The sequence below is a fragment of the Manacus vitellinus genome, unplaced genomic scaffold (assembly GCF_001715985.3).
Source record: "Manacus vitellinus isolate BGI_N305 unplaced genomic scaffold, ASM171598v3 scaffold_69_pilon, whole genome shotgun sequence".
NCBI lineage: Eukaryota > Metazoa > Chordata > Aves > Passeriformes > Pipridae > Manacus > Manacus vitellinus.
In genome coordinates, this window is record NW_021940749.1 from 1,632,560 (window position 1) to 1,920,917 (window position 288,358).

Below are 288,358 nucleotides of genomic sequence, written 5' to 3' on the forward strand. Positions count from 1 at the left end.
GGGCTCCCCTCAGGCCGTGTCACAGCTCTGGCCACTTCAGCAATTAGCTGGGCATGGGGGCCCCTAACGTGGTTTTACCTCGAGCGGTTTTCCTAAAGTACATCCTTTACATCCAATTTCAATATCCAGTGTGCTTATTTCTAGGTTAACCTTCATGTTTTGCTTCCATCTTCTGATCCTTTAAAAACTTCTGCTTTGAGGGAGTTTTGCAGAATCTTTAGAGCCTTTTTAATCTGAATTTTGGTCTTTTTCCCACTTTCTCCTTTCGTCCCTCTTGTACATCCCGTCTGTGAATGTATGTAATCCACACTGCATGCTGATTTTCATTCTGATAGCTATTCAGAATGCAACAAGAATGAAAATTGAAGTACAGACCTGCTGTCTGCATTCAAAAGTTGTGCAATAAGTATCAGTCCCTTGTGTCTCACAAAAGGAAACTTAACAAAAGAACAAAGAAACATTACAAATTACCCCCACAACCATAATTAATACTGATGCTTGCTCTCCTGAAATAGACTGATTCTTCCTGTAATTGCCACACCCAAAGAAGAGCTGAGAAGGGACATTCAGCTCTCACAGTGTGGTGTTCCTCTGCTGGTATTTGAGTGCCAGACACTGTCACACTTCTGTGATACAAGCTGTTATTCTCCTGTTTTTTCATGTGGTATATATTGTATACATGTCAATCATGTTATGCAAGTCAAATTGAGAAAGATGCAGGAAGAGAAGGAAATGAGAGAAGTGCAGACTAATGCAAAAAGAAACCTTTTCCAGCTACTCACATTTCTCAGTGATAGAACATCCTACAAAAACAGTGGAGCTTTTAAATGTTAAAACCCCAGAATACCAAGAGGTGTTTTTTAATCTCCCCAGGGAATACATTACTATGTTATACTGTCCTATCTGTGGAAATGTTATGGGAAAAGAAATGTTATCTCATACTACTGCACACTGCTTTGATATTGTTGGCTGTAATGAATACAGTAGAAGTCCCTGAGTAACAAAATCACTTCCTCCTGGATGTGACACGATGAAGTTTGTGGGAGCCTGCATTCCATTTTTAGAACTGGTTGCTAGGATGAGCTGATCTTTACAAATATTAATGGCTATGAAAATGTTCTGCTGTATCCACACACTGTTTCAAAACAAGAAAGTTGTATATTTTCAGAATGCTCCATGCCTTTCTTCTCTGTGCATGCTGTGGTTTTGGCTCTCCAGCTTTGTACCCAGTCTGTGGTCAGTTGTTCCTTCTCTTAAAACAAGTATCAGGCCAAACTCTTGCCAGTCTGGAGTCAAGAGCCACACATGCACATGTACTGCACCATACTCCAATCTATATTTGAGTTTGATCACTCATATTGGTGTTTCAATTGCATCACAATCTTCGGTGGAATCATCAAAAAAGCAGGGAATCCAGCCTCTATCCTGATGGCATCCATGACATGGTGTCAAACCTACAAAAATGCAGTACTGGAGCTGCATCAGCCTCCCTGGGCAATCCATACTGGAGCTTTGTGGTACTTACAGTCAGACTTTTTTTCCTACTCTCCACTCTAAATACTCCTTGCTGGAATTTACAACCTTGATTCCATATGGACAGCAAGAGAAATGCATTTCATACGGTTTGCCATGAGCGTGCAGAAGTTATTTGCTTCTCCTCTGCAACAGTCCCCAGCGTCTGGGAAGACTCATCACATTTCTTTTCACCCTGCTGTGTTTCCTTCTGCCTCCTGGAATCACCAAGTCAGCTCTTTCATGAATGCCTCTTCCCCCACCTAGGATTCAATTGGACTGTGAAATACAGACATGATGTAGGATGTGCTGCAGGCGACTGACTTGCTTAAGCATCTCAGTGCAGTTATCCTGGTTCTTGACTTTGTTGAATTGCCATCACCCTTGATCCATTTTCCAGATTTTTCCCTTCAAATTTATGAAGCCAGTTGTTTCTCATCCTGTTTTTGTTTAACTGATTATCCTTGAGTACATTACCTTTCGCTTCTCTTTGCTGATGTGCATTCAATCTTTTTAATTATTTCTATTGTTGCAATAATTTTGATTTCAAATCCTGTCCTCCGGCCTACTTGTATCTACTTCCACTGTCAGGTGGTTGTGTAATCAGCAGACATTCTATGCCACTTTTTTTAACCATTCATAGCATTATAAAATATTTATAAAACACTAACAATTCATACTTGTGTTACACTGGCATATATTCAAGTCTAGGCTACTCCATTTAGCAGAAAACTGCTAGTTATTTTGTGTTAGTAGAAATTACTGTAGAAGTTACAGAGAATTAGGCCCAAACTGCTTAATTTAACGCTGTTTGCTCACTTTAATTGTTCTTCACATCACAAACCTCAAACTACATTATCCCCAATGAGATGCTCAATAAATTCATAAATTAAAGGCACTAGATGGAAATAAAAGTTTATCTTTTAACTCAAAACAGACAAATAGAAAAATAGAAAATATAAAAATAGATTATAGTAGAAAAATAGATGTTAACATGGACCAACATCACACTCTTCCTACTTCATGTCCCTTTCCCCATGCTTTTAGTCAAGTACCCAAATATACCTCTTTAAAAATATCTTTAAAAGTTGGTAACCTGAATTTTGGAGCTTATTTTGAATAAGTGATAGTATCCCACACCCAGTGACTGTGGCTGTGCAACTTTCCTACCTCTGCCTTGGCGGCTGTATTCCTGCAAGGAGGCAGATCTGACTTAAGGAGCGTATTGCAAAACCACTCCAACCCTGAATCTGTACAAACTCACTGTAAGACTTCCAATTTTGCTAAAAAATCTCCTAGAAGTAACTAAGGAGCAGCAGAGTTTTTATTAGGCCAGCACTGCTTGTCCTTAGCAAGCCAACACACAGCCAACAGAGCCTTCATAAACACCCTGCCATGCACTCTGGATAATTTGACAGGCATGTGCTGCGATTTCACACTCCATCTAGGTCAAGTTGCATTGCCATTTGATCCAGAGTTGGACATGTCCTTTGGGATGGACACCAAGCCTTGATGTTGCCTGTGCTCACAGCACACGAGCTGCTGCCTTTGCATCAACTGATCATACCTGGAGTTTACAATTGACAGGGATTTTGAATTCCTATTTAATTCCTTTGATTTTGTATAGCATCATATTTCGTTCTACTTTGTAGCAAGAATAAGTAACTTGCACACAAAAGTTTAAAAAATTATAAAAATATTTCTACTTCCCCTACATCGAATAAAGTAATTTCTTAAATGTCCTGAATTAAACATTGTTCTGGATTCTTCAAGCAGTATCCAATATTGCCAGATGAACAGCAGGATTGGAGCAGAGTTAGAGAAGCTTTTTGAACTGAATTCTGTTTTGCTGAAAAATGTGGATGGGCCAAGAGAGGGTTTTAAGACCCTCTTGCATTGGATTTGTTAAATTGCAGGGAATTGATTCCCGCTTTTAAGAATTCCTCAGATGAACATGTTTTGTTCTAGAAATGTCACAAACTACCAAAAACATAGACTGTATTCTTAATTCAAGACATTCTCTTTGCAGCTATTTAGGCTTGATGTTAGGAAGGATTTCTTTATCAAGAGGGTGGTCAAACTCTGAAGAAGGCTGCCTGGAGAGGTGGTTGATGCCCCGAGCCTGTCAGTGTTTAAGAGCCATTTGGACAATGCCCTACAACAGGCTTTAACTTTCGGTCAGCCCTGAAGTGGTCAGGCAGTTGGACCAGGTAATAGTCTAGTCTAGTCTAGTCTAGTCTAGTTTATTCTATTCTACAAATTCAGTGGTAATTTCTATAGCAAAAGGTAGGAGTTAGCTGTTTTACCTTTTTTCCCCCCAAGTCTCATGTCTTTTGGACATCAGGCTTCCCATCACATTCAAGAATGTGTTAAAATACAACTGGCTTTTTAATAGAAATGTCTATGCCTTAAAATATGCCATATGCCATGTGAAGAGAGGATGGAGTGCAGCTGTATGCTGAATTACATCTAGCCATGTATTTACTCATTTTAACACTGCCCCCAAATGGCCCCTTTCTCACTTTAACACTGCCCCCTTAGTGAGGCAGGACCAAATCTCTACTCATTATACAAACTTCAGTGATATTGTTTGTTCACTGAGCTGAATTTGGTCCACTCAAGGGCAGCACAGATCTGAGGACATGACACCTGCTGGCTTTACTACTACAAACCAAAGCGTTAAAGAAGTGTGAATGTGTTATGCTTTGAATAACAAAGAGCCATATTTCTATACATCTCGGTGTTTTCCAACTTAGACTTAACTCTATAAGCACTGAGATCAGAAAATATTATGTATCACTTTCCTGCTTTAGCTATGTTTTTCAAATAGGATATTAAAATAATACTGCCAGTTTTATCTTACAGTCAGAAATTGTGTTCTATCATGCTTGCAAAACAATCACATCCATTTTTGTGTTTTCATTTGGTACTTGTGCATATTTTATTTGATTATAATACTCTTACTTTGTCTCAGAGCTGTTTTGTGACCAGGTGTTTCTGTACAGAATGTTACAGTATATGGCAGCTTTGTACACTGAAAACCTCGTATGTCTGAAGTCTTTGTATTCCAGAAAAATCATCCTTATATATTACCTGATATCTATATATTTAATGTTTTCCTGAATACCTTCCACAGCTAATTAGATGGAGTATTTTTCCCTAAATTTATTGTTTATCTTCTTTTCCCAATCTCCCATTTACTTCTGTGTTTTCCAGAGCATTTACAGTGTTACCAGTTAACTATGGCTTCTAGGAACACTCAGTTTTTCCATATCTGCAGCTTAATGCTTTCTTGTTTAAGTTTATAACACAGTAAGTTAAACAGCTCCTGGATCTGCCACTTATTTCCACGTTCATGGCATTCTATCCATTGTGATTTCTGTGTGGTTGTGGAATAAACCAGAGCAGGAAAAAAGATCTGGCCAATCTTTTAACCCAGCCTGGATTATTTTGCAGCAAATGTGCAACCACAGCTTCAGAAGCACCAGAAGTACAGAGAGAAGGCAGTAAAGAAATATGAAAACTGTTACTCTGGAAGATGGCTTGTAGTTAAATTCTAGAGAAAGGAGTTATTCTTCTGCTTTTTACTTTTCCTGGGTTCTAGGAGTTTCAGAAAGTAGATTTAGGAAAAAAACCTATATATACAGGGGGAAAAAAGTGGACATATGGACTACACATGACCACTGGAATAAATTCCCTAGGGAAGTGGTGGATTTCCCAACACTGGACACTTTTAAGGGTGCTGTGCTTTTTCCAAAAGAGTCTGGACCATTCTATGATCCTATTATTAAAACTGCAAGTCCACCTCTACAGCTCCAAGCAGAAGTTATTTGATTTCTAAGAGCCAAATGAAGGTTCTGTTGAAACTAATGGCAAAATTCTGAGATCTATTTCCAAAATAGGATAATAATCATAATAAAAAAACAATGAGAGGTTTTGAAATTTTACAATAAACTTAGCAGTACTTCTACTTAATGTAACTGGGTATTTGGTCTAGTAGGATTTAGTTATACACTATTAGAAGGTATTGGGTAAAATAACTGTTTAAAAGTCTAAAGTACAAAAAGTAGTGTGTACTGTAACACAGTGTTTATTTACACAAATAAATGGCCTGCTAAACAGATCAATATAAAAACAGGACAAGTCACTGTCTACCTTTTGTATACTATATCCATAGCAAAAATCTCCAAAGCCAACAGGCTTAATTTTAATTTTTACTTTTACTTTTCAGTTGACATATCAGTACCCCAGCCAAGATGACTAAATATGAAAATAGTAAGTTGGGACTTGTAATTCCACAGAGCCATTAGATTGTGAAGAAAATAGCAATGGGGAAATCATAATAATGGGACAAGAGGGATCAGAGGAGATAAGAAAGGGACATCAGTCACAAGTCGAGAAGAATAAGGGATGATTAAGCCAACAATGAAGATTAAAAGAAATCAGTTTGTTTTGCCAATTGTTACAGCACTGGAATTTTCCATCCAAAAGGGATGGAATTTTCCATCTTTGTCCTCCTTCTTCATCTGTCGCCCTTCATCCCTGCCCTTCCCACCCCCATTCTGTGGCAATGAAGGCAATCTAAGTGCAAATGTCTGTCACAGGTCTGCACAATGCCAGTGTTGTTCTAACCACAAGTTCAGTAGTGCAAAGCCAGCTCTGATCCCATCTTGTGCAGAATCTCCTCACAACCCTACACAGGAGCCTCACCTTATTTATTTTCAAGCCTGTGTGGTTGCAGTTTAAAATTTCCACTAAAATATTGAAAGCAGGCACAAGCAGCAAATGCATCTTTGTGAGTCGCTTTAAATCAATCAGTGTGAAAGGGGTGCTCCAGCTCTGTAGATATTTGTGAAAGCAAGCTAGGAATTGCTGAGATTTATATTTTTTGAAATGGTAACAATATGGGCAAACTAAGGCTCGTATTCATCATGTACAATATCTGTTCACTAACGTGAGAATACTCCCTGATTTTGATGAAATTATTAACCAATATAGCAAACAGAACATAGTTTATAAACACTCAACAATATATTCCCCTCCTTAACTGCTAAACTTCTCAAATAATTGAAGCTGCAAGTAAAACAAAAGATAATCTACAATTAGTCCTAGAGCTTCCAATACAGACCAATACATCCCAGTCTCCTTAAGTCAAATAAATATAAACTGACTTTTTTTTTTTAGCTTTCCCTTCATTAAGTATAAGAACATGTTCCTTTGGAACAATGATGTTCATATTCCAAACTATTAATAATAATAGAATGCAGCTTTTATGACTTCTTTCTCAAACCCCCCCAAATATTAAAAATATAAGTAGGTATAAATCTGGGTAATGTTGACCAAACCTCTATTTCAGTGGTGAGTCAAGAGTAGGCAACATGTAGCAGAAGAGTCATATGAATATCTAACATGGTTCAGGTCTCTCTTTTCAATCCTGACAGAGATCAAAAATAAGAAGTGGTAAATCCTGACTGCTTTTTGTTCTAACTTTGTGAGACATTGTTTTCAAGTTCACATACAATAAATTTCTCAATTTGTATATAATAGCAATATCCTTCTAAAAGTCTATCTGTAAACTGATTAAAAATAATACATGTAAACCTGACTTTTGGAAACATGGGAAATTCTTTACATTGTCAATTAGTTCAGCACTTGGAGATCAACAAAGACCAAACCTAAATGACAGTAAGTGACAGGAGAATTATATTTGATTCTTCTCTGCCTCTGAGAAAATGTGCATTGAAACATGCTAATATGTAACTTTTAAAAAATATATAGCTGTATTTTTATGTTAATAGGACTTAGAAGTCTTAAAAGTCATATCTAGTGAGTTATATTTTAAGAGTGCACTGCTGAAGCATATGAAGAAATTACAGGTGTATTAAATAGATTTTTTTGTTTAAAATGGGGTCCCTGCAAAATATTTTGTTAAATAAATAAACTACATGGGCTGTTTTATAGTTGTATACATATACAGAAGGGGAAAGATAAAAAAAGGAACATGTCTTGCTTTGCATTTCAAACTGTAGACCAAATGCCCTCATGGCAAGGTTTATGCTAATCTGAAGTGTTTGCTGCCTTTCAAGATCAAAAACATTTAGAAACTCAAAGTTTATAATATGTTAAATATGGCTTCATGGACCAAACTATTTCTGCTCCAACATGTATTTATAACTTTCCCCTTCTCTTTTTATTTTACATGTTTAAATATGCTATAGTTATATTTTAATAACTGTCTAAAAAGTATAAAAATGCAGCTGTAACCCACTTCATCCTTTCTTGTTTCGGTAACAGAGGATTATGTTAATGAAGATAAATCAAATAATTGAAGGGTCACTGCATGAATGTAGCTTAGCACTGAAGCAATTCCTGCATCCCTCTGAAAATGCAGAAGAAAAAGCCTTATTTACACATTGTATGTACGGTGCTGTTGGATTTTCCACAGGACACTGAAGAATTCCTGCAGTAAATATTAGAAACGCCTCATTCTATTGCTGCTAATGGGAAGATGAGACTTGGGTTAGGTGGAAGATGAAAACACAAAGCAACACTGCCTGACTCACTTTCTGTGATTTGGCATTTCCATTGCACTTACACTTCATGACCATGAAATGCAAAGTTTTGAAATAGATATTATTAAGAAATGTTTTCAGAATACTATCTCTGAACAAAGAAAAGACACCTGCTACCATTGCAGGCATCAGTCATTGGAAGGGGCCTACCTGGATTGTTTGTGAGAGAAGAACTTAAACAACTGCGTTTATAAAGCATTGTTTACCCCAGGGAACCTTCTTAGCCCATGAATGTCAGAGGAAATTGTAGAAGGTCATATATCTCAGCTCTGTGAACCAGTTGTCCTCACTGACAGTGGATGTTTTGAATAAATAGGGCTCCATCCTGCTCTGTGGCAGGCTTACCTAATGTTGATTCATTTGTAAGGGCCACCTTCTACAAGAAAAAGAGTCCAAAGTGTGTGATTTATGATGAAGGAAACATTGAAGTTTTTTTTTTCATATTTCCTCTCCCTTAAAAACCTGACTCAAGTACTAAATCCCACATACATCCAGGGTTGTCAGGTTTGGAATTGAAGTTCCATTTCTTAGCAAAACTCCACTGAGTTTGTTAACAAACATAATTTTCCATTCTACTTCTTCATAATATCCTCTTTGGCATATTCTTGCCTCTTTAAATATGCTTATTTATAGACTGGCTACACAACCTCACCTTTCACCTAGTTAACAGACTGCAACATATGGGATGCCACATTGGCTTCCCATTCCGAGCATCAGGATAGAAAGCAGCACCTCTGCTGGATTTACACAGGCAGGCTGGGGCACTCCTGCTCTCACACTCCAGTCTCACTCCCCACTCTGCCACATGGCACAGCACACTTGGGATCTGCTAACTGGTCCTTCTGGGAGAGGAACATAAGGAGTGCTGGGAGGTTGCTCATGGAAACAACACAAAACACAGCCTTTACACCATTCCGTTGTGACTGCCTGAACAGGACCATAAACCATGGCCAAACCATCTCAGCTGAAATAGCATTTTTCCCCCATTCACTGTATTGAACAGTGTTCCCCAGTTTTGCATGATTCAATTTACCTTTCAGTTTTAGATGCAATTATTTCATGGTGTCTGTGTAACCCAGGGTTAGGCACACATGCACCTATGTATTGACCAGCCCCAGGAAGTCAGGTTTCTTTTTGCCTTGTTCCAGGAAGTCGTGTTTCTTAGTGCCTTCTAGTATGAACTCAGCTTGTTGTACAAGAAAGTACTTAACACTTTAAAGAAGGTTTTTCTGTGATCTCATTACTGTGTGGACTGTGTTATGTGGTAATGGAAACCTCATCAATTATAGGCTGTTCAGTTACATCCTGTGTAATGCAGGGTCACCCTATGGAGCTTATATGGAATTACGGACAAAAGGCCTATTCTCTTCCACATAAGCACAAACCCAAATTAATTTTGAGTCAGACTTGGCAGCATTTCAAATTTCTGCTGCCCGTGTAGTTAAAAAGAATGACACTAATGAATAAAATTATTTTATAAGAGCGCTGACTTACATCCTGAAAAATGTTGACTCATTTCAGCACCCATTCCATGGCTCATTTTGCACATGGAAGTCTCCTTTGTGTGAAGCCTTGCTTCATCTCCTAGTCCTGATTTCAGCCCCTGTCTGGTGCTGTTTGATCTCACCCAGTCCCCATTAGGTCACGTGCCTAAGTTTTCCCATTGATTCCAGCACTTGATCTATTGGCCCCTACACAGTTGATCGTGTAAAGAAATAATAGTAAGAAATTATTAGCTGGATAGTCTGAAAATAATTTAATGACAGTGTGTTGTGCCTGGCTGTTTGGCTACATTCTGTCTGCTCTGTACTTCTTTCCTGGGGGAATTTCACATATCTCATTGCCTGAAGTCAGCCCTTGCTCTGATCTATCTCATCTCCGCTGACCTGGGCAGGAGGGAATGCAGGAGGGAATACCTGGGGTTAGGGCTATCAGTGGCAGTCAGATAGGACTGACTCAGGCCTTCACTTGCCAATAGTATTTTAACTGAATTCCACCAACAGCTGGAAGTGCTCAGCTTTTCTAAAATCCCTGCTGACAGCAAACTGCATGAGCTACTCGAAAATAAAGGTAAGCAGCTTTACTGAACACAGGAAGAGGCTAATCAGTGAATTTTGCTATTGATTCAAATGAAGCAGAATTAGACTGATTCTCCAGCTGAATTTTAAATGCTGGGTATTAAATGTTTTTGAATCGCAGGACTACTATTTTTGCATGTATAACCCACACATCAGATACTTTCACCTATTCACAAGAATCATTTACTGAAAATTAGTCCTCTAATAACCCTCACACAATTGATGCAAAAGCAGAGCCAGTGACAGGGAAGAACTATCAAGTGCTTTTAGAAAACTATTAGGAAGAAGGAAGCTTCCTTTTAAGCCTTGCAGATATGAATAACTCACGCTGCTGCTGTACTATGTGAGTACTTCCAATATTTCCATTTCTCTGTGCACAGATTCCTCAGGATACCTGAGAAATGGAAATATGGGAAGAGTGGGGGGTGTTGGAGTGGTCAGATCCATCCATGACTATGAACTATTTATTATTCTTTGTTTTATCAACAATTTGGTACTAGGACTGTCAAATATCAGGAGACAAAAAAGCAGCCAACCCTGTGGAATTGTACAGAAATTAAGGCCTGTTCTGGCAGACAATTTCCTACAACTGCTCTCTTGGAAGTTGTCAGCACACAGCACAGATTTCCTAACTTTGGTCATGAGTGTTGTTTCCTGGACTTCTGTCAATAGGTACTAACTCTGTGTCTGAGGCATAAGCTAAATACTAAGTATTGAAAATTTTTTGTAAAAAGGAGAATTGTTATGTACTTCAGCTGGAGCCAGTTAACCCACTGCATCTTAATGGATTATTTTCTCTACCAGTCTCAAAAGACCAAAACAAGCCTTTGTTTCTCTATAAAAATGCAGGCCTTGTTAAACATAGATTACTGACTTTAAATCCCACAGTGCTGCTGCAGAAGTATAACTAGTACAGTTTCCAAAGATTTATTATTTTTTCGGCACTTTGTGCCAATTTTTTTCTGAAAAGCTGAATACTTTAATTTCAGAATCCAAGCTGTATGTAACACCCAGATTCACTTAGACCTCTTGAGGTTTCCAAAGAACTACTTGCCTATTTCCCTAACGAAGCAAACATATTTTCTCTTCCCTTTTCTTTTTCAGTTTGTGAATGAGTTTTCAACAGTTTTCTACAGCAGAGAGAAAACTTTTTAAGGCAACCAAATGCGCTAAGCACATCTCATATTTGGCATCTTTTTAAAGCTCTAACAGCTATACCAGCATAATAAGCCCTTGTTTCTTGTTTTATAAATGTATGAAGCCCACCCTTAAAACAGAGTGCAGCTTTTTACTGTTATTTTAAGAGTGATGTCCAGAAGAATAAAGGTTCTCAAAAACACAGTCTGTCCAATGTAACTCTTGCTTTGTCTTTGCTCTTCCCAATATTTTTCAACTGATTGTGAGACATGTGACAGAGGTAGAAGTCACAGAGATAATGAGCTTCCTGCAAGTGTGATAGAAGTAATGCAGCAGATGAGAGTGATTTTATACATGGCACCTGTAAGTGCCACAGCCAAAGGAAAAACTGCACAAGCTCACACAGGTTCAAACACAAGAGAAACCATATGGGGGAGACAGTTGTAAATGCTCGAGCAAAGACAGAAGCTGCAACCAAACTGCAAAGCATTCAGCCTGGGAAAACAAACTGCACCAGCTCCAGGACTTGTTAGAAAAGGGCCCCTCCTTTTTACAGTGAGACTATTATCAATGTCTTGAATGGGAGCCAGATCAACTCCCTAATTTGTAAATTGTAACAAAAGCATTATTTTCTGAGTGAAAGCGCATTTATAGTTATTAAAACAAAAGAAGGCTCATTCTCCTTATAAGATTACATCAAAAACAACAGTCATGATAAAAATGAAAATGTTCAAGAGTGAATTTGTACGTGTGGATCATTTGATTAAACCTGAACCCTGTCTTGGGAGGGAATCCTTATGACAACTGCTTTTTTCTTCTTGAGGCTCCTTACAGAATTCTAGTTACTTCCAAACCGTTTTCCCTGTGTAGCCTCCCCTCTTTTCCCCCCACCTCCTGCTTAGTACCATTTTTCAACCTGAAGGCCAAACACCTCTACCCTACCTAGGTAAGGAAAGTTCAGTGCACTGAGGTTCCTGCTAGCCCACACACCTCGGGGAGGAGAATGCAATCAGAATACATGAATAGGTGCCAGGCTCAAAGCTTTGCCTTAAGCATTTTGCAAGATTCATCATACTCATTTGTTCTCTTCCCCCTGTGCTGATCAGCAGAACCCTTCCAGGCTACAGGGGGGCAGAAAAAGAGCTTAGGTCAGGGAAAATTAAATATTGCTGCTACTGTGATGCCAAGAAGTGTTTACTAGGCAATGAAGGAAGCCTTAACCAGCTAGGCTGAGCATGCTTTCAACTGGTCCTTCAAAAAGATAAAAGCAACCAACTTGTCATGACAGAAGCAGAATTTCAGACAATTTAAAAATGGTCATAATGAGTTGTTTTTAGGCTAACATCTTGTATATATTAAAATATTTTGAAAACAAATTAAACTCTTGCTAGTCCTGGTGTTTTCTAAACTAATACATATACATATTCCCAGAAGAAACCTCAGCAAGAAATCTGTGTGCTTCTATCCACAAAGAAGTGCAAGAGACAATGTGATAGCATAGTTATCATGTTGCTGTAGAAACCCCAGCAGAGTATTCTTTAACTTTGTGAGTTAAAATACAAACTGTAATGCTGCAATAAGAAATTAACGACAGATGAGCAGGACTAAAGTGAATACAAGTAATCCCAAACACTGTGGGACCTGCTTTCCTCAGCACTGGAGCTCTTTTGTTCTTATAAACAAAAACTTTAAACTGGTCAAGTTGCATTTTACACCTTTTGAACAGCTTGGAGGCTGCTAAAGGAAGGAACGCTCTTTACATGGGATCCTGCCTGGGAAGCAGGAAGCACCCTCTTTCTTTTAGACTCCAGTCACAACGAAAGCTTGTGGAAATACAGATGTGCTTGCCCAGAAACCAAATAAACACATTCCAGACAAAAAAATTAGAGAGGAAAAAAGATCCTATAGAGATGTGAATCTACAGACTCACACTAGTGACAAATTGCCAAATAAAGGCAATTTCTGCCATCAGGCAGAACTGGACTTTACAATATATGAACAGCATAGATTAAAATCAGAGGTGAATTAAAAAATAATTAATCCAAACGAAAAACTAAACAGTATGATACAAAGAAGCAAAAGTAACTGACAGCCATCCCGGTGGAAAAAGGAAATCGGAGATGATCAGGTCATGCAGTCCTCGGCAGCGGTTGGGAATAAGCAGATTACTATTCAGAGCACATGGGGCTGGGATAATGCTAAACCCTCGAAGACATTTCATGGCATTTGTTTCCAGCCCCTTTGTTCCCCGCTGACACGTCTGGGGATCTCTCCATCCCTCTGCCGCCCCAGCCGCCCTGCGTTTTGACCCTCTCGCCCCGAAGCTGCGCTCCCCAGGCCAGGCTTTGCCCGGGCTCCTTCTGCTCTTTGTGAGGCTGTCGGAGGTCGGGGGAGACACAGCCGCGGGCCGAGAAGGTGGCTGGTAGGGGAGCCCCAAGTGCGAGAGAGAAGCGGGGTGAGCCTGAGAGGCTGCGGCGGGACCGCGGGCAGCGCAGAACCCGGGGGGCGGCCGGGGAGGGCGCGGGGTGTCGGGCGCCGCTCCCCTCCGCTCCCCGCCGCCTGGGCAGCTGCGGCAGAGGTGGCAGCGCATCGCGGGGCTGCGCGCTCCCCCGCGCCCGCTCGCCTGCCCCCGGGGAGTGTGCGGCGAGGGAAGCGGGACGCCCGCCCCCGCCTTCCCCCCTCGCATCCCGCGCCGATGAGAGGGGAGATGACCCGAGCCGGCGGACTGGCACCATGACATTGGCCGGCTTCGTGGTGGCGCTGGTGATAGGGACGCTTGCCCGGAGCCCGCGGCCGGGCAAGTCTCCGCCGGCCTCCCGGCCCGCCCGCCCCCCGCAGCCCCCCGCCGGCTGCCCCGCCGGGGCTTCCCCGCGCCCAGCGCCCCTGGCGACCGCGGCGGCCGCGCTGCCGCGCGGGGGGCGGCCGGGCGCCGCGGGGACGCCGCAGCTCCTGCGCCCTCCCGCCAGGCGCCGGCTGAGCCCGGGCCGGGGGCCGCCCGGCTGCGAGCAAGGTGAGTGCGGACGGGCGGGGGGGAGCGCGGCGGGAGGGTTCGCGGGTCCGCGGGACGGGGAGAGCACAGAGAGACCGGGGGAGCCTCGGCCGGCGGCGCTTCACTTCTCCATCCCGGACCCGCTTCCCCGTCGCGGAGGGAACGGGGAACGGGAGGACGGGCACTGTTTGCCAACGTGACAGCCAAAGCTCTTCCGAGAGGAGAGTTAAACTTGTGCATTAGCGGGTGCAGCGGAAGGACCAAGGTCCCACCAGAGGTTATTCCGCCGCAATTTTCTAATTGTGGGTAAATCGCGTTTCGAAGCTGTGCTGTGAGTGTTCAGTAGGCTCAGCTAGCCAAGGCTGGCTGGCATTCTCTTCTTTGTAACGGGGTGCGCTTCTCCGGGAAGCACTTGGTCTACAGAAGTGAAGTGGCAGAAGGAGAAGCAGAAGGATGCCTTGCTCTAAAGGCGATCTGCTCACACAGTCTGTCTGTCTGTCTGTCTTTTTTTACCCCGTATCTTAGGGCTCACAAGTTAGCGATGGTGGTCGAGGACATCTGTAAACGGAGCCAAGAGATCTGTGCTCTCTCCCCACACACTCCCAGCTGAACTCCCACTGACTTCAGGGGAGTTTTCAGTGTGTAAGGACTGAGCAGCAATTTCAGCATTCAGCCCTTGATCAGCTTTACATTTCATCAGTATCGACATTAAATGTCAATAGCACAGTCTGGCTTTGAATGATTTCACATTTTCTCCTGCATCACTCTGGTATTATCTCCCACCTATATAAGGATTATGTCCTATCTATACTAAAAATGATCAAGCCTAATCATTGCAATAAAAATTAAATTTCCCTGCTTTGTTGCCCTTCCTTTTACAGATTTTCTAATAGCACAAGGTCAGCAAGGAAGTTCATCACTAATATTATTAATAATAATTTGTTCTTATGGAAGTTGGGTTTGTTGTGGGTTTTTTACATTAATTTAATTTCAGATTACTGAAAAGGATTGTTATGTTTCTCTTCCAACAATAGCCATAGAAGGTGTCCGAAAAAAAGATGATAACCTGAACAATGTGATAATTATACATTTTGGTATAAAATATCACAGGAAGAGGATATGGAGGCACCAAGGTCCATATTGATCATTTACACGTTAAAAAAAATGCAGCTTCCAAAGCCGTGTTCCAAGTGAAATGTTGTACTCCTTCTAGAAGATAGAATGATGTTATGCAGTACAGATGTTTCCCTAGAAAGAATACCAGGCAGCTGATGGCATGGAAAACACATAACTAGACACAGATGAAAAAAAATGCAGAAGACTTCATGCCCTTTAACTGGTCTCACTTTTGGAAAGGGTCCCACAGTTGCTTCTCTAAATTAGCCCAACATATTAATAGCCTTTTTCAGAATTCTTCAGTCTGGTTCCCAGAATACTTTGTGAGGACTTAGTCTAATCTAATAGTGAAGAAGAACACAGCAGTTTATTGCTAAGAACCCAATCTTGCACTTAGTAAAGTAAGTTAGTTCCAGAATCCCCTGTAAGTTCAGCATGAAAGGGATGTAAGTAAAAAACCACCAAAAATACTGCATGATTTGGGTTTAGCTGTGTTTCTTCAGTCTTTTTAGAGTGCTGCTTTGTTCCCCTCGAAAAAGGAAATTCAGGTTGGCCCCTGCTAAGAGGGAGGACATGGCTACTGAACAATAGCCAATACTTTCTAAAGGAAGGGTCATCTGTTCCTGCTGGACTCAGTGGTAAACTCTCAGGGACATCACCAGGGCAGACCTCTGCCCAAAAGCCTTCGTGGGGGCCATAGGAAATAAGTAGAGAGTTTGTGAGGTGGCTTATAGGGGAACATGGAAATAAATCAAGCCACTTCCCCAGAAACAAACATTATTATAATATTCCTCCTGAAGTGTGTTCCTGTCTTGCAAGAAGCAAAGAAATGCAAGTAAGACAATGTTATGATGCAGTTTATAGCTAGGGAAGGTCAGACTGACCTGCTGTTTTAGTACCTGGGCTAAGGAAGCCCACACTTGGTATTAGGCACCTGCAATAACTGAATACAATACCATGTTCAAAGGCTTAACTGTAAATCTCCAGGTTTTTCGAGCTTAAATATTAAGACTTACCTGCAAAGTTAATTGGCTACATTTTGTGCATGTATATATATTAAACCGCTTTATATTTAAACATTAACAATGCAAAATTAAAAAATAAAAGCCCCTTTGCAATTAAACTATGTGGTACCAGTCTAAAATCAGTTTTACAGTTAAAAATAATAAATTTGGTTGTTTCATTTCCTTCCTTCTATAATGAGAGACATCTGGGTAATATTACTTATTCATGCCTTGATAGCAAGTAAACCAAATACAAATATGTATAAAATATCATGATTAACCAAGGAAATCAGCGAGGAAAATCAATGAATACAAGAGTGCTCTCTACACAGAGCCAGCATAAGTCCAGCAGAATTTAGTATTTTAGTTACTGCTAATAACAATTTACCTGTACTGTACTCAGGCTTCAAGAAAGAGGCCTAGTTCAGTACCTGGAAGCACCTGCTGCCACACGATGTTTGTGTGGCATGGACAGTATTCTGCATGATATGTTGATCATGCTATGTTGTTACAAATGTAATTTAAAGCTCTTCAAGTAAAGTGGGTTAATTATTTTCCTTTCTATTACAAAGAGAGGAAACAATACAAGAGAGGTTGTCTTTGCCAGAGATCAGTGGCAGAACTGGAAATAAAGTACACATCTCCAGAAGTGCCTGATTGTAGAGTCTTTCCATTTAAGTTGCTTTTATCACAGGGTAATTCCACTAATGCCAATCAAATAAGGCTTCACCGAACTTCTGTGAGAGAAGAATCAAGCCTCAGGCTCATAGTCTGGACACTGATTATTCTCCCTACCTGTTATACTACAGTCCAGGCAGTTGATGGAAGGCCTTTTGAGGTTTTGGCTTTTTTTGGGTTAAAGGAAAAAATATGATGAAAACTTAAACATGAGCGTTCATATTTTCCTTCTAAGAAGCAGCACCTCTGGAACCACTCTTACTAGAGCTGCACAGCATGAGATCCCTCATTTTCTCCAGCTCTGACCACTTTAGTTTTTTCAGAGCCTTAAAACATTGATTGATGACATGATGGATCTCACTGCTGCAGAGGAACCAATGCAGCACATTACACACTCAGTATATACAATATTTATGAAAGTTCTAATATAAGCATCCTCGAGTATGCAATACTGCTATCTGCTGAAGTTCTCAGGATAGTTCTTACAAAGGACTTCTGATGGATGCACCCTTTTTCAAGGTTCAAATGCCAAGGGGAAGTAATTGTAATAGTGATAGACAACAGCGTACATTGATCACACTGAGCATCATCCATAGTTTTGCTGAAGTCAACAGGATTAATTTCTTTGATTTTAGCCTGATCCTGGGAGGGAAGGAAAGCTTCCATTGACCTGAACTGGTGTTAGATTTGACCTATACTACAGGTAGCTTTTTACAAGTACCTCATAGAAACTGATGAATTAGTTTCATTCTGAAGCTGGGATAGACTCTCCTGTATGTATTATGAACCATCCACTAGTGTTCTGAAATACTACAAGTGACAATGCAGCTACATGGGATATACAGCAGGTGTCAATGGGAGACCCTCACACTTTGGACTTACCTAATTGACTTCAAGGCAACAGAGATGAATTATCAGTGCTGGGCCTTTCTGTGGCGCTATCCCACGTTGGAACCCCTTGGAAATTAAAGCAGAAATAAAAATGTTTGTTGTTTTTACAGATTTCCAATATTCAGAATACTACTTCTGCTTGGCTTTAAATCTGCCATTTCAGAGCACACTGCACTGGGGTAAAAGGCACAGTTTCTACTTCTGATCCTGGTTTTCCCAATCTACATTGACAGCCAAATTGCAAACCTTTGGACACAGGAATTTATGGAGGAACTACTGGCACACCTTTAGCCAACACCATAAACCCCGCTTGTAACACAAGTACAGCAGCAGTGAAAGTGATTCTGTTTGCAATTCAGCCACGCACAGTAACAATGCTTGTTCCCAGTGAAACGTAAAAAATAAAACAGGGTTTGAAGTTACCCAGCATCTCTGGACATGAGAGATTCTCTCTCTGGAGAATGGCATAGGAAAAGAGGCCAATCACAACAGCACAATTCCTTTGAAGCTCCTCTGCTTTTTGGAGTTAATTAAAAGTTGGCTGAGTGGTTTTCCTCTCCCTTTTTTCCTGGGTGTCTCATCTTGAGCCTATATGGCAGGTGTTGCGGAGCAAGTCTCAGCAGCACCCACTGGATACCCTTACTTCCTTGCATTTGCAAGTATAACTTAATCTCCTTTAAACAGTGATAGCACATAGGAAAGACTCTGACTTGGGCAGATACCAGGACAACTAAAATTACCAGACTGTATGTAAACAACATGAATTGACCGGCAGTAACCTCAGCTAGAACACAATTACAATCAGTGTTTATAAATAAGGAGTTTCTGTCAGGACAGTAGATTTGTATTTTTTAATATAAGGCTGAATTAAGTCTGTTCTAAGACCACAGTGTGTGTCCTAGAGCTGCCTAGCAGGCCTGCTCTGTGGTCCTGTGCCCTTGTTTCTAACTATTGCGGGGTCAGTTCACCTCTCCTCATCCTCCCTCTTCCTGACCAGTGCTGAGGAGGGCAGAGAGCTGTGGGCTGGATCCCAGTGCTCCGGTTCCCCGTTGCTGAACTTGGTGTGGAGGCAGTGTAGGTTTGAGAAGCACTTTAAGGAGAGGCTTGACACTGTAATGAGTTGATGGAGAGCAGAGAGTAGATACTACTGCATTAGCTCTACTGCCACCATATTTGGTTTTCTTCAGCAACTAAAAGAGCTGAAAACTTATAGCTTAAACAACTGAGATGCTACTATTCCTGTGACTCCAGAAACCTAGAGCCTCCAGTGCATACAGTTAAGCCAGAGCTGTTTGCTAAAAGGTAATGAAGGTGCTCCTCTGCACAGTTCTCGTGCTGTAGGGGCAGCACAGAAGGAAGCCCCTCGGGCACATGTGCTCGGGTGCAGTATGGGCTTGAGGTGTTAAAATCTAACAGCAAAAGACTTAATCAGTGAAATTAAGAATTAACCAGTATCCTTTTAATCATGCTAAATATTAGTTTTGCTGCTGCCTAGGAAGTGAAAAAGTGTTTCCTGGTCATTTTACAAACACTGACCATCTTGCAATGAAAATAGTCACACATAAATGGATACTTTGTAATACAGCATAAACATACAGATGGCAGATCAGGCTGGTCATTTTGCAGTTCCCTACGATCAATTTTCACAGGAAACACAGCTCTGTGTTTCATTATGGAGTAAGGGTTTTATCTGTTGGAAAGGAAAACTAAGCTACTATACTGAAAGTCTAGATTTTAAAGCTCTGTTATGTTTTATGAGGTATCCCTGCTACTGTAGCTAATGTCTCTCTTGATCTGGTAGTATAACTACCAGGTGTCTGAATACCACAACATTTTGAGGAAACACCAGAGAAATAATTTTCTCATTAGTGTGCCCTTTGATTTGTTTGCTACATAATTATGACTCGTCATATGATATAGGTTGATACATACTTCAAAGTGCATATTCCATATATTTGGTTAGCTCTATGAAATGGCAGGTTTAATATTAGTTACATGTAAAAATAGGCTGTCTTTTTATTTCTTTCTAGATTAACTTATCAGGTAAAAATCAATATTTTAAATTAAACGATGAAATATTTTAAATTTACCTTTAACAATCCCTTTCTGTGTTTTGCTCTATGTACATGAATGAATTCTTCCCCTGCTGTCATTGGGAATTGTGTAAATACAAAAGGAGGAGTGAGCCAAATTCTGCCATGGAGAATTTAGAAGAGAATTTTATTCTTCAAGTACTCCCTTATTCAAATATTTGAATAGAAACATTGTGTAATGTGTACTCAGGAAACACTGTATTGATTTCAGTAGGTGTCATGCAGGACTGTAAGCAATCATGCACTAAAATAAACTTATTTTTGGAGATGACATCTTCAAACTTGCTTTCTGGTATGTCAGGAATCACTTTGCTATGCCTGCAGTTGATGTTTCAAGTGAAAATAATAGTCTACACAAAAGTCTGTTGAAGAGCAGAAATAAACAAAATTCCGGACTCTGTCTGTATGTGACACATACAGAAAAACACAAAGAGAAAAATCGTAAAGGCAGATAAATGATGTGCAACATGTCTACAGTATTGTTATAACTGACTCAGTCATAATCCTCTCTTTGAAATGATAGCTCACTGTAACATGAGTTGAATAAATGTTGTTTGCAGTTTACTGCACAGTAAGCTACTGCTGAGAAAGTAAACAGGAGGCAGAAAGGAACATGCAAACCCGAGTTTGAGGTTAATTAATTCCTCGAGTTATCTGGCAGTTGTTTGGCTTTGCGGTTTTATAAAATATACTGAACTAAAACCGGGACACAAGCTGAGAAAAAAAAGTGGACCTCCCTATTATTGTTATTATTTACACAAACACTAACACATATACAATGAAATGCAGGCACAAACACTGACTATTTCCTCCCACTGGTAAAGCCCCTGCAAACTGGATGATGGTGTAGTTTCTAATTTTAAGTAGATCACAGAACAGAGGCAGATGGATTAACTGAGATTTCAGGCAATACTAATTCAAACAGTTGGGCTATGTTTGAAAATTTAACAGAAATGTTGTTATGACTCTGTTCTGCTTCTGTGGAGTTATACCTAGGAACATTTTTCCCACCTTTAGCAGTGGCCCTTGGCTACCTTCAACAGCACGTGCATCTGGCATCCCAAGTAAAACTACCTAATAGAAAAATGCAACATCTGCTCATTTTCTTGGATTTCTGTGTTCTGCAGCTCTCAAGAAGCAGACTTCCCCCTCCCTCCCATTTTAGACAATTCCTTATGTTTTTATCTTGCTTTGTCTGAGAATTTGGTAAAGACTTCTCATGAATTAACAGAACTACATCCAATATTTTTCTGTCTGAGAACGACTATGAACAAATGCATTCTTTGGCTAAAATAAACTGCTGACATCCAATACATGCATAATGTTCCATGGGTCAGAGCAAGAGCTATGCAATACATGTGGTTGTTTTCTGATTCCCTTAAGTTCAATGGAATTTTGTGAAAGATAAAAGTAGAGCATTTATATATATATATATACACACATATATATTTATACACTTTTTGCTCATTTGGGTAGAGGAAATCACATTTAAATAACTGTGTAGTCTACACATACTTCTTTTTTGCTAGATTTTTAGCTAAGTTGTAGTATCAGAAGGTTCAGAAATATAATTTCAGTATAAGTAGTAAAATGTTAAAAATAAGGTTATCTCCTTTTGTATATCATGGTATAAGAATGTTAGTGTGCCAAAGTGTTTCTTGGAAGCAGCTCACTAATACATGACACAGAAACTCTCTCTGCAGAGGGAAAATGAGATTTGGAGTCTTTCATGTGGGATATATTAACTGAGCAATGGAGTATCTTGGAGGTTTAATTGTTTTATTTTTAATTTTTTTTAACTAGGGTCAGTGAGACTCCGGGGTGGCAAGAATGAGTTTGAAGGTACAGTGGAAGTTTATTTGAATGGAATCTGGGGAACAATCTGTGGGAGCCATTGGGACAATAATGATGCAACAGTTGTATGTCGACAGCTTGCACTTGGGTAAGTTTCAGAGTAAAAATCAGTCAACTTGTTTTTAATGTTTCAGTATAGAGGACAAACTATTGTGTAAATCCTCAGGGCTTTTTGCATTTGATGGTTGCTTTTTCTGTTTGAAAGCTGTTAAATGCTGAAGTTGTTCTCCCCAGAATCCTTCGCGTTACACTTCAGAGAGGTTGCTGTGATAATCAGTATTTCACCAGAAAACTGCATATGGCACCTGGAGAGGAGCAGACCAGGGCAGATGCTCTGCCTTCAAAGTGAAATGTGTGAGCGGGTCAAAAAAGCTTAGGGCAAACAAAACCTGCTCACTTAGACATTTGGGAGATGTCCACAAGGACAGAAATATGTAGTCTGATCCTGATCTCACATATGTAACTCTCAACTAGGAGTGAGGCTTAGCTCCAGTGAGGTTATTGAATCAATAACAATGTAACTGTGGCCAGAATTAGACTCTACATGGGCTCCTAATCACAGGAAAATTCCTAGTTCCCAGGAGCCTGGGACTACCCTGGTAATCATCCATTCTATCCTGCCAGAAAACATCTGGGACTCATCCTAACTTTTTGGAAAATGGTAACATTTTACAGTTATAGCAGTATTGGACAGGTTGAAAATCTCTGCATTGTCCTCACTGAGCTGCTGCCAGAATGGAGTTAATCAACAGGACACTTTAACATAATTTGTCTGGCTTTATTGCCTTTATAACACTTCTTTCACTCATATAGCAAAGCAGTGATTTTGCTTGCTACAAGCAGTAAGGGGCTTTTAGAGCAGACTTGCACTGTGACATTCCTCATGATTACCCCACTTTTTAAGACTGCTAGCCAGAACTAAACCTAATCTGGTTTATAATGTCCAATACTAATCTGGACACACCACGCCAACTTATAAAAATATGAGGATTAGATGAGATAAAAGTTCAGCCATCTGGAGGCTGTGATTTTGCTTATGACTTCAGCTGTCTACGTGCACTGTCTCCCTCTCCTCATTTTCACCTAAGTTCTTTCTGCTCCCATACCCTGAACCTTCAGCTGAATGAGACTGCTCTTAGCAAAAGCAGATCAGCAATACAGGTGAGTGGTTTGGTGTTGTCAACAGAAATGGGTTAAAGCTGAACCCAGGCCAAAAAGCCCCAAGCAAACAGAGCTGAAGTTCCTGTTATCATGAGTGTCTGGCAGAAATTTGGATCTAAGTACCACCAGGTGAACTCATGTGTATTATTGGTGCTTTTCAGGTGCTTCCATCCATCTGTTCCTTTGAGATTACAGTATTTGGGCTTTGCTTTAATTTTGTTGGGCTTTATATGGAAGAAAAGATGGCTCCATAAATGCTGCTGTAGATTTGGTATGGGAAGGAAATGGAGCTGTTTATAAATGTTCTGGATGGATGGGAATGGCTGAAGAGAGAAAAATGGATGTGGGCCTGATCTAATGAAGTATGAGGTGGTTTCCCTGTCCCATCATCACAACCACAATATATGACATAGATGGGCAGAGCATTGGTATGTTTTCATGGACTAAAGGAGAGGATAAGGGTGAAAGGCCTGGTGGGATTAACTCTCCTGAAAGTGTGACTGCAGGGCTGATACTGTAGATTCACCTGTGGACTCTGTTGATTTTTGTAGTTCAGAACTGAGAGAACAGGAATGCAGTTGGCCCTGCAGCAACACAATCATTGTACTAAAATATCCCACAACAAAATGGTGAGAACTGGGTCACATCTGTTACTTTTCTTTGTGCAGAAGACAATGCTGAACTGTATGAAAAATGTGATGAATTTACACTACTGAAGAAAGCCCTTTCTTTCCTACTCCAAGATTTACAGATGAGAAAATGTTCCTACTTCCCTTCCTCCCACTCTAATATCCTATCCTGGTTATTCTTCTCACAGTGAGAAAGGTACAGCGAAACACATACCATTTTCTGGACTGGGCCTTATTCCTGTTTTCTGGAGTGAAGTGCGTTGTCGTGGTGATGAAGACAATATACTGTTATGTGAAAAAGACACCTGGCAGGATGGAACATGTCCTCAAAAAATGGCAGCTGCTGTCACATGTAGCTCCTCCCTGGGTAAAAAAAATACATATGGTTTGCGTAACTCCTTCTCTTATTTAAATAGAAGTAGTAGGAATTACTCATTATTAAATTAGAAAAAAATATTAAGATTTCTTGGAAGAGAAAATTAAACAGATTGAATCACCACATCATTAACTCCTTCAAATACCTCTATGCTGTGCAAGGAGCAACTAGCTTAACAACTTTTTACCTTTCCATAATCTATGAGCAAATTGCTGCTTTGACATGTAGCTTGTGAGAAGGGGTGAAGTAGCAAGAATCTCTGGCTGTAAAAGTAGGATTGTATCTCCCCACATTTTTTAATAGGAGAAAAATTATCATTAATGTTTTTAAGATATTTCAGATTATTTTAATCAACATGCTAAACAGCAACTAAATGGGCACTTATGCCCTCAGATTTAAGATATTGCTGGCCTCGAGGAAGGCTGGGCTGGCAGTGCTGGGGAGCTGGCAGTGGCAGCATCTTCAGCTGTAACCAGAACATGTGGCTGCAGCCAGTTCTGTGCTGCCTTTCCTCTCCTACTTACATTCCTATCCAAAAGCAGGTGCATTTCTGTCCTATGCTCTCCTATTAATGAGTAATATTTTGATAAATGACTTTTAAAAGAACATTTTGGTCTTAATTTAGTAGGAAACTACTGTAGAGTAGAGGGAAGGGAGAAGATTTTTTTTAAGGTATGAGACAAGTTGAAGGACCAAAGCAAGAGAAGTAGTTTTGCCTAAAGAAACTGAAATCTATAAATGTTTTCAAGTTTTTGCAGGTTCTACTGCAACTACCCTTTTTGAGTAATTGCAAAAAGCCCCAGAATTCATATCAGTGGAACAGTAATATGCCCTTTTCTTTTTTGAAGCCAAAAAATAGTAGAATTAATTGGTTGGAAGGCTACACAAAAATTATTCACATTTCAAATCATTCATATGTTAGATATGGAGAAACTTTAAAATAACCTTGTTAATATCAGAACAATTGTGGGGGGTTTATGTGGCTTTAAGCTGTTTCCTTTATTATAGCTTTATGCAGGAGTGATGCTTTCAAGACAGTTTCTTGGTGCACCAGAAGAGAGCTACTGATTTGAAAAGACCAGAAACAGGAAGTGGACAATTAAAGTGAGACTCCAGTCAAGGAGGTTTCACTGCTCTGACTGGAATTAGCAAAGGAATGAGAAAACAGGAGGATGAATTACTACTTCCATGTCAGTGAAATAATTTTTGCCTCTTACTTCAGATTTTACCCTCTGGGAGCAAGCCTATACAGAGGCAATTTTGCTCTTACTGGTAGAAATGCAGCTCTACGGACTGATTTAGTATTTGGCCTTACAGCACTAAGTGTCTGTGAATGCTCTCACACGTAGGTAATTCAAGATCAGTATAGTTGTATAATAATACCTGTCTGTACTATTCTTCAGCTAGTGACAGTGAAGCTGAGGGGAACTCATTTCTAGGAAGTTTAAATTCAGGTTTTCCATCTAACTAGAAAAAATAAAGTGTGGTTCTGGAGTGATGTCAGAGAAACCATTAAGCACCTTCCTTTTTCTTTACTATCAGGATTCTATTTTTGAAATAAATGACCTTTTCCATATTCTGTGTTGGATCACAGCCCCCGTGTTTACTCCGATCCGGCTGGCTGGAGGGAACAACGCCCACGAAGGAAGAGTAGAAGTCTACCACGGTGGCCAGTGGGGGACAGTCTGTGATGATCAGTGGGATGACGCAGATGCTGAAGTTGTCTGCCGGCAGCTTGGCCTCGGGTTTGTTTTTCTACATGTTTTTTGTTCCAGCAGCAAAGCAGGAGAGTTACCACACACACAGCTGAAGCTAGGAGAAGTGTAATTGTAAAAAATGCTCCTTTAAAAGTGCACTAATACCATGGGGCAGTCACTAAGTTTATTTATAGAAGGTTTAGGTACAGTGCCATTACTTTTAACTCCCTGGAACTCTGATTTACAGGATCCAGTTTTCAGTGTCATATGATAGGGACTTTTTTGTCTCTATGTCAGACAAAAAATGTGTCTCAGAATAAATGTTGACTTTTTAGTGAGAACTCACTAGGATTCCTGTAAGGTTTCAACCCAAACACATAGGTGATGAAAAGGAATTTGTCTTGACTGTTCCAATCCTTCCAATCTGTTTTACTGAAGAACCTGACAGCCTCCTTGCTTTGGCATAAGAGCGCTGCTTTGTCAGAGAGGATGTGTTTTTTTGGCGTACCTGTGAGCATCTCTCAAGATTTGTTTAAATCATGAGTCTCTGAAGGTTGTCAGTTTGCATATATTGAGGTAGAGACCTTTTGAAGTTTTGACAGTTAAGCTTGTCAGTGATTGTCTGAACTGAGCATGGGCCGAAATACAGCCACAGCAGCCAAACAGGATTTTCTTGCTCCTCTTCTCAACAGCCAGGGGTGATTTTGATACCACACAGGAGAGTATTCAGTATTGGAGGGAAGATGCTGCAGGAGCGGGAGACAGAGGAGAACTGCTGAATGAGAGGAAGGAGATGGGGATAATTGGGATGAAAGGCCAGATGGCTTGAAGAGGGAAAGAACTAGGAGCAAGAGGCAGAGAAGCCACTAAGATGTATCCCAAGGAGGAGAAGGGGATTAGGTCTGAGACAGAGTGGATGAGAACTAAGCAGGTAAATGCAGAGGAGACTGGAACAGAACTCGCCTGTTAACCCTGCTGGGATTATGATGAGTTGAAAGAAGTGGCATTGTAGGCAGCAAGCTTGGTGGCATTCATGGGTGGCCCCCAGTGTACTTATTTTGTAACTGAGGCCTTGGGCTGCCCGTACCACCCAAATTAGCTCAAAAGGATGAGAACTGCAGTACTTAAAAAGCTACTAGATCTCCTGGGGAGCCATGTGGGAACCAACATGCTCTTCTGACATCAGATTTTTATTTTTCCCCAGTTTATTTTATGCTGTATTTCTATATGCCTCTAAATTTTCAATTGGGAATACCTAATGGAAAGTCTCTCTTCTTAAAGGCTTTTCCTGCTTTTGAATTGGGCCACTATTAATAGGTTTGAGGAGTTACTAAGCTCTGCTTTGCATTTCTGTATAGTAATGACAAGTGTAATGCTCTTAACCTGCCTCTTTGCTGATTACACTAAAACTTTTGATTACTTATATTTAATGATCAGAAATGGCAGTTCTGAGCAGCTTCTAATTTGATTCTTTTTTCCGAGTAAATAAATTGTATTAAGATGGTGCTAAGTCTGCTAAGTCTCTTTGAAACATGTCTGGAGATTTACAGAACTTCTTAAGTAAGCAAGATGTCTCAACACATGTGCTCGTTAATATGAAGTGAAATCTTACCAACAGTGGCAGTAGACCAGTTCTGAAGTACTAAAAATAATCTAAATTTGCATACTGTTAATCCATCTGGAAACATGCCAGAAATCATAAAATCATAAGTAGCTTCCCACACCCCTTCAACTCTTCTGCACCACTTCTATAAAACTTCACAGTATAAATATACCATTAATAGGTGAAAAATAATGAAAAATTATCATTTTTATTTCATAAATATGTTTTGCTCAATACAAATTCCCCTTGTTATAGTAATGGGATGTTTTGTCTCTGCTTTATTGGAACTCTGCACTTTAGTAGACTATGGTATAATTTGTTTTCTGCAGTCAAAGTAGTGAAGCATTATCTCTTTGATTTCAGCCAGCTTCTTAATGAATAAGGATTTTTTTTCTAACATTTTCTGTACATTTGTACCAAATACACTGGAAAAAAAATGTTTTTATTTATTTAGATGCTTAAATATAAATGGGATACCAAGATTTGAAGTATTACCATCAGTGTATCCTATGGATTATATTTTCTTAGCTTACTATATAGTTGTTCACACTTTCAACCACTTTGAAAAGCAAGTCTTTATGAAATACGAGAGATGAAGGACTTGTCTCTTTTTCCCATTACCAGCATTGCAAAATACCATTGCTCAGTAAATTAATGCTGCATATAAAGATGCCTGGTTACTTAACAAAGTATATGGAAGAATAGTAAGGGCAATCAGAAAATGTTTTCAAATCGCAATGAAAAATACAATTTCCAATCTATTAAAAATTTTCATGGCATTGTTAAAGGAAAAACAGAGCAAGAGGTCTGTTAGTATGTTATCTGGAATTAGGAAGGTCATTTGGAAGAAAAGGTTAAGGTCTAAGGCACTAACTTCAGACTGAGCTACATGTTTTGCTAAAATGTTGCCTGCTGTGCATCTGAGGGTATTTTTGGCCCTGAAAACTGTATGTTACTTAATTTCAACTAATCATTTAGATAGGTAAATCATTACAGTAAAAAATTCAGACAGGCATTTTAACCTTGACATTTCAAACTAGACTGAATATATGAACAGAGAAACCACTGAGTGGAAAGAAACCAAACCATGACAAACATCTACTAATATGAAAGACATGGCATCTTAAACAGAATTAGAAAAATCCTGATAGATCATCAAGTGTTAAACACTGCATAATTTCTGTAATGCTGAACAACGGGAGTGTTTTCAATTTACATAGCTTGTTGTGCTCAAAATCCTCAATGCTGACACAGAATATACCCCACACAAGGCTAAGGTCTGCTTTCTGTTCTTATTTCCACTGCTGACTGGTTGTCAAGTCACTTAAGATCTCTTTGCTGTGGTTTGTACATGACTAAATGTGGAACAATCACTTTTATCTGCCTCATCTGGGTATTTGAGATTTGATTAATGTGCTTTGAGGACAACAGATGAAAGTCACTGTAGAAATATATATCGGATTACTTTTACTCCGCATAAACATTAAATTAAAATTAAAATTAGAATCCTCATACCCAAGCTGTACATCTATAATCTCCTCTAGGAAAGTTATGCTTAAAACCCAAAAGGCAGAGAAAAGGAAAATCTTCAGCATGCTTGTTCTTGACTGGGTGTTCCTGACATTTCGACAGGGGTGTTGCCAAGGCCTGGGGCCAGGCTTACTTCGGAGAAGGCTCCGGCCCCGTGCTGCTGGATGAAGTGCAGTGCACGGGAAATGAACTGTCCATAGAGCAGTGTCCAAAAAGCTCCTGGCGAGAACACAACTGTGCCCACAAAGAAGACGCCGGCGTTTCCTGCACGCCTCTCACAGGTACTTCAATTACCAAAAATCACACAGAAAAGCAGGGACAAATGCAGAGTTCACAGCTCTGGAAAGAGAACCTTTAAAGTGTGCAGATGCACAAAACCCCACAGGAATTAACTGTTCTGGCAGTATCACAATGAACCAGCTGTTGGCTACGGATAACAGGTATAGAAAATCTCATTATTCAAAATAAGGCCCTGGTTCCTCAGTAATGTGCCAACTGCCACTTACTCTGTGGGGCATTGCCTCAGCTGGGTATCACATCTGCCAGTGGCAGTAAGCCCGTCAGCATGGAACCAGGGACATAACAGGATACAAAGAAAAAGATAAGGTGTGCATCAGTGAAACTGTGTAATCTGAGCCCACTCCTGCGGACCTGGCGTGTAATAAGGGCCTGGGGGATCGATATCTTGTGCTATTCCTTGTGCACTTAGGCAGTTACATTAAGCAGCCCTTCGCAGCTGAGCGGGTGCATTGTGGCATCCCTGTCATCTCCTCGAACCACACGCAGGGATCAGCACTAAATGCAGGAGTCTCGTTTTGGCTCGGATGCAGTAAACCTGATGTTATTGATTTTGGTTTGGAACAATAACTGGGCCTAAGAAAAACTGATTCCTGTTTTTGTTTTTCCTCGCTCGCTAACGACACAGATGGTGCACTAAGACTCACAAGTGGGAAAGGCAGTCACGAGGGACGCCTGGAGGTCTATCACAGTGGGCAGTGGGGCACCGTCTGCGATGATGGGTGGACAGAGCTGAACACGCAGGTGGTTTGCCGGCAGCTGGGATTTAAGTAAGATTACTTGATATTGGATATCTGGCTCCGTGACTTGACAATGATGACAAACATTTACATGAACCCTACATGGACCCTACTCAGGAGGGTCTTGTTTTTTAATGTTAGCTGAGTGCTACATAGAAACTACTGAGTTAAAATCCACTAAAGCCTGCTTCCCACAGTGTTAAAGAGGTATTTATGGCCTCAGTTTAGGTAGGAAAAAAACCTTCAACAGATAATGTAATTCAGCAGCATTTATGCACCAAGTTCCTTCCAGTCATCTTTCTGGCTGAGGTCAATGCATATGCTGTAGAGAAAAACCGATTTTGTATTCTATTTTGCCTATAAAAGTTAGATTCCTCTAAAGCTTTGCCTGCCATACAGTCATTAAAAATTACAGATATTTTCAAGGTGTAAATCCTTCTGCACTACCTTATTAAAACCCATAGCCTAGCCCTGGAACACTGTTATGTATTGTAAAGCCTGTTTTAGAAAGATCCCATTAGAGCTTGATGAATTCACTCTTCACTACTTTTCCTACTGACTGTGGCTACAAAGATGCACTCTCACTAGGTGACTGTTGTCTTGCCTTCAGATAGTAACAGCTCACATTCAAAAAAGGATTTTGTCTCATTTTCTCCAGACTGTGACATTTAAATGTATCTATAATACTAAGAACATGCTATAACTCAAAGTCAGTGCGAGCCATATGCTTGGCTGAAGAGAGGCCTTAATCAAAGGTATTACATTCTTAAGTTTCTACCAATGCAATAGTCATTCCTTAAAAAAAACATTACCAAAGAGGGGGCATGTGGTGCTCTCCTTGAATTTAATGCTAACTGAACGTGCTCTGTCATAGTTAACACTGTTTACAGTTAATGCTTGTGAAACCTTTATTTCTTCAGGAGTAACTAATTTCCTTTCTAGTGCTGAAGCACCACAAGTCCTCTGCTGAGTGTGGACCAAAACATTGCGTCTGTGTTGTGCAGGTATGGCAAAAGTGCAGGTCTGGAAAAAGAGAGCTCCTCAGAAGGGAGCTCTGGGCCCATCTGGCTGGATGATGTCAGCTGCTCCGGGAAGGAGACAAACCTTCTGCAGTGTTCACGGGGGCAGTGGGGAAAGCACGACTGCAACCATCAGGAGGATGTCAGGCTCATCTGCCATCCAGATAACGACAGCCACAAGCTCTCACTTGGTAAGGCAGCTCTTTAGTGAAACTGTGGTATGAGTTTTGCTGGATACAGATCCCAGCAAAGTACAGGACACTTAAGGGTGCTCAAAGTCCTAGTATTTGTCAGATGTGTGCAGAGAAGGAACAGGAAGGGAAAATCCTCACTATTCTCATGAAGATCACAGGAAGTAATCCAGCTTTGTTTAGAGGAACATAAGCAGCCAGAACATTAAAGCTCAACACAGATTTGCATGGCAAATTTCAGAGATGCTGTTCTCTCAGTCTTCACGAGATTTTAGACCTATCCTGCACTTCCTGATGGTATAACTAAGTTTACTCAGCAGTCTCCAGCCTCCAAGTAACTTTCTCCTGATGTCAAAAGTTGGAGACATACTTGAGCACTATTACTATTATAGTAGTGTTACTATTGCCTACCATTTACATTGTGTCTGGGTGAATGGGCCCCACTTGCTGACCAGAACAGAATGATACTGCACACACAGATAAAAGAGTCAGTTCCAATGTCAAAAGCCTAGAAACTTGTATGAAAATAAAAAGAATAAAAAGACTGATAAGAAATGATAGAAAAATACCAGTTACGTAGTGACGTTGTATATATACAAAATATACAAATATATACAAATAAATTCCAAAGATTCCTATGTAGATAATTAAACAATCATTCTGGCTATCAGATATGCACAGCAGAAACTACAGGGGAACAATGGGTTGCTCAGCGGTTCTGAAAAAGTTTAATTTTTACAATTTGCTACATGAAGTTTGTAGCTTGTCAGTATGTTGCCTTTTAGAAAATTGTTGCCAATATTATTTAGTTTACCCCAGAATATTTTAGTTGATTTTGAAACCAGAATGATAACTAGTGGAGTTAGATTCCCAGCTTCTGCTGAAATGTAGTGGAACTGTGTGCCTGGGTGCCTGAAGTTCTCTGGAAATCACAGACTGAAGGTCTATCCCACAAACCATGACACGGATTTACTGCACGATGTTGCTACCTGTTATAACAACAGTCAGCACTTCCACATGTACTTTTGTAGTCTCTCCCTCTTTATAGCCTTTAGACCTCTCACATAATGCTTTATGTTGCAGTACAGTTCCATTAAGTGTAGATGATGTCAAATCATATTTGGTGGAAAGAATTTTCTCAACCCCAAAATAACAGGAATTCAAATCATGACTGATGTCTTTACAGATGCAAACCATCTGTGCTGCCTTGCTCAAATTCCTATAAAATATAATCTCAGTTGAAGGAGGTCTGGTTCAGTTAAATACATCCATATGGGAACATTCTCACATCCCCCATTACCAGACTGTTATATTAATTTTGTGCTCATAAATATATATATATTCTAAGCCACAAGGAGATAACAATAAAGTATTATTAATATCCCATGACTCTACGTGGTTAAGAGAAGTATAATTTTTACCTGAATTTTTATTCTTCCAGACTAACATCAGCTCAACAAAAAAATAAGACAGTTTATCCCTCATTTCCTAGATTTCTGATTGGAAAGTGGACAAAGACTCTCTTGTTACCATTTACTTCCTAGCATTTGAAAAAGCATTTTTTTCCCTGTAGGGAAGAATTCAGTGGAAAAATATGAGAAATTAGTAGATGATTTGACTTGAGGAAATACAGATATTGAGGAACACTGAAAATGAGGTAAATACACTACAATAATTTGTTTAGTATGTAAGATCATGACAGTGTAGGTAAACAGGTTGGTGAAGTTAATTCATGGAACTGCCCAGACAGTATGAACTCCAGTAGAAACAATATGCTTTTAAATTACATGTAAAGCAAACAGACTTTGTTTTCAAATATTTCCTCTTTTAATTAATGAATTAGGCCATATTTAACCAGTGCTGATTCAAAGTCTGGATTAATCTGAATTAAAAATCAAATGCAAATGTCTCAAAACACTGCTTTGTTTAAGAGCACCATTAAGTAATTTCTCATCCTTACAGATTTAGAGATTAGGAACAGGATAGAAGAATGGGGAACAGGCTTTTCAATTATTCTAAAAAGCAACTCTCGTGTGTATTAAAGATTATAAAGTATGGCATATAAAAAGATTTAGAGGGTGATTCTCACTTAAATGTTATAAAGAGGCCTCAGAGGAATTCATAGCTGTTTTAAGGCTACTTGTGTGGCTTGCATGCTGTAAAGGAACTGTAACGTGAGAGTTAAATATGTACTTTGCCTAATGATTCAAAATGTAACTACAGGCCAAGCAATGAACAAACCGTGATTAATTAACTCTGACTAATCCACAGAAGTGAGACTTCCTATTACGAACATATCTGAATTAGCAACAAATTTAAATTTCTAGAAAAGTAATCAGACATTAGTGTAGAATACCATGCTGCAGAACAGCATGTGTAACGATAAGGAATGGCTGAAGTTTAACACAATACTGCACTTTTTGTGCTGAGACAGTGGTTAAGAGGAGCAGCAGCACCCAGCCTGAGAATGGATTCATGAACTGAGGGACAGTTAAACTCACTCATAAAGTTTCTATATGGAAAAGCTGTCCAGCTTGTACAGGTATCATATCAAAGTATCTTGGGTGTTTTCTACCTTCACTTGGGGAATTGTTTTGTGCCCACTGGGGTCCATTTCTGAGCTATATGTATGAAATAAAGGAACCAGATGAATTCTGATGTTTAAAGTACAGTAGTATTTGATATTTGTCTTGCACTTTGGACAAACTGCTTCCTTTTGTCAGCCAGGAAAAATGCCTGCTTTAACAGCTGATTTTGGGCTTGTTTCACATAAACATCAGTTGACCTCTTGTACTGGACTTAATGAAAATGACTTGAAGTACTTCTTGCTTCTATTCTTGTGAGCTGACAGCAGTAATTTATTCCCAGGTCCTCCCATCAGGCTGATGGATGGTGAGAATAAGAAGGAAGGACGTGTGGAGATTTTTATCAATGGCCAGTGGGGCACGATTTGTGATGATGGATGGTCTGATAAGGATGCAGCTGTAGTCTGCCGACAGCTTGGCTACAAGTAAGAAAAAACTCATTAAGCTGTTTCTCAAGTGATCTGTTTGCTGTATCTACAAATGTTAAGTTTCTGCAACTAAATATCACAGGCATGCCTGGTAAGGTAATTTATGCCTTTTAAAACTTGTCAATCTGCCATTTGTTTAGAAAAATATATTTATACTATTTGTATAAAAAGTAGTAAGGTTGTGTCTTCAAAAGGAATATTCATTACATACCAGAATTGGGAATAGGAATTTTAGCATTCAAAGGCATATCACAGTTGGTCTGGCAACAGAAATGCTAGTTATTAAATATTTTTTGTTGGATATTAAATATTCCAAATTACTAAGCTATAAATACTTTTATTTGTCACATTTGTTTCAAAAAGCTCTTGATCTGTTTTCACTGAGAGGTATTACTCTGCATATTGTTAATATTTATCTTTTGTGAACCTTAATGATGACTTTGAAGTCCTTATAGTGTCCAACATAACTGTTAACATTTTTAATGAAATACAGCAACAGGTCAGTGTCCACTGTCACAAGGTGTCAATATGATGTCTGCAGATTCCAGGCACACCAGTGACTGAATTCCTAGTTTCATGGGTTTTTCCCCCTCATTTACTGATCTGACTTAATGTAGCTTGGAGATTTGATAAAACTGTTTATACAAAGGATTATGGCTTTGGCTTGCATGACAGTGATTTGAATAAGCTTCATTTAATACAGGAATAGATCTGACAGACAAACCCACCCTCTAATTAAAACCACTGCTATGTAGGTGTCACTTTTGAAATAAAGCACTCAATCAGGCTTACATTCGCTCATCAGCAGTTTTTTTCTGGATGCCCAAGAGCAGTAAAAATATAACAACTATAGGGCAGATATATAAATAGCAGAATTAATGAGACTTGAAAATCGTCCAGAACACCAATGAAATACAGCAGGAAATTAGTGCAATGTCTTCTCTGAGTGTATTCCTAAGGAAATCTGAGCTGAAGAGATACAAATTGTGTTAACTCTTTGCTGTATCTAACAATGTGAAGCTGGTGCAACCGAGTATCATCAAATTATATCTGAACACATTATATATGCCTTTTAAAAACTCTCTGGTATTCATTTAGTGAAGTGTATTTGAAAGCAGTAGTAGACTATGGCTTTAAAACTACAAAACAACTTACAAGTCATCTCTCGTACAAGTTATTTAACTTGTAATTTCTATGATAGTTGGCCATCTATAATAATTCACTGGATTTCCTGATTAACAACATTATAAATGATGTTAATACTGCATGTGAAGAGCTCAGCATGGTATTGTGCATGGCCTTGTGTCTGAGAAAAGTGAGAAGGTAAGACCTGAAGCCACTCTTCTCTCTAGGGACAGATCTGAGCAGGCAAAAGGTATCTCTGATGGTCAGCAGTGCATGAACAGCTGGCTTGGAAAGCAGCAATGAAGGGACACACGTGTTTGTTAAGGGTGGACTAAAGCTAGCTGTAAGAGCACGTTCCAGTGCATTAACAAACACACTGACTTAACACGTGTACCTTTAGAGATCTCCCAATTATATCATTTTCTCTATTAAGCTGCACTCCCTGTTCTAGAACATCCTGATTTGTACATTTGTTTCCTGGTAGATGTTCTATTTAAACAGCGGGGGTTGGTTTGGGGTTTTTTGTGGCGTTTTTGGTTGGCTGGTTGGTTTTGGTTGAGTGGGTATGAACATACCTTCCCTGGGAATTATCAGCAAACTGAGAGATTATTGATGCACGGTAAGAGATAGGCTGCTCTCAAATAAAGCTAGGAAGAAGGATGTAGTGCCCTTATTAAGCAACTGGTAAGATTCTGCAGAGACAATTCTATACTAAACTGCAATAAATACTTCTGAAGGAAAGGCTAAGAATACTGTGGAGATTCACAATGAGGTAGTTTTCAATATCCTGAGGAACTTCAGAGCAATGCCCTAAAGCAGAAACTTTGTTATTTGACACAGAGATACCAAAACCAGGCAAGAATTTACAGCGAGTGCCTGCTCTATCTCACTATTTTGTAATAGCACACAAGGACACATCAGCTGCCCACAGGTATCGGAGAGATGGACTTACTTTATTTTCGTTGTTAGCTGTAATCAGTGTCACTCACAAAAGAAAAACATTTGCTTGTGACAAGTTAAATCATATTAAACTCATTAGGCAAAGACTGTCCTATACTGGTTCCAACGGCAGTTAAGGCTTTGGATTATCTGGTAAATACATCCCAGGCATGGAAATTAAAAATGTGTAAGGACAGTTGACCTTGTGGTATCGTCTGTCATATCTTTTACATGCTTCTCTTTCCTGTTTTTTTGTGTTGTTTTTTTTTTTTTTTTTACAATTCATGCATTCTAACCAACATTCCCTAAATAGAAATCCTGCCCACCTACCCTTCAGTACATAGGAAAAAAATTCAAAAAGTCAAGGCTATTGAAGTGCAAGTTTGAAAAGGGAGGAAGCTTGTAGGTATTACTTGTAGGTATTACTTGTAGGTATTACTATTTCATATTTCATTTATCTGGATGTGGCAATGGAGAGCTGGACTTGTTTTGATCCAGCCACACTTCTTGTACGACAAAGCCTTGAAAATGGTAAGACAAATCAGAATTCCTCCCCAACACACAATCCCCAGCTAATGAAGGGACACAGACCCTTTATGCCATTCTCACTTATCTTCTCCAACACTGCAGGTATTAAAGAGGTGTAAAAAGAGGTGTAATACATTTTCATTGTCAAATTCTTTCTCTGCTCCAGCATTTCATCATACCTGCAGTTACCCTTCTGCATACATAGAAGCAGTCCTTTACAATATACGATTATCCCTTAAAATGGAAACCTGTGGAATTCCATATATATTGTTATCCCAATACAATATCAGTAAATTGCTCTTAACCGATAGGTAAACTTGTAGTTCAGGCACACCTAGAGGTGGCTGTGGCTCCTGCCCCACTTCACTATATAGCTGGTTGGGTGGTTTCCCACCTGTAATTATTTCTGATTCTTAAACCACATATAACAAAATATCAATTTATAAATTAAGATGCATTTTATCCTAAGCATTTAGCAGTAATAACCTTTCACAAAAGTTACCAAATGGGATGCTTAAATGCCACACAAGCACTAAGCACTGGGTTCCTCCCAGGAAAAGGTGGGTGTCGATACTGAACTAGGTTCAGTCTTGCTCCAACTACATGACATTTTTAGAACTCAGCTGTGGAGTGCACTTTAAAAATGACATGATAATGAAATATATTGATAACTATTAACAACTAACAGATCTGTAAATTGTAGCTCCTACCACACTGCACTATTGTATTCAACTGGCTACTGTACACTACTGTTTCCAACTGGCCCATCTTTCTGAGGGAATCAGACCTGAACAAATTATTTTTAGCATTCACAGATGCTGATTTTATATGAGGATTAAAGAGATTATGAAAAAGCAGCTTTCACATATTTTGCTTTATAGCAAAATGTAATGCTGTTACAATGTAAAATACTTCGCACAGTGCCTTCTAACTAGATACATAAAAGCACTTTTTAAACATTAATGAACTGTAGCAATTTTGTTATTTTTTCCCCTACATACCAGAAGAACAGAGGCAATGAGAAGGTGGTTTTAACAAGTGAATCAGTGACAGGACTTGGAATAAAACCTCGATGCCTTTCGCTACTCACTCAGAAACATTTGAATAAAATGCAGACTAATGCCTCAAAATGCTTAATAAGAAAAAATATGCTCTGTTTGCAGAGGTGCAGCTAGAGCAAGGACAATGGCCTATTTTGGTGAGGGCAAAGGCCCCATCCATGTGGATAACGTGAAGTGTACAGGCAATGAGAGATCCCTGGCAGACTGCATCAAGCAGGACATTGGGACGCACAACTGCCGGCACAGTGAGGACGCGGGTGTGATCTGTGACCACCTCAGCAAGAAGGCCCCTGGCAACAGCAATAAAGGTGAAGCCCTGCTGGGAGGGGCAGCCCAAGGCTGGGTGGGGAACTGTCAGGGTAGGAAGAGACCGACTACACAATCCCACCTCTCGGAGGAAACAGTTCTATCTGAAAGAATTCCAGAAACGAAAGGGTGGGAATCCTGTGAGGTAGGCCAGGCTCTGCTTCCGCTAACAGGAAGTAAGGAAAAACACTATAAAATCCTGCACTTGAGAAACAAATGTGTAAATGAACACAGTCAAAAGATTGGAGCTAAAAAGACTTTTTCAGTGTATTTTCCTCAAGCAAAATGTGGTATTTAAAAACTACCATGAAACACAGAATAAGTTCAGCCTTTGTGTTTGGGGTTTTGTTTTTTTTAGTTAACTCTCACTGAAGATTGGCTACTTTTCATGCTGAGTTTAATGCTCTCTATACCCTTTCTGGTTTAGATTCTCTTGCCTCTGTTTGTGGACTGAGGTTACTACATCGCCGACAAAAGCGAATAATTGGTGGGAAAAATTCTTTACGGTAAATAACTGGTAAAGACAAGTAATTTTGAATATAAATCTTCTAAGACATGCATTTTACCATAAGTGGTTTGCCTAATTTACAACTTTATTGTAGGTTTGCTTTCTTTTCTTTTGGCTTGTCATGAGGTAGAAGCAGAAATATACTCAAAGCAAATTTGGCATGAAATTAAAAAGTATTTATTGATAGATACTTGCAGCATTATTTGAAAATCTGTAGATGCTTATGGGTTTAGTCCTTGAATGGGTTATATTTTTAACTTAAAAATAATTACTTTACATTTATCAAGTAAAAGGATGTGAGCTATACAAAGAGAGCTATGAATATAGTACAAGGTTTTACACTGAAAAAAAGGCTTGGGTATGATTCACTGCTAAGACTTGATTTTCCTCTACAAAATAAGCCTTGATGATGACATAGCTATAAACCCAGGAAGTACAGGCTTTATTTTCTTAACAGTTGTGAGTAACCTCAAAAAATACATATTCATACAATATCACAAAAGGCATTGCAAAAAATCCACTTATAGTGTCATTACATCTCACTGTACAACCTAATTCAAAGGACATGCACAGCACCAATTAATCTCTTTCAAAAAAGACACTTCCTAAGTGGAGGAGCTTCAAAGGACAGTAGCAATAGGGAGCCCAGAAAAATATTTAAATGCATTCAGACAGAGCAAAGTAGGATGACTTACCTTAGTAAAGAGACAAATGAGGGTAAGAGAAAAAGATTGAGAATTCTTATCTCAGAATATGTGCACTAAGGACAGTGGATGAAACAAAATGGTGACAAATAATGTACTGCACCATTCAGTCAGGACAAGCAAGCTGATCTCACAATAAATCAGTACAGGGATGTTAGATGTAGCAAAAATGTGACAGAAATCCAGTAGTGCACTTAGAAATGCTTCAAAGTCAAGAAAAGGAACGTCCAAACAGTATCAGAAAAGAACTCATTGTCACAAGAAGTCATTAAGACAAAGAAATTGAAGCAAGTTTGAAAAGGAACTGGATACCCCATTTAAGAAAAACCTATTAAATCCAATCTTCCAAAAATAAAAAACGTCTAAATTGTTTTATTCTTTATGGGAAGCAAATTCCTCCACCTTACTTTAAAACATTTGGCACTTGCAATTCCCAGATAGGATGATGGACTAGATGGTCCCTGGCAGCTCTTGCCATCCAGCATACCTGTTCAAGCTGACAGGAGTCAAAAAACACCTAAGACTACCTGTTGCTTACTCTTGGATGCTGCTGCTGCTTACAGGTGCATCTCTCTCCCACTCCCTTCCCTGACTGCTAATCTATTAAACAAGCAAAGAAGCAGCCACCCTGGTTTCACATGCCTGAAAATATGGCAGATCTACTACATAAAACAAGATTATCACAGGCTGAAAAAAGGTGCTAATCTACTACTTGAGGTTTCTGCAGTTGCTTTAGACCTCTTAGTTTGCCAGCTTCCTTTTTCACACAGACAGGAACGGATGCTGGGTTCAGCTTTTCAAGAAATTCCCCTCTTTCCCCTCTGCAGTTGACAGGAAATTTCTGGTTTGTTGACTTGGATGGTATTTGGCGAGGAACCCGTAGAATGTATTTTTGGCAGAATGAATGCAATCTGAGAAGGGAAAATTCAAATAACTGAGCGTGGGAGGAAGCACTCAGAGTGCTGGATGCCCAAATGATCTGTAAAGTAATCCGGACCATTGTTAAATGGAATTCTGACTGCTGCAGGAATATAAAGATATTCTCCACTGTTAAGAAACACCACTGTTTGCAAGACATGCCAGTCAAAGAAAGTAACCAGGCTCTGGATTCAAGGTTAATCCCAGTGCTGTGCCCTGAACACCGTGTCTCTCCCCCTCTGCAGGGGCGGCTGGCCGTGGCAGGTGGCACTGCGACTGAAATCCTCTCACGGTGATGGGAGACTCCTGTGTGGGGCTACTCTGATCAGCAGCTGCTGGGTGCTCACTGCTGCACACTGCTTCAAAAGGTGGGTCTCCCTGCAACAGTGCAGTTGTTCTGGGTATAGGCAAAAGCATTCCAGTTCCAGCCCACAGAAAACTGTTCCAAGGGTTGGCCTTTTGGTTTTAAAAAACCTACCAACCAACCTCCCTTCCCTCAATACAAAACCAAACAAAACACCCTACTACATTGGAATTATTCTGGGTGTTATCACTCGTGTGATTTATATTCACGACTTCAGCATTTTCATGAAAAAATGTTAACACTTCTGACATTTTAACCTTCTGTTCCAACAAAACCGCAGCTTGTGGCTTTCAGGTTATAGTGTAGACAACAGAGAAAACACCAAACACAGGGACTGTAGTATTTCAGATTAATTTTGGTAATGACAGATATTGGCAGTGATAGACATTTTTACTGTAACACAGCAGGAGTTCATTGCTGATGAAGTTGCTGAAGTATAAAAGCATCAACTTGCACAAGAAGGAAGCTGGTCTAGTATTGTAAGCTTTCAACAGTGATTATTTCACTGGAATGGGTTAGAAAGCAAGCATAGAACAGCACTGCAATTTTGAGGGTATTTGCTTGATTTTGCTCAAGTGGGCTGCAAATGTTTTAAATTTGGACTTTGAGTATTTCCTTTCACTCTCTAGTAACTCAAATGAAGAGTCAGATATACTTTTACTCGAATGCAGAATGTTACCTTTGCCCAGCACCAGATGCACATCTTTTCATTTTTGTGTTCCCTGAAATCATGAAGGACTTTTCCTGGTAATATTTCAAGCTGAAATGGTCAAGCTCAGTAACATTTCTGCTACTTCCAACTGATGTTCCAGTTGTTTCTGTGGAACTATGAAAGCGTTTCAGTTCCTTTCATGAAAATTCAGAGACAATGGCCTCCTATGGTCCTGTTCATCATCTCCCTAGTGATTACCAAGGATGACACGAAAGCTTTTGAAAAAGCCTTTGATTAGAGGCTTGAAAACGGAATGTGCTGCCAAGGAATGCCCATTTTGGATACTTTGCTGAACACATCCACATCATGGGACAACAGCATGACTGGAGCAAAATACACTGGGATACTTCCAGATGGGCACAGCCACTCAAGGGTCTGCTACAGGCTACCCTAAAACTGTTACACGTGGCCTCAGTGACCAAAGTATTGTTTGGCCCCATATGCTGCATTAAAACTGCAATTAGCCCTAAGCTTGCAGCTCCAACAGCCTGTGGATGCACTACTGTTCACTGTAAAAGAGAGAAGGAGCCTTTAGCTCTGAGCTGTCATTGAACAGCCAGGGCTTAACTTCCCAATGAGCTCAGAGTGATTTTAAGGGGATAGGTTTCCAAGAGCTATCTATAGATCAAGCGCCTTCTTCACATATTTTCCGCAGGCAGACAAGAGAAAGGCCAGTATACCATTTCTCACATCCCGGAAATTGGAACACTGCTTAGGTAACCAAAGGGGGCTCATCTGTACTAGGCATAAAAATTAAACACAGAATTGTTCACAAGTAGTATAGTGGTTTCTGTAATTTCACAGACATAATTTAAGATCAAAAGTGGTTTGAAGCTATTTTTCATTTTATAACTCACTCATCTTATTATAAGTTTTGTTCAGAGTGATTCTGACACCCATGGGGAATTTGAAGGTCTATACATTAAAAAAATATTACTTTGGATAATTATAAATATGAGGCATAGAAAAAAACCCCTTCATTTATCCTGTATAGAAGTTCATGTTCAGATGAACAGATGTTTGTTCACAGCCTACAGCTCTCTCCTTAGAAGCCTACAAGTGAAATGTTGCTCATGGAAGACCTGAAGATCTGCAGAATAGACAAAGCAAGCTTTTCAGTCAACCAGGAATGCAACCCACAACTAGAAGAAATATTCAGTGGTACAGCTATATATTGTGCAGTGAACTGTAATGTTCCTGCTTTGTCTGCTGCTCCTCAAGCAAGCTTTAGCAAGCTATGGAGACCAGCACATTGCTGGAGGGTATAAAACGAACAGGTACAGGTTAGAAGGTGATGGAACACTGTGGGGTATTTTCTGCAAAAGTATTAGAAATTTCCTGTTGAAGGCTATTCAGGATAATTCAAAGGAAAAATACTTCTGTTAGCTTAGCCAGATTTTAAAATAAATACATGTACCCAACAGTACTCCCTTGTTTGAATTTTACCAAGGGCTGTGTGTTGTGTAACACAAAAATCTCCAAAGGCATGCACAGTAATAATTTCTAATGCATTTACCATTTAGTCTATAATGTGAAAGAAACTGGGATCATATGAAATGAAAAACAAGTCTAAGGTTTACAGGCCTTCTGTCACTTTGACAATAGGTGTTGTGATGCATATATGCTTTGTCTTCCTTACTATAATTTCAGTTGATGTAAGAGGTTTTTATCAAGTTATCTAAGCCTCCAGAATTTCTCAACCAACCTACAAAGCAGGCCTGAACATTGTTTTCACTTCAATAATTATTTGGACCATCACAATGATGTTAGCACTCAGTTTTTCATTGTAATTACTGGCAGTTCGTGTTACCCTATCTAAATACATTTATAATGCACACCTTGCACCTTTGAAATCAGTGTCAGTCATGGCAGATGGTCATAAGAAACTTGCCTGTGAAAATATACAAAAAGGAACAGAGCCCAATCTGAAAATTCAGAAGATTTTTGTATTTGTATTTGTACTTGAATGTCAATCCAAACACCTCAGAGAGCATTTTTGCTCTTTAAAAACATCTCTTGGTATCATTACTTATATGAATAATAGAGGCCCTGATGAAATCTGTTTGCCTGCTTAGGACCTGACTTTGCATGAGCCAGACCTATTTGTTTTCACCTCAATCTCAGGTATGGCAACAACACTCGGAATTACGCTGTGCGAGTCGGAGACTATCACACCCTGGTACCAGAGGAGTACGAGGAAGAAATTGGAGTGCAACAGATTGTGATGCATAAAGAGTACAGGCCTGACAGCAGCGACTACGACATTGCCTTGGTGAGGCTACAGGGCCCAGAGGAACAGTGTGCCAGGTTCAGCACCCACGTCTTACCTGCCTGTTTGCCATTAAGGAGAGAGAGACCACAGAAAACTGCTCCCAACTGTTATATCACTGGATGGGGGGACACAGGTAAAAATGTTTTAATGATTTCCATGTGCCAATCATGCTATCTGAGGCTGCTTTAAAAAAAAATAAATCTCAGAGACTTAAAATAAGAAAATGCTCAAAATCAAACAATTGCACTGTTTTTGCATAGGGGAATACTTTCTCTCCTGATCCTTAACCAGGAATGACAACATTTTATTGACTGAATTTAGTTTGTGTTTGAAAAGCAGCCATTAACCATGTCACTCTAAATCAGAGACCCTGTCAGTAAAACGGCCTCATTTAGACTGACAAGCCCAAATAAAAAGCTTATTTGTCGCCAGGCGCACCCTGTGCAGCAGAGTATCACTCCCTGCCTCAGTACAGAACTAACAGCTCCAACACAGTTAGGGTTTTAAAGGTAAGGACCATGCATGTTTTAATTTTGGAAAGGTTATTTAAGTTACACTGCTTCAATAGAAAAAGGGACAGAAAATATAGATGAAATAGAATTTCAAGTGACATTTTAGTCTCCCTTGTTGCCACTGACACTTTCAACCAGCAGTTTGATTTAAGAGAACATCTTGCCAAAATTTCTGAGAGCCACAGTGCAGTCTGCATTGCAGGCTTCTAGTCACTTTTTCGGTCAGTACAAGATTCTTCCTCTTCAAAGGTCTGTGTCCTTTAAATGTATTACTAATTGATAACCATGTTTTACTTTTATGTTTTTATGGTGCTGAATGCAGTGCAAGTCAGCAACCACACTTGAGCCTTTGTTCCAGTGACTCATTCAAACTGGCAAGGAGACAAGGCCAAGTATCAGTTCCTCCTCTTCACATGCACTAATCTGCGTGCACAGATGTCTGGGTCACTGTACTACAGTAAAGGAGAGAGACTTGGAGGGTGGCTTTTTTTGCTACAAACAATTGTTAATTCATTGCCTAGCTCTGTCTAGCCTTCCTACATAAATTCACTGGAAGTCCTACAATATTGTTAATTTAGGACATCTATTTCAGGAAACATTAACCACAGCAATAATTGGTTTCAATTATGGTAAGAAATTACATCATCCAGTACCTCAGCTGACATTTCACACTTACTGTGTGAATCATAATTACTTTACAACTATTAAGATTTTACTTTAAAAAGGCCAAACCAACACTGGTTTTCATTTTTCATGCTTCCACCTGAAAAAGAGGTGCAAGCTATAGAAAAGAAGTACAAAGATCCAAATTTGGACGCTCAACTTGGAAGCCAGCAGAAGATACAGCACCTATCAGGCTGGGCTAGATTGGATTTGAACTGGTGACCCAGAAATTAGGTATTTCTATGACTTTACCCTCCACTGCTCAAGACTCCCAAAAATTGCTTCCCCATGTAAGTATTGAAGTATATACTCTTGTAGAAGACACAAAGTGCTTGGAACAAACCAAACTCCAGCCTTGGAAAGATCCAGAGAACACAAGCTACTTTTTTTTTTTAAGCATCTATATTTCACATGTACAATATATATTTTAGTACTATATTTAATGCACAGTAGATTTTTTTCAGTAGTCTTGCTTCAAGTCATGCTATTTAAAGACAAGACAGTGTGAAGACTGAGAACATAAATTGGATTAAATCCCATTTATGTTTCCAAGACTAACCACTGTAATGAGAAAATAATTTGGGTCTTCTTTTTAGGACGGGCTTATTCAAGAACACTACAACAGGCTGCCATCCCCTTACTTCCCAAGAGGGTATGTGAAGAGCGCTACAAAAGAAGATTCACGGGAAGAATGCTCTGTGCTGGAAATGTCCAGGAACAGAAACGTGTTGACAGCTGTCAGGGAGACAGTGGTGGACCACTGATGTGTGAACGTCCAGGGGAAAGCTGGGTTGTGTATGGTGTGACCTCCTGGGGCTACGGCTGTGGGGTCAAAGATTCCCCAGGTGTCTACACAAAAGTATCCTCTTTTGTGCCCTGGATAAAAAGTGTGACCAAACTATGAATGTCTGGAATGAAACCCAAACTTTGAAGCAGGACAAGCTGAACGGCACAGACAGTGCACAGCTGGGGCCCACAGTGGGTGGAAACAGACACATTTTCCTGATACGTGTGTTTTCCTTTTTGTTAAATCCAAGCTGTATACACACAACCTTTCCAGTTAGGGATTACTGTCCTGTGTGGTAAGGAAGTTTATATATTGCAGGAATGAGTTACATGTATCTAAGGGGAAAGTGATAGCCAGCTGAGAGTAACACTGGAGCAGGACAGCTGGAGAGTTCACGGGAGACTCACTGTCCAGGGAAGACTGCAGTAGCTCCAAGCTATTTATGCTCCAAGCTTCTCTAGAATTAATTACAGATCTCAATTAATCTTCAGTCTAGTTTATTTAATCATTTCTTGACTGTCTGCCTATTATCCCTATGATCTTACACTCAGTCCTCTAAATTTGACTCATGTTTCAGCAGCTAATGAGATCATTAGCAGATTGATTCTTGCAAGTAATTCTGAGTATGTATTAAATGTTAGAAGGAAAATAATTGCCAATAATCAGATCTCCAGCTATTCTGATAATTTTTCTCACAGTTTAGTGTGCATAAAGTACATTCCCAAGTGAAACAGGTAGTACACTTGACTGTTTCCTCACAAACATCCTGCACAGCTACAAGAGCTAAATCAAAAACAAATGAACACTTATTTTCCTTCCTCTAGATAAGTAACATTTGTCTGATTTCTGAAATTTGTAATTTTGAGTAAATACAGCATTTTGGAGAGGATTTACTTATCCTGTTTACCACAACGTTAGACTAAAAAATATCCTGCTCTTCTCATTGCTGGGCTTTACTTTAAGTAGTGCAAAGAACCTCTGTCAATCCTACAAGAGAGAGTTATAAATACATTCAATGGAGATGTTGAGCCAAACCTGTCTGACAAGGTCTATAGTCTTAAACTCCTGTTTTCTACAAGGTAATATTTAGACAGCTCTCTCTTAGTTGCAGCACTGGTTCAGGTTGATCTTTACAGGAAAGCTGAGTTTTCACTGACTTCTAAAGTACTGACACATCTTGATTCCATTTAATCTCTTTTTCCAAATACTGTTCCGTATGCTGTGAAAACTTGGACAACTTATTATAAAAATGCACCGATAACCAGCTTACTGTCCTTCTAGAAAGGGCCACCCCACTGAACCTAGAACACAGAACACAGCAGGTTATCATCATCTCAGTGCAACACTAACAGGATCAGCCTGTGACTGCAGTTGAGAGGCAGCCAGGACAGCTCAGCACCATCTCCACAATCCCTGTCAAAGGCCATTCTGACCATCACAAGTGTGCTCTGCATATTCCATTAACAAACACGCTCATAGAAAGATGAACTGAAAAGCTCTGTGGGCCGTGAAACACTCCAGCGTGACAAGTGTGGCAGATGTGTCACCACATAGTGATTGTGCAAACTGTGACTAGCAGTGACTGTTTCCCTGTTCCCTATTCCCCAAACACTCTGGCTATGACATGTTGTGTGGTGTCTTGTGAAAAAGTGGGATGCTTGCATTCATGCTCTAAGTGGGCAATCATTCATTTCTGTATGGTTCTGTGTCTCTCTGGTGTTATAACAAATACCCACAACTCAATTGCATACAAAGGGGCATTGATATTGCAGAAGCCCCTGTGATTGAAAACTTGGCTCTTAATTTCTCGCTGACCTCACACATAAGTTTTCAAGGTTCATGACTAATTTAAATATCTTATTGGAAAAATGGTGCTAAACTAGTACATGGGGTGCTTTAATATATTTTAGTTCTCTGTAATTCCATGCTATTTGAAATCGTGTGAAGTATATTATTTAAAAAGATGTCAAAAATCACGGTACTGTGACCACCTGCTGTTAGACCAATATGAAAGACTGTGCTAATGAACATTGAAACCATTACATTTTTACTTATATATAGCCCGTTTGATTACAAGGGAAGTACGTCTGTCAAAATGTATCCACTTGTACCATCCAAGCTTTGCTATACAAGACCATTGAGACTTATGGTGAAGTAGTCTATATAGTGCAATATATGCATTGTGTACAGGGGAAATAATCTTTTTTAGAAGCTGAAATATGATACTTGGGGGTGGGATTAAGCCTGCATACTAAGTGTAGTAAACAGATTTAGTACAGTAGTTTGCTAGTACTGCTCTTTTAATAGGATGCTTTATTAGATTTTAAAATGTTGCACTACTGTTTCTATGCTGAGCATGCCTTTCCAGTTTCTAACATAAAATGAAATTGTCTCCGTGTTATGCCATTCTCATTTTTGTTCAGTGAGCCTGATGATGTACATGTAAACAATAAAAACTGCCACACTGACTACAACTTCTGTACATTAATACTGTGGATGTACAAGCAGGTGCTGCAGGAACATCAGCTGGGTAAACTTCACGTGAGCTTTATTAAACGAGAAAGGGTGCTCTTGAAACTATTTTATAAGCTTAGGGCTATTTCCTCAAAAAGGGAAGTTTGTCTTGTATGACAGAATTCCTTCCCACTGCGTTAACTCACACCAGTCAGGCTGTCACAAATAAGTTAATCCTATACTCTGAAAACTGCCTAAGAATGTTTTGACCCTTGCTGCTCTCCCCTCAATTCAATGTTTTAATAAATGAGGTTGTATAAAACCCCCTGCTTTTCAGCCTATGCTAAGGTTTTTTTCTATTAAGCAGGTTGGCCACAGTGTTAACAGTGGCATAAACTATTGGCACTTGGCACTTCTACTACCAGTGACCATCCTGAACACCAGTCTGTAATCTATTCAGGCTCCTCAACACTGTAAAGACTTAGTTAGATGCAGCCCCCCTCAGCTTCCCGAGTTTTTGTTCATTTTACAGAGAATATACAAGAGCAGAAGCATCACTGCAACTGACACACAAAATCTATTAAATTGATCCTGACCCCAAAAAACTTCCCAAAAAGGGCACTTACCTGTAAACCACAGATAAACCAAGATCCCATTTTACAACTACATGCAGAACATCTAGAACCTTAGCTACCTTAATTCCAGAAATACAGCACTGTAACAGCTTGTATAGAACAAAAGGTCAGTCCTCAATATTCTCAATTTTCAATGCTACTGCAACTATTTCATGCCTTTTTGTGCTATAGTATTTATACTCAAGAAGATCCCTGGAGAAACCAATCTCCAGCCCTACTCCTGCTGCTTCCAATTCATTTACCTACACCTGGCTTTCTTCATAGAGCCACAGCCAGGCACAAAAAAAAAAACCACTAAAAAATTAAGGAAGCCACTTTGCATCAGTGTGCTTGCCACAAGAGCAGCACTTTCCTGCCCACGCCTTGTTCTGGGACAGCCCCAGACTTCTCCTGGCTAGTCTGTCTAGCATCTGCTAGGGGAAGGTAAGAAAAGATGTTGTTTTCTGGAAGAACTAAGGTTATTACACAAGCCAAGTCCTCTTAGAGAAAAGGAAACTCAAAAGTACACACTCAGGATTGTTGCCTTCCAGGCTTGGCAGCCACGACCTCGGAATGCCAAGCAGTAAGGATGTCATATGACAGACCTGTTTAAAAGGAGAGAGTAATCACACACCACCAGTTCAACAGGTGTGGTATCACTTACTGTAAGTTCACAGAGAATATCCACTCAGCTGTACTTCCACTGTGGCAGCAAAAGTATATGCTTGAAAAATAAGATGATGTTTCCTATGACAGTTCCTTGATCTCCCTACCAAAACATAACACTACCACTAGAAGTAATTTCCACAGTCTAATCCATGTTGTAACTAAGAGTCCACACTTCCACTCCATCCACTCCCAATAGGAATTCCCACCTCAGTTGCCAAACACTTAGCAGTAATCACACTGCCTGCTGATGATCTCAGTTCTAGCTCCATAGACTTTGTTTCCCAACCCATTCAAAGCCCCCTTACCCTAAACCTCCCATTTGGAACAATTAGCAAAAAACTTTCCTTATTAACTGGAAAATATTCTATAGGAGACTGTGTCAGCACAGGTGGTGTTAGCTAAAACTGTAAGTAAAATGTTCTGATTTTGCAGTGACTCACCATCTACTGGAGCTCCATCTGTTTCTGTGAATATGGAGCCCCCAGGAACTGCAGCTGAAAAAGCAGCTATATTCAAAGTCACTGTTACTGCCCTGAAGCAGCAACCTCTGATCAAAGTCATACCCCTCCTGGAATGGTTCCCACACAATGCATCCACCACCCGAAACCACGGATTCTGCCAAAAGGTGTATCCCCAGAACAGGCAGATTTGGCAAGTGTAACTCATTCCAATGAATGTGCACAGGTCTAATCTTGGTTACCAGCAGAAAGAAAGAAACCACACCTGCAGCCAAAGTCTCTTTATTGATTTATTCATACATTTGAACGCTTTATATTGGCATAGATACCAAAATCATGACTGTAAGTTTCCACATTAACTTTCTAGACTTCAAAAACTTACCTTCAGCTTCTGCAGTACACGGACACTCTTTGCAACCACCTTTCTAACATACTTCAGCAGCAGAGGAGCCGCCACTGAAGGTGCACGTGTCACTGCATTTAATACTCCTGCAGTGTGGTTGGCCACAGGACAGTGCAGCACGGCCACTGAACTACCAAACCCATTACTGTAATTGCTCAACACTTAGTGACAGCCCAAAGAGGAGCAGCACACCCCTGAAAGCTGCACAAAATGGGCTACTCATCCCAACTGTACTTGTATAGAAGCAGGCAGGCTAATTTTAGGTACAGTAAGCTGTGTTCCAGCCCCTCTTTGCAATGATGAGAAGAACTGCAAAATCTCTCTTAAAGCTCTAAATCTTAACTTTATTTAAAAATCAGGATTAAGATCTAGCCTAAAATTAGCCTTTTCTAGCTCTGCTTGATAACAAGAAATATTACCACTCACAAAGGCATCAAAATGAAACAGATCCACCCCCCTCCCAGTAAAAATTAAAATTTTAGTCACAGTTACTCCTAGAATTCACATGTGGAATTTACCCCCATCTTCTTCTGTCATCACAACTCAAGAGTGTTTTTCCCCTGTAAAAACAAGTTTGAGGTAGTTTAATATTGCTACCGGGAAAATATACAAGACAGCAAACAGACATCACCGAACAGCAGGATGCGCTGAAACAATGCTTTTAGTATCCACCTCGTGTTTCCCTCTGCTCCTGTAACTGCAGATTCTGCTTAGAACTCATGTGCTTATTGAAAAAGACATTCCCCTTGCACAGAATACCCCCGAGAAATCTGTGGATTCGGATACCTCTAGTTTGGCAAACGAGTACTGACAACGTGACTTTTATGCTAGGAATAGTGGATTTTTTCTGATGCATCTACACCCAAACCCCATTCCTCCCATTCCTTGCAGTAATGCACTCGAGTGTTAAAATGAAGCATGGCTTAAAATAAAACACCAAACCTATACCTATTTCAGAGAACACGTCGCAGCAGATTAATCACTAAACATAAATTATCAAATCGTTATTTTTCCCGATAAAAATCTCACTCCTGAAGATCTTATTACCTACTATACACCCAGTCACATACTTTTTGGGGAAGGATCTTCAAGATCAGATAAGTCTCCAGATTTTCAGCTTCTGCGCTCCTGTAAAATAAAATAAAAAAAAGCTTAAAAACTGGGCTGTAATCGCTTACCGGGGACAAAAAAGGTGAAAACTGAAAACCAAACAACCAGAAAACACAATAGGGGGAGACGGCCAGTCCCACGGCAGACTCGGTTTGTTACTTGCTACAGTCAACGACTCATACCCACAAGAAGGTACAAGTTGTGCCAATCCGCAAGGCTCTGCTCTTCCATGCCTAGGAAGGGAGTCAGCCACAGGCGGCAGCCCCCATGGAGTCATGGATCACCGCTCCCCACGCCCGCCACGTGGCAGCCGCCATTTTCCCTCCCTTCCTCCCTCATGCGAGCCCCGGCCCCGCGCCGCCTCACGGCTTCCACCCGGCCGCCCTTCTCGTCACGGAGCCCACCTGCTGCTCGCCCCGCTTCTCTCCGCTCCTCTGCCGCGGCGGCTCCGCTGTGGAGGAGAGCGCGCCCGGTCTGCGAGCACCAGCACCGCCGGCTTCAGCTCCAACCATCAACGCCTCTCTAGAGCCCGGCCCTCTTTCGCTTCCTGCGCCCCAGCGCGCCGCCCCTCGACCGGCCAACGGCCTGGCCCCGCGCGCCAGCCGGGGCGGACACCCCCCTCGCCTACCGGCGAACGACCCTCGCGCGCCGGCGGCGGAAAACGGGGCACGGCGGGCTCTACGGGCGGAGAGACGTGGGCGGGCCAGGCCGGTGGGCGTGGCCTCGGGGCGCGCTGGGCGGCAACCCAGGGGCGGGGGCAAGGCGCGAAATGTAAAGGGAACCAACCCCTTCCCGGGGCTTTCTGAAGATACCGAGTAGCACCCTCGGGGGCAAACGGACTAAGGGATCCACGGAAAAAAGGCCGCGGGTACTCCAAAGCAAAGCAGAGCCCTTCAGCTGGCCGAGACATCGGTGCTGCTTCACCTCTGTGGATACACGTGTCTATGTGTATTTGCGCTTGGTCCAGCCATAAACGCTAAAACGATCCCTGCTTGTTATTTGATAACCATGGACTAAGAAGAAAGAAGAGGCTGTGAAAGCTGTGCTAGAAAAATGAAGCCATCCCTTTAGGTGAACACCTCTTCCAGTCCATATAAGCAAACGCTTAATTTGCAGGTTAATGCTGGCCAAATTCCCACACCCTCAATTTTAATTAGTACAGGGTGGAATACAATAGTAGTGACCAGACCATTTCAGTTGGCAGGGACCAACTGCCCAACCACCTCAGGGCTGACCCAAAATTAAAGCCTGTTGTGGGGCATTTTCCAGATGCCTCTCAAACACTGACAGGCCTGGGGCATAAACCACCTCTCCAGGGAGCCTGTTTAGAGTCTGGTCACCTTCTATAAACAAACACTTCCTAATGACAAGTCTAACTCTCCCTAATAAACTGTACCCTTCAGAGCACAGCATCTTATTTAACTATTATTTGTCATCCTCAGCCTAGTGAGGACACAAGCTCAATGTATGTTTTTGAAATTATCACTCTTACTTTGTCTTAAACTCCTCCTCCTCCATTCAGGTTTCCCTAGTCCTTGGTTTCAGCTGTTGATTGCCCTCCTGTTCCTGGGAATTATCCTTTCATGCTGACTTGTGCTGTCTTCATCCATGTGGTACACAAGACAAAAAAAAATGGTGTCTTTTGCCTTTGAGCTCTAAGAATTTGGAGACTTGAAGAACTAAAAAGAAATATTAAATGAAAGCAGATAAATTGGAGAGAGAGGCCAAGCAGGTATTATTTGCAGCAAGGATCTCTTCCCTTTGCTTACTACGTCTTATTACTTTATCACTTCATTTCTGTTATTCTTAATAGATTATGGAGATGGGTATTATACAAAAAGCTTAGACTACTTAATTATAGGTTGCATCTTATCTCTGTAGTGAATGGAGTATTTTGTTAACGTAGGTTTCCTATTTTCCACACTCCTATGAAGATATTAAGCAGCTTTTGCCCAGCTAGATAAGTACAGTTTTCTATTCTGAATGTATTGATAACGTACTGAATTTTCCTTTAGACATTCATACCATATTTTACAGGTTTCTCCTAAGAAGGGTTTTCTCATGTCTGTGTAGGCTGATGCATTGGCACAACCACTGAATCCCTAAGGCAAGTAATTTGAATAAATTCTGGTTGTTATCTTACAAACAGCCAACTCTGGAGACGTTTCTCCAGCACATTAGCGATTTCTGGCGCAAGAAATAAAAAGTAAGCAGGAAGCAAAAGCAGTAAAACGAGCAGCTGCATAAAGCAGCAATATTCACTCACAGCAAGAGTAAGCAACATTTTTCCTTTCTGAAAACATTTCATGCTGCTCCTGTGCTGCTGGATTGTGTTGTAGCTCAGTGTCAAGCTGCAATAGCTGATAACCGACCTGGAAAAGGACAACTTCTGTGAACATGAAAGGCACTTCCACGCAGCACTACATTTTCTTATCAGAGTTTATTGTTGCACTTCAAATACCATGCCACTATCAGAATAATATCTATTTTTTTTTATTTAAAAAAACTCTGAGAAAAATGTTTCCAGCAATATTCATTCAATGTGAATGACAAGAGTATTACATCTATAAACATCGAAATATCTATTTAATTTCTTCCTGAGGAAGTTTCACATTTTTAAGCAATGAAAAAGGATATTCTGTACAAGATAGTCTGCAAATCATTCAAACTAATTCTTTCTGCACAAGTAGAACTGGGAAAATATCACAGTATTTTCAGGAATGTTTGCTCAAATAATTAGGTAATTGAGTATCAGGCTCTGTGTTTACACCCCCCCAAGTGGTCACTTTCTGCTCATAACCACACACTGGTTTTTAATGGCACAGAGGTCTGCAGAAAGCAAATTTCAGAATCTGATTTCGGAAAACAAAGGCGAGGCTCAAATAATCACGCAGTTGTCAAAGAAATTGCTTGTGCAGTTACCTACCAGGGGAACAGAAACCATGGCTGTGTTACCAGCCACAATCAAACATCCGACTTTGACTCGCAAACAGAAACTCATTGTAAGAAATCAGTATTTTTTTTTAAGAGTATTAATACTGATAGTCTATTTCTGGAAACCAAACACTGGTTGTAGGTAAGCTGTGAAGAGAGAGGTTAAACTTTGCCAGATAACTCATGTGGTATGACTTGCTTACTCTGCTGTACTCATGTCCATCCTATGACACGGGAAATAACTCATCTAGCTGCTGCCTGCATGCTGTGCTCAGCCTCCTCATCCTTCATCAAGCTGACTGCATGTTAAAAGTCACTCTTGTTTTTTAAAGGCTCCTGTTAAATGTAAGAACACATTTAAGTAGAATAGCTCTGGAGAAAACAGATGTGGCTTCATATCTTTTACAAAAAGGCGAGAATCTATCCAAGGCTAAGGTCATGCATGTGGAGGACTTGTTATGCCAGTGCCTCATGGTGACCACCGTTGGGCTGTACAACTTCCCAGGGGACAATGTGACCAATGTGCATGTCCCCAGCACTGCTCTGGCCTTGGCTGCCCACTCGTTCCCATTCTTCTCCCAGAGAAGGAAGACAGAGAGGGAATTCTTTAAAACAATGAACGTATGAATGTGGCTGAAGGCCATTCCTCCTGCACGGAGGAGGCACTCAAATCTCTGTGCAGACGGTTCTCTCACCCTGAAAATATCAGGCACTTGATAGGTGCCCAAGGTTTTTCCCATTTTCTTCTATTTTCTAATTGTTCCACTGAAGAACGTGGAGTAACTGAGGCAGCAGTGCACAACAGGAGCTTTGTGCAATCCCTGTGGATTTTTTTAAAAATGTTTGAGTGATGTTACATCAGGTTACATCAAGGGTAAAATCAATCACGCCAGGATGAAAACCCCGGGTATTTTCTCCAGTTATTCAATTTAGTTGTAACAAATCTATACAGATGCTTGCAGGAAGCATGAGCTGTCCATAGCACGCAGAGTACTTGCTTTTACAGATGTTCAAAATCCAGAGTATTTCTTTTATCAAAATAAGAAGTATTTTAAGACAAGTCAGCTTTTGAGACAAATCCACACGACAGTGAATATTTAAAATGAAATGAAAATTCTCATTCTGTCTAATAAATAATAAAGATGTTCATCTTAAAAAAATTCTACTCTAGCAGGTCCTCATCATTAATCATGCATATTCCCTTAGCAAAAATGTGCTGTGTAAAGAATACTGGTATATACAGCAAATTTGTCTAGATTTTTTTCTTTACAGGCTTATCAAAACCACGTATTACATAGACAAAATCAATAAATAAAGATTACCAGTTAGAGGTACAGTAAGGATCTCAACATCTGTTTTCTATTTAGGGAATAACAGACTGGTTTCCGTTCCATTACCTTGAAAGTTAAATCATATGATTACAGGAATGTCGTAAAACAGCACTGAGACACAGAAAGTTTTTCCACCATTTGATGCATGTTTTTAAGTATTCGCCCTAAAACAAAGTATGAAAACATTGTAAGAGCTACTGTATAAAACACAGCATTTAGTACTGCAGTTCTCTTTTGTTTTCACTACCCCTTCATGCCTTTAGAAACACTGGGAGCCAAAGTTCACTGCAGAAGCATTAAGGTCACAGTCAGCTGAAGTTGTCACTGATCTTCTTCCTCAATTTTTAATATCAAATATGTTTAAGATGTTTGGAACCAGGACCTGTATTTTCTTCTCGAAATCTGACAGAATTTTGCAGCTGATGTAAACAGAAAGTTACTGAAATGTGCTACAATTTTGATAAGGTTGAAAGATCTTGGAAAGCAAAAAGGCAAATAAAAGAAAAAATAGTAGTGCAACTTAAGGTAATAAAAGTATGGATCTCTTTCTGCTCTTTTTTAGTTTTTCATCCGTTTCAGTGCAGATACTCCTGATTCACAGCAAGCCTGTGAGTGCAGTGCCTGGATCTGGCTGCTCACAGAACCAGGAGTTTCTTCCACTGCTCCAGTTTGAGTCACAATTGTTTAAGTCTAATACTGTTCATGAGGACTATACTGCAATTTTTGTGCTTCACATGTCCAAATTAATTTCTGTTCAGATAATGGCTATATTCTAACATTTCAGTCAGTACAAGATCAGACATAATTATGGACAAAGGTCCTTACCACACTGTAAGGGGTTGCTGTTACAGGATATAATCACAGGTTCCTATGATAGTTTTGTTTGTGTGAGTTTGGTTTTCTCTACACTGCTTTTGCCAGCAGCTTCCAGATTTTGCTCTGTGTATTTAGTTGCTGTGCACGGCTAAATCATACATATCACATAAACTGTACTTCTCACCTGTGTTTGTACACACTTTGGGTTATTACCAAGCTGATTCCAAAGGCAGAAGTACACTTGGCATTTTGTGCTACATTAACTTTTCTTACCTTATGCAACACAATAATCAAATAGGAAGAAAAACTGTCAGCGGCCTAACAATGGGCTACAAAACCTACATGAGACACAATACTTTTAAACTGATATATAAAAATGTAAATATTTACCATGAAATTGGACAGGTCATGTATTTCTGACGCTTTTACCAGCTGTAAATAACTTCCACATTTGTGCACAGTAGTCCACAAGTCCACAGGCCCAGAAATGTTTGTAAGAAAGATCTGGCCCATCAGAGCTCTAAGAAATGCATGTATTTTTTACAATCCACATGCCAGCATATGGAAATAATTTCTATCTTTTACACTTTTTCGAAGAGGTATATCTTACAAGACCTTCTGGTAGCTGCTGGAGAGTTTAGGTATGATGACTGAAGTGTGGAAGGGAGATTTCAAACAGCTGTTTTCCAATGCTATCTCACTTTCTGCAGCTCCTGTCTCAGCCACGATGGCAGGGGTTGTCCCAATTTGTGAAGAAGTTTTGACAGTTCCACGTTGTGATCTCTGTAGTAGCTTGACAGAAAGGCCCTGCACTGATGGATACAAAAGGAGGCATTTTTATTTAATAAAAGGCTGTACTGCAGTTGTTGTGAATTTGATGTTTCAAAGCTTGACATGTGTCAAAACTTTACTTTCTCTTATACAATTTATATGGTTTTATGCTATCTACTGCATGCAAGTTTAAGCTCTTCAGTTAGGAACTGAACTCTAAAAGGTAATTTCAAAAGAAACAGAGATCCAAATGAACACTGAAGTCAAGGATTTGATTCTACTCTCAGATAGTCATGTAAACATAGAATCACACCGAGGTTGATGCAGTTACTTTGAATTTACTGCACTGAGACCGAAATGAAAGCTTCTAAATTATCTTTGTAGGTAGACATGTATCAGTTAGTAACCTGATTTTGAGAAGTATTTAGAGTTGAAAAAGACAACAGTAAATAAATACAGTCTTGTCTTATCTCTGACCAAAATCCTTCTCACTCAATGATTTTGTGTCAGTATGACTCTACTGATGTGAAGTTACTTACAATTTAAGTACCAGGAGAAAAAAAATCCTGGCTTACTTGGTACATTAATTCTTATTGCTGCTCAAACTGTAAGTTTTTATTTGCATTTTAGTCAGGCTAAATGAAATGGGAATGCAGAACAGAATCAACATAAAACTTACTGGAGACTAAACTGCTGCAGCATTTCATCTGACAGAGATGTCCTCATTTGAGCATTTCTCTGGGGAAGGTACTTAGAAAATTCATGGAAACAGAACTTACCCCCTCTTAAAAGTGGGTAAGAGTCTGAGTTACTTGTCAGGGTCTAACTACTCTCAGGGACAAGGGACCAGACAGAAATACAAATATCTGACCATGACTGAGGAAACACATGTGCTGTGGAGCCCCTGCTGCTTAAGTCCATAAGGTAAAGGGGACAGGGTTTCAGAAGCACTTCATTTGGTCTTCTCTCCCTTCTTATGGTTTTGCCTGCATCACGTCCCACATGTGGCAGCTGAATCCCTGCACAATGCCAATGAGCATAACAGTTTACCTCAGAATCCATAGGAGGGTATTTTCTGCCTTTGCTCTTTCCAAGACACTTTGTTTTTCCTTCTTCCAGGAGCTGACACCAGAATCCCTTATGTGAGTCGAACCTGAAACAAATATCTTGTGGTGTAAAGGCTGTAAAATACTTCAAGGAGGATAAATCTTTAAAGTTTAGACTGAAGACTTAAAAGGTTTAACCTAAAGTTAACAGCCTTATTTTAAGGGCAACCAAATCTAAGTGTCAGAATCCAAAAGGTCTGTGTGCACGTGTATTTATGAGGTACAGAGCAGATGTTACATTGCTGACTGATACTACTGAATCTGTTTTTCAGCTAAAGTCAAAAATAAAGAGAAACTAATTCTACTCCCTTCCTGTTCATGCATGTCAGCATTCTGTGTTCCGCTTATGGAAGTAAAATTTCTTTTGATTGATCCAAAATTCCTACGCAATTGTCACAAAGTTTTGTCTGTCAGCATTGAGTGGCTCAGGGGATGACTTGTGGAAAATTTAACCCTGAGCTGTGTTCTGAGGAATACATCCTGCTGACAGCTCAAACAAGTATGAGAGGCTTTATTTTGCAGTGACCTTACTTACACACTAACTGGTATTTTAGGAATGTTAGGAACATGTGAAAATGATAAATTAATTAACTCACGTTAGGGCTTCAGAGTAATTATAGTGAGGAGAGACTCCCAGGAATTTCTGTACTTCATCCATTACGGTAGATGGGTCAGTTCTCAGCTGCTGTCCATCAATAATGAGCAACTATAACAGATAAAATAAGTGGAAGTTTAATTTAAAATTCATTATTTCGAGCTTCAAACTGAAACTTCCACCTCTGTCAAACTCCTTCATTACATGGAGAGTACTGCACCAGGAAATGATAATTGGTCCAGTTTTAATTATCATCATCATTAATGACCTGGGTAAATGGCATGTTAATTAACTCTGAAATGATATTAAATTGGAAGGTGTTGTGACAACACCGAAATAATAATGAAGGACCTAGAAAGATAAGAAATATTGGCAGGAAATTGAGAGAGATTGGTCCAGCCAAGAAAAAATTATATTAATGGCTAGTACTTTTACAGAGAAAACATAAGGCTACCAGTTCTTCACTATCACTGTGGGATGTAAAATCTGGTAAAAATCTGCATGACAATGCTTATTGTTCAATATTCATGGATCGATTTTGGAGAAAAGCTATGAAAACATAACGTAGAGAATTTCATAAGAACACCATCATATTACAGTATTGTGTATCTCACTAAGAGAAGATACAAGGCTGGCTGAAAAGAGAGTATGTGGAGAATAAAACCAACTGGATGCATCAGAGCTTCCTTGGCACACTCTGGGAAAACAGAAGGTGCAGACTCCAGCCAACTTGTCTCAGCCAGAAGAGTCCTGGATAAACAGAAGGTCTGGATTGCAGCCAGCCTCCCTCAAGTGAAGTAACTTTAACTGTTGGGTGGGGAGCAGTGCCAGACACACTGCTAATGTCATGGAAATCCATTCCAGAAATAAATCTGCCAAGGAGATACTGATCATGTGATACTGTCTGCCTGGCCTTGTGTTATCACATGACATTCAGGGCTTAGGACGTGCATCTCTTGAGGCCTGATCCTACACAGGGCCAGAAGGAGGATAATGATTTGTAGAATATCCCCAAGGATCAGCATTCAGTAGGCAAGGTTTTTACAAAGGTAAAGTTTAAGACAGTATATATATATATATATCTTTAAGGTTAGGATGTCAAGTTACAGTCTTATTCACCTGATAAGGTGGGAAGTAAGTTAGCCATCTTTCAATATGGATAGCGTACCATCCAGGGGCCAGGCATCTCTTCTGGAGAGCTCTGAGCTCAGAGGGGGCTCGAGGACCAGCTGTGATCACCTGATAGAAGCTGAATTTCAGAGCTGCAGGATCTTCATGTGATCGCTGATGCTGTAAAAGAAGTTACATTGCTGAACGTTACAGATCACAAAAGCTGGGAAAACCAGACAAAACTAGTTGGTCTTACTGACAAACATTTCTTAATCTATCCTGTATTTTGAGCACGAACTAGATAACTGTGTCTATAGACTAATTTCTGGATGTGCCATTTACATAAATTAATCAAATAAGCACTTTATCATGTTTATATTATAGGCAGACTTTTGAAAAGGTGTTTTCTGGTATTTCAACCCTTAAAATACTTCCAGGATTAGGAGACACACCTCAGCCCATGTGTGATCACGTATGGTCACTGACTGACGAATAAGAGCTTGCACTATCCAAACCCTTTACATACATATATACTGAGAGCATACACAGAGAGGACTCAAGGTGGAAACCCTGATTTGTGCCTGCCTGTGTTCTTCCAGGGCCGTACCTGGTACCAGGAATACGCCCGGTCGGACGGGTCGATGAGGATGGTGATGATCTTGGCCTTGGGGATGAGGGAAGCAGCTCTCTTGGGAGCTTCCTCAGAGTGGAAATAGTTGGCACTTTTCTCAAAGAGGAAGTCGGTGGTGACATTAGAAGGAGTGGGGAAGAAATCCATGTACCTAGGAAAGCAACATCATCCTCAGATTTACTCAAAAATCACACGAAGGTTGATAAATCCGTTAAGCATATTTTACTCTGGAACACTCAAAATAAAAGCTAACTGCCAAATAGAAGCAAACAGAAGTTTACATTATATTTTTGATGATATTTTACTTGGTACTAGCTTTCTTCTCACTACATATAACTAGACATTGCAGCTATTTTTTGTAACTCGATGAAAATGTTACAATATTCATGTATCTTCTTAAAATTAGCAAATTCTCACTTTTCAGTCAGAACAAACTGCCGAAGCCAAAAGCAGAAACTGAGTTTTCCAAATTTGCCCTTTTGCTGACATCAATTACAGTGCAAAACTGTAAGAAAAAGATACTCAGTATCAGAATTGCTTTCACTCAAAATGAGTCTGTTTATGTGGGGAAGATGCACTGACACAGCTTCATTAGGTAAAAGGTTTCTAAGCAGTGACAGAACATTTCACTTATTGTTCTGAGACCCAGTTTTGGCAAAACATGGGTTGTATTCCTTTTAGTTTTGTGAGCTTTCCTCATCCATCAGGAAGTTGAATTCAAGCAATAGTCTTCTTTATCCATGGCCCTCAGACAACTTCTCGTTATTGTTGGGGAAAAGAATAAACGGGAAATGTTTGTCTTCTTGATTCTTCAGTTAAACTCTACTGATAAAATTAAAAAATGCCATTTAAAACAACCTCTCTTGAAGACCACTGATGACAACTTACACCTATCCTGCTTTCAAAATGGTAATACTGATGTCATGAGGGCTGAAAGAACCTCTTCTGCTTCTGTAGCTAGCCCAGCCAAAGCCTCAGTTAGGGTCAGGGATAAAGCTGCATCTACACAACCCCAAAAGAAATTGAACTGATTGTTATTCATGATTTTTACAAGAATCCTGGCCAATTAATGGACTAATGAGGAGAGAGCTTTTATCTAATTACCACTCAGTAAGCTCATTACAAGCCAGCATTAAAATACACTATCAGACTAGGAAGTCTGAGATATCTGTCTGGCAGACAGAACGTAAATCTAAAATGAAGCAGCTACACCAGTGGGTGGTTGTGAGGATCCAAGACTCAAGTGTGAGAACCTGGCAGTGGTGAGAGGGGCACCCAGTGCACAGGTGGGTGCTGTGGGGAGAACCTGTCAAGAGGACATGCCTGGTCTATACAGGTTGACCACCACGAGCTTTATGCACCAGTGCCATGTTAAGATGAAGGCAATCTGGCACAGGTCTGGCAGCCAAACTGCACCTGCACGTTAGGGAAGTGGATATGGCAGGAGGAACGAGAGAAGCAGCAAAGGGGTCTTCCAGCAACAAGAAAATCTTGATTGTGTGGAAGAACTGGCTCACTGTACTTAGGCTGTCTCCATCAGTGTGGAGCTGCTATGCCTGGCTTGCCTGTCATCTTCACTGACTCCAAAAGCCTCAGCAGCAAGAAGGCAGCCTTCCCATTCCCAGTTGTTCAGCCAGCACCTCTCAACTGGCTGTAACTGGCTGACTCGCCAGGCTTTCCAGTCAAAATCTGCTGCACCAATGACAACTCGGAAAACCGAGTGACTGGCAAACAAATTGGATCTGACGTGTCTGCACAGAGACCACAGAACTGTGCTCACCCTGGTAATTTTATGGATGAATACGAAGTCAAAGGCAATAAACCTACTTTCCCTTAAACTGGGGGTAAAATAAAGAAACAGGACAAAAAAAATCAATAATCCTTCAGTGGTGCTCCCCAGCCACTAGGACACGTTACCACTTCTCATCGTGCAGTGCTGTACAGTGCAGCCCTTTCTGGAAGAGGAGAAACCAGGAGTGACTTTGGTGGAGCTGTGCCTGTGACTTCCTGGTACCCACACAGAACATGGCAGCAGGGACACATGCTTTGTTTTACCATCCCTTACTAACCTACAGAGACACGTCCTCCCAGTTATTTGAATTTTAAAGAACATTTTGAGAGGCTTTTCCTGTCCCCCTTTTTACATGATTACTATTTCTAAATCTTACTTCAAGGAAAAAAATGCCTCTCCCTGCTTGTTTTTTCTCCTAAGAAATAAGACTTACAACGGGAACATAATTTTTGTGTCCATATATCCAACTAACAACCATTACTGTCCCAACTTCAAAAGCATGTGAGAATGAGAAAAACATATTTTGTTACTGTTTTGCATATATTAATATACGGATTTATACAAGAAAGCCTCATAAAAGTCAATGCATTTATGACATTCTGTAGTAAGATTATTCTTCACTTGCATTTCTTTCTCATTTCACTGAAGGTTATTTCTTATCTCACTCTATATATGCACAGTTACCATTACCAACAGTAATGTCATTTTTGTATTGTTCACAATATATAAACTTGTATATTTATACTAATAACCCATCTTACCAATCAATCCCCCTGTGGTAGTTATTTCTATTAAAGAACTGTACCTCCTCAAAGGTTTTTGGGCTGGGGGAGTTACTAATGATGGAAGGATGCATGATCAGGAACAAATACAAGGCTGTGGTACCTGCAAATAGGATAAAAGTCCAAGATTTAAAAAAAAAAAAAATACACACACACACACATTTTTTGGGAGATCATACTCACAGATGGACTAAACCAGCTTTATTCCATTTCATTTCAGTGAGAGGATACTGATTTATGTCACCTAAGATGCTGTGCTTTCTGAGTTTTCAGAAGGAAGACATTTAAAGAACTGTAAATAGTTAACAAAAGAACTGGAATGCCAATGCCTGAAATCTGGTTTTCACACTTATAATAACTGTGTTTTAAAAATAATTATTGGTTTAAGTGAGACTGTCACAAAAAATAATTTAGAACTCTTGCACTCAAGGAGCTATTAGGGACTGGTGAAGATGAAAGGAAGCACATATGCAATTTTCTGATTACAGAGAAGAAAATTAACCATTAAGTTAATTTATAAGCTACTGCAATCTTGCAATTCAAACTGTCCATTAGCAACTTCCTGACTTGAAATAAATGCCAAGAAATAACAGGTTTCTATAAACAAGACACTTGCAGGACAGATAAGTACTTGCAATTCAGAATCCAACCCTTCGAAAAATGTCTGTCCTGTCATCTCCTCTTTCCACTTTGACAAGAGTTTGTCTGTCTTACTGTCATCAACAAAGTGTTACTCATTTTGACAGAAAGCCCCCAAAATCTGACACACACCTGAACCCTGCATTTCATTTATGTTTACTGTCCTGTTGTTGTAACTCACGTTATTAAAGTACCCTGGGGTGATATCTGAAAATTAAAAAATGCTGTTAGATGATCAAGATCTCTACACAGTAGCCTGACTAAAATTATTTCAACTGCCACACAGCCTATCTTGCTGAAATGCAATAAAATCTCACCAGTTTTCTGGGGTCCTACGACCAAGAATTTTGGCAATCGATCACAGGTTTTTTCCTTAGACCAGATATCTCTGTGCCTTTTGTCATCACAGGGATTCTGAAACAGAGAAGAAAACTCAGAGTTTCACTGGTCATCACACCTGAGAAGGCTCTTAAATTATCTTTACGTATAAACTACCAATTTTTCACCCACGTACAAATATATCAATGATATACAAGTTAGAAAGACTTTAAATTGCTGATGAGTTATCTAATCACTGATTTTTAATTCTACATTACTAGAACAGCTACCACACTATGCATGCTGCAGTTTTTAAACTGAAAGGGTAAATTAATTATGATTTAAGGCTTTCCATACACATACATATTCTGATCCTCCAGTTCAAACCAGTATGTAAAATTAATCTTGTTTTTTTCATTTGCTGCTTTACAACTGAATCAGTTTAAATTTGTTTTGGAAATCCTACTTGCAAACAGTTTTTGACACTGTTGTTTGGAAGTACTGCCCTGAGGTGAAGGGAATTATCTTCATGTATCCTTTCTAGGCTTAAAAATATGTAACTGTACTCAGATTAATGAACATTATAGACAAAATACACCTTATTCAGTATGCCTTAGTCACTGTTACTTACAAATGTCTTTTCTAAGTAATTATAATTTTTCGAGTAATTTGGCTACAGGCTAATTTCCATTTTTAAATTCATTTTATCTTAGTATAATGCAAAATTCCTGACATTTTCCACCCCAATTCAATGTTTTATTCAAAAACAGCATGAATTTCAAGATGCATATTTAAGTACAAATTTGCAGTCTCAGATCCTAAGTTGGCAATTCAATATCCAAGGCTGGAAAACATCTGAGTAAGCAAGCTGAAATACATTTTAATGTTTGATTTAATAATGTCTGCTCCTCAGAGTATTTCTAGCAAGTCACCTCAAGAAGATGATACCTGGGTTACATATTATCACTGCAAGGACTCAGGTACCTACAGCTTCTTGGTAAACTTCTTCCTGGGGCAGTTCTCAGCCTTTTCTATAACCTTCTAATCTATCTAAATCTATTTCTACTCGGTTAATCAGTTTAGCATTAGGGTATCCGTGGTCTTAATGCTCTTTCTTCTCTTTATACACCTGGAGAAAAGTTCATTTCTTCAACTGCTAGAATATGCATATACACCTCTCTGTCAAATGCTTCGCTGCTGTTAGTTCCAAAAGGAGAAGAGAAATAACTCAACATGCACTTTCCTGCCTTTCCCCACGTTTTTAAAAGTACAGTCACAAACAAAATGAATTAAAGATAATTTTAATTATACATCTTAATACATATCCATTTCACAGCCTTTTACAAGTGGTAGGTAACACAATCGCACACTGAAGCTTCAATAAGCTGTTTTAAGGAACCAACTGGTAAATCTAAAAATATGAATGCTTTTCTCTACAAGAAACCAAAACAAAGAATTTCACAAGAAACACCATCGAGACAATTTTTTTCTGATCTCCGAATCAGCAAACCTGCCCACCTGCCAGAGAGGGTCCTTTTGCTCAGGGAATAGTTCAAAATACTTGTGAGCCAGCTGAACTGGAGGAAGGGTTTGCAGTTTGAGGTTTGTCCAGGTGTGAACAAAGTTGGCCAGGTTGACAAAGGTGTACAAGCCCAGGCGGTCGTTTCCGTAGTTAGACAAGTGTGTCATGAAGATGCTGATCTGTAGGAGACAAAATAAAGGCAGCACACCTTGAGCCTCTGGATCACTAGATGGCAGTGCAACCCCAGATAATATAAATCTCATTTGCCTTCTGCTCTTATTTATTGCTGCAGGACTTGGATCACATTCACACAGACCTTACTACCCTTGCTCTTCATTGAATTACCTCCTCCTTCTCAAGTCAACTCCATGCAATCACTGAGGAAAACGCTGGAACAGGTCCCATGAGCTCTGTGAGCACCAGGGTATGCAATCCCACCCTGGGGCTGGGCAATCCTGACATAATCTTTATGTAAATTTACTTAATGGAGGATAGAGCAAAAACAATGCTTGCAAGTTTAACTAAAGTGGAATACATATGCAATGTTAAAAATGTGATTTCTGTTTCCTTGGAAGAGTAAAGAAGGCAGAGACCAAGAGGTAGCTGACCTCTATTGCTGTGATTTAAATATCTTTGCTCCAGCTGTAAATTCCACAGGATAAATAACTCATCTCTTCTACAAAGCCACTCTGCAAGCACTGGGTTGACAATCATACACAGAAAAAGCAAAGAAACCCTCTGAAACCCAACTGAGTACATCCAAATAATTGTGCATAAAACACTCCCAAATAAAAAAAAATCCCCAAGTTTTAAGGCTGTTGGTATTTTACTTTTACTCTCCCAGCACTGGAAGTGATGCTCAGAGACACCCTCCTGTGATCCAGTGCACTTCCACATGCTTCCATGGAGGTTTCTCATAGCAAGGGTGTGTTTGGATGCACCTAAAACCTGTGCTGATGAGCAGAGCAGGAACACATGGACTCAAGACTGAACCCTCTGTTTTGTACAATGATCCATTTTCCAAGGTAATTTTTCACTGATGAAACAGTCTGTTCTGACACTGAAATCTGCAACCCTCACCTCTCTGAGTCCTTTTTTGAAGTTCTTTTTAAAATAGAGCTCTCTCAAGATAAACTCTCCAGACTGATTTCCACTAAAAAATTAGAAACATGACTCTTTTTATAAATAAATCTGCTAATGCCATGAATGAGCAATTTCTATTTAAAGTAAGACCTGATGTAAGCCACTTTAAAAAAAGAAAGGCTTATCATGGTCATAATTCTGAAATTAGTTCAGGAACTGAAGTTAATCTTTTGTAAAGGACTTCCAGCCTTCAATTCAAAAAAACAAAAGAAGAAAAGAAAGAAAAACTGGAATCTACTGCAGACAGGACTGAGACTGAAAACCCCTCCCCTTTAGGTAACCAAATGTATAACCTTTTCAAGTTTGTTTTTTTTTTATTTCAGTTCTCAAAGCAGGAACAGACCAGCCACAGGACAACGCTGTTCTCAACAAAGGTATGATCAGCAGGTTTCCATAAAAAAGGTTAACTTGTTTTCTTGACAGCCTCTTTCTTTTCCTACACCTGGCCTGACCTCTGACATTTTTAATGTCAATTCACCTCCTGGCAACTCCTCACCTGCCAGCAGCTACAGCACTGCCAGGAAAGAAAAAGCAAGAGCAGTTCAAAAGATTGCTAGTTTGGGGAAAATATGTATTATTTTTTTCCCCTGAAGAGAATATCACTGTAATTTTAAGAATGTCAAGAGTGCAGGCTGAAAAGCTGATTGGACATATCATCATAAATAATTTCTAGCATATAAAACTGTGCCAGTGAAGGGGAAAAATACATCAGAGACCTTAGCTCCCATTTTACAGGGGGGTTTTTGTATGTCAAAAACTTTATGGTTAATTATTCGTAACAAAGACGATCAAATGCTGGTTTGAAACTTGAATGACTGACTCTTGTAGAGAAGTCCATACTTAATGTAACCAAATACACCATCTAATACATGACTTTATATTAAAGAAAAGGTCTCCTTTACTTCTATATGGCATCAAAAATGCAACAGATGAAGCTGAGAGGGATGGTGTGTCACCACCCACCTCCCTGTGCACCAAGACAACACATAATGAATATTTTTTGCCTTCCACGTTGAGTTATGATGCTTTGTTTTGCTCTACCATACCACACCCTGATTCATTCAAACAAGTTCTAACTAGGGAGAGTGATTACTCTTTGTCTGCAACTAACAGCACACTGTACTACTGAAGATTTATTCTCTTAGAACCAGCGATCAGGAGATTTAAAAGGAATCCTTTGTGGGCATCTCACAAGGCCAGACCTAGTAAATAACACTATTTGTTCAATATTGTTGCACCTCTGGGAAATGCTGTAAAATACAAGCAGAGCTTCATATATTTCTTTATTCCTTCTTCAAAAGGGAAGCAGCTGTGAATGGATTTATATTTACTCTAACAAGCATTTTAACCTCCCTTTCAGATAAAAAGAGCTCATTTGATTTTCTTATTTCCAGCGCTCTTCTCAAATAATTTCTTTCAGGGCATCTCAGCATTTTCTTTCTCTCAGTGCAGGAGGATCACCCTTTTTTGCTGTTCCTCATACACAAACTATCATCTTGGTTGCACTTCAATGCACAGTCTCCACAGGATTTAATATCTTTCATGAGGGAACTCAAATGGAATGCAGACAACTTTTAAAATGATGGCTTGGGACTAAATCTGGCTTTAGGCAGCAGCTCCTTTCCTGCTCTCGCACATTTTCAAATCAGAGCAGTCAAGGTGCCTCCCTATACTCTGCCTTCCCCTTCCAGCTTCTCCCCAGAATTTCTGCACTCCTTCCCCATCAGGGAAATGGAGGGAGGTCTGAGACTTTCAGGATACTGATGATGTTAAACAGATTAATTATTCTGGCATTTTAAATCTGTGACTAGAAGAGTTTGTATAAGAAAAAACTGGTAATAAACATTTATTACATACTGGGTGTATACTTCTTTTTTTTTTTTTTACCATATATAGATTTATTGCAGGCAATTCCAACTTGAATAAATTCATATTATTAAACCAGACATCAAGGTACTTTAGTCACGGGCACTGTGTCACCCTTCAATCTGTGCAACAACATGAAAAGGCAGCACTGAGGCCTCTCAATGAAGTTATGTACAACACTCCAAAATGAAGTTCAATTATGACTGACAATTAATTACGTGGGCTCAGCTAGGCACTAGGAGCAGATGCATTACCAGTTGAGTATATTGCTGAGTTTTTAGCTACTGAGCTAATGTTTACAGGCCACAAGAGTACGTCTAACTCTCAGAACACTTATATTCCAATTAATTTGGCGTTGTGCACACTCTGTTTGCAGTCCTCATATTGTTTCCAAGTTGCTTAGAACATTTTCTTTCAGGTATTCAGAGGCTCAGTAACAGCTGGTTTTGCTCCATTAGACTGACACAGTGATAGAATAAACCACTTGTGCAAGGCTTTCCATTTGATTATTTTAAGGATCACAGAAGGGCAAAGTTCTCTTATTGGTCACAACTTTGATGCATCTCCTGTACACTGTTCCAAGGAATCACTTCTAATGAGATAGCTAATCCTGTCTGTTCCACAGCCTTTCCATACTGCCTGTTCATTTAGGATTTTTTTGTGGGTTTTTTTTCTATTCCACCCACAAAATACCAGATTCTGTCTGGCTTTTATGGGTGGGTTTTGAAGAACAGATAGGAAGGGTGCAGATGAAACTGAGATGCCTTTCTCACTCAAGCTTGTCAAACTGAGCCATCTTTCCTGCTTCTCACACTCAGTACAATTAAATATGAGGTTGTGCCAAGCAGGACAGACAGAAAGGGAAGATTTGAGCCTGAATGCCTTTGTTTTTGTTTTTACCTCTGTAGTGCCAAAGCCTGGGTATTCATTTTGTTCAGGGTCACATTAAGATACAGTAGGTTCTGCTGATGCTCACACAAACCCTCTCATTTTTAGTGCTAAAGGAGATAATTTCTCCCTTGCTGCAAGTCAATTAGCTTAATAACAGCTCTACTCACTGCAACTGGGGAGAGGTAAAAATTAAGAAGAAAATAATACTTAGAACTGAGTGCAGACAAAGATTACAATTATTTTAAGATCAATCAAAGGGCTTAAAGCATTAACAGCCTTCCCTCTTGATCAGCACTGCTGTACCCATGTGGAGAACACACAGCTGGCTACACATTACTGTCATTGTTGGGCTGTCAACCATTCGAAGGCTTTCACCAAATTTCTCTCCACAGGGCATTTTCCCTTTACTTTCCACCTGCAGACACACAGCACTTGTAAGGAAGTGCATGTAATGCAATTACTGTAATCTTTTATGTTTGTTGTTCTTAGGGGTAGAAAAGCTATAGGAATTTTTCATGAACTGTTGGTTCCCCTAAAACATTCATCTTGTAAGACAGCAGAGCTCCCAGTCTGTATCTTCCACAGTTCAAAGGGTATTTTAGGACTGGGTTATCAGAGTTATTGAGAGAGCCTCAGCCAGTATAGATAAAGAGATTTACTAGCACACCTGAGAAGAAATGACATGGCTGATGCCAGGGTCCATACCCACCTCATTGTTATACAAAGCTCAACATTTAATGGCTCACTTCCTTCACCAGTTACAAGACATGCTTAGGAGACTGGTACAATTTCATTTTAAGAGATACTGAACAGAAATTTGTTTTACTAATCCAAGAATTTCACTGAATACTGCAGATAGAGAGAGATCAATCTGAAGTCACTGAGGATTCTAACAAGCCTATCTGGAAAAATACTTGGTAAAATGTTTTGAAGTCAGTACAGTGCTAGGAAAAATAGTAACAATGTGAGATAATAAAACAAAGACACAGATCTGTCTGACTGGGTGAGATACTCATCACTACACACTTCTAAAATGCATGTTTTCCTTGTGGCTTTGCTACAGAATTCCCTGGCTGAAACAGTGCGAGTCACACAACCTCCCTGTAAGTTAATTATTCAACTGATAATGTAGGGGAAAATAATGCCAGTATACTAATAATACAGGGCTGCTGAAACTTGCTATTTTTTCTCCTGTAAAACATTTTGTGGAAGACCCTGATATAGCATGATCTTGCCTGAGGGCCGCTGCAGTCAGCAGGATCTTGAAGAGAAGACAGACAGACAAAATACAAAATATACTGTGGGGTTTTGTGGTTTATTCTGCAGATCGTGGTTGATCTGGAACACCACAAGGAAGCAGAGCCCCTCTTGTGAAAAACTACCATTGCACAGCCAAACCACAGAGAACTTTTGGGCTTTGCTCTTTCTTGGGGGCACCTCTTTCAGTGCAGGGTACTCACTGAAGTCTTAGCCTGGGAACTTACACCTCAAAAACTATGTTCACTTAAGATCAGTCATCCAAATTAAACAGAATGAAGGGATTTGTTAAGATTTACATTGACTTCACACCCATTTCTGGAAATTCTCATTGTTCAGAATATTGTTTAGCTGACATTGTAATGATTCCTGGGTTAGTGTTTCCTATTCTTAGTTTTCTGTCAGTGAAAAATAACATTTAGAAAATGTCTCATATGGGAATTTTTGCATCCCCTGAAAAGCTGAGTGTTTCCACATTAAGAAATCCCAGCAGTTTTAATGAGAATACAGGAAAGTTTATGAAGTTCAAAATGTCACTTCGTAATTAGACAGACTCCTAAAGCTACTTTGTTTTCATTTTAATGTCTAAATCTTTGCCTTTTAGTGCCTAAATCTAATTCTGACTAGCAAATTACAATATAAATACAAGCAATACATAAAACCAACAAAGGTGCAAACCCTAATCTTCCAAATTATTACATTCCAGGCTAATGCTGAGAACTTTAGAAACTATTTATAAGCAGATATTTAAAATATGCATCATCTTTACAAAGGCACTCCCTAAAAGGATTTTAACAATTGGTCCTGGGCAGGTTTTGGCCTAATATTTGTTTACAGTTATATTTAGAAAATAATGTGTTTCATTTCTATTTTTTAGCCTGTGTTGTATTGGGGATATCCCAATTTTCAGAACTAGGTGTTCATACAGCCTACATAGCAATGCATGACTTGAAGACCTAATTGTAATACATAAAAAGACATTACTGCACTCACGTTCAAGGATGTCAGGCAGGGACAATCAAAGGTCATTCATACCAAAATATTACGATTGTTTCACCTCTTACCTTGTCCTCTCCTCTGCTCTCTTAATTCTTTTAATTTGAAAGGCTTATGCCTCAAGCACCCATATTAAATCTTGCTGTTTTCCTACTGTTGTAAAATAGTTTTTGGCTGTGCTTCAATATGGAATATATTTTGTCCAGACTCAAAATGCTGTTCCTATGCCTTCCTCTAAATCTCATTTGCTAAGCCCAGTAACTTTCAGTTAAAATCCATGAATTGCCCAAGCACTGCTATGGTACCAATACCCTGGGACTCCTGCCATCCTCTAGGAAGGAGACCACATGTGTTTTCCTTTAATTAATTTGTTTTAAACATTTCAAAATGACATTCTACTTACTGGATTGAGAACCACTGTGAAGAACAACTCTCCTCCTTGAATACTTTTGTCTAGCTCCTTTGGACCTCCAGGATACTCTTTATAGAAAATGGTGTGGGTGAACAAGCCACAAGTTTGCCTAGGAAGCACCTGAATTTATTAAAAAAATAATTTAAAAAAAGACTCAAGAGTTTATACTTTTAATGAGATAATAAATGCCAGATAAGTAACACATAACTGATAATTGCTGGGTAGATTTGGCATCTCGACTTTGTCAGAAGTCAGTAATAATCTAGTTGAATTATTAACACTGAAATCACAACATCCAAAAATTCATCATATTTACTTTGTCTGTAACACCTCATCCTACAACCAAGTATTTGAAGTGCAGTCAGCAATGAGTTCTAAAATTTTAAGATATTTTCAAACATAATTTGAAATATTATCAGTCTATATTGTATTAATTAGTTCCACTTTTATTTGAATGATGGCTTTGTTGTAAATTTAAATTGGAATCTCAAAGTCAAACTGGTTTTTTATTTTGGCCCAGGCATCAGCAGCAATAATTCTACACTTACATGTGGGGAATTTAGCCAATAATCTTCACATCATAAGAAAGATTTCCTTCTCAATTAACTGTGCTAGTTTTGGAAGACCAGTTGCAATACAAAATAGTACAAACAAAATTATTTTAGAAAACACTCTAAGAACAAATCTTTTGAATAGGAAGAACTAATAAATGCAGTTAAGTTTTCCAGCAGAAATTTAAAATATTTTCTATCTATTTCAGAAAATAATTTGCTGGAGAGTATTTAAGCTATGTCTATCCCTTACAGAAAATCAACAGCTGAGTGTGGGTGTTCATGTAAAATTCTTACAATGGGATAGTTATGACAGATTAGCTTTGAAAATACAAAGTGCCTTATTTGACATAGCCTGTGGTTTTGTAGACACTCTTTTATTTCTTGCATTTCAATTCTCAACATTTTTTGTAATGTAAAGGATACTGTGACCACAGATTGTAAATTCTGTGTTGTCAGAAAATGTATGGAATTTGTACATTTGCTATAAACTTCCATATGTTTTTAAAAAACCTTTGGATTGCACTGATGAAATATGAGCACAGTTCTTCACAGAGGCAGGCAATGAAGCTGTACTGGCTGGGAGATGCTCTGGCAAATCTTACACACTGATTTTATTACTGAATGTATTCATTACTATAAGCCTGCAGATGTAAAATATTAATGCCTTTGCCCAGGAGAACTGAAAGCTTGAGACTCCCCAAACAGGTGGTTTTATATGACTGTTCTTGGAAGCAGGTTTTGGCCACAGTGTCCTTGTATTAAATCTCATTATGTGAGACTCAAATGACGTGTTCTTACAAATATTCATGAAAGAGATTTTTGGAGATTCCAAGTCAATCCATCTTCCCCAAATGCTTCATGCTCCCTGAGCACATCCATGAACATTATTTTACATGCAGGGATTGCTCTGAGGAGAACAAACTGTAGCTCAGACCTGTACGGTGTCAATTTTGTTCCTGGATTTCTGGAGATCATTTTTAATTTGCTTCACCCAAAAATAGATCAAAACTTTAAAATATTACTATTTAGCTAAGCAAAGTGGTATCCATGGCAACTTTACAACAATACCAGAATTCTGTTCTAAGGGGCAATATTGTGGTAAGGCAGCTGACCCTCCAGAACTGCTTGTTGCAGCCAGAGGTATAACACAGCACACCCCCCAGATCCTGCCTGTTCTCCGCTCTTCTCACATGCTCCAAAAGAAAGTTACTCGAGAACATGTCCCCAAGTATTTTGGAAAGCTGTTTAGAAACACTTCTGAGATAATAATGACAGGATGTGAATCTGAAATAGCCTCCTCCCCAGTGACCAGATGGCAGCAGCACAACGCCTTCCGTGCCGGTTGTGTACAACCCCTTCCCTTGGCAAAGGGGGCTGTGAATGATGTAATTCCCAAAAACCCGAGAGAAACCTAACCCATCCTATTCAGTTGAACCATGCCAAGCTGATTTTTTCCTTGAGATCTCTGAACCAGCATTAACAGTAGGACTAGAGGAGCGAACAGCCTGTAAACTGTTGACAGCGGGGTGCCTGGATGCCACCTTCATCAGCAGTAACATCATCAGCAACAGGCTCATTTTAATTAACAAGGCACTGTCAGATATATCTTGCTACTTATGCAGAGCAATATGTGCTTCTCACAATGTGAACTTTCAGGATACTGTGCTTTTCCACTTAAGAATAAACTGTTCATAAAATGGCAGAGTACAACGTGAACATCATCAATCCAACTCACCATGATGCTTTTGTGGATGAAGCCTCGTCTGTACCTTGCAGGCTTAAGATGTGGATATTCTTCTGTGCTGGTAACTCGGATGTTCCAGACCTTTTTCCAGGCATCATAAAGCTGAACATGTACTGGATACACTCCAGAATGGTGTGGAGCCACTGCATAGCCCAAGTCAGTTGGAATACCATGTTCCTAAAACATAACAGAACAATGGCTGCTTTCAAAAACTTTAAAAGTTTGATGTTTTGGTAGTTCTCAGATCCTTTTTTATGAGAGATCAAGAACAGGTCTGAAATGCAAATAAGAGTAATATCAAAGGATGCTGATCTGGAAGGGAGATGGAAGAGAATTCAGAGAGCAAATGGCACATGTTCCACACAAGAGGCAGCATTTGGCAGTTGCTGTTACACAAGTGTGATTTCCACTGCATGTCCCTTCACAATTACTTGGATGAGGAGCTGAATTTCAGTCACTGCGTGTCCCCTCTAGTCCACTCAAAACATAAAACCATATTCAAAAACCAGCTTAACGATTTCAGTGCCATTTTAAAAAAGGATAAAAGATAACCACTTGTAACATTCCACAGGCAGATGTTGTGCAGTAAACCCTTTTGTAGTACATTTCCTGTTTTTGCAGACTCTGTCATTTATCTTGTTTACATACCGACCTTGCTGCTACTACCTTCTCTTCATATTTAATGTATTTTCTTTCAGGTTACTTTTCAAAGGAACAGGGGATAGAAGATCTTTCTTTGACAGTCTGATTAGCAGAATGCACAGGCCATAAGATGTCATTGTGTTGCCATGATTTAGGAAGGCTGCCCTCGCACTGCCTTTGAATTCTGCTTTAGAGTTTTTTATACTGGTTGTATTCATATGGTCATCTTCAGCATTTTTTTGTAATCATACTTTGTGTGCAAAGAGTGGGTTGACACTTGGATCTCTTCATCTGAATAAACTAGCTACTAAGAAATATGAAAGGATTCTAAGTCTTATCTCAGAGAAAAATGGGTGCATATTAAGAGCACTGGAAGTAGTGAAGAACATGGAAATTCATGGAGTTCTGTAAACCAGGGTTGAATATGCATTATTCTAATAACATCCTTTAATGCTTACATGCTGTAGACTAATCCCAGAGGATGTCTTAGGTCACACCAGAACCACAAGAACTCATTTCCAGTGGAGCTTGGAACAGCACACAGAACTGTATTAAAAGGGGAAATGTGGGCACAGGATTTTTAAATTTTCCTGAATCTAACCTCTATTGGAATGCTTTCTTGAAAGGAAACATTAAAATTGAGCTGGCCTGTACTCAGTACAACTACAATTTTCAGTCAACTTGGTAAAATCTCGAAAGAAAGCATGTACCTTACTTAAAAGCTAAGTTTTCAAATACAAACACCAACTGCTTGATATTCAGGTCTATACTGTCCTCCCACACTCACTGACACATGGCCATAAGTGCACTCTCTTTTGTTCTGGCATTTCAAATTCCCCTGCTCTTTCCAGGAACAAAGTCTTTACCTGCCAACTAAAGAGCAACCAGTGCATTTTGAAAAGGAAGAAGTAAAATTAGGATGTTGGAAAAATAGATGTAATTCAGCAAATAAGTTATGTTTGCTAGGATATTCTGATGTAAGACATTCTAAGGTCTTTACATTAGACCACTTCTTCAGATAAATAACATCTATTATGTTTGGCATTTTGGTTTTGTTTTGCTGTATGAAAGTAACTGTAGCCTGTTTCTCTGGTATCCTCAGACCTAAAACCTGGTTTTACTTTTTCTTGTATTCCCACTGAAACCTTTTTTCCAGAGTTTGGTTGTGAGTAAACAATTAGTAAAGGCAATGCTTTACAAAACAAGTTTATATAAAGCTGATCCAAAGGGAATATATAAGATGTTATTAGGTATCACTGCAGAAAATCCATCTTTGAAAATGTGGCACGTGTAACTAATCCTAACATGCAGTGGTTTCATAAAGTCATTTGACATGTTTTGATGAAGCATTTATTCTTTGAGAAAATTGCATTTTTTTTTCTAATCTAAACAATGGGTTATTTGGACAAAATTTCCTATAGAAAAATACTGGAATAGAGTATCATTTATCTATATTGACTTTCCAAGATGAGAACATATTAATTCTTCATTCTGAAAGAATTTTTCTGTAATTTTTTTCAGAAAGCCAAATCAAACTTTAATTGAGAAGGAAATACAAACTGTTGAGAAATAGAATTTTCATAGCACAAAAGAGTGATTGCAAAAAGCACTTTAACAAAACTTCCTTTTTCCCTCAATTCACTGAGACTAAAACAAATTCTACATGGATTAATTTTCCAACAAAGTAGGAATAATGGTTTCTGAGGACCTAAATAATATACAAAATGCAAAAATATAACTCACTAAGGCAAATTTTTTGTTGAGGATCATCTGCTCCACCAGAGAGGACTCGTTGTGGAAGAGGTGGGGCTGCATGTGACTCCACATGTGGGGAAACCACCAGAACTCATCCACTGATCTCAACAGCAGGTCATCACCTTCATCCTCCTCCTCAGTCCCTGCAAAAGGAAAAAAAAAATAGCTCAGAAGTAAAGTCTCTGCTTCTATTATAATCTTACACATGTTTGAAAATATAAGAATGGTATGAACATAATAAAATGTGTCCATTTAAACTACTGCCTGCTGAGGCACTGCTGACAGAGTTGAGTCAGACCATTCTGCTGGGTTCACATCCTATTTTAATACCTTCTACCTATTCCTACAGTGGTTTAAGCACAAAATTATTTTAATGGATAATATACATTGCTGTACCTCCACAGTATCCAAAAGGACCAACTGTGGTAGCTCAACAGATTCTCAGTGAAATCAATGGAAAATTTCATGTGATTGGTGGAATTCACCAGTCAACAAGGGGCTGAAAGGAACTGAATGTTAACAAAGGGGAGGAGGAACTGAATCTGCTCCACACTGGTACCTAATGCAGAAATCACACCTTACTAAGACCTTTAGTCTCCATCCTTCCTACTGTCCTCAGACTAAAAAGAACACCATCAAAATGAAAGGGATTTTAGTACTTTATTCTTACCTGTGTGATAAAACTTCCCTGAAAATCCCAGGTTGAAAGTAAAATTTGTAATCTGGGCTCTCAAAAGATTTTGAGTGTCAAGCAGGGCCTGAAAAAAAGCAAATCACCATATAAACATATCTGTAGAAAACACAACCTGGGCATAGAAATTTAATATAACAATGTAAGTATTTTTACAGGTATATGTCTGTTTAATCAGTTTTGCTATTTAAAAACAGCTCTTTATATATGACAAAGCAGTAACAGATATTTTATTACCATTTAAAGATTAAAGATAGCATGCAAACTCCATACTTTTCCTCATGAAGATGACCAGCAATTAAATACTGGTTTACTCTTTGAGTCATGGGATAGAAAAACAAAGGGACACACAGAGCAAAGACCTTCCACTGATCATTCAGGAAACCTGGGACACAGCCAGGAATGAATTTCAGGTCTCTTATGCCCTTACCACTGCTCCATTCACAGGGTGAACAGCAACTATTAGGACTATGTTTCTATAGGTCAGCTCAAGCACATACACAGCATTTCAGTCATGTTTCAAAATCAGCAGAAATACAAAAGAAAATAAATCTAGAAAGACAGAAAGAAGTTAGAGGAAGCCTATTCCACATCAGACAACTTGATCTTAGATTCCTCCAAAGTCTGACTCATTTCTCAGACAGTGACAATACTGGCTGCCAGCATTCCTGTACTTGCACTAAATTAGTACAAACAAGAAAACAGCATGTAGGAAGAAAAGGGAAAGCATTATTCATCAGCTACAGCCTCACTCTCTAATTTCAATATGCTCTTCTTGATTTGGTACTCCCAAGATTTACACAGTATTTCAGGAGTTATCTCCCAGACTCTTACATCCTGCTGGTCTCTCTTTCAGTTTTCCAGGTGTAACATGGAAACCCAGCCTTCCAAACTTTGCAAAGCAAGAACGAAACAGAAGAGCAAAGGTCATCAAAGAGTTTTCAAGGTCAGTAAATATTACAGCACAATAATTTTAATAAAGCATTATTATTGTCAGAGATGAGTAACTAAGTGTGTTCTGAAGGAGGACCATATTTAAAAGCACAAAAAAAGTGACTGGAGATTTTCAAAGGTTTAAAGGTCTAGAGGGTTCCCTACTTTTGCAGTTCAATGACAACTTGGTGCCTTGAAAAGTATAAGCCAGTAATTTTAATTACAGTCTCTCTGGACCTTTTCATTATGTAAGCAATTTGTCTACAATTATTTTTTTAACTGGTATGCCAAAGACAACAAAATGTTAGCACAGAAGTCAAGTCCAGTTTAGGTCTTAGGCATAGTACAGTCAAGTTACAATCCCTTAAAATATGGCCCATTTTGCAGACGGAGGCAATATCCACCTTACCAGGCACGTGAGCTCTTCTTCAGGTCTTTTCCAGCACTCACCTGGTAAAGAGCATCTTCTTTCACTGCAAAGCCTGAAAAATGTCCTGTGAACAAGGGACTTCCTAAAGGAATGAGTAAAATGAAGCACTGAAGGGAAGTAATTGAAAACAAGCTCCAGACTTATGAAGTGGAATATTAAGAGCAAAATCTTGCAATGCTGTAACAAGGGCTTTTGCAGAGGCTGAGAGTGCAAAGATCTCTGAGGAGGCTTCTGACTGTAATGAAAGGCAGCAAATGTGCACAGGATTTATTATGAAAACCATCCTCGAGCTGCTGGGAAGCGATTCAATGAAATGATTGTATCTTTGCACGGTTAAGGAGGTAGGAGGCAAAGGATATGGCCACACACCCAGCCTGACAGCCAGGGGGCACGAATGGGCTGCGAGTTCTTTTCCTCCCCATTAAGAGCTGTGAGCATTTTTCCAGCTGAAGATCTTATCCTGCACCTTTCTAACACCTTCCCAGCTTGTCAGCTCCAGTGTGGTCCCAGCAGGATGCAAAACCAGAACTGGAAAAAGGATATCCAGGCTTTCAAACAGGTAGCAAGAAGCCCATGACATTTTTTTAATAACGGAACAGAGAGTTAACTCCTTCTCTGGGAGTTAGTTTTGCTGGTGCAGTTCCCAGCTTCTCACCTTGTGCTGGGAAATACCAGCTAATACCAAGGGGGTACCTGCTCCATCTGCCAAGAGGGAGGGCCCAGACCTGCTGTGAACCACTTTTTGCACAGACAAGCTGAGCCAACATTTGAGTTGTCGTGCCTGTGATTATTTTCTGGGCGACTTGACATTTTACTCATCTTTCAGGTTCTAAAAACAAAATGTTAAAACTCATGAAGAATATACAGTAGCAGATGGCAGGGCCTATTACTGTGAGTTTCCATCAGAAAGGGAGAAAAGTAGGGGGACAAAAAGCCCCAAATTTCCTTTTTGCATGCTGCTTTATATGCTGAAGGGAAGCTCCTGATATTTTCTGTATATTTTATGATTGCTTATGAACAGACCCTCTGAGTGTCTGTATGAAATGTTACATAAATACATTAGTACTGAAGTACTGGTATTTTAAAACTATTTAGTAAAGCCTTCATATGTTTATAAATAATTATTTAGTCCGTGCTATATTTCTGCTGGTGCTGTAATGAAAATAAATTGCTGGCTGCATAACCACTTTTGTAGACACAGTACTTTCTTTTCAATTTTTCCTAAGCTTACAAGGTTTAGGAAATTCCTTGTTCCAGAAATCAAATGTGAGGATTCATTATATGATTACATATGATTTCTTCACCAAGAGTCCAAAAAAAAAAAACTTCAGAGAAAGCCCCTTTTACAATCCAAGGAATAGACAAAAGTTTTCCCAGCAGCAAAACAACATATTTTCTCATCTCACAAACAGGACAAACAGGCACAGACAGATGCCATGGGCTGTCAAAAGCTTCTGCTCAAGTAAATCAGCTGTAAAGCCAAGGATAAAATTCCTATTGTCAAACTTGCTTCCCACTTGCACAGTCAGGAAACCATCCTGCCTCCTGTCCTCAAATATCTCTTCACATGGTTTCACTTCAGAGTCTGTCACAGAGAAGTTACAAGTGCTAACTTGTCTTTGGTAAACAGACAGTTGTAATTTCTTCAGCATCAACAAAAAATACTCAGACCCAAATGTCTTGACTGATCAAAGAAATCAATCAAGAATGCCTTGTTGAACTCTGCTTCCAAAGAGGAATGATGACTTCTTTGTGCAGTCATACCAACATATTTACCACTATTTTCCTGCTCAAAAGCTGCTAAGGAACTTTGCACCACTTGAAAAGCGAAATAACTGAATTCTACTTGTAAGCACGTGGATTTAACTCAGTTGGCAAGCACACAGACACGGTGCTGCAGCATTAACATCCTACACTTCAGTACAGGCTTTCATGTCACCAACAAAAGCAAGGTCAGCTTCATAATTTTCCAAAAAGCTTTTCTCTTCCTCCTTTTTTTTTTTGGGAAGCAGATCTCATCTCTCAACGTTTGCTTTACTATTTTCTGTCTGACAATACTATCAAAGGAGCCATTAAATTAGGAATTACTTTGCTTTTAGAAAAACTTCTAATGCCATGTTGGCTCTCTGATAAAGGCAAGAACATTCTGCAAAGGAAGGACAACCTAATAAAACTGCAATGTGAAAGCACACCAGTTAAGCACACCAAGCCCCTTTATGGGAGCTCCTATGCAAAAGTAACTTTAATTTCCATACCAGATTTCCTCTTTACTCCAACCCCTGCAAGAGAGGAAAGAAACAGAACTAAAGCCATTTTTTTTAGCTTCTGAATGGAGTTCTTAGTACAGAGGTTTAACAAGCTGTAACTGGTGTGATGTCCTTTTACTGTGCACTCTCTGTGACATCACTTTGCCCTTCCACCCTCTGACAAGAGGAAACAGGAGACAGCCTCAATGAAGGTCCCTCCCAAATGTCTGGGAATCATTATTTTATTGGACAGACTACTTTGCTTCTGCGAAAAATGCATCCCTCATGATAAATGATGTATTTTGGAACATCATTAAAATTCAACATCTACTCTTTCTGGATTTTCCAGAATAGCACTTTGGCACCCATTATCATAAACATTTAACCTACACAGGAGAAAGAATAATTGCTTTGGGTCTACTGGGTGTATCTGAAAAAAAATATTTTGAATATCCTTCAGACAAAAGGAGAAGAAAGCTTAAATTGCCTTTGTGTGCTCTCCTAACAAAGCTGACACTACAGAGAGGGCAAGAGAAAAAAACAAAGAAAACTTTCAGCTTTTTGTGCAAAGTGTTCTGCTGGCAGAGAACAGGCAACCCAGTTTCCCCTCAAAGGGTCAATAAGGTATCAGGCTGGAGCCAGTTGTGTGCACCTTAAGTTTTTCAGTGTCCAACATAAGAAAAAAAATTCAGGAGCCACAACTTCATTTTATGTGCTCAGATGCTATGACTAGGTAGCTGAATTTGAGGTCCACTAAAGGATCCAAAAAATATAGGTAGCCACTTTGGAAAACACTGCTCAAATAATTTCAATCAAAAGTTTTTTATCAGAACACACTGTTTTAAATGTCACTGAGTCTTCCTTTGGAGGTGTTTTTATATCACACACAATAATGATCTTGATGATGGTCCAATTACATATTTTTAAGTAATTAGGCTCTTTCATCTAGGTAAATCATTTGTACAACCAAGAGATTTAAGAAATATTTCTAACTTCTTTCACCAACTTCTCGCTTGTTGGAGGCTGAGGTAGTGATTAATGAGAATAAGCTAATTATGGCAAGGTAACATGAAGGTTATAAATACTTGGTGCCAACACTGTTTAGTAAAGTAAGCAATTAGCATGGTATTTTCAGAATTCTGTCTGAAATTCTGCATTATTAGCTCTTAATTAAAGTGTACTTAGATGAAAGGAGTTACTATTACTAAACAGCTAAGTGATCTCATTATTCTGCAGTAAACAGAAATAAAATGCAGCATTCCTTTAAAATAAAGGTCAAAAAAAATCCCAGGTCAGTTGAAATAGAACAAATATCCTACTGCTAAATATTTTTCCCTGGGTTTTGTTCAGACAGGATTCAACAGAAACCTTGTTGGTTGCATTTTCACCTAACACTCTGCCTGCTTGTGAAACACTGCGGATGAAGAGGTAAGTTCTCAGAGTATGACAGAACTCAAAACCAAAGTGGCTCTAAAATGCATGTGGAATCTCTTCATATTTATCCAGTTAAGTTCCTGTGATGTGGTGATGGCCAGCACAGTAGGAAAGTGAGTTTTGTTAACAGAAAGCAATTCAGGTGGCTGTGCTGCAGTCACAACCCCCCCAACATGCTGCCTGAGCTCTGAGCACGACAGCCCATCTCTCAGGGTGACAGAGTGGTTCAGACTCTGTTCCAGGTCACTTCTGGGCCGCTCTGCTCTGCTCTGCCTGCTTAGTCTGGCTTGTCTCCACTGCATCCCACCAGCAGCAGATAAATTCTCAGGGCTGTTCATTGATTCGTGTCGACACTTGTCTGGCTCCCAGTAAATGTTAGGCATTACACCTCTGCACCCCCTCATTAGACAGCCCACACTTGCACAGCTTCACATCTTGGTTGGAAGGGTGCATGGTATTTTGTCACAGATAAAACAGTGGCATGGCTGTTCAGTCTAATGGGGCATGTATTTTATAGTCACCCAGCTCAAAATGGACAGAGGTTATGATCCAAGCTCCTAGCACCACATTCATTATCAACAGCACATTTGCTTCTTATTTAATGCTTCCTCAAATGCCAGTTCCAGCTTTAGCTCTCACAGCAGCCAACACACACAGCAGGCAGAGCCTGGCTGAAGGACAAGCCCTCCCTGATCCAGCACACACTGCCCAGCCCTGCGGCTCCGGGCCCTTTCCCCCTGCTCCTGGCACCACATGGCTCTGCACAGCCACTGAATGCTGAAAATATCTGGAAGGCTCAACTCTGGAAGGACTTCAAAGCCTAATCTCTCAGCAGCAGAGACCACGGGGCCTCACTTGATGTGCAGGCACCTGCAGCTGGGTCACTACACCTGCTCCACTCTGACTCTGTCCGTGGCTGCGTCACTCTGCCCAAAATGCCCAGGTTTTTTTTTAGAGACACAATTTCAGTTCCACCTATACACCCATGGTTTGCATACAGAAGAAGAAACCTGTTCCATAAAACCTACTTTCCCCCAGATTTGTCTCCCAAATTGCTATTCCCACAGTTCAATAGGCCATGGAACAGCTTGGGTTGGAAGGGGCCTTCAAAGACCATCTTCCCCCCACCCAGGTAAGATTAAAGTACAATATCTGTCTTAATGCTTAGTTTTACATATTTCAGAATGAAGTGCAAATAAATGAAGACTCAAACCTTGTTATTTATATAAAGACCACCACAGAGTCAGTTGCTTTCCCTGTTCAGTAAAGCACAAAAAAATTATCACATCACTGGCATGTTAAATAAAGATTACTCCATGGGCTGGGCAACACTCTGATGAGTGAATGCTTCTTAGATACTCTTTTTTCCCAGTAGAGGTAAAAAGATTCAGATTCCTGTGCATCTCTTAAGATGCACATCTGATTAAAAATATCTACCTTTATCCCTATGTTTGGGGTGAGCTGAGGCACCAAAAGCTCTTTTTCCCCTCTATGCCCCACCTTTATCAATAGAAAAAACAATCTTTGGCCCAAAAGATTTTCATTTTTTCTGTCTGAAAGTTCCACCTAAGACACAGCTGGGAATTCAGTGTTAGCTTGCTCACCAGCTATGGGTCACAAATATTTATCTTTTTTTCTTCTCTTTATGAGTAGTTCTAAAGCTGCTGAATGAAATTCCCCAGCTACATCAACATTGCTATAAAAGAAGTGACAAAAAAAAGAGAGAAAGCTTCCATAAAATAACAGATATAACTCTTTTCTCAAGCCATATTTTTTATGATTATATGTAGTCAAGACAGAAATGATATAAGGACTTCAAATTAATAAAAACTAGGACAGTGTCATTGACTCCTACATATTCTGAGGGATATAATCGAGCAGAAAACACCCCAAGTGAAAAACATGGAGACGATTTTGTTACTGTTAAAACACACCTTTCTTGTTTTTGCATGAGTGTTCACATTTCTGAAAGACAAGATTACAAAAACTACATGCACACAGTGAAATATCCCAGCTGGCAAAGTCTACACTTGCAGCCTCAAACAGGCACGCAGGAATCCAACTGAGCTCTGCATTTGATTAGACTGTAAGAGATGGAGAATATATCTTAGTACAAATTCCCTGCCAATATTATATTCCTTCCAATAGCATATTTCATGGCCTTTTGCCAAATCTAATTTTTAAAGACTTACATAATCCTTTTACTTCCTTTGGCATATTAGCCTCTATTCTGCTACTTTTATTGGCTATTCAGCCTACACTTAAACACCTCTGTGCCTTCCATTAAATATTTTTATCCCTCCTCACTGTTAATACCCTGCAGACATCTGCAGCCTATTGCTTTCTGCTTTGGTCATCGTTACTTACTGAATTTTTTAGCCTTCATTTTCTCATTTTTTTGCTCAGATGTTTCCTGACTGTTCTGGTGTCTCTAAGCACTCTCTAAATATTTCTGATCAAGTGGTGCAGAACTGAGCACAGTATTCCAGAAACCACCTCAGTCAGTAAGATGTTCTTTACTGATACAAAATGGTATTTTTCATAGTCAGCTTGAATTTCAAACCAGTTTACATTACAAACTTGGGTATATTTTAGTATTCATCTTGGTTTTCGGATATTTTCAAGATTACATTTTCAACGTTTCTATCACCTGTACCAATGACAGTGAGAAAGGACAAGGGATAAGAGAAATGTTTCACATCATAAACCCCCTACTATTTATATATAAATGCAAAATTATTTTTCAGCCTCCTTTTAAGTGCTGTTAGAGTTCTATCAAAGACAACTCTGAGGTATCTTTAGTCCCACTCCCACCCTCACTTTTTTCTTCTTGCCAGACTGTGCCTTTCTTGATGGGACTGAAGATGGGGAAGGAGGTAGGTTCACTTTTGGTATCATGTTTCACAGCTAAGGGCTTTGATTTCTAGATCTGTCTGCAGTGTGTTTTTATTCGTTGGCTGTGAAAGTTTTATTCTATTTCATTAGCAGCAGGAACTGGATGGCAAACTTGTAATCTGGAAAAGCCCGGAATAAATCTGCAGCAGCCACCAGCACAGGGAGGAGTCTGTGCAGCTCTGTGGGAAGCTGTTTTACATTATTGTTATTTGTATCAACGAGGTGCTTTCTGAACAAGAAGAGCCTCTGCCCAAGAGAATTTGCTGTCCAAGGAAAGAGAGGGACTGATGTGACAGCAGGTTTGATTTTCACTAGATGGATGGTTCATCCAGATGGATGAACCCAAACACTGCTGAGTTTAGGTTATGCTAAAAACACTCAAAGTGTGCACAATCACATGCAGTTTTATCTCATCCATGAAAATATTCACCTACATTCCTTAAGTTTCCAAGTAGGCAGAGGAAGACAGAGCTTGTTAACTAAGTGGCTGTGAGCCAGAAATGATCACTGGAGGCTGAAACACCTGGTGAATCTAAGATTTTGTGTGGATTCCTTTGGATGGGAAGCCTTAAAATCAAGTGTAAAGGTATCTCTGCATAATATAATAAATCAAGGGAAAAGCAGAAACAGTGTTACCAAATATTCAGTTACCCCACTTCAGCTCAGGGGAGTGCAATTCCTTATGTTTTAAATAAAATAGCTCTGATATCCCAAAACTCCACTGAGAACAGAAAGACACCATTGTTAAGAGTTACACTAAACCTAAGGACATCTCACCATCACAGAGAAATGTGAGGAATTCAAAAATGAAAACAAATTATTCTCATTTTCTGGAAAGATTTAGGTGACTGAATCCGTAATGCACATCATCTTGTTTGGAAAGCACCAGGGGATTCACAGAAGATTTCAGGATTTCCTTACCATGGTTCTGTCATGAAGACAGACTGGGAGTGTGCAATCATCAGTCAAATCTGGTGTTGGGGTAGAAGAGCTTGAAGGAATCAGCCCTCAAATGTCCTGTGTCCCTGTGGTCTCTCTGCAGTCACCCCTCTCTGACTGACAACTTCTATCCAGCCTTCCATCTCAAACATCAGTACACCTCTAACAAAAAGAGCTGGAATGTATTGAGCAGCAGTTGTAACAATTTTACTTGATTAAAATTCATAGAAGTTGATACATAAACCAAATTGCTCTTAGATGTTACAATGACTGACTGGTAAAGTGTACTTTATGCTGGTAGCAGTCCATAAAATACATAAACCAATTTTTATAACTTGTTTTAAAGTTATATTTTAGTTCTGAAATCAAATTCTAATTCTCTATTGTCTCACAGTGCATAATATTACACACTACTGCAGCTGAAACAATATGCTCAAGTAAATCAGTCCTAGGGCATCAGACAGCTACAGAGACACTGGTTAATAACATAACTTTTCCTTGACACTTTTTGAAGTACAGAATGCACTTTTTCCTTGCTATTTCAACAAGTCAATATAAAATACTTTAGGAGTTTCAGGTTAAATTAAGAAAGAATGTATGTAACACAGCAGGCACACTGAACACTGGCATAAAGGTACTATGGCTAATGGACTGGGAACGTAAAATGATTTAGCAGAGCAAGAGCTCTCAATAATTACTTTGTTATGTAATTTAAAGAGCTGATTCAAAAGGTTTCTTTGAATCTCCCCAAAGGAAAGATTTACAGCTCAGTGCAACCAAACAGCCCTCAGTACCTCTGGTGGTTGTGCACCTGACACATTTGATGACACATCTGTCATTTCTTTCCTGATAACCTTCTCCGTGATCCTGGAGATAAAGAAGCAATTAACTGAGAGAATCAGACTTCCTTCTGTGACAGGAACCATCGCTTGTCTTGACAGCTCAGCTTTCTGCACCTTTTAGAAGTTCTGCCTCAACACAAAATATATCCGAGCTTCTCTTCTGAGGCAAATATTTACATCATTCCTATGCAGCAGTGACTGAAAAGACACATGGTTGTCTTCTTAAAATTTATGGCCAAATGGAATGCTTTGCCATGGGAAGTTCTGGTTTCTTTCCACATATGCTGCACAGGGTGAAAAGACACTTAATGGGTTTTAAACAACTGTAATAATTTAAGCTGTGCCGACTAACGTGGATGAATTTCATACAGGGAATAAACAATTAGCTCTTAAGGGGGAAATCTGTTTTTAAGCAGAATTATATTAAACAAAAGCTTAGGCCACCAATGCACTAAGGAAATAACAAAGAAGTGACAGCACTGGCTTTGGAACAAGAAGACTGACCTGACCAAATGCAAATGTTTATATTTGATCTTAGTCACTCCAGAAGCAATTTCTGAACAACAAACAATGACATACTCTTAAAGTGTAATTCACTTAAGCAGTGCCTGCCTGAAGATGAGCTATTTTTCTCTGTTGTCTCTGTCCACCACGGAAAGTTAGAGGACTCACTCTGCTATGGATTTCTGCATTATAAACCTCAAAATCCGGCCAAGAGGAGAGCCTGTGCAAGGGATGGAGACTAAAATGTTATGAATTTATTCCTTTGGGCTGAATGCTCTCCATTATCAGAAGGATGTCTGGCACAGATGATACACCAAGAGTGGAGCTCTTGTCCAGTTCTTCCATGACTAATGCTCAAAGGCTGCAGAGTGAAGCTTGTATTGCCCATTTCAGCATTGCCTGAGCACTCCCAAAATAGAATGACAAGAAAAGACCTATCTTCCCCCTCCAATAATGGATATGGTCAATATGAAGCTTTTTCCTTGCCAATCATAAAAGAATAATTACAGGTGTAGGAAAAGATTAGGCTTACATGAACAAAGAGAGGAGATCCCCCTCCTGACTTCAATTCAAAGGGTCTCTTTTGAAAAGCACACAAAGGACAAGGCAGTCAAGGAAAGATCACACAGCTAATTATTAGGGGAAAATAATTTCACAGTGTTCTAATTTTTCATTTGGAAAATGTGATTAACTCTTAAAGAACCAGAGAACGTGCCTGTGTCGGGGAAATTAAGGAAAAGGTAGACCAAACCAAACTGCCCAAACCACCAGCACGGCACAAACTGTCAACAGGAAAAAGAAATCACATTTAATTTCCCCCCTTTTATCAGTTGCTTTTCCCTTGAAAAAATCTCAATGCTTTATAGTCATAAAAATTTTACAAAGAGTAACTGTAACAAAAAGAGATATTAAATTAGTAGACTGTCAGCCAGGACAACTGTGGTCTATTAAGATAAACTTACTCTGTGGATATCTAGACAGATTATTCTCTGTATGTCCATTTAAATGAATTACTTGCACTGCATGGGCTCTTAGTCTTTCTAAAAGACACAAGGAAAATAAAATATAACATTGTCACAGCATAATGGTCCCTCCTGCCTGACAGACAACAGGAGAGAAAAAAGTTACTGAAAAATGAATGTTGAGATGATATTACTGAGCTTATTTTCAAAGTAGGAGGCAATTAGACCATGGAATTGTTCTCTTCCATTATTTCTATTATACTAGAGGAAGATAAAGTAAATAACTATGAAGATGGATGGTTATGTTGACGCAGTGACAGCCACTCAGTATGTTACATTGAAGAACTATGTTTTATCAGTCCAGATTTTACAGAGACAGGCAAATCTGTAAGAGTAAAGTAGTCTAAAATCTGCAGCACTATTTCAAGTTTTTGGGGTCTTTTTTCTTGTTTTTTTTTTTTTTTAATTGAAGAAGCTGTTGTGAAATTAGAATAAACTTTACCTGTTGTTTAACAAGACACACCATTTATTAGTTTTACAGGATTTAGGTTGATAAACTATGTTTCTAAAAGATTTTCAGAAAGGCTCTTTATGCTTGTGTTCCTGACACTATAGGTACTCAAGCTGAAGTATCACCACTTTGCCTCCTCTTTAGAGGTGCAGAAGACACCCCTATTAGAGGGTCTGCTTTTGACCTGACCTCTTTTGAGGTCAATATATAATAGTGGTAAAAAAATCACCCCTTAACCTTATGACAGCAATTTTTGTAAGTGCTCAACTCCAATTGACACACTTTAAAGGATAGGGCAGTTTAATTTTGTGCCAAATATTAACACTTCTGGCCTCTTTGAACATCTCATTTAGGTATGTCAAGAAGAAATTCCCCTGCAAACCTTATCTTACAGGTATTGGGACCTCCCTCCTTGGTCACAGTCAAAAAGCACCAGGACAGGACCCAGCCTGAGCAGGAGGGTTGGACCAGCTGACCACCTTGTTTTGGCTCTCAGTTGTGCATTAACCCTCCAGTTCCTGAACTCTGCCCTGTCCAGAGAACAGTCAGAACCAATCCTAGAGGTCCCTCTGGGTGGTGGGAGCTTCCTGAAGAGTTTGACATCAATTTATGTTAACATTCCCATTACTCTCAGCAAGCCCATGGTCCTACCACATACAGCCAGAAAATATTAAAGAGGAAACACGCCAAACACAATTAAAGCACAAAAGAGTATCCTACTCAATTCTGCTTTGCTAGTATTTAAAATGTAACCTTAGCAGAAAGGAGCTACCTGGAGTACTGCAATTATACAAAGTCTACATTTAGCAACCCACTTTCACACTTGCAGGGCCCAATTCTCCATCACAGTCACAGCAGCAGAGCTCAGTAAAACACTCCTGTTTAATGGGATGTCATTTATCTGCAAATATACTTTACAATAACAGATTTTCAACTACTGCAAATGGATTTTGTTTCGTTCCTTCCACATGTCATTGTGCCACAGAGGATAACTCCCTTGATATTAATAGTAATGAAGATGCATCGCATCTGACAGCCCTAACAACATGTTTAATAGAACATTTTAACTATAAGTAGATGAAGAATCAGAAGGGAACACTTTTTTTTTTTCAGATTCCACTGTTTCAGAACACAGTTCTGTATAAATGAAATTATCCTACTTAAAAGTTATTTCCACTTTGATATTATTTCTATTTAATTTGACAGTTTTATTTTGGGAAGATTACATTCTGACATATTGCAAATTATTCTCCCAAAACAATACAGTTTATCCTTCTGTATCTGCTTTAATCAAATCTGTCTCAACAGCCTCCTGCTTTTGGTAAGTAATTCTGGCAATTAAACATCCTAACTTATCCTAAAACAATCCAAAGGTGTCACTTTCAAAGAGAAACAATAAAAACCATACTGTCTCAAAGTGCTATTGCACAACACAGCGAGAGGTTTATTCAGGTTTTATTTTACATATTTTCTTACCAGAAACAGCTGCTTCTGCAGAAAAACAGGAGTTCTGCAGTGATGTGGGTCAGACCTTATTTCTTTCCTGTGATCTGAGTTTGCATTTAGGAGATTCTCCAATCACTTACCTAGCTCAAACACTGCCATCGTGTCCTCCACAGAAACTCCATTTATTATCTCTCCCCTTTATTTCAACTCTCTCCCGTGTGATTTATTTGCATATGGAAAACACCGACTTAACGAGAAGGTTATAGTTCAATTATAATTGCATGTGAAGAGAATGTTTGGGAAAAGAGTGTATGCTGCAATTTTGAAGTGAATTCAAGTTTAACTGCAGGTTCAAACCTTTTGTTTAAGGAAGACCTATATGCAGAGTTATTGCAGCTTAACAAATTAATGCTGAAAAAACCCAAGAACTTGGTTTAAAATGAAACAAACAACTGCACACAGTGTTGTCCTTGTCTTTCCTTTTCCCAGTTTCTCTTTCCATTAAGAAAGTTTTAACAAAACATTCTCCTTTATTTTTAGCACAAATGGGGTAACAATCAGCATGTTACAGATTTTTAACTTCTAGACCAAGTAGAGTTGTACAAGGTGACTTCTAATTATCTGCTCTGTAACAACACTTCACAAAACACAAGCCAGGTACAAAGGAAGAAATAATGTTAAGGTGTTACTGCTACTGACCCACAGCAAAGCACAAGGGAGTGGAAAATGACCTTCAGGAATGCAACACTTCAAATGTTAAAATGGAAATCATCAAGTCATTCAGCAACAGAATGAGCTTTTAAGACCAATATTAATACAACCCTTCCTTGCAAGAGCCATAAACAGAGATAAGAGAGGTGAAATGCTGCAAGCAACTCCTGACATCCAAACCTATTTCAAACAGCTAATAACCCAGCCTATTCTTCAAAATTTATGCTGACATTTACTATTGCTCACCACATTTACCTCCTGCTTGTAAGACTAGCTGCATGCCCATCACACATGAACAGCTCCTGAGTCGAGCCCTGAAGTCCTGTGCTGTTTCCAAACACCACTGAAGTGTGTGCTTAGAGAGAAGGATCAGCAAAGTAGAGTTAGACACTCTGCAATTCTGTTTAGAATGGTGTGTTGGGTGGGTTGTGGTGTGTGTGAAAACACTACTGCTCTGCCCCCTTTTCTTTATCTGTTACTTAGCAACTAGTTGACCTTCATTTTGGGAGACTATTCTCCATATGTAGCAAAGGGAACAGAATTCTGAGGTGCCCACCCCGTTTATAGAACACAGCAAGGACTTGTGAGAGAAAAAACCCATCACTTTGCTGTAATGACCATTAGTTTGTGCACATACTTTACCTGTACATCGTTGGTGTTCATCCTCGTTCCCTCCTTCCCAACGAAGATGTCATCTATGTCAACCAGAATGTACCTATCCAAGGACAGTCTGAGCTTCTTTCCAGTTAGGAAAGAGATGGCATCTATGAAAATCAGCTTGTGCAGCCAAAAATTCAAGTTATTGCCGAAAAGGACTCGTTGTATCCCATCGTGGAGCCCCAGGTCGTGAATTACCGTGGCATAGAGAGCACTGAGAGCAGCAGGTGGAGAAAGGTTTTCTGGTGTCCTTACTTTTGCAAATATCACTGGTTGATAAGCTGTGTGATTAATCTGGAAAACAGCCCAGTCATTTCCAAGCAAGGGCCCTTTCTCCAGCTTAGAAGATTTAGTCACATGGAGCAGTGGGGAATGAGGGTTAATGCAACAGTCCTTAATACCCAGATTGCTGTGGACATGGAAAGGAAAACCCTTCAACTGAAAGCTCTGCAGGCTGTTCTCACTGCCTTTGTGAAATCCAATAACACCTACACCATATTCTATACAGTACTTATCTAGAAGGCCTCTGTTCCAAGAGTCCATATTCACATACTTCAGAATATTTTCATAGACTATGAGAGCGTATTTGCCTCTGTTTTTGTCTATAAGCACCGGGAGGTCACCTTTCCCAGGAGCAATCTCAATGTGGAACTGAAATCTGCTGGATTCCAAGATGGTTATTATATCTTGGCCTAACGTGGAGTACTGGCTTTCCACAAACACCAGCACTACAAGGTCTGTCCTCAAGGGATCAAGAGGCTTCATGGTCTTCATCTCCATCAGCTTGTATGGCAACAGTTGAGGATCACCACATTCCACTTCTGAAGAGATTTCAGGAAGTTCATTTTCCTGTTTGTAGCCATTATACAAGTAGTAGGCAGAAATAACTATGCTCACCATACAAAAAGTGGCCAGCAAAATAACTGTTCTTTGAAAATGTCTGTGAAGCTTCAGGATAAAACTCATGGTGTTTACTTGCCTTAGATAGTTCTCGACAGCAGCATGAAAAACAAACACAGATTCTCAACAACTTGTTCCAGTCCTGTGAAATCTTTATGTCACCATTGCAGCACACACATCTATCTTCCACAGAGCTTCACCAGAGGTATAATCTAAGAAAAAAAGAAAACCAGGGATTTAAATGGGGCATTGCATTTGTGAAGTATCATCCCACTTAAATTAATGGGGAGCAAAGAAATCATTACCAGGCAGTAGTTTGGGGACCAACAGCTCAAAACTTTGCAATATTAAGAGTGATTTCTCCCTGCTCCCACTAGCTGCCACGAGCATTTGAGGGTCTTTAAATCTCCCAGGCTCCTCACCCCAGAGGATCAAGTAAAAGAGGCAATAAAAATGCAAGATATGACAGCAAAGAATTTCCTGTGTTTCAGAAATTCCTTTTATCTGAAGAGAAAAGTTAACTCCAAGTAGACAACTGCTGACAACCCAAATACTGAAAATCTGTAACCTTCCTCCTCCCACACCAACAGGCTGGGGAACATGATTAAACAAACTCTATCTCTTATTACTTTTTGAAGAACCAAGAAGTTCTAAACAAAACGTGCACATTTAACTGTTGTATGCACGCATACTGATATACTGTATATTATATCTGTTACAGAAGTATTTTTAAAACACAACTTTTTTCCTGCAACATTAGAAGAAAACAAATAGCATTTTACTGGATTGCGTAGCTGTTCAAATTGTTAGAAGCATATCACAGTCCTTTGCATTAAAGAAGTCATAAAATAATCCAGCTCTTAAATTTGAGAAGAGAGAGTAATAAATCAAAGGCTAACTTAAGAGGCAGATCACCTAAGGATATACCTATGCTCTAACTTCTAATTAAGGAAAGCAGTCATTTTTCAAGGCAGCAGTACAAGTGCTGTCAAAATGTCCCTAGTAAAAAAACTGGACAGGGTGACAAGTATAAAATAATTATCATTAAGTCATAAAGGAAGATTTTGAAAAATATTCATGGTGTGAAGATCTAGAACACGCCATTGTAACTTCAGTGCCCATCCATGCCCATTTGCAAATGGACTAGGATAAGCTATGTGTGTGGCATTAACATGGTCATTTCCCAAGAGCTTAATCCTTCCATTCTTGTTTGTTTGTTTGTTTTTAATTCTACATTGTAAACAAGTTGGTCTTTCACTCCAGGTTTTCAAAAAAGCTGAAAAATATGAAGTACTTAGCACCTATGTAAGGCTCACAAATTTAATTAAATTCCAAAGACTGATCTTCCTAGTGCCACACAATGAGCATAAAGCAAAAATAAATGAGGAGAAAAATGAGATAAGGGGAAAAAGAAATTCCAAATCATCCTAGTCATCAAAACTGCAAAATTAAGCACGAAGAGCAAGCGTACGTGAGCTGTCTCATTCATAGTTAAGATTCCCTTTACACCTGCATCTCACCAGATAATCCTGCTGTCTGAACAGATAGATTCTACTCTCTCCACCTGCTACTCACAGATATATAACCCCTTTCTGTTCTGGGAGGACTCATACCCAGCCTTGAACCCTGCCTGCAGCTGCACAAAGACCTGCTCGTAGCTTTTAGGCAGGACACCTGCCTTGCATCCAGGAATACAGCCTCACTAATCAGTGTTAGACAAAAAAAGAACATAATCCCAGCTTTCAGTAACCAGAGGCATGTGAAAAAAAGTTAAAGAATGTATAAAGACCTAACAAAAATACTAAAGAACCTTTAGAAGGTGTCAAAGAACATTTTCAAGTACTGAGATGTCTGATCCTTGTCACATTAACTTAAAGAGTATCACTTGAGATAGCAAAAGAGATACTTAAGAAGTAAGTAAGAAGTCAGGTGACAAAGAAGGAGCTCCATCCTGAATGAGTAAAAACAGAGAGAGGTTTCCAGACAGATGATTTTTCATTACACACATGAAGGGTTTTCCTCATTTTGCATTTCCAGTTCAGCTGCCTGAGTGCCAAGAAACACATCATTTTAGTGGCTAAAATTAACACTTGCTGCATTGTCTAGAAAAGCTCAACATACTCCCACTCCTCCTCCTCAATAACCACAGACCTGGCTGGTCTAGATAAAGAAAAAAATGAGAACTGACACTGACCCAAGCTCATAGCAAGGGAGGGCTCATCAGACAGAGCTGGTTGAACTGCGTATTACAGAAGGGTTGCAACCCAAGAAACATTTGCAGAATGGACACAGTTCCTAATGCCATTCCATGGAGAAGAAAACCTGGAGATTGCCCAAAACCCTCTATTTTCTTCAAGCAAACCCCTGTCATTGTATCCTTAGCTCCTAATTGCAGGTGCCTCCTGGGGCTGCGGAGTGCAGCTGTAAGGAGGAGCCGCTGGCAATGTCAAGGCAGATGTGAGGTTTGACTCTGAGGAACGAGGAATTCCCCAGGACGCAGCAGGACACAGCCAGACTTGGCACACTGCAGACAGTAAGGAAGGGGAATGGAACACAATAAGGCACAAGTTTTACATGCATGCTGTCTTGTATCAGCTTGATGCTTATGTGGTTTTCACTTATTTAAGGACTGGTTTGCATGGCAAGAGTTCCAAAGAACACAGAAAGCATAACACAAAACCCACAAAGAAAACATGCATTTAATAATACCAAAAAAGTTTCAAAGCCTTGACAAGGTACAGCTGCTTTCCTTGAGGAACAGCAGCATTTTACTCTGAGCAACAGCACTTGCTGGATATCCTAATGCCATCTTACAGCACATGCTACAATAACTCATCATGTACCCACCTTGGCAGTGGTACTGACAGCTTCGAGGGGCATCACCCACAGCACACTGTGGAACCTACTGAGACCACTCCAGTGACCTCTATCACACCTGCAGGGAAAATGGTCCTCCTTTGCTGTCACTTCCAACAGTAACACCAGACCAAAGGTGTAAGTCAGAATGTACCAACATTCTGTAAGCTGCTGGAAGCAGCATTTCAGAAGAGGACAGTACTTATGGAGTCTTACTTTCATGACAAAAGAATACAGTATTTTACAAAAGAAAGAAGTCACGATAACTCAAACAGCAATAAAAAAAAAATAATCCGGTTATAAGAAAAAAGCTTAAAGAAAAAAAAATAATCAAAGAGTCTAGAAACTCTTTGCAAGAGTTCAAGCTTGTTAGTATTGTTTCAGTGAACCCTATGTTTCATAAAGGTACTCCTGGGATAAGTTTTACCTATAAAATAATTTGTATGGTCTTTTTCCATGGTCTGAAGCAATAAAATCTGCCTCATTTTTTTCTTCATCTAGAACTTTATTACTTTAGGACAATCTGCATTTAATCTCCTACAACCTGCATTTGATCTCCTATTTTGCATTTTCATGCCACCATCTGAAAATTCAGACCAGAACCTTCTACCTGAGTTGTTACAAAGTATGAAGTCTCAAAATGCTTCCTTTAAGGTGAAAATTAGCATCTTTGAATATTCAGCATTTGCTTTTAACTTCTGGACTCACTACGGAGGAGATGATTCTGCTGAGAGAAAGCTGAGTCATGGAAGTAAGCTTTGCATTTTACTCTGAATACAAACAGCAAGGCTCTATGTCCTCCTCATCTACTGTAGAAGTGATTTCTGCAGCCCAGGACTAGTTCACATGAAAATCTTGTGGGTATAGGAGAGAAGTATCACCTTATTAAGTAGAAGATTTACTATTCTAAGCAGTACTGCTGGGCAGTCACAATTACAGGTATCTGCAGCAGCAAGCATCAAACAGATGCATTAGAATAGAGACTTTAAACTATGGGTTTTTGTTTGGGGTTTTTTTGGTTTGTTTGTTTTTTTTTTTAAATTTACTAACGAGGTAGTTCTGATGAGGACAAATGCCATGGTGAGCTCCAAAGAGCTGAACCACACCATAAGGAGCCTGGCAAGTTCCTGCTATTTGCAGCCTCCTTTAGTTTGTTGTTTCATTGGTAAAAATAAACGAGGAAATCCTTGGCTTCCATAAGTCATTTCAACATGATAACCCTAATGGAAATGCTTCCAAGAGACAACACTGGCTGGGGACTCAGCCTACTAATGAGATGCAGCAAACACACACAAAGAACATGAAATTCCCAGTCTTCAATTTTTGTTTTCTGGCAATATAATTTATCCAATAAATAGCCCAGCAGCCTCCCCAGAAGTCTCCTCTTCTAATAATTCCTATCAGTATATACTCATTCTGTTCCTTACCAACCTGGCCGCTACCACATTGCTAGTGACATACTACTGATTTTTAAATGAAGGCTAAGTTGTAAATGAAGACTAGACAAAAACCAGACATTATTCAGCATGTTAATGTAGGCATTTACATCTCCACTGATTTGAATGCTATTTAATTTCCTTGAGCATACAAGTCTGCTTTGGCCAGCCACTATGAAATATGACCTTAAAGGGAGTATTCTGGAGTCATATTAGTGTTACTAAAACGGAAATCTTTGGATAAATAAATGACATGGCAAGCAGCAGCAAAGTCCATTTTAAGAGAACCAAACGTGGGATGGATGGCAGTGCTCATATTTTAAATTAATTATGAAAATATGAAAGTGGTCTCCAAATACCGAGTGCCCTTACTTACAACATTATTCTACTGACTGGAGTATTCAAGCAGTGATAACTCAAGACAAGTAAATCCAGGCTGAGAATGAGACCACATGAGTGCATATTAAAAAGACATTTTCAACTTGAAAAGATGGTGATATGAGACATGAACTGTCAGGGGAGGTCTTTGGGACCCTTGAGTACCACATAACAAGCCCTGGAATGTGTGACTGTTGAAGGGCTTACATTCCCTCATATCTTTTAAAAAAAACGAGAAAAAGGAATGGCTTAGGCAGAACAACAATCCGGGTGGACAGAAATGCTTTGTCAAGTCCTTGGGGCAAGCAGTTCTCAGTTTCTATTGTACCTAAGACACCTTTAGCTTCATGCTGCATTGCCTCATGCAGTAGCACAGACCCTTACAGGACAGGAATTCATGCATCACAGTTCATCATTAAAGGATACTTACAAAGATTAAAAATACAGTATTTAAAATAGGTTAAAAGAAGGTTTGGAAGACTTTAAAACAATACACAAGTTGGGTTAGGTCTTCAAATTACTACTTTACCTTCATATAATACTTTCACCTGAGAGATCTTAAAGCACATGACATCACATACAATTTTTCTGAGATAAACCCTATACACTTTTCAGCACTTGCAGAAACATCACTATCTAAAGAGGAAACGATTTCCTCAAGGTTTTTAAGGTAAACGTACAGCACATTTTCTGGTCCATGCCCATACCTTTACTTCTCCCACAAGTGCCAAGCACAAGTCAAGTGTAAACAGGTAATAAGGTCGAGTTCAGCACCTTTCCTTCCTAGAGACCCGACTGGGGATGCTGACAGGGAGAGAAATCCCATTTCTCCCACCTTCCATTTTATTAAGAAGAAAAAAAAACCATCACGCCAAAACCTGAAGCAATTATCCAGCACATCAAGTAGGGAATTAAACAATACAGAAGTTTTCTGCCATTTCCCGAAGGCTGCATGCGACAGCTGAACCGAGCAGCATTACACACCAACTTCTGATGGGATTTGGAAATCCAATCAGCAATAAACACCTGAAGTTATTAATAATTACCGCACTACGCTAATTTTTCCCCAACAGAGCCCTCGCCAATTCCCACAAACACTAGAGGGCAACCGCGTCGCGCGGAATAACTCCGTGAGGAGAGGGAGAGGGAAAAGCCCAGCCACCGAAGGGCTGCCGAGGGGACCGCGCCAGGCAGATGCTGAGTGCGCCGAGAAACAAGGAAAACAAAACCAAACCCCAAGAAACAGCACAGAACCAACCCGAAACCGCCGCCCGCTCAGCGGGAGCCCCAGCGCCGGCGGCCCGCCCCGTCCCGCCGCGCTCCGTCCCGGGCGGTGCCGCGGCGGGGGAGCCTCGGGGGCTGCTCGGGCGCAACTTTGCCGGGGGGACGGGGCAGGCGAGCGCCGAGTTGTGCGGCTTGCGCCCGCCGGGCCGCGGGCACCGCCCGCCCCGCTCGTTACTCCAGGCGCGCTCCGCCGACATGTCCGCCCCGGGTGCGCAGCTCCCGCTCCTCTGTCTCCTCTGCGGAGGCTCCTCCGGGAGAGGCCGGCACCCGGCGGGCGCGGAGCCGCCCCGGCGCGGGAGGTGCGGCGGGGCTGCCCGCCGGGGTGCAGCACCGCCCGCCCGCCTCGCGCGCCCTCCCGGAGGAGAGCCGCTCCGCGATCGCCGAAGAGGGCGGCGGGGCTCCGCCGCGCCACCTCCCACATCACCGCCCTTTCCTCCGCGGAGCGCGCCCGGGCCGGGCGGGGGCGGTTGTGGCCGTGGCAGTGGCCGGACGGGGATGTGCCGTGGCCCCGCCCCGAGCCCTCAGGCTGCTCCGCCTCAGCCGCCGCGGGGGCTGCACCTCACGACACCTGCGACGCCTCCTCCGCGAGGGACTTAGGGCGGGATTCCCTCCTGTTGTGGGGTTTTTAACTCCTGTTTTAAATAAAGAATGATTTTTAAATTTTTTCTTCTTTTTTTTTTTTTTTTTTCCTTCTCCGAAAGAGACTCAGCAAGCCCTCGCTGCACTCGTGCCGAGGGGAAGTTTAACTCACACCCTCCCGCCAAAACCCTCGCTGTCGATACAGGTTTAGGTCTGGCCGATTTCTGAGCCGGTTTAAATGTAGCGCACAAGGATGGAAATTCCATAAGGTCAATTATATTTTCTCAAGACAATATGGGGTTAAAGCCTTGAAGGAATGTGTTTGCTGCCTCACTGCCTTTCTTTATTGAATTTCCTAACCCCATGTTAAACAGAGTTAGTCCCTCCGTATTTTTCACTGATACTCTGCATCCCTCGCTCTGGAGATGGGGCTATTCCATTACTGCAGGTGAGGGAGTTACGATTCCCTGTCTGAACTGCATTAGCTTTCACAAATGGGAAATAAAATTAATAAATTTTACAAGTGCCCTTTTGATCTAGCTAATTTACCTCACAATTGCCTGGTGATTGTTAGTTCACCTAATGGCTGACAGTTCAATACATCAGATTAACTCCATCACTGGTGGTTGTCTGTCGAAACCCTCCTTTCTACGACTAACTGAAGGCAGAAACTTAAGAGCAAAACCAGCTACAGTCATCTGAACATTGCTTTTCCAAACATCAGCAGAATTTACAGCAATTAATTCAGGAATACTGTTATTTACTGCTTTCTCCTCTTTTTTCTCCCTTTTATTCTCATGACACACTCTAAACATCCCAAAGTTTAATGTTTTCTAAGCTAAAAAGCAGTGCAAGGTCCCAGGTTCCATAAGCTAGACTTCTAGAAGGACAGAGGACTTGTCACAAGGACTTTGTGAGGTTAGTAACCCCTGGAATAGAAAGTCCATCTAAAATCCCGTTGCTCTCTCAATATTCTACTGAAAGGAATTTTCTCCCACATTAAGCTTCTTGACTGTGTGGATATGCTGATACTGTCTTTTCTTGTAGCTTCTCTATTACAAAGGATTTTTCCTACAACAGGCTACGAGATATGGGGCAGAAGGCAGCCAAAAGTGACTGAAATTTTTGGATCTGAGCTCAAACTCACCGTTTCCCTCCTACCATTCTTTGTGAGCAGCTGGCACTGTTTTTAAGGTATCGCCAGCCAACATGGACAGAGGAGCGTTGTCCTCGGAAGCACTTGGATGCTCACAGAGATGTGCTAGACATCTCACAGCTGAGGGCTGCAGCACTGCACGTCAGCAGCTGCAGCACCGAGCGCTTCTGGCAGGAGCATTAACAGCTTTCAACCTTCTTGGTGCTACTTTTCAGTCTTTTGCTCTTGAGCTATCACTGCAGCGTGAACTGGGCATGATGTCTTAGCCGTTCTTTGAGCAATACATCTTGAGACACTGCTGACTGTGCTTCTGGCCAAGATCTGTGGCCCATAATAGCTCACAAAAAATAGGTGAATGAGTACTAAATACGGCCAAGAGATTAGGGAGGAGGAAGATGGCAGTCTACTGAACTGTAGGCAAAAGAGAGGCACATCTCGACAACTGCACAGCTCTTGCTGCACCATGAACTAATGCCTCAAGCTTTTCGCCTTTCTTACTGCTGGCCTCTACATGTGATTGCTCTTTTTCTCATTCATATTTTTCTTCAAATTCAAGTCTTCAGACAGTGCTTCCTCCTTTTGCATAACCAACATTCTTTCTATCTTTCTCAAAGAAACTGAATTCTACCTTTTCTCAGGGTCTTACCTCTTTCAGGCAAGAAACAGTTCTAATTATTACATGGTTCTAAGTCTGCAAATGAACACTTGGTCCTGCTGAAATCTGTGCAAAATTTGGGCATTTTTGTTATGCTGTTTATTACTACAACTCCCACCACAAATTACATCTATTAAGATGGACAGATTGATTACCCTGGGCGTCACTCCACAAGCCAAGTAACTCTCTAGTAACTCTGGAGAGTCACTTGTAATAACAACAGTTTTCAATTAATACAGAAATATCCAGTCCTGCCATTCCAAAGTATAAGTACATCTTTTAACCCAACACTGATTATTATTTGTATTATTTTTGTTGGCATTGTCTTGCAGGAAGCCATTACAGTGAGGTATTACAGGTATTTGAAAACAAGGAGCATCTCGGCAAGTGCCTGTTATTAGTAATTTCATTCTTATTTTTTTAAAGCTATTACAAATGCTACTAGTCAAAAGGCAAAGTTACTGTAGATTCTTAATGCTTTCTGGATTAATCAGAAACTTGTTAAACTGGAAAATGTTTTCTTTACAAATTTCGTCTATATAATGAAGAGAAAAATGTGGCCTAAGATTTTGACTTGTGGTAAAAACATAATCAGCTAAGAGGCTATCTCAGAGAAGAAAAAAACCCCAATGCTGTTCAAGTTCATAACTGAGCTACATTGTTCTATTATTGTTATTACAATACCCTTCATTTGTGAAGTGTTTAATGACTATTCTGTAGGAAACAATACAGGAAGCCAGCCACGCTTATGGATTTTCTCTAAAAAGCCACTAGCTTTCAGATGGAAAACACATTTATTGTGTCTTTTCAGTACTTTCTATTTAATTTTCAATACCTTAGCCTAAAAAAAATCCCACTATCTGCATACATTGTAGTAATATCTTTCAAGCCAGTGGAAGGCAAGTTGCTAATTACATGCTGTGGGTGATGACTACTTGGCAGCAGAAAGGCAGTTTTATCTCTAGGCTTAGAATAAACTATTGTTATAAATATGTTTTGTTCCATGTTAATCAGGGTATTGAGACAATTGTCATCTTTGTACAATGATCAAATGGGCAGCTTTGGAATTCAAGAAGCTCTGAAAGTCATTAGGAATGTCTGTTCTAAGCTGAAAAACCACCCTTTACCACTCAAGTCACATGCCATGTGAAGTGTAAGATAGATCCATTAATGAGGAGGACTGAGCATTTTCTGTCGCAATTTACCAGCAAATTTGCTTATGAAAAGGGAGGAAAGACTCTTCCTTCCCATTGTATCAGGTTCATGGGTTCCAAGTTAATAAATATGCAAAAAAATAGCAGCACAGATTCAGAATGTATTAATTTTAGTGAGTTGTTTTGAATGTATGTCAATTTGAGTGAAAGCTCCTTAGCAATATTGAAATTGGTTACAGGAAAGCAATAATGGGGATGGAAGAGAATTAGAAAGAAACTAAGTTGTTAAAAGCACAATCAACACTTTAAAGCATCCTTGCCCTTTTGAAGAAAGTAATATGTAATTAAAACTGCTGTTAAAGATTGATTTTAGGATATGTAATAAAATAGGGCACACTCTGGGCTAAGAGGAACTGTCATTGTTACCCTAAAATCAATTCATTTTTCCCATCAATAACAAAGGAAGAGTTCAAAAAAAGTGTTGGCAAAGAGAGAAAACATTAAATTGCTATACCCAGTGCTTCAGTCAAGCAAATGCTTCCCAAAGCAGAATGTCATTCACAGTCAGCTGGGAAAATCATCATAATTTCATCTTTCCTTTCCCTCAGCAAAAGCAACTCTGGAGAACACGGCTAATTGAGTTAATTTTTTTGTAAACAAAAGCAGCATTCTTCAGCACTGCCTTCAGCTTCCTCACGTTCTTCCCTTATTTCTACATAAATAAATTCCTCCTGCCTTCCGTGCTCCTTGAACACACAGCACCCAAAGCACAGCCCAGCTTCCCTGCGCCCTTGGAGGCAGCAAACAAAGAGCAATAAGCAGAGGAGTTTGCAGAGTGGGAAGTTATTCAGCATGCAAGGTAACACACCACAGGATCAATGACAGGACTGTCTGCTCCAAACTGAGAGCTCATCAGCTGGAAATCACTGAGGTGAGAAAGGACGTGGGTACTACTCAAAGTTAGAGAATGGCTGTCAGCTGCCAAGGGGATGTGTCTAGAAAATACCACAAGCAGTGCCTGCAGAGGAAAAGAAGAGGTGGAAATACTGGAGGTGTTGATGCTATTGCATAAGGCTGAGGTAAATCCTCACCTGGAATGCTGGTTAAAGTTCAGGGAAAGGGTCCAAAGGGGAAGAGGTGGAGAGAAGAGCTGTTACCACGACTGGGGGAACACACAGCCTGTCCTAACAATACTTGAGGCAAAGGTTGAGGTGATGTAGGTGCAGCATGTGAGGGGGAGAGACAAACACACAGCAGTAGCTAACAAGTATTTTAGACAAAAAAATTTTTGGCATAATAATGACTGGAGGAAACTGGTGCATGAAGTTAGGCTGGAAATTAGAAGCAGCTCTTAAATCATCAGAATGAAGCAGACCCGTTCTGTGAGCAGAGAGGGCATAAAGCAGAGTTAACTCTGACCTGGAGCCTGAGTGACCACCACCCATTATTCATCAAAGTGCTCGATTGGGCTTGATGACTTAAGAGGATCTTATTGATCCCAGTGACCCCCTATTTTTTATTGTGCTGTGAGATAACAACAACAGGAACACTGACAGTAAATCCTCCTTGTTGACGTTGAAGCTGCTACAGCTGGTACAGCTGCAGGGGTTGGTTTGTCACACTGGTTGTTTCTCACCAGTGAAGAAGAGCACCTGCATTCTGTTCACATGAATATGAACATCTCCTTCCCAGTCATCATTTTTTAATGAAAGCTTGTATTCTGGAACACAAGATGTTTGCCTCCAGGGAAATGTATCAGCTTGTCATCTGTCCCAGAAGTCAACAGGTAAAGAAAAAAAAAGAGGAGGAAATTGTTCTCTTTCCTGCTAGAATTAATTTGAATACTTTATTTTTCCGCTTATTAATATTTCAGTTCTCCCCAAACATGAAGTGGATTAAAATATCAGATAAGCTGCTAGAACTCTTAAGTTTGTCACATATTATTTTGATTTAATGATAAGGAATTATGCCAATAGGTTGCTCATATGTAGACATGCACCACGCTCAGAGATCTTAATTACTCTGTTTTCATCAAGCAAGGATATTCATGGTAGCACATATTATCCAGGGTATTATCCTATATTGTAATATGTGATGCCACATGAATACCATATGGGAGAGGGATTTAAAAAAGGTTACAGGCTAATAAGAGTATTTTATTCCACTCAGAAAACTCAAGAGAAACAGTTCTTTTCAAAGATCCAGAGAGTGTAATTACATGCAAAATGTTAAGTCACCTTAAAGGCAAATGCTAACCCAGACAGACTGAAGATTAAAACTAAAAGCTGAGATTTCCTATTGTTATTAGTGCCCCACTGCACCAGATATTGTGCAAATATATGACAAAGGTGGCTTCTGTCACAAGGAGTTTAATTCTACCTTTCAGCTTGTGTTGTTCTAGAGCAGAAATTGCAGTAGGTTTAAGCTGGCAGCTGGTGGCCATGTAATGGCAGTGAATTATAATGCTTTATAATGCCACAAATTTTCTATGTAATTCCCTGTGAAGTTTCCCAGGAGCTGTGCCTAGAAAATGATGGTTTTGCATTGCCCCACATGTCAGCCTTACCATTTAATTTCATTTACCCAGTGTGTGCCACAGCCCTTGTACACGGTGCCTTCTGGACCGTGGGCTCCATGGACAGGGCACGGAAGCAGCCGGAGAACTAAGTTGAGTCCCACAAAATCTGGATACATTTCCCTGCCCATTCTGGCCACGAAGTATCCTGTGCATTGTGATTACACAGGCATGTGAACAGTAAATGATGCTCCCACCACCCTTCAGTTCAGCAGGGGGAGCACAGCCCGTATTTCTGCTGCATACAACACTACTGTGATTCTCTAACGACTGCATTGTGTTTACAACACGATTTGGAATCACCTGGATAGTGTTTAAAGTCTTGATCCTGCAGACAAATCGAATGTACACTTGACTGTACACACAGGAGTAAGTCACTGGAGCAAGTTCAGATCCAGAGGTCTGGACACAGGAGGCTCCTGGGAAGGCTGAGGCATCCTGAGTTCAAAGAAAAGGTCCAGGTTCACTATGAGGGAGCTCCACGGCCGGCAAAAGAACTAAAGAGCTCTTTTTCCTGCTGAGGAGCTCCCACCTCAGTCCATTTTTGCATCAGGCATTTTTCACTGCGGGGCACTATCAGACCTTCCCAATTAGTACAGGGCATTGTTTTTTAGCTGTTTGGGTAGAAGTAGTGGTTTTGCTCTTCCAAACACTATTTGCTGCTCGAAGCTTGTTCCAGACTGCAGGCTGATGGAGGTGCATGCTTTGCCTGTAGCAAAGGACCATTCTCCTTCTTTTTCTTAACACTGCAATCTTTCTCCTCTTTGACATAAACAGTGTCCAAAGTACTCTAATCCCAACCACGTACAGTGCAAACAGAACAAACGAGGAATGATTTATGCACACTTGCTGTGCTCTATATCTTATCAGATGAAGATGAATTACTGGGCTGGACAGGGACACATTCTCCTGAAAAATCCATCTTTGTAGATTCTGGTGCTCAATCTCATGCTTTGTGCAAAGATATTTTAGGATGCTGTCACCTTTTTCCACTTGGTGCTCTCTGCTGTGCCACACACAGGACACATGGCCCTGAAGGAGTTGTGGAGCAGTTCCCTCCCTAGCAGACTGCCACAGCTGCAGGATACAGCTCCTGTCCTAGCCCTTACTCACAAATGATTCTGCTCTTGTGTTCTATGACAGATGTCATTTCCCAACTTCTGCCAGATGTTGACACTGTTACTTAAGCCAAAGCATTAATCCTCTCCCTCTTTCCTTCCATCATCACATTGTACACGCTACACTCTGTGCCTTTGTAGCCACTTCTGAGGGACAAATCCCTGGGTTTATATAGAGAGCAAGGATTTAACTTTGCTGACACTTGACAGAAAGCCGAGGGTCTGTATCTTGTGAGAAGTCACAGTATAGACTATGTACAGACAGCTATAGCATAGAATTGATGCTTTCTTCTAGAGAAAAGCTGTATTTGCAAAAGCATGAATTGTTGATATGTGTTCACTTGCTATCAGAAAAGGCCCAACACTGTTTGTCCTTAAGTCATTGCACAGATGTATTAGCTATTGCTCAAACCAACAAAGCAATAAATTAATACCAGACAAGCTAATTTTTCCCCTTCTCCTTTCATTTTCTTCAGTTTTCAATATGAAGTGATCAAACTCAAATTTAATTTGCCCCATCCCACAGTATGTTACTCTCTACTCAGGTAAACACTGAAAAAAATCCATTTTCAAGCTCCTTCTTCCAAAGGTAACACAGTGACAGCACTTGTTTGAGACAAGCTGCTTTGCAGTTCTTAATAAATCAGTCTTTACACAAGCATTTCTAGAACTCTTCTTCTAGAACTGGCAGAGTAATGAAGAATGTCCCTACCCCTTAGTTCTCAGGCCAGAATATTAAAATGCCTTTCAATAGGTTTGATTTTTCTGTAAAGCTTTTAAATTGTAGTCTATATTCTTATTTTTCTCAGCACAGCTTCCATTGCAGGAGGCAATACTCTGTGATTTCAGGGTCACAGCCAGCAGGTACCTTCTCCTTCGCTGTATCCCATCTTAGATACTAAAAAAAACTGACTGTGGTGGTGCTGGATGCTTTTCCTGCCAAAGGCATCCATTGGGAACTGAACTGAGAACTCTTGCTTCACAAAAGCCACTGAATAGCAATTAAGAAAGGTTTATTATGAATTCCTTCTGCATACAAAGCTACTACTGACTTAAGAGGATTTTTTGCATGCCAAGAAATGTAGGACCAGGTCTCAGATGGTGGTGATTTCCAAATGGTGTGGAAACAAGCCAGCTTGAAACATCAGCTCTAGAAGCAAAAAGCTCTATGAGTGTAATGATGCCCTTGAGACACTCAATTATATAGGTCTTTGCTTTAAAAACAAGGAATCACATCACTTTTCCTATCCTTTAAATAAAAAGAATAACATTTTCCCATATAATTGTGAGGCTGCGTTTCCAACACGACCTAAGGAGTGTGATGACAACTCCTGTATTCTTCAAAAAACCACTGCACTGAAAACATCCCCCTGGTCTGCAGCAGACATTCCCTAGTGCAACATTTTGTCTTTCAGCCTTAATTGAATTCTGAAGCATTTTCTTGTTCATGTTGTTGTCCACACAAGCTTTTCCTTTTCCTTTTTTTTTTTTTAATTAGATGTGCCATTTACAATACACCTTCTACCAGGTCAAAGAATAGAAGAGTAGAAATCCAACATAACAGCCAACAATTCAAATTGTTAAATCAAGCCAGGAGTCAGTATAATGCAGTGTTAATTTTCGTAGGGTAGATAGAATATGAAATATTTTTTATCTCCCTAGTCATTAACAGAGTACATTAGTTTTTTCTGTTTTGAAATCAGACAGTTACCAGGAGCTTTGTCTTTAAAACTATTTTATGAAACTAAGAAAGGAAAAAGCTGATAATTATTGAGGAGCTGGGAAATTATCAGCATGTTGGACACTCAAGTTACTTCAGCATTAAATTGACAGCTTAGGCAGTATTCTTATAGGAGAACTGGGAGAACTAAATCACATTAACCCTCCTGCCACCTCATGCTCAGACAGCTGGGGACAAAATAGATATTTAAATTACAGCGCCTGTTCAGTTAAACTCATTCCTTCAGCTGCAGACCAGGAGCAGCAGGATTTCAGGAGTGATCTCCCCTCTTCTGTTACTCGTAATTATACATGTTCTGAACTGCCACTTGTGCTTTATTGTGTACAAGAGGGAGAAGTGCTCTCTCAGCCGCAGTTCTGGGTACACTCACACTTCGTGTGAGCTCTCCAGTGGGTGTCCAGAGATCACTCAACGTTCAGTGTCAATACAGCTCTGTCCTACTCCCCCCTCCAAGGGACTGTGTGTAACAGCACAGTCTCACAGATGGGGGACATGATGGATACAGGACAAGAAGAAGGACACACACCGGAAAGGCCTCTGTGCTTGCAATGATGAGATTTTAAAGTCACAGCATCTGATACTATTTCTTCCTTTCCAAACTAAAACTATTGAAAACATCCCTGAAAACTATTACTGAGCTAAGAACAAAGTGATGCAACCAACCTGGCAGTGATCTGCATGCATGTGTTTATTGCTAACTTTCAGATACAAAAGCTGGTACTCAGAAACCAGTCCCATTTCCTGGAAAACATCCTCAAACCCTTCCTCAACTACTTTGTCTGCAGGACTCATCAATCAGCCTCTCCTGATTGAGGTGAAGAACTTCTACTCTTGTTCATCAAAAACCACATGACCTTTTCTTTGATCCTATTACAAGGCAGCAGCATTACTGGCATAATGTGTCTGTTCAAAAATGCCCCCTTTGTGCTTCATAATGTGCACTTCTCCAACATTTGTAATAGTTACTGGCACCTCGCTAAATGAAAGCGAATAAAAACATCACGTGCTTCAGTATCATCTTTTTCCCAAAGTTTGCATTTTGCTGTCACTCACCACTTTCAGATGAAAAATGAGCTCCCCCCCACAAATTCCCAGAACTTTCCTCATTCTTTTGTAGCTTTTATACAGTGTAGTGCACAACAGAAAGACTACCTGTTGTGTCAAGTGGCTGAAAAACATCTACTAAGCCTTATCCAAATACTTCTGCATAATGAAACCTTTCCTGTACTCCAGTCAGTCCATGAGACTGAAGATCAAGTCTGAAAGGCTCATTTTCAATATCTCTTCCAGCGGGAGAAATCCAGGACGAGATTTCTTTTGAGAATGAGCAGAGCCTACATCCATGTTGCTGCTGAATTTCATTTACTTCTACAAGAAATAAGTTTTCCTTTGTGGGATTTCCAAGTAGCAGGATATATTACTACATTCTCTATTCCTCTTTTAAATGAAGGCAGTAAGACTCAAAAATACAAAGCCTGGACACAGATGTAAAGGGTCATAAAGCAACAAGAGTAAGCAAAGTCCAGAATAGCAGGGACCCAGTGACACTGGATCTGTTGAATGAAGCTGGACTCTACTGCTGGGACAGGCTGGGTGAAGGGATGGAAGGGGGTAATCTTGAAGTGAGGGAATCCAAACTGACCCTTGTGAGCTGTGAGAGCTACACAAGAATTGTGCTGGATGGAAATGCTACTATGGTTCTCTCTGTCTATCACACTTGGGCCACCAATAAGGCAGATTAATCTTTGCTCCTAATCTCTTCCTCCAGTTCTTTGACACACAGATTGCCTCATCTGAGACACACCTGTCTATAAACAGTGTCCAAGGGATCAGAGGCAATGGGCACACACTGAAACATGGGAGGTTCCCTCTGAGCATCAGAAAACACTTCCCCACTCTGAGGGTGACTGAGCACTGGCAGAGGGTGCTCAGAGAGGCTGTGGAATCTCCAGGCTCGGAGATGTTCAAGGACCTGGGCAGCCTGCTGTGGATGACCCTGCTCGAGCAGGGGGGCTGGACAAGGTGACCCCCAGAGGTGCCTTCAGCAGTTCTGTACAACCAAAGGAGTTACTCTACACTTGCTGCTGCTCTGTGGGTGTTCTGTCACAAATACCTTAAACTCCACTTTTGTAGATTCTCAAAAGTCACTGTGAGATAATTGTTTGACTTGCTTGACTTCCTTGAAGACAAATTAGTTCTCCTCATATATGCTTTACCTTTTCTTTCATTATTATCTTCCGCCCATAGACCTTTTCCAACAAAGCAAAAAAAAGGTGATTTTAACGACAATATTGCCATAGTTACTGCAGGGTTGAGCCCAAGAAAATCATCAAACTTTTCTCTCCTTTTTTTCCTAATGGCATTTTTAGAGGCTAATTACCTGTGGTGCTTCCTGCAGTTTATTTATGCTTCAGAGTGTTGGAATACACAACCTGCAGGTCTTTGGCTGCAGAGCCCTTCACCCTGCTGAGAGCTGGTATGATTAAAGCCCAAAGCCCGGTGTTTCTAACTCACACTTGAATTTACACTGGTGCTGGGTGAGCAGCCATACAGCCCCCCTGCTCTCAGGTATGACTGGATGGGTTTCTGTGACAGCTCTAGCCAACCTTGGCAGCCTTGGAGTTCTACAAGTTGCTTTGCTTTAAATGCAGTCTGTGATGCTTGAGCCAGAGTAAGTACAAAATATGTTACCCTCAGATATACAAACAAATCTCTGAGGCACAGTAGATGTTCTTACAAGAATGTTCTGCTCTGCTTGGTTCAGTCTTCTTGGTCTGTAACTTTTAGACTATACCAGAATTGGAAATAATTTAAAGCTGAGGAAAAAAAGAAAATCTCATTTCAGAGAAGCTTGCCATCATTTTCAAAGAAAACTTAATTAGTTTTCTATCCCTGTGACCAAAAAAGCATGTCTTTTCTTTTGTCAGACCTGAAAGAATTATGGAACTTAAGCACAAGTACATGTCGTGATGCTAATGAAGCTTTGCCTTAGTTTCAATCTGTAGGCAGAAGCAATCAGACTAAATCACAGTCAGTAGAAAAAACCCAAACACAGAAAACCATAACCAACCCCAAATCCTATTTTCTCCTCCCTTTGAAGAATTTGAGGGAAGAGTAAAAAAATGAAGAGATTTATTATTCTTCTCTTGACCTCCATAACACATAAATGTAAATATGTAAATAATACATAACTTGAAGCTGCTCACTCTTTTCTTCTGGTTGATACTTGACCTATATTCAAGAGCAGCCTGAAGAACAGTCCACTTCAAAAAGGAAAATTCCTGCAAAGTTCCATGGTTTTGTTATGATGAATACGTAAGAGAGTCTTTGTTCACATCCATGGAGCTATATATCTCATTAAAAATAATTTATTTCATGTCACTTTTTTGGGGGAAATCCGTGGAAACAGTACACATGGGGATGCAGCCATGAAATAACTCCTCCTGCTTTCTCTAAGCCAGTTCGAAATAATTCACTCAAGGTCAAAAAGCCAAGTTCCTTTTGGTTTTATTTTTAATATAGACACAGGGATGTGCACTCTACTTAAGATACAAACCAGCTGACAGGTATAGGTTTGATTCTGAAATATACAACTCAGAGCTAAGGTCAGTATAGAAAGATTTAAGAAATACCAGCTTTGTTCAATATCCCATGTACTTTCATGCCATGCATAGAACTGAAATCAGTTCTTATATTCGTGTGCTAATAAGGATGTGCACGGTGATATTTCCTTTACTTCATAGTATAAAATTCTGCCTTTCCAACTTGATGGACTGTTGGATTTTGCAGAAGACCAGAAGAGAACATGTGACCATTCCAATGAAGTTGTGTGTGGATGCCTTAACTGTTTGGCCTCACCCCTATTGAATATGACAGCGAACCTTTGAGTAAAAGCTTGCTGAAATGCTCGTGTTTAAGCTCATAACAACGTTAGAGTTAACAAAAAAACCTTGGTGTTGAAATATTTGAACATTTTATCCTAATATTTATTGCCAAAATTATTTCCTGTAAGCCCTTGACATTGAAGCCCTTCACTTTGGTAACTGCTTGACAAACACAGGACAAACCTGGCTGTGTCTACTGAAGAATGCAAATATCAGGGAAGGGATAAATACAAACACACTGAGGGCAGGCAAAGAAACCTGGCTGGAGTAACTGTAATGCTTCCAAGCAGTGCAGGTAAAATTAAGGACAAAATAACTGAAGTGGATGAAGTGGGAGAATCTGAGAAGCTGGAGACTGTGGGTTAAGGAAGCTCAGGGGAAGATCAGTGGGGTGGGGTTCTGGACAGAATTTATGAATGTGGATGGGATCTCAGTAATGCCCTCCTTCCTCACTAAACCTTGAAGCATCCCTATTCCTGGGATCCTCTCCTGCCTACCTGGCAATACCCAAAGCTGGCCCTAAGTCAGAATCACAGCCTCAGAAATTAAGATGCTCTGACGTGTGCTAACATTTATCTATGGTATCTCTTCAACTGTTCTCATTAAAATTGGACTACAGTTACTTGTAGCCTTGCAATGTGTTAAAATGAAGAAGGAAAAAATACTTTTGAGAGCAGTTAATTTGGAATTAAATTAGTTTCTTGGCAGATCAGAAGATATGTACATAGCAGAACCTTATTGAATTATGCCAGCGTGCTGCACGATGCAAGAAAGAGCAAAGGACAGGGAGACACTGCTCTGCACAGAATTGCAAAGCTGTATCCCAATCAAATGTAACCAAAGAAAGAGAAAAAAGAACATGAAAACAATTTTGTTCTGAAAGATCATTTATCTTTTTTGGCTTTTTAAGGCAGGTAAAAAGAAAACAGTTTGGTATTCCGAAAATAAATTTAAACACAGACCTCATTCAAGTCAACAGGCACTTTTCCACTGACTTCAGTAAAGGTCTTTCTGACAGAAAAGGTACCACAGCCCACCTGGAATTAGTCTGCTGTGACTTGGAGATGATGGAGGGCGTTGGATAAATCACTGGACACTGGGTGTTGTCTGAGGAACAGGGATCTTGACCCTTCCAGGTCCAGCTTGAGAGAACAGAGAAGCATTCCAACCAAAACACACACACATCTGTACTTCAAAGGGGTTAACTTTCCAAACCAGGAGAAAATATGATAGAGATGGAATGTGAAGACAATTCATGCAGAAGAATATGAATAAAATTCATTTAAAATCAAAACCATACCGTGAAGAAGGAAGAGAACTTCAGGCAGCTTCTGGTTCGGTACAGAAACAGAGGCAACAATAAAAACAAAGCCCATTTCTAAATCTAGGGATGGAATAAATGAGGAATAGATAGACACCAGCACAAATTGCAGGTTACAGTACAGAAAATTCATATGACTTGCTAAAGACATAAAGATTCAAACCCATGACCAGAGGCAAATATCTACAGCTGTTAACAGAGATGCAGAAGAGTTGGAACTACTTCACAAATATGCATAAAACTGTAAAAACAGGACTGTGCACCTGTATCCTGTGAAAAGAGGTGCTCTCCAGCCTATCAGTTGCAAAGAGAACACTAAACCACAACCATGGGGGACACAGGTGTTTAAGTCAGGAGATCCAGATTATTTCTACCCAGAAGCCTAACATTCTGTGTCAGAAAATTTGACTGACAGACATTTTTTAATACATCTTGGAACACCAGAGCACCAATAGAACATTAAGGTACCAAATCCTTGTGCCAATATTTAAAAATCTCTGTGTGGTACACTCTGCAAATATGATAAATTCATAAGGAAAACATACTTTGGGGAAAATCAAATTGATTGTGATTCAGAGTGGGAGAAAAGGAAGAGAGGTAAATGTATGCATCTGGCCTGACATATGTTTTGGCTCAGCTCTGTGAAAGGAAGAAGATACATCTTGTAAAGAAATGTCACAAAGAACAAGTGATAAATAATGAATAAAGATTCTGCTTTGTTTGTTTATAGAATATCAAGAGCATCCTGCTAGGTGCATTTTCAATTATCCTTCCTTCTGCAAAGCCTTACTGTGATTGCTTTAACCTTGATTTTAAGACAGCAGTAATGTTAATGTGCAAACATATTGGTACAGCCATGGTAGCAAGGCAAGAATGGTGAAAAGTGTATTTATAAAGCAGTAAAATCACATTAAAGCTGCTGTGCAATAAAAACTACATTGTAGCAGCATCTGGGAAAAGGGTATTCACAAACCAATAATATCCTATTAAAACTAATGTGCAATAAAAGCAGAGTGGAGCAGAATTTCTAACAGGCTTCAGACCAGGGCTCTGCAAACGGGTTTGTGACCTTTCTCAGGATTGCTGGGTCCAACTCAGCACTTCAGGCACTGCTCAGGGAGCACCCAGGACTCAGCTTGGTTTAAGTAATGAAGTTTTTTTCCCCATTAATCAAACAAACTCACCAATGTGGTCTGTTAACCACTTACGTGGCAAGGAACCTCATTAAAAAGTACACCTCAATCTAATTAAACTATCCTGATGGATAAAAGAATGAATATATATGTCTGCTTCCAAATCACTGTTTTCAAACAGCACATAGTCATATTTTCACAAATGCTGTGCTCCTGCACCCAAACTGCAGTCAGAATAACTGTGTTTGAGAATAAAGGGTGGGATATTATGGAATAACTGATTTGCTTACAATTTGAACAACCTTTGCTGCATCTGATTCTTCCCTATGGCAACTGTAAATCTAAAATCCACTGAAGTTGATTGGAATTTCTGTGTGCCAGTGAGCAAATGTCAAACTCCCCACTGCTCAAGTACTGTTATACTAAGGGAACTTGATACAGAAAAACAAGAAAAATTAAAAGTAAACACTGGCAAGTGAAATTAATGTTTGTCAGGGCTGTGGTGGCTTAAATTTGGAGGCTACTCTGCAACAGTAAACAAACCTTTCTCAAGGTAAGCTGCAAACCAGCACACACGAAGCAATCAGGGTACAACAAAGCTCCAGAAATGTGCTCAGGATACAAAAAACCAGCAAGAAAAAAGAAATGTGGTGGTTCAAGTAAGAATCTCTGCTGACAGAGAGATAGAGCAGAGGCTGTTGGGGAAATCAAGTGGGTACCAGACAAATTATTTCATTAGGGACAACATTGCACTGTTATCCACCTCTCCTGTGGATTAGAGCAAAACTCACCACCACCACTGCAGATGCATCATGCTCCTTGTTCTACTGGAATTAATAACTACTGGGGGCTGTTTACTATAACTTCATGTCTTAGCCTGAAACCAAACCCTGGAAACCCACACATATTCAGTGTGCCATTAGAAGATCCTTCCCATAGCTCTAGCAGAAACTCTTCTCATGTGTATCACATGCATGAATGTGCTGGCCTCATGTTTTAAACATCTGAAAAAGCCAATTAGGCTTGTCACTGATCCCATTGTTTCTTTCTTTTACATTAAGGTTTCTTTAGAGTGGAGATCCCTATATGGGATATGCCTCCAACAAAAGTAACATAAAAACAAGGAGCTCAATTTTATTCCTCTTGTATAATGAGCTTCCAGTATGGCACTTCCAAAGAGTCTGTTCTCATGTAAAATAAGCAGGCGGGATTAAAAGAGCAAGGGCTGTACTTTACATTCACTTATCAGCTGTGGCTCACAGTTCTTCCATGAACTGCATTATCTAATTAAAAATCCACTGAATGTCATGTTGCTCACTCAGGATATACAGGGAGCTGCTGTTCTCCTTCTGGGAGTGACAGACATCACAGGACACGTGGTGGGATGAGTGACACAAATGGCAGGGAAGCATACATCCCTAACGGGACAACACCATGGAAAGATATCCTTCCAAAGTGACTCCACTTATTGTGGCAGAGATTTAGATCAAGATACTTGGGACTAAAATTTGGGTTGGAGCCTCTTTTTTCACCCCAGTGTGAAACAAACAAAGAAAAAACCATAAACTGGAGGTGCAGACAGGCTCTTCTTCACTGCAGGATAAAAACTGAGCACGAGTTAGAGATAAGGACATGCAGCTCTCAGAACTCTGAGCACTGACCTTGAACTTCCTCATGAGTAACATCTTTGCCAAGCTCAATGGAACAGGCTCCCTGGTATCATTTGGGCTGTGACAGCCCCAGGGAAGAAGAAAGCAAAAATTAAATGTTTACATACTCATTTTTTCTGCACTTTGTAAGCTTAAGAAACCACTAGTCACAGGTGGTATTTAAATTGCTTTTTACTTCCTCTGAAAGAGACTGCAAACTTTTTGTCGAGGAAAAGAAACACATTTTTGGGGGTGGCAGATTTTAATCTGGGCAGGTTGTTGATGCCTGTTTTTCCCTGGATGCTCCTTGTGAAGCTAACAAGTGATCACTCCATGGCTGAGCAGCAGATCATCACCCAGAGTCCAACATGGACTCATGTTCAGCATTAGGCACATGCTCAAGTACCCCCCTGACCTAATGCATTTTAACAGCCTTTGGCCCAGGATTCCCCAGGCACTGGAGGGGTTGAAAATAAAGTGCTGGGATGACATTTGAGTGGTTCTTTAACTCCATTTGTAACCTGATTTCTTTCCCACTGGAGACCAGGGAGTCTGTTGGTATAAAGGCATGGATCTGGTGCTTGTGCATTCAGCCCTTTATAGTGAATCAGTGCATGTCACCTTGGTCTTGCATGAGAATACTGGTGATTGCAATTCTTTACTATTGAGACGATTTCTAGTTTATAACACTAAAATTTTATTCCTAAAAATTGTGAAGTGAGGAGGAAGGAGGAAGTTTTCCATCAGAAGACAAAGAGAAATGATTGCTCTCCTCCCAGACTGAAGTACTAACTGAATACACTTAAAAGCAATGCAGTTCAGGCCTCTACTTTTCTTAATTATTCCTCTTCTCATAGGAAAATCACGACGATTTGATTGAAAATAGTAATTAGGAAAGTTGTTGTTGTGTGTCACATCACGAGAAATTAATCTCTATTTTCATCAACCAGCAGGTGTGAAACTCAGGGCTGCAGTAAAGCAGAAAAAGGCCTCCCAGGCAGCACAGAAACCCAGCTCCTGACATCAGTCAGCCCCAACACCAAACTTCTGCATCAGTGCCCTGACCGGGGAGAGACCACATTGGGAACGTGCTGTATCCTAAAACTGCCCCTTCCTTTATCCAGATCATCCTGCTGCTGCTGGCTGATTCTCTGACAAGCCTCACCCCGGGGTCTCTTTAATCACTACCATTTCCCCATTTTCTCCTGCTCATTGAACACGTGTGCTCAGGAGTCACTTCCCCAGGAGACACCTCCCTGCATTTTTTTCAAGTTGATTCTCATTTTGCCTTTCCACTGCATATCCTTGTCTCAGTAGGCACTATTTTGTTCTATTATGTCTCTATTCCTGTAGTGTTTATAGCACCTGTCATCTCAGTACCACCTACAAATTTTATTAATGTTCTTTTTCCCCTTCTCCAAATTGCAGCTTTTTTTAGTATTTCTTTATGATGCAGCATCCTCCTCTCCATCCTTGCAACACAATGACAGATCTCTTAAAACAATGACTTAAAGAAGTAATTTTGTTTAATTGGAAAAATATCTCATTTATTTCCTTTACAGTGTCGTTTAAGCTTGCCTGGTTCATAAATTTGAAAAGTTTACTACTGAAAAACAGCAGTATAATTCAATCCTGGGAGGTCTGGAAATCAGGAACTGGTTCACACTTGTACCTGGTGGATAAAACATGCTTATTTTTCCCTAGCAAGGCTCAGACATCCGTGGCAATGGCAATGTAAAGCCTAAATTTGACTACTTGTCCCAAACCATGGCTATTAAACAGGCCACATCCTGTATGTATTTTCTACCTTGCTGACCTCTGCAGTCTACTGATATATATATATATATATATATCCCCATCCTTCCTGACATTGCCTGACCCATACCAATGTTCTTCCATTATGAGATGATTACAAGCAATGTTTTTCCTACAGTCTTCTTGAAAGTATTTATATCAAATAATCATTAAAATCTGTGCTAGGAGAATCAAGAGGCTTTATTTTTCTCTTGAGTGTAGAAGAAATTGCTGGGTTTGGCAAGCTGTTCTCTATGTAAATGCTTTCTGTTCTCATCACCAAACAATATACCAGTTATTTAAGGGTTTGCTATTGTGCCACGGAAAAAAATAGTTTGGTTGCACTTCAGAGACTGACAAGGATTATTTTAAAACTGGTAAACAATGCAGGGGAGTGGCTGCAAAGTAAAGACCTGGAAAGGAGGAAGGAAAAAAAACCAGGTCTTTAGAGAAGTCCAGCTGGGTCTGTGGGGACATAAACTGAAATGTTTCCCTCCAGTGATTTCAAAATAGACAGAAATATCCAGAAGAATATCACTTTTTTGACATTGCTGCAGCAACAGGGAACTGGTTGCTCCAGCAAGGACAGTGGAAACCTGAGAAATATGGAAAGTATCAAAACAATGAGAACTTTTAGGGAGGTGCTGCAAAAGGGTGGCCTTGCAATGTAATATTGCCTCTCTGTTACAGCTTTTAAAAATTAACAGGACAAGTTCCAGTCTACCTGACACACTGCAGACAGACAGCACCCTATGGAACCCACCACATCAGTGTATTCCAAGGAAGGAGTGTGCTGATAAATGCTACTCTAGAGCACAGACACCCCCGTGGAAGCATAACTAAAGCAAGATTACAGTAATTAAGCTTTGTAGCCATAAGGGCAGGTTACTTTTGGAAGGTCACTGCAGATAAATACAGAGAATAGTTTAGAAATATTGTGCAGCTGTGGAAAAAACATTCTTAGGCTCTGTCACAGCACAGCTGAAAAGCACTAACCTTGTCTGGAAGCTGGCTAAGGCTTTTTCCATGTGCTTCCCAGATAAAAGATGACAAAGAAAGCAGCAAGAGTTGCAGAACTAATTAATCTCTTGCAACAAAATTCTGCCTGAAAGAGGTAGAGAATAAGCCATCTCTGGGTCTTCAGAAAACACTATTTTTTTTAAAGTTAGGTCTAGTACCTGCTGATAGCAACATCAGAAAATTCCCAGTGGGAATACCTGTTCAGTTGTGTCATGGGCCATGGCAACCAAAGGAGTTAACAGCTCCTCACCTCTGTGCACGTGACTGTGACCATGGCATATGCATAAAACAAAACATAATTTCCAGCTTTCCTCTTTGGCCAAATTTTTACAAAGTTGAAAAGAAAAAGTGGATTGCATTGAAATAGAAGTTTAATGTGGTAAAAAACTTTGTGTGCACCCAGCAAACACACCAGTGCTATAACCAACCAACCAAGGCTAATCTTTGAGGGGTACAATGAGTGGTGCTTATTAACCCAAAGAGGTGATGGAAGGCACGGTGAGCTCCAGCTGCCTTTCCACTGGCTCTGCTCTCACAGGAGAGTCTCCATCTGTCTTCACATGACAGGTGTGAATATAGGAAGTCAACTTCTGATGCAATTAATGGGCTGTTTTACTCTGCTGCACGTGACCCAGAGTAATGTGTCTCCAGGTACTGAATTCCAAGTATGACCATAAAAGTTAGAGAGGATATTTCATCCTCTGAAACTTCTTCATTGCAACAGATCTACGGGTTTACAACCATGGCTTTACACTCACTATTATTCACTTCTCCTGTCCTGTGCAACTTTATTCTCCTGGAGCAACAAGGACTACTAATCTTTCTATGGATAGAGTTAAATGAGAAATCTCTTCCCCAATGAAGGTAAGTAGGACTCCAATTATCCATTACCTGGCTCTGTGAGTGGGTGATAGGATAACACTAGAGCTCTCTGGAATGTTCAGATAATGCTTTTATAGGACTTTCCACATACAAAGCAGTGTGAAAAGAAGCAATCCTGTGACCATCTCTGAAAGAGAGGAAGTATCTCTACTCCAACTTTACCAAAAGAAAAACTGAGGCTGAGAGAGCAAACCTTTCAAAAAACCAGATGCCTAAAATTTAGGATTAAATTCAGCATTGGCTGCCCAACAGAGTGACCTAATGATCACATTTCAGCATTTTCTAAACCAGGCTGCTTGTTTAGGTGTCTGATGGTTTCCCTTTGTATTTTGTCATTTGGTTTTGACGGCCTGTATGGTGGTTTTCCATTAAAACTGAATTACCTTCTTGAACAAATAGTCACATTTCCAAACTCAAAATTGGTTTTCAGCCATTTAGACAAATGCTTATATACTGTGTTTGCCAATTGTGTGCACATTAGGCTCGGTAAACTCATTCATTACACGCTATGAAGAACAGAAACAGAAGAATGCAAACACTGGAAGAGAGAATTTGTCACCCTCAGATAAGACATCACTGCAGTGCTAGTCTGTATTTACACCCCATACTGGACCTCAGATAATGTCCTCAAAATATTCATGTCCCACTTGAAACACCTGGAAAAATTTATCTCTGTAAGTTTACCAAAAAGATGAACATTTCCTGTGTATTTATTTCCCTTTTCCTGGCCTCTCCCATGGCCATAAACTTCAAAGGGGTTACCCACTGTAGCTTTAGTAATTTCAGCAGTGCTCTGCTAATTTTTCCCTCAGCTTGTAAGCATAATAACAATATTCATTTGAACCTTATGAAGTTTCCTCACTGTTAACTATATTAAGCTTGGATTAAGCTATTGGTTTTTATTTCAACAATAAATTCATTTCAGTTTAAACTTCAGAGACAAATTAGAACTAATTTTATTTTATGAAAGGAAAAGCTTTAACACCTTTTCAAATCCAGACTTAATTTGCTTTTGATATATTAAACAAGTATATTGTTCACATTTTAATTTGGACTGTGCTAACTTAATGAAATTGCATTAAATGCAATGGGGAAAATACACTTCTGAGTGTGAATTATTGTAATAGCATTTCCTTTCCTTTGTTAAAAATGAAAGAAAAAAAATAATCACTCACAAAACCCTACCTTGATAAGATATGGATACCCTGCCAACTCAACAGCCCTTTGCCACTACCGATTTCCCTCTGTTTTGAGAACTTTGATTCCTGCATTTGAATGCTGCCCCCACATCCTTAATGCACAGTTACATCTCTGAGAACAAATGTCTGAGAGCTGAAGTTTCTCATGAAAATTATTGCTTTAAAAGGAAAATGTGGTGTCTCATGTTTTCTGGCAAATGGGGTCTCCGTGCCACCCACCCTCCCTCCTTTCTCTAGCCGTAATCCTTTAGACCATATTTTCCTCTTCCCACATGGTCTGCACTGAAACTGGTGATGATATTCCCAATGCACTGCCATGGAAACTAACATTTTTCCGTTTTTTATTCTCCTTTATGTCATGGCCCTGGCTAAGACTAAGCGGTCTGCAGGTTGCTAATCACCTGGAATATGGTCATGCTCTTGATAATACCTGTGGGGTTTCAATAAAACCATTTTACATTCCTTACCCACTTCTAGAGCTGGGGAAGATGCTTGGCTGGAGGCACTGGGAAGGAAAATCAAAGGTGGTGACAGGGAGGCTTGCTGCAAATGATTATAGGGAATGGCATTTGCCTCAGGAACACTCATCCCTGGGTGGTGGAAATCATGCCACAGACCTCATATAGGAATACTAAATTTGTTTGATATGTGGAGAGTGATGGGACAAGGATATCATTTTCCACCTAGTTCAGACAAGGCAACTGGGTCAATGACATTCTCCCCCATCTGTCTCTCCTTGCCTTACCTCCCTCTGCCAAATCTGCCCTGAGTTACAATCTGTGCAATCAACCCAGAAATCAGACGGGGCCTGCGGGCTGCAAATAATCTCAACAGGATGGGGAAGGCTGGATAAATGTTGGTGAGGAGTGGCAGCCACTGCACAGCATGGAGGTTGGCAGGATGGTCCAAGGGCTGCTGGTTAGACATTCCATGCCCTGCCTTTAGACTAGGAATGACTGCCCAGGAACTACCTGAGTAATTACCTGGCTGATCATCTGCCAGGGATTGCTCTTCCTTCATGCTGCTGCACAGAGTGTTGGCTGAGGCTGACAGCAAGAATGCTAATTGGGCCTAATATTTACAAGACTGGCTACTTCAAGTAGCTGAACAACTACTTTTATCAACCAAGAACTGCAGAATTACTTCCCCGAGGTAATTAAAGCCATTAGAATCAAAACTTTTAGAACCAATAGAGATAATAACCAACTGAGCTGATGAGTAACGTGGCAGAGAGGGGGCTTTGCTTGTGTGTGGAGCAATTTAACAGCCATAATTGCTAATGTCCTGTTGTCCTAACGTAAAAGGCTGTGGATTTTACAGAGACAGCAAAGCACAAGACGAAATGCACAGAAATAAAACAAATGGTCTGTGAGAATCATCTGTTGTCTGTGAGTAAATGGCTGGCAGCAATTCCGTTTGCTTACAATCTTGACAAGCCTCTCCCTCTCTGACAGTGTGACTAAGGTGCCTCAGCAGTAGCTGCAGAAGTAGCCCAAAGTGATTAAATCTCACACTCTCTTGCAGGAAATTGCCTCTGAGTCTTGTCTCACAACTACATTATGTCTCATTATAAGTTCTGTCTCCTATATAGATTGGACTTCAGTGTAGAAGTCCCACGGAACGTCTGCTGTTTAAGGTTTCCTACCAATATGCTGCAGATGACAGGAATATGTTATATATACATTACTGGAAATTCAAACAGTTTTATTCACGTCTTAGGAACAGTTGTTCTGTAAGTGGAACTGTCTTTGTTTCTATTTGCTTGTTTTCTTTACTGGAACCAGAGATGCTGAGAGCTCCTTTCTGTCACTTTGCTCTTGAAGGTGGAAGCACTTTCTTAATTCAGTGAAGGTAAATGCCTCCAACCTAAGGCAGCCACCACAATAACTGGCAGAGGCTGAAGAAATCCCCATTTTTTTAAAGACAATATTAAAATAAAAGGAGATCCATACTGAAAATATTAAGTTAGTGTGCATCAAGTTGTCTAAGGACTGTTATGACACAGGGGTCCATAACTCCTTAAACAAAAGGCCTGAAATAATGAACTTGTCTCAATTCGGAGAATGTTTAAAAGAAAAAAGTACTTTTGTCAATGAAGCACACCCCAAAATTCTAAAACTAAGTACACAGACAATTTTAAAGTAGAAGCCATGTGGGAAAGTATTTTTAAACTTTTCCACATTTTACCACAGCTTTTATTGCCTTTCTTAATTCTTAACCTTTTACTCACAAGCTGTCTAGGCTGTCTTGCAGTGCTGGGCTGAAAAAGAGATCCCACCTTTCCAAAGAGCCTCCTAGACAGACTGAGAATCTGACTCTGACTGTATGGGATAGGTCTGATGGAGGAGGAAGAATTCCTGTCACACACGGTCTCATTAGCTCACCACCTCCAAGAGCCACCACACAGTTTGGAAGCTGCTACCCTAGAAAGGATTTGGGAATTAAGTCTGATCCCTAAGAGTACTTGGCAGGGACACTTTTGCTGTGTGGTGTCAGCAATTACTAAGGGGGAAACAAACTGTCTCCAAGGAGCCCAAACTTGCCCCTGTGCCACAGGCGTGTTGTAAAGGAGCTGAAACAACAGCCCTGAAATGAGCCTTTTATATGGCAATGAAACATTTTCTGTTTCATATAAAAGGAAGGGATTTGAACTCCTTTCCACACTTCATCACTGTGCATTCCTGAACAGCCACCACAGCTAAATGAAGCTGTACCTGCTCAGGAGGTCTGCGATGCTCTTCTACAAGACATCACTCAGAAGTTGTGAGCAATTACTGTAAATTGATACTACAGAAACGAGTTTTTAGAGCAGACTCCTATGTTAATAAGGAACTTCCACTTCAAAAAGTGAAAGGTTTAGTAATCAGATCTGTACTTGATTATTACAGTATGTTATTAAGTGGAACAATTAATTATTGTTGTCTATTTTTCAGGCCGTGTAGTGCTTTGGACAGTGGAAAGACATTTTAAGTTTTTTTCCCTCAGGAGAGAGAAAATCTTAAGGCTTAACATTTCTCTCTAACAGAGCCATCTGTAAAAAATGTCACATGTTTTGGGAAACAGTGACTGCTGCACACATTCCCATGTATTTACCCTTGACAAAATGCAGAGTTTATCCAAAATAATCTCAAACATTCAGGTAAAATATGCTGCAGACATTAACAAGGAATAACCCAACTGGATTTCAGTTATGCACAGAGAAATCATATAACTGTATGTTATGCTTTGATCATAATCAAAATGAAGAAATCAAAAGGAAGAAATCAAAAGGAAGTCTAGAGACCTGAGAGGAGACTGCAGCATGGAATGAAACCTCTTCATTCTCCTGCCTGCACGCAGGAGGTGCTGAGCTCCATTTAGTGCACCTGCCTGGCACAGCCATTCCTACACAACTCCCTTCTCAGCACTGATGATTTGAATTACAGTGCCTTCTGCAGATCCCTCAGGAAAGCTTTATTCCAAGTCCTAGAGAAGCACAGGAGAAACAGTCCTGCCCCAGAGGATTGGTAATGGGAAGAGATGCATGACAAGGCAGAAAGGTTGTGTGTCATACCTGAGTGTGGCACAAAACAAACAGCAAAACTTCAGCTGAACCCTCCCACTCCCTTACCAGCCTCACCAGGAGCAATCTCAGTGCACTCCATGGAATATTCAACATTTGCTACTTCATTATGCATCTCAGCAGCAAAAAAAACAATTAGCCCCCCAGTGCTCCATCAGGAATCCCCACTACTCCTTGTACAAGCCAGAATTTTGGTCCCAGTTCTTTTCCTGGGTCCAGCTGGGGACAGGATTTGATCTTTCTTACACAAAGTAAAATGGAAGAGACAAATGTCAGAAAAAAAAGAGAAGAGGGAAAGAAAATAAAATGCTTTTTAGAACTTTCCAAAGCTAGTACTTGTCTGACAATTAAAAACAGAGTGACATAAACAGCAACTGGTGAAAGACCATCTTTGCTGATTTCCTTTTCAATGGCATAATTTCCATCCTCCTCCGAGTCCAGGACTGGGATGTCTGAGAGAGCATGGCTGTACTGGGAAGGGGGAGCTGGTGATGCTCTGGAACAGACATGGTGTAGGTGGACAAGAATAACTACCCTCCTGTTCTGCTGTCAATAATCCTTTCTTAAAGAGACACAAAAGAACAGTGTGCAGCATCAACAGAGACATATTTAACATTATTGACTGAGCTGTATGGAACCAGGCTCAGTGGTACCTGAGACAGAGGAAATCTGGCATTGCATCAGCTACTGGCTAGAGCTTAAGTATCACAAAAAATGTTTGTAAGACTCCCCCTCCCTTCATTTGTCTCTCTGCTATTTTCTGTCAAAGCACTGAAATCAATAGTGGCACACTGATAGAACCAAATTGGTTTGAAGATCCAGTACATGGTATCCAGTCAGCCAAGTGTGATGGATTTAATTCATGCAGCACTTATTATTCCCAAGCTTTGCTTGTCAACAGGAAAAAAAAGAGGATAGAACTGAAAAGCAATCAGGCAGTTTTCAGAAAGACAAATCTTGCAGTGGTTCCACTTGCCCCCCTTCCCCCATTAATTTAGATTTTCTTCTTCACTCTCATTTCTCTGCTTTTCATATTGGTAACACTGGCATCATAACAAGGGCAGCTGTTGCCACATGAAGTCTGTTGAATTTTCTGGTCATTTATATATCACATGCACAAAGGTTTTAACTAGAGCATGATGACACCATTCTCCAATGGGCAGAGATGATAAATTTCGAATCCAATGTGATAAAGCACATTTAAAATACTGAGGATCCTGGATGTTAACACACAGACCCTATCAGAGAGCTTGGGGCTACATTTTCAGGTGGCTTCTCAGTCTCAGACAGAGACCGATATTGTGCTTTGTGTTTTCGCTGTTAGTTAATGGCACAAATCCTTTTGCATCAAGGGCTCTGCAGCCAAACAGAAATTCTTCCATGTGAGCAGTAAGGACATTGTGAATGCTAAAGTTTAAGTGGGACTCCAGAGAAGTCCATAGAAACACTGAAGTGTTACTAAGCACAAAGAAACCCCAACCATTTTAGCCAGATTTGGAAGCAGCCAGTAGGGAAGGGCTGAAACAATTGTAAGGAATTGTCCTGTATTTGTGCTTCCCAAACATCTGCTCACATCTGTGGTGGAAAGAGGATGCCAAGATGTATGGAGCCCTAGGACAATTCCTATTTCTTCTCATTAGTGTGCTAGAATGACTTAGCCTGCTCCCTTTTTCCTGGTACCTGGCTTTCTGGAAGCTCATCTTCAGTCATTACCAAGGAATTAGTTGTGTGTACCTCCTGGATCACACAGAGCTGTTAAGCACCTAAGGCTGACAGCCTTTCCTCCTTCCCTTCCCCTCCTCCCTGGCTGAGCACAGGGGTGGAATTGTTCCCTCTCCTACTTATTTCTGCTTCTCTCTGAATATTGGGATCTGTTAGCTAGGCAAGGAACTTTGCAGTCAGTCATCCTGTTGTGGAACAGCTACCCTGTATTCTGGGCTATTTTTGATGTGCACTTGGGTAGCAGCTCCCACTGAACAGAGTCAGCTATTTCCTAGGTCTGAGTCTGAGATTCACCTCCAGTGAGAAGCATTCCACTGTAAATTAACCCCTCTGCTTAACAGCTGTTCAGGAATCCCATTTTGCAGAGCCCCAATATTATGTGGGGCTTCTAGTGCTGCTACAGTGTGAATGACAGCCACTGGAAACGTAACACTCTGAAAAGGTGACTTGTTGATGCAGGTTTTGATTTTAAGCCAATTTTAGCAGTTATTTTCCCAAATTCTCAAATGTAACTGGCAATGCACAATAAATGTTTCAGATTAATTCCATGTACCAGACATGCACCTTCACTGATGCTTCAGGGAAAATCTCTAGTTTTCATATTACTTCACCACTCAGGTTAAGTGCTGGATCAGGATATTAATTCTTGGTTTTGTCTGCTGTTAATAAGCTTCATCTTGGAAATATTAATCTGTGTTCATATCAAGTTTAGTTTTCCACCTGGCAATCTGATTTCCTGCTCTACACTCCCACGTGGCTCAAGGCCAGGGTTGCTAAACTAATGTATGGCTCCACCTGCACTGCCATCTGCTCCACAGCAAAGCCCTTCCAAGATGACAGTGGTGGGGCAGGAAGAGAAAGAGAATAACAACACTTTTTTACTACAAATGAGAACAGCACACCTGAATTTATATAACCACAGGCAGAGTCTAAGAAATATACTTTCAGTTACAGACAAAAATGAGGTTTCTGACTTCAAAATCTTAGAAGTTGTGGTCACAACCACTTACTCTTCTCCTTCTTTGTGTAACTCCCTTGGAAGGGCTGGAATCTCTCCATGGCAAGGCTGGTGCCTCAGCAGAATGCACCTCACATGGATTTCACTGGCATGGCAACAGTGAGTGACACAGAGTTTGATTTTAATTGATGTGTAAAGAAACAGGAAGTCTTGGGTAAAAAAGCTCTTTGTATTTCCTTCGGATTTGTATTTTTATATTTTTTATTTCAGAGTAAGATTATAGTCAAATGGAAATGAAATTAAGATATTATTCAGTGAGTCATGAAAGCAGATTGTTTTGAATGGACAGGTATTAAAAGGCAAGACTGTTTGTATTGCACTGGGGGACGAAGATTACTTTAGATTTAGACCTCAAATAAAATACCAGAATCAATCATTCACTTATCCTACTGAGCAGGATAAATTAATTTTTTTCCTGAAAGAAACACATTCCCCACCATGTTTTGACAAAATAATCAGTAAATAGGTAAAGACTTAGTACTAAACCCCCAGCATATCCAGAATATCTGCTCTGAAACACGTTTCCGAGATGTCAGGAAAGGAGTTGCCATAATTTTACATACAAGATTTTAAATTACTATGGTGATGCATGTTTGTATAAAATCTTAAAATAAAGTTTTCCCAACAAATTAGTGAATGTTCCTGAGTTGTTTTTAACATGACTCCTAGGCTTGCTGATGAGTGGAGGTTACATGAATCAGGGTCATGAATAATTTCTGATTCTAAATAAAGGTAGAAAGGCCACTGCTGTCAAGCCAGACTGCTCATCAGCTCTTCGAAACACTGGATCCTCATGGAAACTCAGGCTAGAGGGGCCCCAGTCCTTCCCACTGTCCCATGGCAGGAAGGTTATATTTAGCACTTTTCTCTAGCTATTACACCCAAGACATTCCTGTCACTGCCTCCTATTTCTTTCTTTAAACTTTTGATGATAAGCATTTAACAGCTTCCTTGGACAGTCTATTTCAGTGACTAACTAACCTGTGCTATCGGAAAGAACTTCTTAATGCTTAATCCTTATTTTCCCTTTTTGTAATTTGTGGTCTTTTATTCCCTGTCCCATTCTACTTACATGTGTCCCCCAAATACCACTCCTACTTTTGTAAACTCTCCATAAGAGCTGCATGCTAAAGCTTTGGAGGAAGGAGATGACATTTCTGCTTCTAAACTTGTAACTGTGATTCCAGGAGCTGCTTCCCAGGGCTTCAGCAACCAGTTGAGAGGCAGCAGGGCATTTCTGTTCCCTGGTGCTCCCAAAGGCTGCTGCGGTGGTTCTTTAGGGTAAAGCATAAATCAGCCACTAAAATCCCACAGCAAGGACTGGCTTACCTGGCAAAGTGGGAACACTCAGCACATGTGACATTGCTCTGGGTCCCTGCAAGTGGGCCCTGAGGAAACCCAGATCAAGTAACTGGTTACATTGACTGGTTGCAATAATTATGTGTCAATAATGGACCTGGAAACACGCTCAGCTCCTTAAAGGCAAGGCAGGATCATGGGAAGGCAGATCAGAAATGGGTTTCAAAACCACAAAAACTAATTTATCCCATTCTCCACAGCCATAAAACTCTGAGACTAAAGCCAGGATCCAAATCTGAACATTTGCTAGAGCTACAATCCCATCTTTGTTCTCCAGAACAAACCTAGTGGCCAAATGGAGGTTCCAGGCCCCCAGTCGATGCCAGCATTGGTTGGTTCTTGTAAAAATTCTGTTTTCTTTTTGCAGCTCTTGCCTTCCCCTGTGCCAAGGGCTGTACTTGCACCGCGTGGCCCTGCAGAGCCCGCAGCCAGACAGCCGGGAACAATAGCTCCGAAGGAGGTGTGAACTTCCCTCCCACTCCCGAGTTGCTCACTTCCCAGCCGGGATGTGTTCATTTCCATGCTAACGCTATTAACGAGGAAGCAGAACACAAATGGATTTGTTTTTTTTGAGGCAGCTGGGTTTGTTTGGGGGTTTTGACAGCGAAGACACACAAGGCAAAACAAAACCCAGCATACAAAACAAAACCAACCCAGATGTCCTGTGCCGGCTTAGAGGAATTAAGGAAAAGGGAAAGAAAAAAAAAAAAAAGAACAGAAAAGAAAAAAGTGTTTTCTAAACTGCTGCTTCGGAGCTTTTATCTTGATTTAACGGATACATTAATTCAATTGACGTGCAGTTTAGCCAGCCGGCAACACATGAATACCTTCCACAAATGGCAGGATTTGCCTTTTTCTCCCCCTGCAGAGACATTACCACAGATGTGAGCTTTTTCCTTCTGCTCTTTTCCTTCCCCCCATCCCTCTCTGTGTAATATTTTAGCAAATAACGAAATGTACCATGTCTCCCACACCCAGGCGTGCTAACACTGAAGGCAGTTGCTCCCCACTCTCCACTGCTGTTTCTTCCTCAACTGCCTCAGTCTCTTTATATTTTATTCTTTGGTGGATAAATATTAATATGCTAATGACTTTCAAAAGAGTATCCAAGAACACATTTCCTTACTTAAAAACAGAAGAACCAAACATATTTCTTTAGCTGGGATTGCTATGATGTCCAAGGATAGGCACAAAAAGAAGCAAAACTGGATGTTAGGAAAACAGCTGGTACATAAATTCTTATAAAAAGGGGAAAAAAGAGAGAATAATGGAATGAATGCAAAAATAAAGCAAAAGAAAAAGAAAAAAAACCAGTAATGGAAGGGAAATCTGACATTTAAACCTCGGCTCCTGGCTGGTGCCCATGGCAACTCCACTGACAAGTTGGTAAAAACTATTCTCTCCTTTGACTGCTTTCAAGGATAATCCTTGCTTCTCTTTCCTGGGAACCATGACAGATTTTCTCTCTTTAGGGACGGTGCAGGACTTTCTTTTATAATGGCTCTAATAAATAATGGAGTGTTAATGTCCTTTACGGGGACTGGCTGTGAAGTTTGGTCTGTTTAGGAAACATTTTCACACTTGTGTCCAAGTGAGGCCTTCCGTGGTAAGGAATACAGGTACCTTCAAATGCTTTATATCACATTTATGCTATTTTAAAAATTCTAACTGGAATCCAGCATTAAAAAAGAAAAAATATTCATTTAAGGGAAACTTACTTGAATTGCTCCATTGAGCTCAGCATGTGGTATTCACGGTTTCTAAATTTAAATAAGGTTTCCATCTGCTCTGTTGTTCAAGAATCTTAGGGAAAACTATTAGTGAGCAAGAGGAGGGGGGAGAGCAAGGATACACATATTGATGCAAGGTTATGCTTTATGTGTGGGATACTTCTGAAGCAAACACAGGTCTGCACTGTGCTGGGTCTTCTCCTTGAGACACAGAGCCACACATCTCTCCTTTAATCCAGCAGCTGGGGCTGGACCTGGGAGCACTACAGTGCCAGGCAGCTTCCCTGAGGCCTGCCCAGCACATCCTTCTGCTCATCCAGGGCTTCCAGGTGTGCATGGAGACAGTGGGAAGGGTCTCTGCTTCTCCTTTGTTGTGGTTTGTGAAGGACAGCCTGGCCCCCTAAGCTCAAACATCATACATTCTGTCCTTAGGTATAAGGAAAACCAGGCTCCTTTGGAACAAGAATGGAATCACCTGCAGGAATGAAGGACCTCTCACAGGGGCCAATTGCTCTTATTTCCTCACTGAAATATGAGTATCAAATTTAGTGTTTCCAGTAACTTTAAGCACATTAGGTAGAAAGAGAAGGAATGCTAAAAACTGTACAGCCTTGTATTAATAAGTCAAAGTCAGCATGACAAAATGCACTCAGAAATCCCTGGCAGCATGGACAAGATGCACAGCTCTAGCCCAGAACAGGAAAAAACACAGTGGAAATAAGTCATAAACCATGCATGTTTAAAGACAGTCATAAGGTTTTATATTGGCCATAGAATAAAAGCTTTTAATATATTTAACAGCCATCTGGAAAACAGGCAGGACATAAATGGGGTGATATTATATAATGCAGAAAACAAACATGTCTAGGAGGACACAGAGGAGCTCAGGAAAGCTGGGGCAGAAGAGAAGCATGGCAGCAGATGGAACTGGTTGTTAATAAAAGCAAAGTGAAATATAACCAGTAATCATAACTTCAAACTATTTGCACTTTCTGTGCATTTAAATGAGGTAATCACCCAAAAAAGAGAAGAGAACACCATGAAAACCTCCTGTCTCTGTGCCACAGAGCTTCTAAAAGCAAACTTCTCACAGTGAGGTTGGTAGTAGCACGTCAGTATCTTAGGATTTGAAATCCTCTCCTTTCAAATCCCTCTGAGAATGGTTAAGCAATGGGGTAGGAACAGAGTTCTGCAGTTTTGTTATGGAAATCCACGGTGCACTTTCTTGCAAAAACACTCTGTTCATTTCTTGCCATCGGTGAGAGACACACACAGAGTTGGGACAGCAGAGTCTGAAAGGATCGATTTAAATGATTAAAGGAAGGAGGACATTTCCATATGAAGGCCCATTTCCCAGTTATGGGGCTGCTCTCTGTGTTGTGCTGGTGCTCACTAGAATGCACCACCACCACAATCATAATGAGCAGCGGGGAGGGGAGATCCGTGTGCCCTGATTAAAGAGGATACATCTTAGGGAAGCTGTGATTCCAGGCTACAAAGGACTGTGCACATAAGCCATGCATTTTTATAGGCCTTCTGAAAACACAAGATCAAGAAGGATGTTTAAAAGTAAAAAATGTAAAACTGATCCAAGGCACTGCATAATGAACCCATTGCCACCACCACCGAAGACAAGGGCTCCATGAGGTTGGAAAAGATGGCTGGTTTTACAGCTAAGAAATCCATACCTCTTCCTGGAAACAATTAAAAACTTTCCTCAACACAATTACAGGTGGGATGAAGGAGGAGTACCTCATTCTTCAAGGGCTGATTCAAGAAGATAGTCAAGGATTAACCTCATTTTCACTTGTGGGTATTGCCATGTCGGTCATGATGATAACTCACACTCTCAAAATTAGGCAAAAGCTTAAGCAGCCTGAACAGATGACTAACTGAGGAGAAGGCAAGAGGCATGTCCAGTGTGGACACACCACACTGTAACCCTAACTGATAGTAGGATTTTCTTCCCTCAGAAGCACAGCTGCTCCAGCAACAGAATATTTGACAAGGTGGAGCCCAGATTAATTTTTCCTGAAAGTGCTTAAAAAATAATTCAGTGAGTGGTAACAGCTTCCAGAAAATGTGCTTGCTTTTAAAGAAGAAAGAGGTTAGACAAGGATGGAATAAATAGCCTGGAAAAAGCAGATGGTGTGGTGGTTGTGATGGACCATCAGAAATGTCTCACAGCAACTGGCATGCAAACTAAATGTGCCTCAGCAGTCCTACCTTTTAACAGAGAAGCATCCAACAACTATGCAAAAAATATGTGCTTTCTTTCCTTACAGGCTTTTTTTCTGCAGTGCAGCCATAACAAATGACCACACAGCCATGAATTAGTTGAGAAAGTTGAGCAATGTTTAATTTAGTGATTATTAGTGACAGCTGTTAAAAAATAATAAAAAAAGAATGAAAAGAAAGAATACAAGCATTCTGTTCTTCGAAACAAAGTGATGAAACAATCAGAGTCCCATTTTTAAGCATTTTTCTGCAACCACCAGGGCTTGAAACTCTTGTTTCTAAAGAAAGCTGAGACTCCTTGTTCTGAAGAAACTCCAAAGACTGACACTTGAAGAAAAATGTCAATACTGCAGCAATCACAAACTACAAAACATCTCAGTTCTAATCACAGGGTTTGGCATCACTGTACTAGAGTGTTAAAATATGCCTGTTCTAGTGGGGAGAGCACTGGGCTGAGAAGGATGAGACAAGATCTATTTGTGGCTTTCAGCAGTGGCTTTTGGGGCAGTTTTAAAGACCACCTGAAGAGCTGCTCCCCACTTTCATTTAGGGAAACAGCATCGAGTTTACAAATCTGTACAATCCTTTGTAAAAATGGTCCCCCATTTCACTTGAGGCTTCACTGTAAATAACAGCAGGAAAGATACTCCAACACCCTACTCTGAATTCCTTCTGAGAACACCAAGTCCCAGGTAATCTGAGCTGAGCTCCCAGATAGGGCAGAGAGCAGGAGTTCAGAAATCTTGGCAACAGCTGCTTCTTACTCCTGTGTATAGACAACACAGGGTGGTCCTAATGCACTCTTTCCTTACCTTCTCTGCTCCCTGGGATTGAGTGCAAACATACATAAATACAGACAACATGGCTGAAAGCTTCAGGTCCATCAGCTCAGTCCAGAGAATGTTATTTCTAGTGGAAAAGACATGCTTTGACAGCATCAGGGTCTGCCCTTCTCCTAGATTCTCTATCTTGTATTTCTTTAACATTTGGGAATCAGGGAAAACTCATTTAAACAGAAATACTGTCTAAAATGTAGTTCCCAAAATACATTTCAATGACAGATTTAAAGGTCTTTTAGTCTTGGCCAAGTTGTGTGGGAAGGCACAGCAGGACATGAACAAGGCTCATGGGAAAGGGTGGGAGATGAATTTCATATGCAAATGTGGAACATGACATGGATGGGAAGGAGGAAAGAAATTAAGCACAAACATTATCTCTCTTTATCCCCAAAGCTTCATATTACAGGTGTTATTTATACTGTCTGTTCCACAAGGAAATCTCTGGAAAGTAAAATGAAGAGTTTCCAGCCTTTTGAAAGATAAACAGCTTGCTCTGTGGGGGGAGGAAGCACTAATAGCTTGCATGCACAGGACTTGAGCACATCATTCTTTAATGTATCACAGTAAAGTCATTTCCATGACATGCTAACGTTGCTCCTTTAGGTGCTGCTTCAGGAAGACAGTATTTCTCTTATACTCCTCAGAGACCAGTAAGAACCCCAGCTGCCTGCCCCTGAGACAGGCTAAGGGATGATTTGAGTTTCGAAAGGCACCAGTGATTCCGATCTCAGGTACCTGGGAGTTATCCATGAATTCCCTGTTCTTTGGGCATTGCATCTGGACCGTAAAATAACACACAGTTTGTTTCTGCTGGACTAAGCTTTAAGGAGAATAACACATCTGCTTTGGGATATACCAGTTACAGACTGAGAATTGGGTGGTATTTTAACACACAGGTAACCTGCCTTCTTAAACCAGCTCCTTGAGAATCATTTCTTGGTAACCCACACAAAATCAGAGCTGGTGCAGAAAGGGGATCAAACACACAGGGACAGAGCAGCAGACTGCTGTAAGTGAGGAACTGGAGTTTCAAGGAGAAATGGGGAAAAGCGGACATTTACCTCCCTTTTTCTGCCTGTAAATATGTATAATTTACACTCTCTTTTGATCAGTTACTCAAACATTTGTAATTTACAGATAATCTGAGAGTTATGATCATAAAATTAGGAGAATTCAGTAGTGGCAAAAATCCAAAACAACCGAGCATTACACTACAAGCTGCTTCCTTAATGCATTTGGGCTGGATATCACCTTTGCAAACCAAGAACACCACTTTAGGATTGCAGGGTGTCCATAAACAGAAACCTAAAAGGAACAGGAGATGAAAGGAAGTACTCCAGTTTCCAACCTCATGCTACAAAATGTCTCGTTGCAGCAAAGAGAAATGTAAACATGCAGCCATAGAATGCATGGCCATGGCTACTCCTGCTCTTGGGAAGAGTCTCAAGCATCCAAACTCAAGGCTGTGTGGGAGGTCCCAGGAATGAAATTACCCTGTAGGAGCCTGAGGCCCTACAGGTACTACAGCTGATTAACTTCCTACAACTGCAGGCTCAGTGACCCCTGAAGAGCATAAAAGCAGCAAGAGGGAGTGTGCTCCAGCCTTGCAGCTTCTTTGGCTTCTTTGTGTGTGGTACTTGCACAGCCAGGTGATGTTACATCAGTTCCAGACAGAACAGTCAGGCAGAGACTGCTGGACTCCCACACTTCCTTCCCCCTTTCTCACTGAAAGGGTCCTTTTGGCCTTTGAACCAGCAAATAGGGGTCTAGCTCTCAATAAACTGCTGTGCAACCCCTTTCCCTCTCCAAGCAATCAGGAAGCAGTGAAGGTTTAAAGACATTTATCTTTTGCAAATTTCAGAACATCCCCCAGAAAGCAGGACTAGATTTCACTGAACCTTCCCCCCTCACCCCCCCCAGTTTTGTGCCAGATGGTGCCTTACCAAGGCACTGCTGCTCTGGCAGTGAGGTGTGATGGGTGCAGCTGATCACTCTTGTCCCATGGGCAAAACTGTATGTGCAAGTTAGTGATAGACTGGGAGCTAGAGCTGCACACTGTTTATGCTACAGAAGTACAACAGGATGAAAAAGAACTCCCTGCACTCTCACTGCCCTCCAGCCGAGTTCAGAAGAAGCCATGAGTCATGAACTGTTGTGCTGGTCTTGCATAACATCATTAGATACTGTTCTTTTGTACAGGCTTGGTGTTTTTCAGGACTATTTTATTTGTTGATGTAAAAACAACTGAGAAAACAAACATTTCCCCCCTGAAATCCCACTCAAGACAGACAATGAAACACCAGTGTATGGATCAGCGTTACCACATCTGCCCTGGTTCACCATCATCAAACCCCTCTGCCACAGCCAAAAGAGTTATTTATAGGAATGTAGACAGCTTGAGCTAAAGGCATTACTCAACAAGTGAGATCAGGAATGAGCAAAAAATACTGCATGTTCCCCAGGAAATCACAAGGAGGCAGAAATCAACTCCATGGTTCAGCAGAACTCTTTATGCTTGACTGTTTTGAGGACACTTGGAGACAACCCCTCCAGTGGCACGGAGCAGCCGAGTGTTGCTCAGCACTCGCTTCAGTGACAGTTCCCAGAGCAAAGCTCCTGGAACTGCCAACATCCTTTCCTGGGACACCCTGAACATCTCCAGCTACAGCCCCAGTCCAAGGTGACACTGGTTGAGTAGAGCAGCAGGCAGGGCACTGAACAGATGGACAAACCAAAGCCAGCAGAAAGAACTAGAGCAACAAACGTTGGCTTCACCTTTCCAGCAGGAACAACATGCACAGGGCCTGTGGAGCAATATCTCAACAAACAAACAAAATCCCAACTCAATAAAGGAACTCGGTAACATGCTTTAAGCCTGACATTTCTGTACTGTATATAAGTAAATGTTAACTCAAAATATCTCAGTGTTGGCAACACGTTATCCTACCAGTGGCTGATTTGACATGTTCTTTGCTTTAACAACCGAAGAGGCGGTAACCACAATCCATTGAGCTTCTATCAGCTTGAATTTCTCTGCAGCACAGAGGGACGCTGGAACTCCTACTGCATCTGCTAAAATGCTCATCACTGCTTCTCATGAGCAAGTTCAATTAATCTGGTAGCTTGGCACTTCAGGTCCTTGATGAAATCTAGTAGCACTCAACAATTTTACAAATCTAAGAAGGAACAAGGCAGAGATCACAGTGTTTCTGCCTTTGTCAGCCCACGGAAATTATAACATCCTTCCTAAAACTCTCTGAAGTCTAAGGTTATAGGTACAACATTTAATCTTCTTCTGCTTTATGCATATCTGCATTGCTGGTTTATACAGCAGTTCTGTAAATATTCCCTGTAGATCTCAAAAAGTTTTTGTTTCAAACCTGATTTATGAGTTGAGAGTCATGTTCAGTGCTTATGGTATTCATATCCCTACAAATGAAAAGCTGAGCCTGAGTGATGGATATCTTCTCTTAACAGGACTTAAAGACTATTTGTTTTCCATTTTCATTTCCCTGCACAGTCATAAATTGGTGCTGAATTGATTCAATGACCCAGATATTACTACTTTTACAACCTGGTCATTTTTATCTCCTGATCAAAATGGCTGCAAAGCAGGAAGAATCTTTATGTCTTTTTCTATCAAGTAATTTGTCGCTAAAATAGTCGCTAAAATGGCCATGTCACAGGAAAGGTGGTATTATTTTTACTGCAAACAGAACAGAATTAGGCATAGCTGCAGACTCAAATCTTTATTCCTCAGCCTTTTTATTAAATTAGCTCACTTTGTCATCTGGCGTCCAATTATGCCTCAGACAGATAAACTGTGTCTTCCACACACAAGATAAAAGCTGACTGAAGGTCCTCACTTGAACAAGGTTTCTCTTTGGGTCCCTCTGGGTAAGATGAGGGTACAAACAGCCAGGCACACTCCTCTGTCCTACACAGGAGGCTTCCCATCTGTCTACAAACAAGGGCTCATTTTTATAGCTTTGGACATATCCTAGGGAACAGAAAGTACCACTGCCAATTTCTGCCCCAGGAAGTATTCTGTTTGACTTTAATTATATTTCTAGAGCTTTTTAGGACTACAGCATTTCTAATTATTAGTGCAAACTGAAAGTATCAGAAAGGGATGTCCCCTTGGCATCCCAAGTGCAGGAAAAGAGCTGAGTCAATCACACTGTTCCTCATCCCACAGAAATCTCAGGGCATGGATTAGTGCCAAAGAAAGGATAACAGACTTTATAAACCTCTCATGGGCACTGGGACAGCAAGAGTGACACTGGAAAAAGGGACCTCAGGAGATGCTTTACTGGAGATCCCGCCACAGCATTTCTGCCACAGGAGAGAAACACGTTCTGACCAGAGACACCACCAAGGTCCTGCAGAAACCTGGTGAAAGCCCTCTAGACTCCCTGAATCCCTCATTTCTGCAGAGAAAAAAAATCCTGAAACACTGGATAGTGAATACACTGCTGAGAGTATGTGTTCCTCTTGTGTGTTAATGCACAGCGGGTGAGAATGGGGAGAAACCATTTCTGTAGTTACCCAGTCCACCACTCACCTCCCCACTGCTCCATTCCCTGGCTTAGTGCCTGCAGAGGGCCCCACTTTTGTATCCATGTACAGAAAACAGTAGCAGAACTTACCAACAAACAAACTGAGAGACTGTTGAAATAATACAGCAAATATTAATTCTTTCTAAGAATAACTGCCAACTACAAGAAAGGCTTTTACCTCTTTTTTTACGTACAAAGTCAAGAAAAATTTTCACTCAAAACCAATTAAAATTCCCTAAACCTTAAAAAATAATGGATTTAGTTAATATGCAACATTCTCTTTGGTGCTATACAAGTAATCAGGACATGGAGAAACAAGAAAGAAGGGTTTATGTCATGAATCAAGATAGGAGAATTTCACCACAAAAGCACAGCTATTCCAGGGACTGATTCTGAAAACAAAGTTATGGGGAAAAATCTAAAAAAAAGCTCCGTGGCAATACTAAATATTAAGGATAGCCACAACTTGTGTCAAGGAAACAACTTCAAACATCATCACAGATGCATGTGGAGGAATTAGGTGAGAAAAGAATCAGGTATGTCAGTGTCAAAACCTGTCTTGGAAGAAGTAATTAATCACTCTTTGTCCCCAGATTTACTCCAAATGCTCCTTGCTGAATTGCCCTGCCCTCCTGCACGTTCATCCCACTGCCCAGAGGGCAGGGGAGAGGCCAAAGGGGTTAATTACACACCAAACAGGGCTTCCATCTCTTGACTCTCCTCTGTGTGACAGTGTAAAGGAAAACTGTTTCTCCTCATAAATTCTACACAGCTTACACGTGCAGGTGACACTGCAGACTAGATTTGAAGACGTACGTTTTCTAAGTCTGGAAAAATACACTGTTGCATCTAAAAGTTTTACAAATGCTGAACACGGGCAGTGCAGCAACCTTCATTTGAAGTCTGGTGTGTGGACTAAGTTCACTGGAAGCCCACAGAAACACATTATTATTCTCTTTATGTTTGCTGAAATGTGGCACTGATAGTGACAGTGCCTGGATGCTCTGTGTGCCCGTGAGGGGATGGATATGGGAGAGGCCATGAACAGACTCAGCCACCAGAGGCAGGTTAAAAGCCCAGTTATTTTTGTAGCCACTGCTACCCAGAGCTATCATTACAGCTTCTCTCCTCTTTGGAAACCAACCTAAATAAAATATCACAAGACATAATGTAACTTTCCCAGTTACTGTCTGGTTTAAACAACAAGAAGTCACAGGGAAGGCAGGTCCCTGATGGCCGTGCACAGAGGCCTCACCAGCCCTTTTCCTTGGGAACGACTTTCTCAGCACTGTTATTTTCTCATATGTCTAAAAATCAGTCTTCCAAGACGTTGTGCATGCTCTGGCCATAACCTGACTTCACTTCAGGATACATGAGCATTGTCCTTTCCCTGTGCCAAGACTCTGGAAGATAATTAGGCAAGAGAGACAGAAAAGAATTGCAGCAGACTGCTCAGGCCCCTGCTGTGCACAGACAGGCCCTGAGGACACCACAGGTCCTACCTGTAGACACAATCACACCTTATCTCACACAAGTTACCTTCTCTGGGAGCCTGCTCATTGCTGGCTTGATCCTATCCCATTTAATCCACATTAATTAGATTAATTGATTTTCTAAAATCAGTGAGCAGGTGTGCATGTGGTTCTTCCGTTGGCACAGGCATGCTGTCAATGCATTCCAGAGCCCTGCTGGAATGAAAGAGCCAGTTTTTCTATGGGACCTTAATTAGACTGTTCTGTAATCAAACACGGGATCACTGGAACGCACAAAGGACTTTTTCCCCAAATAGATTTTTTTGCTAATTCCAGTTGTCTGTTCACCCAACTAATTACACACAGGACAGCCAATGGGTTCCTATCCTGCTGCTTGAGCACTGTAAATTGTCTGGATACAGCAGTAAAAAATACGATCCCAGGGTTTGGCTCACTTGGTTATTTTCTCTGAAATACTGTTTTAGACCAGGCTGCTGAAATCTCTCTCAGTGGCTCCTCTAAACTGGGTGATGTTAGAGTGCTTTAGCTCTGCAACATGTCAAGGAGATTCCTGTTACTCCAGATGTTCAGTGTCTGCCTGAGCTCCAGGCAGATATATTCCCAGGCTCTTACAGCCGCCAATGCTCTGTCACTGCTTTCAATATCATAAATACATGTATGAACTACGGAGATCCACTTAAAATAGCCCACTGCAGGCAACATATTAAATTCACAATGAGCTATTCATTATAGAGGATGTTCACGGGTAAAACTGGCTCAGTTCTCCTCCTGAATTTTCAGCTACTTTTTTCAGCTCCTTTCTCTACTGTACATTTTTGACAGGTTTTTATCCCACATTTATTTAATATTTGGTCTCTTTCTGCTTGCTGGCCAAGACCTTGTACCCCAAGATAACTTGAGAAGACATGGCTCCAGACATGTTCCCCCCTCTCTGCTGCACTGGAGACCTGTTCCTGAAGGGAAAGGACCTGAGCGTGTGCACTTGGGTTACAATCTCTGACTCTGGACTGCAAAATGTCTTATACCTCTACACAAATATGTACATTTCATTAGTTCTACTTGTTTAATAATTAATCAGCCCACAACCCAGCCAGGAATGTTGGGTAATTCACTTCTGGAAGAACTAAGTTAATGCCTGAGAAATTAAATTAAAATCATAAAAATTCTATGACGGTTCACTGTTCAGATATATGTAGCTACAAATACAAGAAAAATGAGGAGAAATCTGAAGTTCTTACTGCTTTTAACTCATCTACCTGACAGATGGGTCCTGTACTTTTATATCAACAAAGATAATTTAATTTTATAGGCAGCAAACTAGAAATACAGGTTACATTGTACCTGTAATTGAGCTGATTTATAATTAAGATTGAAAACTTTGTTGCTGCATTCCTCATGTTTTGTTGTTTTAATGATACAACCATAAAAAGCATTTTTACTTTGAAAGCACTTACATAAATATGCCATCCACTCAGAAGACCTGTTTTCCCTGAGCATTCTGACATGCCTTTGCAATTTTAATGATTAAAATAGGTCGGTCCTCTGTGCTTTTTATTGCTGATGTCATCAGAAAGGCAGAACACGAGTAGAACCCTCCTTATCATGATCCACAGAGTACTTTACTAAATTAAGGAAGCTTTTCCATCTCAAGTAACTTAATGCAATTAAACACACACCCCACATTTATTTAAAAAAAAAAAAAAGGAAGAAGGTTTTAGAAATCAGATGTGTATTTCTTTGTTAATCAACAGGAATTTCCAAGAATGTGGAGGAAAAAGTCGTTTGGGTCAGTAATTGAAATGAATTTTAAAATAAGGCCAATATTTCAGCAAGAAGAGAGCTGATGGACACCAGTGGGTGCATCATCGTGCACAACAAGAGCTCTGGGAAAAGGGGCACAAGAGAAGATTTCTGGCTTTGCCTGGATTGTAGCAGGAAAGGAACAGTAGGAACCCAGACAGGCCAGAGACAGAATGGCCATGTAAGCTGGGGAACAGCTAATTGGCAGGGCAATCAGTTGGGTAATTAGGAGCCTGGCTGTGCAGATCCTTATTCATGTGTCATCAGATAAATCTCTGCCTTAACACACGTGTAACCTGCTCTGCCTTGAAGCTGAAAGGAGTGAAATCAATTCCAAATCAGAAAGAAAGCCCCTCCACTTAAAAACTGTAAAACAGTATTTATAAACAGTAAGAAAAATACCAGGTATAAACAGTAAGAAAAGACTCCTTTTGTCTTTGTTTATCAGTTTAGGGAGATAGACTCGGGATGGTCTGCTATTGGTTGGTAAGAATTAGTGGTATGCTACTTATTAGCTGAGTTGACAAGGAAACAATTGGCAAGTGCCATGGAAAAATAAAAACAACATAAAATTCAGTTCTGTATCTGAAAAAGTTTTTGATTTGTGACAAAGAAAACACTGACAAATCTTGCTGAGAACCAGTAATTTTTACCAGAGACTTGATTTTGCTGGTGCCATCAATTTTTCACACCCCTTCAACTAAAGCTAAACATGAGGGGATTCTGTTTCTGACTTGAGGAGAAGCTAATAATCAACAGATCACAGCCACATCACAGCCAAGCCAGTGCTTGTTCCTTCTGGTGGACAACATAACAAAGTGCATTGGACATGAAGTTGTTATTATGCTGCAAAAGACGTGGCCTCCATTCCCTGCTCCCCCTCAGCTGTCTGGGGCAGCCTAAGTTATCTCAAGCAAGGGACGGGCTGGATGTCTGAGCAACACCAGATAATGAGGTCTGGACGAACCAAGTGGCACCACAAAAAAGAGAAGCTGCAAGAGCAGTGGAGTGAGTGAACACATCCATCATCTGTATTTCCTTTCCCTACAACTCCGCATAAATTTTAGGAACAGGCCCGTGGGTTTGATACAGGGACTGAGACACTGGTGCAGGTAACACATGGCACTTGGCATTCCAAAGGGAAAGTGGGTGCAGTCATCCAACAGAAATGAATTGTACCCCAGAGTTCTCAACCATCAGCCTGAAGAGAGGAGCAACACTTGACAGGGCTGCCTGCAGGAAACTGCAGTTCCACAGCTGATGGAGCTTCGCCCTCCACTCTGATCTGGTGTGTTGAAAGTGTGTGTGGCCACACAAACTGTGGCTGCTTTAGATCCCCTTGCATGAAGCCATGTCAGCACTGAGAATACTGGTAAACACTCAGAAATGAACCCTGGCACAGACATGATTTACAGGTCCAAAGCCTTTTCACCAGCATTACTTTTTTTATTTATTTTAATACATCAGGATTGCTGTAGGCTTTCCCTTAAGCTTTGACTGACATTTTGGCAACCTTTCTCCACAAAATGAATCTACAGAGACCGACTAAACAGTCTGATAAACTTTTTCCTTAACAAACATAAAACAAACCTGTACAACTTATTCTGCTCCCAGATATGCTTTTTAAAAGCTTGCTGTGTCTCTTCTGGGGAAAGAAAGAGATAAAATAAAAGATACAGAAAAAAAAGAAAAAGAAAGTAAAAAAAAAAAAAAAAGAAAAATCTAATGGCCTAGATACCAGTTTTATTTTCAGAGATATCCTCTGTCAGTGAAGTAACATAAACTACTTTTTCCCACATGAATCTTTGTTGCTGGGGTTGTACATAATGCAGATAATGGAGTTTACCAAAATGAGTTCTTACCTACTTACCAAAAGTGGGAAGCTAATAGTGGAGAAGGAAAGCATGACAGATGCCAATAAAATTTGGTTTTATCCTAAAATGCAAGTCACCAGCACCATTTCCACTCAAGTGGAATTTAGGGCCATGCTGTGAGAAGAGACCCGAACTGTGAGAACCCAGAGGAAGTACAGAGGAACCAAGGGCTGTGAAAGAACAATATATTATTTTAAAGAGTTAGGCATACCAAAATATATGCTAATAAGACCTCACCTGGGTTTTCAATTATTTTATCATACCCAAATTAAATAATTGTTTCTGTCAGTAATCAACTAGCTACTTATTCTACCTTCTCATCCTTCAAAGACCTCAGCCTATTTAATGATCATCACAATAAAGCAGGTGTTTAAATAAATGATATCAGTGGGGACACTTTGAATGCCCAATGCTTGTTACTGCCTCATCCCATGCTCCAGAGGTTGTATGGCTCAGAGGGAAAGATAAGCCCCGTGGAAAAGCTCACAGAAAATCCCAGACTATCATCACCTCGAAATCTCTACTTCATAGAAAAGAAATAACAAGAAAAAGTATTTTCATCTGCAAGACTGGCAAAAAGAAATCCAGCTTTTCAATCCTTATGCAGTGTCTTTCTGCAGCCCTTATTTTAGAAGCTGGGTTAGTTTGTACCAGGCCTGCTTCCTAAAGAGCACAAGGAAATCATCACACTCGAGACTCTGTGGAGACAAAGGGAAATTCCCTCAAACTTTGACCCAGAGCTTATAAATTTCTCTCTCCCCAGTGCAAGCTTGAAGCAGCTTGAAATCAGATGTGCTCATTAGAGACCAGTTTCCTAAGACAAGAACACAAGGAAACCACCTCAAAAAACCTGCAAGCTGAAGTATTTCCTTGGCCTTTGGAAGACTTTTTCCCAGGGAGGATGTTTTTTAGAAGACGGAATTCCAAGATTTAGTCTGTGCCTTTCTAAAAGCAGCCAATCTGTCAAAATCACAAAGTTAATGAAAGGAAAAATGGCTCATTATTGTTATTCCTACAACAGTAATAGCAAGACAAATTATATCTGTTGGCTACGCTGCATTAGAAAGCCCACAAATAAGGTGGCTCACCACACCTTCCAGCATTTACAGCTTGCAGAATGAGCACAAGAAACCTTTATTGTTGCTTTTTTTCCCAGGAAAGTACCACGCATCCCAAATGATCAGCCATGGCAACTACACTCCCCAGCATGGAACAGCAACAGCATCTTTCCTTACATAGAACCTGCCCATGAATAGCAGAGCCCTTGGGGACCACAGGCAGCAGCCCCTGGGTGGGGACCAGGCACTGCTGGCAGCTCTGGCACCACCTGTCTGGGAACACAGCAGGCCTGGAAGCACCTTCCATCATCTGCCCACAGCATCCTGAGTAAGCAAGTGACTAAATCTCCATTTTCAGGGGAAATCACCAAAATCGGCACCAGCTCTAATGGATTCAAACAACTTATCCCTGAGCTTTAAAATACTTAGAAATGAAAATTAATGAGAATGTCATTGACACATTAGTATCTGAGGAGTAGGAATTCTCTTTACCTCGTTCTTTGCTCTCATATATACATGAAGTGGTAGTAGCCTACAAATGGAGAGTAGTCTGGCAAACTGCAAGGTACAGCTATAAACTTTCCAGAGACAGCAGAAAATAACGTGATGAACAGCATGGTGTAGAAAAGTAGATTTTTTAAATTTTAGATTAAAATCATTATTAATAATGTTACAGGGCTTTTGTGCAAATGAGGTTAGCAAAACCTGATGTTGTGTGAAGTCAATTTTTGCAAAAAATAACCACAAAAGAAGGAACTTAAGTACTAGAACTGCAGTGTGTAGAAAAACATTCTGTGGCAGAAACACATATTTATGCACATTACAGACTCACTGCTCAAGTGCATCACTGTTGGAGAGTTTATTGCAAAAGTGTGTTTAAGAGGAAACAGAAATTAATGGGTAACCACCTGGTACACAGAGCAGGTGTTTCACACCTGAGGACATCACAGAAAGTCAGGTGACAGACACAACACTTACTGAAAATGTGGGAGCCAAAGCACAGAAAACAAAGACAACAATTAGCAATGACACCAAGGAGTTGAAGCTCAAGAACAAAAGTAAAAGGTCTGGAATTCAGGAGTGACTTGCTTGTCAGAGAAGGACAGACAGACTGGTTTTCTCTGTTTTATGGCCCTGTATAAATGGGAAGATGTCACTCAGAATCAGTACCACAGTACTCAACCTGTCTTTGCAAGTGCTCACCATTCATTAACATAAACCTTCTGTGATATTAATAGACTGAGATTCTTCTGGTATCAGAGGATCTTTTAATATTGGATTTACACTGTGAAAGTGGCCTTTGTGATCTCTTAAATCTTTCCTCTATTTGATCTCCTCCAGGGAAGCCTGTATCCCCCATGTACTTTTATTTATCAAAGCAAGGGTGAGTTGTCTACAATGGATAATTCCAGAATAACATGGCCACGGGGTGTTCAGGTGTTCCTTTTAACTGAGGTAAAGGCTTGCTGTAATGTAGAGATCCCAATGTTATGGGAACAGCCTGTCCTTTCATGTGACACTTGGCTAAAGTCACAAGTATGTAGGAAATGTCTCTACTTCAGGAATGATTTCGAGAACTGAGGCACAGATAAAAGATTAGACAGCTAAAGCATGTACGTTTTTATTCTCATTTTATCTTTGAAGTTTTAATTCAACAGCAAAATATCTGTCAAGTAGGAGTAAAAGCTTTTTCCCCCTATTTTTCCTGGCTTGACTTTTCTGTGTATCAACATTTCAGAAAAACAAAGTAAACAGGGGAGACAAAAAGAGGCTGCTCACGATTTCTTCAAAGTGTAGTTAGTACCCACAGCTCTTTGTGTGATGATTTTCCTTTGAGAATTTAGGACAGGAGGTACTGAAAGGATTTTATAAACATCAGTCCATTTAAATTCAACCCCAGGGAGATTGGGAAGCACTGTCCCCCCTCAGCAGATGGAGATCACTGAAAAAGAGGCCAAATGATTTGCCCACAGATATACAAGTTAGCAGGCTGAAAGTCTGGGGATGTTTGGAAAGCAGGACATGAAATAAACATAAAAGAGAGGGGGAAAAAAAAAGTGATAGACTAATTTCCAGAAAAAATATTTTTGTCAGATTAATGGTATCTCCTGGATAAACACAGAAACCACATTAATGGAAAACTTCACCAAAACTGGATAAAATGCACATAATTTAATTTTTCTAATAAATTATGGTGCCATTGATTTTCTTTCGTGTTCTAAAGTGCTTTTCCATCATCTATTATAGAATTAATTTAAGATTTATTCACTGCTAAAATATGCAGGAAGTCCTTTAAAAAAAAAAAGAAAAGAGAAAGCTTGGGAGTTCTTCAGAAAGAAGTTTATCTTTGTATCAATATTATCATTATGTTTAAACTGACAATCTGAAATGATTCCTATATATGAAAAGCTGGAATTCCACTCAAACCAGATAAAATTGCAAGAGTTTTTAGTGTATTTTTATGTCCTATTCACCTTTGAAAATACAGTGCTTTCCCCTCATCCTTTTCAGTTTTGAATGACAGTGGTCCACTTTGTTTCAGATAAAGATGTTGTGACCCAAACACAAAGCAGAAGCACTTTGACTTAAGAAGAAAGAGTCAGCCTAGGCTGCAGTGAGGGAATCTTGTTATTCCTCCCTTTACTTGGGTGCAGGAAGTTTCTCCCTCCATTTGTTTCCCTCTTTCATTTAGATCCTGTGAAGGCAGATGGAATTTACTGCTCCCATTCTGAAATTCCTTTTGTTGGTGCAGAATATATGTCCTTACAAGAGAAGCTGTAGAGGCCCATCCCTGGAAACATTCCAGGTCAGGTTGGATGGGGCTCTGATGCAGCTGAAGATGTCCCTGCTCCTTGCAGGAGGGGGTAGGACTAGATGACCTAAAAGGTCCCATCCAACCCAAAGCATTCTGTGATTCTGTGATAAAATGTGATGCCCAAATACTACAGACTTATGAACAAACCAAAGTGAACAAACATCCAGTTCTCTTCTAACATTTCCTGGAGTTTTAAGTATCCCTGGGACCAAGACACCGAAAAGCTACCGCAGAGATGGAGGACACTCAAGGTGAGACCACAAAAAGGGCCCCCCTTCCAGGGTTAAAGCCCTCAACTATGTGAACAATGTTATGTCATAGAGTTGTGTCCTGATACTATAATGTAACTTCTACACATTGTTGAAGCAGAACAGCAACAGGCAACGTGGCAGATTTTAAAATCAGTAGTTATTAAATAAAAAAGGCAAGGATGTAGTAAATGTTTGTTGTCTTACGCTGCATCTCCTAAGGGACCTTTATTCATTTTGTTTTTAAAAATAGCATCAGCAGAGATTTGTAGAAAAAGACAGGGCTGTCTACCACCTACCAGCTTCCAATTCCAAATGAGTAAAATAAATCCTCCTGCCTAAAAGCAAAGCTTAGTGTGTTTAAGTCACAGCTCTGTGAGAGATATTATCTGCATCAAAAAAAAGAGAGTAGGATTCCATCTTACTATGATGGCTCCTTCCAGTTACCTCAACTAGGAAGGACGAAGCTTCAAGTGGAATTCGTGGCAGTAGAAGGGAATAATTTCCTTCAAGTCAGTATTAGTAAAAGCACATCTGGAGGAAGGCAGGGTCATTCCCATTGTGGGAGGAAGTTACGTGCAGCTTCACGCTCGCTGTTCCATTTCAAATTCTGGAGGGCTGCTGTTTCTGCCAAAGCACACAGCACTCCACGCCAGCAACTGGTAGGAAAACACAGTGTGCTGGGAGAGCAAGGCCACTGACTGTGCAACATGGGAACAGAGTTCCATGAGTGGAAGAGAGTCAGCTATGGCCTAGAAATGTATCTTTTGATCACAAAGTCACCCATGTGATGCAACAAAATATCATTAAAACCATTATTTGCACCTGCAGTTTATTACTTTTAAATTTAGATTTTCATCAGTTTTGAAAAGAGAGGATTGACCTGATGCTAAATTTAGTGTTTATATTGTCTCATGGCTTCTAGGAAAGCGTCATTTTCCCTTGCATTCCCTGTAACCCCTGTTCTGAACATGTAGGAGCTGAAGTAGTAAAAAAAAAATGCAGCAGATAAGAAGAATCTTCATCAAGAAGATTCAGACTGCAAAGAAGAACAAAACATTTCTGGAAGCTTCTGGTCCTTTCATACCAGTCTACATTGTGACCCCTTAGCAAGTTCTAGCTTAAGAAATGCTATACATTGGCAGGTGTTGGGGTAAAGATGGCAGGACTAATGACTGGACTCCATCTTCCAGCTAAAGAGTAATGGCTGATGTGTTCCTCAGTAACTGCTAATGGTCTGGGATATTCCAGGCAGGCCAAATTACTGACTTGATATAACATTTCTTGCTTAATGAATGGCCAAGATTTAAGTGACTGGCAGTTTAACATCTCTCATTTCCATCAGAGACTGTGAAGGGGAAGAAATAATTCTGGCTTGTAATGTGAAAGCTGCCACAGAGCTGTCAGACATTTCATTTCAGCTAATCCTCCCTAGGAAGTGCAGCGTTGTGTGAGCTCTGAATTCCTGGGAGTTTATCGATCTCGTGTTTGCCATATAAACAAGTGACAGCAGCCCTGCAGCCTCGGCACCAGAAAGAAAAATGGCAGTTTCTGGGATCCAGATGCAGGTGGGTGGGTGTGTTTGTTTAAACCGGCTGAGCACAGGATGCCGAAGGTGCCTCGGCAGATCCAAAATGCAGCTGCTGCCGGGATGTGACCTCTTACCTCAGCCCCTCACCAACTGGGACAATCTCATGGAAGAGCTGTTTGTAAGTGCCAGTTTCTGTATAATGAGTGCAGGTCACCTGGTGATGAAGGAGCCCACGCCATTTGTTTGAACTGCGCTCGACAACACAGTGCTAATTGAGTAGAGCTAATCCAGCACAAGGTACCTGGACACACACGTGTGGAAGCAGCAGCTCCCTGAATATTTCAATGGACACTGTCAAGGCAGCCACAAATACTGTATCACATTAGCATGACTAACACAGTTTGCTAGCTGGAATTATGGAAAAGAGCCCTCATTGCAGAGTATAATGCTTTCTGTAGCCTATTAGCACTTATTTAGCATCTCCTGCCTGCCCTCATTCCTGGAAACGCTGCTCATTTATCAGCAGGTCTGTGCAGGCCAGACACTGAGCAGCCAGGCCAGCCCAGTGCTGCTGCCATACATCATGCAGCCCATTAGCCAGGCACATTTCTTTCCCGGGGTTTCCAATGAGCTGCACCAATTTGTTACCCGGCTCACCGGTGGCAGTGAAAGGTATATGGAGCAGCCCCTCGCCGAATGTATGGAGCTCAATTACAAGCAGCACAGTACACTTACACAAATATGGGGGATAATTAACTGCTTGGAGAATGTGCCTTCAGACATGAGCTGTTCTCCCAGGGCAAGAGCAGAGCGTAAGCAGATGGGCAATAAAATACATACATACGTATCTTAGGTATAATTCCACACTTCCAGTTAGGATGGGATGGATTTCTTTGACTGAACTGAGTCTAAACCCCTTTACTTCCCATTGAAAACAGAGCAAAAAAACACTTGTCAGTGTGGTGTTGCTAACTCAAAGCTGCTTTGAAGAGCAGTCCATGACATAACTGTTGAAAGACCTCTCTCTCTGTGGACACAACTGCAAAACTGTTGCTTCTATTATTTCCTCAATTCTCAAGGCTGCTGCAGGAACATTTTAATAGGAACCAAGAAAACTGCTTTTTTAGACACTATTTTATTTCCTTCCTTATATTGCAAAAAAAAAAGAGGGTTCTTTCTCTCAAATTACCTTTTTGAACTATGTTCTGCAAGATGTTTTTCATGATATTTGACTTCATTAGCTACTTTTCCAAGGCAAAAGATTTATCCTTCTACTTCTTGAACATTTTCTGGTTGCTTGTTTTCATTATGTCGCAATTTTTGTTTGTGAAGTTTGTTTCAAGTGAGCACAGTTCAATCTGGGAAGCACAGCTGGCTCACAGGGGTGACATTCTTTCTGATGGCTTCATATCCAGCTACTCTTGCTGTCTGCAAATGCCTTTTGACCTGTACTGTTTATACAGTTTCCTGGCTTCATCTCCACTAGATTTCTGTTGACTTTTTCAAATATGTTCTATCATTATGCAGAGGAATTTGCCACGAATCATTTTTCCCTACTCTTGCTCAGTGAGTAGCTTCTACTTTCCCAATGATTGCAAGTTACAGTAAGAAAGAATTGAAATTATTTTTTCCCTGCTAATGGTTACATCTTAGCAGATGGATTAAGAAACATGGACACCAGAATTTACTCTCTTTCTAATACAAACTGCTAAGAGGCATAAGAGATACTTCTTGTATTCCCCTCAGAGAAGAAAAGGAACGTAATCTATAAAAGATATCCGCATTCCCATAAGATTAAGCCTACACAATAAGAAAAAACTGGGATACTATGATGGAGTAGGTGCATGTCCTGTCACACCTGAAAGGTGCTGCTCTGTTTTTCACAGACTGGGAATGCAGAGAAGGTTCAACACCCCTGTGCCAGTCCCCCCTGTGATTTGAGTCTTAGCACTTCTCCTGCCCTGCAGGGGGGGAAACTCTGACAGGAAATAAATATTACTGAAGGAAGGTTTTTCTCTAGGGCACAAACTTCTCTACCAGGCAGGTAACGGCACAGGGTGGTGTAAGCAGAGACTGGAATTCTGTTTCAGTGAAAATGAGTTGTGTGTTATTTGATATAGACTAGAAATAAATAAAAGCAGAGAGATTTTACTGCTGCGGGCTCAATGCCCTACTTGGCAATGTTTTTACTCTTGGCAGCAGTGAAGGCCAAGGTGAGGGGTCTGAATATTACCCAGGCTTGGCAGGGAGGGCTACCTGCATCACCTAATGATGTGTGCTGTGCACTTAATGAGCCATTGCTCAGTTCTGTCTGTTCTGGAGAGGAAAAAAATTGACTTCGAGGAGAGCATTTGTCACGAGGGAATGAGTGGTTCTGATGCTTACTCTTGTAAACACATATATCCATGTGCAATCTAAATTTTTTCTTTTTTGATAAGCAGAGCATTATGTTCATGTATTAAACATTTTTTTATAACACATGCTGCCTTTGAAGTTACACAAAGGTGATTTGTGACATAATTAATGAACTTTGCCTTAGGTGTGTTAAAAAATGTATAAGTAGTCTAAGGTACTACCTGTTTCCTCATCACAGCAGCTAAGTTGCATTTACCAGGAAGAAAAGCAGAACTGCCTTGTAATTATAATTATAAATTCTAATTCTCAGGTCACTGATTCTTAATGAAATATTGTAGAATTTGCCTTACCTGATTTACCAGTTTGGTAACTCCTCTCATGCTTAGTCCACAAGCAGAGCCCAGAACTGGCTTTGAGGAGAACAGGTTTGTTGGCCACCACCAGCCAATGCAAAACAGCGTCCCAAAGGGAAAGGAATCAGCCAGGCTCAAACAGCCCCAGGAACTCAGCCAGTTGTTTCCTGGGCAAATCAAAGGCTCAGCTCATTACAGTTCATGTCCACACAGCCCCTCTGAAATTCTCTCCTTGTATCAGATGCAGTTTGTTGTGGAGATTATCACTTGCCTTTTCAAATTTAATAAATACAAACCTGTTACCAGGCTCGGCACCTCAAAGACACAAAGATCTGTCCTCAGTGTGAAGTACCATTAAGACCTTAAAAATGCAATGATTTATTCTTCAAATTATGGCAGTTAAATGTGTTACTGAACTGAGGCAAAAAAAGCAGATGGAAACCCTTACTGGACTACAAATTTCATTCCATTACTTGAATTTTCTGGTTCATTAGGACATCAAAGCACCCCATCTAACTGAACACAGGGTTTCTTGGAAAACTTGCCCATACGGCTGAAGAAACCAGGGGAACCCAGAACTGCATTCAACACCTCTGAATGTACAATTTAGGTGATTTTCTGTCAATTTTAATCCTCAGAAGTACTTCAGTAAAGCAGAAATGCATATTTTGGCAGATTGTTTCCAAGAAATTCTTGTTAATTGTTTGCTATATCTACGAACACATATTTGCATTATATTTGCTAATATAAATTATTGTGATAGCATGTCTTCTTTCTTTTAACAGAGAAATGAGGACTCGTTCCCAGCTTTTCTCTACCTACTTATTTAAGCAGAAGATTAACAAAATCTCATTCATATGCCAATTAGCATATATTTAGCAGAGGCAATTTTACACAGCTCACAGCTTGTGTCCAAAGATCAATCTTCACTTGTTTTGGAAAGAATGCCAGCCAGCCTTAGTAATTTAAGTTGTCCTAATAATACCCAGATTTCTTCCATTTTACTGGGCTCATAGAGCATTGCTGATGGTCTTTGTTACTATAATAGTCTTTCAGAAAAAAAAGTAATTTTTTTTCTGGGCTTTACAGCAGCAGTTTCAGGTATTAATTGCTACCATGATCAAGTTGCCATGTTTTAGGAGAATTACTATCTCCTATAACAGATCCTCCAGCACTGAATTTATGCAAAATTCATAATGAGAACCAAAAACCCAAACAAACAAAGAACCATCTTGCCTCAGGTTATACATTTTACTTCACCAAGGTGCAAAATTCAGCAAAACATGGATCCAGTCCCTCAAAGAGTGATGACACATTTGTATTTGCAGGAAAGACCATGCAAAGAAAACAAAGCCAGGTGATATCTCAGCCACACCTAAACCAGGTTTTCCTCCACTTTGATTCACTGAAACTTTAATCTATTCTTATTTTCTGGTCTGCCTTACTCCATCACAAAGCAGCACATTCCCCAGAAACCTTGTTCTTCCAATAAACAGTCTGAAGCTCCCACTATCCTGGCGGGATTCCACCTTCTGAGGATGAACACCCGAGGTTGTGTTTAGAGGGTCAGGGTAAGGGCCCGTGTAAGGGAGGCAGTAGCACCAGCTCTGCACTTAGCTCTCTAATTACAATCAGTTTTTGAGACACTCTTTCCTTGGCAGGCAGGCAATGACTTTGGTGGGGAATCCCTGGAAGAGCAGATTTTCCCTGCAACTATACTGTGTGTGTAAATAAATCCAAATTTCACTTACATAACAATCATACTTCGTGTCACTGGCTGTGCCTCTCCTACCTTCTCTCAGTTGGCATGTTGGCAATCTTCCTTTCAGCAGAAGGATGCTGATAAAAAGAAAAGAAACAGATTTATTACATTCCTATTTCTTTGTCTTTCCACAGCTCTGTAGATAAATCAGATATTAAACATTATTTTTATAAAGTCTACAATCTCAAAGCTTCAGGCAGGTAGTGGAGATCAAGTTCTGCTATTGTCTGTCAACATCCTTTGCCTAATAATGTATCTCAAGACAGCCTAAGCTCTGTTTAAACTGGTTTTATTGCTCCCTAAATATGATTTTACTAACCTGCTTTTTAAATTACAATTGCCCACTGGCCTGCCTGCTGGTGGGGAAAAGCTGCAATCCATTATTCAGAACAGACTCCTGCAAGCATTACTATTAACAAGGGAGAAGTTAGCTAATGATTGGCAGCTTAAAGAGGAATGAAATTGTTTATATTTGAGGCCATCCTCCCTGCTTCTGCCCATCACCAGTACCAGAACCATTTAAATGAAATACCTGATGTGACTAAAACACATTTCAGATGATATAACGAGCTACAGCTATTCCTGTTGAATGCATCTATCACTTCTAAAGTCAGCCTTAAGTCCACCCTCTTGCTGAGGGCTCCATTTTGCCCTGAATTACACCTGGCTAATTCCCCTGCAGTGAATCATATGACAGAGCATATCAGGGGAATATTTCACCCTTGCAAAGTATTTTTGCTAAGGTTGTTGAAAAATTAATACAATTCCAATAATTTTTACAACTTTTTTAAGGGAATCAATTGGCAAGAAGAGCTTTTGCAAAAAGAAGTGCTGCTGGTTTGGTGAGACACTTACACAATGTCAGGTGAAAAGGAGTTTTGTAGAAGATTTTTCACAAATGCAAAAGATGTAGTTCAAAGGAGACAGAATCAAAAAGGACATACCAGAAACAAAATATTAAAACATATTTCCATATTTCCAGCAATGTCATTAAGTCTTCACAAGACACCCAATTAGCACTGTGCCCAAGTGTGCCTGCTGTCAATGTGCATTAGCTACAAAATTGAGAGAAGCCCAGAGTTGACCCAGAAAATGTCAGAACTTGTGATCTTTGTCAATGGAGCTGAGTGACAGCCTGACCTGTGTAAATAACTGCACCCTCTGCCATTAAAGAGATCACTTCAGGTCAGTTGAGGCAAAACTTTTGTATTTTCTCATGGGAGAAAAAATCTCAATGTTTTCTCTGGTCAGCTAAAGCTTTGCTTAGTCAGTAGGATTTTTTTACAAGTTTAAGAAAGTGAAACAGTTCTAAAACAATTTTTGAAATTTGTTTTCAGATTTTTTCAATCTGATTCAAATCTATAATCTGGTTTGGTTTGGGTTTTTTTTTCTTCACATGACTTATCATTTCTTTTGGTGAAAAACTTGTCAAACGAGAAAAAAAATTGCTTTGCTATTCCTTCTAGTTTTCTTCTTGAAATATATTCTATTTGGGATTATTTAAAAATTTACATCACAGACTAACATGCACAACACAAGCAGTAGCATTAATAACCACCAAGCAGGAGGCAGGTCAAGGACGAGCCATTGAAATGAAACCTTCCAAAAACATCCTGAAGCAACCATAGTTCTGAATTAACCTGTCCTGAGTGTGAAAGTGGATCTTTATAACTTTTTAATGAAGTGCTCAGCTGCCCTGAGAGACATCTCTGTGAGACCCACAGTAATCTTTGATCAAAGACAGTGTGTGCTCAACTTCCACTTAACTACCTGCCAAATTCTCCCTTCCATTTGGCTGCCAGCTGGTGTTTCATGGAATTGTACCTGGGTATGTTTATGGATCACAACTTCATCAGCAGAAGGAGCATTCCTACAGCTCCCACATATGTTAGTGGTGGCAGGGAACGTGGAAGATTTTTCCTTGGCTTCCAGGACAAGGTTAACACCTGACCTGGAAAGGACTGAATGCTGCAAGTCTGTGAAGTATTTGGAGGCTGCTTTCAGATATTTCTGCAGAGGAGGCCTCCATGAAAAAAGGTGAAAATGCTTTTTTAGGTGGCTCAGTGGACTGGATTGAGGTGTTTTGATGAATCCCAGAAATTCAGGCAGTTTATTAATCCGACAATGTTTAGAATGGCCTCTGCTCAGCTTCTTTATTTCAAATTATAAGATCTCCTGTAGCTCAACATCCACAACACAGGAGCTCAACCTTGACATGAGGACAGTGTTGCACTGAGTCCTGCAGTGGACAGGATGCTATGAACTGGTTGCTTCTTCCTTCTCATGGGGTGTTTTCCCATGTCAGAGTGTGCCCCACTGCTGACAAGCTGGTTTATGTGTGCTGACACCAAGCACAGCCAGATACCTACAAAATTAAATCTCACACTGAGAAAGGACTCACTAGCAGTTAAACTTGCAATGAGCTGTAACTGTGCCAAGCAGCATTAGGAAGAGCCAATCTGGGGGGTTTACTGCTGCTCGGTCCAAGAGACTCCTTCTCTAAGCAGTGCATGAAGAAGAGATCAGAGTTACACAATGCACCCTGTAATTTCCAGTTTCCTCATCAACAGTCATAAGCTCAGAGCAAAGACATCCAAATGCTTGGGGAGCAAAGGTAAGAAGAACAAAACCAGCAGTACTAACCTGGAAAATCAAGGAACTGGTGTTGAAGAAGTGCAGTGAACAACTGAATAAAACACCAGGGCTAACTAGGTCTTGCTGATGGGATACAACAAAGAGGAACCCCATTCCACAGCAACTTCCCTCATTTCAGAATATTCTTTTATTCCTCATTCCTAGAGCCAAACTTTTCAGTCTCTTTCATGAAAAGAGTCTTTTGACTGATTGAAACATCAGACTCTTTAATTTCCGAACGTGTGAAGATGTCCCAAGATTTCCCCTTCAATACAGGCCTTTGAATATTTTTCCATCTCAATCAGAATGGTTTGGTATAAAACCCACCCATCTTCTGCTCAGAATCTGATGACAAACAGAAAATAAACATGAGGCTCCCTCCTCCGGGGCTGGTGCCCCAGCTGCACTGAGACAGAAGTTTTGTTAAAACCAGCATATCAGCATATTTAACTGGGAGCAAAACTCTTCAGATCAAATCCAATTTAAAGCCTTGCAAACAAAGTGGTAATTTTTTTCATTCATCTCAACTTCGTTTTCCAGATTTTTGAAAGAAAAAAGGGAGAGCTGAAGAATTCACAGATTTTATAGAATCATATTTCTCACTTGATTAGTGACACAAACCAGCATCTGCAGTTAAATTTAACAAAACCATTTATTTAATTTTAATATTCTTTCAAGGCAATGCTATGCCTCTTTTATCTTTTGGCATTTCTAAAATGTTCCAGTAGAAATTGTAGCATTTGTTGTATGAAAACTCTATGAGAGAAAACTCCTGTTTGTTGAAAAATATGTATCTTTCAAGAAATTTCACGTGGAAACTTTTTGCACAGACATTTTAGTTTTACTGCCCTCAGCATTGAAATCCTTAAAAATGCAGCCAGAAGCCAGAGTTGCATCATACTGAACTCATCTAAACTGTGTTTTAGAAGTTATTTCATTATACTAGTGCAAACACTTCTGTGCACCCATTTAAATAATTTTAAATTGGGTTTATATTGACTTAGGATGTCAAGCCCTTCTCAGCTTAAGGGAAGTCAATACAGGACAGGTTTAATTCACTTGATAACTCCCTGAACAAGAGTTTAATACAATCAGTTTAGCACCCAAACTTGATTAATCAGTGCAACCTCACAAGCAGCCAAACCATCAGAAATTCAGGAACTGGACTATTTTATCATCTGAAATTATACTGGTAGAAAAAGAAAGCTCCAAAATACTCCCACTCTGAATGGAACACTTGCTCAACACAGACATTTCCAGATTACAAACCGAAATCAAATCATTAGGGAAAGCATAATGCAGTTCACTAATACACTTTAATGACACAATAGGCACTAATGTCTGATTCAACACAACTGCTTGAAGTTGGTGGCTGAGCCCTTGGCCCTGGTTGTCTCCAACCCAACAAGGCTGCCAAGAGCAGGAGGAACAGATGCTCGACACGCACATGTCTCGCAGCCGCTTCAATTTGTTCATCACCCACTTCCTCTGGGAGAAAAGAGATATTGTCAAAATGATAATGATGGGGTAAACAGTTTGGCCACTTCAAGCATTTTCTGAATGCCAGATAAATTCAGAAGAATTTTTAGCAGTAGGCTTGCCAGAACATCAGCTGAAGCCTATTCATTACAGCTATTCATGTCCCTATAATAAAGGTTGCATCAGCAATTCCATTGTAAATGCTCTATCACAGGGGTTTGATAATTTGGCTGCAAAAAGTATTTTTGGCTGAAGCTTGGCATGTAAGTCTTAGATATAATTTTTCAAGTTAGTTTTAAACTGTTCAGCTGTTTTCTGCATAAGGATGGAAGAAACAAAGATGTTTTAGCTGGTTTAAACTGGTCTCTTTTTTTTTTTGTCCTACATAAAAAAGCACCAAACTGTTTCTTTTGAAGAAGAAACTGTGTTAAGGAAAAGCCAGGAGCCACATACACTCTAATGCATACTTACACTAGATATATGCTAATTAAAAATACTCTGGTTAACTGTGGCACTATCTGGATGTCATGGATTAAGTGATAAGAAAGAAATTCCATGGAGGAATGGTGACACAGAAAGTCACTGCAGCTTTTCACTTTCCCAGGGAAGGGTAACACTCATCACTAGCCTGTGGTCAAGTGATGTGCTTCTAGAAAACAGAGTGTAATGGGATGGTCATTTTATAAAAGTAGTTATAAAGCATAAACTTGACAATTATTCAAGTTTAATTTAATCACAAAATCAGTAACGTGACTTAGGACATCAACTCCTTTAATGACACTGATCTTCCACAGTGCCTGGAAAACACACAACCTCTCATGGATTTTTATTTTTCACTCTGATCTTTTTAGGTAGAAAGTACCATCTACTTTTTTACAGATGGGGGATAAATAGATTCCAGCAGGTGTATACCAACTATAACATCCAAAGTTGGAAAGTGGAGAAAAGCCCTCAAAATGTCAGACTCCTGACAAAAGAATCTTACCCCATATGGGTTCATTTTACCAGTGTACTTACTCCCTGTTACTCTGGCTGGGAAGAAGGAAATCTCCCAAAAATGTGCTGCACATGGAGGTGGCTCACAGTCCCTCTGTGGGCAGGTCTGATATCCAGCTGCTCCCTTGTTGACAATCCTGCATTTCCTTGGACGTGTCTGACATCTTTACTGGCAGTTAAATCACCCTGGGATGGCTGATGGAACTGCATCTCCCAGGCAGGGCCAGACTTCCCTGTCACAGTCAGAATCTCTAGAGCTCTGCAAGGAGTGGGAGAGGCTCTAGTCTCCACAGTGAACATGCAAATACATTACATGTGTTAGGGGAAAATGATACCAACCTCACACGGGCTGCATCCACGTTTGGATCTGCTAAGCTGTCAATGGATACAGTCCTCAGCAACAGAGGGGTTACTGCTGGAAAAGGGGGACAGGAAATATTTTACCAAAGTGAAACTAATCCTGGTGAAATTCACTTCCACAAGAAGTGTATATTAAAAAATTATTAAACAATGAACATCTGTTGGCAGAAGACAGAAATGCTGTAAAGAAATGAACCTTGAGGTTCTCTGCTAGCAAAGATCTGTGTTTCTTAATACATTCCATCAATGCCCCAGGGCAGGGCTCCATTGGCACTTTCTGGCCACACACAGAGTGCATCCACCTTTCCTTACTGTCCACAAGAACCTGCTGCCTCCTGACTCAGCACGGGCTGAGAATTACAGCACATGTTCGACCTTTCCTTTCTGAGATGTATTAAATCACTTTCAATTACCAAAAAAACTAAGGTGCTTGACAGATGGCTTCAAAGCACTATCCTTCATGCTTCATTACCAGGATCTTGTAAACAGGAACAGGCTTTTCTTACCTGCCTGTGAAGATGCTGCTGAATGTCTTATTTCTGGAAATGCTGCCTATAAATATGATAGTGCTATTTTGTGACACAGAACTTCCAGAAACTGTTTTCCTCTTAGCAAATTAGCTACAGTGAGACTATTTTGAAGCTAGGACTGGGTACAAAATATTAATACTCTCACATTTCTAAAGTAAATCTGCCTTTCCACAGTATCTAATGTGTTCCAGATACTTTGCCACACACACACAAAAATGCAAGCACAATCCCATCGGAACCACGCTGGATTTCCTCTAAGCAAATGGCAGAAGAACTTGCATTTCCACACATGGGCTGAAGTTCCCAGAATTCAGTCCTCAATTCCTCTGCAATAACAACAGCTCTTGGAAGACAAGACACTTTTTGTCTAAAGCTCGGTGTCACGACCAGAACACCTGAGGTCACCTCAGAACGCAAACATCACTTATTTTCCCTCAAACATCATTTAAAGCTAGTATTCTCCCTAAAGTACTGGCACTTCTCAAATCTCATGTATTGATGTTTTACTGATAATTTATGAGGGAATTAGACATCTTTGGGATGAAAGCTCGTTGTTTTAGCAGCTGGCAGACGTGGAACAGCTGGGGATTAGGCACTCAAAAGGCTCAGGGAACAGCTTGCAATCTGTGTGTTTGGCTGACTAGGTAAATGTTTAAGGTGGAAGCAGTGAAAGAGTTAACAATGTTTTCTTTGAGAAAAATATACTTTTAGCTGCTATTAATTCTGTTTGGCAAATAGAAATGGAGAGGAAGATGCCACTGTCTGATCAAAGGATTAATGTGGAGCAGGAGACTGATAAACAGAGTAAAGGTATGGAAAGAAGGGACTTTTTCTGTGCCTAAGAAGTCAGATTGTACCCTAAGCAGAACAAAACACAACTAAATAAAAGGACCCATCCTGAAAAATTATTACAATTGTGTGGATTTTTTTGAACTTCTGTATTTGAGCTCAGCATGTTTATTTAAAGTTAACCCCCCCCCCCAAAAGCTGGAACTCTTGTTCTCCTCTTCTTATGCCCTTCCTCCAGCCACAGCTATCCACAGATGCAAGGCACTTGAACTAATTAGGTAATTCTGTGTAGGTTTTTGGTTTTTGAAACTAAGCTGTGATGACACAGAGTGTTACAGAAACCCTCCTGAATTTCTGGGTTTGCTCTCAAGAGCAAACACTGCTCTGGACTGTTGGGACAGGAAGGAGAGAGATCAGTTCCATGCATTGCATAAGGTACAGGCTGGATGCAGAGCCTGCCCTACAGAGAATCCCTACACAGACTATAATGGCCCACCCCAATTCTGACTATAAAACACTGACTATAAAACCTCCATTCTCCCACCTTATACTCCAGAGAAATTATCGTGTTATGTTCAACCAAGTCCCTACAATATCGCTTTGGGAGCTGCAGCTCCAAAATCCACCTGGCAGTAACACAAGAGCAGTGCTAGGAAAAGCACAGCTGAGTTGTGGGAGTCTCCTCAAGCATCTCCTCCTCCAAGCATCCCAGTAACTGTGGAAACTAAAATTATGCACGAATAAAGACCATATCTCCTCTGCTATAAACACCTACCCTTTGCAGCACTGTGCTGGTACAAAATTTGATTGTCATTGTTTAGGCTGCTGCCTCTGTTACCTTCCTTGTGACCTGCACTATGAATTGTGTTTGCTTTTATTTGGAATGGAGGGCAGAAGAATATATAGATGAAAATTAAACTGGGAGCTTGCCAAGAGTTAAGTATTGCTCCTGTTCTCCTCCCCCTTTTTGGGCTATAAACCAGAGCAGTAGGGCCAGGGCTGCCAGACTCCTTGTTACATGAGATCTACAGTGCATGTGAACACCTGTCTGCACAAGTGGAAAGCCAGTTTATTATTCTGTCACATCCCCCCCCCCCGATGTGATGTCAACAAAAGCATCACAAAACCATTCTACTGAAATAAGGAGTGGTTTTGTAAAAATAGTATCAGTTGTATCCACGTGTAGAATGTTGATGCTTAAAAAGACAAAATAAGAGCAGGAACCACCCAGCTGCTTTTATAGAAAAATTCAGTTTTTTAGGAACAGTTTCCTAAAAAAACAAAAAACAGGATGCTTTTCTGGTGGTTTTAGAAGGATCACTTTCTCCCTCCAACTCTTCTATCTACCAGATAAATCCTCTTGGCTCTTTCACAGTGCCCTGCCCAGAGACACAGGATAATGGGGATTGCACTCAATCACTCACTGCAGGGACTCCCTCATCCTTCTTCCTTCTGAGGGATTGGAAGGATGGTCAGTGGATCTGCGGCTAATTTAGAAAGATTAACCACTCCTCAAAAGAAGCAGGTGCTAAATCCCCCACAAAGCAGCAGCTTACACACTCTCCAGTATGAGCTTTCCTGCCTGTGCTCCTCTTCTGGCCCTTGTGCTGTTTATAGCAAGGCCTGCACTGAAAGAAATAACAGCTTCTCTGTAGAATTCCACTGACTAAAACTAGGCCAGACACAGCAATAAAAATACTGAAGGTTACCCACTGGGTATATTTCTGATTGGCTTTGTGTTATGCCAATACTGTGTGGAGGAAAATGTCTTAAAATCTATACATAATTTAAACCAAAAGCAACTTCAAATTCGAACTGGAATGACGGATTGACTGCCATAGGAATTTTGCTAACATATTTCATCACCAGAAACCAAAAATGAAAAAAAAAAGAGCTTTAAAACAACAACATATGTAAACAAAGAATGTAAATAAAATCAAACATTAGCATCTAATCTTCAGTTGTGAATTTTTCAGAGGCACTAAACTATCAAACGTAAACAGCATCAATGTGTGGCATGCACTGCTTATGTTCACTTTTTAAACACTAAGACACGACTAAAACATACAATTTGTCCTGAAGAAAGTACAGCTTACTGTACACTTTACAGTCCCCCACAAAGAGCAGACTAAATCCTTCCAAGATTCTAGAAACACGTAACAGGAATAGTTAGGGAAACCTGCATGCATTCCTAGGAATCTTACCAGTCACTCCACTGCATCCCAAATTTAGTTCCCTGTTACTTGTTTGACAAAAGGTTTGACTGTTGCTGCTCCATTCCCAATAATCACCTGGAGTTCAATACAAGGACTTTAAGCAGAGGATACTTATGCAACATTTATCTAATTTTAAAGGGACTGATACTAATTGCGTATTTCTTCCCTAACTGGTTTCCCTCATAAAGAAATATGACACTGATAAATGCACAGTTTTACTCCTCTCATTTACCATTTAGTCCTCAGAGACCCAATTCAAGGTAGGCTCCCACTGCACTGGGTGCTGAACAACACAGCCTAGAAAACCATCAATCCTATTCATTCCTTAAGTACTAAATTCACTGCATCCCAGCTCTTGAGTTAATTTTTAATATATTTGTCCTACCTCCATGCTGTTAATGCAAATGTGAATTACAGCTCCTTACATGCTTAGAATCTTTAGCATAACACTTTCTGTCTCTCACAAAGCAAAGGTAAATAGGGGATAAAAATTTCCTTAAAAACTCTACAAGTTCCCTCCCACCCCCCAGAAAATTCTCCTCCAAGGCTTCTGAGCAGGAGCCTGCAGGGCAGAGCACGGCATATGTTAGTGAGGGAAGGGGGGAAGTGACAGATGTTGACTGCATTTTGGAACAACACAATTGAGTCCATGGGTAGATACAACTGTATCTGATTAGGTAGACAGCTCCATTCATCTCTTGTTCACCAGCCAGGAGGTCTCTAATTGTTTTGCAGATCACTTAGCAATTAATGATGCTGTTGCCCTTGGACAGATCATGCTACAGATCAATATTTTCTGGCAAAGTCAAAGCACTGAGTAGATATAACAATACTGAAGTTACTCTGCTAATAGAGCCCACAGCAAGGACAGGGGTGGGGAAACTTCTTGGATAAGAATTTATTTCTGCCACAAATTATTTTTATTGTTGAGGTGAGACGAACAAACTGGAATTGGAAGTAAAATACATGCTGGCAAAGATATCTACCTTTCCTTGAACTGACAATAACTAGATGTACCTTAAGTGTACCATATTTTCTCTTGCAAGTCCTCATTAACCACAAAACTTTACAAATTCTACTTCACAAAATTAAGCCTGTTCAAAATTTTTCACCAAATCAGACGCAAATTTGGAAAAAGAAGAGGTTGCTGAGCAGACTAATGAGTGAACAGAAGTGGGAGTCTTGAAACTTGACTGCAATGATCCCATTTGGATCCAAGGAAGAATGGCTACAGAGGGAAAGAGAGCCTGAGTTAAATTTCTCCTTCATTTTCCCAACACATGTGTATTATGGATATTGCTGCTGTGTAACAGCTTTGTTTTAAGAGATAATCTCTGTGCCATAACAATCAAAATTCTTCATTAGAAATACTGACTTACCTCTACAGAAAAGTAGGTTTGCACAAACCAGACCATATTAGTAGCCCACATTAAGCCCAAGTATTTCACATTGTCAAGGCTGACATTATTTTCCTTGCTCTCTGGTGAAATCTGGTTTAGGACACTGAGTAAGATTTGCTGTCATCAAAGCCAATGGTAAAGTTTAAGATGATTACACCAGACCGAGAATTTCTATTAATTATTTTCCCCATAAGAAGAATGGCCTCCAATTTCCTGGTTGGAACACATTTGAAAACCAAATCAAAATCAATTTTAATCCAATAAAAAACAAGTGTAAAGTTAAATAATTTATGATAAAAAGGGGACTTTTTACAGCCTGTATGACTCAAAATGGTTATTATATCTAAAACATCACCACAAGTGAGGACTTGCTTGGATTTCTATTACAACTTTAAATTATAGCTTTTGAGTGCCTCAGGATAAGTTTAATTGGGAAAGAACTGTAGTCTGAAAATCAATTATTTCCAGTAATCATGTGTTTCAGTTCTTCACTAATGACCCATAGAGCTATCTGTGTAAACCAAATCTTATCAGCCCGGTATCAGTCCTTGAGCAGCTCAATAAACAACCCAGTGTCTTACACACTCAGTGCTGTCTGTGGAACCACGAATTCTCCAGGGGTGTGATGCTATTAACAACACTGGGATTCTATTAAGTACACTGGGATTATTCCAGCACATAATGTAGCCATGAAAACCTGCCTGGGGGGACAAATGTGTTGTGCCCTTCTCCTCGAGGCCCCCAAGTTCCACCTGTGACAGCAGTTCAGAGGCCATCACTGCCTGACCAAGATGCTGCAGGCCAAGAGCAGGGACCTACAGGAGCAGCTCTTTTCTATCCATGGCTGTGGATAATAATTTCTTCTTTGCCATTTGGAAACTACCTTTCATGTAGCAGTTCTTTATCTTCTATTCTCTCTGTGAGGCAGCTCCAGAAGTCTTTCCCCAGAGGGCTTATTTTGGAGCTCTCTGACTGTTCCCTTTGGTCTCCTCTGGATTCCCTACAGCCTGCACAGATCTTTTCCTTGCAGTGCAGTGCCCTGACTCTGGATGGGATTCTGCCCATGTTGAGCAGAGCAAAGGGATCACTGTGCACCTTTTGTGAGGGGCACTGCCTACCACATAATTCCCACTACACCAAATGCTTCCTTGATAATAGTCTGCCCTTGTTCTCTGTGAGTGCTCTAACTGCCAGGGCTTTTTCTGATGAGCAGATTTCTGAAAATTCAGCTCCTTTATCTTCAGGGCAGACTTCATATCTGCTATGGATAAAATCTTAAGTTACTGATATAGAATCAAAAATCTTCGTTTTATCATTTCCATTGCTTCACTTCTATTTTCATTTGTTTCTATAATTTGAAGATTTTAAAAGCTTTATTTTAAAATTTCCTTTATTTTCATGCTATAGTTGCTGGTTTTAGTTCAGACTCAAACTACAAATGATTTTATAATTCTGAGGTATTTCATGCAATGTGGGAACATAATATATGATGTGATTATATACATTCAGTTACTTGTGTATTTGCAGAAAAAGGCAGCTAGCTGTGCTTGTCCATATTCATTCTTTAGAAGCCTGTGACAACATTTTAAATTGGCTTTACACTAAATTGTAGTTCTTTCTTCCACATTAACTTTCTCTTAAGCATGTTAAATAAGAGAATACAAAAATACAAATTAAGTTCAAAAAAGAGCATAAAGTTAACATAACCTTTCTCAGCAGTTACACTTTTTTGATGTACACTTCCTACTCTAGTTTTTTTTTCTGTAAAAAATTATTTGGAAACAATCAAATAGGTAGACAAGCTGTTAATGGAGAGTGCTGTATCACTAAATAAGCTTTTTACTCAAATCTATCCTTAAACATGACCAACATGCATTCTTAAAAATACTGACTTCTATGGACTTTAATGGATTCGGTGCTGATTTATTCCCCTCAGGTCCCTCCCGGTGGGCACTGGCACACCACATCAGAGAAAATACTGACTCCAAATGCACACAACTCTGTTTAGCCTGAAGAGAATGTAACAGTGATTTTGAAGAGTGCAGGTCACAAACTTATTTGATTCTTGTACTATAATGTCTCTATGAAAAGGTAACTGCTTGAGCCACTGCTTATTCTTGCTGGTCATCTATAATCTTTCCCAGGCACTCTGTCAAAGCAGATCCCTGAGGCTGCTGTAGAAGACCAACGTCTTTCCAAAGCACCAATGGAAGCAGGAGGTTCCAGCTCATGAGAACTCTGGTTATTAGACACTTGACTAAGTCATTGGAAAGTTGGGAGCTCGGCATGAGGTTCAGGCAAGGGCAAAGTAATTTCGGTAGGATTGATGTCCACATACTGAGAGTGGGAACAGCAGCACTGCCGAATTCCTTGGTGGTAACAGAAAGATTCTGAGTGGGAAATCTGCACTGAAGCATAATGGTAAAACTGACAACAGCAAAAACCACAGGTCTATTCCAAATGTTGGAATGAATCCAAGCAGAATTTGCAAAGGAAACTTGCAATAACTCTCAAACGCTCGGCAATATGTCTTAAGTGAATGATCAAAAACATTACAGTCATTACTGCTTCTCATTTTGAGAAGAAACTGAGAGACCTTGCAAGCAACAGAAGTTGAAAACTTTCCCTCATACAAAGTAAGTTTGAGGAATTCAGGAAACTTCTTTTCTAGGCAGGAAGATGATAATGTATCTGTTTTCTATTAATAATCAATGTTTCACTGTTTTACCTGCTGCCTGTATGGGGCATGCTGGGTCAAAAGCTCTTCAGAGACAGTGTTTAGCTCTGTGGCCCATAAGATGAGACAGATTCTTGCATTTTCAGGTCTCCTGTGTACAACATCCAGGTTGCTGGGGAGGAAAAAAAAATCGCCTTCCAATATATATGAGACTAATTCTCAGCTGACAAGGATTTATATTACATAAATAAAACGCATCAAAACTGGGTTGGAAAACTCTCTGGCAGTTTCAAATGAAAGCCAAGAATTAATTGGACACAGAGACAAACAATTTTTCCATTCGGAAGATGAATTCCTGCAAGTCAAGGTTGAGTTACATTTAACATTGCCTGGAGGATTTTCATTTCTGGGAGTGTTTGCCTGGGATTTATAATAAAGACTAGGGAGAATATCCTCGGGTTCTGTTTTCCTGAGATTTTTATACAGTGTCCATCACCGTGGTAGCTGGTTGATGTATGTGAGCCATGGGGCTCTTCTGATTCAGATGGCTCATTATTCACCATAATGACTCCCAGATTACATGAATGGAGAAGCAAATCTTGCCCCCTTCTTACAGCAAACCATCTTTTCTGGAGTTTGGTCCAGTCAGAGGAAAACAGTTAAATCATGTCTTTGTTGGCAGTTCTGTAGAGAGATCTAACTAAACAATGCCCGTGACGTGTCAGTCCTTTTTAAAGAAGAGAATTCGTGCCTTATTTAGAAACTTCACCTCAACAGATCTCTGGAGTTTAAAATTTTGCCCTTCCAGATAATTAAGAACAAAGTCCAAGTAAACATAAAAAGAGAGTTGTGAAGAGAACCCTCTTTACCAAGCTTTCCACCACCAGCAATGCATGCTGTCCCTCTGCCTCCACACCTGCTGGAAGACAGGAACTTGTATTTTAAAGTCTGCTGCAAAAGTAGTAGCACAGAATGCACATGAAAAATAAGAAATGAAGCAGAGACAGACAAGTAACACCTGAACTAAACTCATTAAATTATGGGAATCATCCATATGAAAAAAACCACCACCTTTATTATTTAATAGGAATGAAAATATGGGAAAATCCAGAGAGTGCTCTAAAATCTACAGGGTCTGAAGCTATCACTAGGGTAAAACTTCTAGTAAAATCTATAAATACAGAATTACTTGGTGCTGTGTGCTTGATAATTATGCATGATTTCATATACCACTGAGATTTTTTTCTTATTCTACTGTGGAACAAATACTTATTCTGTTTCTTCACGTGTTCCATTTTCAAAGATGTGCATATGTTCTCCCATATCCCTGACTCCTTTTGAAGCAAGAATCACAGATAAAATGTCCAAATCACCCTAATTGCTTCCACTTACTACCTTAACATACCATTACTGTAATACCAGATACAAATCCTGCAGTTATAAAACCATTGCTGTTTTCTCCAAAAGATCCAGTGTTCTGGTTTTGCTCACCCGTCTCTTGTTCAGAGAAGTGCTGCCTTTCAATAAATGAAAATCAGTAATTTTATTCTTATCTCCCTGCATTTACTATCAGTATTGAGCAGAAATGGAAGCTTAAATTGCCTCTTGAAGGACACAGAAAATCCTCAAATGGACTGGAAATGGGAAAGCATCCAATGCTCTTCAGAATAGAGCAGCATCTTGTGTCCACGCTGGGCAGCAAGTAGGTATTTATAAGTCCATTCTACTGAAAGAAGATTAGGACAACAGTCATGTTTAATACATTATGTGAGATGAAGACTCAGGTGTTACTAATTTCCTAAAGTCTATGATTAACTTCAGATACTGGAGCAAGGAAATAAGTTGGTACGAACTGAACAGGGATCTTTTCCCATCAAAACACAGGATGACAGAAAATGCAAAACCACGAATGAAAGAAATTACTAAATGGCTTTATAGAATTCCCCTAAGGAAAAAACCAGAGCTGAAATGCATACAGCTAAACAGAAAACCGAATTTAAGTTTAAAATAAATCTATCTGCTCATGGTACATCCATCGGTACAGCAGTTTTGCTGATCTGATCAGGAGCCTGTAAGCAAAATTGCTCACGTATCACAGGTTAACAGAGATTACCAAAAAGAGCTCCAGGTCTGTGACTTTACATCAACTCATAATTCAAACCATCCACCTACTTTATTAAAGTTGACTCATTGGCAAGGCTGCAGCTCCTGCTAATGAGGATAGAAGGCAAAACAGAGAGAAAATTATCTGGAGAGAAATGAGAATCGTGGGCCAGACAGAAGGAGGGGGAAAGGAAAGCAAAATGCTGGTTAAGTGTAAAAGGCAAAAATCTACCATGAAGTGAAATGAAACTCCTGTCTGGGAGAAAAGCAATTTAGCTTTATGAACAGCTGCCTCACAGAGGGTCAGGCATATGAGCAATTAAAATTAAACAAGTTGATTTTAATATGCCTTAGTAACTGTGATTGATCTCACAGAGCTGCTGTTGACTGTACATCAAGAAACAATTTAGGATACAGTTTAAAACAAAGTTTATAATCCTCCTTTAATGGATTTTAGTACCTCAGGCAGTACAGTGTTCTAAAAATTATTAAAATGTGCCCTGTCTCTGTGTAATCAATAAAGCTTCCCACTGTAAGACTGGTGCAGTTCCAGGGACTCCTCATGCCTGGCCATGCTGTGTCTGTAGAATTCCAAATAAGTCATCTATCATTATTTCTATACACAGGATTCATTAGACACCTCATCCTTCAGCTTATTAGCACTGAAGTCAGCCAAACAATCCAATCCAGAGGTCACCTTTTAACAAATACAGACTTCACCCAAAACATACATCAAAAACCCTAAAAGACATATGTTGAAATACAGTAGCAGGGATGGACAAAAGACTGATGGACACATTGGAGATGTGAACTGTAAAGTGCCTACAAAAGGAAATTGGGAGAATTCATTCTGATTTTCCAGGTGAAGTCTACAATGGCAGGTTAAGAAACAGGTCACACATCTTATTAGGCAGGAGAAGGAAACCCCACCTCTCTGACCATCCAAAAACCTGCACACTCCTGAAAGTTCATTTGTTATTTTAAAAATCCGCTTTTTGTTGTGTTAAAAAAAATCACGACTGATTTTAAATCAGATTCAGGTTTGGAGCTTTTTATAGGGAAAAGAGCAACAAGTAAATGTTTGCCTATTACATGGATAAAGAGCAACTCAAAACACACTACTGACATTAGATTAAAGGCAAACCTGAAGTATGAATTTTGAAGAAAAACCCCTTCTGACACCGGGCTATTACGACCTGAAACATCAACTATCTCAATAAAAAAATCCCGCCTTCAGTTTTCAAAGAAAATGCAGCCAGTACTAACACCTTTGGTGTTTTATTAGTTACCATCACCAGAAATTTTCTGTTGAAAAAATAAATAGAAAAAATATTTACTAACCCATCCTTGGAGTTCAACCCAGCAGCTTTGGGCCTTGTGCTGCCTCTCCAGAGCTCTGAAGTGGCTTTGCTCAGGGCAAGAACGTGCGTGGAAATGCACTTTGGGTCAGCGGTGTCCCAACTTCTACACAAATAAAATTCACATGAAGTGATCACAAATACTCCTCTATATCACTTACTTGGTTCTATCACAACATGTCTGTCTGTCTGTCTTTTTGTTTTTAATGGAGAAATCAAAATGAACCCTTCACATGTGACTGGAGGTCTGAATACTAGATAAGGAAAAAAATCTTCTTGGATAAAAGCTTGTTTTCCTTTCCCACCAATCTAAATGTCCCTTCCATAGCTTTTATATCTCAAACTAAACAGCACCTGCGTCTCCTTCCTATTTTGTCTGCTTCCAAAATGGTGTGATTTTTCAGTACATAAAGCAAAGTTGCTGATATGAAGATGAAGTATCCTTCAAATCCCCCCATGCACCTTCTGGCACCACAAACACTCAGATGTGCTTGGGTTTAATCTGATTCTTTCCTTGTATTTGTCACAGAGCAAGTTATTCTTCTAACCAGAATACTGAAAGCTCCCAGATATTTTCCTGCTTACTGGGCTACAACTTTTGTTTTTCACAGCTGCAGATTTTCCTTCACCAGCCTTATCTCTCTGCTGTTCTTTTATCAGAGTGTTCATCACACATTATTGTCTGCAGTTACAGGCAAAAAGCTCTGGTTTCCTGCAATAATTTCATAATGATGAAATGGATCCTGCTGAGAAACACATCACAAGGAGATGTTTTCAGGACCTTGTATCTCCAACCTGCGGGAGATCTGGTTCAGTATTCCTCAGTAATTACTGTAATCTATATAAAATCACACATAAAAGCAATGATAAAATGGAACACAAAGAAAAAAAGATTTAAATATGAAAAAGTGGCTGGCCTAGAGAAGCAACTGTTCTCATGCTGCCCAATTAGGCAGCTCTAACAGTAAATGAGATGTTGAGGGGCACAAGGAAAAGCTAAAGTTCACAATAAAGTATAAGATTCTTTCAGAAAGATCTAGCTTGAGGCAAGGAATTTATCTTCAATTACCTATTTACACTTTATTCCTTTACTCAGAGTTTTGGCTGCCATTATTACACAGAGTTTAAGGAATAACTGAGATTTCGACAACTCTTGAATGATAAATCCTCTGTGAGAAGAAAGAGTCCTTCCTGACCCTCACCCATAGGCCCTGTTTTCTATGGGCCAGGTCTCTCTCAGCTTCTTGAAAGGATAAGAGGCGTGTTAGAGGCCAAAAGCTCCTATTCCCAAGTCTTTCAAACCTTTAGAGATGATGATTCACACTTTCCTGAAACGGTGTCCCAGATATGGACCTTCCCTTAAAGCCATGTGAGAAATTCTCTACAACATCCAAACCAGCCCTAAGTATGTTTTTTCCAGGAGTCTCTCATCTCATTTTGTATTTTTCATTCTCTCTTAAAGTCCACGTACCTCTGCCTCCCTCATTCTTCTAATTGTATTAATTATACATAAAGAAAAGACATTCCAGTGTTCTGCTCATGCAAAATCATTCTTATGTTCAAAATTTAAAGGTAATTACAGTTGACAATTTCATTTCCTTTAGCATAATCATGGAAATTGAGTCATGAATTCAGGTTTTAATAGCTCCTTACTCCCCATTAGAGCTTCCTCCTGATGAAATACCACTAAAAACATCCTAAAAGGAACTAAGAAACTTTTTTTCCCCCTTTTTTTGGTTATATTCCCACTCTGGAAGAAGAAGAGGGAATGTTATGTCATTTAGGTGAACTATAACTCTGGTCAACCAGAGTGACTAAAAACATACAAGTGAAATGAAAAATACCACAAACCTTAAAGCACAGAACACTATTTTTGGCCTGAACCTGCACATTTCCCATTGTGTGCAGTGAAAAGAATCTCTACTGACAAATTGCAGGGTTGTTTCCTTTAATTAAATATAGGTTTGAAGTAATTAGCCCTGGATGTAGGAAATATTAATTGGTACTTTTATACCAAAACAACCAGTGATAATAGTTTGTATTTCTACAGCACCTTCCAATTGGAATTGGGTAACTAACTCGTTAATTAAAATAATTAGTAATGTTTCATCTAACTTAAAGGGAGATAGATACATTTTTCTTTATTCTTCATTACATATGCAAGATTTCATGGTGGTGTTTTTAACTACATAAAATTTTTATCTGTTTTCTTTTCAGAAAAAAAGTAATTCCTGTGTGTAAAAAAGCCCCATTTAAATACTGTCACTGATAAACCACTTTAAACTGGAAAACTCCAGGATTTCTGTCATCTAAGTCCATCTTCTTTAGCTACTTCCCTGACATGCAGGCATTAGCATTTTTAAGAGCACTAAAAACACAAGCTGGTCATTAGCCACTTGAAAAATCAATTAAAAGGGGGTTTCCAGTATGATAAATGCTAATGTTTTGGGAGCAATTCCCTTAACAGATAATATAGAATTCTGTGAGGAATTAAAAGTAAAATGGAATAAAAAAACATGTTTCAGCTATTTAATAACTTCTTAATTACTCTCATTTTACTGGGAAAATAACAGGTAACAAATAACATTAAGTTCTTATATGAAAGACATGAAAGACAAATTATATACATTCAATTATAATTTCAAGTTAAAATAGGCTATTTATACACCAAGCCTAAATCGACTGAACAATTTAATCACTTAATTTACAAAGTCATTAAAGGTAATAAGAACAGTGGCTTATACTGTCATGAAATCACAACTGTCCACACCATTAAACTCCTCATCTATTTCTGGCCTAACAGAAAATTATACAATGATTGAAACAATAAAAAAGATGAGCAAGAGCATGACAATATGTTTGTCCAGTACCAATCTGGCTTTTTTAATGTAGATCACTAATGATTGATTTTCTCCACTTAAAGTAGTTAATTCTCAATTTTTTTCAGCCTGTTGCAGTGCTTCCTCCCTGCCCTTTGCTCAGGGGAGGTGCAGAGGCAAGAGACAGCCAGGTCACTTCTCATGGCAGAGGACAGTTCCTGAACCCCAGGCCTTTGGCACCAGGGATCATGAACCACATTTGACTCAAGTTACTGCAGCTTTCTGGGAGACAAAAACTGATGATGCTGGAAAAGCACTCTGGGTACCTGCTGACAGAGGGAACTCTTGCTCATAAATCTGATTTATTAGTATGAGTTCTGACTGAATTCTTTCATGTCAATGGGTAGCAAGTTGTTCTCCACCATCTGAGCTGACTTTCAAGAGCAGGAAGCAGACAGAGATTCCAGCCCAGCCACCTCTGCCTGTTAATCTCAGGCAGCCTGGACTGGAACTCTCAGGCCCATCTCTAATAACAGAGGCTTTAGCAGATGCTGAACTCTGAAACATAATGAAGAAAAGCCTCTTGAAACTGGGACCACTCAAATCATCAGACCAAACTCTTCCTCAGTGCCTGGAGGCTCATTCCAGCAGCCAACACCTGAAAGTTAAAGCCTTTGTGAACAAACCTTTTCACACATGTGGCTGAGGCACTTGGACTGTGGGAGCTTCACTTCTCTGATTATCTGCTGTTTAAGAGTTTAAGAAAATGTTTTTTGTGATGGTATGAAGAGTAGTAGCATTTTTATCAAGGGAAGAATGACAAACTGAGATGAACTGAGGTTTTGTCAGAAAAAGATGATACCCACTTCACACTTCTATAAGATAAGTGTAAATTAATGCACTTGGAGTCTGACTACATACAGCTTCAAGTCACATAAGTATGTGGACACACGCATGTACACACAGCACAGGACCCTTTTCTAGACAGAAATATTATTTTTCAAGGCTGAGAGGTAAATAAAAGCATTATCAAATCCTTTTTCCACAGAATAACTGTCACTAGCATAATGTTTACAACACCTAGAAAGAATATTAGTGAACTGAGAGAGATGGCACTGCCCCTTTGATACTTTCATTACGGGGAGAAATACAGCCTGCAGGGCTTTGCTGCAAACCCTGCATTCTTTCTCCAACCAAGTACATATCGATTTTTTGGAAGTCTGATTATCAGTAGGTGAAAAAGCCCCACACAGTGGATGATTTACCCTCTCAAGGATGCATAAGTTATCCAGAAAATGATACTGATTATTCTGTATCACCACCTGCAGTTCCCAGATTTGCAATAGGGCTCTCAGAGAATTATAATATTGTTTTAAAGAAACAGATTAAACAAATATTTGTACTAGTAATCTGAATGCCCACCCTTCAAGTATCACACATTCTATCTCTCTACCCACAGCAGCTGACCTTTCAATGTGCTTTCTCAGTCCCTAAAAAGAGAGCAGAGTGTATATGTTGCCCATTGTCCAGATATTAACTCAAAAATACATTTTCAATCCCACTAAATTATTTTACACAATAAATCCCATGGTTAAAACTAAACTGCAGCAGAGGAGCAGCACACTGACTGAGTAGTCAAGCAGCAAAAGCCACAAGTCTTTACACCAGCAGGAGCTACTCACTCATTTCTTTTGTTGAAGGAAACTTTCATGAACAACAAATAAAAATAATGAAATAAATAAATCATAAATTGGATGGCAAACCAAGACATGTTCAGCAGGGTTTGCCTATATGTTGAAAGACTCTTTTTATCACAGTTATAGCAAGACATCCAGTTGTCCTGTAATTCTCCTAAATCCCCCTGGAGTGTTTTGATTTGTTTGTGTGTTCTTGGAGGTTTTTTGGTGGTTGTTTCGCTTTTTGAATTCAAGCCTGATTAATGTAATAACAATAACTGACTCAAGTAATGGTTTTATACAATCATTAGGAAACAGTCAACAGACCCCAGTTCTCAGTTTCCACTTCCAATACGTAAGAAGTTTCATTTAGAGAATGAAATGAGCTTAAATCAAACTGATAGGAGCTCCGTGAATTCTAAACTTTATTGTACAGCATAATGTAGCAGAAATTAAATTACTTTCTGTTGACTGTATCATTAGGTCTCATTATGCAGTTCTATCATATGTAACTGGAAAAATCTTATTTAATCCTTACTAAATACGACAAAGACCTCGAGTGAACCATTTTAAGTTAAGATCTTCTGATCAGAAGCCTTCATGTTAAAGGCACAGAGAGCTTTGATATTAAAGAAGCTGTCTGTGCAAGAATACTTACATACTAAATGAGATTATTTCTACCCCAGAACTCAACATCACCAAAAATGTTTTATGAAACTAAATTCTCAGATATCTAATAAAATATAGAAGCAGCTGTGTCTTTAAAGTGATTCTGCCCCAGTGCTCCAGAACTGAACCAGGCTGCTGTTAACTGACATACTCCCTTCGATACTGGTTCCACAGCTGACAGAGCACTGGGAGCAGTGCTGGGATTTGGGTTTTCCAATTCCAGCTAAGTGCCTCAGCAGAGTACAACAGCCACCAGAGCCAGCACAAGGAAAGGAGTAGGCCTGTGGATTGGGAACAAAAGTGCTCCTTTCAGTAGTAGTGAACAATGCAATGGGCTCAGCCACAACATATCGTTTCACCCAAGGATCAAACATCACAAGTCAGTTTTGTCTGAGCTCACTGGAGTCAAGTGCATTTGCACTTGGCTGAGGATTTATCTTCAGAAATTCATACTTCTAAAAATATAAAACTCAAGGGTAGATACACTATGACAGGAAGAGGTGCCTCTTATTCCTCAAAGCAGTCATGGCCCTTGGCTCATCAACAGCTTTTGTCAACAGCTACAGGTACTGCTCAATAACCAAACCATTCTGAAAGGCTGGCAAAACAGCTTCCACCAAGGACATACTTCCATTCCCCTCCCTCCTCTGATATTCTGCCGCCTTCTCTTTTGCTCCTTTACCCTGTGCTATATGATCCCATCCTGCTCCATATATCCCACCTCCTTCCCCTTGCACCAGCTTTGGAGTTTGTCAGATTCCTCGCTGAGTTGGTTCAATTTGCTAAGCCTGCAGAAAAAAAGGCCCAGGAAAATTATTTACACACACATTATTTTAGCTTCCTGCCAGGTTAGGGAGCTGTCAGTCTCCCAGAGGGGTGTGCTAAGTGGCAAAGCTTATGTAATGGAAGTGCCCAGAGCAAGTGCACAGTAATTGAGGGGGGACTGCATGTGTGTGTGTGTGAAGACAGAAACAATGCAGTGCTGGGAATGCTCCCTTTGGCAAAAGTGAGGCATAAATGGGCTTGGAGACATACTCAATCCATAGCCTGAGGCAAGCAGACATTTGGTGTCTTGTTTGGACTGGTCTACAGCAGTCAGGCATTTATCCTTTGGCCTCGGTTTGTATTTTGACCATAGAAAGGCTTCCCTGCCCAGCAGTTCCAGTGCCACACTACCCCTTTACCACAATCAAAACATGACACATATGCCCATCCTGAACGAGGAAAAAGAAACAATGGATGCTTCTTTGCAATTTCAGCACAGGTCTTTCTTCCAGTAAAAGGCATCAAACAGCATTCACCAGACCTAAGGCCAGTGTGACAACTCCAATGAACATAAGGAAAGAGATAAAAATAAAAGTACGCATTTTATTGGTTTCAACGTAGCATGTTCCAAAATTACTCCTCCAGGATGCACAGAAGAGCGAGCAGATAACACACTGCTAGAAATGAGAAAGCAGAGAGCACAATGTGTTTCCCATTTCTCGAGCAATTACAAGCAGGCAGGCTCGGGGCAAGGCTTTTTACAGCGTTAAATGGCTACAAAAGCAGTCTGACTTTGCTGCCCCTTGTATTGGGCTCTCCTGCGTGCCTGCCTCAGCTGCACATTTGTCTCCCTCCACTTCCAGGACCTCCTACAAGGACAAGCTGATTGAATAGCTCCCTGCAGCTCTGACTTACCATCCTGCATTGGAACAAGCAACTGGATGTGACACGACAAGAGGGTACTGCAGAAGATTCTTTGTACTTCATAGCCTTAAAGCCACTGGTGCCTGTCCTCACTGCAGTCCAGATCCTACCCCTCTGATGCACTCAAAGTCATGGGCTCTGACAGTGCTAAAGGCAAATTCCACCAATATCACTGGAGCTCCCCAACACATCCCAAGGCACAGACAGATCATATTTCAACATTGCCTGAAGGACCTCATCAGTTTTAGACAATTGAAAAGTGAAAATTCCAGATTATTTTCCAGATTTTTTTGTTTCTCTTAAGTGTTTGTTTGGTTTTTTTATACTTACAGTTATCTGCTACAGCCCTCTTTATCAGCCACAGGTTTCTCTGATTCTCTTTATCTACCATCTATTTGCAAATCAATGAAGGGGAAGCTGGGATGACTAAGTCTTCAACTCCTTGTGTGATGTTTTTTATGGTGCATAAAATACATGGATAGACTTTCTAATCAATGAAAAGGTATAATTCTCTTTTTTGTTTGCAGTTAGATACGCATAAGTGATATTTAAATACAGTAATCCTCTAGGACAAGATTCCAATTTGCTGAGTGTACATGTTTCAAAAAAGAGCACTTCTAAAAATCGTGTTACTTCTTTTTAACCCCAGTGGAACAACTTGCTAACAAGGCTTAATGAAAAGCCACAGAACTTGACCCCAAGTGACTTACATCAAATCCGGAATCTGCTGCCACTGAAAAACTCCTGTTGTGTATAGTAACTTTGGTAGATTAAAATTAAGACTTAATTGTGAAAATGCAGTTGCAAAACTTCTGATTGTTTCTGGTAAACCTTTATCGTTGATGCACACAGAAAAACCTACATCTCTGCTTCAGTGTTAATAGATGTTATATGAAATTCCTCTAGCTGACAAATCTTCTACAAATCTGAGTTAAGGGCACAAGAAAGGGATTTTTGTAACAAAACTAAAGAGCTAACTTTGTCTACTGTGGCACCAGTATGAACTTATGATACTTGCAGGATGATAATTTTCACAGTGGTAACACTATCAATGCTCTTAGCAACCTTTCCAGTCCCTTGAGAGTGCTTTCACACTCCTAACGTGTTACCAGAGCTGGAGCTGTTGCAGCATATGAAATGAATCTGCAGGACAAAGGTCCTTCTTACTGACGCAGTACAAATCAGGACCATTATATAAAAATGCTTTCTGTTACAAATATTATTTTCAAAATATTTACAAATATTTTGCAACGACGTAGGAGCAGAGGCTCAAAAAACCCTGAAGGTGACCAAGTGTAACATCCCAGCCCTGGAGACACAAGCTCAGGGGGCTCAGCCAGGAGTTTTACTTTTTTAAATATATATATAGAGTTCTTTAATACCTTCAGATAGTGCCAAGAGAATAACCCACACACTTGTTCCCAAGAGGCACCTGTACTGATAATTTAGAGGAGGAAAAAAAGGGAACCTGGCAAAAGTTCAAAAGGGCACCACACAATCCAGACAAAACATTCCACCACAGTACAGACCCAGCACACATTAATCCACAACGCTGAAATCAAAATCCAATCCCCCCAGCTTTAAGCTACCCAAAGCATCAAGAAAGGAGCAAAGAAAGAGAAGAAGAGGGAACAAGAAGAGAGAAGGAGGAGAAAGAGAGGGAGACAGACTCTGTAGTTACCGTCAGATCCCTGTGGCAGAGCAGCTCTCAGGTGTCGGATGGGAGGGCCCGGACCGTGTGGGGAGCACAGCCTTGGGTCTGACCTGCTCTGGGCCCTGTGGCCTCCCCCAGGCAGGGCCTCAGAGCCTCTGGCCACTCTGGGGCTCCAGGGCAGGGTGAGGGGCACTGTTCCCACTGTCCCTGCCAGGCTGGGCTGGTGAGGGGCTCCAGGAGCTGTGGGGTGTTCCAGTGTGGGCACTGTTCCCACTGTCCCTGCCAGGCTGGGCTGGGTTAGGGGCTCCAGGAGCTGTGGGGTGTTCCAGTGTGGGCACTGTTCCCACTGTCCCTGCCAGGCTGGGCTGGTGAGGGGCTCCAGGAGCTGTGGGGTGTTCCAGTGTGGGCACTGTTCCCACTGTCCCGGCCAGGCTGGGCTGGTGAGGGGCTCCAGGAGCTGTGGGGTGTTCCAGTGTGGGCAGTGTCCTCACTGTCCCTGCCAGGCTGGGCTGGTGAGGGGCTCCAGGAGCTGTGGGATGGGGAAGTTTTCCCCGGCTGTTCGTGACTGGCAGCTGCTCCGGGGTTTCCCTATGTGGGCTCCAGGGGCTGCCATGAGGGACACGACGCCATTTCACCTCTGTGAGCTTTGACCCATCCCTTCCCCTCCACACACACACACCCACCCACACACACCCCCATGCGACCCAAAAATTACCAATCCGGTGTCTCACCTTATGTATGGGAAAACTGCATTACTGCTACCAGCTTCCTGTACTAGAAAACTTCAAACTGGACAATGAAGTATCTTTAACAGTTTACAATAAGGAATCACAATGCCTTAGATTCATATAGAAAGTGTTACTGCAGTTAATGCAAGAGCTTAGAAACCTAACCTAATAAAGAAATGCACAGCTGTGGTATTAAAGGCAGAATTCACCTCTTAACACGAGCTGTCTCTAAAGTGTGTATCTGCACTCTGTTCAGACATGGCGTGATTCTGCTTCACAAACTGAGACTTCTCTTTAGGATGCCATTAACTACAGCCTAAAAATGTTTTTTTTCTTCATTTACTAAAAAAGGAATGCAGATGACAAGCTCAGATACAGACATAATCCATGCCTACACATGGGCAGCTGAATCCTGTCTTAATGTTGTAAAAAGTTTTGAAAAGAGAGTGTATAATCAAGATTTTTTGCTTTAACATTTATACTACTTTGAGATTTCATGGTTTGCTTTGATATAAAATCAGAATTGGTTGTTGAAGGGAAGGCTTTCATGTATTCAAAGTAAAGAACTTTAATTATAAAAAAATTGTTAGCCTGGGTTTGGATTAAAAACAGGTCAAAGGCCATGAATTAGGTCCATGGCTGAATACCAGGTGGGAAACAAGATGGGACATGGTATTGCACTGCCCACATACCTGGTCATGATTAATTTTGTCACTGGGTAACTAGAAATAAGAAGCAATAATATTTAAACCAATCTACTTATAATATTAAGTTTCAATGAAATTGAAATTCTAATGTGGATTAAAGAAAACGTTATTAGGGAAGCAGAAAAAAAATAGGTAAGAGTTCCCTCAGGAAAATAAGATTCAGACTGGAACACATGCAAGCTAATACCTGGAGAATGAAAATCCAAAATAAGGATAATTCAAGAGATGGGAAAACTTGGAAATCAGTAATTTTGAAATAAACCTAGAGGTGATAGTGGGAAGATAATTAGACCTCTATTCACAACGCAACGTGTAAGTCTGAAAGGTTAATGTAATTTTGCGTTGCGCAGAAGCACACATTATATAAACCACAAAGAACTAATACTTCCCTCTCTACAGCCTGGCTATATCTGACATATTGCCTTGGGTTCTAAGAAACTCGTTACTGTGATTTAGAAGAGTAACTTATGACACTTAATCTCAATATATTTTAACAACTAGGTTCAGATGACATTTCTCAAACAGTTTTATGAGGATTTTGTCAACTTTAATAAGCTGTATGCCAGATAAAACAGAATGACTGCATGATCCATAATGACTAACCGTGTTTTCCATCTGATTTTAGTCTATTTTGAAAGTTTTTCAGGCCTAATTCAAACTTTGCTAATTAACATCTCTATAAGGCAAAGGTATCAAACAGGATGCAAACGACCACCTTTCTAACAGAAATGCTCTCTTGCAAATGTCATTGCTGACACTGTATTTGCCAGCAAGTGAGGATCAAGAATGCAACAGATCAGTAATGGCAGAAGAGGAAATGGATAGAAAATAGTTCCTGTTGTTTTAGAATTCTGTCAAAATTCTTTCAGCTCTCACAGTTTCAAAGTGCGACACAACCAAAAAGACTATTATTAATTGGAGGGAAAAGGCTTTTCTTTGCCTTCTGCATCGATGACTGCGGCAACCTTTCCTCTTCTGATGTTCTTAATAACAGATACAAACAAGCAGAAATCTCTGCTGAAGCTGCTGAGCAGTTCTGCGAGACCACACCTAGGGTAAAGGAATCAGTAGGTCTTTATTGATTTATTTCTGCTTAGGTACTTGGTACTTTGATATGACTCACGGACAACAATACCCATCAAACAGTCTGTTGAAAAGTTATTTTCTTTTCTGGGAAAGTTCCTCACCCAGGTTATCAGCATCAACTTTCCTTTTTCCCCTCAGTCTTCAAGAAACAAAGCTAGGGCCAACTGTATTATTATCAGTTCCTCACCGCTCTACCTCTTCTAGCAATCCAACCACTGCAGTGACTACTTCAGGCCCTTACTCATATCTCTGGGAATTTTTGAAATTGCTATTATCCTCTGGGAACTGAATAGTAAAATTTGAAACAGTCTTTCAAAATAATTTGAAGTGAGACTTGCTAAGTTCCTAAACTCAGGGTGCTTGTATGTCAGAATTTTAATCCCTGGGGGGTAGGCTGGCTGGAAATTTCAACATGGCATTGATTTTCTCTCTACAGAAGCGAAGCTTCTGTTTGGATCTGCAGCCTCTACCCACACACATTTGAAAAGTAGATGATTGTAATTTTCTAGCTTAAGAGCAGTTCTATAAATACAACCCAACATTCAGTTTTACAGAAGATGATGTGTCTGGAAGAACTATGTGCGCAAGTGTTCTGCTACTGTGAGTGAGTCTTGCTGAGAAAATGGCACCAGAACTCATATTTTCTGTAGCTTTCCAATGTGTCATCAGAAGCCCTTTCAGCCAGGGATTGTGCCATGAAAAACGAACACGCTACACAATCAAGCTCAAAAGAAATTGTCAAATCAGCGGTTGATTTGCGAGATGAGCCAAGGCTGATGTAAAGCAAAACAAACATTTTTTATCCCTGCTACTTTCAACGAAGCAGGGAATTACACTGCACAACAACACAGAGATAAAGGGGTAAATGCTCTCAGCTACACAACTCCCCAGCACTGGGCTCACCACAACACTGGCCACTGTCTGGCCAGCACAAATCTTCTCCTGTGCCACCACCTCACGGACACATCTTCATTTCCCACAGAGCAGCACAGCCCCAGTTCACAAAGGGTTTTCCAGTTCTCCTTCACTGAACATAACCTTCCAGCTAAAATCTCAACTGCCTTTTAAAATGTTAACTGCTACCAGTGACACTAAAGAGTATGCTGCTGATGAAAAAAAAAACCTAAACCCACTTCCTTAACCAGGATATATTAGCTCTAATGAACATGTTGTTCTTAACATGGCATTTATTTGAGGAAACTGAGCTGGCTAATTGCACAAAATGTAAGGGAAGATATTTAGTGAAGAGGATTGTGTGACATAAGTGAAATAAATCCCCCTAATCAAATTTACTTTCTTTCACATTTTGAGGAAAAGAATCAGTAGAGCATTTTTCTCTTCTTACTTTTCTGCCTTCAAAAAACTCCAGTAGAAGCTAAAAAGAGGTTTCCTTTGGTATTCAGAAGATTTATTTTGTCAGGTAACTCCAGATCATGGATATTTCAAGGTATTTTCTCAATAGAATTCCACAGCCAGGGCTCCTGTTCATCCCCATCACTATTCAAAAGACTGTCCTATTTCAAAATCACTAAAATCTTTCAATTTATTGTCTTTGTACCATGAACTGATTCAGATGAAAATGTGGAAATTCAGAAGTGCTGCATAAAGCAGTGCCCCTACTGGTATTGCTGTTGAGGAGTAATAGCCAAGAGGTTTTTCTCTAGGCTTTTCTACTGTGCTACCCTGGCTGACAAGTTTTCCTGAGGGGGAAAACCATAACATAAAAGGGGAAAAAACCCTCCCCAAAGTATTTCCATCCCAATTAACTGACATTTCAGATTGCAGCACACCAGTTAAATACTTTGAATATGAAAGTTTGAAAAACGAAAAGAGTTTTACAGACCACTAAGGCCATGTGTGTTGGTTTCAAGCATGTTGGTTCATTTTCTCTAGTTAAAAAAATACACTTGGATCAAGAGAACTTTGGTTATTGCTTCCTGAAAGCAGCTGAAACAAGGGAGAAATGCAGATTTCCACATGCAGAATATGGAAAGGGAGGTTGCCCAAGTCCAGGAGCATTGCACAGCCCATGGAATGTTGATTACCTGTGGTGCCCAGGGAGAGCCCCAGCCAGGCTCATCAGTATGCAGGTGACACTCAGGCATGCCCAGCTCTGCAGTGCTGGATCAGGGCTGCAAAGGGCTCCACAGCCCCTAATGCTCCTCAGATATTCTGGAGGAGAAACCCTGTCAAACCAATTATCGACCGAGATCTCCTCAGATTGTTTTTGGCACTGATTTATTAAATGAGTTTGGTGTTCGTCTCCAGCAGGATGTTTCCAAGCAAAATTTTGTGTCTAACTGAAAGCAGATGCTTCCCAGCACTTTTTCAGGAGAAAGCTCTCTTTTTGTTTTTATTTTATGGAAAGAATTTGGTGTTTGTTGGGTGGAACAGAGACAGTTTCCTACAGGATATGCAGGAAAATTAAAACATCCAGATTTGCCAATTCAAAAGGTGGCTTTCTGTTTAGCATATCCTTTCCCTGACGTTGGGGAGCAGTCCTTGCAGGAGAACTGGGCTTCCTTTCTGACCTGGTCCTGGTTCAGCACTTGCCAAGTCCACACAAAATCCCACAACCAAGCAGTGATCAACAACACACACCACCCAATTTTTTTCCCCCACTATTTGAGCCCTTCACTGAGTTCCCTGTGGCCAAGGCAGTGATTGGCAAAGGTTTCTTTGTGTGGAAGTAACTTGGTGAAAAGCTCAGCAAAACAGGTTATGTCTTCCTGAAAACCCTTTTTCCTCTGTTATCCTGACTCAGATTGGTGATTCTCATCATCTTGACACTACAAGGGATGCTTTCCATGTCTCTCTTACATTTCTACATAATTTATTCACATACACATACAATACACACAACACAGTGCAGGTGGAGGCAAGATTGCTCCTTTTGCTCTCTGATACAAGAGGAAAACAGCACAAAATATAAACATGTGACAGCCTAAGGAATAAATCCTTCCAATTTATTATCTCGTGCTAGCTTTGAAAAGCATACTGAGGCCTGCCCAAACCGTGCCTGGAAATTGTTTGGGAAGGTGTTAGTCAGCTTGGATCTAACCCAGGCTGAGTGTCTTTTGTCAGTTCAACAGCCTGAGTTAAGACAGAGTCTGTGGTATCCAGTATCCAAAGCTATGCTTCAAATGACTGAAACTAAAGTCCAGGCCACATACTGCTCCTCCTCCAAACTCCTAAGTCTCATTTCATCTCCTCTCAGTCTTAATTTTTCACTAGCCCCCTGACAAAGCTCTGCTGCACGAGACTGGCTTCAGTTTGTAGATCCTTTCCACCTAAGCACAAACATTTCTTACATAGCTTTCTCCTGCCTCATCTGTCAGAGGGAAAACTGAAAACTCTCCTCCTTTTCCACTCAAAGTCTCCTTCAAACTTTAGTTTCCTCCAGTGCTGCTCCAACCTGACCATACCCCACCCTCAAATGCACCAGGTGAAATGCCTAAAAACCTTCAGTGTTGTATTTCAAACTCCACCAGAGCTGTGAAAGGTTGCTTAGTAAATACACACAAACTTACATGTCCTAGGCAGGGCTTGTCCTGAAACAAGACATTATAGACTGGATACACAAAAGACTATTCACTAAGGGACCTGAGGAGAAACTTCTATGTGTACAGCAGAAAACCAGTCAGTGGAACTGACTGACAAACACAGCAAGAGGGGTTCAATATCTGAGTGTTTTGGAAATGAGTGACATTAAAAGGATGAAGTAATTACATAAAAGAGTGGAATACAAACAAGAGAATGGTAAATGGACACACAGAATATGGACAGGATGTGCTGTCTTTCAGCTCCCGAGATGTTCCACATAATCATTTACTATTAGCTCTAATTGACTTGGATGCAACAAAAGCACAATGAGACATTTCTGGAGGAGTAAAATGCACACACTGCTTGGTATCAGCACAAAAGCAGCACGACTACTTCAGGAAAGTCATGGCTTGGCAGCTGATGAAAAGAAAGGAGGAGAGAGTTATTGTCTGCATACTTTTCTTAAGCCTCTGTGGTACAAATACCTCACACAAACAACGCCACCTACCTTAAGTGACCACCCCAGGGATAAGGTAATTGAGTTACCTTATAGAGATCAGCACTTAATTAAAGGTCAAACTAAATTGTACTTGGAAACCTCAGCAATATGTTCAAACTCATTCCTGTGCCAGAAAGCTGCTATTGGATGTGGCTCCCATTGTGCTCTTTACTGCTTTTCATAATCCTCACCTTCTGCTGACCATTTAATCATCACATTTCTCAGCTGAACTCGACATTAATTGATACATCTTCTTACACCACCATATTTTAATAACTCAAATACCAATTTTTTACTGTTAGCCTAGCAACGTAATAGAAAAAGAGGACAGGAAAACAATATACTTCTTGAAAACAGAGCATGGTGTGTATGTTTGCTCATAACCTGTCCATCCATCACTGTACCCAGTGAGCACTTATTACCAGTTATTCTCATGCTAAATTATGGTGGGTTTGATGACATGTAAGTATGATTTAGCTTTCGTGTTACATGTGCCTAAATATTGTACAGGGAAACAACATTCTTTGTGCAATAGCCTGAAGATATATATGTCACTACAATAACAAAAGCCTGAAAAATTAATCCTACAAATGAGCCTTGTGTCCAATGAACTCTGATTCTGAATATGAATGGGAGGTACTGATGTTAAAAGTAGCAAAATTAATAAAGAAGGTTAGCAATAAGAGACAAGAGTGTTAATTACATATCACTGAAGTTTATGAACCCATTAGTTTTCAGCATTTCAGCAATTTAAAGCCAAGGCATATATTTTGGAAACACAACATTTTAACATTTAAAACAAACCTATATTTAACCTTTCTAATTTTTTTTTAACTCCACTTTTCAATTTTAACTCCCAACACTTTGAACCGGATATTAATGCATTCAAACCTAGGACTGTATGTAAGTAATTCCAAGCATATAAATAGATTAATTCTTTTAAAGAAAAAAGGAAAACTTTTAAAGTTGAATCATAAATACTTACTGACAGTTAAGAATACCTCAGTGTTATGTTCTAGAAGGTGCACAAATGCACTTTGTGTGAACTCATTCAAAAGTCAGAGGATTTCATCTATAGCACAGAGCTGAGATTCAATCGTGAGCAGTAGGAGCAGTAACTGGATAACCAAATTTGATCAGAGAGAACTCCCTGAAAGACAAAACTGTCCCTACTATTTGGTTTTGGCTGTTGGGTGTTCTCTGTCAAGTCCCTGACTGCAGCATGGCTGCTGCAGCTACATGTGGCGTGTCTTGCCAGGGTACAAGATGAAAAGGCAACCTTCCAAATGTGAAGATGAACTCAGTGCAGGCAGAGAGGGACAAAGCAAGGCTTGGACCCAGTTTCCTATTCTAAGAGCCCAGGGAAGCACAGCTGGCTGCAAGTATCACACCCTGTGTCACTTCCTGGGCTTGAACAGGACCTGCTGTTGCACAGAGCGGTGTACGGGCTCTCTGAATGCCGAGCAGGAGAGAAGACAGAGCAAAGCAGTCTGGAAATGCCAGTTTGACATTGATTTTGTTTTACTTACGGCTTGAATTCTTTGTTTTGAAAACGTCTGATGTCACGGCCCCGCTGAGCCTGGCAGATACAAAGCACGGGGCATCCCCAGGCAAACAGCAGCAGATCTCGGTGTCACAGGCAGACAGACAGGTACTGAATGCAGCCCTTAAAACAGAAATCAATAGGTTTGACTGCACCACCATCCAGGTTAATGAATATTTATTATTCCCTACTGATGCTTCTCATTTTAGCCTATTTTGGTTTTTTAAACAAACAGGAAACCTGCTTGTTCAGGAGTCTTTGGTAATTTAGATACAGTGCTTTTTAAACAGTTATAGAAAACCTCTGCCATGCATATCATCAACCTGTAGGCACACACTGCGTTTGTATGTACATGTCCATCAGGAGAAATTATCTCAGTTTCAGTCAGTTGTGGAATGACTTGCTGTGGTTGGATCAGTAGCTGAACTCTAACAGTTCGAGATATGGCATTCTATGCACTGTGATAGAAAATAAAATAATGACATATCTTTAAAAATGCTTTTAAAAATTATTTTCACCCATTTAAATTGTTACTTCAGAGCTGATTTGGGGAAACATACAGCAGAGAGTTGGCAGGTCATTTATTTCTCCAGTCTCTCTATATAATCATATAGATTAACTGTTAACAAGGTACCAAAAAAAATAATAAAAAATGATACATTAACTAGTCTGGTGGCTTGGGGAGCTACTCCAGCAACCTGTGCTGCAGTTCCGTTTCCTACACTGCCCCATGGCACACATTGCAACATATTTCACATCATTCAAGCTGAGCTTCAATGAATTCTTAAATGACTTATGGAAATCACTGTCAATAAAAGGCCTTTCTGGAAAGCAACTCAGTTATCCACAAATCTGGGGAGGATCCTGAGGGAGACAAGGGAACCAGAGCACACAGGCCTTCAAAAGATCAGCCCAAGGACCTTCTTGCTCCAGCACTTACTGCAAATAATGGAAGCCTTTCCTCTCATTTCTGTAAGCTTTTGTGTCACACACAATTACCATAATTCCAGATGTTTTCACTCCCATTGACGTAGGTGTGGCCATGACTTTGTCCAAACATCCCACAGACTGACTCCACCTAGACAGAGCCTCATCAGGAATTACAACACAGGATTAAACAATCTCCACATTGGTTTCCAACACTAAGTGTTTATTCCCTGAGAAACACTGTACTACTTTTGAGAAACATCACAACCAATAATCTTGAATTTGACACAGACTTTTTTTTTAAAGCTAAAACTTCCTAATGTCTAATGCAGCAGTACAGTAAAGAACCACTACAGTACATGTGAACAGTGACATGAGGAAGTGCCATAGCCCAAACCAGCTTTTAGACTATCTTATGCTTTCAGAGCCACAGTTATGAAGCTGAGATTTTTGTGTAGTCTGCAACATTTGTAAAAAGTTTAACATTATTGCAGCTGTTTTCTGTCCAGGCTTACAGTGTTTTTTCCATCTGCCCCAAGGTGGAGTTCATTTGAATGCCATCTTCTCACCCTGGCAAGATCCTCAGCGGCTGATCAGTGCATTATAATGCAAGACAAATTCTGGCTGTGATTATATAACCCTGTCCTACACTTGGGACAAAAATAATAAGGAGAACAGAAAATGTATCTGCTGTATTCTTCTGACTGTGCCAGTTTTTTTCCTAATGGTCAGTTATGCAAGGGTCCCACGGGAATCTTTCATAGTCATTTCGCTACAATGAACATAGTCAGCTCAAAAGACTTTTTTTTCCCCACCCCAAGGAATCATAAAAATGAGAGATGCCGGAGTTGCTAGGTCACCTTACCCTTTCTTCTGCTATATTCTACACTTCAGATTATGTTCCATGCAGTATTATTTATTACTGGTCTGCCACTGAAAGAATTTCTGTGATTTAGATCACTGAAATCCCATGGGAGGGAAGTGGCCAGAAAATTATTTACTTCAGATAACAATCTAGTTTATGCTCCTTGATAAAACAAAACATTCACATAAATACATTCATGTCAACAGTTTCAGTCAGAAAAGATTGTGGTTATAAAGTAGTTCTTTGGCACTGTTCCCATTCTGATGGTTTTTGGATCTGCTAGTTGTCTTTTTTTTTTTTTAAACAAGGTCAAGGAGATCATAAATGTGAAATAAATCAAGAAATTATAGCAAGGTTTTGCTTGAAAAATGGATTATCAGTGAGTCACTGAGTTAACAAATACCATTTGGAATGGAGGGCAGATAAAACTCAACTGATTCAAATGCCAAATAAACTGGTTCTTACTGCAATAATTTCTTTATTACTTTTATATTTAAAGAAAGAGCTAAGTTTCTCTATTTTCCAATAAGAGCAGAAATGACTGTGTAAGGTATGAAAAGATAACCAGATTAGCAGTTGGCAATATTCCCCAAGATTTTTAATATTTTTGGAAAATGATGAAACAGATGGAAAGGCTGTATGACTACAGGTTGAATCCAGTAACAGTGGAGGAGGTAGATCATGCCCAATTAAAGAGAGATCAAAATTAGGCTACAGGACTCTAGAATGGGAACATTTGTGAGAAATGGAGAAGCTTTCATGCTGCAGCCACTAGTTCCTAGTACTGCACTAGGGGAACTAGGAACAACCTTTTTAGGTTGGCCTTGCTTCATCAAAGTGAGTTAGTAATAAAGGTCCTTCCATTAAACAACATATATTCACCAAGTTAGTTCACAAAAATTCTTCCACTGACAAATACTGAATGTTTTCAAAAGAACTCCTCCATTTTATACTCTACTTTTTATTTCCTTTCTCAGCAAAACACCAAAATCACAAATACACAAAACCATTTCCAAATTGACTTTGTGCCAAAACTGAGAAAAGTAACTTTGGTGCTCAACTTTGAAGAACTCAAAAACTTAAAACTTACCTTTTATTCATCATAGTGACACACATGAAGCGGTGTTGATTTATTTTGCATAAAATTAAGGCTTGCCAAAATTTAAATAACATTTTTAAAGCAGAAAGTGCTCAATATAGAGCACAGAAGAATGTTTTCAAACTGCTGGTTGCATACACAGATGTCAGGATGGGCTATTTATGCAATCAATTCAGTGACAATGGAACAATATTAAAATATGCCATTTGAGAGAAATGCACCAGGGGCCTGCTTAGCAAGAGTTCTGCACTAATGAAGTTGCTAAAACTAGTTGGAATAATTGGCTATTATCTTTTTCTATCAGCAAAGCTTTGGAAATCTCAGATGAAATCAAACACTGAAACAGTTAATTCACTTACAGGAAAAATTCCAAGCTAAAGATTACCAAAGCTGGCTGTATTTTTCAGCATCTCAGGACTAATGTGGTACAGGGATCTGCTGATGGCTCTAGACAAAACAACTGCCAGTGGAGTGCTGACTCGGAACTAAATAATACACTGAGAAAGAAGCAATAAAGCTGAGATGAAACACAACACCCATATGGACATCAGCTGCTCCAGTCACAAGAGAATTACCCATTAAACCAGAGAAACTTGCTTACCTTCTCTGGTGCTGCGAAGTTTAATAACAAATGTTTGTAAACAGTTCTTAGATGGAGGGGATGAAAACTGCCATGAACCTACAAACAACACAAAAGGAAAAAGTATTTTATTGACTTGCACAAAAGCTGAGGTTGCAACATTACTACTTTTAAAGTATCTGGCATTAGTAATACAAAAGCAACTTCAGTGAAGAACCTGAAAAATCCGTGTGGCTTACTATAATTGGAACTTCATTCCAAATTTCAAGTTTCAGCTCTGAGATCTGCAAACTACAGCAAGTGAAAGCAGTTTGGGTATTTGGCAGTAATTTACTTCCAACTGCACTTGCTCTGAACAGCACCAGTCAGAACCTGGGCCTCTAAAGCACAGTGCAAACTATATGGGGAGTGCTTACAGCCCACTCAAAGGTAGCACAATAATGGGAAGAAAGGGAAAGGGAAGTCACTGAGAGTACAAGTGGAATATATACCTAAGTGCAGAGCCCCAAATCATTTCAATGTTTCATTTCTGAAGTGAAGAACTGCTAGAAAAAAAAACCCCTTGCTCAGTCCAGACAGACTCCAGGGCCTGTCACAGCACAGTGAATCTCTGGGAAATCTGGAAAATGGACAGAAACCATAATACTCCCCCCACCCAGCCCCAATGGGTGTTCATGCATTTTTCCTGCCATTTAAAACAAATTCTCTAAATTTCTTTCCAGAACAACTGTTACGTATTCTGTGTGATATCCCTTAATTTGATATTCAGCACAAGCAACTTCACTTTGCTTCCAAATGTCTGTGGACTACAGATGTTGGACTGTGAATTTTCACTGTACTACTAAAGCTATCAAGGGTTGGGCTGGACATGTTGGCAGCCGGTTGGAGAGAGCTGGAATTTCTGGTACTTTCAAACAATTCTCCCTGTGAATAAAATGGCATTGACATCTATTGATTAAAGATTTGAAGGGATCTCAGAAAATCCATACCCGTTCCTGACAATTTCCTAGATAAGCTATTCCTCCAAATCCCCTTGTCCTTTTTTCCTCCCTCCTAGCCCACCTGCATCATCAAATATTCAGCTGGCAGGGTGGGCATCTGTTCACCAAGATCTAGAGCTCTGCTCTTCACTACTTATTCCTCCCTTAAAGCAGAAAATGTTTTATGTGGGAAGCATCAGGGTGTCATAAAAAGAAGCAACATTTTGGATATCACTGAGATCACAGTGTCTCACTGAGAGCCTTTAGATATTGGTGTGCTTCAGTTGCTTATAGAAAGTTGTCAAGATCACAACTTAAGAGTCATCTAAGTATCTTTTTTATTACATGTTTTAATTAACTTGTAATTTGAATCTTACTCTGGCACAAGCATTATTTAAATGTGAATGAGATTCAATAAAAATACTGAATTTGGTTTTGTAGCAGGAATTAAACTTGTCAGATTCTCACACAAATATGTTCAAAAGAATGAAATATCTGATCAAGGAAAAGAGCTCATGAAGGTTTGCATCATCTCGAGCAGTCTTGTCCCAAAACCTGAGATCTTCTACCTCGTTCATTTGACAGGGGCTGGTAACAAAGTCAAAGGAAAAATTAAGCAATTTAAGATATTGCAAGGGAAGGGTGTTGCATGAACCTCACAACAGAACCCAGGAACAGCAGAGGTTTATAGAACTTCCTTTGTGTCACAGCTTGATGAGAACTCAATAAGCAGGATGCCCAATTAGTAACAGCATCTGTACATCAGATTTTATTGCCACTGAAGAAGTCACTGTACTGCCCTGCACTTCAAGAGACTTCACAACTATGGATTTTCTTCTCATTTCCCACAATAAATATAACTCCTGGTCCTGATCCATGACATTACTACTCTGGTAAAGTAACAGTAGCCTGAAACTCTGAGTGAGCTAATTACCATAGTTTTTGTAATTGCAGTAAGGGTTAAAATATCCACAGTTTTACAAAACTAGACTGCAGTGCTATAATTGCTCAATAACTTGCATTCAAACTTATGTTAGGTTTTTCAAGACCCTTTTCTGCCATTTCTGACTATTTTATATATCAATAGTTGTCCAACACACACATGCCCACGGACCTACAACCAGGCTATAAAGCCCATTCAGAGAGCACTGGATATGTCTACACTGAATAGAGCAGGAGGGGTCACAGGCACAAAAGCCACTTAGTTTCTGGTGTATTCCTGGGGCTGCCTCACTGGCATCCTTATCTGCCACCTCCTTGCAGTGAAATGAGGGAGTACTGTCTGATTTTTTATATAAACAGCCAAAGAAGTTAAACATCGAATATTCCTGAATGTTCTGGACAAAGTCATGCTAATGTGAGGGAACAAGCTCTTAACTCCAGGAGCAGAAGATCTGTTCCTCTGCGTCAGTCTGCACTATGTTACCACTTACCCATCACCGTGACTCCCATATATTCCTTTCCCTCAAATGAGGAACACAAGGCCAAAACATACAAATACTTAAGAATCAAACTTCATTTTTCTTTTAACCAAATTTCCTTCCCTTTCAGCTATTCAGCAACTCTAAGTCAGGTTTAAATTTATCATACATCCCTGCAGAAACATGAACAGATTTTTATCTTTGCCATGTTCAGCTCAACCCACAGACCCTTCCTGAACCCAATTTAATCGCACTAAGTGGGACAATGATGGGTGGGAACACCACCACTAAATCATCTCCTCTCTCCTTTAAGCAGATGGACCTTTTGCATCTTCTCCTTCCATAAAAATTTTTCATCTGTAAGAATTTGTAAATCAGGAAAAAGTTGCCACTGTGATGATATTTTAAGCATGTAACACGATACCTGTAAGTACTAAAAATTAGATGTAACAAGTATTAAGAAGTGCAACCATCTTTTCTTTAACTCTATCTATCCATCAAACATCTCAGCTCTCTGTACCCAATTAAGATCCCATAAAACTGTTGCATGCTCACATAAAAATGACACTTGAGCTCTGCCCCCAGAGGTCATCAGCATTCCCAAAGGCCATACACATAGAGGAGATACAATATTTTTATTTTCAGAAGCTTTCCTAAAATATCAAACTCATAAGTGTAGTAGTTTGTAAAAGCAAAACTCACTTAAGCAAAGATAAAACAGAACATGTTCAGAAGAGAAGGATCTGCAGAGAGCTTTCCAACACAAAAAGCTGAGGCCAGCTGACTGCCATCATGTCATGTCATGATATGTTATCTTTTACACACATTAATTCTGCTAACTGGTGCCTGGGGATTTTCACAGCCATTTCAGCATCTCCAAGGTGACATCTGAGGGGAATTACATTTCACATCAGTAACTAAGTGTAAAGGCACATAAAAATAGATGTGCTAAAATCCACTACCACCGGGTCCTTTAAAATCCTTTACATTTGGCCCCTGCTCCTCATGCACTTAATATACTAGTAACTTGTACTTTTAAAGTAAGTTCTCTAGTCCAAAGGAGAAAGGAAATAAATCATCAGCATGGAAATAAAGCAGCAAATTATGCATGAAGAACTAAGTTGTTCTTGCAGAGATTACCCCTTGGTTGTGCAGAGTGGAGCTTTTTAAAACGTGGGTTAAAACGTGGTTCTTCAAGACAGTTACTTTTGGGTTGCCCATTGACAAATTATGTCAGTTCCATGAATCTGAACAGATCTTTTCAAGTGTCTTGGCTACTTTTCTTTCCTCTTCTGTCTTTGCTACTTTTCACTTTCCATATTGCTGCAAGGAGGTGACCTACTGGCAGTAGAGAGAGAAAGGAAGTGGCCTTTGGAGACCAGATGTCAGAATGTCTGATGAGAGCAACAGGAGAGCTCGTGGATACAGACTGGGCTCCCAACACTCTGGAGAAGCTCTTCAACTAATTAAAATCTGAATTAACACTGGGCAATTAGAAATGTTTATGAGAATTTATACATTGTGTCCTAATAGCATTTCTATATACTTTGCATCATATTAAAACATCATAATTTAATAACTGGGTTATAACAAATTGAAGCTACTGAGCTGCATGATGTTTATAAGCAGTATAATTTACAGTTGGTTTTTTCTGGCATGGATTTTTTTTTTAAATTCCATTATCAATTGCTTAAGATTTTGCAGGCTTTGAACAGCTTGGGCAACAGGCCACAGGAAAAACTGGTTTAGGAAGTTTAAAAAAATAAAAGGCTCAGCTTTTTCCAAAGACAAAGCCAGAGAAAATACGTAAGTTTAACAATTAAAAACAAGCAAATAAACTTATAAGTGCTTAGCTAATGATCTGTCTCGCATTCAGAATTTTGAAGTGTGCACTGGATTATTGATTACTGCCAGATTACTGGCAAAGATTCAGGAATTACGGATGCTTTTTGACATCCAAGAAATATCTGCCCAATTTTTACTGAATTGCAACGTCTGAAGCTGCCATTTGCAAACACTCAGTGGAAAATAATTAGACTGGCAAGAAAATTCTCAGAGGAACCTGTAATAATACCACCACTCATTGTGAGTTGTGAAGATAAACCCGTTAACATTTGTGAAACACTCAGATGCTCCGATAATGAACTCCATGAAAAGCCCATGAGACCAGCAATAAATCTGTAATCAAGTGTGATATTAGGATGCTGCCTAGTAAATAGGACCATGTACCTGACACTGGACACTAAAAAAGTTACTGAATTACCTCTCAGTCACTGGCAGGTGTCTACCCTTTGGGCTTCCTAAAAGAAGGGCCGTGAAAAGAAAATGTCTATCTACTGGTGTAGGGAGATAGAAATAAGGCTTTGGCCAATTATACAAACAGAAGTGCCAGATTAAGTTCAGAAGTTCAAAACTGTGATTCTGTACTTCAACTTTTGAGGGTTTGACTCTGCCAACTTAATCCCTGTGTGTTATTAAACCATTGTTTATTGTTCTATGACTGAGCAGTGTCATTCCACCACCAGAGCAGACTAGAACAGCAGCCTGCCAATAAAATGTGCCAGCTGGTTGAATATGGTCTTTTTTCCCATACAGGTGGAAACACACAGGAATGAATGCAGTCCAATCTAATGGCCCATCCTCTGAAAGAAATCCCAATTTATTAACATATCATCTTCAAGGAAAGGCTGGATCCACTATTGCATTTTACAGCTGTAGCTGTGCTCCCCGTGTGTTTGCACAGATTTATGAACTGCACATTCTGTTCCCTACCAGATTCTTGACCTATTGTACACTACAAACTTATTTTCCCTGGCAGCAAAAAGGGAATGATTAAACCAGGTGAAGTGATTACACTCATATATGCATGTACAAAATAACAGTTTAAATACTTTTATCTTGCATGCCTTGTAATGTTTTTATTCATAGCTGTATCTCTCTTGGCTTATTTAATTTTTATTTTTTGCTGACACAAGTCAAGCCAAACAGAAGACATTCTACTGCAAAGGCTTTTTCATTTTTGGCCAAGATTGAACTTCTTGAGCAGTACAAAAGGATATGAGCCAGTGTTTCTCTGGACTTAAGTCTCCTTTCTCTATGTAAACATCCGTTTGATTTGATTACAAATCTCTCAAGTAGTTTTTAAAGCTATCAACCAGAAATGCAAACATTAGCAAATAAAATCCACTTCTCTTTGAGGAAGACCATCAGAGCATGTACAAAATACCCACACCTCTCTGGCTCCACCATGCACACACCTCAGGAGATTCTTTAACTGGAGAAAGTGTAAGATTCAGCTGCTTCTTGGGAAACCTGAGGATGTAGTCAATGCACTTGTTCTTTGAGCAGGAAGAGAGAAAGTTGACTCTCAGCATCTTCAGTATAGTGATGGTGCTGAAGGGTATGGTGTTCATTTCTGCCTTAAAACTATTAATTTTAGAGGACTCTGAAAAATGAAAGCTATATTTCATGTATCTACCCTACTTTTCATTAAAAGAAACTTCTGGGATGGAAGTAATTTACTGAGTGTGCTGTTCCACAGATGAGAAGTCAGTCAACAGAAGACAATTTTTTTAGTTTACTTTCTGGAACAACAGCATAAACAAAACTAACAGACATCAGCTGGGACCTGCACGAGCCTTCAGATTTCATTGCACTGGAGAGAACACTCCTCTGAAGAAACTGTTCCCCTCAGCCTGCCTTCTTTGCTTGATGACTTCGGGCAAACAGAAGAGGACTGGCCTAAATGGAAACAGTGCTAAAGAAATAACACAGCAGCTCCAGAGCTAACAAAGCATCTACCAGATGTTCACTGTTCTCAGGGAGCTCAGGGTTCATCTTTATAATCTGTGTTCTTGTGCATTTCCTCAGCTGCCTGTAACTTCCTTTTCTCTGCTGGTATTTGTTTCCAGGATCTCAGAACTGTATCAATCCCCAGGGTCAGCATGGCAGGTACTACCCCAGAGCTCGCTGGCAGAGATGACACTGTTGCTTCATCTCCTTCAAACTCTTTAACACCATTCCTGTGGCAGTACTTGGTTTCTCTCTGGCTCCTTTCCTCACAGCATCAGCTCTGCTGTGACAGTAACCCACTTTCCCATCCTTCCTTTTTTCACAAATTCTCAGCTGTCATTCATCCCCTTCCGCATTTCTCCTCCCTCTCTCCATCTCTTCCATAGGATAAAAATAAAGTGACTATTGGAAAAGCAGAAATGCCACTATCACAACCCTGATTGCCTCGATGAGGTCACATAACTTCTCTCTGCTACAAATTCACCTCAGCCCAGCAACACCAAGTTCACACAGTGGGTTCCCAAACCTACATGGAGGCTCCACTGTGGCCATAATATAAGCAATAAAACAAGGATAACACTGGTTCTTGTCTTCTTGTTTTCTCTGACTATTCCCTCTATTTTGCCCACAATAAGCAGAAGGGATGTACTGAAGATGACAGTATTGCCATGATTCTTTTAGCAGATGGTATTTCATTTGTTACAGTCAGAAATCTTCAAGATAGTAATAGCTCTGTTGAGAAGGAATTCCACAGAACAGCAACCAGGCATGGTTTTGCACATTATGCAATGTTTCAGAAGTGTATTTAATTATAGGTCCACAAAGCCTGTGACTGAGATACTATTTGACCTCTCCCAGATCTTTCAGAGGCATTTCTATTTCTGAATTGTGAAGGATGCATGTTAGAAGTCAGGAGGTTAGTAAGAAAAGCCAATTGGGAATTACTGATTAATTTAACAGGATCTATCTACTGAACTCCTTACTCTCCAGATTAGCATGCAGTATCAGCTGAAGAAGCCTAAACATCACTTACCTTGGAAATAAAATACAGGTTTAGAACAACTTCTAACTCATAATGATTTATAAACTTCTAATTTATAATGATTTTTAACTGATGAAATACTGCTTTTCACAAAAAGATATAATTAAGAGAATGAGTCTAAGAGAATGAGAATAAGCTAGAACTATTACATTATCAGTACTTAATCAGTAGTTAGAGCTCAGCACAATTTTGTTTCTCTCTAGAAAATTCCTTCCAAGGCCCCTTATGCTCTGGGTTAATTTTGCTTAGCCTTCCAATAGCATTTTTAGACACTTGGTTTTCTGTACATTTGACCTCTGAACTGTGAAAAGTCTTGAGGGAAAAGATATGTAGTTCTTCAGCAGTGTCACTACAGCTTCCAGCTGCCTCCAGAGCACAAGCCATTCCCTGAGGAAGCACGGGTGAAGCAGTGAGGCTGAGCCGTCTCCCAGGAATGCCAGGGGCGGGCAGACCTTTGATGCTGCTTCGGCAGCGGATTTGTAATGCGATACGATAATGATCTTTCCTGCAAATTCAGCTCACACCTTAATACGGGGACAAATCGCCGTTGCTCCTGGGAATTTAACTGCCTTGGAGTCTTGCTTACTCGGCCAAAGCCTATTCTCCAGAGACAGAACTTTCTTAAAGCACAAAGCATTGGCTTAATTCTTCCCTCTTTGATTCAGGTAGAGGCTTCCTTAACTTCGGTGTGTCAGATCAATACTGAAAGCTTTCCAAAATTCCACAGCAAGTTTACCATGTTCTCTACCTTCCTTTCCTTAGCACTGGCCGTTTAAGAAAGAAAATAAAGCACAGAAAAAGCAAGCTGCTGATTTACTTCCCAGTCCAGAGTCCCTCACTCAGTCACTCTGCCAATACCCATTTACTAATGCCAGCACTAGTGTGTGAAACAAGCTGCTCCTTCTGCTGCATTCAGGATTTCTGCCACAGCTCCTGCGCCCTCTGTGCCCTCAAAAGGACTTTGAAAAAAGACCAATCTGCTATTAAATGCCTGATTCAAAAAAGCCTTTGAATAAACACAAAAGCCGCAGTCCCCCACCATTTTTCTGCTCCCAGCCTTTTCGTGTTCCACATGGAGAAGGGGGACTGTGTTGCTGTGCAAGGTAATCCCTGGGAAGGTGGTATTGATAATGACCACTTCATTTCTGGTTAGTTCATAGACCTGAAAGTATTGCTGGGTCAGTATTAACACCGTCAGCCAGTATGGGGGAAGATAGAAGGTGGTAAAGGAAAAGATAAAGTAAAATGAAACATTGCCCTTCCCAAAGTGTGCAAACTGGCCGCCTCAGAATCAATGGAGAGGTTGCCTTATAAATCTCCTTCTCCAGTCGTCTCCTCAGTGCATAAGTTGTGGATGTCAGCAGCACTGATGAAGGAGATTAAATGGGTTTAGAGTGACTTTGTGGAACAAATGTAATAGATTCCAAAGATTGCTGCTGAGGGCCCTGCTCGCTGGATTCGCTGCATACCAAACAGCACACTGGGAACAACTGCTGTGATCTGCACTTTGCATTTCCCAAAGTTTGCTTCCCAAAAGGCCAGGATGGTCTCCTGCTCACCACAAGTACAGAATGCAGAATTTGCTCTCATCATTTATTTTATTTCCATATATTTCTACTGTATATAGACAAAAATGAAAAATGCTCTCAGTTCAAATGTGGTGGCCCCCTATCCTCCCCCTTCTTACACTCTTCCATCACAAAAACAGGTATCACATTTTCCCCCGCTAAATGACTGTAATTCAGAGATATGAGGAAGAATTTAAGACACTCCCATTCACTAAAAAAAGTACCATTTAGTGGATCCATACATCAACATTACCAGGATGAAATTCTCTGTGATCTAAGATAAAAGGGAGCCAAAACCTCTATTCTGGCAGTCAGAGCCACCTATTGGTAGGTGGGGATGTCCTAGAATTTTATCAGTACTTCCCAAACTAGGAGGGTTGTGTAAGGATTACATCCAAAATATGCACACTGTGCTTTGTACTTAAATGGGCTACGAGATTAGCACTGGTTTGCTTGTAGTAAATGTAACAAATGGAGGGGCTCATCCATCAAACTCGTAATTGCCTCTAAGAACTTGGTGTGAGCACCAAAGCTCTGAAATAGGCAGCAAAAATTTGGGGTTTTTTTAATATTTACAGTGGATTCACAGAAAGTTACTAGCCCTAAAAAGCAACCCCCCCCCAACACAACACCCCCCCCAAGCCAAACCCCGAAATAAACAAATAAAACTACAACGAAACCACAAAACTGCACTATCTTCACTTCTCTGAACTGTTAACACTGTGTTATATCCTTCCCTGAAGTGAGAAGGCAACTACTTCTAACAAAGTGATTTCAGGACTGGATATATCTACCCACCCACACACCCCAACACACATCCACAAACACATGCTCTTGCCAGGATATGTAAATGAATGAGTGAGAAATCAAGGATGTAGGTATTAGCTGGCATTCTTCCCCTCTGATGTTCCACAACCTTGAAAAACTCCAAGGACCTCTACTACCAGAGGGCTGTGTCAGCTCCTGCTGCCCTGCCTTCCAGACAAACAACAAAGGCTCAGCTCCTGGCCTCAGCCACGCCACCACCTCCCTCTCTGATGTTCCAGACACGAGGACAGATGGCCAACTCAAACTCACATTTCTGTGCTTCCTTTCAAATCGCTCTGGCACAACCACATGGATTCTGGGTCTGCCTGGGAGAAATTAGAACTTACAAGTGGCTACAGCACTGCCAAGAGCAATCAATTCCACATCCATTCAGGCACTCTTTCTCAAAGCTGGGATGCCCCTTACAGTGATGATGGATATCTGACTGAAATCTACCAGAGAGGGAAAAATCCCATGGAAAACATCACTCTGGAATGGGCAAGAAAAGTGATGTAGTCATGCAGAGTGCTGATAAGGCATTAGGAATGAAAGAACAAAAAGAATGTGTGTGTTTGTCACTGTGAATATTGAACTGTGACCACAGACTGGATCCTACCCTATCAGTGGTCCCTTCATACCATGCAACTCACCAACAATTTCACTAATTGTTACTAAAAACTCAGAACCATTCGAGAATTGACAGGAAGCCCTAAACCAAAATCTTATCTTAAGATAAGGGAGTTGCTCCTCACTGGATTTTCCTCCTGCTTCTTACCTCTTCTGTTTCATTTTTCCCCTCACTAACGTGCATTTTCCTTAATCACTTGTGATTCTGAATCACATGGTTTTAACACTGGAGAATAAATAGCAATAATGTATTGAGCTCTTATTTGTCTTGCTTGAGGGATTTAGCATCTGTGAAAGTAAAAGCAATAATTCTTATTAATTTTTCCCATGTAATTCTATAATTTTGACAGCTAATTCTGAAGAACAGCAATCTTGTTACACTAATCACCAGTCTCTCTGGAAAGATCTCATCACTGCTGACAAAATCCTATCATGTCTTAAAACTTACAAAAACACACCAGGGGAGTGTTTTTGGGAAGATCAATCCCTCTCTTCTTTGTGAGCAATGGAACCAGAATCACCTTCTGCGAGGACAGCTACTCTCAAGCTACTCACTTCCTCTCTCTCTGTTTTCTCTGCTGTCCTCCCCATTTCTGACATCCTGTTTCTGACCCCACAGAAACACTCAGAAGACACACAGTTGTGTGTTGTGTGCACTGAGAATACCAATAGGGCCTCAGGGTGCTCTGGTGCCGTGTGGTGCACAGTAAATTTGACAAGCAGAGACAGTGCAGCAACAGCAACTGTAATGAGCTGGGAGCCTTCATCTCCTTTCTCCTCCACTTCTTTTTATTATCTCACCCTTCCTTTTGTTGCTGACTTTTCTGTTACTGGCATCATGGATGGTATTGTTTCTCTTCTACTCTAATCCCAGTTTATTTGGTTTTGCTTGTTTTCCTTACTTACAAATTACTGCCTTAGGGCAAAGAAATGTTTTGAACCTTTGAGCCAGTCTGATCTATTTTGGTGCTGCGGTTGTTCATTTATTAAATCAAGTTCTCTCCTTGCTGGGGCTGCTCCTTCTAAATTCTCGGTTTCCACAAAGCTATTTCTTACTCCTATGAGTAATACAGAATGTTAACCACAGTCAGTAGCAGGACTGCCTCAAACAGCTGACAAACCTTTACTCCAAAGTGCTGGGAAGTTAGAGCCCAATTCCATAAACATGATGGAAGGCACAGAGTAGGATATGGAGTAGAGAATGTGAGCACTTGACAGGAAGAGCCACTAAGTAGAAGGTTATTTTTCAAATGCAGAGATAGGAAAAATCCAAAGCTTAGCAGCTTCTTTAGGATCAGTAAATCTCAAGCATGTTTTCACGTCAGGGCTCCCTCATCCATCTCTGAGATGGCCTAACTCTGACCTCACTTCCTACCCTTGGGGACGAGAGCTGGACATTCTCTGCCTCTCTAGGAAACCACAGCACCAGTGGCCTAGAGCCCATGGTTTCCACCTTTGGAAGCTTCTTGGGTAACATTTTGTTCATTCTGGTTCTAACTTTTACACTGATTTAACTTCTTTTCAATTTATTTCCATTTAATCAATGAATTAAACAAAACAGACTTACCTGAGCCAGTGATATAAAAAGTATGAATTTAATGAATTTGAACCAGTTTATCTAAGTTGTCAAAAAAATTGATCACATTAGCATAGGTAGAGACTGACAATAATCATGAGAGTTGCAGAGAAATCTTATGAAAATTTTCATCCTTTAAGCCCTAAAAATTTATTCTCTCTCACACAACCCACCCTATTTTCTATTAAAATTAATGTAATAGAATGAAGTTCTCTATACAATGAAAAATATGATGATCAACAGTTTAAAGATTTTCTAAGGAAGGTGCAGGACACTGCATACACCCATTATCATCTCAAATTAAGAAAACATAAGCCAAAAGACAAGTGAAAATGAAGAAAGGTATGAATTGATCTGATTCTGTCCAAGTTCTGTAAAGTAAGTGCAGCAAACCCCAACAGTATGGCTTTAGCAGCAGCAGAAATGCATTAGCAGACTGCTAATTTTGCTGGTCTTCCGAGAAATCCTGAGGAACAGAAGTTTTAATTATAAATGCAAACAAATTAAAACACTGTGGACAGTTAACAAACACGGGGGCATCAGCACTCCCTAATGTGTGCCACAGAAGAGATGACAACAGCCTTCAAGAAGTCAGCCTGAACCTTCCTGTGGATGTTGCTAACCCTGCAGCTCTGAGAGCCGTGTTTATCCCTGTGAGAGTCAGCACAACACAGTCCAGTTTACTCATTTAGCTTTTTAAGGCACTGAATATACTCACTGGTCTCTACAGAAATGTGATATGTCACAATGTATTTTAGTGCCTTTCCCTTTTTTATACACATACAGACACACATTTTCATTTTCCCACTCTCCTCCTCTCTACCAACATCTGTCCACAAACTCGCAATCCAACAGCCTTAGAAACCCAAGACCCTTAGGAACTGAAGGTTCGTGGCAAGTCAATAAAGGTGATGTTTGTAAACATTTCAGTGACTCTGACAAAATGGTCTGTGGGCATGGTCAATGGTAACACTGTAACAGGCAGAGGTATAATTGTGCTACCAATAATTTAATTAGCTTAACTAACAAGATCAGCAAACAGCAGCACTGAATGTGACAACATGGGCTGGATGCTTCTCCACACCAGGTAAAGGTGTGTCTGTCTGTCCCCATTACATTTGCTACATCTTGTAGGTGACAAACTGTAAAACCAGTGGAGGGGAGGGAGAAAAGCAGATTACTGGCTCTAGAGATACTTCGTAAAATATAAAGAGCAAGAGAAAGGACACCTCTTTGCCATGTACAGGATGCCACAGCACACTTCAGGAAAAGGTCAGGGTGCTATTCTAGAGAGTCAAAACTAACAAATCCAATCTAATCTTACCAATATGTTGTAGATGCTCTACAGTAAAGAGCAGAGAAACAAGCTGTTGTTTCTCCCTGTTTCTCCTCCCCAGAAACTGCAAACACTGCCCTTTGCACTGGATTGTATTTGAGCTGCCAAAAGTTCTCATAGTCCCTAGTCTTGACTTAGGTAAAACAGACCATGTTTTTCATAAACCATCCTTCAGGTGGGAGAGTTGTGGGCACTGTTCCACTGGATACAGTCTGGTCCAAAATCCAAATCCTGTCATTCTCTACTAGCTGATCTACAGTTAGGAGAAAACTGAACATTGTTTGGGTGTTTCAAACTTCATCTCTACTTCAAGTGGCACTTGACATTTTCTACATGAAGAACAGAACATGGCAAATGCTAAAGGACTCGTGCTTGCTTAGGCTTTTTAAGTGCTACTTGAATTTTGACTACTTGTCCTGATTTTGGCTGGGATAAAGTTAATTTTCTTCCTAGGAGCTGGTACAGTGCTGTGTTTTTGATTCAGGATGATGATTAGCCAGACTTCATATGGTGTATAACAACATTGTTTGCCTTTTCTATGCAAAAAACCCCCTAAGAGCTCACACTTCTTTGGATTAGCTGACTGGCTCTCAGTTCATGTACTAGTCTTAATTTAGAGTAGCTCTACTACATTTTCCAAATACTGCAGCTGCCTGCTACAGAATTTAGACACTACAAATTGTACATACATTTATTTTCATTAAGTACTCAATTGCATTTTGTTTTAAACACTTAATTCTAATAACTGATACAGGCTCTGCAGTAAGTTTTTCCATATATCTGATCTAAATGGGTGAAAGTGTTGCTGTGACCCAGATTGCCTCAGAGTATAAACAAAGTAAAGCTTGCTGAGATAAAACAACAAAATCCTCCCAAACACAAAACCAAAAAACCCCAAACCCCAAATTATTTTTCTTTTTTAAGACTAAGTGGAAAAAAAAAAAATCAAATACACTTGTCACTTACACAGGTTCTTCAAATAAAAAAAGCTTGGAGATTTTTAAATTAATACCCAAGCTGCTAAGAAGTATTTGCATATCACAATTTATATCTTAACTGCATCACTATGACACCATTGCATATATACAGGAGACAATTCCCTACACCTAGAGCAGGAGGCATAAACCAGTGTTCTTTGAGCCAGTAAAACCTTGGACAAACAGTGCCCACACTGAGTGAATTCCAGGTAAATCCTGTGACAGAAGCTACTGAAGGCCAGCTCTGGGTTATCACATTTACAGCCTCTTCTGGACATCCAGCTCCTCCAGCCAGGCAGTTTGGATGGGACAAAGGAGGGAAGCCAGTCTTTTTGGGCTCTTATAGGTTTGACAGTGCTAATGACTGCCACACTCCTGCCACTTGAAACCAAGACTCTTCACCTGATAAATGTCTTTGCAGGATTTACTCAATTATAAAATCCCATAAATTGTGGGGGAGCTTGGCTCCAAGTTCCAACTTTGAATTGTTAGTGTTGACCTCAATTATCCTGAACACTGGAATATGTGATTCTCTTCTTCCAGTGAGAAGATTCATGTTGAAAGGGAATGGCAGTGCCATTTGGCCATCACCAGTTATTTAAGAGGAAAATGTTTCTTAAAGCTATAGAACTGTAGTTTCAGAACAGCAGTTGTCAAAATTCTAAGAGTACACAGGAGAAACTTGTGAGCAAACCTGTGATATTTTAAAAGCAAACTACGGTGATGATGAATTTTAAGGATAACTATTACATAACTAAAGTGTAAACCTGTTTCTACTCAGATGTTTGCCAATACCAAAAGCAAAGTTAAGTATCAAACACCAAGTGGCCAATGATGCAAATGAGTATCTGGCTTGTTTAGCATGTGGCAACTTGTCAGCAGATTGTTCTGGACACTCACTCAAACAGGAGTAGCAGAACACCACGAATATCCTTTGGACTGGTTTTAAGCTTAAAACTGGCTTTATGGCTGTGTGGCTTCATGCTGGCATTCTCACTAGGAGCTGAATGTTACTTCTAAGTGAATAAGGACTTCACAGGAAATTGCTGTTGTTTCAGAAGGTGATCTTGGTTTATGTTTTGCTGGGACACTGTAATGCCTTGCAAAGACTGCTATATGGGTGTGATTCGGTTTCAGCATTTTTGAAACTAAGGGCAAAAAAGCAGCAATTAAACTGTTTCTTTTCCACACAGAGAGCTTATGTGTGTATAAGCTGCTGCCCACTACCTGATTTCATGTCTGCTATAATATGGGGGTCCTCTCCTTACAAAGCTGCGCTATTAAATGAATATATTCATCTATCTTAGCCTGTAACCCAACACAGAGTTCAGATCCTGTTTTGAAATCTGACTGAAGCATTGCAGTCATGCATTATAGTTCAGGCTTGTGAAAAGCAAACGTGGTGCAGAAATACTTCCTCCTCCCTTTTTCCACCAAAAAGAAGTCATGAATTTTAAGACCCCAAGATGTCAGGGCCTGAACTCAAGTTCAGTGACTTTTTGAAATTTCTCTAATATGCTGTGACTTTCAGGAGATTGCTCTTGGAAAAGCCTTTTTGTGGCGTGGCTCGGCTTTCATTTCAGCTCTCTGCATAAAGATTCCATTTAGGAAAGTTTCCAATGTATTTATGTGCAAGAGGCAGTTTCTCCTCTCTGGTCTTTTTTTGGACTGAGTGGGACTGAAGAAGGGCTATCTTGCTCAGGGCATTCCTTTTCCTTCAGTGCCTCATCCAGACAGACAATGATACGCTGTATTTGTTTTAATACATCTTTGTGTGCTACACAGAGTAGTTTAATGCTGCTGTTTGTGAAGAATGCTTTGGTCTACATTGCTGCAGGCTAGAGAAACTGTGCTTACAAATTCTAATGCAGAAGGAGATAGAGCTATTTTTAATCAACAGATTGCAAGGTTTCAGATAGGCAGTAATACAGTCATGTTAGAGCTTTAAATACTTGGGATGGAAACATGGAACTGTAGGGCTGGAAGGGCTCTCAGGAAGCACTGCCCTGCCATAAGACAAGATTCATTGTATTTTGACCACCCCAGAGATGTTGGCCTAATATAGTTTCAAATGAAGGACATCACAGCCTTTTGCAATGCTTCACTAGAGTCATATTCAGACATTTTCCCTAATTTTCCTGCATTCTTCTTGCCATACTCCAAGGGGCACCAAAAGCGTTACTGTCTTTTTTGAAGGACCCCCACTTTGTTTTCCCCATCACTATGCCATCTGACCTTTCCAAGGAAAGTGTTCACTAGAACTGGATTGAGAACAGCAGAAAGACTAGAAAATCCAACTCTTTGCCTGCAATAAGTTTCAATAAGTTTCTTAACTCCAAACATTTCCTTCTTCCTGCTTATCCATTCTGCTGCCTTTTTGATCTAAGGAAAGGTTTGTTTGATATGATTTGTGCTCAGCAAATCTGTGCTGATGATTCTGCACAACCTTACTCTGCTGTTGAGGCACAGAAACCAAATGTTCCCAAATTTACCTACCTGAATTCTCCAGTTACTGACAACTAGACTTTACTCCTCAGGTCCTACTTCTTAATCTTTGATCTCCACTGGTCTGGTTGGATCTAATTTGTTCCCTTCAAGTTCTTAACAGCAACTGCTCTGGTTCAGAGGCATCTTGGACACACTCCTTATTAATACAAACAAATTAACTCCTGCTGACTTCGGGTATGTAAATATACCTCCAAGTACTTTAAATTTATTTTAAAGTCAACATTTTCCTCTTCTACTACTCTTCTTAAAATTGTGTTATGTAAGTGATAAACTTCATGATAACAGAGTAGGCAAACAGAAATACCTGTGAGAAAAAACCCCAAACAAATCCCACAAACACACAGACAATGTAACACCTGGTCAGCTACTAACACTTAAAAAATTCAAAGGGATTTTAGTAGTCATATAGTCTGATTTCATGTAATAATAATAATAGTCAGTAATAAAATGGTGTAATGCTTAGTCACAGCCTTATAAATTAAATGGCTTATTGAAATCAGTGAGGTATTTGCATTTAGACCAACTAACTTCATAATTTTTTACACAGCAAACCTGCAAAGCTCATGTTTAGCTCTTAGCACTGTGAAATAAATATATTTTCAAGCATACTTGAAGCTAATCTGATCCAAGACTCCATTCAAGCCCATTACTTTGCACATGTAAAGCAGAAGATATTTCACTGATACCGATTTTACTTGGGAGAGTCAAGTCACTTGTATAGAAGTTTGATGCTGTAAGAGCCACATCCTACAATGTGCTCTGTGTGACAAAAACCTGCAGACAAACTGCAGAAGGAGGGACCTAAATCATGAGTTGAACAAAATGATAGCAGAAATGGTGAAAAATAGAATTCCACATTAGTTCTAATTGTTTAAAGTCCACATACATTTCCATAAAAGCACAAACTTTAATTATTATATACCATCTATGATAATATATTATTCATACTTTTTAGGTTTTCAATTGGTATTTTATTCAGTTTATAAAATTTATTCATATATTAAATCAATCAGCACTTAATATAGGTCATGCTGCAAAGATTACTAAATACTTTCTCAGTCTTCAGGGCTAATTTGATACAATCACAAATGTTAGATTTTCATTAGCCTGAAGTTTAAAAGTATAATTGAACACAGCATAATTTTAGATAGAATTTATTAAAAAATAAAATGGGAGGGTTAGGTTTAATGAAAAATGAAAGTGGTAACACTCTGCCTGGAATATATTTTTTCCATGCCTCTCTGAGCTATTGTTCCCTATCTGTTTTGAATTTAGCAAAATGGGGTAAAATTACAATCTGAGCAGGGATTTTACAGTATTAGTGGCTCTTCAAAACACTTTCACTTTCCTCCATATTTTAAGAAAAGAAATCAAACATGCAAACTCTTGACACGGTCTTTCAGTGCAAGAAAGTCTGAGAGATGAGGCATCTCCTAAAATTTAACAGGAAACAGCCCATTTACGTTTGGTTACAAAATGACTGTATTGACTTCAGAGTGGGAGGTACATGACATGAAGCACTATAAAATGAAACAGATGGGAACTTAATATTCATCCCAAATGCTGGTCTGACTCATGCAGGGATGGAGCAATTTAACATCTGTGCATTGCAGCCCAACTGCATTAGGTGCAGCTCCGAGCTCGCCTTGTGTGGGACCGGTCCAAAGCTGTGTAGGCTCTGACTTAGACCAGCAATTTCATCCCATGGGAATGTCCTAGTCTGGACACCCTCTGCCCCTCTCAGGGCAAGCAGGATGGAAAATGAGACCTGAAATAGCAGGTATCATGGAAGCTTGAAGTCAATCTTGACATATTTCATGGAGGATGATGAAAGGTGATTTTAAGTCCTGCTGATTTCTAGAAAAACTGAGTAAATATTATTAGGAATTTAGTGTATGTGCCAGTAATGCACAATTCACTAAGTGACCACAAACCGTGTGCCACTGATTCCTGAAGATTAGGGATGCACTTTTTTTCAGGTGAAGTTCCAGAGTGGGGCCCAGTTTCAATAACCACACTTTCCAGCATTCATTGACTAATAATTATGAAACTAATTAGCAAGTTATTAAAATGCTGCTTCATAAAAGCTTGTGATAATCCAATATATCCTTATGAAGATTGTTAACACTGTTTTCTTTAGGATAAAGATCTTAATAATTGGGTGTCAAAGGCCTGATAATGTCTCAACCCATCTTAACCTACTACTTTGTTACAGGTTATTTCATCAAAGACAGGCTTTTCACTTCAAAAATACTTCTGAAAAGTTGCCAATGGAAAAACAACTTAGACTTTAAAAACCCAACATTCTGGCATTCATTCAATTATTTTTATATCTTAGATCTACAAAAAGACTGAAATGCTGAAAGGAAACTTAAATGGAATAAGGCACCAATATCCCAGCAGTTAAATCTCCAACCACCATCAATCCTTTACAGGTCAATGTTTTTAGCATCCCTAAGTTTTCTTCCTTGTGTGACTAAATTTATAATTTCTGTGCTATACCTAGAATTTATTCCATTTTCACAGAGTAGTCTGATAGAGCATCAAAATAGATGCCCACCTGCCCATCCTCCTCTAGGTCCAAGCAAACGAATGCTGTTCAAATATGCAGGATACACACTTACATACCAAACACAGTCCTTGACCACTCCCTTTCCACGGGGTATCCCAGTGGATGAAGCATCTCTTGGGGATACAGACAATCCACACTGTTCCCTTTAATCCAAAAGGATTCAAATTAGGATTTCTTAACCAATTACTCTATGTACCCAACTGTAAATTGTCTTGGCCTTGGGGAGATACTGCCCACACTTCTGTTGGAAGAAGGGGTTTTCTGAGACTCTTAAAGAAATGAGTAATTGAAACAATAGGTGAGAACACAGGTGGGCACAACAGGGCAGGGATCAGGGTACGTGACCCAGTGGAGAGGAGATGTGAGCTAGAGCTCAGCCTGCCCCGGATCCTGAGAACTGACATTTTACATCCAACAGTTATTGTATGAAATGCAACCAGCTGTGAATTTTGATCTGACACAGGCTCCTCTTGCCACTCTGGAGTTAGAAACTGAACCTCCTGTGAGGGAAAGGATTAATAGATGCTCTTCTTATCAGTGTTGCCTTTATGTTAAGGAAAGACTCCACAGCCATCAAGCTGGCCTGCTGTGGCCCTACTTCTCCAGCACAGGATTGCAGATGCTGAGGGAGTCAAAGGAACCAAAAGTTAAAGATGCCCTTTGGGAATTCCACCCATTGCTACCTTGGTTTGCCATGATCTGGTCCTTTCATAACCTCGTGATGTTTTGTAAAGGCCTTTTTCCACCAGTGTTTTCAGAGGAGAGAAAGGCAAAGTCAGATACATAATGTTTTTCCATGCATTTCTATATGAGAATGGATTTAAATTATTTTCTACTACCAGCAAAGTTCAGTTCTAAATACTAGCTAATCATAGTTCAGATTTCCTGAAAGGAATTTATTATTCTACATCATTTTAAAAGAAAAAAAAAAAGGGAAAAAGGAAACAGTTTCACTGGAGAATGTCCCCACCTGAAGTCAATGGTAAGGTTTCCATTTACTTCAATAGGACCATAAATTTCTCCAAATACTCTAGTAGGTAACAAGCTGAACTATTCTGCTCCAAGTATAGAGATAATATGCGAAAAATAAAATAAAAGGTATATTTTTAATATGGAAAGATATAAATGGAAATCCCTACAAAATCTGTAGCATTATTTCCTCAAGGAGCCACTTCAAGTGATTCAAACAGACAATATTTATGCCATGCCCAATACTACAACCCTATTGACAGCAATGACCCTTTCTGAAGGGGAAAGCAAAACTTAGTTGCCAAGTCTATATTTAAGTATAAAAATACTAATTTGTTATAAAATCTCTTCTGTGAACAAAAGGACAACAAACTAAACCCTTTTCTTGTAGCCACATTATGCTGGAGAGACGTTCACAGCAAATTAGCACCATGCAGACATCCTAGATGGAACCCTTTCACACGGTGCAATCACATCTGAAACACAAAGCATAAGAGACGCAGATCCTCCAACCTGTCCAAACACCTCCAGCAGGTGCCACCCTGTATTCCACTGTGCTTCACAGGATGCCATCCACTTCGTGACACAGTCAGCACTCGCCTTACAACGAAGCCATGAGAAACAGAGACTCGTGTTGGGAGACAAGTTGACTAAAGCAACTATAAAAAAAGTGAAAAGTCAAATAGCTGTGTAAAATCCTTACAAATGAAAACAGGATCTGCACAGACGCCTCCTCATTATTTATTGCTGCTGTTAGTACGTCGGAAAGTGAGCCATGAAAATCAGCCTGGCATTGGAACTGGGATGAGCTGCACAGACGAGACTCCAAACACTCCTAAACAATTGCTCATGCAGGAAACCCTTGTGACCAGTAAGATATCCTCACGATTGAGGTGTTCTGTCTTGGAGCAAGGAACAAGTTTAAAAAGTGAAAAACACATTAGGAAGGTAGGAAGACAGCAAACTGCTTTCCCAATTATCTCTGTCAAGGCTAGTTATTGTAGGAAAGGCTCTTTTTAAATATAGAAAGCATGTGGGAAGTAGAAAAGTGTAAGGTTTTACTAAGTCTGAAGGTTGCATAATTGAATTTGATAAACTGACATTTTCCTTGGAAGTTTTAAAATTTTAGAAGATAAATACATAATAAAAATAAACCTGGTTGAGCAGCTTTCGCTCTACAAAATTATATGCCTTCACCATGAAAAAACCATTTTCTCCTCCCTTCCAGGGTACAGTCAGTCAGTACTCCCTTTCCTGCTTATACTCTCCTCCTCAATACTTTAGAGAGTAATCTGAGAAATATATTCAATCCAAGGGAATATTAGATTATAATATAATCTAATATTCATATCTTCATATAATTTTGATCAGCAAACAGCAATTAAGTGTAGTGACAGGACAAGGGCTTTAAATTGACAGTAGGTTTAGATTAGACATTAGGAAGAAATTTGGTACTGAGGATGGTGAGGCCCTGGTACAGGTTGCCCAGAGAAGCTGTGGTCGCTCCATCCCTGGCAGTGTCCAAGGCCAGCTTGGACGGGGCTCTGACAAACCTGGGACAGTGGGAGGTGTCTCTACCCATGGCAGGGGGGTTGGAATGAGATGAGCTTTATGGTCCCTGCCAACCCAAGCCATTCTATGAAATCACACCAGAAACATGTTCTTCTACAAGTTTCAGCTCTACCATCATCAAGAAGGAATAGTACAGACAAATACTATACAGCAAGAAACCAAGGACATGTTTACTAGTACCTGGATAGCTTCACAACAGTCTCTCCCCTTTCACACTCTCGCAAGCAGGACAGTAGCACTTTTTTTGCAGCAAAAGTACTGAGAAATTCCAGTTCATTCAGATCAATTTCTATCACTTTAGGTTAATTTTTACATTTTTGGACTGTACTGGATGCCAATTTTGGAGGAAGTTCCTGGATTTCCAGGCAGCAGTCTGGACACAAATAGGAAGCTTCTCTCAAATATCACTTTGCAATGAGAGCACAAGCCTGTATGGAGGAAATTATGATGAGCAGCCAGAAACTGAAAGGTATTAATTTGAAAGTAAAAAACCCCATACTTTTCTGTTTTACAAATGCAGATGAGCTTTTAAAATCAGCACAGAAGCTTTAAAATTCCAAAGCTGAAGTTTCAAAAGGAGTTTGTTGGGAAATGAGCACTAAACCTTAGAACCTCAATTAGCGTTTAGTCACACAACTCCCCATAAAGCCAACAGAAATTCCACCCTGAAAGCTGCTTTTCTTTCTCACCTCAACAGAAATAGTCTATTCACAATGACACAGATTGAATAATTAGGCAAAGCTACAGAATTCAGAGCTGTTGGCTCTCATGGATGGGTTACATCACGCACTCTGTCTGTAGGCTGCCTTAGGCAACATGCAAAACTTCCTCTCCTCCAGTCTGAATAACTAAATAGGGCAGTATCTGGAAAAATTCTGGACTTGCCAGTGCTGTACCTCATAACTGATTTGTTCATCAACAGACATCTGAGGCTGCCCCATCTACAGTTTCAGTTTACAAAATGGGATGTGAAATCAGGAGTGAGTACACTGGCACTAAGTGTCACAGGTAAAACAAAAATGATTTTTATCAAAGAACAAAAGACACCAAGGAAAAAACTGGAAACATGGTTCCAACTTGGCAGTTACAGACCAGGACAATGAAGTTCAGTAATTGGCCATTTAAGCCCTGGGATTATGAAGACACAGTCCAGGACACTGAAATACCACTTGCCCAACCCATTGCTTGGCAGAACTGTGAACAAAAGTAAGAACTGCAGACATGTGTAGCTCTCTTCCTCATCTAAATAAAGCCTCATCAGATTTCTAAGACACACAAATTTTTGTTCCTGGTTTATTCATTCACCAGCATATGCAAGCATAGAGAAGCCATCCTATCTGCCTTCAGCCACCTGTGCCTACCTAAGCCACTTATTTTTGTCTCCTTACGTCTTTAGTGGATTGAGATGGTCATGGGGCAATTCAAATCCTCACTGACTGCAAAAAGAGTTAGAACTGAACAGCTTCTACCTCTAGTTAAATGGTGAATTTATCAGACATAAATGCTTCAAGTTAGCAAAAGTAAGCTGACAAATCAAGGGAATTTTTCCAGCATCAGAGAGTACCTGAGCTAGAGTGATATAAATAAAATCCATTGGAATTTGATAGATTGAGTCCATAATTTTGCACTAGTAGGGCTAAGAACAGAGCTATTCTTTTATACCTGCAAATCCTCTGACCTCTAGAAACCATTACTACTGTCCAAAACCAGCCCTATGTGGGACCTCTCTCAGTGCTCTCAGTTTGGCTTCTTAGAGAAGCATATTTACACTTAAGGATCAAAACAGTTTGCAGCGTCTGTAGCAATCTCTCTGCTTGGCTGACAGCATTCCTTGGTTCTGTCCCCTGCTATATCTCTGGGCAAAATCAAACTTACACTAATAAACCACAACGGTCATATCTGCAAACTCTTACACTGTTACAGGTCAACTACAGAGATGCAGGTTTTGTAGTGCTAATAATGAAGGGATGTTAGATTCATTGAATTCAAGCTTCCATTTCTTTCCCAATTTTCCTGAACAAGAAACAAAACAACCAGCAACCCTCTCAGCGGGGGCCTAGAGCTGGACTTTAATCTCCCTTACCTGGATGCAGGCTCAAGTAACTGCATTGATGTGAACACAGTTATTTCAGTCACAAGACAGTATTAGAATCTGGCCTCTGATTTTCATTTTAAACCTAGATTAACCATGTAAGGAACAGAGGAAAAAAACCCAATCTTCTAGTTGTATATTTTAATGAGGGTTCTGTTTGTTTAGTATGCCTTAATTGGGAAAATAAACTGTGCACTGAATGATTTCTGACAAAAACTGGCATTGTTCAGTTTGTCCCTAAAACTGAGCAGAGTTTGAAATCTTTCCTTATTCTATTCTCCTGCTCTTTACCCTCCCACAAGAATGGGTCAGCAGCAATAAGGAGCTAAGCACATCTGCTCTCTGAAGAGATTTGAGGACTAATTCCTGGCACACAGGTGGAGCCAAGAAGGGTATTCAGGTATGGCATCTCCTCCTGAGTCCATGTTTGTCATACAATACAAACATTCTATTAAAAACATTTGCCTAATGACTCATGTTGTGCTTGCACTCTCAGAAAACAAGAAGAAACTACCAGAGCAATGCAACTATTCTTTTCCTTATCTCTTACTTGACAAAGTATTTATAAATCATGAACTTGGCACTTTTGATTTCTCCTCTTGGAGGCTACAGAATATGCATGAAACACCCTGTGCCTCCCTCTGTACATCCTAAAATCCTGGTATTCACAAGTGTAGGATGTCTGCTTGTAGTTTTCCCACTTACCCTGTGACTGTGATACCAGTGATGTTCTGAACAGACCAAATGTAACTGCAGCAAAGCAGGGAGCTACTGCTGCTTTTGTACTTGTGGAGATGACTGGCTACTTTCTGCATGTTGCTGGACAACATTAATATTGCTAAGGGTGACTGGAGAGAGAGTTACCCAGTGGCCATATCCAGCTGTAAAGAGCACACAACAGGAGTTCAGTACTTAACTAACCTAAACACTGGTTACATGAGTGAGAGGGGGGAAAAGAAAGTCTTGTTTGGTAAAACTACAAGCAACTAAAACTAACCTTTAGACAGAAAAGACCCTGAGTTTTTAGCTTGGGGATTTTTTTTCAGTAGGAGGAAATACACTGCAAACCCTGCCCACAATATCTGCACAGAAAGACAAAGGCTACCTTAAAGTCATTATTTTCCATTTAATATTTTCTTAATTTCTTCTCATGATTTATATTAGCAAGTTACATAGACCTCAGTGGTTTGAAGGTCTGGGCAAGAGACCAGGCAAAGTATCTGTCTGAAGATAACTCTTAAGAGATGCGGCGTGATCCCAGGACAGTCACAGAACTTGGCCCTCACAGCTTGATTTTAGTTTTCAAGGTTATTTTACACATTAGATGATGCATCATCCACTGAAATCAATGACTTGGAAATATCTTTGGCACGTCAGAGACTTAACAACAAATTCCTCTTTAAGAAGCACAATATCTGAAGCTAAAATACCTCAGAGGTTTTGCAGTAAACTATTGCAGTGTGGGATATGAGGCAGAAAATACCTATTTTCATTTTATTTAGTAGAGGATACTCTGTTTGAACAGCCATAAATACGAAGTACAAAGTTTGAATTGCTTCTTTCTTATGCTACTGGCAAAACCCCCAAAGTAAAGAAAAAAACAAACTAAAATTCAGGTCCTGTTGTATTTGAACTACACTAAGAGCAAGCAGGTACCTTTTTCTGTAGGTTAAAGCAATAACATCCTCTAGTCTTACAAACTAGGCACTACAAATCAATGAGAAGCTCCTTCTGTGAGTGTGTTTTGAAGACCACACAAATCAGAGGCTCTTCAGCGATGAACTGGACTCTAAGAGATGTAGCCTAGCAAACACATTTCCATGGAGCTATTTACCTCAGTAGTGTCCTGTGTGAGCTTTGCACACTCCCACTCACACTTATCCCTGTATTCCACAGTGGGATACAAAAGTACTGAAAGAAGAAAAAAATCATCATGAAGGACTTTTTCTTGTGGTTACTCAATCAGTGTGATTCTAGTAACAGAAACGGTTGATTTGGGTCTCCTACACTCCCCTCAGACAAGGACATTATTTAAAAACAACCACAATTGACCTGAAAGTCCTTTGTGACAAGTGGTAAGAGTCCAGCTTCCCAAAGCCTGAATGTAATGTGCACCTTGATGACTTCACTAAGATGTTAAATCCTCTTTGTTATCATGAGCTGTGAGTCAGCAACACCAGCTACTGCACCCCTTCTTTACTGGGACCCAGCCAGTACCAGTGGTGTCCCACAGAGGTGTCACTCACCAGTACTGAAGGTGGATTCTGTCCTTTAACCAAAACCAGCAGGTCACCCCAATCTGATCCTTACTCAATCTTTTTGGGATGTGAGGCAAAAGAGGCTTCAAATATATCCTTTCTGCAAAGCACCAAGACCACAGGGAAAGAACATCCTTTTGTTGCTCCTGTTTTCTAAGCATTTTGTACAGAATCACTTCCAAAATTATTTAGAAACAACTCAGCCAAAGTTCACAGATAGAACAAAACTTTAAACTTCCAAAGCTCTCTCTTTCCTGCTGTGAGGATATCACGAGGCAGATCTCTGCTGTAGCTCACAGGACCAGCTCCTATCCCAGCTCAGCCACCTGCTGATAAGACTACAAAGAACTCTGATCCTTCTTTTTTTGTGTGTGTGTCTAGCTACAGTAATCTGAGGCACTAAAATCCCAAGCACTGTGAAACCCACAGAGGTATTCCAAGGGAGCAATAACTGCAGGAGTTATTGAACCTGCACAGAGGTGCTGGCTCTTGACCTGTTCTTCCCTTCCCTGCTATTCTATACATATTGCAGGCAGTAAATGCTTCCTGGAGTATAAAAACGGTTAAAAGAAAAAAAAAAAGGAGCAAAAGTGAGGTGGAAGAAAATCCACCATTTAAAGAAAATCATGACAAGGAGTTGAAATAAGAAAAAATTTTAGGGCCAAATCTGAGTAGTGTTAGTGCAGTTACACTTAAGAACATTAGAACTGTTGCTTGCAGCACTTGGATTCTTTGCACAATTTACATTCATACAGCTTCTCTTTTGGGTGGAAAACACGGCTCAGATGACAATGCTTAACAAATTTTATGATTACTCTCTCGATCTGTCTTCCCCACACTTCTAATTTCAAGGTGTGTGTAAGGGATGTCATTATCTTTATCGCAGTCGGCAGTAAAATCTGAATTACCGCCGGTTGACAACGGGCAGATGCTGCTCACTGCTGCCATCGCATGGAAGCGCCACAGCCGAACCGCTCAGGAAAACACAAGGGAATTTTCCTCATTTCCCAACTTTACAGGTGTTTGTCAGCTTAGAAAGTTGGGTTTCTGTCCACATGCAAGCTTCAATTCTAAAATATTCGGTCAAAAATAAAGGTATATAAAGATGATATGAAGTGTAAATGAATTTTAGAATTTTTCTTCCCATGGATGCTTTATGTTTGGCAAAACTAAACAAATTGTTGAAAACAACTAAATATCCACAAATCATCAGTAGTAGCACTCAGAGTGAAGCTTGCTGTGGGTTCCTACAACTGATGACATTAAAGGAATTGTCCTGGTGAGAGGGCTCAGCACATGGCAAGAAACTGTAAAATGGGAAGAAGAAATTCAGTCAGGGAGTCCAGTGAATATAAAAATAAGGAAGAGCCAGCTCCTTGCAGGACAGCATACCAGGATTTAAATATTGTAGGTTTCAATAAATATGTTTCTTTAAGAAATCAAAACAAGAGCCAGGAATGTTTTCTGAGGAAAGCAAAGATTCTCTGCAAAATCCTTTTCATTTTGTTCTCATTCTAAACCAGAACTTTGTGAGGCCTGGCCAAAATCCCCATAGAAAGCAAAATATATACTTGCAAGATAAACTGGAAAACACAAGGGCATAACGCAGATGTCACATGATAAAGTGGATAAACACAAAGAACGATTTTTACTTCAAACTAACTCCACCTAAAAATTTTAGGAGGCATTAAAATTTCCTCCATTTAGAAATCCCAAGTGAAGTCAAAAGGTCTTAATGTAAAGATTTACTGATCAGTTCACACAGGTGGGGAAACACACAGGGAAGAGAAGAGGGAGAAGTACCCAAAGACAGAAAGGAAGCAGAAGTGACTGAACAACAAACAAGCTTTGATGTTTTCTTCCCTTAGAAAAAGTAGACAGTAATGTTACAGTGGGGGGAATCTGATTAACAGCCTGAAGTATATTGGCAAGATCACCAATGTATTTGAGCAGAGGTAAAGACAAGGTCTGAGAAAGACCTGAGATCTTAAAAATGACCTGAACACAACCCATGCTTAGTAGACAGCCCAAGGAAGACATGGAGACACAAGGAATACAAGCCTGGTCCTTCACACCAGGAAATCTGTTTGCTGCCACTCTTTAGGTCAGCTCAGCTACAACAGACACAAATTAATGCCTTGGTAAGAATTAATATCTGAGTGCTAGTTTTAAGTGCACAGAATGGGCACTGTTCAGCAGATGCCACAGCTGCTATCAACTCTACAATGAGGAAAACGGTGCCATAGCCAAGGCTCCCTGACATTTTCTGTAGGCAGAATCCCAAGTAATGCCCTGTTCCTGCACATTATTCAGTCCAGCCAGATACATGGTCTGGTATTTAGGGTGTTCCACTGCAGTTTGCTGAGGTACAAAAATCCTGTTACATCACTGATGTCATCTCTAAGAACAAACAAGAAGTGTATTCTTCCAGAACAGAAAATTCAGGAGGCTTGATTTCAACATTACTGTAAAACAGAACTGCACAATACAGACCACACATCCACAGAAGAATTAATCCCTTGCTCTTCAATTTGTGACTGTCATCTAAAACTAGCTGGTAAATAGGTAATTATTTTTATATTACTTCCTTGAAGACACTGATCATTGTCACTTATTAAGTTGTTCTACTACTCCTTTTGCTCTTCCTTTTAGATGATGAATGGCTCCAGAGCCTCCTGTAAGCTGCGACATCTCAGCAGCTGCTGCTGCCATATCCATGTCCTGGCACCATTAAAGCACAGCTACAGCACAATTACGGGGTTCCTGCAGTATAACCTCCCTCTGATTTAGTGAGTCAGCCTGGCAGCTCATATGTTCAGCTTTCTGCATTACTTAAGATGCAATTATGCAACAGATAAAGCCCCCTTTAATGCAAATGTCATCTCTTTATGACACTATGTGTGTTCATTAGAACTCTTGGTGTCTGTAATGTTTTATGAGTGTTATGTCTCCAGGTTCTCAAGGAGAAGTGATAAAGTAATAAAAATTCTGATATTTGCTTCCTTCTCCTCACCTTTCATCTTCTATTTACATGAGGTTGCACTAATGCTGTCAATTATCCAAGCATCATTTGGTTTTGGGAAGATGTACATTTTCTACCTACTGCTTAGATAAGAGAAATGCTCTGAACTGTATAATTTCAATTCTTTACAGCATGTGTGGAAAGAGAGAGAGGTTATTGCTGATTTTTAGGACAGTCCTGATTTTATTTATGACTTCAGTATTGCTTTTCATTTTCATTTTTAGTGATAATGACTTGCTGTCTTTGATATGAATTTTCAAGGTCCTTTGTGAACTCTTCCTTGCTATGGTCTCTTGCATAGATTAAAAAAACTTCTCAATGCTTTATGAATAAAGCCACCAATTAAAGTCTCATACAACCCAGGATGAAAGGATAATTCACAGGAATATAAACACCAGACAAAAACATGATGAAGCTGTGCTTTTTGTAGGACTTTCCTTGCTGGTCATGTCCTGCTGTGATGCACTGTCACGTAGTGCAGTGAGGAGCTCTCAGTATAGACCAGCACTGATTCAACCACTGCCACCAGAAGAAGAGGCATCAACAAATACATGCCTGAATTCCTTCACAGAAAAGACCTCACTAATGCATTTGATGCAATTTTTACATTTCCAAGAAAATTGCTTCTCTTCAAAGGTGTTATTGTCTATAAGTAAGTATATACATATTTTGGGTACGGGTTGTGATATTCTAGTTTTCCAAACATCCAGCAATATATTCAGTGTCTCAAACCCTACACCAATAAAGAAAGAATATTTCCATATAATTTTAATGCATTTTACTAACAGTATAAAATATTTCAACTTTTATTAAATCTAGAATTCACTGAATTGCACAAATAGTAAACAACCTATCCTTTACTTGATTATTAAAGGGAGAAATGTATTAAAGAAACGAATATCTTTTCCTGCTGCAGTTCAAATTATTAAAATGCCCCAAGGATTAAATTTGCTACTCAACAAAATGAGAAAAAAAATAATCTGTAAAGACTGTCTTAACTGGCTCTTGTCAAAGGTGTTGTCAAAGGTTCATGATCTGTTCTACAGGGGCACATCATATTGATGTTCCATCTTGGTTCCCTAGAGAAATGGTAATTTTATAGTTGTTATTGTTGCTGTGCTGGTTGGTTTTTTTAAGTCTCAATCCAGCTAGTGCTTTATGACAACAAAGCCAGAACCAGAAGTAATCCTCCTTAGTATGAAATAGTATCATCCTGGATTAAATGAAAGTAGAAACAATAGTTTCAAAAGCTTCTTTCTACTAAGACAATTACCAAAATGGCTGAAATCTGGTACTTATTTATGAAATAGCTCACCCAAATAATAAAACAGCATAACTTGTTTCCAGGAAGTCAGAGTTCTGCAGTCTCCAAAGACTATTAAAAGCAGCCAGGGATGGAATACCAGTGAAGGGTTCTGATTCCTTCTCATGCCAGCTGAATTAATTTTGGGACTGTTGTCCCCAGTGGCAATCTCAGGGGCCTGAATTCAGGCTGTAGGCTCAATATACATGACATGGGCAAGGGAAGAGGTACAAGGATACCAGGACTGATCACGTGTCACCCCCTGAACACTGTGATCAGTCAGTGCTCGGAGCAGTTTGCCTTCCCATCAATGGCACACGATCCCTTTAAAAATCTTATTCAAATTTATTAAATCCCTTTACGAAATAGGAACAGCTACTTGTGTTGCATTCCAACACAGAATGAAGCAATTAGTGTAGGACTTGAGCAGTTTACATTATCACTGTAATAATAAATTCTGTACTTATCTTTTATTAAACTTGATATAAGTGAGGTCACACCGAATTACCTCAAAAATTAACAACAGACCCGCTCCAAGTTACAGCTTGCTAGTCTGTCTTGTCTCTACATCTGTCACTCACACTGACATACCCTTTGGAATATGAACTAACAACATTTCCTTTTCAGAGCAGTAAGTATGATGTACACATTAAAAGAATATAATTAATAATGTATTAATGTGCCAAGTCACACAGAAACATCAAGGATCTGCAGTGTTGTGTTGCTCCCCCGTCCCCAACCATCACATTTTTTGACACAGAATTTGACCCTCAGAAAACGGCATAAAATCTGCAATTTACTATAATAAGCTGGCCATAATCCCTCCCTCTGATTTCATACCTTTTTAACATGAATTCCTGTGTTTCGTTCCCCCCCTTGAAAAGTTTTCAGGAAGGAACCAAGTGCCAGCAACTGCTGCTGCCAAGGAAGAGCACAGTGACAGGGGAGAGTTGAGAGCAACACAGGAACTACTCACACTACTCCAGAATATACCCTAAAAATCTGTGGGGAATCAAAAGGATACCACAGCCAGCTATAGGTGTCTTTGGTTTTCATGATCACCTTGAACAGAAAACTGAAATGCCAAAACATCTTCTAGTACTACAAGTATTTTCTGCAGCAGTGCAACATCTTATATCTTTAATATTTTTGACTTCACAACTCCACAAAAAGAGACACAAACACTGTACTCAAGCCTATCAGAATATATACCATCCATATTATATTCTAATTATAGTGGCTCCAGCTGAGTATTTGTAGTAATTCATTTTGCTTACTAAGCATCACTATACCCTCCAGCCAAGTTTGGTAGCAGAGATCAGTCAAGTGCATTTTTAATGCAGTCTATATTCCCCACAGTACCTCAATTGCCCCCTCTCCCCTGTGATGCACCTTCTGGGCACCAAGGTTTCAGGTTTAAATAAGACCAAACAGATTCTATATCAAAGCATGTGCATGTTACATTGGTTTTGGGGGGTTGTGGGGATGAGGGTTTTTTTGGTCCTTTTTTTTTTTTCCCGAGGTACATTTTTAATTAAATGTCAAATCCAGCTTGGCATTGGAAACACACTGTATGACTCTTATTTGAAGAAAAGCTGTCAGCTTGTCTCTTCCCCTGTCAAACTCCCATCTGCTCTACAGAGATTAGTTTGGGCTATGGGATCACCATTTGTCAGGGTATTATTCTGTATATGGCTCAATAATACACAATACAGGGTGTAAAAAGGACCACCTATATTTCTGAGGTACAGTTTCCCAAAGTACTTGAGGATATTTGGGGAATTTTCCATGCCACTAAATTACAAGAAATGTAAAATATTTCTTGGCATTAGAGCAAAGGCACAAAGAGCAGATCCGTTCACATCTGTCACTCTTCCAACCAATTTTTAGTATTAGTTGAGCTATATTTAAAGCAAATCCTGTTCTTCCTAGAAGTGACATTTCTACACTCTGGTGGCCTAGTAGAACGAGGTTTTAAAAGCTCATGTTCCTGCTTTTCTTGAAAACTATGGACTTCATTGCACAGCCTCAAGGAAATCACTTAACTTCATTAAGTCTCAGTTTATATTCTGCTAAATGGTTATTGTTTTGCACCGACACCTTAACTGCCTTAGGATCCAGCCAGCTCACTGCTTCAACTCATTCCTAGCTGCACACATGCACTGAATTTCATTAGTTTTGCTACTAAGTCTTGGTAAGGCCTTAATTATCTGCTTGAACTTCTCCCTTTGTCTAATTTATCTACTGGTCTGATCAGTTCTACATCCTCTACCACAGTGCTTACAGAAATCACGTAAATAACTTGAGGACCAGAAGAAAATTTGATTTTGTGGGTCCCAGCTACATGCTGCTTTAACAGGAGCTATCCTGAATAGATTATTGAAATAACTCCATGTCGTATCGATATCAGTACAGCTCGTCTCCACTTCACTATAGATCTTCCTGCCAGAGCATATTAAGGTTGAACACCTCTCTTTGATCCACAGGCTGTTTCTCCCCTCCAAAGACCAGAAGCCAGGATCAAGTGAAGACCCTTTAATAATCTCACATCACAGCTTGTGGCTCAGAGGAAGAATCTTTGAAGGTCTTACCATGAATAAGAGAAACACAACAGGGACACCTTATGTGAGAGGAGAATGGAGTCTAATTCGCTGTCAGCTTCTTCCTATGTGCTCAGCTAATTAAACCTGCTTTAATCGCCGTAAATTTACCATCAGGAGAAGATTCATGCATTATGCACCATAGTGTGTCATTGCACATCTCTGTATGCAACACAAGAGCATAGATAACAGAAGATAAGCTCACTTTAAGATCCAGTTTTAACTAGGTCATACAGATTTGTCCTCCAGCCCCAACTTTGAGCAGAGGTGTACACCAAAGATTAGAATAAACACGACATAACCAACACAAAAGTGGATTTCATAGCAATTTTAAGTTGTTCCTGGAACATTCTGCATTAACATGTGGGCATGGTACCTCAAAAGGAACATTCACAAATATTCAAAATAGCAGTTTAATACTATTCATTTCATTGGGAAGTGAAAATAAGTTGGTCATATTAATATTCCAATAATACATTATTTAAAACAGTAAATTCAAGCAGTACCTGAATTATAGTTAGTAATTCAAAATAACATTCAAGACACAGATTTCAGACTAAGGAGGAGACAGGAAAACTGTTAAGCAAACATGAAAAACAACTTTTAAAGTGGGTGAAGTATATACACATGTATGTATTTAGTCATCGTTAAGAGGTCAGGAAGAAGCAAACATCTCTGTGTCACACTGTTTGCCATCAAAGACTCCACCTGCCTTCCATGCCACACTATTCAATCAGCCACAAGCCTGGTGGTTAATTAGTCTTCAAAGTTAAATTCAAACTTGAATGAACTTCCCCAACTTCAGTCAAACATCTGACTTCTCTGGCACTGAGTGGCCCTAACAATGCAGCATGCAACATGTCTTACAACAGGCACTGTCCTACTTTGGATCCAACACTGTAACTGTTGTTTCCAAATATTTACTCAAATTTTGTTTGGCCTGCAGACCATGAGCCATGTGTTGAAAAAACAGATCTCACATGCTTTTCATTTACATTCACAGTAACTTGTTTTTCTTCCAAGTTTAGTTAGACAATGAAGAAATAAACATAAAAGGCAGCTGGTTGTTCTTTGTGTTAGATGTGTACTTTTCTAGCCTTCTACCACTTTGTACTTCTAGCAAATACTACCTTTTGCAACCTGATAAAGTTGACAAAAATTAAGATGTAGATGTTGCTGAATTGTGTTTTCCCTGTACTTAATCTGCCCTCATAAATGTCCTTACTGTGTGCAGATAACACATATACATGGCAAATGAGGGACAATTACTTCAGAATAATGTTTTAATGTGAAAAACTTCAGCTGGCTAAGCACACCAATCATTCCTGGACATGCACTCAGAAAGAATCAAACTTCTGAAGGAACACAGATCTCTACATCCATACTTGGTATTTCTCAAAACATCTAGTGACCTCTGAAGTAATGGAAAACTTCCATGCTGTTTGGCATTAAAATCATACCTGCAGGACATTACATATGCTGACAGCCTCTACTCAGAGATGCTGAGAGTAAGAGCTTTTAAAAGCTAAAAAACCCAATGTCATATTGGGCATCCCACTGCTTTTGTTAGACATGTTTTAAAAGAGAGGGTGTAGCATCAAAAGCAGAAGAAATCATCTGCCATACATATTGTGCCTCATGTTGCAGTCCACACTGAGGTCAAATGCACTCTGTTGATAGGGTGCATCTCACCTTAAGGATTCCCAGCAGCCAGTCTTGGATTGCATAAATAAAAATACCCAGGCTGCACTTAAGAGAGGGAAAATACTGGGCAAGATGATGTTCCATGCAACCACAAAAGTAGTGCAGTATGGGGAGAAAACACTCTTGTTTTAACAAGTCCACTGCCTAAGAGCTGTGGATTTAGCACAGGAGCAAGAACCTGATGTTCTCAGGCAGCTGCTTTCTAAGTGTCAAGATCCCTCTCCCAGTTTTCAAAGCAAACAATTGTATTTTTTATCAATATGGGGCGAAAAAGGAAAAAGGAAAAATAGCATCTGTGCATCTAATCTACAAAGCTGACAAAATTCATATATAAACTGCTTTTTGCTCTCACTTCAAATTCTGTTTCAAAGTAAATATGTTCTCCTTAATTTATTAACATATTGGCTTCCCTCTCATTTTAAATTTTCTCTCTAAAAGGTATTTTCCAAGTCTGAATTAGTTCTATTGCTTTCCCCCCCGTCTACTAATATTTTCTTCCTTTTCTTAACACTGGGATTTCCCCCCCCCCCCTCAGCTCAAACAGAAACAGATAATGGGAAGGATCCACAGTAAAACATAATGACTTTTTTCAGTTCGGGTTTAGGATTTTTTGGTTGGTTGGTTTTTGCTATGGGCTTAACGAAAATGGATATATTTCTCCAGGTTAATCTCAGACCCTGGTAATATTAAGTTAAAACAGTTTTTTAAAAATATATAGATGAGTTTTCACATTTGCACATGCCAACAGAATGGATTCAGCATACCATAATGAAAATGGCTGGCTGGCTATTTGTGGGTGGCACTTTTGAGTTCAATAAAAATAACTGGACTGAGATAAAGTGTGAAAGTCCTTGAAGGACTGGCTATAAGGCTTCTATCTCCAGGATTTCAAAAAGAATCTGAGACAACTTTTGTAGTTATTAAGCTGTGATTAACCACCCACCCTTGCAAGACACTACCTGTTTAATTTCTGTTGTATAAGTGACCTGCAAGTCCCTGGAGATTTACAGCTGTTAACAAGATGGCTCTTGCATTTCATTTTTAAATAAACATTTTCAAGCAATTCCCCTGGTAAAGAGAGAAGGAGGATCAAGAGTAAAACAACAATAGTTTGCTCACAGTATGTGTACAGTGGCAGACAGAATGCTTTCAGCCTTGTCACCACATATCTTGTGCTTTCAAATGCTGCCCTTATATGTTCTGAAGTAACTGCACAGAAACGAGAGGAATACCATGTGTTTGCTGAGACAATGTAGCGGTTTTCAGTGTCTCAGAGAACATTTCAAACATCAGACAAAAGATGAGAGAAGGGAGGCAAATGCCTCTGGAAGACTTCAGCATTCTCCTCCCCCCTGAAGCCACGAGCTCTTTAAAGAGCATTCCCATCTCAGCCCAGACTTACAAAATGCGTTCTGGCTCTTACTCCGAAAGCACTGCTGTTCTCAATAGCCTTTTGCATGGTACTGAAGGCCTTCTCCTAAAGGATTTAGTCTTTCAAGGGGAAGGATTATTTTCTGTGCCCCTCTGAATTCCTGCATCAGGACTCATTTCAAGTAGGAGACTGATGGACCATTTCTAGGATTATACCAGGTGTTCTGCTTTGGTGGGAACAGCTCACACAGATCAAGGGCTTACGCTGAGACAGAGGAAGCAGAAGAAAGATGAGAAATGAGGCAGGTTTTAAAAATAATAATAATAAAAGGGACACTTCAAACTTGCAAAGTAACAAATAACTCTTGATTTTATACTCCCTACTCTTTTCCCAGCATGAGCTACCATAGAGGGGAAATTACCCGTGACCTTTCCATTTATTAGCAGAAAGCAATTCTACTGAATTCACATAAACTTTGCTCATCTTAGTGATAAGCTAATGCTTATTGAGAAATAAATTTTGAAGGAATATTTTTTCATTATTGTTTCTTACATCAGAAAAAAACAGAAGCAAATTTTACAGTGGAACAAGTAGAAAGTACTACTTTTCTTTCCAATAACACTGCCATGTGTTGGGGTTGACATTTCCAGAAGGACATGGGTTTGCTTAACCAGACAAGTCATACTGGTTTAAATATGTGCAAAAGAACTACTTTTTTTAGACAAACATTAAAGTTTCACCCTTCTGCTTTTATTTCCTCTGCTTTTTAGATATTGAAATAAATTTCTGGTGCTCTCTCAAGCTAACAAGTGGCCATATAAATAAAATTTTATAAAAAAAATTTGCATTTATTGGGCTTTAGTCAACCTTCATGTAACTAGCTGGACTACAAGGAGATCATAAAAATACTATATTCCAGGCTGTGTGTAAAACATTTTCCACTGTGAATTTCAGGTCATATTGGAGGAAGGAATCCCTCCATCTGTGCCTGAAACGAGGAAGCTACTCCAACAAAATACAGGTTAGCAGGACACAGCAACATTTTGTGGCTACTTAGAAAATGCTGCTCACCATCTTCAAGCCTTTTGAAACAATGCAAAGGATTTTCAAAATAGAAATTTGACCAGAAACAGCAGCATCATAGAAACAATAAAAACTACAGAGATCCCCCAAATCAGCTGCACAGAATTCTTCCCAAGACCAAATTCTCTCAACTGTTCCCTATTTTGTTTGAGACAGAACCTGCATCCACAATTACTTAGTGCCCTACCTTCTTATGCCATGTGATTTTATAGCACTAAGGAACTTCTGCATCATTTGCCATGTCAGCCAGAAAAGATCAATATGCAGACTGAACCCAGAAGCACAGCTGTTTAAAATGAAGAAACAGTTTTAATCTAACAAATGAAGCTGGGGGGGGCTGTTATTATTTAGGTTATAGTTACTGAATGCTGTTTAAAATTGAACTGTTAAACAAACAAGGGAAAATGCAGCCTTTGCCTTCTAACAGAATGAGTTCTTTATTTTAAAAGTTAGGTTTGTCTCCTATGGGTAACTGATTGGATGTGAACTTGGACATCAGAGGAGGGAATAATTTAAATTTTAAATTTTCAACAAAGCTTTGAGTTCCTGATTTGTGTTTGCAAGGTAGCACTCAAGAGAAATTGTTCTTATTCCCCATGTTGACAGGTTCTTCTCAGCAGTTCCTCAAATTATGTATGGATCTGAATCTTAGAGTGCTAATACTGCCATTAACATTTTTATTTTTACTTTTTTTTAAAACATAACAAATGCTGGAATTTTCTAAGACAAGCTTTACTAGACTATTCACACAAGGTACTTAGGTCTCTTGAAACTTAGAAGCAGTTTCTTAGGTGAGGGCAATGCATCAGAATAGTCTCCAATTTGATTTATTAGCAAGCTCATTATCTAAAGACTTGGAATAAAATATTAAATACTCCTCTTTGATTCCCAGTCATGAGATGCTAATGCATGTGAAGGTGAACTGTGCATTCACTCTCCTTTCATGCTAATCTCAGGCCTTCCCAGTGGCTTTAACACATGCTCAGATTTAACAGCACAAGAATTGCCTGTAAGCCCTGTTTTAATCAAGTAAATCAGAGTATCCTGAGTTGGAAGGCACCCACAAGGATCAAAGTCCAACTCCATGAAACAAGAGATTCATTTTTTGAACAGAGACATCTCAAAACATGATGTCAAAAACCATCCTGCACAAGCACCTCTCCTAGACCACATCAGTATCTGCCTTTAAACAAACACCAGAAAAGGGAGCAAGAGTGCAGAAAAAGTGTAAGTCTGTGTGTGAGACTAAAAAGCAGAACTAGAACTACCTCTGCCACTGGAGCCACTATGAGGTATGGCATTTTTGCTTACAAGATAGCCAAAAATATTTAAAGAGCTATCTGTTCTCATTTAAACTGACTCAGTAAGCAGCATTCCTACTACAATATGCCATTTGATTCATCATATTTTTGGGGTGGGAGACTGGTTACTGCATGCCCACCCAATACAGGTCTGTATCTGGTACTGGAGACTGTCAAACATTCTCTGAACCTTAGAGATGATCCAATACTCTGTGTCTGCCCACACAGAAATAAAATATTGCTCCACAGCCATTAGTAGATGCACATATTTGGCAAATGATGGCTAAGCAGAGGGAGGACAGAAGTCTGAAAACTGGTAGATGGATGAAAATAAAGAATTTAGTGTTCTATATGCAGTAATAGCAAAAAATAAGAAAAGGAACATATAGTGTCATATCAAAGAAAAATATTTTGACAGACTGTAGAGAAATTTTCCAGGGAGATTTCCAATTGAAATGTCACTGCTTTTTAAAAAGAATCTAGGAAAGCATTAGGAGACACTGAGAAAGTAAAAACTGTGACTGTAGAAGTGCAATCCATTCCCAACTTCTGAGCTGAGGGGAAAGGACACACACACTAAAGCAAATCCACAGAGGCATCCCTGCACCTTATCCTAATCCTTCCTCATGCTTACAGCAAAGGCAAGGCAAACTGGCATTCCCACATATCTGAAAACAGCTACCTGAGTGGGTGCTTAACATATTTCAATGCCTCATTATCAGAAAACTGACATAAACAGAAAATAGTCCAAAAAAATACCACAACATTACCATCTTTCATCTGACACTCTAAACAGAAATGCTCCCTCGCGTAAGCACAATGCACTCCTGGGACTTTGATTCCCATTAGCTATTTTATCAACTTTATTTTATTCTGCAGAAGATAAATATCAAATTGTCTTGAGATATTAAATCCCTTCCTGGTAAAACTGCCACTGGTAGCACCATCTCAGGACATTCTTGAGCAGTTTTGCTGGCCTGGCCTTAAGTAAGTGTCCTCTTAAATCCAAAATAACCACCTGTTCTTCCTCCCTAACTATTACTTTATACAATTTCAATTTTGAGTGCAGTAGATACAAAGTATGGATTAATTTACAAAATTACATATAGAGATAGAAAAATCCACACATCAGGTTTCGGTTTATATGAAGCCATTGTCACATTTCCAAAGACTAAAGTCTCCCATAATTACAGACCCTACAGTGTGTTTAGGACTATTTCTAAGCTTTAAAGAGCACTGACATATTGATACACAGGAAACTGAGTATTTCTCATCATCATCTTATGTAATTACAGGTTATGATCCCAGTGTTTTGATTCTCTACAAAACAAACTAGTATTGAACGGAGGACAAAGCTCCTCTGACCATCATTTGTGTGGCTGTGTTGCCCAGCCTCGAGAAATGAGGCTGGCTGATGAGGCACTAGCTCTGAATGTCTCAGCTGGCTACATCTGCCCCAGCAGTAACAGCAGTGAGATTTCCCCTCCTGCCTTTCCCAGAAGCATCACATCTGTCACACAGTATTTGCCTCTGTTAGATCCCCTCTATCCACAACACAATTAAGATGCAGAGAGAACAGAGGGAGGGTAAAAGCTTTTCATTAAGATTTCCAGCTCTACTCAGGTCTGTCACTATCCTTGAGCAAAAAAGCGACTCCATGAGAAAGAATGAGAATAATGGAAGTAACAGAAACATTGGCTTCAAAATCTGGCTAGTACAGTTTTATGGAGAATACATTTATCAATGATCTGTGACAAGGATTTGTCCCTCTTGATCCTTATCAAGACTCATTTTAAAGGCTTGCAAATCATGTCACAAATAGAGTTTCACAGACCAGTAAGTTTATACTCTTAGGATTATACCAGGACAAACAACCATAAACTGTGGAGGCTCAGGTTTTCCAATTGTATATTCCATGTGTATGTGCATTTTTTCATTAATAAGTCTAAAATACTGGTTTTAATTATCTCAACCACAGTAACAAAATTTGTGCAATAAGAGTGACTTTGTGGGCAAAGGTTCAGGGGTTTTTTTTCCAAATACTTTAAAATTTCAAGTCGTCCTACAGATATGATGGGAAAGCCTACCTATTTATCTAGGCTTTTCTTACATAGAGCATTGTGGTTACTATTACTGTAAGCATTTGAAATTATGGAACAGAGAACAAATAATGAGGTTTTCCAAAGCAACTTGAAGAATGAGTCAATAAAGTCCCAATGAAGATCAGCTACTAATGTCAAAAGGAGTAAGACACAGAAGCATGTCATGAAAATATCTGAATTAAATAACAAAAGGAAACCCATGGTATTTTAAGAAGAAAAACATCCCACTCAATTTTTAAAGTATATTGCTGTCTTCTACTGATTTTATACAGCTATAACACTACATCAAGACTAATAAAAGACATGCTCAAATATAGTGTCCAATGTGCAGCTCACCTGGGTAAATCCCCTAGTACAACAAGAGCATTAGTCTAGAAAATTTCTGTTGTTCTTTCCCTGTTGTAACTTCTGGAAGTTTCAGACCACACACATAATACATTTGTAAACTGTAAATTCAAACTCAGAAGTACATTATAACCTTGGTTTAATCTCTGTTCTTTTTAAAAGATTAATGAGTCTACAAAAGCTGGTAAGAATAGGAGAATGTAAATCCTCAGTTATAATAGAAGCAAAATCCCATCCTGAAAACTTTTGTTGAGCGTGGGTAATTTCTTTTTGGATAAGCCAGAACAGTCTTTCCAATGTATCCCTTGATACAGCTAAATATTATTGCACAAGCTACAATAATATATGCCTTACTGTCCCCTCAGTTGGCTCCCAAGGCTCATATTGCTATTCCATTATGCCACTTTGCATGCTAATAAGATTCCAGAAAATGATAATTACCCTTAGGGACTACATTCAAAAGCTGCCCTTTTCATTAAAGAGGCACATTCATAGCCCAGGTTAGTCCAGATTTGAAAGGAAACCTTATGGCATTTGCCAGATTCCCAAAACTTTCAAAATAGCATTATTTGCTTAACAACCTTTACTCTTTATTGCTGTTAGTTCTAGAATCCAGAGTAAATAAAATTACAAAACATCAACAGTGACATTCTCCAAATAATATAATTAAAGAAACAATTGTGCATTGTTTGGAGAAGGACCAGAACACTAAACATTCAAAATGCAAAAAAAGATGAGCACTGGGAAGCTGCCAACTAAGATTCTATAAATAGGGGCCAGTTAGGTTAACCTGTGAGCCTGCTCTCTAATCCAGCCACATCCCCACCAAACCCAGCAATAACTGCAAAAAAACTATTTACAGCATAGAAACATTGGAGAGGATTGCCAAAAGAACTGGCAAGAAGGAAGATACTCAACCCCCATCTACTTGTCAACATGCACAGGATTTAAGAACTCAGGCTGCATAATCTCACAGCTGTAAATCACCTGCATTTGTGATACAAGTTCCACATGGGGATTTTTTTGCAGGACAAACGTTACTTATAAAGAGATGGAGTAATCTTAAGTTAATTCTTAATTATAAGATTTGAGTTACTTCTACCATGTAATTTTCAGCCTTTTGATTCTGACACTGGCAAATTTTTAATTCTGCACAGTCAGTACAGAAATAGTCACATAGTAAATAAACTCCCAAAATTTTTGGAAAATATTAGCATTTGTGCTTTAATTTAGAAAACTCTGGAGACACTATTATTTCCCCAAATACCTCACAGTTATTGAAATAATGAAATTAAATGTAAGTTGAAATCAAAGTGGACAGTGAACAGTGCTTTTATTTAAAAAACTATTTATAAACTACGTTTGCAATGCTCATTTGTAGATGATGAAGCACCATGAGCATCATACAGGTGACTAATGATTACTGAGCACATTAGCTTGGGCAAGTGGGTTATTTAGTTCTTGTCATCTCTCACCCTTTATCTCCCTCAAAATAAGATGACAATCTTTCAGCTCTCACAGCCTCCCCTAAGTTAATCAGATGTAATCAAAATGCAAACTATAAAACACAACAGCCTAAAAATCAAATCAACATTAATCTTTCTCAAAGTAAAACATGCTGCTAAGAATTCCTTGTCTGCTTCTAATCTGATTTTCTTTTGGAGCGCAGGCAGAATATGCCTAATGATAAATCTTTGAGAAATAGAGATTAAAGGTGCTTTACAGCAAAGGTCTGTAAAAGGCTGTCTCAGGAAAACAGGTTGTCATGATAAGACATTAAAATTTCGTAAACTAATGTTCAGAAAGCACAATTTATTCAATTTGAGATGAAGAGAAAATCAATTATTGACAGGGTCTGCTTAGGCATCTATAATATTTGCTGCTTTCATGAAACCTACAGCTAAATAAGCACATGTTACTGTAGCTGGGCACGTGAGCACAATGACCTTCTGTACCAACCCCAGCAATGCCATATGTAACCTTCCAGGATGGAACCATATTCTGCACTGAATTCTCCCATTGGTTGGAAAATTCCTCCCTGTCCTCACTTCTAGCCTTTGGTCACTTCACCAACTTTCTAGGCCTCTTTCTTTCCTAATATTTCATTCTCCTGAATCATTGAGAGCATCAATGAGTGAAGAAAAAGAACCCTTTCATTTACAACACAGTCTTTTTCTATTGCATTCTTACATAACTTCCTCACGAGGCCACAGATGCTAAGAAGTGTTAGCCCCAGCTCAGCAGGAGCTGCACTAGGAAGATGAATCTGTACTTACCCAGGGCTGTGCAAAATCCAAAAGATTCATTTTTATGATACCTGTATTGAATTAAACCCACAGGGTAGAGAGGCAGATACCGTCTCTAGGGGAATCATTTCCATCTGAATGACCATCTGAACTGCATCCTTACTCCCAAACCTGCTCTAATAGCTCCTTATTGCTTCTGGTGTCTGTTCCATCTAAACTATTTCCTACTCTCCATAATGGGTTAGGAATTTTGCTGCTGTGCTTTGTTGAACTAAGCTGTTAAACCTCAGAAGCAGGATGCTAGGTTTGGAATTCTATGCTAGTGTTTAACTAAAACTTTATTCCTTGGCTTTTGATAGCATTTAGCTGTAATGCTCCTAATGAGCTGTGCCATTACTGGGTTCATTACCTCCTCAAGTGCTGAAGTTTCAAAGTCAAGTCTGCAGACAGAAGTGCCTTGGCAAACACTGCAGCACAAACCCCAGAGTTTGTGTCACAGTAAAAAAACCAGAACTACTCATGGAACTTGGGAACAGGGAAACCAAGAGCTGCACCAAAAGAGATAAGTGAATCCAGAACTATTTTAACAAAATTTTTCTTTTGGAATCATTGTCTTATGAAGAAACTGAAATCACCACAATAATCTCAGCATTTGCTTTATATTTATTTTAGCTTTGCATGTTTATCTCCATATAACTTTGCATGTGTCTGCATAAAAAAAAATTACCATGACAATCTGGTTTTAAATCAGGAACTGAATATAGATCACTGACTCAAATCTTCCATGGAAGTAGTGCTTTATTTTTATTCCAAAATGTTAACTTTACACTTTATTGTGCATGTGCCACAAGGCCCGTTGCTGTGGGGCACAAGCTCCCATACCAAGAAAACATCTGCCAGGCCCATGGGGATTTCACTGTTAGCCACCACTTCCTTGTTAATGGACGGTCAATACTATGACAAGAAACCTCTCAATAAATATGCAGGGGGAGATAAATTGCCAGAAAGTTGGGACTACCAGCTGTCAATACAATTAGAGACAAAAGAAGGCTGGAGCTGGTCTCGGAGGATTATACAGCCATTTGGGAATTGATTTCCTTGGGGGTTACTCTTCAGAGCTTTTTATCCACAAAAGGAGCCCATTTGCTGAGAAATACCATTTGTCAGCTCTTTACTAAATTTACATGTAATATTTCTGCCATTCCCTGCCCAGACTACTATTCTCTTGAAATACTCCATCTTGTAATGCTGCCTGTATAAAAATGTACTTACTGTACATTTCCTTTAATGATACACAGATTTCTATTTATTCAATTTCAATGGCCCAAACTATAATCTTTTAGATCTAAATTGAAAATAAGACAATATTCTTATGCAAGGAATCCCCCTCTTTTCTGTTCTCATATATTGTAAGAGGAAAGAATACAGCAAAGAGAACACAGAATGGAAATTTAACTCTGGGAAACGAACAGAGATTACAGAAAATGGGCAATGAGAAGCAGGTAAAATGAGCACTTCCTCACTCTCTGCCTGCATATTTTCAAGTGGGAATAATTCTGCTAAGCCAAACAGCTTCCCCAACGGAAAAATCACTGCATGCCTTCCTCTTTCCTGAAAAACGAAAAGGCAGAATTTATTTCAGTCCTCTCCATAGTAGCAGCTTTCAAGGCTTTCAGGCTGCACTCATAAGCAGAATAAATCCTCTTACAAGAAAAGTTTGCTTTATCCTGCAGATATCAGTTGGTCAAAACTCTGACACAACAGCTCTAAGGGAAGCAAATGCCAGTTTGAAAGAATCCAAGCGCCCCAGAGAAACACATTGATTGTGTCAAAATTCTGATGACATTTACTGGAACCCTGCCCAGTTTCACATCTGCTCATCTTCCCACCTCCTCAGCCAATATTTCCAGGTTCACAATGAAAATAAAAAGTAAAAACAAAGTTAAATTAAAAAAGGAGAGACTCAAAATTAAGGAGTTGTTTAAAAGCCTATGTAAGTGAATTATCTCAGTGTCTTAAGAATGGCATTATTTCAGAACTGATATAGCAGGGGAGTTTAGTACATTTATTTTATTGTCTCAGACCCTTATTTCTCACATTTTGGAATTCTGACTAAAAGGAAAATTCCTTATTCCACCCAGTCACTACTGTTCATAAAACCATACCATACCAGCATTTGCCACACTATGAAACACATGAGTGCAACTCTACAATATTATGCCAGTGCCTGTGCTCTCAGTGCAATCCTGGCAGATCCTGAACAGAACAGTTCTGACCTCACTGAGCTCTCAGCTCATTCATTCTTCACATCTTCACTTCTACCATAAATCCATCTTTGTTGCTTTCTCCTGTTTCCATCTTTTTCTACATTTTTGCAGAGATGTCATGCCTCCCTTCTCCTTTTTGTTGACTTCAATCACAACCAAGGTTACCATTATATCACAAGCAAGTTAATGGAAGCACAAACCAAAGTAGGATCCAAAGTCAAAGACAAAGAAGCACTAACTCAAGCCTGGCCAAATGCAAGTGATATTAATTAGACTCTGTGTTTAAGGTACAATGCTCAGTGCTGCTTTGCTTTTCTCTTTTCCAGCTCATTTGTTGCTGACTCACTGCACAGCATGCTAACCATCACTCCACTGCAGCACCCATCACCTTGTTATCAGCTGCCACTGTAAGACTGGTACACAGTGCATAAGGAATGTCTCAATATTTAGTTTCTCCAGGTCTCAGTAACTCTTCCACTTCTCCTTTAAACCAGATCTTCTCCTAATACACAATACAGCTCCCTGTTTCACTCACTGTTGTTACCATTCATTAAAATACAGTACTTGGGTTTTGTTAACATGACAGCCTTGAGATTCTACAGCACTGTTGTGATCCATGCCCTTATTATTTACTCCATAATCTCAAACTCAGCTTTATTACAAGAAACAAGCAGCTTTAAATGTCAGTAATTTGTCAGGTGAACAAAGTATCAGATCCATCAAGTACAACACATGCAAACCAAACAGTGGTACTTAGGTGTGGGAACTAAATGCCAGCAACCATAGCATACAAATATAATTTAACAATACTTCTCAAAATAGCAGCCTAGAAAAAACACTCCAGAACCCTCTCCCAAACCTCCAGAACTTGTATGATTTTATTCCCTCTTCCCTTTATTCACTTCGATGTCTTGCTTCCTTTCCTTAGTGTCTTACCTACACTTATAATTTACATCAGTCACCTAAATTTTAAGTTGATTGTGTTATATTTGAGTTGTTTCAAAGGAATCCTGTAAACAGAGCTGTAAGGGGCTGGAGGAGAGCCTCGCTGAGGTTACCCAGCAGTCCTTGTCCTTGGGTCCTCCACACCCCCATCTGTTGTGTGCTGCCCTGTCAGCAGCTCAGAGTAGGACTCTGCTCACCAAAGTTGAATATCAAATATACACATGTCCTCTGGCATCAGAGAGAAACACACACTTCTAAAATAAATTTATTTCAACCTAAAGAATAGAAATAAAGTAAGTTAGACCAACTATATCCCAGAAGAATCTGGTTCTTCCTACTGAATGCAAAGCTCATGATTACTGCCTTTAATGTAGGCAGTCAGACATGACCGGAGAGCTGCAGGTGAAATTGAATCCCATCTCTGGTTTCCCTCACATAAAGAGCTATAAATCCTTCTGTGTTTTGGTATAAAATTCTCTAGATTCTCTGTTTTGCATGGAACATGCTTAATAACAGTTGTTCCATTCCATATGTTTAAGTAGTCTGTGACTGAACAGTTTTCTTACACATCAACAAAAATCCTTAAATTCTGAATAGATTAAATGAAAAATAAACCTTGAAGTGTTCGAAAGCTTTCTTTTAATTGAAGTGGGACAAAACCCAAACAGACTGGAAGCTGAAGGGGGTAAAAATGGTAAGGAAAATCTGCACCACACAAGATCCAAAAACCCCAAAATACACCAACCAGCTACGGACCAACCAACAGATAAAGAGAATTTATGTTACAGTACCAACATAAACATGGTATTTCCCAACATATTATTCCCTAATATTAAATTCTAGATATACTGCCTACACTTTTGAAAACAGTAACTTCAAAGAACTCTTCCTCAGCTTTTCCAAGATCACTATAACTGCCTGGCAATAATAGTAACTACTCTTTTCCGTGTTAAATGAAAAAAAAAACAACAAAACCATCCTCTAGAATTTTCTATAATTCTTAAGCTATTTAACACAGAAGCAAGAAACAGCTTACAGATCACCTGTAATACCCTTCTCCAGATCTTTGTCATACTTGCTGTGTTTTACCCATTCAACTCCTATCCTGGACTGAATGTCAATTATTTTTCATGTGCACAGTTTTAGCACTGTTTGTGACAAACATGTATTTTTCCTGAAGTAGAATATGCTGAAAATAAGAGAGATTACTCTAAAACTCTGATAAAATAATGGCAACTTCTTGACTCAAATTACCCATTTACAACCTGAAACACTGAGAATGTTTCTCAAACATGTACTGTACTGCAATTTAGAGAAGTCTTCTTAGTGTTCATTAGATTATTAATAATTTTTGCAGTTGTTGATGTATCAATTCTCAAAGAATTTAACAAACAACAACCAAGCTAACAGCCAACAGTTTACCATTATTTGCTTGGTTTATTACACCCAAGTACTGCGATAAGGTAACACTTCTACACTCAATTAAGAACAACAATTTTAGTGGCACTGATGGAATAGAGCAAAGAATTAATTCTATTGACTTAAAAATCTATAGAAAATACAGGAATAGCACAAAACAGAATGGTCCAATAGCCCTTGGTCAAAAATACATTTTAATATGGATGAATTAGACTTGATTAGCAGTAATACTGCATTCTCTTGCTCACTAAGATCTTTATGGATGAGAGCTACCATAAGAAGAAAATGGACAATTACAGCAAATTACTGAAAGTTTGGGCAGTATGGAAGCTAACCTACCTAGTTGCACACCATGTAAATTATCAAAAAACAAAAGAAACTGAGAAGCTTGTGCAGTGAAAAAACTGCTTTGGAAAAAATCAGGTCTCCCTTCAAAATAAAATTATTTTAAATTCATCTCAACAAGCTTGAATTACACTTGATGTAATTCCTTTTTCCTAAAACTCTTGATATTAACTTCTCTATTTTACTAAATTACACACAGATACTCTGCTTTGCATATGACTCACTTGATATGATGAGCTGTCTGCATTAATTTAAATTTTATTTAATCAGGTTAATACTAATAGTCTGTTTTGACAATTAAGAAAAGGTTTCTCAAAGACAGAAAATATATATGGAAAATATTATACATTAAAATGTGTTATATTATCATGACATCTAAAAAATTAATAGAATAAGGATTAGTGTTCATTTAAGGCACAGAAAAAAATATTAATAAAATACATAAACATAAAGCCACATTATAGAGTTTCTAAAAACTAGTTCTGATTTGCATGAACTGTTAGTTGGCTCTCACACCAGCAAGACACCATTACGGTATTTTTCTGAGACTGCCTACAAAGTTTTGTGCATAGGAAACCCGGATTTTCCCACATGTTGAGCATATAATGGTATTTTAGAAAACACTGATGTTAGTTTTTAACTTCAAATGTAAACATTCAGTGGCTGCTAAGCAGAAAGTGATTCATTTGGGCTTTGCCTATGGATGTTCAAATGTTGCAAAGTATATATTAAATCTGAAATTCAGGCCACTGAATTTGCATAAGCATTTCACATTTTCAAGCTCTCAAACTGGGTATTCAAAAAATATTGACACTAATTTGAACCATGCTCTCTTAGTGACTATCTTAGTGAGTATCAGTTTGGGCAGTATTGTGAAATAGGATGTGGACCAGTGGTCTCCTCATCCAGGAGTTTCTCAAAAGAACTTTCAGGACAAAGACAGGCAGATTGGTGAAGAACAGTCATCTACAGGCACGTGGAACTCCGGCTAGCATCAGCAGCAACTCAGTTTATTGTTAAAGGACTGGTATTCTCCATGTTCATTATATTTATAGAACTTTTAACTTCACTTAACTCAATTAGATTTCAGAAAGGGCTAGTAATACTGCAGTAAAGGTACCTACAATGGCAAATCAGACTCAACAAACCTGAAAACCACATTTTTAGAACTGGTGTAAAAGACATCACTATAAAATCTGTTATCTGATAACATTTTCTTTTTCTCTCTTTTAAGTAAGGGCTAAGCTCTACAGAAGCCTCCCTTTGATCTCCTCTCTAGCAAAGGGTTGAAGTCTCCAAGATTTACTTCTCTAACTCACTCAAATACTTAGAGAAATAAGATTATAATATTACCCTAACATAGAAGGGAAAAATACCCACCCAAAAGCAATACCAGTGTTTATTTTGACCTACTGATAACCTGAGCAACATATCATGCACATTGAAAATGGTCATATCCTGGACTTCAGTCAATCTCTCAACCTTACAGAGACCATACCATCCAAATAACTTCCTGCCAATCAGCTCCCAAAATCCTGCACTCCCAGCATGGTGACAGGAAGCACCTTTACTGAGATCCATGTGTCTCTCTTGACAGAAGCAGAATTTACCTTGTTTTCCTAGATCTGGTGGTGGTGGTGGTGAGTTTGTTTACTTTCCTTTCCCCCTGAACTGAAAGCAATCTTCATGGGTGAAACAAGAAAGTCTCAATCCTTTTGAATACTGCCCTTAAGGAAGCTTCAGGTACTCACAGGATTGTTAACATCTGAGAAACTAAATGCCTCCAAGGATGCTCCCTGATTTAGTTTTTTTATATTGTTAGAAGGTAAAAATGGATTTTTCACCCTTATGGACTTCTCTTAGCTATCACAGAAAAATATTATAGTTCCATCCGTTACAAGAACAGTGGCAATGAATTGGAAGATTTTTTTGAACAAAATACCTTGTTTAAAAGTAATGCTGCTATCCTTGGTTGAACTGCATTTAAACTTACAGTAGCAGTCCCCTAATCCAAAGTTATACAGTTTCTAAAAAGGTGTGATGGAAAACTAGTAAAGGTTACATGCCCATATTAGTTCCTTAAATGTTAACCTCACAGCCAATACCACATTGAACAATATTAATCCAGAATTGATCAGCCCTTATTATTGTGAGGCAAATAAGGTTCAACCCTACTGAAAGATTTTTTAATGCTGTGGCAAAACACATGTTCTTCCATCCATTTTTTTCTTATCTAAGTATTTAGTCGTTACAGCAGCACACTTTGTTCAGATCAGACTGCAGAGGGAGCTGCTGAAGGAGTGCCTGCTCCTTCCTGGTAGGAACTTATAGTGCTGCACTGCACAATCACAGATACACCTTATTCCTAGAAGCCAAAACAGCCTTCCAAAAAGTACAAGTTATTCTTGACCTAGTTTCTCTCTTATATATTGTTTTACAGTCTATATAATAGGGTTATCCTTATAGAGTTAGTCTGGGTAACTGGAATAGCACAGCATCTGGTTCAAAGCCTCAGTATTTCTCTCCTGATTAGTTTTTTCTGGAACATGTGGATTACACACAACTGATTGGGAAGCCCCAACACTCCTTCACAGCAGCTGCTTGACACTCAATAGTAATCCTCTTGAAAAAAAACTGTAATGGGGAAAGATCCTAAGTAGTCTTCCTAGGAGACTTGGTTTAAACTTTTATCTTAGGTTCTGATATGTTGAGGCTGCAGCATAACTTAAAGCACATAAGAAATCCAAATATCACAGTATATTTGTGGGATAATTTGGCTTGTTTTAATGAGAAAATCCAAACTTAAGTTAGTTAAGGATAAGAAATGCAAGGAAAGCATCAGCAAAGTTCCTACAGTATTTGTACTTGAAATGTATGGCAGTCAAACTTAATAAAAGAAAGAGAAACCTGCTGTGCAGGAGTTGATTTTTCATCAGTTTGTAAAACAGCCCAGTTTTATAAATATCTAGAGTTAAAATTTCCTCACAGTATTATAATGGTAAATATCAAAAAGCTATTTAAGAACATTACCATATCTAATCAGAGACATGTAAAGAAATGAAGAAAAGTAGACAGCAGAAAGTTTATTACATTGAGAGCGAGGGAATTAAGTCTGAAAGGAAGGAAAGCAGGATTTGCTAACAGAGAAATTGGACAGTGGGTCAGTGTTCATGGAAAAAACAAAGATTTCAGTGAAAAGGAAATTTGTGTCCCCTAGAGAATACAGAGGCACTTGTTTGCACTCAGACAAGTAAACTAACCCAGTAGCCAGGATGCATTGTTGCCTGATAGAACATTACCACCTACCTCCTGAAAACAGGGCACAAAGGACAAACAAAAGCAGTCTGATGATATGAAACAAAGGGAAAATTGGGAAGAGTGTGACAGGTGGTATGATGAAACTAAGTGGAACTGGAAGAAAAATTTCAATTTTTCTGGCAAATTACCAGGACTGCTTTATATCCAAGAACGTGCATGGTGGAAACAGGAGAAAACATTATTTTCTATGCTTTCAAAAAACCCAATGCCTACTGAATATTATAATTTTCTGCATTGACTGTAACTATAGCAACCAGGAATAAATGCAGGAAAATCATCTGTACCCACAGCACTAACAGAACATCTGTGCATCAAGTCTTCATATTACCAAGTTGTCAGTCCTGAAGACTGCTGGACCTTTAAAAGACTTATAACACAAAGAATTTCCAATATATTTCCAATAATACCCTAGACTGACTTTGCAGTTCAAAGGAGAGAGAATATTTAGTAACAGGTATCATAAATGCTTAGCAGTTAGATGGCAGCACTTTACTGCAGTTGTTTCCAGCAGACCTGTTTGACTGCCCTGTAACTGCCACTCAAAACCTAAATGCTGTCACTTCTCTGCCCAAATGGAGGGACTTGTGCCAGAACTGGTTTTCCTAAATCCCCTTCAGAAACAGGTGCATCAGCTCCTCATGAGGCAAAAAATCCAAAAATCAGAGGTATCATGCTACCAAAACTCCTTTGTCTCTACAATATCAAGGAAGCAAAGAGAGATATTTGAAATTAGATACTAATCCCATTCCTGCTCTGCCATTAACTGATTGACTTGGGACAAATCAAACTTTTCTGTCTCCATTTGCCATCTTTTTCATTGACAGGTCAATCTCTGCACAGTACAGAGGAACACAGGAAGACTTGCCCACAATAGTTGCAAAGCACACTGATCTATAAATCAACCTTTGCACCATTTTAGGAGAAGAGTATTTTTCCCCCCCCTACCAGCACTGTACTTAGCATTCTGAAAATACTGTGATTCCTTTTCCAAGGATTAGGAATCACAAAGCATTACTGTTCCACTTCACCCTCCTGGCTTTATTTCTGGGAGTCAGTGCATTCCTAAATATACATCACCCTTCGTAACTACTCCAGTATTCTCCAGCAGAGATTCAATAACAAAGTGTTAGAGAAATCAAAGCTATCTGTAGGTTCATAGGCTTTCAAAAATCAATAAGTAACTCATGTTTTAAAAGCATTATTGATACAATTAGAATCTCTTTACAGAGATTCTGAAGACAGGATTTTACTTTGTTTCTTTTCTTATTGCCTGGCAATGTGACCTGTATATTCCCTGGGTGAGTGACATGAAAAACTGTTTTTCCTGTGAAATAAAGTACCTGATGTTGGCTCTCCAGGATTCATATAGAGGGTTGTCAAAACTTGTTTGAAAATGCTCTTTGCTTCCTTGTTAGTGAAATAGATATAGCACTATCCATTTTATTCTACAGACTAAATTTAAAGATTGCACCTACAGCATAAGGTGTTACCAATATGTTAAGCATCACTGTTGCCAGATAAGTAACAGCTGATTTTGCATAAAAAAGTGATCAGGGTTACTCACAGTGAAAAAATAACAGGAATTAGGAGTATGACCTTGATTTTTTTTCTTCCAGTATGTTACAGTTACTAAAATAAAGGTCAGAAATAGATACACATTTCCAGCCTAAGTGGCTAAAATTTTATTTTACTCTGGCAAGTAAACCTCAACTGTAATATAAGTGCCTCATCTACCTTATGTACTATTATTGAGGACTGCTCTGTGATCTTCACTGTTAAAGTTATCTATCACATCCCAAATTTAGGACTTGAGCTTATGCAGAAAGGATATTTATTGGAACAACCCACACCATTTGAAACCTGGTGTCATTGGAGACTAAATTTTGTTGCTCCTTCCCCTCAAATGAGTTAAAACTCAGCAGGATTTTTGTATTTAAGGAGCAGTCAGCTTTTTTTAAACAAAGCTTATATTGCAAGAAACAAAAGATGGAGCCAGGAAAATGAAACATACCTTGGTTTAATGTAACTTATGTTCAGCTCTTAAAAGCTGGTAAATGAAAACATATCAGTCACAACTAAACACAATCCCACCAAAGTATTCCCATAACAAAAATCAGACAGAAACAGTGACTAATTGAGCGGTTCTCAATTTAAAAATTATAATAATATGCATAATAATTATATTCCATGATCTTGTCATGAGCAGAAACAATTCAGTCTCATAGCTAATGGTTTCAGTAATTTATTTGGTTCCTGTTCAAGTTCCTTTCTCAACTTTTTGAGCTTAAGTCAGACTTACTGGACAACAAGAAGATATGTAGAGCTGGGATCTGCAGGTGGAAGACATCATCAAGCCTGCATTCACTTTTTAAAGTATGTACAAGCTATGATTTGTGAAAAAACAGATCATGTCCTTTCAGTGTTCTGCTTGCAGGTCCAGATAAAGTAGACATTCTGTCTGTTTACACTTGGCATCAGCTTTTAACAGCCCTAGGCAGGAGTTTAGGATATAACACGCAGTCTTGACGAGAAAGATTAACCAGTATCATTCCAAAAACTCCAAGTTGTAAATAACCAAGAAAAACTGACATTCTGTAATTATCAATTAAAGCAAAATATAGCAAAGATTATGTTTAAAATGAATGAAAAACCAGCACAGAATACTAGACAATGATGGCACAGACATAGAAGGCAACATATTTTTAACTGTATCCAAAATTACTAATGTCCTAAAAAGCACATAAAAGAAGAGTCCAGAAAGCAGACACCTTTGCCCACAGAACATTAACAAGCATGTAGGACCTGTCTGCTAATGGCATGCCCACTACCATGCCTGCAATTAGTTATGTGATGCAGACAACACATAAACAGCACAGGCTTCTCTCATTCGGGCAAGAGGATCCAAAGCCCTGCAGTCTAAACCAGTACCAGCCATGCATTCCACAACTGCAGGTCACATGTGGGCTTCTAATGCCCACTGAACACTGTGCTGCACCAGCAGGGACAAGCACTTGCAATGTGTCACCAGCAGCTTGCATGAGAATTTCAGTGTCCTTGGTGCCAGATGCTTGCCTAATGACTTACTATAAGTTCCTTTCTTACAGGCAGGCAGGGAAACTACATTTGTTAAGGTAGTACTTCCAGGGTAATGTGTGGCACTGGGACAAGCTTCTTCAAAGTCGCTCAAAAAACTTCCTCGACGATGTTTGCCTTGGGTTTAGTTTTGTGGACTGACACTGAACGTGCTTTATTTAAAATACTATGGGTATAAATGGCTTTGCTTGGTCATTACTGCCCAGCTCTTTGTTCTTAAATGCAGTATTTTATGTGTGTGTACACAGTAGACTATAGACTAATAGTACTATAGTCATATTATACATTGGTATAATATATAATAATATTACATATACACACTGTGCAGTCTATATATATGCAGAGATGCACTTCTCTTACAGCAATTCTCTCAAGCATCTTTAGTTTGCTTTTAAACCAGAGCTGTAAGATGAGGTGGCTGGCAGTAAAAATGCCCTCTGCTGTTCTGCTTCTTTCCTTTGGGTCACCTCACCATCTGCTTTTGGAACAGGAGCAGCTCTGCCTGGTGCTCTCATGAACACCAGCTGACCTCGCTCCGGAGCTGTGCTGGAATAGCAAGTGGCTACACGTGCTGTGCTTTTTGCCAACAGTCAAGCCAGACTCACCAGCATGAATTTGAATCATTTTCTACACATTTCCACTGAACTACTTTCATCGTCAGACTTTGATGTCATTCTTTTTAAAAATTAATGCATTAATGCTCTGAGCAAAGAGACCTTGACAGGGAATAAAACTAGTTCCAAGGTTCTCTTGTGCTCATTAGCTTCTTTCTAAATATTTCCCATTATCTTGTGATTTGTTAAATACAAACTATAATGCTGGACAGAATTACTCTATATCATCCCTTGCCTACTAATAGGATTATAATTATTATGAAGAACTAAACCACGGAGTTTCAGATACACAATGGCCAAGAGAAACAAAAAGCAGTTTCCTCTCTCTGTTATACCCAATAGGACACAATCACCATGGACAATATAAGCAATTAAAGGCTTTAGATATTCCATATACATATATACATATATATAGGGGGCCATGTACCCCATGAAAATCCCATATTGTTTCACAACACTTTAAACACACACCATGCAGTTGTTCTAGCCAAAAAAAGGCCAAATTTCCATTAGTCAAACAACTATAACTCACAGAAGCTTGAGTATGAGGCTTTTATGCCCTGAATGCAAAAGCAGGACAGATGAAATACTCTAGTGTCAACCATCTAACAACAAAAACTACTCAATAAATACCAAGCCTATGCTTAGGAGTATGTGACACCAAGGACTGATGCAATCTGACATGCTCCTCAGTACCACCCCATTGCCTGTAAAATGTTTCTTTGATTTCTCAAATAACACTTGTCAATATTTCAATATTTCATCATTTATACTTTCTTTCATCAAAGGGAAAACCAGGAATTAGAAGTACTAGGTGCTTTCTTGAAGAAACCAACAATTTTAAAGACTTGATACCATTGAAATTTAGAAGGTATTTTCTGTTTAGCTGTCCAAACGTGATAGCTCTGAAATACAGGTCTGTATACTTCATTCTCTCAGAAACAGTATTTTGTTTTTCACAACAATCCTATTGTTCTAAAATAACTTAATATAAATACAGTGTGATTAGGAGCCTCTGTTCACCTAAAATACTATTCAAGAGAAGTACAAAGACAAAATGACAAAAACCCCATTCAATGCTTAAGGGCAGTGTTAGCAGTGCAGGGTTAAAACCTGGCAAATAAGTCTCTCAAGCCTCTGTGCCAAAATCTTCCTCTACTTATCTGCCCAATAGCATAGAAAATCGAGTAAACAAATTATCATAACAATGATGAGTGAATGACTTGCAGCAAATATGTTCTCTGTGACAGAACCTGGTATTACGTGGCCCCAAAAAAGCAATGAGGGAAGATGCTTTGCAGCTTACTGATCAGGTTTACATTTTGCTGTCTTTACTCTAGTGAAGAACACCCAAGATTATTCAGTGAGGACTCTCCAGTCCTCCTTCCTTTCTACAGTACACCAGCACCTACTACAGCAAGTCATCAGCACAGGGAAATGCAACAGGGACAAAGGAGTCATTCTGGCTGGATTGGTTTCTGAACCACATTCTGCTCGGTACTGAGAGAGTTCCAAAGCCCAGACATTTTGGAATCAGAATTGTAACTCATGAGGCTAAAAGAGCCAAAGCAACTCAGGGAAGCTTGCTTTCCACCTACATGGCCCCTCTCCCTGCTTCCCACCTCCTCCAAAAAAGATGCCTGCAGAAACACTTCAAGTTGGGTTCACAGTTTCCAAAGACCCACTTTGCTCAGACTGTGAGGAACTTTGCACACAGTGTTCTCTGCTATGTCATCTGAAACCAGAGGCTTATTAAGGCACAGAACATTGAGGTAAGGGCCCTGTTCCTAATGGCTGGTAGCTCTGACAATGCCCTGAATATCCTGGTCATTAGCACAGCAGATGGTTGACATTTGACACCTGTCCCAGCAGTTTTGTTTTTGCTACAGCTTGAAAAAAATTCATACACAAAAGCCATTTGTCAAAAACTAACTGAAAAAGCCAAGTTAGGTGAAATTTTATTTCCTGAGAATAAACTTATTGCTAATAATAGCTGGATTTGAGTAAGCAAATACTTCTCTCTGGTATAGATAATCACTTCACAGATACACTAAAAGGCAAAACTGACAAATAAACTGTTGCTAGCTTGGAGTGTATTATTTTGCACAAATAAAACCAAATTAATAGGTGGCTTATGGCACATAACTTTGTGCCATAACCACCCAAGACAATTCACAGGTAATGGTCACTGACAGCAATCTGAGGTGGCTGTTTATGTCATAGGTCTGCTTCTCCCTTTATGCAGAACACATGCTATTTAATTGAACTTTATTCTACATACAGTACTAAACCCAGAAAAGCACTAAGGATTTTTTTTTTTAGTAGTTGGAGCACTCTCCAAGCAATCCCGGTGTACATCTAGGATAACACATTAATTTTATCTTCAGTTTCATTTTGAGATTAGTTGTAAGTGTATACATTATTTTTATTTGTTTTTTTTTCTGACATTCCTTTTACAGTATCACTTGAATGACTACTCTTGATTACTTCAGGATTAAGTACTCTTAAAGGCTGAATTAATAAATTAGTCATTGTGTAAATCCAAGAGCTAAACCTCAGAAAGATGGCAGTCAGGCAGTCTAATGGAAAGAGTTAAGACAACGAAGAGGGACAGCCTAAAATGAGACTATAACGTTATGTCCTTGGAAATACAGCCCAAAGCATGAGCAATCACAGACAAAGGATCCATGGAATGGAGATGACTAAGTCTACTACAGACACACACCTAAGTGCCATGTGGCTCACATGGAAACCCATTCAGAAAGTTCATTTGCCTCTTGAGTGCCTTTAGCTGAACAGATGGACCACAGACTCCTTGCATCAGCCCACTGAACTGTCAGTAGTTGTGAGAGCAGCTGGAGCTACGCTTCACTCTAATGTTCAGACCTCCCACCTTTGGGGTTGCCTGGTGACCTTTTAAGGGATGAGAACTTGTCCTCAACAAGTTTCAGTGCCTGAAAGTGCACTGGCCAGTCTTCTGAAGGTACAGATCCTTTAATGTTTCAAAGAACAATAAGACTATGGAAATATCCCTGTTTGACACTTTTTGCTTCCATATATTTACCCTCATTAGTAGTGCACTACATGACCAACCAATGTATTAGAGATGACATTCTGCTGTTTAAGGGTTTGCTTTAATAAAATTAACTCCTCCATTACACTTTCCATCTGGCTGGAATGGAATGAGAAATATTTGCCTCTAAGACAGCATCCTGAAAGACAGAGGGGAGAACACCTCTGTCTCTCAAGGTTCATCTCCCATAGGAATATGACATGTGAGCATAAACCACCCTTAAACAAATTGACTCTGCCCCATCTTCTGCTCACTGGAAAAGGACAACATAACCTTTCACCTGATGTCTCTGTGCTGCCTTTTCTATGGTCACAGTTATTGTACTCCCACAGCTGTTAAGGACACTTGCATAGACATTTTCTCCATCTCACATCTGCAAAGATGTAATATATACCATGATGTGCAATTCACTATAAACTCTTCTGCACAATGATCAGGAAACTTAAATCCTCCTGATTATATCAAACATCACTGGGAAGGAGGAACAGCAAAAGCTTCTGTTTCACATGCACAGAGAGCTACTTACACCACACTCATGGAAAATGAGGTGCTCAGCTAGGAGCTTATTGCTACCATGGTCCTTTACCAACAGGTCAACTGAGGAATATTTGAGTAAAGGGGTTGTGAAGGAGAGAAAGGGAGTTATGTTAATCTACAGCAACTGCTCACCCTGATCCCTAAACAATCTGCTCATGCTCTGCAAGGTACTTCAAGCTCCTTTAAGGGCCACTTTCAGTACAGACCAGCTGAATGGAATGTGGGCAGACTTGTACAGTAAGAAAGTGCAGAAGTGTAGAACCATACTTAAGAAATATATTCATATAAGATACATAAATGCATATACATTACATATATTTAGAACTGTTCTTCAAGCCAGAATTTGTCCTCTGTCTTAAAGCCAGGCCTCTGATGTATTATGCTGCCACTATTACATTATATATTGCTGTCCCATAACTCACACCACCTCTAACCCATTTCATGCCCACTCTATTACTGTGGCTACAAAGAATGATTTTAAGAGAATGATATAAAGTGATGTCACTCACCAGTGTACTCACTGGTTGAAAAGAGCTCTGAATTCTTTTTACTGTAATACACAGAGTATACTCTGTTGTAATTGCTGGGCTATTCATTTTAGTCCCCTGGTGGCATTTACTGAAATGCCATCAATTCAAATTAGCTTTCATCAACTCTGCAGTCTGGGACTTTGAAACAGCATCCTCTCCCTAGTATTCTTTTTCTAATAAATGGCAAATTAATTAACTAGCATCTGTTAAACAAACAGAAAAAGAAAAATAAATGCAATTTAAATATTGTGTTTGCTCTGAGATCATCGATACCATTACCGAAACACAAATGCTATCTGCCTCTATTAAGTTTTGCAAATACACATGAACCTGATACAAACTAATGTATTTGCCTAAACCAGCCATACAATCACAATGCTGTAAAACCAAACCAGTTTAAAAGTATCTTTCAAACAACCTCATTCTGGGGGAAAACACCCCCTTTAACTCTCTCAAAAAAAAACCCAAAACATCACTAAACCCCAAAGCAAAACAAAGCACCACCCCACACCAAAATGCTCCCCAAACTTCTCCCCTCTCCTTTAATTTTAACAAGACAAATAAACCAAAAACCACAGACACCTATTTCCATCAAGAAGATAACAGTAATTGCTGTTAAAATTTTACTCCGCTGAATTTGAATCTCACAATATTGCTTTGTTTTTTATTTTATTGTTGCTCCTTGGATTTAAACAGCAGAGAAATTTGGTCCATACTAATTTCTTATTTCTCACATTTCATATCACAATGAATTTCACTTTTATGTGCCTCTACAAGTGAAATGAAAGACAACTAGTTTGATTGTAAGAACCAGATACTGCAAACACTGGGAAGAGCACAGAAGACCATGCAGCCTTTACTGCTGACAAGAAGAATGACTTTAATGTCCCTACACTACCCTCCTCACAAATGTCTTTCTAGCAAGGACATTAATCAATATGTGTCACTGACACGGCAGAAGTTGTCAACCCTCTTGGTTGTTATATTGCTGCAGAAAGCACCTGGTGCAGCTTCACCCAGCCTTGACACCTGAGCTGAACTCTGGGAACACTCTGGATCAGTTGTCAGTGGAGTGATGATTGAGACCTACCTGCTTTGCTGCAACATCTTCCCTTTCAGGCTGGTTAGGCCACTTCCAGTGACCCAGTACAAATATAGCGGGGTTTTAAATTTTATTTTTCTTTTTCACTGAAAGACATTTTCATTACTTCAAAAAAAAAATAAAGTTCTTTTTTTCTCTAAGAATGATTTGGTGACTCAGAAGAGATGCCTGAAGATGACTCAAACTATTTGTTGTGATTATTTCCTACAGAATCTGGCATACAAAATTTCAGCTTTGCTTACTGAAACCCCTTTTCCACAAGTTTTTGTATGATCCCATTTCTTCCACTGGGTCATAAAATACGACATCATTAGCACCTTTCTCTTTGTGAAACTGAGGAAAGGTAAACCAGGTGACTTGCTACAATTACACCAGAAAATAATGGCATTGTCTGCAACAAAAATGGAATTTACCAAATTCCTAACCAATGTCTTTAATACCAAGTCAGCCTCCCTCACCCTCTGTTCTTATTTCTTAGCTCAACGACCCAAACTAAACAAGCAGGAAGTGATCTCAAACCACATACTGAAACTCTGATTCACACATGGCCAGCAGGCCAAAACCACCATAGGTGGAGACAGTGAGTCTGCAGAGTACATTTAGGGTATATTAAAACTGCATAACAGACTATTATTAATTCAAACCTAACTTATGTAGAAAGCAATGATAAAAATCACAGTAGGAAAATTTGCAAAGCCCTACTGCCTAAAGAAAAGATTCTTTAACCAAAGAAGTAAATTCGAGAAGAAATGAACTTCAACTACAATTAAAACTTGCCAGCTCAGCCTCTCCTTCTTTCTTCAGTTTCAGGGTAACAGAGTTTACTATTTATTGCACTATTTTGTTTGCTATTGCCATCATCACTGATCTCAAACAGAGCACTTCAGAGCTTGTAAAATTATCTTTTCTTACTGTTTTCATCGAGCTAACAAACGGCATTTTGCATGTGCATAGGGAAACATTTCAGTACCACAATTAACAGAACTATAACATCCCTCTAGCAGAATACTTTAAATGTTTTGAGATGTTCAAATCCTATAGCCATCATGGGACTACTCCCATATTGTCCACAGGGGCACCACTTAATCAAGATGCAGGCACTGACACACATAGTGCTAAATGCAGTGCTTCAGCCTCTGCATTATCCAGCTCCAAGGGCTCACATAAGCACCACACTCATTTCTCACAGAGGGGTGACTTTTTCCAAGCAACCCTGCTGGTGGCCTTGATGAGATCTAGAGGTTTTCCTCTGAAGTAGAAAGGAGAAATTGGCTCAACTGGTAGGACTGCTTGGCTGCAATAAAGATATTCACAGCCGAGTGAAAAAAGTGTTGAGAAGAGTTAAACTTCTCTGATGTGTTGAAAAAAATTTTTTTTTTAAAACTTGGAGTAATTATTATCTCCTTTTAAAATAAAACACACAGCACTTAGAGGAGAAGGAATTGTTATACTACATTCCCACATGCATAACTTACAATGCAAGTCTACGTTCCTGGATGTAAATACAGTCCTCATCCCAATAACTAAAGTCAGACTATTATCTCCCTAATGCCTTGAAAACAACTTAATTAAATAACAGGGTAAGGTCTGCCCCTCTTCAACTCCTAGGGTAAAATCCAACGGCATTCCAGTCCTTACTCCCTCTCATAGTGCACCAAGATAGCTGAATGAGACAGCTCCAGTAGTAAAGAACATGAGCAATATATGTCTTTTTTAATCAAATACAAGGCATATTTTACAACACAGGCCTGTCACCAAGAAATAAGCAGTAAACTATAGCAGGAAAGAAAAGCAGATGTTAGCAAGTGGTAGTTTATGAATATAGTTCCTAGTAAGTGTGCCATCCATAATCAACTGTAATAAAATATCCTTAGGAAGTTTTAATTTTTTTCAGTACTCCCCAGCATGGTCTTGCAAAATAAATACATCTCTCTTCCTGCAAAATTTACCTGTTGGCTCTCAGAAAGCACAGCACCTCCTACCAATTAAGAGGCCTATCAATCACACAGCACAGCACACGGACAACTGAATCCTGCTTCTTTTTTCCTCCCTCCTCCTGACAGAGTAATAATTTACAAGTAACTAGAGTATTGCTTTGCTCTTACATGCAAACTCCAAATGGTAACAGCTTCGTTTCAAGCATTATTCATAAAAATGCTCTAAGCACAAGAACTCACAGGTTGTGGAAGGGAGTGACAAATTAAAATCCTTGACATTCATTACAATAGTCCCTTCTTCTGTTTGCCACTTAAATGTGGGAGAATACAGAGCTATTCCCTCAGAGCAGGTCTGGAAGATTATATCTGATTACTTGATCATCGGGTAGGTTCAAACAAAAAGAAAGTTAGAGAAACTCCATTCAAGTCATTATTACTACACTGATGTAAAGAACATCTTAGCTCAACTTCCCAGCATGGAGCTTCAGAAAAACAGCAGAGCCTGGCCAAGTTATGATAAACAAAATGTCTTCTAGTAGCTGACAGCTGAAAAATGTTAATTTGAGAGGAAAAATGCATATATTTTATTAACAGACTGGCACTACGGAAGCTTTTACACATTGCTGCATCATGAAGTGATAGGTAAGAGAAAGGTGGATGATGAGAGCCACTAGATCTCTAAAGTGAAAAGCTTAGTGGCAATACCTAATTAAACATGTGTAGGACAGAGATTTCCGGTCCAGTAATGAAGGACAAGACCAGAACTCAGCCACACAAACTGTCCTAGAGCAATGCAGCTCCACAGACTGGAACATTTTAAGCCCCATCTTTGACATTACTGTACATATTCTAGCCCTAAGATTTCACATAGTGTTATTTGACAAAGTTTCCAAGAGGAAAAAAAAACACAACCCACAATATTTACTATACCCATGAAAATTTATGTAAACTGTTACAAGTTCCCACTCTTTGTTAATACCAAAACATCCCAAAGTGTTTGCTGCTTTGCTTTTCAGTAAGAATACCATTTTTACTGCCTGCTCATAATTGCATTAAACTGTAAAACATCTGGCAAGAGGATAGGTCTGAAATTCAAACCACTAGATGCTTAAGTAAAGGAAAATATGCAGACATGGGAGGATTTTCCCTACCCAACCCTCTGGTGCTTTGCTTGTTACATAGTTATTGTTTCCCACCCTGCCTCAAATGAAGCAATTAATATCAACCAGGTGCTTGCTACATCTTTGCTTCTTCAACCTTCTTGGGCTATGGCCTGAATTCCACCAGGTCCAGAGAACTGCTGGGAACTAACACCAGCCCCCAAGTGGCACTTGGCCCTGTTCCTTGGCGGGTGGGAGACCCAGTATTAACAGAAACTGTTTCCTTTTCTCCCAGGGTGACAGTAGGGACTTTGCAGTCCAAGTTAAGACCCCTTTACCTTTAATGACTAGAAAAAAATGTACTTTTTTTTTGTCTCGCAAATAACTCTAAAAAAACCAAAGGTAAATGAATACTTATTACTTAGCTGGTGTCTTCTCAGAAATGTCTACCTTAGTGCAGGAATCTTCCTTCTATGTCATAACTGGTTTAACTTGCAATTATTTAAACACGACCCTTCTCTAAGCCCCTTTCCTGACCTGTTCAAGTAGATAATTTCATAGAAATTTATTTCACTTTCAAAAATCAAGATGGAATGGATTTTTCACAACTACCTTCCTATACTCAGACTGTTTCAAGACAGCTGTCTTGCACTGCTGTTTCCTTCAGTCACAAATCCAAAAGATTAACTACCAGGATTCAGTATCTCAGATTCCTCTTGTATTTCAGATCAGGATCGTAGCATTTTAGCACTGCAATTCAGCTGTGTCCTAGTTCTCTTTTCCTCTTATTTTGAAATGGGTTATTAGGCCCATCTCTTAGACAATAAGATAAATAATAGCTATTGAGTTTATTGTATTTGAAGGTCATTTTTCACTCCACCTTCAGCAAATGTCTGTTCACAGGCTGACCAACATCTGTTGTGTAAAAACCGTAAATTCTTTATGGGGAAATAATTGAATCACTAGACAGAGGAACACCACTATGAAATACATTGCCATTAATTCCCTTCCCCACTTCCAAAGTTCACAATTTGCTGGGAGAGGTTTGTTAGAATGATGTATGTATTTAATTTAATCCAAATGGGAAATACAATAAGTTCCAAAGTGTTAAGCATACCATGGCCATTATTACCACATATTAGCTCTGATCCACAGTATGACCCCACATTTTCCCAATAATATAGGGATTTCTATTTCTCCACAGTTTATTATTTTTCTTCTTCCATCTTAATTCACACATGGCTGCATATATCTTCATTATACAACAGGAGGAATAGAACACCTTGGTTTCTGTCCTCCTGGCAGGCTCTATAACTGCTTTCAGATAGGCAGACACTGGAGATCAATGTAGGAAACAAGGTTCCATTGCTGCTGTATAACTTTATCCCACAAGCCCCCAAGTTGCTTTCATCTCTTGAGCTGCTGGATAGTGACAAGAAATTTAAGAACTTTGGCATCCTTTTATAATTAAATAAGCTAGGCAGATACAATTCATTAAGCCCCATTGCACACTATTCAAGCAACAATATCCTAAGGCTTCTGTTACTATGGATGACCGTTCCAGCTTTTGCACAGCAAGTACCTAAATATAAACCAAACCACAACCATTAGTTCCATGACTTTTTCACAACTGCTTGGTTCCAACTGATCCTCATTCTCATTACTAATGAAGTGCAGTCCATTTCTGGTTTGGATTAGCCAGGGTTCAGTTTCAAGACATCATTTCTCCTTACATTTTGTTCCATAAAGCAAAGCATCCAGAAGGCAGACACGAGCATAGTGCCATAGTCATGTCTCACTATTCATTTTCAGGACTTAAATTTGAAACTCTGGGAATATCACTGCAGGACACAGCCTTTTTTTCCTGTCACTTTTGTCCCAGCACGGATCATTATCCAATATAATACGATTGATCCTTTGCAATCCCTACATGGGAGCTCATCCTATTTTAAGTATTACTCTCAGTCTTTATTTCTAGAAAAAAGATATTATATTTGGTAAAATTATTATATTTGATATGCAATCAATCTAACAATATATTCTTACTAAACTGCACTGTGAAGGGCAATACATTCATCTCACAGTTCAAGATCAGTTATTGCTTGGCAGCTCAAGCATAAAATACATCAATACATGGTGACATCATAGAACACATCAGTAAACCTCAAAAGCATTTGTACAGGTAGCTCCTATACTCTAAAAAAGCAACCCAAAAGAACTGACAGCAAATAGCAGATTTTAATGTGAACATCACTGCAAATTGTGAAGGAAAAAGCATAGAAAGGATAACCAGTTGATTACACTTAACATGCTTCTTCCTAATGAATCTGGGATTAGACAAGAAACTAAGGCCTGTCTTAAAGTTAACATGAAAATTAAAGATATTGGGCCATACTTTACTGAACAGCATAAGAGAAATGCAAATTATTATTTTTTTAATCAACTTGCACAAATCCTTTAGATTCAGATTACCATAGTTTCTAAAATGAGCTTTAGAACCCAGAGGGATTTTGATACACATCAGTTGCATCAGGATCTTGTGAAACATTTCTGGGTTGTGCTGAATGAAAAAGCAAAGAGCTTGGAACACTGACTGCCAGAATTCCGAGAGATACCTGATGGGGGTTTTGGCTCAGCAAGTACTGACAGAGGACACAGCAAGGTTAGCAGGCCATCTGGCAGTCCCTGAAAATACTCAAGGGAGATACGATATCCAGCCTTTTATGCTGATGGCATAGGGGGACAGGAAAAAGAAATAGTTACAAAAATTAAACCAAGATAGGCTCAGAAAAGAGTCTTCACCTCATACCCAATGGAACTAATCAATAAATGTTGTCCCATGGACAAAACACTGAACAGAGTGAAAAAAAAAAAACAAACTAAAAGATGCTTTGGGAAAATATTACTGAAAGATAAATAAGATGTAGTTGGAGAAGATTTTGACCTAAAATCCACTGAAAGAGTCTTCAAGACCACTGAAGATACAGAAAATGCTCTGGGCTAAAGAGTTCCATGCCTGCAGGGATAAACACAATTACCACTCCCTTCATATGCACAGCCAGGACACGAATCAGTGACATCTTTCTATCCTAGGGAATGGATCCAGTTGAAAGGCAGCCAGCACGAGGAAAGAACAGCCTCCACACAAATACAGGACCTTCCTCTGCTCAGTTCTGAGGGGATCTGAAGGCACAGCATTTCAAACCCCACAGTGCCCCATACAACCAGAAACTTGCTGTGCCAGAAGGAACTCAGACAACATTATTCTGGCCCGTTCCTATGATGACATAATATAGTAATTGAAAAAGATGCAATTTCATCCATTTTCTCCATTCCAACTCTTGTACAATCACTTAATTTGAATTTATGGAGACCTGATCTGGCACACTTGGCTCAGACTCAAAACACAAGGCTGTTCACTGAGAAGGCAAAAATCTCTGTAGGGAGCTCTGAAAACTCTATATAAAATATCTTTTAACCAATATATTCTCTCTGAGATAATATTACTGTCTCAGTAAGTTTCAAGTAAAAAATTTCTAACATTTAACATTCTGAGACTCAAGCTGTAACTCTCATATACCACAAGAATTTGGTCATTTTCCTCTGAAAACAAGCAAAACAATCAAAACTTTGCCTTTTTCATTCTACATCTTGTATTTACCCAGAAACATTTTTATAACAGAAAATCAGTAGCTTTTTTAATATGAAAAATAATTTTTTATTTCAATGTTGTGTTTCATATTATCTTTTTTCCTAAAATTTCATTCAAAGTTACTACTAATCAGAGGGGTTTTTTTTGCTATTTATATGATTTCCTTTTCTACTAGCTCTCACATATCTCTAAATAAAACAAGCTATAGCAAAGATGGATGGTTACAATCAAATTTACTAAAGAATTAGAACATTATTGAAATGATTTGGTTTAATATGTGTCTTAGTCACATTGATTTACCGATAAACCCTTGTTTTAATGTAAAACACAGAGCCACAAATAAAAATCACTACACCGAAACCTATACAGATATGCCCAACTGTAGGCAGCATCACAATACCCCCGGCCCAAGGTTTTGAATCCCTGTCCATCTGTACTTTAAACCACAGCTCTATTTTCAGCCACTCCATCACTCCTCCACATGGGAGAAATGAGAAGTGTCAAGAGCTACTGAACACAGAGTATTCACAGGTGATCAGCACATCACTACTCAAAACAGATGTTCTTATAATCACACTGCACTGGAAAAACATCAATACATTCAATAGCCTCCATCTCGTACTCTTTTCTGCTGTTCTCATGTTAGACACAGCTCTTAGATATCTAAAATTTAAGTGCTTGATTTCTTACAAGAAATATATTGAGTAAGCCACAGCATTTCCAAGGAAAACAGAATCTTAGCAGTTTACACAGTCAGAGAGTTAGATAACCTCATAATTTATGCAAACAGGTTAGATTATTCACGAGAATTAGGATGCAGGAACAAGACTCAAAAACATCACAGATCACATCTACTCTAACACTTCTGAAGGCACCAGGCTACTATATTTTTCCTATGCCTTCCCATTCCTCATTACTGTAATAATCATATGTATATACACACCTTTCATCCTATTAGAAATAGTTCCTTTTCAGTATATATCTAGAATAGAGGAAACACCACTGGAGGAAAAAGTTCCAATACACTGAAGGCTAACATTCCTAAAGAGGATGGTGATGGGGAAGTCTAACCTCTGAATTCCAATCACTCAAAACACTTCAAGACCTTGAGAGCCTCAGAAAGAAAAGTTAAATTACTCTCTGCTGTGACACTACTGCCTCACCATCAGCTTCATGTCTGGTGACATAAATTTTCCCTATTTTATATCAGAAATCAAACAGCACCTGAGACACCATTATTTTTCACAAGAAAGTCCTGCCTACGTTTCCACCCCTTCCATTCAGCCATTTTCCTAAAAGAGGAAAAAAAAAACCCCCAAACTAAAATAACTAAAAAAGAATCTCCAAGCAATCTTGAATCCCTTCAGCATTGCAGACACTAGCCAACTGGTTTCCCTTGAAGTTAAAAAAAAAACAAAGGCAGCAAAACCCCTCAAAAATCACCAAAGAACCCTACAGACTACGAAAGTGGTACCAAAGGCAGCATTGTCTCTGACCCATTGATCAGCAGCAGCAGCACCATTCAGAACATGCCTAAGGAGCTGATGACCAACTTTTCCTCTCCTTTCACAGGGTGACACCTGTGGAATTGGCTGCCTCTGGCATCCTAATTTCCTACAGAGGCTCCTGCAGGAACATTTGTTATGAGCTCATTTTGTGTGTACCGGTCATAAAAAACCCCAGACATTTCAAAAAGGAGGAAGAATGGTTTAGGGAGAACGTATTTCATCAAGGACAGCGTTTGAGGCAGCGAGCATTAAGCAGATACCAAAATACTGTTTGGGTCTCAGCTGAGGAAAGGGGGAAGTGTGACATTTAATCCTGCAGCAAGGTCAGCACTGTGGAGAGCAGCTGGCCCATGGATCCTGTCGTGGGACAGCCTGCCAGTCCTCCTCTTGCACACTCCCTTTGGCTCCAACATCCGTCACAGAACACAAGCATCAGCAGAGTCTGTTGCTGTTCTGTGCCCTGCTCCGTGCACTGTTGTCAGTACTGACACATCACAGCGCTGCATTTATTTTATGAGCAGTCCATGGGAATATCATTAGCAGCCTCATAGCTCAGTGGAGGGAAAACCACCAGGATTTCAGGAAACAAGACACAGAGCAGCATCCCAAGCAATTACTCTAGGTGACAATTCTCAAGTTGTGACAGTCAGATGACACAGTGCGGTGCCAGACGAAGGATGAGCAACAACTGCAAGTGAACCGAGCTAGACACTTCCGTGGCCAAGACTGCAGCAGAGATGGCACTAATTAGACATGGAAGGACAGGATGCACAGCTCACTGTTTGGGAAACATGCCACAATATAACACTACCTGGCTTCTGTCAGATGGAGCCTGGTATACGTATAACTTAAGTATAATGCTACTTATAATGTTTAAAATATTAGAATAAGAATTCCTTATCCTAGTGAGTAGAAAAAAACAAACCCCTTTGACTGTCAGATTTGGCCCAGCCTTCTAAACTTCAGCAACAGCTCTACTGTGTCAAAAAAAGAAAACACAATGGTAACAGACAACAGTTGCACACACTGTTCCAGCTCCACTCAGGAATTCGGAGCAGCTCTGCTTGTGTTTGACCAAAATAAACCAGAAAAATCAACAGTGAACTTTGTGTATTTTGCAGCATCAATTCAATCTCTTTTAAAGCTCTCAACCTCTGGTTATCTCAAGAATCACATGTTCTTTAGGATTCAGTTTATTCTATAATAAACCCAAGCAGTCTAACAAGCAGCTCAGTATTACCCATAATTTCTCCGTTAAAATTTAAAAGCTAAAATTTCCAATTTAGATTATGATTAGAAACTAGTATTTTTCTATGAAAAAAACTTCAGATAATATCTTCATCTCAAATAGCATAGAAACATGGGAAAATAAAGTGGGAAAGAAAAAGAGAACAACTTGCAAACATGACTGATAAAAGGCAAGTGCTCTCGCCTGCTGTTTTTATGCCTCTCCAAACTGTCACCCATCTCCCTCACAAGGAAAAAAAAAAACCAGCAGAAAAATAACAATTTTTACTGTATTTTTCAGAAGATGACAATAATATTTATTTCACAGTATTACAACCAAAATCAGCAGTGACTACCACTAGCAGAAACATCTGAATTCACAATAAGGACAGATTCTTTCTCCCTTCTGTTCTTACTTTTAGGAAACCTCCAACAGTTAAGATGGATTGAATTTCTGGGTGCAATTTAGTTGGTACCCATTTAGAAATAGCTTTACCAATTTGTTCTCAATACTGCTGCCAGATTTCCTTCTCTTTGGCACAACATGCCAACATGATTTAAACAGGATCCAGGTTGTGGATCTTGCTGTTTCATCTATTACCATCCTTAAACCCTTTGTTCCTTCCATTGCTTGACGTTCTTCTTGCTCCCCCACGTGTGTTCCTGTGCACTGAGACAAACCCCACAGCCTAAGAGGCGCTGAGGGATTGTGGGTTGAAGGACAACCATTGCAACCCTGTGACTGCTCACTGAATTCACAATAGGCAGCAAGTCTGCTGTCAGAGAGGGTAAAAATCACAATCACAAGACACAACTCACTAAGCTTCATAAATTGAAAAGAATAACACCAAGATTTTGCACTGGGTCTAGGTAAAAGTCCTTTCTGCCCACTTTCCCTATGACAGCCAACTGCTTTGACGTAACTGACACATCAGTTTTCTTAAAAAAACAAAGAAAAGTGCTTTCAAATGAATACTTGTGTGGCAAAATGGATTTTTAAACTGCCCTCTAAGTCATGCTGCTTGACCAATAATTAGATAAACATGGAAGAGAGACATTAAAGATTCACGTTACGCATTTTAACAAATACCAGCCTGTCAGAGGTGCTGGCAATGTACATCCAAAGAAATCTGGCAGAAAACACAGGAATACTACATTGCAACTAACTCTTTACCCTGATCTGCTTAACATTCCAGTAAAGAATAAAACATTTCTTCCCCAAGTTGGGAAAAAAATAAAAAACCAAAATCAGGGTTGCACTTTTTTCCTCTATGATGTTTAAATGGAAGGAAACTTGAATTGCTGAAAAGACTTTTAATTCTCAGTCAAATTGTACTCTTCATCCCCCTACCCTCCACAGAAAGAGCTGTGGCACTAAAATTTAAGACATTAGTGCCAGGCAGGTGATGAGTACAGCGGTATGAAATGCAAAACCTGCAGTACCAAATTGTGAGTAATTGTTTAAAACCAGCAAAAGAGTCCCACACAAACTCTACAATTAACAGCACAGCCCACACCCATGTAAGTTTTTGTTTGAGCAGAAGAAACATTCTCAATACAAAGTTCTTTATGCTACACATCTAAGATCCACTGTAGGAAAGCAGTGTGCTCCAGCTCCCTGACAGTGCAATTCAGGATCAGCTGGGATTGATAACCACCAAGTGATGATCAACCTTGGCTTAAAAAAATAACTGCACCAAGAACCCAATTTGTGTAAATGCATTAATTTCATCCAGCCAGTCGTTTGCTGGTAAGAGGTTAATGTACTCACACTGTGCTTACTACTCTCCTTACCTGATACTTACCAGTCTCAGCAATAACCACCACAGAAATATGTGAATGAAATAATACTGTGTAAAACAGATGTATAAGTAAAATGAATACCCGGTAATTTAATTAAAGATTTTACCATCTCGGCTGCACCCAATTTAAAAAATTTTCCAACTTCCGTCAAAATGATTTGTCTTGAAAACAAACAAAAAACCAAACAAAATTCCATTGGTCAGGGTCACGGGTTAACAAGGTTTGCTCGAGTCAAAATATTTACTCACCTACTCACAAAATATTTACACCTACAGTCAATGGCACAGTCAACTACTCACCACTTACCATTTTCCTATAGGGACATCCTGGCTGACACTGCCTGTAGGATGCTGCAATAAAGAGTTACTGAATACCTACATTTCCAATGTATTAAGCTTCTTGAAATTTATTTTAATTTTTTTCCCTTTGTACAAACCTATCACATTTCGCCCAAACCAAAAGGTGCTGAACATTTAAAAAAGCAATTCATTTCTTTTTGCACAGGACAAGATTATACTCAACTTTTACCTCATTGTACAGCACATACTGACCTCTACATTTTTTTTGTATGACTGAATTCACCTTTTTTTCCTCTTGTTTACAGGTTCTATGCATATCCCCATAATTATTTTCAAGTACTCTTGAATAGTGATTGCAAATTTTTATTTCAACAGTAAGAAATGTTATAAAATATTTAAAAATAGTTGTAACTGCGTGTAATGTGCCTCATGGGCTGCCCAAAAAACTGCTAGTAATTCATACCTTGGCAGAGATTGTCATAAGCACAAGAAAACCCCATTAAAAATTCATATTATTTGTTCTTCTTCAAAAAATGTTTCACATTTATGTTTTTTCGTATTTTGTCTGAATAACTACTACAGTAAATATTTCTGCTACACCACATTGAATACTTGGGCCACCCAGTGTAGTATTCTTCCACATCTACAGAGCAATAGTAAGGCAGGTTTGGAACTTGGCTACAGTCTCCATTAAAACTAAAAAAATAAACACACTGGAAGTCAGAGCAAAATTCTTTATTGCTATTTTAGAAGAAAAGTGTAATTCCTAACTTTAATTCTCAATTGAACGTTAAAGACTACTCATGCTTTATAATCCCTCAGAGAACAAACAGAGAAAGATATTTTTTTCCCCTGGACATTTCTATATTCTTATAAACTAGCCAGAAGCTTCAACTAGTTTCCCGCTTTTCCTTAACTTAAGCAACTATAAGCATTCATAATCATACAGTTAACCGCACATTTTAATTACTCAGCCATGGTGGTGTGCAGCAACAAACCCCTCAGTAAAATGTCTATCACTAACCTTCACAGTTTTCCACAGGAGAGTGCTCAGGATCAGCCAACTGCACTGCTGCCTTCACCAGCTCCTCCTGCTCTGCTCTGGTCTGGTCTCTCCCGTCTTTCCACAGCTCAGAAAATGAAAGCAGCAGCTCCATCTTCTCCTAAAAAGCAACACTAACAAGGCCAGGGTGTGTTTTATTGCCTTCCCTTGATCATGTAATCCCCAACACCTGCTTCTCCCTCTGAGGTCCCCATGGCCTTCATGCCCCTTTCCCGATCGATTGTCCCTCAGGAGCATTACTTATTATATAAATTATACACATAATTATTATATATTTATTATATAAAATCTTGTCTCTGCCACCTCCCAACATTTGCAGCACGTATTTTTAGGAAAAGCAGTCACCAGCTGTGCCTTTTCAAAGTGGCAATGGCCCAAAGGTACCCTGTTACTCCACACCTTATCGTAGGTCAGGTGTGGGAGTTTAAGACTCATCATCTCTCTCAGCCCACCTTTCGCCAACCAGGACCCACCTCCCAGCTATTTCTGCCCCCTTTGTAAAGTCAGGATAATATTTTAATCATCCCCACAGCTAAAGCGTCCATGTAATCCCCTCCCTCGGGGCAGGAAGGGCCCCGCTCGCCCCACACTCCCTTCACGGGACCGATCCGCCATCGCGCCGCCTCATGAGGGTGCCGCCACAAGATGGCGCCGGTGGGGCGGCTACAAGATGGCGCCAGCTGGACCACCCCAAAATGGCGCCGGTGGGGTAGCCACAAGATGGCGCCAGCGGGGCCACCCCAAAATTGTGGCAGCAGGGGAGGGGTGAGGGGACAGGGAGCAGCGGTCTAGGCCTGGTGCCACTCTCGGCCTATCCAGAAATTTAGGAAAATCACTTTCCATAAAACATTCCCCAACACCATGCCTGAGAGATTGAGGTTTGTGGGTTTTTTCCCCCCGGTCTCCCAGCTCTGAGAGCCGAGCAGTTCACTCTGGGAAGCCCAGGACTGCTCTCCATTTCCATCTGAATAAATGATAACTGTGCCTCTGAAAATAAATATCCCTCAACAAAGCTTCTATATAACCAGGTAAAAAAATGTTATAGTAAACAGTGATGAAAAGTCATAAGATCAGTCTTCTCCCATGAAGTCAATGCAAAGAGAAGTTAGGAAAAATGTAGACTACTGTTAAACGAAGACCACAAGTTAATCTAAGCATCAGGGATGCTGATGCTTTACTTCCTTGGGAGTCTGCTATGTAACAAAGAGGGAGAAAAGAACAGGCATTTGGGTTTTTTAAACAGCATTTTGGCTACAAGATAAACTCTTTTAGTGGGAAGAGACCACTCTATCTGTGAACCGCAGGGGAATTGTAACCATGGCAGTAACACAGTTCTGTTCTCCTGTACCAGAGCACATCAATCGCCTTTTGAAAGCACTAAAAAAACCCTCAAGGCAAGTCTTACTTGCTGAAATGGCTGGACCAGCCTGGGGGGGTAGACAACATGTTGACAGTACAGTATTAATCTTAACATCGAGGGAAAAGGACAGATGGACTTGCTTTTCCCCTGAAAAATAAGTGTGAGGTTGCCCTGGGCAGCTTAAGAGAAAAGTAAAGGCAACAGAGATGAGAGAAGGAAAGGAAGTAAGATTGACAAGGTAATTTACTATCTATTCTTTGTGTTTCACAAAACACACGTCATCACACTCTAATAAAGCTTTCAACGTTTCCCAGATGCCCTCAGATAGAATCCTGGCACAAAGTGATTTTTATGCACGGATGCATTATTTTCTCTTTATCTGCTGTATATTAAGGACAAACTGGAACGTGCTCTAACAAAGTTCCAACCTACTCTACTAGGCACAGATGAAACAAAGCAAAGTAACACTTTGAAACATCAATAGCCCTGAAGAGAAAAAAAAAGTAACAGAGCAATACTGAAAACATTGAGTTCGTTTCTCCCCAGATTCACCAGATTTTTCTGCAGGCTGAGCTACCATTTCCTGTAGCACACCACGTTCTGGTTTGACCTTTCCATTTTCAGTCCTACCAGGACCATTAGTTTTGCTCAGCATGTGGATGGGAGATGAAAAAGGAGGAAAACTGGACTGTGTACTTTGACAGATGGCATCTTCCCTCCAGAGCCAGGGCCCGAACTAGGGCTCCCATGCTGCGGTTTGGGGCATTTGGGTGGCAGGACTTGCCAGCTCTCAGACAGCCTGAACAAGGACAAACTGTTTCAACCACTTGTGTCCTTGAAAATGCCCATGTTTTGTTTGTTACAGGCAACCAAGAAAAAGATTGCCTCGGCTTGGGAGTCACCCAAATCGGGCAGATGGAATCATGTCACTTTGCTTACAGAGTTATTCGCATCCTCTCTCAGATTCAGCTCCTCTTTCTTTCAGCCACAGACTCCAAAGTTGTGTTTTTCAACAGATTTGTCTCACAGGGTTAGACCCATTCAGTGAGCTTTTTGTTAACACTTTGTCCAGCTCTTCTGGGACATATTTCTTTCATAAGTCAATATTTCTTTAGTAAAAATACTGGTTTCTAACCATAAATCTAAAAGCTATATCAAAGGAATATAACAATGTCATTTTGTTTTGGTAAGATCACATTACTCCAGGGAGATTTGTCTGCAGAAGAGGTAGGACGTGTAATGTGTGCAAATTCAACAGTTCTGCATGCAATTTCATTTTCCAAAAGACAGCAAAAATTGGTATCCCAAATAGTTTCTAACTTGAAAGCATATTTGCTGAGTTGAAAACTGTGTTTACGCTGCAGAACAAAAGATGCAACATATTTCATGTGTCTGATTCATTTCAGGAAAAGATCACAAATATAAGAAGACTGAATGCAACATGCAGAGGGCAAACCCCCAAAGCCTGCACTGTTCACTAAAGGATGCTGTAAGATTCCCCCAAAAGCACAGGAAATTTGTAGCACAGTGACCTGGCTTTTTGCAGGTGTTGTCACTGAGCCAACGGACACTCAGGTTTTTGTGTGCAAATTTTTCTATGAGTATTTCAGCTGCAGGAATATTTGAGCACCTCAATAAACAGAGGGACACTAGACAAGCACCTCCTGATACCAGTGAAGCAAGTGAAATGGAAAAGAAACAACAAGGTGATGCCTTTAACACCTTAGATCATTCTACAGGCATGAGTCTCAGATTCTGCTATCCCTATAACCTGTTAAAGGGCACATTTAAGAAACTAAAACCTATGGCAGATTTTATTAGGAGCCTTCCAGCATGTCCTGGGCAGAAGATATCACTTGGAATTGATGCAAGTCTCAGAGAAGACAGCCCCTTAAAAAAAAAAATTCAAACCACAAGTGTAATACTTTAAAGGGGAAAAAAAATACCCTGAGTAGAGCCGTTTTAAAATTTTCAGTGTTCATCCCTGATCAGAGAGAAAGAGGCTCTCATTGAAAGTGGCAGTATTTCTGCAAAGATCAGAACTAGAAGCTGCAGTGACTTCAAATACTCTGCCTGCAAAGAACCTTTTCATTTTTTGCTTTATTGTTTGCAATTATGAAATTACTTGAAAAAAATTATTAAGCATTCAGTTTGAAGTTCTGTTTGGAAATAATCATGCATTATAGCCCTTCTGATGGAATAACTATTGACTAAATATTAATGTATTTAGTTAGGAATGTCAACAAAAGTTCAACACAAAATTGTTGAGAATATAAGGCTTTCCATACCCTATTGATTGTCACCAGATACATACAGAGCTGTAACTTTGCTACAACTTCAGCTTTTATGTTTGTTACAGCAAGTTTAACTTCTTGTTTAAATTTCAGACAGGTGCATTGCAATTTCTCTCTCCCAGCTTTTTCACTGATAGATCTTGGAATCTTTGTGGAGATAAAACCTTGTTTTTAAAACCAAACCACCTACTGGGATTTGTTCTTAAGTACCTGCCTTCTGCCAGCCAACAGGTCACACTTCAGAAGTGGCTGTGATCTCATTAAACACCACTGCACTGCCTCACTTCATGCAGGAGAGCACTGAAGGGATAAACAGGACAGAAATCTGTTTTAAAAATCATGGTTTCTTTTAACTGTTGATGGATATTTCAGGAAGTATCCATCAATAGTTAATATTAATTGCAAGTCCCTGCTGTACGTGCTACAACTGTTGATAAATTGTTACCTTAATCTAACTAATGATTAAAGTGTCCATACAGGTTTTCCTCACTGCAGTTACTTTGCTTTCACCTCATGCCATGACTTGCACATAATACTTTAAAGGCAGGGTCTGGCTGTACTATCTGTTGGGAGTCACTGCAGAGCTGCAGTAATGAAGACCAGCATTGCTGCCGTGTCTGAAAACATCAATGCAGTTGAGACAGGCCCAAAATAAAACCCTCAGCTGAGTAATTTTGAACTGGACAAATGGCCTAAATACATATTAGTGGTTTGGAAGGCAGAAGCAGCAAGGGATTTGGCTGGGGAGAAAGTAGATAAACCTGGAAATAAGCTCCAAGACAAAAGGGATGATGATCTATTTCAATCATGGAATGAAGAAACTGGAAATACCTCAAACACAGAGCAGAGTGGGGTGTTATGAAGCTCTGGTGCTGAAATTTGTGGCTCAGTACATGTCTGTCACTTGAGTTTAATACAGGTGACAAACACATAATCAGCAGTTAGTCTCTTCTCCTCCCTCAGCATAAGGGAACCTCAGCATGGGAACCTTCAGTTAGGGAAAGGTCACTAAAAATTTCCTGCAGAAAGCACTTTTAGCTCCCTTGGAGCCTAATAATACATTTTATTTTGCATTTGGAGAACCTGACAAGCTCCAGTGACATTTAGCATCTTCTTTCACAGGCAAGTGATTGCCCTGTGCAATTAAGCACCTGCAATACAGAGCCTGGTGAGAGTCCCTTCCTTGCCAAATGTGTCTTTCACTGAGAAAACAACATGGTGAAAGGTGAAAACCAGAAGACTTTCTTTGCCCAGAAGTGACCTCCAATTCTTTCTTTTCTCTTTTTGTTGTTAGTGGCCTTTACTTTCACAGCTTGTTACTTGAACTAGACAAATGTCTCAATAAAAATACTACTTTCCTAATCAGTGATACAAATTATTTAACATTGTAATCTGCAACATAGTTGCTCTAAATTCTATTGGAAACCTTCAGAGAGGAGAGAAATTCTGCTGGAAAGTTTCATAGGGGAGGGAACTAGGATCCAATTCAGACACAGACAGAAAGAGCTACAAGCCATAAATTTCTATGTATACCTGAAACTCTCCCTCAAAATTCATCAGTAAAAAGACATGTTATTTCTGCAAAAATTGGTGGTAAAATCTTGTCTTTTGTCCCAAATCAAAAACTGAGTTTCCATGACTTTTCTTAAGCTTGCAATTTTAATGAGATAGTTTGAAAAAGATGATTAACATGGAGGACTACTTCTCTCATTACAATAACCTTTCCGATTCTTTCAGAATAAATTTTGTTGAACACCTTTCCTGTGATTTGCTTCATTATCTTTTCATTTAAATCATCTTTGATGACACACCATTTAATTAGGTTTATTGTGCAGGTACTGATGGTTAAACTTGTGCATTCAGCACATGCACTTCCATTTGACTAACGTAATAAATCTTATTCATGCCAATGTCACCATCCATTACAAAAATTAACAAGGCATCATCCAGTTAAACTAAGTTTGCAAAATGTTGTTTATGAAGAATTTTTCTTTCACACCATTACAGGATCCCTTATTGACGACTTTCTTGGTGCTCTGTGATCCAAGTCATAAATTAAGATTTACTTGTCAACATAAACTGTAAAATGTTACCTTCCAGGGAGTTAGCCAGTGTTCTCCTCCAGTCATAAATACGATTCCCTTTGTTGTAGTATTATTAATGTTGCATTTTTTCCTGTTATGAGATTTTACAGCCAAGAAAAGAAGGAAAATTGCCTAGTAGTTAATACCAAACATTTTACACACACACAAAGAAAATCTCATGTAATAACTTACAAATTTACTTTGGCCTGCAGCAAGAAGCATATATTCACATCCTGTTAAATTTGCAGATAAATATGTATTCCTGTGCACAAAATTTTTATTGTCAAAATATATCGTTCAGCAGCTGAAAAAAAAAAATCAGCAGGATATCTCAGAAGAAATTCTGGCTGCAATGATTAAAGGTCCTACAAAATCCCCTCTGTGCTTCTATTACTGTTTTTAACAGGTTTTTTTTCAAATAAAACAAGATTTGTAGGAAAAAGTAATACACTTTCCTAGATCAGCTGATGTAATTGGGAAAAAGGACAAGCTTTTAGCCGGTGAGCCCCTCTCTCAGTCTGATTCTGATGGGGCTGTCTTTACTGCAAACCAACAAAGCTATGAATGCCAGCATCAGGAAGCATCAGTCACTGAAAGCCTGTGGTCAATTTAGCTAAGACTAAACTAATTAGAGCTGAAGCAACACTTTCCTCACCAGTTACTGACTGAGTGGAAATCTGCTCTGTTACCTGGCATTGAAAATCCTTGATGAGTTTTCTCAGCCCATGGAATACCGTGGTAGTGAACGATTTTGCACCATTACATTAACACAAAGCTTGCTGATGGACCCTGTTCTCTCATTTGAGAGATGGCACAAATCAGGTAACAGTGAAGAGCATGACAGCACAAACCCCCAGCTTGGTTGACATCCAAACTTAAGAGCAGTGATGGTTACACTGGAAGCATCCTTGCTGGATTGCCTAAAGTTTTCCCCAGGAAAAGGAGTTGCTGTGCCACTCTCACAGCAGAGTGAAGTCGAGATTTATGAGATGGCTCAGATGATTTCCCAGAAATAATGAATCACTAGTCATTAGTTTAAATCATTTTAGCCATAGTACCTCTGTTCCAGAAAAGTGCTTCCACTACTGCTCTATGCTTCTATAAAATAACTTTGCTTTCAGCCTTTTTTTCCTTTTAATATAAGCTGCTTCACATGACAATAAAAAATTAAATTGCCAGGACCACAGCAAAAAAGAACAGCCCTGTTCATGGCGAATCTCTTCTCTGTGAATTCAGGACTGTTTTATGAAGGACTGTCAGGCAAATGCTCTTAGGCTCAGAAACATATGGCTCACATAAGAACAAAACCAGATACAGAATAAGATCTTTTAAACTCCTGCAGAACATCTGAGGAAAAACAAGTGAGAACAGCTATGGGCTCAATGCTCCTTCAGAATAACAAAGCTACTTCATAGGCCAAGCTCACTGCAATGCTGCAAAAATGCTGAGGGGATCAGATGTTTGAAACCAAAGCCCACAGTGAACAGCCATGACTGGTTATGCACCCACCCTTCCTGCATGATAAAGGCCAAAAAAATATTTTTATTCCAGCTAGAAACCTCAAGAAAACTTTGAGAGCTGTTCTTCCCTGGTTTTCAGGCTTTGTGACAGTAGCCAGCGTTGGGGCATCAGCAAATGAGAAGGTCCAGGTGGTTTGAAGGCAGGTTTGAAAGAGGATGTCAGTCACAGACAGTGACAATAAAGCTGGAGCAGCTCCAAATGGAGACAAAACCAGCCACCACTACATCCAAAAGTCATAGGGAGACTTCAGAAAAGAAGCAATGATGGTAAGAGCAGAATGAATACATGAGCAGGGCATTAAATACATAAAATTGTCAATGGTACTCCTTCAAAAGTGCTCTGTTTTATACATTCCGTTACCCGAATAAATCTGTCATTAAAGTATTTAAATATGTATTTAAAATAAAGAGAAAAGGTGCTTTGTAATCACACCCTATTTTTCTCTTTTGCTTTCCTGTTTTGTAGTTTGATCTACAAAATCCACACATGTACATGCAGCAAAAATTCTCATTAAAACTCTTGCATTTGTAACATGTAATGAAAAACTTAACAGGAACAGATACATGAAAAAAGAATAAGAATTATCTGAGATATTGAATTTCATAGTTCATGACTTTTCAGCACTTCATTATGCAAATCATGTCGTCTTAACACAACTTTCTCAATGGAATATGTCTTTCTGCTATTAAATTAATTTTCTATGTCTGCTTCTTTTACGTTCTTTTTGTACTCCCTCTTCTCAGCATAAAACATTAAAATGTAGGGTCAAAACCAGATTTCAGTGTATATAGACTTAAAAAGTCCAGTGCCCAGAGAAAGAAGCAAAAGTAACATGCAATGTAAAGTTTATGTCCCATGTAAACCAGCAACTATTATCTGTGCTCAGGAAAGTTCTCAAGGACAAAAACACAACTTGTATTTTTTTTTTTAACCTCTGCATTTTACTGCAGGTTGAGGAAAGATAAAAATCTGTTGTGCTGTGGTAAAAATAAACATTTTGGGGCTATATTTTATAGATGGAAATAAAATGGCTAACCTTAAGGTTTTTAGTTTTTTTCCCTTTCATCTAGATTTTAACCCAGTGCTATTCTCCTTCAGGGTAATTCTCTTTTTTTCTTGGCTAGTCTCTCTACTCCAATATACTTGGTTACATCATGGAAATTGTACCTAACCCAGCTCTTTTTATTCTGTCAGCAGCAATAGCAAAGCACCACTGGCTTACTTCTTTTTTCTTTTGAAACTGAAAATGATAATCAATATCTACAATAATTGTTTTATTTGCAGGAGAATCTGGGCTGTACAAAGAAGGTGATAATTTCATTTACCCTCACATTTTATGAAACACAGTTTTAATAAAGAAAACTATGTTTGTATATGGTTAGATCAAAAGAGAGAAATTCAACACTTTACAGGGCAGGGATCCGAAATAAAATTAAAGTTTTGGCCAGCCAGGCAGCTGACCAACAATAGCTACAATTCTTAATGTCATCTTTATTTTAACAAATATGAGAAAAGGTAGCAGTCTGTAGTGAAAATAAGAAATAACTGAAATGCAGAAAAAAAAATTATATTCCATATTTATTGATACAGTGAAAGGTTAGATGCTATCAGTATCCAAAATTCACTCACGGTTGGATTTAAGTTCCTTCCATATGTTTTCTCCAAATGTCACCTCTATGCCTTTTATAATACCTACTTGAAAATATCTTCCAAGGGTTTTTTGGTGTATTCAAAATATATAGGCTTTTATATTGGAACTGTATTAATATTCTTATGGTTCTTTCCAGAAAGGTTTTTCCCCCATTCACTTGTTAAAAATAATAGGTTTGGGGAAAAAAAAGGAGCACAACAAAACACACAATATCCAGATGAACCAAATGCCCCATATCCTTAACCTGGTGTGACCTAACATAATGAACACTGACTTCCAGAAGAATAACAGGATGATGATTATGATAATCTTTATTCTTCTTCAGAAAGAAGAAAATAGACACATACTCAAATGAACAACTTCCTCTTAGGTACACATTAAAAAGGGATTTTTTTTGTTACTTCTAATTGGGAGCAGGAACTGAAATAGCACCCAAAGAATACAAACCTCAATCAGCAGCATCTGCAGAGTTAATCTGTGTGCTTTGCTAGAACACAGCAGTACAGTTTTGTTAAAAATGGTATGTAAGCAGTGTTCATGCATAAGGAGAGAGCTGAAGTACAAGGCCAACCCCAATTTAAGACTTGGACTAGACTGGTGAAAAGATTTAAATGAATGCTTTGAAAAATTAGGTAAATCAAGTCAATTATGACTTTTTTTGTGCTCTCCTAAAGCTCCATTGAGTAGCAATGAATAGTAATTAAGAAAACCTACAGACAAGAGTCCCCTGTAACACTAACTGTGCCTCAATTCCTTTCAGTCACTGTTAAAAGAATCCCAGGTGGCCCTTCTGTCCTACTGTAATTTCTATTGCTTTTCACTCTTCATCTGGAGCACTTCCTTAATACTTAGTTATTCACGAGGAAATCTCACCGGATTTCAGCCACTTGCCTTCTCACTACCAATAATATATAAATTTCTAACCTCTCTTTTTCCACAGTACATTCCTCCCAGCTGTGACTCCATCCACTGATTGTTTCATCTGGAAGGGATACACTGCTTTGTTACACACTTAAGTTTACAGAGGTATCAACAATCTCACTCAATATCTTTGTCTTTCTTTACCTGGGAGGACACACAAGCCCTTAAGCAGGAAATGGCACATCAGGCTTTCAATCCATTGCTCTAGTGGGTGTTTGGAGTGGAGATGCATGAGGAGAAAAAAAATGAAAACGTTATAATTCATTTCTCAGCACTCCAGACTAAGAGTACCTTTTAGGCTAGTGATGATAAAAGGTGAAAAAAAAAAGTAGGATTACCTTTTTTCAGGCACAGGAGAGCGCTGAAGTAAGGCTTGTGTATGTCCCCAAAACCAAGCCATTTAATACATGGGCATTTTCAGCACTTCCTCCTGTGGAAAAACTCCCAAGAGTCTAGACTTTTATCCCGATAAAACACTGTGCATTGCTACACTAATATTTGGCTGTGTTTTCTATATTCTTCCCCCTGGAATAGTTAAGAATAAGCGAGAGCTGTCCCTGTGCTGCTTTAATGGAGTGCATGGGGGTTTCCAGGGCTTTTCCACTCTGTGATGGAACTGCACTGCAGGATCTATCCTCAGGCATTTCAAATAATGCTCCAGCCTTCAGTGCCGCTGCGGGGGACACACTGCTTGCTAGTGCTGCCTTCAAACAGCCCCCAAAATACAAAATCACCTTTGCAGTAAGGCTCAGCCATTTAAGCATAAAGTCTATAATCAAGCAGGCTACTCAACTGAGAATGCACATGGAGCCAGCTGGGAATAGAGGAGGAAAACAACCTAAGCCTTGCTCAAGACTGTAGAGACACACACAGTGCAACCTTCAGTTCCATCAGCCCTCCCAGAACCTGCCTCTTAACGTTAACCTGCAGTTGAAATGACTTCAGAAAATAGTCTCAAATCTCACAGAAACATTGTGAAAACACATGACTTTCCCCAGGATGCTACACAGACATTTCAGAATGCCTCTTGTGCTGTCTTTCACTCCTCTTCTTCTAAACCAAATTCTGACAAGCTGCAGGGGAGGCAATGGCATTCAGGTGATTTATAACAGTTGAGGCTATTTCCCTTTTCACCTCAGCTATCCCTTCTCCTTTCTCATCTCCCTCTTGAAACACTTGTTTAAATGTAATTAAGTAGAATTTAGTGGGTGTCCCTCATAATCTACAGCTGCAGATTTCAAAGGGCATCTCACTGGATTTTTCCAGAGGTTGCAGCAATGGATGGACACCTGTCTGCCTCATCTTTCAGAAATTATAATCCTGAGCAGGGATTTCGCTGCTCAAGAGGGTCTTTGTTCCAACCTATCCTTCCAACTTTTAAAGCACAGAATGAGCAGCTGAAAATAGCTCACCGACTTCTTGGCAAATACTGTCGAGGATGTCATCAATAAAGAAAATGCACTGTGATATTTGAATCACATAGAAGATGATCCTGGGCTATTGCATGACTTAAAGACTCAATAAATCTCATTCTAAGGAAAGATGAGCACTGAGACATCCTTTCTTTAAGTGTCCAAAATATTTAGAGGACAAGAAAGGACTACATGGACTGCAAAAATCTCACATGCAACATGAATTTCTTTGAACAAATATGAGCCAGTTTACTTCTTTCACTGCCGTGATTTAAGGGTCAGATTTGCCCATCACGACATTTTTCATGAGGTCAGTTGCTAGTTAAGTTTTCTTTTGAGATTTTACAGAAGTCATTGTGTTTTTTTTTTTGTGTTCTTATTTGTGGGCCAAGTGTTATTATCTTCCCTCATCTTTCAGCCTGGGAGACAATGCTTTCTTGGTAAGCAATTAAAAAAAATCTTCACAAGTATCAGCCTGTAAAATCAATTTTACTATGATGCTGATGAAGTTTGCACTTTTCAACAGCTGTGAGCTGTGAGGGTGATTTCAAGGGTGAGTGGTAATTTCATGTTTAAAAACCAAACCAAGACAGATAAATAGCAAAAATACTGAATTTAAAAAAAAAAAAAGGATCTCAAAATCCCAAGCAAATTACTGTTTAGAGACAATCCATACACCACCATTTCAGGGGATGATATGTCTATGTACTTACCTTGGGGCCATGTGTGGTTCAAATTCACTTGCATACAAGTCCAATGAAGCGACTTGAAAAGCAAAAATAAAGCAGACAAGGCAATCCAAGTCATTATGGGAATGATGTGCACTGCACACAGAGAGTGGAATATCACAAACATATTGATCTAAAAATGTCTGTGTTGGTAGAGGTGACCAGAATATGCAGAAATCTAAATTGCAGACATATCAATATAAGTGAGTGAAACAGTGGCATTTGGTACTCTGGAGACTCTCATGGAATTAGAGGAGTTACATTGTAACTTGGCTGTAGTACAAGATGGAAAGTTTAGACTGAAATTTTTAATCTATTTTGCTTGTAGAAGTGGGTTGAATCATTCCACATTTCACTGAATAAAGAGTAGGATGTATTAGACAGCACTTACAGAGCTAGGCTAACTCACTGGTAAGAGAAAAACTGAGAACTTGATTTCAATCTTCTAACAAACATTACAGCATTTTTAGTTTTGGCCAGTATTTTAGAAGTGAAATGGAAAATTAATACCTAAATACTGTAAAAAAAAAATCTTTTACAGAATGGCAATGTAAACAAGGTCCAGATTTTTGTTTGGCACCATCTCTACATAATCACATACTTGTAAAATATTTTGGGTAATATAATTCAGGTAAATTTCAATTCTCAGGGGAAAAATTATAACAAAAAAATATCAATACTAATTTAACTGAAGGCATCTGTAATTTAAAACATCTCTTTGTAGATAATGTTTTTCATATAAGTAGATCAATATATTCTGCATTATTGGGGGAGGATACCAGCTGACATGACCTGAGCTTACTTTCTGTGTCACTAAAAGCAGCCAGACAAAGAAAGCTCTATTACCCACTAAAGGAACAAATCTTGTTCAATTTGTTCTAAGTGCAGTCTATTATATAAACCACATAAAATGTCAATATGACTTTCTCACAAAACAAGGAGTACATCACTTTATGTTTGGAAGGATCAGTACAGCACTTTTTGAAGCACAAATATGGGCAGGGATGCTTAATATGAAGATATTTTATGTATTTTCTTGTACATCACTTAGGCTGATGGCAGGATGGTGAGTGTTAACTAGGACAATTAAAATTAGTTGTGTGGATGTTTCTCTTATGAATTAGATATAGTCTGGAACATGATACCTCCACTATTAGAGTGATTTTTGAAGGGAACAGTGATTCAGGTTTGTAAACCTAAGTTCACTGAAGGCAGAAAAAAGGGAAGGATATGAGTGATAACTCCATATTGCCTGCAGCCATCCAGTGGCAGGAATGTACTGAAGGGAAGGAAGGGGGAAGCAGCAAAGTGAATTATAACACACAGACATCTGGAGAAAATGCCAGCGGTGCTGACTGGGACAGCGACGGCCTGGGAAAGCTGCTGTGGTGGCTCAGGTCAGAAAGGAGCAGGGAAAAATAAGAAAGGTGAGGATTACTGGAAATAAAGGGTTTACCCTAAAGCTAAGGGAGTTTGGTGATACCACCCCTGTCCCTTGAATGACCACACTGTGTTTCAGGACAGGATTTCAAGCCACCACCGAAAGTAAGGTGCAGACTTTTCTTCCAAACTAACTCTGCTTGCAGTCGGTCGTATTTGAATTCCACCCATGGAATTCATTAGGCTGTATTGATTTATTGATACAAGAGCCTGATCTCATTTGCATGTGTAAATTAGCAGGAAGAACATTTTCCATTACTTTGCTGTACAGCTGGAATGACTGTTTACTTAATTTCCTCCAGCACAACACTCTGATTTTGCAAGATGCATTTGCAACCAAGGGTGTCATCTTGGATTTAGTTACATGTTGCATATGCTTTATTAAAAAAGGAAAGCAGTGCAAACTTTAAAGTTTGGGAATTATAATTTGCTACCAGTCACAAGGCTTTCTAAATAGAATGCATCAATCCTTTGGAACACTTGAGTTTTTCCTCCATAGAAGTACTAGAAAAAAGCTTATTGGAATCTATAATTTCTCTTAAGAAGGAAGTGTTTTCTATCATTTTTGATACAATTTGCTTTAAATTGTCCTATGCACATCTTGGTTTCAGTAGTTTGTTTGCCTCTCTGGGGGAGTTGGGAGACAAAACTTGCTTGAATAGGAAATAATACATCTATTTTACTAGCCTTTTTTTTGGTAAAGAAATAGAAATTTATTTCTTGATTCATTCCATTCAGTTTGAATTGAGTCCAAATGAAAAGTTATAATTTCATACAGAGAATTCACACAGGGAATGTCAGAGGACCTGCATCAAATCAACATGTCAGATCTAAAGTTTATGGCAGCATGAACAACAATCAAGACACCAAATTCAGGTGGTCTGCACTTAAGGATTAAAAATGAAATAAGGGAGTTATTGATGCATGGTATCATGTCATGCAAAGCCACCTTGTTAGCAGAGGGCTGGAAGGTGACTAGAAAGACTTTTAAAAGTAAGTTTATGCAAAATTTCTCCTAAATTACTAACAACTTATTCTGAAATCTGCTCCAGGGAAATTATTGGAAACTATAAAAAAAACGCCACCCAGAATTATCAAAGCCACAATAAGTAGGATCTATTACAGAGGAATCAACACAGCTCATAAAAAGGCAAGGCGTGTGTCAAAAATCCATGGACATTTGCAGTCAATAATAAGAGATAATAACCTGTGTGAGAGGTGAGGTTAATACAACATACATGGATTTCCAAAAAGCCTTCTGCAAGAATGTTTTTCAAGTGTTTTCATAGAGGCTGAGCAGTTGTGAGAAGGAAGGACCTCCCACGAATAAAATAGCTGATTAAAAAGGAAGATACTGAAGGTTAGTGTAAAAGCCATTTCTCTCCCAGAAGAGAGATACTCAGCAGAGACTTAGAGGATTTATGAGAGACCCTGGTGCTCAGCATGTTTTCAAGTTATCTGGGAAAAGGAGCAGAGAGTGTGATGACAAACTTTCAGGATGCTACTGTTATTTGTGGTAGTAAAGATAGGAACTGACTGTGAAGAAGTGCAGCAAAACCTTTCAGCCAAGGAAGAGAGTGAGATAATGGCAGATGAAATTCAGGAAGGATAGTTGTAAAATGATGCACAGGGGAAAAAATAATTTTAGCTACACAGTGATAAAGCCAACCACTAATATGCAGGAGCAGGATGTTAAGGTCAGGGTAGATAGCGCTGTGAAAACGTAAATCCAATCCCCAGGAGTGCAAAACCAGAGATGGGGACATTAGCAATTACTAAGAAAGGAACAGAAAAGCAAACTAAAGTGTCGTTACCTCAGCGTGCAAATCCACCACACTGCTGCATCCTTAAACCTGGCTGCAGTTCTGGTTCTTCCCTGGCAGTGAGAGCGATTCAGGGTAGAGAATGGCTCCCGTGAAAGGACCCACTGGCCACACCAGCTCTTCCTGAACCTCAAGCAAATTGGTTATTAACAGCTGTCCTTTCACTGCTGCTGTCAACTAGGGGAAATTAGGGAAACGTGAGAACAGTTTGGATGGTTGTTTGCTGCAGTGAGGAGTCTTCTGATTTTGATAAAGAAAAAAAGCAGCAGCTTTTAAACCTGTAATGATTTAATATGTAAAACTTATACGTGGATTCCATTAGTGGTAGCAAACAAGAGAAAATGACTGAGTAAATTACTGTAGTTCACTAAAGAGATACTGGAAGAAAAAAAAAAAAAAGTCAAACCAACCACACTTTATAATCTTTTTCACCTAGTTAAAAGGATATTGATTTATGGGAAATCACATTTAGAAATTACTAGTAATCTAACATTTTAGTTCCCTTAGCTTATATTGGTTAACCTTTGAAGTGGAAGGAGAAATTATTCTTTTGACCTGCAGGGAATAACTATAAAGAATTTCAGCAGGAAATCAGAAGACCAGAAATCAGGAACTAGTTGGATTTAGTACTGCTGGGAATGAATCAATACAGTACAGCAGCACAAAGATATTCAGTCTCAAGAAAATAAATGTTAGGGAATTAAAGTTAACCATCAGCTTGGAACAGGAATTTCTTTTAGTCATAAGAAGTGGTAAAGTGGAACAGAACAATGCAGATGACAATGTAATCCCATTTAGAGTGGTGTCACTCAAAAGCACAACTAACTTGTGCTGAAAAAGACATTAGGGAAGAAGAAATAATGCGAAGAATAAGCAAATTAGACGGGCAAGTCAGACCTAAAGGCTTTAAGATCACAGCAGGAAAGGTACAATATCTAGTGCTTTAGAGAAAAGAAGGCTGCTTTTGTTTTGGTTTGTTTGTTTTGATCTGTGAGATAGGGCATTAATACATTGAGCTTTTCTCCCATGCTCTTGTGATATACTGCCATCGTGCCTTCTGGGGGTTTTCTCCTAAGTTTTCTATCTTGCATGTTTTTGAAGGCTGTGCTGTGATCAGGGCTGGGGAAAAGAAATGAGAAGATGTTCTGGGGCTCTCACAGACCAGCAATTTTTTGCATGGACTAGCAAATTCAGGTCCCTCCATTATATTCTTCTCTCATTTTCTTTGAAATGTTAGGTATTGCTATGTTAGTTTGTTACAACAGTATCCAGTTTACAGCTGGGTAGATAGCATATAACATGAATAATGAAGCAGCAGGAGAAGACAAAACAACACAAACACACAAGAAAAGAGTGTTAAGGACAGTTTAAATTGATTTCCTGGGTTCAGTGGAGTACTTTCTCCTGAGAAGATTGTTCATTCCCAGAGTAACAACAGCCTAACTTTTTGTTAAATCTATTACCTCTTCTTTCTGTTGTCATTCCATTGCTTTTCCCCACATGCATCTTAAGAGCAGCAAGTTGTGTCATGGGAAAAAAAACACTATCAAAGATTCTCAAGAAAATGAGAATTCTTTTCCCTTTTAACATAAACAGCTACTTCTTGATGAAAGAAAAGTATAAATGCATATTATAGAGATACCCCATAGTTTAAAACCCCCCAAATTAAAGTGTTAATATAAATCAACTATTTTAATAGAAGCAAATAGCTGCAGTGGAAATTTATTATAGAAAACCCCAATAAATTGAAATCCATGTGCAATAGTGTTTTTTTTTAATAAGACAGTAGAGTAACAAAAGTAATAACTAAGCTGAGGAAAGCTAAAGATTCAAATCAGCGTGAGAAGAGAGAATAGGTACACCATGAAAAAGTGTGAGAAGGAAATGAAGCATCACTCAGATAACTGAAGTTTGATGTTCTAAGCTTCAACAATCAATGTCACCTTTAGTCCACTGATCAACCACACATATTCACACACATAGAAGCACTCTAGTAAATTATACATATATTTTTCATTAACCTACTTCTCTTCCATCTCATTAAAGTGACTACTTTCCCCTCTGGTCCCCCCTGGCTGGGTGTAATAGTGTCTCTGCCTTCTGTCGAGGTGATAATTAAATCCACTAAATAAGTGGCAAGTAGGTGAGAAAGCAACTATTTAAGCTTATTCAAAAGGGAGTGACTCAATTAACACTTAGTTTAGGAGCTTTTAAAATTTTATCATAACTTGAACCCAACTCCAAGCTCTCAGATCCCTCCATCCAGATCCGTTGGTTTGGTTCTTCCTTTCAGATCTCAAACGGGAACCTCTACTTAGAAACAGGGAGGTCAAACAAAGAAGCTCAAAATCTGAGTAAAGGTCTGTTGGCATCAAAAGAAGAGAACTGATTTAACGGCTAAAAGAAAAGAAAAAAAAAGAAAAAGTGATGGCAGGTGAGTTCTGAGCTTGCATCTGGCTGAGTAAGATACATCTTGAACTAATCAAAGCATATCTCTCTGTTTTCCCAGGCCTGAAATAAGAGCAATTGTCTTATCCTTGGATAAAAATGATTGACCTGGTTTGATTCAGACCTTAAAAGTAGCCATGCCACTCAAATACCTCGGATGAAAGAGTTACAAATACCTTCACAGTGCCTGTGTTCAGGTACCTGGGATTATTAACAGGGGTGGAAATAAAAATTTTATTGATACAACTCAGCCTACTAGGAAGCCCTGAGAGCATTTGAGAGCATAGTCTGGTGCAAAGTAACATTGATTTACCCACCCACCCCAAAAATAAACTGATGGAACAGGATTTGTAATTAAAATTGACCTTACTACTCTTTCTTACCCTTGGAATAATTCCAGAAAAATCCACATTTGTGAAGGAGATAAGAGCACATTTCACTTTATAGTGCATAAGCAACACCAGTGAACTGAATATTCTGTATACAGGAGGAGGGAAAAAAAAACAGGTTTCAGTACAAAAGATAAAGTAATTAAATTTTTAAAAAACCCAGCTATTTTCCAGGGCCATCATCAGGGATTTGCATGCATTACCACTGAACAAGTGTGGAGACACACAGGCAGAAACTGAGGTTTATTGGTCTAGTCTGCTCTGGTCTCATCCCAGCTACAATAAATTACTCTGCTACTGATAAGAAGCAGGTATTAACCAAACAGCAACACAGTTCTCTAAACCCTTCAATTATTCTGACTTGGCAACTTCAAAAAAGATCACAAACAGCAAAGAATTATTATTCAAATCTTAATCATTAGAATTTACAGGGAACAGCCCAATATTGCTATCAAAATATTGAAAATATGGATAGTGTGCAGTTTTTAATCTCCTTAGGTTCACTTCTGCTTAAATTGTTGGATGACACACATAAAAAGGGTGACTAAAATCTTTTCAGGAATATATCTCCTCTAAGCTGGAATGGTTGTAGCTAATCCTCCCATGAGTAAGACTAAAGATCCAGGACTGTTAACACAAACCTGAAATTCCAGAGGTTCTAATCATGTTTTTTATAAAGGAGCATTTCTAGACAGGGGGAAAAAAAAAAAGAAGAGAGGGAGAGATGGAGAGAGAAAAAGCAAGGGATATTTTTCTGCTCTGTGCTTGCCATTTGGAAAGCAAGGTCTCTAGCTAAATTCCAGTAGTTTGGAAAGCTGAATGTAGCTAATTGAACTTCAGTATGAATTCCTGAGACTTTATTTACAGCTGTGATGCAGCTGAATGACCTGGACACAACTTTTGCCGTTGCTTTTCCCAAACAATTAAGGGTCACATTTCTAACAGGGTGGGCACAGATTGTTGTTTGCCATCACAAAATTGAAAGGGCAGCCAGTATGAAGAGCACTAATTCTTTCACAGATGTGGCAGTGATATTTCATCCAATATTAGAGCACCATTTTCAGAGCAGTTAATAGGGCTGGAAGCAGTCCCTGCCCCAACAGAGCTTATCTGCATTAACAGAGACCAACATGCCAGTGGAATATTGCATTCCCTTAACTAGGAGTTCCTGCAGTTCTTCAGATATTATCTGGAAATTAAAAAGCAATTTTTCAGATATTGGTACACCTAAGTATAGCAAAGTAGGCTAATATGTACTACAGATCTTCTGATAATGCTTCTCAGTATCACATTCACTTAAAAATAGTTATAAAAATGTTCTAAAAAAACCCAAAACTGCTTGTAGTGATTAATACTTCCCTTCTGGTTCATTTTAATCAAAGGGTCATTAATTATAACTGAGTTAGTTTTATCACCTGAAGCCTGACACTCCATCTTTGACCTGATATCCAGCATATTAAAAGTTGGTACAGCTACCTTAAATACTGTTCAAATTATGAATATTGGGCAGATAAATTTTATTCCATTATATAATGGATTATGTTACCTTATCCATTTTACTATTCAAGAATTTCACTGCCTTGCTCCATTTATTTGTCTTATATTCTTCTCAGTATGTTCTCTCAGGAAAGGTGGTTAAATAGAGAAAACAAATTACATTGGTTCCTTCAAAGCTGTAAATTCTTGAATTCATTTAGTTATCCATGATCTTTATATGTAGAAATTATTATAATCTACTGCCATGAGATACAATTTTCAGATCAAAGACTAATCACAGTTTTCGACATCCTGTTGTTAAAGAACTTACACAGTTTTATGATGCATGTTGTCAATCTGGCATTTTATGTGTAAGAGCCAAGTTTCTAATAAAACTAAAAAAGACACAAAAGTTCCTGTTTAAATCAATGCCATTGGGAAAAGTGAAAACAGTGTGGAATCCCTGCAGTTTTTTTTCAGTGTGTTAAAAACATGTTAGCCTTATCTGAATTGGGAAATTCAGATTCAAATTCAAATAAATTCAGGAGTCCTACAATTACAAAGACTTGGAATGAATAGATAGTGGTGATTAAACCAGAAAATGCTTCTAGTGCTTCTGTCTATGGTTTTGTATATATTTCAAGAGTGAATAAAAAAAAAATCAGAAAGAAATAATACAAAATGGATAAAGAGTGACCTATTCTTTGGTTAGTAAGGCATGGAAAGAACAGAATTGTAAGAGTAGAATCTTGGCTTCCCTTACAAAGGAGAGTTTATATAAATTTTACTGGAGACAGTTGTACAAAAACGTGCAGGGGGAAAACTAGACAGTGGCTAAATTGTGTAAAGTGCTGGAAGAGGACTTCCAAACACCAATAAATACTGAAAGCAAAGATCTGCAAGCATTTTTACTGATCAGCAAATCAGTTAAAAGCACTCCTTTCCCCCCCCTGTTTTAATGAAGCAACATTGAGTGAATTCACACTTACATAGTGGTTCCTAAAACTGTTGGTTTATTCCATGTTTAGAAAATGCAACAGTATTCAGCCAGGCTACAGAGAGTATGATGGAGCAGGTTCTGAAGTGAATAGTTCTGTCTCTAACCCCTCTCCACCCTCCACATAAAGACAGTCATCAATTCCAACAAATTAGAAAACACTTTCCTAAAACTCCTAGTCCAGAAACTAATCTTTTTCTTTCACACTCTGCTAAACTCATCCAATAACAAATGGAAACAACTCATCCCACAATACTCTCACCCAACAGAAGGCTTTAAAAACAGCAAATACAATATAAAAAAATTGAAGTGAGGAAGTTGACAAGAGCTAAACAAACAATTCCAGCATTGGACCACCTCTGTATTATGCAGAGGATATAACTGAGTCTGGCTCTTCAGATAAGCTCTTTTCCAAAGCTCATTCTGATTATCCAATTGGACCTTTTTCCATTGTGGCAGAGTTGCCTACCAATTCCCAGAATGAATGGTTGAGTTGCATTTCTTTTGTTAACCACACAGAGATCCTCCTTTGCTTACTACATTGGATGAGGGGAGAAACACTTTGTCTGGAGGATAAGGAGAACGAGAGAATGAAGGGGAAGTTTTGTGGCAGGAGTGAAAGGCAAAGATGGAAGGAGGAAGCGACAGTTTGAAAATTGCCTTCTCCTTGAGGAAACTCTGCAGTTACACTCAGGTAACGACACCTCTGCCACAGACATAAATATACTTTCCCAGAGTAGAAAAAGATGAACACACACTCAAAAAAAAAAAAAAATCTGCTTGAAAGCAGCCAGAGATTTTCCTGATTATTCATGTGCCACAAAGGGTATTCTAATGATAGTTGACTCCTGCAGAAGAACCCACTCGTTCATCAATTTAGAGTTTCAGGAGGAAATACTCTTGACAGACACAGTGTACTAATTACCATATAATTTTATACCTGTCATTGACTTTAAATGACACATACATTTATTTAATTTACTTTTAATCAGAATTTCCCTAGGAGATGTGTTTGCATACTCAGGGGGTAATTCTCAAGTTCGAGGCCTGAAATCTTGTGTGTCACTGAGCTGGGTCCCAATTCCTTGTTAACTAGAGTTCACCTCTCTCTAGAAGGTTATGATAAGACTTAAAAGCACATCAAATACATTGGCAGAGAACAGTTTATAATGCAAATAACTTTTAAAATGCTTGAAAAAGTAATTTCTCACCATCAGTTCTTCTAGTTTATAAAACTTAAGAGATTACACTGCTTAGAACTTGTTTCAGAGTTGATGCAAGTCACTGCTGAATCTTGGGTTGAAAATATGCAACCAAGTTTTTTTTTTCTGCTGAATTCCAGTTCTCTAACAGCAAATACCACTGCAGGAATCTAAAGCTGCTTCATCTTCATATTTGGATATGCTCTACTGCAATAAAAAAAGCTTCTGGCAATGTTAAACATCCCATTGCTGAAGTACTGTGTAATTCAGATGAAGGTTCTGCCATGGTACTCAGAATATACCATTCCACATCATATAACACTGGATTGGCTTAAACAGTGCTTAAACATATTTTAAAAAATTCAGATGACCATTTTTCTTGTGAAAAAGGTTTGATACTGATATTCACAGACTTTGTTATTTCATTTTTATGTCATCTTACCATTTTCCAAAGTGAACTTCTCAGCATCATTAGGTCATACCCAAGACAAGGAACTTCTATTTTAGCAAAAAAGAAAAAAGTATAATAATTTTAGAATAACTGCAACTATTACACTTTGCTAGAATTTCCTTGTGAGGAAGTTCATTGCACATTCAAATGCAATATTTTAATATGGAATTATACATTAATATTTCATTGCATATATATGCATTTTGTGATTAACTAATAAATAATATTTAATTTCTGCTGCAAGCCATTCTGAGCACTGTAGTGAATATGGATTGCAGAAAGGGCTCTCTACAAGAAAAATAATGCCACAGAAGCTGTTAAACAGCATCTCTTTCAAGGTTCCCATATCGAAAGCAGTGCCAGGTCATTAAAGTCTGTTAGTTTTTGTCTTCACTCACAAGTAACAGCACCACAAACTGGGTTCTTAGTGAATGACACCAAGAGCTGACAGATTGCTGTAGAACTCACCCCATTAACGTGCAGTGAAATGGGCATTTAGGCTGAGCTTCACATGGCAATAAGAGCAGTTGCAGTTCAATTTGCCTTCAGAGGCTTAACTCAAAGCTCAGCTTAGACCTAAGGCAGGATTTTGCATCAAAGATCTGGGGTTTGGGGCTTTTTCCCCCCCCTTTTTTTTTTCTCCCCTCACTGCCAAATTAGTCTAATTTGAGATGACCTAGTGCCTGTGGTATGGAGCTCCCCTTGCCAGGACAAACAGAGGAGGTGGCTGTCAGGGGCTGTTTCTCCATCTCCTTTGTCACTCTCTGTGGAGCTGCAAAAATATCTCGAGGACATTTTTTTTTTTTTAATTCACTGTCTGACAGGTTTGAAAGAAATGTAGAATGAGATGCCCAGTAATTTTAAGGCAGCGTTTTTATAGGTTGTAAATAGGTTTTGTCTTGGTTTACTCCAAATGCTGTCTGCCTGCCCAGGTCAGGAATGTCTGTGGCAGCTGCAGGCTCAGAGCTCTCCTGGAGACCTCACTTCAGCCTCCCAAACAGGAATTCTGCCAGCTTATTTCCAGACACACTGTCTGAACTGCTGCTCCCCAACAGTCACTTCTCATGCCCATAACAAAACTCAGGGTGTAAAAAGAAGATGGTAATGCATTTTCCTTTTAATTACATTTCAGAAAAATCTCTATTGTACAGGCCTGTAGCAACGTGACTCAACCTTCTCTTTTCTAAGAGGATCACTAACATAGGAATATTACTTTCACAAACAAGTAGTAGTAGAGTATTTTATTTTGGACAGTTCTCACTGTTATAAGTTCATTCCTTTTTCCTCTCCATTCTTCTCATTCTTTAGTAATATACTTCATAATTTTGACAGCACCATAAAGCCGGGTAATAGTCACAAGGATAACTCTCAAAATGTGACATTAAAAAAAAAAAAAGAAAACACAACAAAAAAACCCACAAAACCCAAACAGGACAACAACTACACCAGCAGGAAAAACCTTCCTTCCAGAGCCAGAGATGTAACTTTGATGGAAAGTGGAAGAAAAATGTTTTCATGAGAGAACCAATCTTACAAAAACAGCAATATCCAAGAAAACTGTGACATAGTTCATAAATCCTTACAACTCACTTTCTTCTTATATCTCTAAGAAGGAAAATCCCATTACAATCAAAACACTTGTCTGATGTGCCCAGAGTAATAACTGGAGTTACCATAGTGGTTCTTGTAGCAGACACTTCAAAGTTTTAATCTAAATTCTGCTTTGGAATTGCATAAATTACAGTTATAGAAATGTATCTTTCAATCGGGTCTGAAAATACACCAAGGTTTTCGGAGAAGGATTTAACCCTTTTTGTTTTTAGCTCAATGTCATTTCCACCTCTGTTGTGTGAAGTTTGAAGATTACCTGTGTAGTTTCTAATTTCAAAATGACAACTTTCTAATTTACAGCCTGTTGAAAATATTTTTCTATCAAGAAAGAAGAAGAGTGTTTTTAATAGAAGGTCATACATATATATATTTATATATATATGTATGGTTGAGTATCTGGACACGTGACAAAATTGAGCTGCCTGGTTTCCTTCACAGTTTTTAACATACTCTCACTATCCCACAACATGCAGGTCTGTTGAATCAGCATATTCATTCCAACAAAAAAAGGCTACTCCAATGCCAGCCTTCCAGGCATCGAGTGATTTGGGGCTGGTTTTTGACACCTGGGAGTTTTCAGCTCCTTTGGAAGCTGGGAGAGCTCTCACCCAAAGCTTGTTGCCAAAGGGGAGACTTACCAAGTACTTGGAAAAAATATGAGTTACTAAGTAGAAAGAAACCACATCTAGCTCAGGAAATCTAATTTGAAAATAGATGGAAAGGCAAGGATATGAGAGGAAGTGTCACACATACCTGCCCTTCACTGTGCTGTGCATCTGCCTGGGGACAACATGCACCTTTGTTCTAACTCCCTGTGATCACGTTCAGGCTCTACTTGATAATCAGTTGGTTGGAAGGAACTTCAGAGGAGGGAAAAAAAAAAAAAAAAAAAAAAATCAGTCAAATGTTTTACCTACCTCATCCAATTTTATTTTCTAGTGAATTCATTATTTTTAGAAAATACTAAGTATGGTAACAAAGCAGATAGGGCAAAGAAACCAAATTACTCCTTTGGATAGTTGAAAGCTACTTTCTGAATAAAAACACTGGTTATGCTTTTTAAATTACCCTTGGATTATGTCAGAGATGAAGGAAGACAAAAATAGGTGTAATAGTTACAAAAAAAGAACTATACTGTCACTACTGACATCTGTAACTTTCTGGTTTAAGTAACTGGAAAAATTTGCTTGGTTTAATATGACATCCCAAACTTAATGAGAGTTTTACAAAGAATAAGTAAGATCCCAACACTCCTCAAATCTAACTCTTCTTGGCAATCTCCAGTAGAGGTCAAAGCAGGAGAAAGATGTTGTTGTGTATTAAGATAAACTCTCTCCCTGTGCTCAGTTGCACACTTACAGCTCACACCTTGCTGTCCCTTTGATTTTTCTTTCAGCATTGCCACTGACAGAAGAGGTACATCTGAATTCCCAACCTTTATCACTGTTGTAGGAATACAGCGTCTGATTAGCAGCCTGAAGTAAAAGCAAACCCAAATATTCCAGGAGGAATGTTTTTTCCTCTCAGTGCTGCTACAGCTGCTAGGCCTGGGGTCTGTTCCAGAGGGGAAAAATTCTGAGAGCCTTCTCCTGCACGGCAAGCTCAGGAGCAAAGCTGCTGGATAGCAGCACTTGTCCTCAATTTGCCTTTCAGAAGAGGAAGGAGTGGAAGGAGATAAACTGATTTCTTACTTGTTTGCAAGTCATGTGGAAGGTCCCCAAATCTTTGGGATTAGAAGGCACCTCTGAGGATCATACAGTCCAAAACCCTACTCAGAGCCACCTAGAGCTGG

The 288,358-nt window shown here is 39.6% G+C and overlaps 2 protein-coding genes and 1 non-coding gene across 3 annotated transcripts; 1 reads left to right on the plus strand and 2 right to left on the minus strand.

Annotated features, from left to right (window-relative positions):
* Positions 1–14,032: 14,032 nt before the first annotated feature.
* Positions 14,033–45,711, plus strand: PRSS12 (serine protease 12). Its single transcript, XM_029964050.1, has 13 exons — positions 14,033–14,309; positions 21,874–22,012; positions 23,903–24,081; positions 25,685–25,835; positions 29,023–29,201; positions 29,846–29,987; positions 30,962–31,167; positions 34,036–34,177; positions 37,936–38,141; positions 38,567–38,645; positions 40,515–40,637; positions 43,470–43,750; positions 45,389–45,711. Exons 1-13 carry the CDS (start codon positions 14,033–14,035, stop codon positions 45,694–45,696), a joined length of 2,412 nt encoding a protein of 803 aa, XP_029819910.1. The 3' UTR covers positions 45,697–45,711.
* Positions 45,712–51,437: 5,726 nt separating this feature from the next.
* On the minus strand, positions 51,438–51,568 carry LOC112841330. Its single transcript, XR_003212935.1, has one exon. It is a non-coding gene; the product is annotated as a small nucleolar RNA SNORA24 (small nucleolar RNA).
* A 2,144-nt stretch (positions 51,569–53,712) lies between these two features.
* On the minus strand, positions 53,713–189,855 carry LOC103762223 (bifunctional heparan sulfate N-deacetylase/N-sulfotransferase 3). Its single transcript, XM_029964061.1, has 17 exons — positions 189,773–189,855; positions 186,267–186,403; positions 153,115–153,202; positions 92,081–93,207; positions 77,565–77,652; positions 76,883–77,037; positions 74,489–74,674; positions 72,191–72,319; positions 65,631–65,813; positions 64,112–64,208; positions 63,135–63,258; positions 60,558–60,732; positions 59,960–60,130; positions 58,842–58,951; positions 58,190–58,292; positions 55,619–57,180; positions 53,713–54,557 (listed from the first exon to the last, which is right to left on the minus strand). Exons 4-16 carry the CDS (start codon positions 93,059–93,061, stop codon positions 57,061–57,063), a joined length of 2,622 nt encoding a protein of 873 aa, XP_029819921.1. The 5' UTR covers positions 93,062–93,207; positions 153,115–153,202; positions 186,267–186,403; positions 189,773–189,855; the 3' UTR covers positions 53,713–54,557; positions 55,619–57,060.
* Positions 189,856–288,358: the final 98,503 nt, after the last annotated feature.

Coding starts and splice junctions, on each gene's coding strand:
- LOC103762223 (XM_029964061.1), bottom strand. CDS start 93,061: ATGAGTTTTATCCTGAAGCTTCACAGACATTTTCAAAGAACAGTTATT. Junction 60,131..60,557: donor GGGCGTATTCCTGGTACCAG/GTACGGCCCTGG, acceptor CTTCTTTTACAG/CATCAGCGATCACATGAAGA. Junction 58,293..58,841: donor AATTACTCTGAAGCCCTAAC/GTGAGTTAATTA, acceptor TATTTGTTTCAG/GTTCGACTCACATAAGGGAT.
- PRSS12 (XM_029964050.1), top strand. CDS start 14,033: ATGACATTGGCCGGCTTCGTGGTGGCGCTGGTGATAGGGACGCTTGCC. Junction 34,178..37,935: donor TGCCGACAGCTTGGCTACAA/GTAAGAAAAAAC, acceptor CTCTGTTTGCAG/AGGTGCAGCTAGAGCAAGGA. Junction 38,646..40,514: donor GGTGGGAAAAATTCTTTACG/GTAAATAACTGG, acceptor CCCCCTCTGCAG/GGGCGGCTGGCCGTGGCAGG.